This window comes from Mesoplodon mirus (assembly GCF_964341445.2).
Source record: "Mesoplodon mirus genome assembly, chromosome: 14".
Lineage (NCBI taxonomy): Eukaryota > Metazoa > Chordata > Mammalia > Artiodactyla > Ziphiidae > Mesoplodon > Mesoplodon mirus.
This window is the reverse complement of record NC_138990.1, coordinates 15,839,044-16,082,836: the sequence shown is the minus strand read 5'-3', so window position 1 is coordinate 16,082,836 and position 243,793 is coordinate 15,839,044. Positions and strand designations below refer to the sequence as shown.

The following is a 243,793-nucleotide window of genomic DNA, read 5'->3' as shown; positions in this document are numbered from 1 at the left end:
TTGTTGTATTTTTCAAGGTCCATTTATTCTTAGTTTTTTAATTTTTCAGGAAAAAATTTGCTCATAATATTCTTTCATTATGCTTTTTTTTATTCTTGAATTTTATTTATTTATTTTTATATGGCAGGTTCTTATTAGTTATCTATTTTATACATATTAGTGTATATATGTCAATCCCAATCTCCCAATTCATCCCACCACCACCTCCCCCTTACTTTCCCCCTTTGGTGCCCATATGTTTGTTCTCTACATCTGTGCCTCTATTTCTGCCTTGCAAACCGGTTGATCTGTACCATTTTTCTAGATTCCACATATATGCGTTAATATACGATATTTGTTTTTCTCTGACTTACTTCACTCTGTATGACAGTCTCTAGGTCCATCCACGTCTCTACAAATGACCCAATTTCGTTCCTTTTTATGGCTGAGTAATATTCCATTATATATATGTACCACATCTTCTTTATCCATTTGTCTGTCAATGGGCATTTAGGTTGCTTCCATGACCTGGCTATTGTAAATAGTGCTGCAGTGAACATTGGGGTGCATGTGTCTTTTGAATTATGGTTCTCTCTGGGTATATGCCCAGTAGTGGGATTGCTGGGTCATATGATAATTCTATTTTTAGTTTCTTAAGGAAACTCCATACTGTTCTCCATAGTGGCTGTATCAGTTTACATTCCCAACAACAGAGCAAGAGGGTTCCCTTTTCTCCACACCCTCTCCAGCATTTGTTGTTTGTAGATTTTCTGATGATGTCCATTCTAACTGGTGAGAGGTGATACCTCATTGTAGTTTTGATCTGTAGGTCTCTAATAATTAGTGATGTTGAGCAGTTTTTCACGTGCCTCTTGGCCATCTGTATGTCTTCTTTGGAGAAATGTCTAATTAGGTCTTCTGCCCATTTTTGGATTGGGTTGTTTCTTTTTTTAATATTGAGCTGCATGAGTTGTTTATATATTTTGGAAATTAATCCTTTGTCCATTGATTCATTAGCAAATATTTTCTCCCATTCTGAGGGTTGTCTTTTTGTCTTGTTTGTAGTTTCCTTGGCTGTGCAAAAGCTTTTATGTTTCATTAGGTCCCATTTGTATATTTTTGTTTTTATTTCCATTATTCTAGGAGGTGGGTCAAAAAAGATCTTGCTATGATATGTGATATGTCAAAGAGTGTTCTTCCTATTTTTCTTCTAAGAGTTTTATAATGTCTGGTCTTATATTTAGGTCTTTAATCCATTTTGAGTTTATTTTTGTGTGTGGTGTTAGGGAGTGTTCTAATTTCATTCTTTTCCATGTAGCTGTCCAGTTTTCCCAGCACCACTTATTGAAGAGACTGTCTTTTCTCCATTGTATATCCTTGCCTCCTTTGTCATAGATTAGTTGACCATAGGTGCATGGGTTTATCTCTGGGCTTTCTATCCTGTTCCATGGATCTATATTTCTGTTCTCATGCCAGTACCATATTGTCGTGATTACTGTAGCTTTGTAGTACAGTCTGAAGTCAGGGAGTCCGATTCTTCCAGCTCCATTTTTTTCCCTCAAGATTGCTTTGGCTGGGGGCTTCCCTGGTGGCGCAGTGGTTGAGAGTCTGCCTGCTGATGCAAGGGACACGGGTTCGTGCCCCAGTCCGGGAGGATCCCACATGCCGCCGAGCGGCTGGGCCCATGAGCCATGGCCGCTGAGCCTGCGCGTCCAGAGCCTGTGCTCCGCAACGGGAGAGGGCACAACAGTGAGAGGCCCGCGTACTGCAAAAAAAAAAAAAAAAAAAAAAAAAAATGATTGCTTTGGCTATTAGGGGTCTTTTGTGTCTCCATACAAATTTTAAGATTTTTTGTTCTAGTTCTGTAAAAAATACCATTGGTAATTTGATAGGCATGCATTGAATCTGTGGATTGCTTTGGGTAGTATAGTCATTTTCACAATATTGAGACTTCCAATCCAAGAACATGATATATCTCTCCGTCTCTTTGTGTCATCTTTGATTTATTTCATCAGTGTCTTATAGTTTTCTGAGTACAGGTCGTTTGTCTCCTTAGGTAGGTTTATTCCTAGGTATTTTGTTCTTTTTGTTGCAGTGGTGAATGGGATTGTCTCCTTAATTTCTCTTTCTGATCTTTCGTTGTTAGTGGATAGGAATGCAAGAGATTTCTGTGCATTAATTTTGTATGCTGCAACTTCACCAAATTCATTGATTAGCTCTAGTAGTTTTCTGGTGGCATCTTTAGGATAATCTATGTACGGTATCATGTCATCTGCAAACAGTGACAGACAGTTTTACTTCTTCTTTTCCAATTTGCATTCTTTTTTTTCTTTTTCTTCTATGATTGCTGTGGCTAGGACTTCCAAAACTATGTTGAATAATAGTGGCGAGAGTGGACATCCTTGCCTTGCTCCTGATCTTAGAGGAAATGCTTTCAGTTTTTCACCACTGAGAATCATGTTTGCTGTGGGTTTGTCATATATGGCCTTTATTATGTTGAGGTAGGTTCCCTCTATGCCCACTTTCTGGAGAGTTTTTCTTACCATAAATGGGTATTGAAGTTTGTCAAAAGCTTTTTCTGCATCTATTGAAATGATCATATGGTTTTTATTCTTCAATTTGTTAATATGGTGTATCACATTGATTGATTTGTGTATATTGAAGAATTCTTGCATCACTGGGATAAATCCTACCTGATCATGGGGTATGATCTTTTTAATGTGTTGTTGGATTCTGTTTGTTAGTATTTTGTTGAGGATTTTTGCATCTATGTTCATCAGTGATATTGGTATGTAATACTCTTTTTTTGTAGTATCTTTGTCTGGTTTTGGTATCAGGGTGATGGTGGCCTCATAGAATGAATTTGGGAGTGTTCCTTCCTCTGCAGTTTTTTGGAAGAGTTTGAGAAGGATGGGTGTTAGCTCTTCTCTAAATGTTTGATAGAATTCACCTGTGAAGCCATTTGGTCCAAGACTTTTGTTTGTTGAAAGATTTTTAATCCCAGTTGCAATTTCATTACTTGTGATTGGTCTGTTCATATTTTCTATTTCTTCCTGGTTCAGTCTTGGAAGGTTATACCTTTCTAAGAATTTGTCCATTCCTTGCAGGTTGTCCATTTTATTGGCATAGAATTGCTTGTAGTAGTCTCTTATGATGCTTCGTATTTCTGTGGCGTCCATTGTAACTTCTCCTTTTTCATTTCTAATTCTATTGATTTGAGTCCTCTCCCTCTTTTTCTTGATGAGTCTGGCAAAAGTTTTATCAATTTTGTTCATCTTCTCAAAGAACCAGCTTTTACTTTTATTGATCTTTGCTATTGTTTTCTTAGTTTCTATTTCATTTATATCTGCTCTGCTCTTTATGATTTCTTTCTTTCTACTAACTTTGGGTTTTGTTCTTCTTTCTCTACTTCCTTTAGGTGTAAAGTTAGATTGTCTATTTGAGATTTTTCTTTTTTCTTGAGGTAGGATTGTATTGCTATAAACTTCCCTCTTAGAATGGCTTTTGCTGCATCCCATAGGTTTTGGATTGTCGTGTTTTCATTGTCATTTGTCTCTAGGTATTTCTTGATTTCCTCTTCGATTTCTTCAGTGACCTCTTGGTTATTTAGGAATGTAATGTTTAGCCTCCATGTGTTTGTGTTTTTTACCTTTTTTCCCCTTGTAATTTATTTCTAACCTGACAGCATTGTGGTCGGAAAAGATGTTTGATGTGATTTCAATTTTCTTAAATTTACCGAAACTTGATTTGTGACCCAAGATGTGATCTATCCTGGAGAATGTTCTGTGTGCACTTGAGAAGAAAGTTTAATCTGCTGTTTTCGGGTGGAATGTCCTATAAATATCAATTAAATCTATCTGCTCTATTGTGTCACTTAAAGCTTGTGTTTCCTTATTAATTTTCTGTCTGGATGATCTGTCTATCAGTGTAAGTGGGGTATTAAAGTCCCCCACTATTATTGTGTTACTGTCGATTTCCTCTTTTGTAGCTGTTAGCATTAGTCTTATGTATGGAGGTGCTCCTATGTTGGATGCATACATATTTATAAGTGTTATATCTTCTTCTTGGATTGATCCCTTGATCATTATGTAGTGTCCTTCCTTGCCTCTTGTAAAATTCTTTATTTTAAAGTCTATTTTATGTGATATGAGTATTGGTACTCCAGCTTTCTTTTTTTGGGGGCGGGGTACGCGGGCCTCTCACTGCTGTGGCCTCTCCTGTTGTGGAGCACAGGCTCCGGACATGCAGGCTCAGTGGCCATGGCCCATGGGCCCAGACGCCCCGCGGCATGTGGGATCCTCCCAGACCGGAGCACGAACCCGTATCCCCTGCATCGGCAGGCAGACTCTCAACCACTGCGCCACCATGGAAGCCCTCCAGCTTTCTTTTGACTTCCATTTGCATGGAACATCTTTTTCCATCTCCTCACTTTCAGTCTGTATGTGTCCCTAGGTCTGAAGTGGGTCTCTTGTAGACAGCATATATATGGGTCTTGTTTTTGTATCCATTCAGCGAGCCTGTGTTTGTTTGGAGCATTTAATCCTTTCAGATTTAAGGTAATTATCAATATGTATATCCTACTACCATTTTCTTAATTGTTTTGGGTTTGTTTTTGTAGGTCCTTTTCTTCTCTTGTGTTTCCCACTTAGAGAGGTTCCTTTCACATTTGTTGTAGAGCTGGTTTGGTGGTGCTGAATTCTCTTAGCTTTTGCTTGTCTATAAAGCTTTTGATTTCTCCATCGAATCTGAATTATATCCTTGCTGGGTAGAGTAATGCTGGTTGTACGTTCTTCCCTTTCATCACTTTAAGTATATCATGCCACTCCCTTCTGGCTTGTAGAGTTTCTGCTGAGAAATCAGCTGTTAACCTTATGGGAGTTCCCTTGTATGTTATTTGTCATTTTTCCATTTTTGCTTTTAATAACTTTTCTTTGTCTTTAATCTTTGTCCATTTGATTACTATGTGTCTCGGCATGTGTCTCCTTGGGTTTATCCTGCCTGGGACCCTCTGAGCTTCCTGGACTTGGGTGGCAATTTCCTTTCCCATGTTAGGGAAGTTTTCGACTCTAAGCTCTTCAGATATTTTCTCGGGTCCTTTCTCTCTCTCTTCTCCTTCTGGGACCCCTATAATGTGAATGTTGGTGTTTAATGTTGCTCTAGAGGTCTCTTCAGTGTCTTCATTTCTTTTCATTCTTTTTTCTTTATTCTGTTCTGTGGCAGTGATTTCCACCATTCTGTCTTCCAGGTCCCTTATCCGTTCTTCTGCCTCAGTTATTCTGCTATTGATTCCTTCTAGTGTAGTTTTCATTTCAGTTATTGTATGGTTCATCTCTGTTTGTTCTTTAATTCTTCTAGGTGTTTGTTAAACATTTTTGCATCTTCTTGATTTTTGCCTCCATTCTTTTTCTGAGGTCCTGGGTCATCTTCATTATCATTATTCTGAATTCTTTTTCTGGAAGGTTGCCTATCTCCACTTCATTTAGTTGTTTTTCTGGGGTTTTATCTTGTTCCTTCATTGGTACATAGCCCTCGACCTTTTCATTTTGTCTACCATTCTGTGAATGTGGTTTTTGTTCCACAGGCTGCTGGACGGACTGTAGTTCTTCTTGCTTCTGCTGTCTGCTCTGTGGTGGATGAGGCTATCTAAGAGGGTTGTGCAAGCTTCCTGATTGGAGGGACTGGTGGTGGGCAGAGCTGGGTGTTGCTCTGGTGAGCAGAGCTTAGTAAAACTTTCATCTGCTTGTCTGCTGATGGGTGGGGCTGAGTTCCATCTCTATTGGTTGTTTGGCCTGTGGTGACCCAGCACTGGAGCCTGCAGGCTCTTTGGAGGGGCTAATGGCAGACTCTGGGAGGGCTCACGCCAAGGAGTACTTCCCAGAATTTCTGCTGCCGGTGTCCTTGTCCTCACAGTGAAACAGAGCCACCCTCCGCCTCTGCAGAAGACCCTCTAACACAAGCAGGTAGGTCTTGTTCCGTCTCCTGTGGGGTCACTGCTCCTTCCCCCTGGGTCCTGATGTGCACACTATTTTGTGTGTGCCCTCTGACAGTGGAGTCTCTGTTTCCCCCTGTCCCGTTGAAGTCCTGCAATCAAATCCCGCTGGCCTTCAAAGTCTGTTTCTCTGGGAATTCCTCCTCCCGTTGCCAGACCCCCAGGTTGGGAAGCCTGATGTGGGGCTCGGAACCTTCGCTCCAGTGGGAGGACTTCTGTGGCATAAGTGTTCTTCCGTTTATGAGTCACCCACCCAGCAGTTATGGGATGTGATTTTACTGTGATTGTACCCCTCTTATCGTCTCACTGTCGTTTCTCCTTTGTCTTTGGATGTGGGGTATCTTTTTTGTCACCAAAACAGTTCCAGTGTCTTCCTGTCGATGATTATTCAGCAGTTAGTTGTAATTCTGGTGCTCTCACAAGAGGGAGTGAGTGCACGTCCTTCTACTCTGCCATCCTGAACCAAGCTCCCATTATGCTTTTAATGCCTGTAGGGTCTCTAGTGATAATTCCTCTTCGTGTTAATTTGTGTTGTTTCTCTTCTGTTTTACTAATTAGAGGTTTTTCTCTTTTGTTGATTTCTTTCAAAGAACTTTAGAATTGGCCATTTTACCTTGCAGTTTCTTCTTTGTTCTATCGATTATTCAGAAATGTGTTTAATTTCCAAATATTTTGAGATTTTAATGAATATCTTATTGCCATTGGTTTCTCATTTAATTTCACTGTGGTCCAAAAACGTGTTCTGTATGATTGTAATTCCTTTAAATTTATTGAGACTTATTTTATGGCCAAGCATATGGGCTATCTTGGTAAATCTACCATGCATGCTGGAAAAGAAAGTTTTCCAGGATTTGGAATTTAAGTTGAGGTAGTTAAGATAATCTTGTTTATTTTAATTTATTTTATTTTTTATTTTATTTTTATTTTTAAAATTTTTAGTCTACTTAAGTGTCAAAAGAAAAAAGTTAGTATCCACACCTATGTAAAATGTAGAAACCTTGCAGTCATAAATTCATTTACCACTCTAGCAGTTGCCTTTCAAGCCATAGTTGTCATATGTATTATATCTATATGTATACCATGGAAACTGAGAGGAAAAATAGTTAACAAATATTTCCTAGATACTTACCATTTCAGAAGCTGTTCATTCCATCTTTAAGATCTGATTTTCTATATTGCATCATTTCTCTTCAGACTGAAGAATTTCCTTTAGCATTTCTTACAGTACAAGTATTCTCATAATAACTTCTTTTGGTTTACTTTTATCCGAAAATGCCTTTATTTTTACTTCATTTTTGAAGGATATTTTCAGATGATACAGAATTTTGGGTTGAGAGGTTTTATTTTCTTTCAACAATTTAATGATGTTGTTTCACTGCCTTCTAGCTTCTATAGTTTCTGATGAGAAGTCAGTGATTTCTAGTTATTGTTCCTTTATGTGATGTGTCATTTTTCATCTGGAAGCTTTCAAGATTTTCTCTTTATGTTTGGTTCTCAACATTTTAACCATCATGGAGTAATTTTCTTCTTATTTATTCTGTTTGGGGTTCACTGAACTTCTTGAATCTATAAATTTGTATCTTTCAAGAAATTTGTGGTATTTTTCAGCCAGTGTATCTCCAAATATTCTTTCCTTCCTCTCTCTCATTTTAAAACTCCAGTTACAAAGGGTATTAGATTTTTTGATATTCTCCAAAGTCCCCAAAGTCCATGAAAAAAGTCTTTTATCTCTTTTTCAGACCAAACAATTTCTTTGATCAATCTCAGTTCCATTAACTCTTTCCTTGGTCTATTCTGCTCATAAGTCCAGTCAGTGTTGGTTTTTTTTTAAAACTTAAGATATAATTTTTTGTTCTAGAATTTCCATTTTTAACAGTCTTTTTCTCTACTGGGATTTCCTGTCTTCTCATTAATTATAAGCATGTTTTTCTTTACCTCAATGGACACAGTTATAATAGCTGCTTTAAAGTTCTTGTCTGATAATCCAACATCTGGGTCATATCAGGGTTAGTTTGTTGCCTTTTCTCTTGAAACTGGATCACATGTTTATATATTGAATAATTTAAAATTGTATCTCAGACTTTGTGCATATTAGCTTGTAGAGATGCTGGATTCTGTAACATTCCTCAGAAGCCTAGATATTTTTGTTTTAACAGACGTTAACTTTGTTGAACTTAAATGGAAATCTCTGCCTCTTTGGTGGCAGCTCAAATTTCCATGTAATTTTTTAACCTTGGATGGTGATCCTGTAACCTGATTGTGCATGTGTGGTTAAGACGTCAGTCAGAAATATGGGAAGAGTTTGTATACACAATATTTTTGGTTCCCTGTCTCTGGCTCTCTCCTTGCTGGGATTCTCTCAACTTTTCAGAAGCTATAGTTTCTCCAAACTCTGTTTTCTGGTTTTTCAAGTCAGAAAGACTATATGTTTTCATTCAGAGATTAAACCTGCCCATATGGTACTGACCACGTCCTGCCTCAGGTTCCCTCAAGCTAAAAAAATATAATAACAGGAAACTCACTACATCAGAATCTGCCTGTCTTTGGTGACTTTTCAGGATCTCTGGGTAGTTGTTATTTGTATGCTGTCTGTCAGAGGGTTCTGTGTTAAGAGTTTACGTTTTCAACTGTACTGGAAGTGGAATTTCTCTTGCCTTTATTGTTGAAAGTTAGTTCCACTGAATATACAATTCCTTGTTACATATTTTTGTTATTTTCCTCTTTCTGCACTTTCCTGTCCCAATATCTTCTGGTTGCCATAGTTTTTGTTGAGAAGTCATTGATATTGTGTGTTTCCTGGAATGTAACACACTGCTCTTCTCTGGTCACTTTCAAGATTTACTTGCTATCATTTTTCAGCAGTTTGACTGTGACGTGCCTGGAGTGGTTTTCTTTGTATTTATCACGCTTGGGATTATTTAGGTTTCTAGGATCTACTAATGTTTTCCATCACATTTTGGAAGTTTTCAGTCATTGCCTCTAAATATGTTTTTTCTTTCTCTTTTCCTGTCTCATTTCCTTCTAGGTCTTCAATTTCACATATTTTGAAATCATCCCACAGGTCTCTGAGGTTCTGTTTACTTTTCTCCAATCCCCTGTTCTTTTTGTTGAATTGGGAAATTTTTATTAATCTATCTTCAAGTTCAATGATTCTTCCAATCTCTCCTCCTGCTGTTCAGTCCATTTAATATGTTTTGTTGTACTTCTCAGCTCTAGAATTTTCCTTTTGCATTTTTAATACCTTCATTTATCTATTGAGATTCCCTATACATTTCTTCATTGTTTTCCTTTAATTCTCTGTACATATTTATGATTGTTGCTTTGAAGTTTGTTAAATACAACATCTGGACTCAAAGTTTCTATTGACTGTCTTTTAGTCATTAGAATGGAACACATTTTCCCATTCCTTTTCATGTCTAAGTTTTTTGATTCAGAAATAAGACACTGTAGGCAGTATATTCTAGCAATGTTGTAGTCTACTGTGTTCTTCAAGGTTTTTGTTTATTTATTTTTGGTCTGTTGTCTGCTTTTTTTTTTTCCTATTCTAGTAGGAAGTTAACTTGCCTGTATTCAAACTGCAAACTTTTCTCTCCTGTAATATGAAGCAGCTCACATTTTAATTGTTTTTATGGTTTGTCATTGCTGCTTTTCAATCCTGGCACCTTGGGTGTTTCCTCTATGGCTACATAATTTGGTGTCAGATTTTGGAGCTCACTCTTTCAGTGATTTCCCTCCTTAAATTTTCAACTGCATTGCCAGTCTTGGAGTCTGTCCCCTGACACTATAATCCCACAGGACTAGATTACTGCTGCCCAAGCTGTACATGATTTGGAAATACACTGCAGTTAACAAGGAGCAAACACACAGACTTTACTCCATGCAGTTCTATTTCATGAAATTCCTCTGTTTTCTGCCTATTTTGGTTTTGAATAGGGCTCCCTGGGTTCCCCCCGTACATGCTTAAATAGTTTAGTGATCAGCCAGGAATAAAAACAGTTTATATTTAGATTTCATGACTCACTCTTTCTGTGGTTTCTTGCTGCCAAGATGTCGTCTTTAAATTTTCGCTTCTTTTCTACCCTTGAACTCGTATCTCTGGCACCTTGAGCCATTCAGACTGTAGTGTTCCATGGCCTTGGCCATGAAAACTGGGGAGTGCCCTTAGGCCAGAGTGTCACCACCTCACAATTCTTACCTCTTCCAGTTGCAGTTTTTGGAGACTAAACTCTCCACATTCTGTATGCTTTTGAACATTTTCTTGTGAATTTAAATACTTGTTGACTTTTAAAACATTTTATCCAGGTCTTAAAATTAAGATTAATTAAGGGATTAGTTAAGGGATTTGGATTACCACTTCACATTGCCACATTTCTGGAAGTTCTCTAAATGTAGTTTTAACTTATATTTCTCTTAACATGAGTGAAGTTAAATATCTTTTCAAACTTTTAGGTTTATATATTTGCAAATAGTTGATGTCCTTTGCCTGTTTTTCTGCCATGTTTTTGGTCATTTTCCCCCCTCAATTTTTAAGAGTTTATGATATACTAAACTCTTTATGATATACTAAATTTCCATTTTTATTTGGGTCCATTTCTAGACTCTATTCTATCCCATTGGTCTATTTCTCTTTTCTTGTGCTAGCACCATACAATTTTAAGCGTGAAGGTGTTATAGTGTTTTATGTGTTCTTACAAGTCCGTCCTCATGGCTTTTCTTTTTCAGTATTTTATAGTTACTCTCACATATTTATTTTTCCATATGAACTTTATTATCAACTTTTCAAGCCTTATAAAATATTTGCTGTTATTTTTATTGGGATTGTGGTACATTAATAAATGAGCTCATGGGCTTCCCTGGTGGCTCATTGGTTAAGAATCCACCTGCCAATGCAGGGGACACAGGTTCGAGCCCTGGTCTGGGAAGATCGCACATGCTGCGGAGCAACTAAGCCCATGCGCCACAACTACTGAGCCTGCGCTCTAGAGCCTGTGAGCCACAACTGCTGAAGCCTGCACACCTAGAGCCCGTGCTCCGCAACAAAAGAAGCTACCGCAATGAGAGGCTCGCACACCGCAACAAAGAGTAGTCCCCAGTCGCCGCAACTAGAGAAAGCCCGTGCACAGCAACGAAGACCCAACACAGCCAAAAATAAATAAATAAAAAATAAATAAATGAGCTCAGGGAGAACTAACATCTTCATGATGTTGAGCCATTCTATCTAAAAACAAGGGATATTTATTAAGTCAAATTTTGTGTCTTTCAGGAGTGTTTTAAAGATTTCCCCATATTGTTTTTGTTTATTGTTAAGTTTATTCAAGCTACAGTTGATCCTCATTATTCATGGATTTCATATTTGTGATTCACCTAGTTACTAAAACTTATTCCTAACTCCAAAATCAATACTCAAAGTATTTTGTAGATATGCATAGGCTCAGAGTGGTGAAAATCTGAGTCACCTTTCTGTCTCTTGTTTCAGCTCTCTTACTGTAAAATAGTGTCCTTTTCATGGCATATTTAGTGCCATGTTTTTCACATTTTTGTGTTTACTATTGGTGATTTCACTGTTTAAAATGAAGTAGTGTTGAAGTGCTGTCTAGTGTTCTTAAGTGCAAGAAGGCTGTGATGTGCCTTACAAAGAAAATATGTGTTAGTTTCCTTCAGGCATGATTTATAGTGCTGTTGGCCATGAATTCTATGTTAATAATTCAATAATACATATTAAATAAGGTGTCTTTAAACAGAAACACACATAAAAGAATGTTAGCTATTGATCAGTTGGTAGAAATGATGTGACCAGAGGCTCACAGGAACCTAACCCCTAAGGGCCATAATTCAGTATTTGCTAAATTTAGTTTTAGAGATGACTTTATAGAACAGAACTGCCATTTTTAAAATGAGATTTATGAGAATTGACTATATTTAGTTTTCTATGCTTCTACTGTAAATGAGGTTTTCATTACCAATATATCTTGTAATTGATCGTTATTTGTATATATGAAGACTATTGATTTCCATATATTAAATTTCTATCCTGCCACCTCACTGAATTATTTTTTTGTTTCAATTAGTATTATTATTTATTCTCTCAGGTTTTTCAGGTATATTCTCTTATCATGTGAAAATATAATTTTACTTCTTTTTCAATTCTATTCCCCTAATTAATTCTTCTTATCTAATTGTGTTTGCTACAACTCCTCCTCCCTTTTATAAGGATGGTTTTTCATCTATGTTGAACTGCTCTGAGTTGGTAATGGACTAGGTTATTGATCCATAGATTCCTGAAGTTGAAAGGAACTTAGAGGTAATGTTGGTGATTCTGCCACTTGATGCATGAATCTTTTTTACATCATTCAAGTGGTCATCCGGTCTCTTCTTGAACCATCTGTTCCCTTTCTTCTGGTAAGAGCTTATCACCCTGTATGCATTCCACACAGTTCTGTGTGGCTACCTGTCACTTCATCCTGATGCCTCTGCACCTGACTTATGACCCAGGCCAATTATATAGGGTAGGCTATAAAATCTGGATATATAGCTATTATTTTTAACAGATTGAATCCCTTTTATTACTTCTTTTGTCACACGCTAAAAGTGCAGATTCATTCAGTGAAAATCAAATACACAAATTACCTGAGGCAATGCATACAGATGCACATGAAGGATGGACGGTAACGCATCCCCTCCATTTGCTGCAGCCTGGAAACTGTCTCTAGACAGTAAGTCGGGCACTCACAGGGCTCACTTCGATTGCTTCTCAGAGATCAATGCTTCTGTCCAATGTTTTGGAAACTGTTGTTACATACATTTTATCAGGTCTTTTAGTTGTTTCAGGTGGGGGATGGGGGTTGGGGTGGAAATCCAGTTCCTGTTATTCCATGCTGGCTGGAAGTGGAAATACGTAGTCATTATTGCAGTCTTCCCCAACACATAGAACTGGGCATTATCATTGAAGGACAACACACTGAACAAATCACTTGATGTCACTGAGCATATCATGCATTGTAACATAATATCAATACACTATTTCATATATTTGTCCTGTGGTTCATCCTTGCATCCCCGTGGAGATGAAGAGGGGTAGAATAGTCTAATGGTCTCTCTGCAGCCTGGCTCACTGTGAGCACTCAATTGCTTGTTGAATAATTGAATGAATACATGCAGGCTTACATGAATGCACTCATGCATGAATGAATCACTTTGACTGTGTGAATGGATTCTTTCCTACCCGCCCCACCCCCACCCCCCAATTCTCCACTGGGCAGACCAAACCCAGACGACTGCTCCAGAGCCTCCCTGCCCAGGTTCCGGGTGACAGGATGTCCAGTGACAGGACACTGTCCCCGGCCTTGTTCCAGATCATTTCCTCACTCCTCCATTTCTTCCTCCCTGCCTTACTACTTTTAGCCTGATGCTGAGCTGATGTCCCTTCTTCTTACATATTTTTGGAAGTGGTTAAATTCTTCACCATAACCCTGGTGACCCCCTAGCTTTTGAGAACGTAAGTATCACTTTTAATTAGGTTGTGGATTTTAGAGTATCACAACGCTGCCCTATCATTTCTATTTGTAAAAAGCATCCAATAGTTTTCTTATTAATAATCTGTACTCTATTATTATCTAGCCCTAGGGCTATTATTGACTAGAAGAAAACAATTCGGGAGACTATTTCATTTTTTAAATTAATGACGCTAATTTTACTAAAAATTTTTTTAAGTGAATACTTTGGTATCTCATTGCTAAAATGTGTTCAAAGAAAACAGTAACAGCCCAATAGTTCTGAAATGTTTCCAGTGTAAGAGTTTTTATTCTGGTTCCACACTCAGAGGTACCTACAACAGACTACAGATAAAACTAATTAGGGAGGGCTCAATAAAAATTTTCAGAAAACAGTAAAATAGGCAATGTTCAGTCTTGAAGCTCTCAGACAAGTTACTAGGTCTTAATTTCAGTCCTAACATTTAATGATAAAATCTCTAATTCTGATGAGATAATCAATTTAAAACAAGACTGCAGGCTTGGATTAAAACTACATAGTTTCAAGATTAGAACTACAGATTTCAAAAAATTTGAAAATCCTATGATGGTAATCTATCAGATTAAATTTATGGGTGTGGGGAGGCCACCAGAAGATGGTATTCAATCTGTTTTGTGGGGGCAGGGAAAATAATAGGATAAAGAATGGTCCAGAAAAGCCAGAACCAATAAGCTCAAACAGATCCAGGTGGAGGATGGCAGGGAAGTCTACCTTTGTTACAACCGGGAAAGGCAGAGGTAGAATGAAGCATGGCCTTACCTCAGCAGAGGGGCTAGTTCCACAATGTCTGGCGGCTGAGGGCAGCCCAGGAGGAACACTGGTTCTCTTAAACATGGTTGCCACTAGACTGCTTTCAGGTTTCTCAGTGATGCTCCTCAGCCCTTTGCTGCTGTGGGTGGCTTTATAAGGGCAGGGCAGGGCTGCTCGAGGTGGAGGTGTAGCAGCGATGGTGTGGCTGGTTGACTCCTAGACCCCGGGCCAAGGACCTTCTCTGGGGAAGCGGATGTCAGCGTTACTTAAGGGTGCTAGAGTTTTTGCTGTCCTGGGGCCTAAACTGGCCCGGAAACTGGGGAGTGATCTTACGTGCACTATCCTTGAGAGATGTTTCAGGGTGTTCCTGAGAGAAATGATGTTGTCCCTCTCCCAGCCTGGGCTTGGGGTGTGTTTTGGGGTAGGACTCTCGGGACCTGTTTCCACGGGAAGAGTCATCTGAGTCCGAGGAGACCATCTCCTGGAGAGGTAGCCTCTTGGTGGCTTTCTTTTTCTTCCTTCTAGGGTTCTCCTGTCTTAGTGCTTGTAAATCCCCAGTATTAACTTTGATTGGCCGTATTAGGACAGTAGAGTTCTTTATCTCCATGTCTTCCCTAGAGACAGAGAAAGAGAGTGAGAGAGATAGATCAGGATTATCCTGGTCTTGATGGCTGCTGTGTCTACAGAAATGTTCAAGCCAAGAGATAACAAGTGTGGTGAGGATGTGGAGAAAAAGGAAACCTCATGCACTGCTGGTGGGAATGTAAATTGGTACTGCCACTATGGAAAACAGTATGGAGGTTCCTCAAAAAATTAAAAGTAGAACTACCATGTGATCCAGCAATTCCACTTCTGGGTATATACCCAAAGGAAATGAAATCAGTATCTTGAAGAGATATCTCCACTCTCATGTTCATTGCAGCATTATTGACAACAGTCAAGACATGGTAACAACCTAAGTGTCCACTGATGGATGAATGGATAAAGAAAATGTGATATACATGGAATATTATTTAGCCATTAAGAAAAAAGGAAATTTGCCATTTGTGACAACATGGATGGACCTTGAGAGCATTATGCTAAATGAAATATGTCAGACAGAGAAAGACAAATACTGTATGATCTCACTCATATGTGAATCTAAAAAGAGCCAAACTCACAGAAACAGAGAATAGCATGATGGTTGCCAGGGGCTGGGGAGGTGGGAGAAATGGGGAGATGTTGGTCAAAGGGTATAAAAAAATAAAAGAAAATATATCAGGCAGTTTATTTATCTAGAAGTGTCATCCTTCAAAGAAGGCATGTTGGGAACACCACGACCCCATCTCAGCCAGGCCATCATGGCATACCATTTCGGGAACTTGCCTTTTCAGGGCCTTTAGGGTAAAGTAAGGACACCAGCTGTTCAACCTTATTTTGTTCCCATAATCAGTACCTGCCACCTTGATCACCCAGTTTTCCTTTTGGAAATTGTCAAGAAAAAAATTAGAGTGGAAAAAGATTTTTAGTTACTTTTTTTTTTTTTTTTTTTTGTGGTACACGGGCCTCTCACTGTTGTGGCCTCTCCCGTTGCGGAGCACAGGCTCCGGACGTGCAGGCTCAGCGGCCATGGCTCACGGGCCCAGCCACTCCGCGGCATGTGGCATCCTTCCAGACCAGGGCACGAACCTGTGTCCCCTGCATCTGCAGGTGGACTCCCAACCACTGCGTCACCAGGGAAGCCCAGATTTTTAGTTACTTTTAAATAGAAAATTTCATCAATCAAATTCCTCTTCAAAGGATCAAGATTCACCGCATGTGATACTTTTCAAAGATTGGCTCAAGGACTCAGGAGGTGATTTCCAAGAGACATTAAAAAATTGGCCTGACCAGTTCACACGCATTAGGATAGCTATTGCCAAAAAAAGAAGAAAAAATAAATAAAAGTAACAAGTGTTGGCAAGGATGTAGAGAAATGGAATCCTTGTGCACTGATGGGAATGTGAAGTGGTACAGCTGCTGTGGGAAACAGTGTGGCAGTTCCTCAAAATACTAAAAATAGAATTATATAATCCAGAAATTCCACTTATGGGTATATACTCACAAGAATAAAAGCAGGGACCCAAACAGATATCTGTACACTGATGTTCATAGCAGCATTATTCACAATAGCCAAAAGGTAAAAGAAGCCCAAGTGTTCACTGACAGATAAATGAACAAACAAAATATGATATATACATGCAATGGAATATTGTTTAGCCTTAAAAAGGGAGGAAATTCTAGCATTTGCTGTAACATGGACAAACATTAAGCTGAGTGAAATAAGCCAGTCACAAAATGGCAAACACTATGATTCCACGTAGATGAGGTACCCAGAGTCGTCAAAAATCACAGAGACAGAACATAAAACAGTGGTTGCCAAAGGCTGAGGGGAAGAGGGAGTGGGGAGTCCGTGTTCATGGGTGCAGAGTTTCAATTTGAGAAATTGAAACAAAGCTCTGGAGATGAATGGTGGTGATGGTTGCACAACCATGTGAATGTACTTAATGCCACTGAACTGCATGCTTAAAAATGGTTAAAATGGTCAACTTTATGTTATGTATATTTTACTACATAAAAAACTTGGCCTTAGCAATAGCAGTAGCATTGGAAAAAGGCTTCCCAGGAGACCACCACCAAGATTATCTTTAAATATAAGGCCAGCGCCTGTGTGGATGGGTAAGTTCTGTGAGGCCAGGTTCTCAGAGACTCAACTTGAAATCATGCTGCAAGACTGTAATCACCAACCCTGTTCCTTGAAATCTAAAATCTTATCCACCACACTACCATCAATTCTCCCGCAAATCGCTACCCTGCTCCAGAGGAGACTAAGTTGATACATACTATTTCCTTTTCGGAGGTTTTCTCTGTTTCCCATATATTAGAATTGGCCGCAGTCCAGTCTATAACCTATCAGCTCTCCGACAGAAGAGCAGCAAGGAAGGAATGCGAAGAAGAGAGTTTTCCGGGTGTACTAAAGGCACCCAAAGAGTAAGGTAGAGGAGGGGCCTACCTGCCCACCTGAAGGACACTAGGAGATGATCTTGGAAGGAACCCAGGAAGAAGAGCATGAAAGACCAAGAAGCAATGTGTGTCCAGCCCTCCCTCAGTAGGGGGTTGGTCACATAAATGGTGGACCACCTGAACAATTAAATTTGAGGCAGGCAATAATGAAACAAGAAGTGCCCTTGTCATGTAAAGATGCAAGTAACATAGTAAGTAGAAAAAAATGGTGCAAAACAGAATGTATGTTACATGTTCATTTCTGTTATTAATATTGTGAATATGGGGGATGATTGGAAACCTTCACATCCATCTCTTAATAGTTGCCTCAGAGAAATGGATTCCAGGAGAACTGTCACTTTCTCCACATTAAGAAATCTTTTTTCAACTGTCATAAATGATTAAGAGAAACAAAGGTTTCTATTTTGAGGAAAAAGAAGCAAAATAGCAGAGAAAACACTCTAGAACGATATACATCAAAATGCAAATGGTGATTACTCTTGAAATGTGGAACTACGGATGGTTTTTATATTCCTTTTGTTTTTTGCTTTCAATTCCTAAATTATATTAACTATGCATTACTTTTTGAATAAGAATAAAACAGTATAAGTTAGCATGATTCGAATAAAAATGGGTCGGGATTTTGATCAAGGAAAAGCCTTTACATCAACCAAGCAGATGCTACTAGGCCACCCTATTATATTCCCCAGAATGACTGATGTAGACCAAATTCAAGATATTCCACAAGGAAATGTCCTCTTATAGGATGGGGGAGCAGGGTAGGTGTGAATCTGATGTGAAAGCTCTTATCCAGACCCCCGGCCCCCCACGCACCCTCACTCTGCTCTGTGGGAAGGGGAAGGGTGGCCATGCTCCCGACTTCAGCCAGTGGACATTCTCCACCAGCACACCTGGAAGGGCCCTGCTAAATGGCTTTCTTTTGCCCTATTTCATGCCAAAACCGAGTTAGATTTAGTGCCCTATTAATTATTTTAGGCTACAGAGTTGGTCAACACTGCAGGGGATCGTGGAGGAGCCAGGCACTGTGCCTTCACAGGCTCTCCAGAGCAGCTCGTTCCACTTTGGGGAAGAGTTCTGAGCATCCTGTCCATGCTCTCCTTGGGTCAAAATCCACCACATTCACCTGACCGGGCATTGTCAGTTTGCCCATATTCTTGCTGGTTCCCTGAGGCCTCATGTCTATTCTTCCCTAAGTGTGTCTCTGTTGGCAAGGCCATCCTAGAACATGAAGAACAGGAGGACGTCTGGGGTAGGCACCGGATAGACATTTGATGAGGACCAGGAGGCCCCTGAGTTTTAACAACGGAAGGGGCATAAAAAGGAGAGACAGATAAGAAAAGGCAGTTTTTGCTGTCCAGGTTGCTTTCACCGGCCCTCAGGGGTAACGAACCACCATGACTCTCTGTGTTCTTGTCCCAAGTACCAGCACACCTTCTGAGGACAGGCAATGGCACCTGTCCCTCTGGATAAGGTAGGACAGACAGGGTTATGGCGGAACTGCTTGTTTTCCAGGCCTTAGGAAATGGGGCTCCTGATCTGACCAGAAGGGACCGAGGGAGCTAATGACATACACAGGCTTAATGATTTCCAGAGGCACAGCTCCTTCTAAGGGAAAAACAGTCAGTAGTGACCAGGTGAGAGGATGGGAAGTGATTCATCTCAGAGGCAGCACTGAATCTTGAAGTTTTAATCGATGACTTAATATCCCTGCTGTCAGGAAGGCAATGTGAGGCCAGGCTACATGGATAAGGGGAGGAGGGTTCAACAATATGGGAATTATCATTTCCTTTGGGGGCACAGTCCTAAATCCGAATAGCTTGATGGAAAATTGCTAAACTGCTCAAAGAAAGGTATCGAGAGGCTAATATTTTGTGTAATAGGAATTAAGAGCTGGCTGCAGACCCAGACAAACCACATCAGAATGCTGGGAGGGGGCTCTCCCCTCCAGGATTCTCCTACCCAGCCACGTCCCCAAGACCACACGGTTACAATCGTGCATCCAGGGAAGAACACTCTCGTCTTCAGGATCTCACTGTCCAGCAACCTCCTTCAGACGCCCAGTGATTTTTCCGGAGCACAGAGAAAATGATTAGTCCGATCTGGTTTTCCTGTGATCCCATTTAGAATGCTGCTCAGTTTTTCGAGAAATCAAACTCCCTCTGTGGTGAACCTTCTTAAAGAGGAAACTTGAAGGTAATTTGCCCAAGCCTTGTTCTGTCAACAAGGAAGGGAGGATGGATTCCAGCTCGGCTGGGAGGGGTTTCCTGCCAGTTACATGGCACCAGAGGCGCCCTGCCCAGAGGAGCACGTGGTCCTCACCTGTGGGTGGTTGAGTAACACCTGCTAGAGGCACTTCCCTTCAATGGAGAAAACCGGAAGTCAGAGCATTAAGCCCACCAAACACGCTTTCCCTGAAGGAGCCGGAGGCCGCAGCCTTCTGATGTGAACAGGACCCCAGGGGAGGTAGTCAGGGAAGACCTCGTGCTGTGAATCTCCTGCCTGGCAAGGAGGGAGGATGCCAAAATGAAGGAAAATTCCTTCTGGCCCCCTTGCTTTTTGGAGTTAGGAGAAATTACATGTGTGTTCTCTAAATGGAGAAAGTTACTGACAGGTTAGGGAATATTTTCATTCAGAACAGACATCTCTGATGGCACGAAATGCAGAAAAAGCTCAGGGACTTTACTGAAGGTAAGGCAAGGCAAGAGCAATCATTTCCCTCCACCAGACACACCTCTTTCAGTGGTGCCATCAGAGAATGCAATCATCAGGTTTCCAAGGAAAGAGAAAATTGGAAGAGCCTCACCTGACTTCACATCACAAACATGGTAATACTAAAACTCTCTCCTTTAAGGACTAGTTATTTGGAATTTAGCAAAATGGGTAACATATTTTGCAAGACAATCTTGCTATAAGTCTTCAAGAATCATTTGTGTTGGGCTTCCCTGGTGGCGCAGTGGTTGAGAGTCCACCTGCCGATGCAGGGGACACGGGTTCGAGCCCTGGTCCAGGAAGATCCCACATGCCGTGGAGCGGCTAGGCCCGTGAGCCATGGCCGCTGAGCCTGCGCGTCCGGAGCCTGTGCTCTGCAATGGGAGAGGCCACAATAGTGAGAGGCCCGCGTACCATAAAAAAAAAAAAAAATCATTTGTGTCGAATTTTGAATTGAAAATGAAAATTTGTATCAGCTGTGGCCATATTCAATCAATTTTGAACCCTTTACCTTCCAAATATTTTTCTTCCTGCCTTTCACTGTGTACCAGCCTTGTTAGGAACCAGAGGAAGGGCTTGCAGAAAATACTCTCAGTGACCCCAAACTGAAGACCCCAAGAAGGAAGGAAAAGAGGAGGGGCGGAGGGTGGAGAGCTGGATGTCTGGCATCCTGCTCCACAGCTGTTTGGGGCCATATACCCCTTGTCTTACCAACCCCAAATGGATGGTTATAGTGGATTCAGTATTTTAAAATTAAATTTAGCCATATGATATCCCATTGAAGTTGTAACCTACAGTACATTTCTTTAATTAGCCCATGAAGAAAGCACCATGACTTTTTTTTTTTTAATGGTCTCATCTGGGGTAAGAGTGTGAAGATTATTAAAGAACAACCAAAGGGAGGTGGCACATTTAGAAAGGAAGTGAGAAAGAGTTTCTGATGAGAAAGGACCTACCAGAAGGAAATCCCAGTGTAGATACAAAATAAGACCTACCCCTTTATTCTGTGTGCTCACATCTACCAGCCCTGATTATGGAAACAGAGACAGATTAAGCTCTGAACGTAGTGGGCTGGATGTGACCTCTGTTTAGGAGAATTAAATGCAGTCTCTTTCTAGTGGAGAGGCAGCTAGAGCAACAAAACAGTGGAAATTACAATGGGAGACAAGGGGGTCAATGAACGCTTCCGCTGTGTAAAGCCCCAGGAGCTGGGGTAGGCAACTAGCAGCAGAGCTTTAAATAAGGCCTGGGGTAGTACTAAGGCAGAAAATAATGAAAGGTTTTTCTCAGCATAGAAAGAACTGAATTTTAATTCTAAAATAGTGATTGATAATACTGAGTTTAGTGAAGATGGTACCTAGACAATACCTAGACACATGTATCCATAGTCCTTTATAATGTACTGTAATTTGGATATCATATTGTTTGAGTAGGATTTTGATACCAAGAAAAGTGCTCTTATTTAAAATGATATATTCATCTAGAAAAAGACTGAAGGATTGTAGAATATATTTTCAACAATCATACCTAATAGAAGCTTCTCTGTGGAACTACATGCCCCTCAAGGAGCCTTGCTGGGCGTCCCCTAGTATTTGTGTGTTCATTGGTTCATTCTTCAAAGAGTCCTCGGGTACATCCTGTGGGCTGGACCCTGGCAACCAGGATTTAGAAGCAGATAGAACCTTGCCCCCGCTTTCAAGGACTGACACCTAGTAGGGATGATGGTCCTGAAAGTACATGGCCCAACACAAGGTAAAATTCCTATAATAAAAACATCTACACAGGGCTTCCCTGGTGGCGCAGTGGTTGAGAGTCCGCCTGCCGATGCAGGGGACACGGGTTCGTACCCCGGTCCGGGAGAATCCCACATGCCGCGGAGCGGCTGGGCCCGTGAGCCATGGCCGCTGAGCCTGCGCGTCCGGAGCCTGTGCTCCGCAACGGGAGAGGCCACAACAGTGAGAGGCCTGCGTACTGCAAAACAAACAAACAAACCAAAAAAACATCTACAGGATGCAGTGGATCACCTCACCACACAGGGCTGGAGTCCTGGAACACAGGGCTTGTGTTCAATGTTGGAGTTCCCCAGGTGGCCAAGGGCAAGAATAGCATTCCAGGGAGGAGATACTTAAGTCTCTGCAAAGGCACAGAGCCTTGAAAAAGCACAGCATGGGAAAAAAACTGCAAGGTTTTTTTTTGTTTTTTTTTTGCGGTATGCGGGCCTTTCACTGTTGTGGCCTCTCCCGTTGCGGAGCACAGGCTCCGGACGCGCAGGCCCCGGATGCACAGGCCCAGCGGCCATGGCTCACGGGCCCAGCTGCTCCGCAGCATGTGTGATCTTCCCAGACCAGGGCACGAACCCATCTCCCGTGCATCGGCAGGCGGACTCTCAACCACTGTGCCACCAGGGAAGCCCTGCAAGTTTTTTTAATGGTTAGTTTACAAATTTAGTATGGTTAGTGTGCAGAGGGGCTTTTGGGAGGTTTGTTGGGGAGTGGCTAGGGGAGAAGTAAGGGCCAGCTAGGCAGGCCTGGTTCAGGGCAACAAAAGGCTAAGCTAGGATAAGAAGAGGGATTGGGGGGGGGTCATGGGGGAGGGGCTAGAGCAGATTTACATGTGAGGAAGATTCCTCTGCTCAGCACTTAGGGGAGATGGCGGGACCTCAGGGCAGGAGGAGGTGGGAGGACGAGGCCTCAGGAAGTGAGAGCACTTGTGCAGCCGAGCTGAAAATATTTGCAAGCTGTTTACAGAATGTGTATGTCTCTAAATAAATCCACTTCTTACCTATCACTTTGTCTCTTCACTGAATTCTTTCTGTGATGCGACATAAAGAACCTGAGCTTCCAGGTGTGTGAGACCAGGTGTGTGATCTCAGTTAAAATACAGTGGGTTCAACTCCCAATCTGGATTTTGGCTGGATTCGATCCCAGCCCGTGGGTTCAAGTCCCAGTCTGGGTTGTGCGGTTTCAGATGTGGGTGGCGAAGGGAGAGGAGGGTGCTGGGTCACACTGCAGCAGGCAAGGAGGTCTAGTTATTTAGGATCGTGTGTGCACACGTGCATGTGTGTGCGCAAACAGAAGAGGCAATTTTGGGGTTTTGCAGAGGTGAAGGAATCGGTGGAGAGGAGCTAAGGAGAGAGGAGAGGAGAATCCAGGGGTAAATCACAGAGCAAGGACCTGGGCAGTGGGGGACAGGCCTGCTGGACGGATCAGCATCGGAGGAGGAGGGACTCTGACATCAGGGGGAGAGATCCAGGCTTCCACAAGCCCAGAGGTGAGGAAAGCAGCACAGGAAGAGAACGTCTGGTGGTTTCTGTTTATGAAGCACAAGGTGAGGCCACTGGGAGATTGAAGGTTGGCACCCAAAGACGGCTCAGCCCGTGCTCAAAATCCACCTTCACCTCCAAGGTCAGGGCTCTGACTCCAACTTTGATGCCCCTCGTTGGCCTCATGGACTTGGTCTCGCCTGCTCTTCAGGCCTCAGCTTTTTCTTACTGATTTTGCTTTAATCCACCTTTCCAGCTGTTAGTCATCCTGCTGCCCCTGATGAAAATGTGTTTACTCCACTGTTGCCCCTGGAAACCACCAGCCACCCACCCACACTCACCTGGGCACAGGCAAGCCAGGGCCAGCACCTCACTCTCACCCCCAACAGGGAGAGGTGATGGGTGATTAGTCCCAAGTGCAACTTAATCTAACCTGTGCTTTATAGTGAGGCTTCATTAGAAGACCTTGAATCCTTACAAATAAGAGGAAAATAATCCCTTCAGAGTCATGACAGGATTGAAAGCTTTGCTGAAGGGTCAGTAAAATACATAATGTTGAATGTGAGATTAGAACAAGATAGACAAATAACCAGCAGGTAAAAGCTGTGACGTTGAAGGAACAATCATCATAGACTTGCACTTTGGTAGGAAGTCCTCCACCTCTGCTTTTCTCCCCAAGTATGTAGAGATGGTGGATCTCAGATTAAAAGATTAAGAAACAGATTAAAAGTGCAAAGATATAAATAAAATTCAGAAAGTAGAAAGTTGGGTCCACTTACACTTTTGAATCCTCCTGAATTGGGGGAGACTTAATATGAGCACAAGAGAGAGCATGTTTGCTTTGGCTGATCTTAATAAGTGCACTCCGAGGGCAAAATTCCTGTAATAATACCAAAAGAGTTCATTCAACTTAAATCAGAAATGTCCACAATTCAGATGTAATTTTAATCTAGCTCAACCCACTGTAATAGCTACCAGCCATTATCCTGTTCCGGTGATACTTAAGAGGGCAGCGTAAATGCAGAGTTTAGCTTGATAATTTTACGCTGAATAAAAGTCATCATTGAGTCCTTCCTGTCATTTCTCCACATCCTGGATCATTTGTCAAGTCCACCATTTGTCAAGGTGTGTGTGTGTGTGCACGTGCATCCACTGATGTACACGCGTGCACACACACACAGACACACACCTTCATATAACCACCTTCCTTTCTAGCTTAATTCCAGCCTTGGCCATATCTTTCCTGGACTTATAACGTATCGCCACCACCCCATACTGTATGTCCCACTGTCAGCCCCTGGGTCTCCCAGAATTTCTATCAGAATTGTCCTCAGCATCCATCCCCAAGACCATGCCGTCTAGTCCAGGGCCCCAGTGCCAAGGGGGGTAACCTCCAAGGTCCTTCCTGGGCTCTGAGGCTCTTCCTCAGGGATCCTGGGTCACCAGCTTCATCTCTCCCCACACCTGGGACCCACCCACGGGCATCTCATCAAACGTCCCTTGATCTGCTTTCTCCTCTCTTGCCTGGTAGATGTCCCTAGAGCAGGGCCACCTGGAAGCAGAGATGCTTCCCACCCGCTGCCCTTCCAGGCTCCTTCAATGTCATCCAAACAGCTCCAGGAAAGTCCATTATCTCTCACGGTTTTTCCTGGGTTGATGAGAAGATGCCCTTTCTCCCTCTTGTTCTGTCGGATGGGATACAGTGCTCCTGGGGCCACTGGCTCTGACAGCCTTCACTCATCCATCCTACATTTCATCCCTTCATCCTAAAATTCATTCATCATGACCCCTTCCCTGATGGACATACCCCATGCTACAGTCAAGAATCGATTATAGAGAGTCACTTTGTTATACAGCAGAAACTAACAACAATGTAAAGCAATTATACTTCAATAAAGATGTTTTAAAAAAAAGAATTGATTAGATATTTTTGTTCTGTTTACTAGGCAGTTGGGCATAGACATTTAGAGTGCGGGCCACAGAACCAGACTGCCTGGGTTCAAATGCCTGTAACACCGCTCACCCTGGGTGTGACTTCACCTCTCTGCTTCAGGTTCCTTATCTGAAAATGGGGATAAGAGTACCAACCTCACAGTGTTCTGAGCAGCCAGCTGTTCACTATGTGTGAAGCACCTGGGTTAGTACCTGTGCCACATAGTAAGTGCTGAATAAGTTAGCACGACTCTTTCGTTTGCTGCTTTTCACTTGCCAATCCATTTTCCAGGCGTATTAAGTGGGCCATCAAAACATGTTATTTCCATTAGAAAACATCATTCATTCAAGTACCTTTTAAAGCAATTGTGAGAACTTGCTCTTCATCAGCAGCGGTACCAGGGATGCAAAGATGGATAGGACCCGGTCCCTGCCTTTAAGGAGTTGGGAGATTGGTGAGGGAGCCGGGGCAGGAGGAAGGCAGGACAGTGTGCAGGGGAAACTGAGGGCCTCAGCAGAAATCAGGCAGCGTCTTTGGGTGACAGGAGTTTTTATGGAAAGAAGATGGGGAGGGCGGTCCAGGAAGGGTTAAAACCCAGGGACTTGGGAAAGCCCACTGTGTTCGGGAAGCAGTGAACCTTCCATAGGGCTGGTAGCCAAGCTCACAGGGCAGGCGGGGGGTCGGGCTGGGCTTTTCCTTGAGGCTGCTGAGAAGTGTGTGTGTGTGCATGTGTGTAGGGGGGTGAGGGACAGGGGCCACGTCAGGTAGGCAAGTGACATTATCAGATTTGTAAACTGATAATGATTTTTTCGAAAACTTTTAGGAAACATACAGAGGGACCAGCAGCAGTAGCAGCAGGGAGAGAGAGAAAGTGAGGCTGTAAGGACCTGGGGAGGCTGTTGACGAAGCCAGAATTGGAGCGAGCCTCCCCAGACCCCAAACGTGTGACGAGAGCCCCAAAGACCATCTGACAGGGAGGAGTTAGGAGGCCAGGGCGACCTTAGCAAAGGCGGATTTTATGTTGTACAGCGGACAGAACTCTAACCACAGCGGGTGGACATGCAGGGGGAATAGAAAGAGCCAGGGAGATCGCTCTTCCGAGACATCTGGCAGTGCCAGGAGAGAGCCAGGCATTGCCTGCAAGAAAGGCAGGGGTAAAAGGAAGCCACTTTCTGCCTAGCGAGAATGTTCTTTCCTAAGTGAAAGTCTACTTACTCTCCGGTTGTTACATTTTAAAACCGTGTAGACTTTATCTTCAGCCACATCTGGATTTGGAACTGCTATGACAATGGCGGGGACATAGAAGTCAAATCTTCGGGGTATCACAATTTTGGCAAACACATAATCTCCAACCTGTAGATGAGAACATCTTTCACGGCAAATATTTTGCTTATCCATCTTAGAGACAATATTCATATAAGCTTGTTTTAAAACACCCCAAGATGACGAGCAAGTACTGATGCTAGAATTCAAATACATATTTTTTTTTCCTCAGTTGGAAAGAGTCGCTAGTTCCAAAATTCTCTGGGCTCATTGGGCCATAGCTGGAATTTTGTGACCAGTTTGGGGAAGCCGCATTTTAGCAGGGCTTCCCCTGACAAGGGTCTCAGGGACAGTCAGCCAGATGGTGAGGGGTCTGGAAACCATATCTTACAAAGACTGGTTGAAGGAAGCTGTCATGTTTCACATGAGGACCAGGGAGAGAATGGACGGCACCCTCCTGTGTCTGAAGGGTTATCAGGGACAGAGGACAGGAGCAGATTTCTTTAATGTGGTTCCCGAGCTCACACCTGGAATCCATGGGACAAAGGCACAAGAGAGAACTTCCAGCAGAAAGAGAGTCTTGTGAAGGGACATACAAAGCTGCAGGGAATCTGTCAGATGGAGAGGATTCACGGTCGGGGGAAAGTGCACTGATGTGCCCTCTGAGTCTGCCCAGGGGAGGTGGGAACAGACAACCAATGTGAATCCTATGAGCACTCCTCAGCACTCTTCCTCCTGGCTCACACTATCCAAGAAAGAGCAGCAGTGCAGCTTTGGGGGGTTTTCTCTCTACACTCTCGCCTTGGTGCGGGGATGAGGATAGCACAGGAGGATGTGCCAGACACGGCGCAGCTCTGATGAATTTATAAGCAGATGAGAACACATCAGCCCGGCTCACCCCTGGAATGCATGTTCAGGGGTAACTGCATTATGGCATCAAGGTCTGGCATCAACTGACTACAACGTCAAGGAAAGGGCTACCTCTGCCTTTGTTATTAAATCTGTTTTAGTATAATCTTCTGCAGTGAAAGCTTCAAGAGCACCAGCAGTTACAGCAACTCCCGCCGATGACCATCTATTGTCTGTAAAGCAACAAGAGCCTCAGGGGCAATGCAAGCAGGTCTGTGCAGTCCTGAGCTATTTAACGGGGCGTTAGCAGATCAGGGTCAGGAGCAAAGAAATTGCTAGGCAAGGGGTCATAGGAACAGGGGTCACTGTTATCCAGAGCTCTAGGAATGGTGAAAAGGGGCCCAGGAGCAGATGGCTGGAGCAGGTACCTGGAGCAGTGGGCAGGGCATGGCGCCCCCCACAGGTGTGATGAACGAGATGGGCACGACCTTGGTGTTTCCATACCTGAAGCCCACGAGCGCATGGGTGGGACTCACACACTTCTTCACAACCCCTGTAAAGAATCACATTTAAAATAAAACAGAAAGGCAATGCCTATTCCCTTAGGCTTGCCCCATCCTGTTGGTCAAGCTATGTTACAGCACTTTGCCTGCTTACATCAGTGTGCCCCTTGGTTTCTCCACCAGATAACACTGGATACTCTATGATGCCTGCTGGGGTTGACCAACTCAGAGTGCAGTGCCATGCTCTGCTCTAGAGCTGAGCTGGGAAGCTAAGAGAATGCGTGGAAACTTGTTCAACCAGCATTACCAGCAGCCATCCTGCTGGGTACAGTGTTTCTAGAAATATCCTTTCCCTGGACACTTCCTAACGTCTGATTCCCTTATTTATTTTAGTCATATTTCCTTCTATAATACTTGGAGACAGAAAATCGTTGTTAGTATACATACTACTATATATAAAATAGATAACTAATAAGGACCTACTGTCCAGCACAGGGAACACTACTCAGTACTCTGTAATGACCTATATGGGAACAGAATCTAAAAAAGAGTGGATGTAGGTATATGTATAACTGATTCACTTTGCTGTACACCTGAAACTAACACAACATTGTAAATCAACTATACTCCAAAAAAATTTAAAAAAGGAAAATCATTGTTAAATTGTGAAAGTGAAAGGAAATATGAATTTTCATCCTCAGCTTTTCATCTAATATTACACACCCCATAGTGTCTCTAAAATGTACAATCAGAAAAGGAAGAAAAAAAGAAGTAAGAAGTTTTCTTGTCTTTTAGTTATGTGCAGAGATTATTGTAACAGGAAAAGAAAATATTGGTGTTAAGGTTCACATATTTTGTCATTTATCCTAGTTGAAATTTATTATATTTTCCCATTTAAAAGGGATTATAAATACTGGGGGGCCATTTTGACTTCCCCGGCAGTAACAGCTGCACTTGGACCCCCTAGTTTGAGACAGAAATGTGCTCGTCCCCACTGGGCTCCCACAGCATGAGTGCCCGGCATCCTCGCCCCAGCTCACACACCAGCGTTGGCAAAGTCCTATATGCTTTCAGGTGGCAAAGAAACGGCTGCTGATTTTCATCTCAAGTCCAGGTGTCTTGTTTTAAATGGTCAAAGAAACGGAAAACTTACTTTTTTAAAAAACACCACACGCACATGAAAACCAGCTTTATACTGTCTGTTTTCTTATTGGACTAAATGTTCCGTTTGGTTTCTGAAATATTCTTTACACATGGTTCACACATTTTCTACCATAAACTGACTCTACCATTTTAATTAGGAAAACTAACACTACTTTTTAGAAAGAATTCCTATTATGAAAACAAAGAACCCCTCTGAGTTGAGGAGAATCCTAGCATCCCCAGCACACAAACCCATCCCAACCCACCCCGACCCTGGCCCTGACCCAGGCAGGGGTAAAGGTCTGGGCTGCCAAGATGACCTTGTTGGCCAGTGGGACCCTCCTCAAATTCTTAGCCTTTGGGACTTTGCAGAATCCAGTCTTAAACCTGGGATGCAGTTTTTCAGGTATCTGCCTGAGTAGCTGTGCGACTGTATGGCCTGCAGCGTCTAAGCCATGTATCAGCTGCCTTTTACAGAAGGCTGCCGACCCCTGCTCGAGATCGTTAGACCTAGACTTTTGGTATGTTACTACCAGCTTTTTTTTTTTTAATCTCTTTCCTCATCTTTTATTCTGATAACAAGCAAAATAGCTCACTTAGTGTCTTGTATTTTTTTTTAATTTAACTGTATTTATTTTTTTATACAGCAGGTTCTTATTAGTCATCCATTTTATACATATCAGTGTATACATGTCAATCCCAATCTCCCAGCTCATCCCACCACCACCTCCCCCCGCCACTTCCCCCCTTGGTGTCCATACGTTTGTTCTCTACATCTGTGTCTCTATTTCTGCCCTGCAAACCAGTTCATCTGTACCATTTTTCTAGGTTCCACATATATGGGTTAATATATGATATTTGTTTTTCTCTTTCTGACTTACTTCACTCTGTATGACACTCTCTAGATCCATCCACGTCTCTACAAATGACCCAATTTTGTTCCTTTTTATGGCTGAGTAATATTCCATTGTATATACGTACCACATCTTCTTTATCCATTCGTCTGTCGATGGGCATTTAGACTACCAGGTCTTTTATGTTCCAATCTCTGCAGGTGTGGACCTTTGTTCGCCTCCAGAAATTAGTGTCGTTTCTTCCAATCTAACTCTAGAACCAGCCTCACGGTGTTGACACCTGGCTGTCCTCTGAGGCGGGAGGACCCAGAGCTGCTGGCCTGTTCGGTCATGGCTCAGCCTCTGCACTTACCCCTTCTCCACCTCAGTAAGGAGTTGCTACCATTTCTAGGCCCCGATTCAAGACCAGCTTCCGATTTCTGGCTGCCCTTACACTGCTGTTTCTCTTTGCCCTCAGCCTCAGAGAGGTGAGATGGTGTTTCCTGCTCTGAAACGTCTCCTGGGACCATGTTACGTGGACTGGGCTCTGGAGGTTGGACCAGCAGGCAGAAAGAAGCATCTCTACTCCTGGGTACGAGTCGGCCTCCCCACCTCAGCCAGGGGGCTCTCCTGTACCCAGGTGCGGGGGAAAAGGGGGCACACCTTAGTTGAAACCCTCAGCAAAAACACTGCCTATGCCCAGAGGCCAGGGGAGTGAAAAAACAGTCTAGGCAGACAGCATGGGTGAGTTCATTTGGTGAAAGAAGCAGGAATGGTTTTCAATCTTCGCTCCAAACAGGAATTTCTCAGGCTGGAGAGTGGATTTTTTTTTTAACCTCTGGCTATAAGAACCTTCTGATATTCACAGCCCGGCTCGAATCCCATTTCCTGAAAAAGGCGTCAGTTCTGCTCCACCAGAAGCATCCCCTCCACCTGCCCCCCTCCACTGAATGCCAGCCTACACGTCTAGTCATCACATTCTCTTCTTCTTTAGTCTCAGAGGTTTCCTCTATAGCCCACTGTTTGGCCTTTTCAAATTGCTCTTAAAGTTTTAAAACTGTTGTTAAAGTTTTTAAATGGCAAGCAGCTCCCTCTACCCCCAGGTGAGTTGTTTATATCTCCCAAGAGGAGATAATAGAAATACTCTACAGGTAATGAACACTTTCCAATTTCAAGATGCTGTACATTATCATATTTAATCTACATCATGATCTTATGGGGGGTTTAACTGTTTTAAATCTCATTTGGCAAGATATGGAAACAGGCTCAGAGAACTTCAGTGATTCCAGTCACATGGCTGGTAGAGGCAAGAAGCAGACTTTGAATAAATAAAAACAGGATTGTCTGACCCTAAATCATGACCCCTAAGAAAGTATTCAGTCCTCCCCTGCCCCAGCCTTTTTTTTCCGTTATAACTTGTTCCAACGACATAGTGCAGAAATCTTGTGGCCCAGACTTTTCATCACTGTGAATTTCCTGAGAGAAAATGTTGCTTCTTGCTGAACAATGGGAAGGATGATCCAATTCCTACAAATAACGATTTAAAATAAGGTTCTGAAGTGTGTCTGCCTCCTTGCCTTTCAGCATCCTAATAAGCCAGTCCATCAGCTTGTCCCTTCTGTTCTGCACAACGCAATCCTTCCTCAACTAGTGAATCCGCACTGACCCCTGAATGGAGTTAGTCATACGGAAATCCCTGCCCTGATTCCCAAGGATGGCAGCTGCAGCTGGGCCAGCTCTGCTCTAGTGTAGACCTGGCCTTGACTAAGGGATGCTCGGATCCCATTGCTCCAAAGCCACCTTCTGCTCAGGTACAGTTTAAAGCTATTTTTCATTAAAAACATTTAGGAGGTTTTGAACAAAAGTTATCAGAAAAGGAGTCATCAGTGAATATCATGCCCCAAAACTCTATGTGGCCTTCTTTTTTGTAAGGGGTAAAAATAGTCCCCTGCAGTGACCAGGTGATCTAAATGAACATCACTAATGAGGGCACGTGGACATCATGTGCCTTTGGATAGGTTGCCCTGAGAGGGATGTGGCATCAATGATATCACATAACATTTTGGCTGGAAACACATAACCCGAATCTAATTTAACCCAAATTGAGGAACATTCCATAACATAATTGGCCTTACTGTTAAACAGTGTATCATGAAAGATGATGGAAAAGGCTAGAGAATGATTCTAGATTAAAGAAGACTAAAGAGAAATAACTAAATGCAATAACGATTCTGAATTGGGACCTATACTAGAGGAAAAAAAATGCTATAAGGGCTATTCTTGGGACAATTAACCAAATGGAAATATATAGATAAAACTATATAATATTAACTTTCCTGAATTTTATAACTTGACTGTGGTAATATTAAGAGAATACCCTTGTTCTTGAGAAATACATGTATTAAGGGGCAAAGGGGCATGATGTTACCTAATCTCAAATAGTTCAGGAAAAAATAATGTGTGTGTTACGGTAGAGGGAAGGAGACAGAGAGAGAGAGAATGGAAAAATAAAATAATAGATTGGTAAAATAAATGTGACAAAATGTTAAAAATTGGTAAATCTGGGTAAAAGTATACAGGAGTTCTCTATTATTCTTGCAAATTTTCTGGAAGTTTAAAATTATTTTTTTTGAAAAAATAACTCTATGAGGGTAAAATAGAGTTGAAGTTCCCAGTTAAAGAAAAGATACATTGACTTTGTGGGGGGAGGGGAGTGTAAAGGGGGGCTGCGGGGAGGGAAACAGAAACTAAGTCCATCCTTAACTGATACATCATCATTTAATTCAGCTGAGTCAATATTTACTAACTCGCCACTAATCAAAATAACTGATTATATGACTAAATTCAAGTGTTTATGTTATTAGCTTTTTTTTTTTTTTTCTGGCCACACTACGTGGCTTGCAGGATCTTAGTTCCCTGACCAGGGATTGACTGAACCCGGGCCCTGGCAGTGAACATGCCAAGACCTAACCACTTACCACTTGACTGCCAGGGGATTCCCATCAAATATTTATTACCTTTCAAGTGACTTACCTGAGCCACAGATTAAAAATTCCCAAATAGCCAAATCCCATGGAGCTATTAGGACTGTGTGCTGTCTGCTTCTAGCTGCATACTTAAAAACAACCAGGGCAATAATCATTGCTGGCATGGCCTTAGGTATTGCATGTGGCTATGTGTTACCTGTTTCCTCTACTTCCCCAGATCAGCAGCGGTAGGTCTTCTGCATTTCCTTATCACACAGGGATGGTTGGGGGAAAAGTTTGAGCAATATTATTTTTTTCTGGGACCCTGGCCAGCAAACTGATCTCAAGCCCTAGTCCAGCCATTTGGAATCCTGTCATTTTCAGCATTTTCATTCAACTGCTAAATTAGCCTTGGATCCTGCTCCATGGCTCAGATTCAGAAAACCAAGCATGGGTGGCCTCCTATGATCACCTATCAGCAAATCTAAGCCCCAGAGAAATAGGAGGTTCTCAGGCCCTGCTCTGGCAAAGAAGAGTTTCATGCCTCAGCCTAGGAGCTCATCTCAAATGCCTGGATCCATTTTTCTCTCAACCAGTCAACTTCAAAGCACAGTTACCAAATTTCAAATAAAATATCCTAGTTATAAGTTCTACACATATGCCTGCTGGAAACCCAAACTCCTGATGAAGTATTTTTCTCACTTAAAAAGCAGATTAAATTAAGTTTAATAAAGAACCACTTAACTGGTGATTGACAGATAATGCCTACATTAACATCAGCTATATTTTGAGGTACAGTCTTTCTGCTTGACAGCTCTTCCTCAGGGTTCTTTCTCTAAGCTCTCTTTCCCAATAGGCCTTTACCATGATTTCAATGACTACCTTTGTGCTGACGTGTCAAAACTCTCTATCTCCCGACAGATTTCCTCCTCCAGACTCTGGACCCATTATCTCCAATTGCTTCTCTGACAACTTTAGCGTCTTGTGGTGCACCTACAATTCGTCACGTCCCAGACACACCTCGTTATCTTCCTGTCCATACCACCATCTCCTATAGGTACCATCCTTTACCTTATGACCCAAGCCAGGGACCCGAGTGACATCCTAATCCACTCCGTATATACTCTTCACACAGCGCTGGGAGGGATCCTTTTAAAACTTCAAGTGTGATTGTGTTTCTTCCTGCTTTAAATGTGACTCCCCAGTAAAGTTCAAACTTCCTAACATAACCCTTTATGAACAGCCACACACTCACCTCTCCGAAGAGCTTCCTTACTTTCTACCCTTCCTTTGCATTCTAGGTTCCAGCCATAATCTATTTTATTTCTCCAGGCATAAAATGTTTTTCTTCACCTCTAGATCTTCACACATATCATTTTCATTATTCATGAAGCTCTTGCTTAACTTCACCTGGCTGATTCCTTCAGGATCACATGCCCCAGAAAGTCTTGGGCAAACCTCTCGGGTCCAGTCACACTGGCCTCTTCCTTCAAGGAAGAGGGTGTCATGGGCACTCCATCCTCAGGACTTCGTACTGATGTTCCCTGTGTTTAGAACTCTCCCTGAGATAATCTCATGGCTCCTTTTTTTTTTGCGGTACGCGGGTCTCTCATTGTTGTGGCCTCTCCCGTTGCGGAGCACAGGATCCGGATGCGCAGGCTCAGCGGCCATGGCTCACGGGCCCAGCCGCTCCGCGGCATGTGGGATCTTCCTGGACCGGGGCACGAACCCATGTCCCCTGCATCGGCAGGCGGACTCTCAACCACTGCGCCACCAGGGAAGCCCTCGTGGCTCCTTTTAAAACTCCTTATTAATATGCCTTCCCTGGAAGCTCTTCCTTGACCACCATATCTAGAATCACGAGCTTCACCTTTGACACGCTCAACCCTCTTCGTGGCTTCATTTCCCTTCATAGCCCTGTATCTGACACACTATGTATTTTACTTATTTGATTGCTTGTCTGTCTCCTCTACTTGCATGTAAGCTTCATGAAAACAAGGATTTTCTTCTGGGGTCTGCTCACTACGCTAGACCAGCACCTTAGGGATATTACATATGTGGAACATAGTAGGTATGCAGGAAAACTTTACTAAACAAAAGAAAGATTAAAGTAAGTTTTTCTGGCTGTGACTTCCCCACAAATATGGGGAGAAACTTCATCATTTCAATTTAGAAGTGGAATACCTCAGCAGAGCTCATGAAGTGTTAGTGTGCTAGGGAAAGCAGAGTGTGAGAACTTCTGGTTCCCCATATCATATTATGTAACAAAGGAATCTTACAAAATAAAATACCTACCTGGAAAATAAAAGCAATTTTCGTCACATCTTGCAATAACCTTCTGGCCTTTGAGTGGATCCAATTTTTTGGATTTGTTTTTCTTTGTTGAAGTTCCTTGAATTTTCTGTTGCTAAAAAAAAATAAAACATTAATAGTTGATAGAAAAAGTAAGTGCCGACAGTGAAAGTCACAGATACAGGATAGCGTGCGATTCTTTACTTAGAATCACACTGTTGAGGAATTACAGGACATGCATATACTGTATATTTACTCTGGAGTACTTTCTGTTCTATGCTGTTGGGAACAGGCTTTTAAAACTGAACTGATATGGGAAACACTGCACATAGAAAATGAGGCAGAATTTACAGTCTAAATCTAATCAAGCTTTGTTAAAACAAAACAAAAAAAGGCAGCCTTTTCCAGAGAATTTAAACAGGATCCAGAGTTTTAAACTATAATATTCAATATATGCATACACGATCCAAAATGCAACATACAAAAGAAGCAAGCAAACATGACCAATTCTCAAGGTAAAAGGAAATCAACAGATCACAGTATTTAGATGGCTCAGGTGTTGGAATAATCAGATTAAGATGCAGATCAGCAGTTACAACCATAGTACATGAGGTAAAGGTCAATACTCTTTTTTTTTTTTTTTTGCAGTACGCGGGCCTCTCACTGTTATGGCCTCTCCCATTGGGAGCACAGGCACTGGACGCACAGTCTCAGCGGCCATGGCTCACGGGCCCAGCCGCTCCACGGCATGTGGGATCCTCCCGGACCAGGGCAGGAACCCGTGTCCCCTGCATCGGCAGGCGGACTCTCAACCACTGCGCCACCAGGGAAGCCCAGTAAATACTCTTGAAATGAACAGTAAGGTAGTTGTTTTCAGCAGAGAAAAAGGAACTATAAAAAAAAAAAGGAAATTTTAGAAGTAAAAAAAAACACCAACAATATCTGGAAGGGCTAAATAGCAGAATTGATACGATGGAGGAAAGAGACCTGAAGACAAATGAACAGAAATCATCCAATCTGAAGAACAGAGAAAAAAAGATATTTAAAAATGAGCAAGGGCCTTTGTGTTCCAGATAACCCCTTCAAAGCCCAGCTCAGTTATAATCTCTCTGGGAAGACTTCACCCCCAGGCAGTTTCAGAAAAAACAAAGGAAAGTACTGCTCTGTTATTTCCAAATGCTACCACATGAATCAAGGCTTGGAGTGAATGTGATTGCTGTGTCCACTACAGGAAGAAACTGGTAGCTTCATTTTTGATCTGTAAAGTCCAATTCTGTCTAAAGTCCTATTTTCTATGCTTGATGACTGATCATTAGTAGAAAGACCCAATCTCCACTACGCCTCAAAAAAAACCCCAAAAGCCTCCATTCCATCATCCAGAGAAGTCATTATTTTTGATTTCAAATCAATGTGAGGACCAACGATCTTGTAAAATAAATTTAAAATGAATTACTAGAAAACAAAATAAAAAACAGACATATAGTGTTTGGGTTTCTAGGTAAAATCTATTTAAGAATTCTGAAAAGCGATTGGTAGCAAATGGGTTGGAAAAGAAGACAAGAATTCAAAGTACCACCAAATTGGTAGGGTGTTTACCATTTTTTTTCCTCTGGTATTCCCTGGCCTGACCTCAAGACAGCCCAAAACACAGAAGTGGGCTCCAGGGTATAGACAGAGAGAGCTCTAAAAGAAGCCCTCTAGTTCTGGCTTGAGGAATGGGAAAAGGAACTCCTAACCCTTGGAGAGAATACAGAAATCCTTCTCCCCTTTCTCCCTCCATACTCAGACCTCAGTCCCTAAGCAATTCTGTGCAGTGGCAGCAGTGTTGGCAATACGAGCCTGAAGGAGCCAAAACTCTGCAGGAGTGGAATCTTGCTCCAACAGGGTGGGTGAACCCCCACGGTTCTCTCTCTCTATGTATCTAGCCTCTGTTTGGTCCCAAAGGCAAGCACAATATGTGGAAGCACATGACTGAGTTAGGGACATAAAACCCTGGATTTCTGGCTGAAGGACTGAAAAGAGGAACCCTAGGAAACCAGAAATTACTAGGAAGGTCACTTATATTAGAAAAGGGAAGGCCAAGTATTACCCCAATACCAAAACAGGCAAAGACATCACAAGAAAAAGAACACTACAGTCCTATATTCCTCATGAATATAGATGCAAAAATCTCTTAAGAAAATATCAGCAAAAAATCCAGCAACATATGAGAAGAATTATACACAATGACCAAGTAGGAGCTATCCAAGGAATGCATAGCTAATTTAACATCCATAATTATGCATCCACAGTTAATGTAATACTCCAAATTAATATGGTAAAGAATAAAACCATATTATTATCTTAATGCATGAAGAAGGAGCATCTGACAAAATCCAACAGCCTTTCATGATAAAGACTCTCAACAAACCAGGAATAGAAGGAGACTTCCTCAACTTGATGAAAAGCATCTGTAAAAAGCCTACAGCAAGCATGACACTTAATGGTGAAATATGGGATGATTTCACCTTAAGATCAGAAACAAGGCCAGGCACTCTTGCAACTTCTACTTAACATTGTACTTGATGTTCCAGCCAGTGCAATCAGGCAAGAAAAAAATAAAGGCATCCAGATTGGAAAGGAACGGGTAAAGTTGTCTTTCTTCATAAATGATATAATCCTATATGTGGAAAACCCTGGGGAAAGCACACAAACACTACTAGAGTTAACAAGTTCTGCAAGATGTCATGATGCAAGTTAAATATACAAAAAAGAAAAAATTGTATTTCTGTGCACTAATAATGAACAGTCTGAAAATAAAATTAAGAAAAGAATTCCATTTATAGAATCAAAAAGAACAGACTAAGGAATAAATTTATCAAAAATAAATGAAAAGCTCATACACTGAAAACTACAAAACACTGCTGAGAGAAATGAAAGATCTAAGAAGCTGAATATCATGTTCATGGACGAGAAAACTTGATATTGTTAAAATAGTCATTTTTACCAAACTGATCTATAGATTCTACATAAATCAAACAAAATCCCAGTATTTTATTTTGCCAAAATTGAGATGTTGATCTTAAAATTTACACATAAATGTAAATGACCCAGAAGAGCCAAAATAATTTTGCAAAAGAACAAACTGGCGGACTTACTCTTCTTAATTTCAAAACTTACTCTAAACCTTCAGTAATCAAGAAAGTGTGCTCCTGAATTAAGGACAGTCATATGATCAGTGGAACAGTATTCAGAGTCCAGAAATAAATCCTTACATTTATGGTCAATTGATTTTTGACACTTTGGAAAAGCTTTTGGCAGTTTCTTTAAAAATTAAACATAAACTTACTGTATGCCCTGGAAATACCACTATTAGACATCTAGCCAAGAGAAATAGAAATTTTTTTTTCTTTTTTGTGGTATGCAGGCCTCTCACTGTTGTGGCCTCTCCCGTTGCAGAGCACAGGCTCCGGACGCACAGGCCCAGCGGCCATGGCTCACGGGGCCAGCCACTCCGCGGCATGTGGGATCCTCCCGGACTGGGGCACGAACCCGTGTCCCCTGAATCGACAGGCAGACTCTCAACCACGGCACCACGAGGGAAGCCCGAGAAATAGAAATTTTTATCACACAAACACCTTTATGTGAATGTTCATATCAGCATTATTCACAGTAATGGAAAGATGGAAATAATCCAAATGTCAGTGGACTGGGGAAATGGGTAAACAAATGTGGTATATCAATGCAATGGAATATTACTCAGCCATTTATATACGAAACTTACAGAAAACACAAATTTATAGAGACAGAAATTGATTAGTGGTTAGCTGGGGCTTGAGGTGTAAATGGAGACTGGCTCCAAATAGGCATGAGGGATATTTTCTGGGTGATAGAAATGTTCTGAAACTGGATTGTAGTGGTGGTTGAAGCTCTGTCAGTTTTGCTAAAAATCACTGAATTGAAATAGGTGAAGTTTATGGTGTGAAAATTATATTTGTATACATCTGCCTTTTTAAAAAAGGTTAAAATAGGCAGCCATCTACTTCTTGTTTCCTCTGTGTAACTGCTCATGGTATTTTTCAGATAGTGGGCTGAAGAAGTGAATGAACATAGAAGTTTCTGAATCTACTCTTAAATCAAAAAATAAACAAAACAGGCCTTTTTCTTCAAATTGCTATATTGTAGAAAATGGGGGTCTTCCCACCCAGATTTTTTTCATTTTTTTCTTTCTTGACCCTTAACTTATTAATTTTTGGATCTCTCAAAGAAACTAGTCCTCCAACCCAGTCAAAGCACCCAAGGACATCATTCACCAGCTTCTCATCTTTGCAGACCATCAAGTGCCCCTCTTCTCCATGATACAAAGCCAATACAAACTGTTTTCACATGCATTTTGATGCCATCTTTTTGCACTGCTATAGCTATATCATCAATAAAGTATTTGACGCGTATTTTATGAGTTTATCTGCTGGCCTTCACTTAAGCCAGTCTCTAGTTTATGAGGCAATTGACAATAAAAATTTAAATAACTTCAGGTGGCGTGAACACCACTTACTCTTGGGTCATGATTCATGTTCAGTATGGTTTGGGCTCCTGAAACCTGCAGCTCATTTCCCTGGTGCCCTGATATAACTGAGCATTTTGCAGCCATCTATCATTTGTATCTGTTTGGTGATACTTTTCAGGTTCACTAAAAGAAATGGGAGTATGCTTTATTTCCTGGGAGCTGAAAAGTTAGAGCTAGGCCCTCAGGGAAGAAATAATGAACTAAGGGCTTAAAGTCTCTTGCAGGATGGTGGGATATGATCAAGTCTTCAGACCTGTGTTGCTTGTAGCCTTTGTGGCCACAGACAAAAAGGTAAGATGAACACCACCCTTTTGTTTATGATGTTCCCATCTAGTTGAATTTTGCTGGGGACCCTCTATTCTCATGGAATTTCTATTTTTACCGATGTACTCAATACATCAAAGAGGATGGCCCAACATCACTGGTAGCTGGTGAATGTCATTTGCCTGTTCCTGGGCTTCACCCAGAGAAGAAACCTAAGCACTCCTTCCCATGGGCAATCAGAATGACCTCCTGCCCATCTGAAATGGCCTCAAAGCGGGCAGACTGGACCAGGGGACAGGAGAAATGGGACTGAGTGCTGTCCAGGTGGCTGTGTGACTTTGGGCAGTCTATTAACATTTCTGGGCTTCAGTTTCTACATGTGCAAAATAAGGGGATAAAATAAATGATCTCTAACATCCTCTCATATCTGTCCAGGAGAGTCTAGGCCTTACTAGCCTTTCTGCAGTGCTGGAGAAACCGTCAGGCTATGTGTGTACATGGACAGGAACACAAGCATGATACCCTTGCTTGTAGTTTTTACAATATAAAGGAAATGTAATGGCCAGAACTGTGACAAGAATAGCAGTGTTTTCCATCATAATACTCCAAAGAGATGCCCACACCACAGTTTCCTACAGTCAGTTCCTCGATGGAAGATTCCATGTACAGTATATTCTCATTATTGATAGAATTTAGAATCTTGAGAATTTGGAATAAGCCAAATTAAATCAGCTGTTGCATAAATACCTCACCTGTACATAAAGTGAACCTCCAAATCCACCTTACTTCACACCATCAGTGTTCATATCAAAGACCAATCAGCCAGGGAGGTGCTGTTGGTCCCTGAGGCATCAGACAGTCTTATCACCTCCAGACCAGTAACAACCTGTTATTACAAAAGATGTCCACATCGATTCCAGAAAGCGAGTTTTCCCCTTTAGATTTCATCAACAGACCAGACATTTGTTAGAACCTATGCCTAGATACATTTAAAACTCCTTTTCAAAATTCTAAATGAGTATAATCACATAATTTATTTAAATAGCCCCTTTTGAGCTCTAGATTCCAAATACTGATTCTCTCAATATACTAGCCAGAAGCTAACCAATGTGATTACTTTCTACAGTTTCACATGTACAAATCTGTGAAGTCAGTTGCCAGAAATCATCAGGGAGCTCTTTTTTTTTTTTTTTTTTCCATAGTTGTCACTCACTTCCCAATTCATCTGATATAGGAAAACCACTCACTCTGTGAGGACCTTCCCTGCAAGGGCAGCAGCAACGAACGGAAGCGATACAGAGGGCTGCCGGTGTTCAGTTTTAACACACTGAAAATGCCACCTAAGAAACTGCCTTTTTAAATCGCTGAAAAGTGTCTCCTCCCATTCGAGTCATTCACACATCTTCAAGTTTACCTGAAAGAATCATTACAGCTACTAAAGGGCTTTGCACACTCACATTCACTCTGCTCTTGTTTCCAACAGTTACTACTATGAGCAAGAATTCATTTCTGGCTGTTTCCACAGCACGTAGCTTTATGGAAGGAACTGCTCACTGTACACTCAGTGATTCTTCCATATCCCTGCAGAGGCAACTCACCGACACCACAGATAGAGCAGAGAAGCCGTGGCAAAACAAACCAACAGGGCCAGCATTAATACAATGGTTCATTCACAGAAATAGAGCATTGGTCTTCCAGGATGGAAGGACATCGATCAGGGCAGCTAGACACACCATCCTTTCAGCCACAAAGTGGACAGCACCTTTCCAGAAAGATGATATCCCGCTGTTTTTGAGTCTTGCTGAAGATTTTAGAGACCCCTTACAACCCATACTAGAGGACATTAGCTTCCCTGCTCCTTTCCTGCCATCAGTCACCTATGCACGTGCACAATACAAGCATGCTACTGGGCTTTAGAATGAAATCTATGGGGACTTCCCTGGCAGTCCAGTGGTTAAGACTCTGCACTTCCAATGCCGGGGGTGCGGGTTTGATCCCTGGTCCAGGAACTAAGATCCCACATGCTGCACGGTGCGGCCAAAAATAAAATAAAATAAAAATAAAAAAACAAAATAAAATAAAATAAAATAACATTCTTTACAAAAAAAAAAAAAGAAAGAAATCTATAGAGGACAAGGGGATGGAGAATGAGAGAACAAGAAATGTTAGCACTAAATAAATAAGCCAACCCATCTCTAGGTTCAAGTGCCTGGGAGTAACTGCATGCCAGTTTCAGTGAGGAAGTCAGATAGGCAATGATGCTGGCAGTTAGGGATGCTGTCCACTGGATAATTTGATTTTGCCTTGTCTCCAAAATTCAGAGAATCCAATTCACTTCTTTGCCAGATTCAATTATCAGGTGATGCAGATCAGGATCCAACATGGTCTACCCTCCTTTCATTTCATTACTTAGTTTCAAGGTCATGCTCTCAGGTTTGCATTGGTGGAGTAAAGTTACTAAATGTTTGATGCTTTAGAATTTTCCATTTAACAAACAACATGTTTTCACATCAGGTACAGAATGCACTTCCATGATGTAACTAGAACTAGTCTTCAGCTCAAAATCTTGTCATAAAACCACTATATTTTTTCCTGTCCCAAATCACTGAACTCTGCTGGACCCAATCCCCAAACTGTACTAGCGGCAGTTCCAAGGGCTTGTCTGTCCATGTTTTGTCCTTAAAGCCAAGTAAAGTCTGTGACTGTGCTAATCAAGATAATACACGTAGTGTCAGGCATGTTCTGACCTTTCCTCTCGCTAGGATACCTAATTATAAGACCAGAATATTTGCAAACTGTCTCTGAATAATTCAACTCTTTTTAAAACCTTGGTCAGGAGGACAGAGCCAGCCTGGAGCATTTTCTGACCTTCACTGTCTCTCCCTTCGTCTAGATTTAGAGGGGTTTCTCCACCACAAGAGTATCCAGGGTCTGCATCCCTTTTGGAAATGGGTTCTGGAGAGAAAATGAGAAAAAGACCTTACAGGAAAACGTAAATCAGGGGTGGCAAACTCCTGCCCAGCCCCTCTAGGCAGCAGAGTGACCGACCCATGGTAAAGAATTGAAAGGACTTGGAGCGCTTTCCTTCCTAGGCTATTTGCATTTTAACAGGAGTCAAACCATAAGGCTAAAGAAGTGAAGCTCTGGGTGGAATTTCCAGCCTCAGCCGCTCCGGTCTGAAGAGGAAGCTAAGACTCCTTGCAAGATCTCTCACAAGCACAGCAGGTCGGCGCTGGGCTCCCGGGGACACTGAGGACACCGTGCGTGAGCCCAAGGCTTAAGGCGGAAGCTGCGGCCAGGAGGACGTGCAGAGAGAATTATTGTCCCCTTTCAGAAGCCTCAGGCGCTTAGCCGTGCTTTAAAATCCAAAGCAGCATTAGGGTCGTGCTTTTTCGGAGCTGTTTCCCCCTCCTCCTCAGGGAACATCATAACTTTAGGAAACACAGCGTGAGCAACACGTGTCCCCAAAACTTCTGTGCGGGTTTCCACTTCCCCTCTCCGGGGGCTGCTTCCTGAGCAGATCAGGACTGGTGAGCTGCTTGGCCTTCCCCTCTTCCCGATGTGGTTCCTGTGCTGTGTGAGGGGCTGCTTAGGAAGCTCAGGAAACAATTACAGGCTGATGCCCCGAACTACCAGACAGCCCCCAGACAGGTCCCCAGCACTGGGCAAGGGAGAAGACTTAACCATTCTGACAGTAAAATCTCCAGTCAAATCTCAGTCAATAGCAACTCAAAGGGCTTTTGTGGGAGGGTGAACTTATTTTGGGTGGTTTTTTTTTGTTTGTTTGTTTTGGTAGTAGCAAAGGAACCTAATAAATATGCATTAGATGCTGAATCGGACGATTTCCCTAGCTTGAAGAGCACACTTGTAACATCTTCTCAGGGAATACTCCCTTGTTGCTCTTTTAGGGAAGAATCAAAGAGAGAAAAACTTGAAATGTTTTAAGTATTTAAACCTGAACATTACTACAGCGCTGTGGCCTGCAATTCGGATGTTACTGACAGACACAGTTATCTATAGGCAGCTACTCCAGAGATGCACCACAGCCATACACTGGAGCCACTTCTGTGTCATTGCCTGGAGCGTGGACCACCGCCAGCTGTCTGCTGTGGTTGTATACAGATACCTCACACGAGGTGATGGCATAAAAAGAAATGCTGAGCCTTTAAGAAAACTTTTCAAGAGATCTCTGTGCTGGTTACTCTGGGCCATCCACCTGCCCCCAGGTCCATTCTCTGCCCTGCCCTGCTCCATGCCCCAGGAGGCTGAACCCCCAAGGACAACATGACCCAATTTCTCTTGTTGGCTGACTTTCCAATAGGCTGAGCCAATGGGAGGTGAGAGGTCAGAGGGCAGCAGGGGGAGGAAGACTGGGGTATTGGCTCTGTGCTCCCTCCCTGCCCTTTGTCTCTCTAGGAATACTTCCTACTCTGGCTAGTGGCCTTCACTCTTACAGGCTCCAGTAGCACTATTTTCCTCCACCCTTCAAGTCTGGGGGTGGTGACAGATTCCTGCTATTGCCAGTGCTGGGGTGAAATCCCCTTTTGGCTGCCGTAGACCTGCCTCCGCCTCTGCAAATAGTCCCTTCATTAATGTTTCTTCACTTGAAGTGACTGAATGGGATTCTGTTTCCTGCCTGGACCCTCCTGATAAGCCCTCCACATTTGGTTCTCCTCCTTCAGACTGGGAGGTCAATGACCATCCCCAAACCTGTTTAGGGTAGAATTTATGCCAATGAAAAAAGATGAGCCTTGTGGCAAAAGAGTGCTAGGGTCCACCCAGCTGAAATCTCCAGCCAAGATGGTTGTCTCCAGCTTTAGAATGAAAAGACAATCTGGCAGTGATTTTTGTCCCTGGAGCTGATACCCTCCTTCCCACTCCTAAACATCAGGATACTAGACAGAAACCTTTCTGGATACTATTTAGAGTTGGTGTGAGTTTTTCTTCCCTTCTGTGAATTTCCTTCAGTGGCTGGTCTTCCTGAGCAGGATCCTCTCCTTAAATCCCCAGCTAACTGTGGCATGATCACGACATGGCAGCATCTTCTCTTTGGCATCCTCGCCCATCCCATCCAGGCACCTCACTCTCTCTGGGATTTCAGTCCCACCCTGGCCACATGTCCTACCATTATCTCTCAGGAACCCATCAGGGGTCTGGTTTCCATATGTTAATGTATCACCAAGGCACTGGCCTGAATGTGCACGTGTCATTCTCTGTGTGATGGCATCACTGATGCACAACCCACACCTGCTAATGCCCCACCCTTGCACCAGGGAATCTTCTGTGTCACTGTCACTAAGGAGTCAGTCCTCCTACCAGACCCAAGTATCAGCAGAAGAGACAAAAGGTTTTACTTGTGGAATGAGAAAGGCCGGCTAGTCATAAAGGGTTAAGGTGTGATGCCTCCGTTCTCCCCTTAAAGAGGGAATAATGAGAGCTGTAAGAGGATGGGTTACAATGCAAGGATGACAAATGGTCCAATTATTATTTGGGAGCAGATATAACAAATGACGCTACTTATTCTGACTTCATTTTATATACAACTCAAAGAAATTTCTCTCTAAGTCTCCCCAACTAACGTTCTCCTGTGTAGTGTCAAAGTCACAACCCAGTATAATGTTTTCAAATCCACGTGGTCTCTTTTCGTCCCTTCATTCTCCATTTCCCATCTCACCCAGCCTCCCCCATATCCTCCCTCCTGCTGTGCATTTTCCTAACACTCTCTTTCTCCTGGACAGTTTTCCATGGAGTGAAGCACTCAATTTGTCATTCTTCAAAGCTAGAGACTCCACAACGCTTGCCAGTCTCAACCTGGAAAAGTAACCACTTACAGCCAACTATGTAAGTACATTTCCAAGGCCTCTATTAGGGTTGTTTAGAGCTACTTAAAATTTAACAAGACTTTCTGCCTCCGAGTTTTTCAAGGCAGCCAAGGTTGGGTGCAGAAAGCCCATTGGATCTTTCTGGGCCTGGATTCTGTGGGATTTGCTCTGGAGAACAATCCTTATTTACTAAGGAAATGCTGCAGGACAACATAGCTGGAGCTGCCCTAGACCAGGCTCCCAGCGAAAACTTGGGAAGGTTAATTACAACTCAGATGCCCTTGGTGATTTCCACCATACTGCAGCTCTGAGGGCTCGAGTGGCCAATGACGTTGGACTCTGCAGTCATGGCAACAAGAGGGGTGCTGGTGAAGGGAGCTTTCAAGTGGAATTTACAATTTCAGAATTAAGATCTTTCATTATGTAGTCAGTAAGCCAAGCACCTGTCTCCAGGGATGCCACAAAACTAGCGGATTACAGAAATACGGAGGGACAATTAATCATGGAATGTGTCCAGTATAAGGTGCTGGGCAGAGCAGGTGGGATAATGATTCTTGCCCTACATCTGATCCTGAGGCCAGCAAGGGACTGCCAGTGAGAGCCTGAGTGGAAAAGCAGAGCGCATTCTAGCCAGACACTGGCATGTATAGCCACTTCTCCCCACCTCTGATCCTCATCAACAGAAAAATCATGAAGCTGTCCCAAACTCAGGAACCAATGCGGCAGCTACTTTGGGTGCCAGCGTACTGTAGGGGAAAGAATCAGAGAGCCACAGACCTCCAGACTCCATAACATATTCTGGAGTGGATCAAATAGTGACCACTCCCTTCTGAACACATGTGGGCATTTCTGATTGGGCATCCCATTCCGACCAACTTTGATCACCTTTTGTTACTTGTTATCAATAAACTTTAGGGGGTCTTAATGAAAAACAGATGGTTTCTTCCTCTCCAAATTACAGTCATTGATCAAAATCTTTGGCCTCTGCTAAAAAAATTTAAAGTGAGACTTTTTTTATATGAGTCAATAAAAATGACTTGCATCTATGATGGATTTTCACCCCAGGATCTCAAAAGGCCTTGCAATCTTGAGCTTTGGTCCGAACCATTTTTCACGCTGAAGGATGAGACTTGTTAGCAGGTCATGAAATCAACTCAACAGAGCACGATAAAAATGGAATAAAAATACCACACAATACATCACACATGGTAAGGAGAAGTACCGTTTTAAGAAAATAATACAGAAAATCTTCCATTGCAGAGGGCCATGTTGAGAGTGGAAAGAACTGTGTAGATGAGCTGCCACCTATGAACCCCTCCCCGCCCATTCATTACCTACGGGCTATTGTCCTGGGCACATGGGTGCTTTCCTGAACTGACAGTGGGGGCTTTGGTCACCCTATATAGGGACAGGGCAGTGAAAGGACAGCCTTAGCCCCTGACCAAGAAAGGGGGCAGCAGTGGACCCATCAATACCATTACACAAACTCAATGTCTTCCTCACTCTGGCTCCCACATCAAGTTCCCTCCATTTTTTCTCCTTTGCTTTCTAGGAAGATCTTGAACAAAAAGTCTGCACTTCCTGTATTTACTTTCTCCACTGCTCTCTACTTCTCCATCCTCTGCACACTGGCTTCCACTCCCAAAATGCCACCAAAATGGTTCTGGCTAAGATCACTAATGATCTCCCTCTTGAAAATCAAATGGTTTTCAGACATCATCCTGTATGACTTTCCAAACTCCTCAGTAATATTTTAACAATGGAAATAGCAATGACGGGCAAGGTGTGTTGAGGGCATTTCCTGTTGAGCATTTAGCGTGGCACACTGTACTGAGCATATTATGTGCATTGTCTCACAACCATCTTGAAGGTGGCTACTATGATTTTTCTAATTTAAGGATGAGGGATCTAGGCTTAGAGTGCCTAAGGAAGGGCCACATCTAGAAGTGCTGAGACTTGTATTCAGGTCTCTCTGACTCCAGACCCAGGGCTCTTGCTGTCTCTCCTCCTCAGGCTCTGACATCAAAGCTCCCTACCCTGGGCCTTCTGCTCCTCTAGCTTTCCTGTCCTGGCCCTCTCCACAGTCTCCTCTTCCTTTCTCAGCACCTCAAATGACCTCCAAATCTATCTCTTTAACACGGACTTCTCTCCTAAGCTCCAAACACATGGCTCCCTGTCGGCCTTTCTTGCCGGGATGCCCTGTGGACATCTAAGAATCAAGAGGACCTAAAGTGAGTTACCTTTCCCTGAAAATCCACTCTGCCTCTCATGGTACCTCTTCCTCTTGTTCTTTCATTCATGTATTCATTCGAATACCTGGGAGTGCCTACAAGGTGCCAAGCAATAATCCAGCAACACTAGGAATACCCAGAACACAAGGGACCAAGTCCCACCCTCATTCCAGATGATGAACAGATGATGAACAAATACGTACATAATGTCAGGTGGTGAAACGTGCTGTGAGGAAAACAAAAATGTGGGAAGGGGTTAGAGAATGACAGGGTGTTTAGAGGGGCTGTCTCTCTGCGGAGCAGAGGTGACACGGATGTGGTGGCTAACCGTGCCTCTGTCTCCCAGTTGTCCAAGACGGGAAGTTTGTGGGTATCCTCAACATTGCCCTCTGGCTCACCCCACACATTCACTTTCCACCAACTGGTACCTCTTTCACCCATTCCCTCCCCACTGTACTGGCTTGACTCAAGGACTCAACACCTCTCAGTGGAGTCTGCACCTGGTTTTGGTCTTTCCCCCCTACACTGAGCCTCATCTTGCTGCCAAAATAATCTTTCCAAGACACAAATCTATTCACGTCCTCCACTTGCTGAAAATTCCTTGCTGGTATCCATTTCCTACAGACTTGGTTCCTGATCCTAGGAGAGATTTCCAAGTTCCTTGTATTCTGAGGCCATCTTCCCTTTCCCGTCTTGTCTCCTGCCACGCCCCTGGTGAACATGCCATGTTCTTTCCACCTTCCTGCCTTTGCACAAACAGTTTCTCTCACTCAGAACATTTCTCACACTCCCCACCTCAAATTCCTACACATCTTTCCAGACCAAATTCAATCATCCCCCTCATGAAGACTTCCTCAACGCCTCAGCCAGAATCGTTCGCTTTTTCCCATCTTCCAGTTGTTCTATGGCTATGCCTCTGTTGTCATATTTATAATACTCTGCTATAAGGATCTGGGTTTCATTCCTTCAATAAATATTTTTGCGTGTCCACTGTGTGCCAGGCATCGTTCTCAGTGGATGTAGCTATGGATACAGCTACAAGTAAGGCCAGACAAGGTCTCAGCTCTCACAGAGGTTATGTTCTATGCCAGTATGTCTCCTCCACTAGGTTGGGTCCATGTCTCCATTGCTGTTAACAAACCCCTATTTTGCGTCCAATGTATAGTATCACCTTGGGAGGCCCCAAGGAAAGAGAGAAGAATGTGGCAGGCTGAGACCACCTGTGCCAAGGACAGAATTTGATCCATGGTAGGGAGTGAACAAATGTTTTTGGATGAAGAAATTGTGGAAATTATTTTAATTCCCACTCTGTGGACAAGGGAATAAAGAAATAGAGCAATTGATTCATATCCCATGAACAATGAGCTTTTGATTCCCACAAATTCAGGAGACTACACTACGTTCTGAAACACAAGAGGCTTCTTTTCACTTCATTAGCAACACTTCCCATTTTAACATTTAATATAAAGTATAGATAAAAGAATAATGCTTGCAAATTCTGCTGTTAGGCAGTAATGTCACCAGAGCTCAACATGCAAAAGTCCATCATTTAGAACCTATCTGTTCACCTCAACTAGAATAAGAGTGGGACTTGGTCCATGTGTTTAGGTACCTCTAGTGCCTAGAATAGGGCTTGGTACCTCATAGGAACTCATACATATTTCAATGAATAAATGAAAGAACAGAGAGGAAGAAGCATGAGGAAAAGAAGAGTGGATTTCCAGGGAGAGGGATTTAATTCATTTGAATTCAGTCTTCTTGATTCTTGGTGTTTACAGGGCATCTACGTGAGGAAGGCCAATAGACAGCCACATGTTTGGGGTCATCAGATGGTGCCTTCCAAAGAAAGACTGAACAACTCTTTGAGAAGGTCACTTTGAATAAAAACAACCACCACCACCCAATATATATAAATAAATTAAATAAATAAAAACAAAAATATAAATAGAAATAAAGATATGATAAAACTTTTGTACTCTGCACAAAAGAAATAGCTTTCTACACTGAAGGAAAAAAAGCCATTTGCAGGGGAAAAATAAAATTAAATAAAAATAAGCAAATAAAACACAAGAATCTAGAACAGTAAATACAGAATTTAAAACCAGGCAAAGCTGGTATCACTTAGCAAAGACTGAAATCAAAAAAGATGAATCTCAAAGGTCAGTTCCTTGGATATATCTTTTAGACTATCATATGGTGAATATATGAAAATTATATAGAACTCAGTAAGATTCTGCATGAACTGTTCCAGGTTTACACACACCCTACTATAGTCAGAAAGAGGATATTATACAGGCTGCAAGTATTTAGAGCCCCCAAATGTTCATGTCCTTTGGTCCAAGAATCCCACACCTAAGAATTTATCCTAGCAAAATAGTTCAACTATATGCACTATAGAAGCATTAAAACATGATATGAAAGAGAAGAAAATTGGAAAAAACCCTCAAATGTCCAACATCCAGTGAAGAGTTAAACAAATCAGGGTATTTACACACCATGGAATATTATGTAACCACAAAAAATATCAGTCTGATGATTCAGCAAAAACACAGAGAAAATACATGAGACAATGCTAAATTGAAAAGCAGACCATAAAATGATTATGGATACTCTAACTGCAATTATGTGTAAAATTTATTCAAGGAAGAAAAACAATTAAAAGTAAATGATACAAAGTGGTAATAAATAATATGGCTGCCAGAAAATAAATTTTCCTTGTAGAAGGTCTGTTTTACTAGTAATAATAATTGCAAACACTTATGGGGGGAGCTTTCAATATTAAGTACTTTAAATGCTCATTTTGCTTCCATAAGAAGCCTATGAGGCAGATACTATTAACACTCTTATTTTACAGATTAAAAAAAAAACCCTAAGGTTTAGAGAGACACAGTCACTGGCCAAGATCACACAGGGATTAGGTGGCAGATCTGAGGCTGGACTTTGGTCTGGCTCATATCAAAGTCCAGGCTTTTAATCACTACACAATACTTCTGTTTAGCTTTATTTTTCAATTAAAGCATGTATTGTTTTAAAAATAAGGCCAGAGTAAAATCAAATGGCATTTCCTTTCTGTTGAAAGAAGTCCTGAGACCTTAAGTGGGTTGGCTGTAACTCTTAGAAATCAGTGCAGTGGGAGGTGGGAGAGAGGGGAGGCCAGCACAGGAATGGCAAGGGCTTGGGATAGGAGGGAGGGAGGGAATACAAACACCTCCACGGTACACACCTCTTCAAGGGCCCTGCTCACATGATTCTCCTTCCTGGCAGCCTCCTGGAGCTCCATGGCCTGCTGCATGTACATTTTCCCAGCTAGGATTTCATTCTCCAGCACTGACAGCTCCTTCAATGAAATGGGCCAGTTCAACCGTTCTAATGCCTTGTTTAAAGCTGCCTTGTTTTCTAAGTAATGCATTGGTTTGTTTGCACCTAACCTAAAAAAAGAAGAAGAAGAAAGAGAAACATAAAGTGATCATAATAGAAAACATATGGAAAGATGTTTTTTCTGTAAACCCTCCCGAGAAACATCTGTCAAAGCAGATGGCAGGTGTCAGTTGACAGAATCACAGCAATGCCTTCTGGCCTGCCAGGGCTTTGGTAGTTTATGCAAGTTAGAAACAATCATCTCCGAGGCATGGTAGGCACTTTTCCCCATTACCTAATTTGATGATCTGATTTTATAGAAGTTTGATACACATAAGTTATTTTTTCAACAATTTTTTCACCGTATTTGGAACCCATTCCTTTCTCCCTAGGTCTAACATTTGGCAGAACCAACAGTGAGTTTCAAAGAAATTTCACACAACTATGCCTAGCAGTGACTCTGGAAAACAAAGCAAACACTAAACTCAAATATTTGTCTCAGTGCAGTAATTCTCCTATTAGCTCATTTTAGCTATTTTTATCTTCTCTCCTCTTGTAAGCCTAAATAGGCCTAAACTTTCTGGCTTCACTGTTTTGGTACACAAAGAACAGAAGCCAAACTTTCTATCAGCTGATGAACAAGCTGTGTGATTCCAGGGGAACACAGTGGGGTGTGGAGGTCCCAAGTCCTGGATTCTGTTTCCAGTCCCAGTACTTCTGAGTCAGATACTCATGGAAGAGGGTACAGAGATTGATTGATTGAGGGACATGGGGGAGGAAAAACATTTCATAATTGTCATTCTCTTATTGTTGAAAATGTCATGGCATTTTTTAGACGTTGGGTGTTGGAAGAGCACACTGTTAAACCAGTACAGTCACAGGACTCAATCCACAAACAAACTTGTCAACAGAAGACATTAAAAATTCTTATTAAAAAATCTAAATTGGTGTGATGTCAGCAAAATGGTGAAATGAGAAACCCCAGGCCCTCATTCCCACAAAGATGGTGACTAACCATATAAAGACCAAACTGCCTTTGTGAGAATTCTAGAAACCAGTTAAAATGTACCTGCCCTCCAGGAGCACAAAGCCAAGAAGAGTAGGCATTGAAGCAAGTAGGAAAATGTGTTGTATTTTGTCTGGCCAAGCCCCTCACCTTCCCTGGCACACTGCAGAGCAGCTGGGAGAAAACTCCTATTCAACATGTATCCAACATTTTGGTCTTTTGTGGGGCTGCCCGAGAGACTGGCTTCTGTCTCACTTGACTCAGAATGTTGATAAAAATGGCAGTATACTTTGGATGCCAGGTTGGGGCAGCTGAGAACAAAGGCAAATTTCATGGGTGGTTACAGCACCAGAAATACTGCAGTACTAAAGACAGACACCAGGGAGAGCAGAGATTACGGGTTCCTGAGAAAAAAACAGGGGCAAAACCTCTTCAACTGGGAAATGACATGCACCAGCCTAGAGAAGACATATCCCCAGAAAAGGTGTGAGAGGGTCCCAGAATCTCTAGCCAGAACGATTGGTGAAGGTCTTCCCCTGTAAGAAGCCATCTGTAAAGACTGGGAGAAGTGTTTGTTTTATCAAATGCCCAAATATTGCCTAAAGATACTAAGGCATACAAAGAAACAGAGAAAGATGGCCCAATCAAAGGAACAAAATAATCTCCAGAAATCTACCCTAAAGAAAGGAGATCTATGAATTACCTGACAAACAATCGAAAATAACTGTCTTAAAAATGCTCAATGAGCTCAAGGAGAATACAGACAACTAAATGAAATCAGGAAAATGATGCATGAACAAAATGAGAAAATCAACAGATATAGAGATTATAAAAAGAACCAAACAGAAATTCTGGATCTGAAGAATACAATAACTGAGCAAAATGGATGGCTAGTGGGAAGCTGCTGCATTGCACAGGGAGATCTGCTTCGTACTTTGTGACGACCTAATGGGGTTGGATAGGGAGAGTGGGAGGGAGGCTCAAGAGGGGATACGGGGATATATATATATACATATAGCTGATTCACTTTGTTGTACAGCAGAAACTAACACAACATTGTAAAGCAATTATACTCCAATAAAGATATATATATATAAAGAATACAATAACTGAAAAATTCACTAGAGAGCTTCAAAAGCACACTTCGTCAATCAGAAGAAATAAATAAGCAAATTATGACTATTTTAAGTCATAAATTGTTACAAGGACAAAGAAGGACATTATATAATGGTAAAAGGGTCTATCCACCAGGAAGATTTGACAATCATAAATATATATGCACCTAATTTCAGAGCTCCCAAATATAGAAGCAAACATAAACAGAACTGAAGGGAGAAATAGAAAGAAACAGTATAAAAGGAGGAGATTTCAATAATGGATAGAACCACCAAACAGAAGACCAATAAAGAAACAGGACTTGAAAAACACTATAGTTTAATTAGACCTAACAGACATATACAGAACACATCACCAGCGAACAGCAGAATACATATTCTTCTTAAGTGCACATGGAACATTCTCTCCAGGATAAACCACATGTAAGAACACAAGTGTTAAAAGTTTTTAAGATTAAATCATATAAAGTATAATCTCCAATAACAATGGAATAAAACTAGAAATCAGTAGCAGAAGGAAAACTGGAAAATACACAAATATGTGGAAATTAAACAACCCACTCTTAAACAACCAATGGGTCAAAGAAGAAATCATAAGGGAGATTATAAAATATCTTGAGATATTTAAAAATAAAAACACAACATATCAAAATGTCTAAGATATAGCAAAAGCAGTCATAAGAGGGAAATTTATAGTGCTAAATATTTACATTAAAAAAGAGGAAAAATCTCAAATCAACAACCTAACTTTACACCTAAAGGAACTGGGAAAATGGAGAATAAACTAAACCTAAGTTAGCAGAAAGAAGGAAATAAAGATTAGAGCAGAAATAAGTGAAATAGAGTATAGAAAAACAATAGAAAAAAATCTATGAAACTAAGAGTTAGATTCTGGAAAGAACAACAAAACTGACAAATGCTTATTAGCTAGATTAAGAGGAAAAAAGAGAAGATTCAAATAACTAGAATCAGAAAGGAAAGAGAGAACATTACAACTGTTGTCACAGAAATAAAAAGGATCATAAAAGACTACTATCATCCATTATACACCAACAAAATGGATAACCTAGAAGAAATGGATAAATTCCTATAAAATTATAACCAACTAAGACTGAATCAGGAAGAAATAAAAAATCTGAACAGACCTATAACTAGTAAGGAGACTGAATCAGTAAGCAAATAATTTCCAACAAGCTTGAGCTCAGCACTATGTAGCTTCCATGGAGAGTGCTACCACACATTCAAAGAATTAACACCAATCCTCCACAAATACTTCCAAATATTTAAGAGGAGGGAACATTTTGAAACTCATTCTATGATGCCAGCATTACCCTGATACCAAAGCCAGACAAACATACCACAAGAAAACTACAGCCCAATATTCCTTGTGAACATTGATTCAAAAATCCTCAACACAATACTAGCAAACCAAATTCAACAGCATATTATGAAAGGATTATACACCATGAAGAGTGAGATTTATTCCTGGAATGCAACATACAAAAATGAATCAATATAATACATCACAGTAACAGAATGAAGGAAAAAAACCACTTGATCATCTCAATTGATACAGCAAAATTATGACAAAATTCAACACTCTTCGTGATTAAAAAGTCAAACACTCAACAAACTAGGAACAGAAGGAAACTATCTCAATATAATAAAGGCCTCATAACTTACTCAAACCTTGCTTTAGATAGTGAGGAGGGAAGTGATGTCATGCAAGATGATGGAGTAGAGAAATCAAGGAATTTGTCTTTTCACCAAAACAACTATTGATAGAATTAGCTATTTTGGAACTCTGGAATCTAGTTGAATACTTACAGTATCCAGGGGAATGCTTGATGAAGAGAGAGGCTTGCATTTAGGGAAATCTCTGTCAGGTCACGGGCTGACCACAGAGATGAAACAATACTTCAGTGAACACACATGACAAGGAATATAGTCTTTGCAAAAATAGTGTAGAAAGACACTAAACAGACAACTGCAGCCTTCATCAGGCAACAACAGAAATTTCTGGGGAGGGTAGAGAATCTAATTTCCAGAGTTACTACGTTACAATGTCCAAAACGTTCTGTTCTCAATAAAAAATTACAAAGAATACAAAGAAGCATGGAAGTATATAACCCATTCACATGGAAAAAAATAAACTGACAGATGAAGTCCAGACACTGGATTTGGTAGAGAAAGACTTTAAAATAACTGTCTTAAATATGCTCAAAGAGGTGAAGGGAACCATGGACAAAGAACTAAATGAAATCCTGAGAATGATATATGAGCAACTACACAATATCAATAAAGAGAAATTATGAAAATGAACCAAACAGAAATTCTAGAGCTGAAAAGTACTATAGGTGAAATGAAAAATTCATTAGAGGCTTTTAACAGTAGACTTGAGCAGGCAGGAGAAAGAATCAGCAAACTTGCAGATAGATCAAATGAGATTACATAGTGTCTGGAGCAGAAAGAATACAAGAATGAAGAAGAGTCTAAAGGACATATGGGATTCTATCAAGCTTAACAACATACACATTATGAGAGTGCCAAAAGGAAATGAGAGAGAAAAGGGTGAAAATATTTGGCAAAAATGAAATAATGGCCAAAAACTCTCCAAATTTGATGGAAGACATACATCTACACAATCCAAGAGGCACAGTGAATGAAAAGCAGAATACACTCAAAGAGAGCTATACCAAGACACTATACTATAATCAAACTGTTGAAGACAAAGACAGAGAATCTTCAAGACAGAGAATCTTGAAAGGAACAAAAGTGGCTCATGAACAAGAAATCCTCAATAAGATCAACAGCTGATTTCTTATCAGAAACCATGAAGTCCAGAAGGCAGTGATAGGGTTTGTTTGTTTATTTATTTAGGCCGTGCTGCATGGCATGTGGGATCTCAGTTCCCTGAACAGGGATCGAACCCATGCCCCCTGCACTAGAAGCGTGGAGTCTTAACCACTGGACCACCAGAGAAGTCCATTGATATGGTATATTTAGAATGCTGAGAGGAAAACACTATCAAGCAAGGATTCTATATCTGGCAAAACTATCCTTCACAAATGAAGGAGAAATTAACACATTTGTTAAAACATAACAGAAACCAAGGGTGTTTGTTGCTAGTAGGGCTTCCCCATACAGGAAATGCTAAAGAGAGCTCTTCAGGATGAAATAAGAGGACACTGGAAGACAAGTTACACTGGCCATACGAAGAAATAAAGATGACTGGCAGGGCTTCCCTGGTGGCGCAGTGGTTGAGAGTCCGCCTGCCGATGCAGGGGACATGGGTTCGTGCCCCGGTCCAGGAAGATCCCACATGCTGTGGAGCGGCTAGGCCTGTGAGCCATGGCCGCTGAGCCTGCATGTCCAGAGCCTGTGCTCCACAGCAGGAGAGGCCACAACAGTGAGAGGCCCATGTACCACAAAAAAAAAAAAAAAAAAAAAAAAAAAAAAAAGATGACTGGCAAAGATGACTACATACGTAAATATAAAAGCTAATATTCTTGTATTTTTGGTATGTAACTCCTCTTTTGTTTCCTATATTATTTAAAAGACAAATGCATAAAACAATGATTATAAACCTATGTTAATGGACACATAATGTAAAAGATGTAATTTGTGACAATAACAATATAAAGAGGGGATGAGCTGGATAGAAACAGAGATAATGTACACTATTGAAAATGAGTTGATATCAATTCAAACTACTTTGTTATACATTTAGGATGTTAACTGTAATCTCCATGTAATCATTAAGAAAATAATGAAAAACTATGTAAAAAAGGAAATGAAGAGGGATCATAATGATACATTAGAAAAAAAATCAAATACAAAAGAAGGTGATATTGGAGGAATTGAGAAACAAAATAGACAAGACATATACCAAACAAATAGCACAATGACAGAAGTAAGTCCTTCATTATCAGTAGTTACTGTAAATGTAAATGCATTAAACTCACCAGTTAAAAGACAGAGATAGGCAGAATGGATTAAAAAAACCATGATCCAACTATATGCTACTATAAAGAGACCCACTTTAGACTTAAAGACACAAATAGGTTGAACATGATAAAATGAAAAAAGATATTCCATGCAAATAATAACCAAAAGAGAGCTGGAATGATTATACTAATATCAGATAAAATAGATTTTAAGTCATACACTTTTACTAGAGAAAAAGAAGGACATTATTTATATTAATAAAAATGTCAAATCATCAAGAAGATATAACAACTGTAAATACATATGCATCTATCAACAGAGCCCAAAAGTATATGAAGCAAACATTGACAAACTCGAAGGAAGATATAGACAGTTGTACAAAAAGGAGACTTCAATATCCCACTTTCAATAATAGAACAACCAGACAGAAGATCACAAAGGAAACAGAGAACTAGAAAACCCTATAAAACAACTAGACTTATATATAGAACACCTCACCCAACAACAGTAAAATAAGTATTCTTAAATGCACATGCAACATTCTCCAGGATAGACCATATGTTAGGTCATAAGGAAATTCTCAAAATATTTTAAAGATCAAATCATATACAGTACCTTTTCCAGAACAGTGGAATGAAGCTAGAAATAACAGAGATAAAACTGGAAAACTGGAAGTATATATGTATAAATTTAAACACCACACTCTTAAACAACCAATGGGTCAAAGAAGAAATCACTATTAGAAATTGGGAATTAGAAAATACGTTGAGATAAATAAAAATGAAAACACAACATATAAAAACACATGGGGGCCTCCCTGGTGGCGCAGTCGTTGAGAGTCCGCCTGCCGATGCAGGGGATACGGGTTCGTGCCCCGGTCTGGGAGGATCCCATATGCCGCGGAGCGGCTGGGCCCGTGAGCCATGGCCGCTGGGCCTGCGCATCCGGAGCCTGTGCTCCGCAACGGGAGAGGCCACAACAGTGAGAGGCCCGCATAGCGCAAAAAAAAAAAAAAAAAAAAAGAAAAACACATGGGATGCAGCAAAGCCAATGGTCAGAGGGAAATTTCTGGCTGTAAATGTCTAGTAAAAAGAAAGAAAGATCTCAAATCAACAACCTAGGTGTACACCTTAAGGAACAAGAAAAAGAAGAGAAAACTAAACCCAAAGCCAGCAGAAGGAAGGAAATATTAAAGATTAGAGCAGAGATAAACAAAAGAGAGAATAGAAAAATAACAGAATCAACAGAATGAAAAGTTGGTTTTTGACAATATCAACAAAATTGGCAAAGCTTTAGCTAGGCTGACTAAAAGGAGAAAAGACAGAACTACTAAAATCAGAAACAAAAGCAAGGACATTACTATTGATCTGACAAAAATTAAAAGGATTATAGAGAATAATATGAACAACTGTATGTTTTCAAATTAGATAATCTATACAAATGGACAAATTCCTAGAAACACACAAATTGCCAAAACTGACTTCACACAAAATAGACAATCTCTACAGCCTATAATAAAGACATTGAATCAGTAATCAAAAATCCCCCAACAAAGAAAAGTCCAGGACCAAAAGGCCTCACTGATGAATTCTACCAAACATAAAAATATCAGTTAACATCAATCCTATTCAACCCCAAAAAACAGAAGAGAGGAGTCACTTCCAAATACATTATATGAGGACAAGATTCATCTGATACCAATGCCAGACAAAGATGCTAAAGAAAAGCAAACTACACGAACATTTCTGCTTATGAATATAGAACTAAATAGCCTCACCATATTACTAGCAAAACAAATCCAACAGACCGTTAAAAGGATTATACACCATGACTAAGTGGGATTTATCCCAAGAATGCAAGGGTGGTTCAACCTAAGAAAATCAATTGATTTAATACACTACATCAATAGAACAGAGGAAAAAAATACCCACATGATCATCTCAATAGATGCAGAAAAAGCATTTGACAAAACTCCACAAACACACTTTCATGATAAAAACAATCAACTTGGAATACAAGAGAACTTCCTTATCATGATAAAGGGCATTTATGAAAAACCCACGACTAACATCCTGCTCAATGAAAAAAGACTGAAAGTTTTCTCCCTGTGATCAGGAACAAGACAAGAATGCCTTCTTTCACCACTGCTATTCAATATTATACTGGAGGGTTTCCCTGGTGGCGCAGTGGTTGAGAGTCCGCCTGCCCATGCAGGGGACATGGGTTCATGCCCCGGTCCGGGACGATCCCACATGCTGCGGAGTGGCTGGGCCCGTGAGCCATGGCCACTGAGCCTGCACGTCTGGAGCCCGTGCTCCGCAATGGGACAGACCACAACAGTGAGAGGCCCACGTACCGCAAAAAACAAAAAACAAAAACAAAACAAAACAAAACAAAAAAACAATATCATACTGGAATTCTCAAATCAATTAAGCAAGAGAAAGAAATAAAAGACATACAAGTTGGAAAGAATTAAAACTATCTCTATTTGTAGATGACTATTTCTATACATAGAATATTCCATAGATTCCTCCCGCTGCAAAACTACCAGAACTAATAAAGTCAGCAAAGTTGTAAGGTACGAGATCAACACACAAAAATAAGTTGTATTTCTACATTCTAGCCATACTAGTTGTATTTCTATATGCTGGAAATAAAATTAAGAAAACAATTCCATTTACAATAGTATCCAAAAGAACAAAATAATATAAAGGTAAAAGACTTGTATACCGAAAACTACAAAATATTGCTGAAGACTTAAATAAATGGAGATATAGCCCATGTTCATGAGTTGGAAGACTTACTGTTAACTTGGGAATACTCTCCAAAGTGACCTACATATTTAGTGTAATCCCTATCAAAATTCCAATGGTTTTTTTGCAGGAATGAAAAAGCTAATCCTCAAATTCATATGGAACATCAATGGGCCACGAATAACAAAACAATTTTGAAATAGAAGAACAAAGTTAGGAGACTTTCACTTCCCAATTTCAAAACTCACTACAAAACTACAGTTGTCAGAAGAGTGTGGTACTGGTATAAAAATAAGCATATAGACCAATGGAATAGAAAGAGAGTTCAGAAATAAATGCAAATATATATGGTTATTGGTTTTCGACAAATATGCCAAGACTGTTCAATATAGTCTCTTAAACAAATGATACTAGAAAATAGTCTCTTATACAAATGTTACTAGAAAAAAAATGGGTATCTTCATGCAAAAAAAGAAGTTGAACCCCTACCTCACTCCATATACAAAAATTCACTCAAGATGGATCAATGACCTAAATGTAACAGCTAAAACCATAAAAGTATTAGAAGAAAACACAGTGGTAAATCTTCATGACTTCATATTTGGCAATAGATTCTTAGATTTGACACCAAAATCATGAGCAATGAAAGGAAAAATAGATAAACTGACTTCCTAGAAATTAAAAACTTTTGGGCAAAAAAAGGACATTATCAAGAATGTGAAAAGACAGTCTATAGAATGGGAGAAAATATTGGCAAATCATATATCTGATAAGGCTTGATATCTAGAACTCTTACAACTCAACAACAAAATACAAACTACTCAATTTACAAATGGGCAAAAGACCTGAATAGATATTTCTCTGAAGAAGATGTACACATGACCAACAAGCACACAAAACAATGTTCAACAGTATTGATTGTTAAGGAAATGCAAGTGAAAACCACAATAAGATATTACTTCACACCCACTAGGATGACTTCAGTTTTTTATTTTTATTTATTTATATAAATTTATTTATTTATTGGCTGCATTGGGTCTTCGTTGCTGCACGCAGGCTTTCTTTAGTTGTGGTGAGTGGGGGCTACTCTTGGTTGCGGTGCGTGGGCTTCTCATTGCAGTGGCTTCTCTTATTGTGGAGCATGGGCTCTAGGTGCACGGGCTTCAGTAGTTGTGGCATATGGGCTCAGTAGTTGTGGCTCATGGGCTGTAGAGCACAGGCTTAGCTGCTCCGCTAAGGGGATCTTCCCGGACCAGGGCTCGAACCCGTGTTCCCTGCATTGGCAGGCGGTTTCTTAACCACTGCACCACCAGGGAAGCCCAACTTCAGTTTTTTAAAACAAGAAAAATAACAAGTGTCGGCAATAATGTGGAGAAACAAGAACCCTCATACATTGCTGTATGTACGAGGTGGGAATGTAAAAAGATGCAGTTGCGGAAAGTAAATGAGAAGTTTGGCAGTTGCTCAAAAAGTTAAACACAGAATTACTCTGTGACCCAGAATATCCACGGCTAGGTATGTACTCAAGAGAAATGAGAACACATGTCCACACAGAAACTTCTAGGTATTTTTCAGCATTGTTCATAAAAGCCCCAAAGTAGACACAACCCAAATATCCATCAATGGGAGAATGGATAAACAAACTGTGGTATATACATAAAATGGATCATTACTCAGGCATAACAAGGAAGGAAATACTACATATGCTTACAACTTGGAGGCACCTTGAAAACATTAAATTTTTACATTAACTAAGTAAAAGAAGCCAGACACAAAAGGTCACATGATATATTATTCCTTTCATATGATATATCCAGAATATGCAGATTCAGAGAGACAGAAAGCAGATTGGTGGTTACCAGAGGGGGAGAGAGGAATGGGGAAGGAGTACTTAATGGTACAAGGTGTTTTCTGAGATGATAGAAAAGTTTTGAAACTAGAGGGAGGTGGTGGTTTGCACATTTTGAATAACTTAAACACCACTGAATTGTACATTTAAAAACTGTTAATTGTAGGTTATGTGAATTTCACCAAAATTTTAAAAACTTTTAAAAAGTGAGAAGAAACTGGCTTACTTTTTCTTTTCCTCTTGAGATAATGCTTGCCAAACAATTTTATTCAGGCGCCTGTTTTAAAAAAAAATCAACAATAGTTATTTAGTAGCAACAGTTCATTTCATGACAAAAAGCTGACCCTGGGCAGCAAGATCCCAAGCCACGCAGCACCACCACCGCTGGACCACGTCATTGCCACTCGCTCAAAGAGATTGGATGTGAGTGTCTCCCACCCTCAGCATCACTGCAGACGCCTCATGGCTTTGTGGCAATCCTGCTAAATATTAAAGGAGGGCACAGCTCTCAGCTGGATCAGGTAAAACCCGGGCTGAGAAAAGGCAGCAAACAAACTGGTCCTCATTATCTCTGCATGAAGATATTTCTAAACACCCACTGCTTTTCTTCATAAGGAAAAATATGTGTGCCCTTAGCCTGCCTTCTGTAGGCATTCTTCTGTCTGGATTCTCAGAGCAAAAGAAAAAAAAAAAAAAGGTTAATAGGGTCATAAATAAGAGGATTGGGACACACTTTAGAGATCAACCAGCCTGATCTCCTTGTTTTCCAAATGCAGACGCTAAGAGGGGCAGACAGATGAAGCGCCTTACTTATCCAGCACCGAGAGTTGGTGGGGCTGAGACTAAAGCTCACCGAACGTGTTTGCAGAGAGATGCTGGCAACCCAAGAAGAAACGAGGAAGTTGGAGCCAGTGCTTTCTGTCAGGCAGTTACAGCTCCTTTTCTTGTTACTCATCAGTGGTGCTTCTTCCAGAGCTTCCAGCCCAGTTCAGTAGTGCTACATCACCACCCAAATCAGGCTTACTGGGGCACAGGGCACAGAACACTGGCTCCACAGGTGGTGAGCTGGTGTTCCATGAAGCAAAAAAGCTTCAATAAAATGGGGTGGGAGAATACTGCCTCTCCCCAGGAGGCATGCGTCTAATCCTTGGACCCAGCGTCTGTGGCACAGGGCTCTGGGAGCACACTTTAGGTGGTGTTATCCTGCCCTGATCTCCCATCACAGGCCCGGTGAGATCATGCAAAGGGGGTCTGGCATGGTGGTGAAAAGCACAGACCCTGGAGCCAGACTGCCTGGGTCCAAAGCTCAGCTAGCTCCTCCTCTTATCAGCTGGGAGACTTCGGGCCAGTAGCCAACTTTTCTGTAGAAAGGGGGTAATCACAGTACCTCCCTCACAGTGCTGCAGTGCAGACTCAATGAGCAAGTTATGTGCACCGCACACAGAACTGTGTCTGACACAGGTAAATGCTCTGTAAATGACAGAAAGAGTCAGGAAGTGGGAAATAAGCCAGCTCGGCTCCTGTGTCTCTTGATGTTCATGGTTCTTTGGGGCCTATTTGGAAATGGTTTTCTTTAATGATGTGGTTGATGAAACAATGATCAGGGCTTCTAAGGCTTGCGTGCATTGCTGGGGAAAAAAACAAAACAAAACAAAACAAAACTGTAAATCCTTTTAAGTCTAAACCTTGAAAGTGCAGGCAGTAGAGCAGGGAGGCTGGGAGTGTGACAAGGGCTTGGGAGCTACGTGGGTCTGGGTTCAAATCTCAGCATCTCCACTTTGCCACTGTGTAAACCTGTTACATAACTTTTTGAAACACTGTTTTCTTATTGATAAAACAAAGATAACACCACCTACCGTTGGAGTTGCGAGGATTAAGTGAGCTGTATGGTGTAAAGTGACCAGGAATAACTAAGGCTCATTCCCTCCAGCTTCTGAAGGAGGGTGAGGCTTAGACACTCAGAAACAGTTGGTGAGTGTGGGTCCAATTAGCTAGGACATGTCTCTAATTTTAATTCGGTTCTTCAGAAAATATTTTTCCAAGAGGGTATTTTCATAACCTCTATTATTCCTCTGTTTTCCGCCTTCACTGAACTATTTCAAAGCACACAGGGCAGAAAAAGCGAGTGGGTGTGAGCTGAGGGCAGCAGAGAGTGTGTGAATCCCGGCTCCACTGTCCCGGAAGGCAACCGTGGGAAAGCCTCTAAGCGTGCGGGACGAGGGCAGTCCTTGTGGGATGCTGGGATTTGACAAACCACAGTTTTCCTCTTTGTTTTAGGAGATTGAAATTTGGCTGAGCGTAGCGTTTACTAGCTTTCTCTACCTCTAGTTTGCAAATCCACTTGTACCGAGTGGGTCATTTGCAAAGCAACTAATGACACTTCAGAAGTCTAGTCAGCAGCCCAAGCAAATCGATGATAAGCAGAGGTTACTATGCCTGGTCCCTGAGCCAGAACTGATGCTTCTCCTGTGGATCTGAGGGCTGAGACCTTGACCTTTGATTCACAACACAAGCTGTGGAAAAATCACCCCAGAATCCAGCCAACCCTGGTAATCCTCACTCAGAGCTTATGCTCTGACTCACAAAGCCAAAACTGCTTCTGCAAATCTTAAAATATGGAACCAGAAGGACTCCTACACATGGGCACTAAGTGTGACCAAAACTGCTAGTTTATGTCACTATTTTGGCCAGAGGACTGTGAGCTTCCCACTCATTTGGTCATCCCTAACCATACGGACTTAGGGTTATATCTGGCTTTCTTGTGGTGGGAAACTCCTTAGAAACGTTTTATTGGGGATGAGATGGGGATAAACTAAGTTTCATTAATTACTTTTCATCTTTTCACATTCTGCATATCTTTAGAAACATGAAGCAAGATGGAAAAGGGAACTGACATTTATGCCAGCAAAATTCTTCAATACTATTGAATACAGAAGATCAGGAAGCTTTGTTCTGTATAATATTAATGTTAATATTATTAAATAACAATATTAAATAAATAATTCATTTAAAATAAACATCAAGTTATTAATACCAAATAATTAATACTAATGCAATCAATAATATCAAATATTAATCATATTAAAATAAATGTTAATGATCATATTTAAATTAATATCATTTGAATAAACAATATAGTATAATATTCCTCTAAGGGTACTAAAAGGCTTTTCCGGATTCACTCATTGGGAGTTAGAACTGGAACAAATCACTACTATGTCTGTATTTTGGTTTTGCCATTAACGAAGGACTCTCTTCTGCCTGGGAAGGAAGGGTCCCTGTCCTTCTGGAAACTCTCGGGAAAGGGTCAGCTCAGTGGGAAGAGCTGTGTGACCCTTCCATTCCATGTATTTATGGTTATTTTAGCATCAGCAGATATAGGGAATGAAAGAGGGAAATAATTAACATTAGTTGCTCTTTATATATAATTTACGTAACCCTCACAACTGCCCCGTGAGCCAGACCTTGCAAATGAAGCTCACAAGTGTCATATGACCTGTCAAGTAGCTGTCAGAGCCAAGAATGAAACCCCGGAGCTATCTGACCTCAAAGCCCCAGTTCATGGCCTTGCATCAGGCTTTCACAGACCAGGTAATTACAGCACTCAAATATTTGAATGAGTCAAACAAATTAAATTACAATATGAATGATATTATTATATTTCATTTTGAATAACTGAATTGGATCAATTTTAATAAGTAAACTTGAATTAGATCAAATTCAAATCCAACAGTCAAATATATATAATATATATATATATATATATAATATATATAGTGACACCTGCTAGGAAGAGGAGAAGACCACGGGGTAAGCAAGCAGCCCAGCCCCTGCCTTCGGGGGCCGACATCCTCGCAGGGAAGGGACAGGCCTGTACAGAAGCTGTGAGCGCTCCGAGGGCCACACGCAAGGTGGGTGGTGCAGAGTCCTTGGGGAAAGGCCTCTCTGCGGAGGGCCATTGGCGCTGAGGCAGGAAGGGAAGAAAGAGCACAGCTGGTGGGGGGGGCAGGAAGGGGGCAGTGGAGCTTCAAGGCAAGGGAAGGACTGCCTGGTGCAGGGGTGGGGAGGCGGAGAAGAGGGCCAGCACCAGTAAGAGGGTAACTACAGAGCAAAGTCTCAGGCCCACAGGGGAGGGCGAGCCTTGGCAGAGTTCAGCCTGCCTTTGAGAGAAACGAAGGGCCCACAAAGACTCAGAGAAGTCCTGAGAAGCCCGTGGAGGCAGCTGCAGGAGCCCGTGGGACACAGCCTCAGTTCTCAGGCAAGGGCAGTGGAGGAGGCTCAAGTGTAAGGAGATTTGGAGAGGACTGTGATGGGCGTGGGGTGGAAATTCCGGCCAGCCTCTGGGCTGCGTCGTGTACTCCAGGCAACAGAAGTCAGGCTTTATACTTTTTTTGAATACACAGTAGACACACTACAAAAATGACAACAGATCAGTAAATGCTGGCCTGGGCCCCGTGGTTCACTTTGGCGTACTTTATTACCTTTTTCCCAACCACATGGTAGGCAATGAAAACCCAATTGCACAGCTTCCAGAACCAAGAATAGGCTTGCCTGGAGGCGCTGGGTAGCTCAAAGTTTAATTAAGCGTGTGCACCAAGGACTAATTAAGTGCTGAGGGGCAGGGTGCGGAGGTGATTAGAGAGCTGGGCGAGGGTGAGATTCCAGCCCCAGAGCTGTGTTCTCCACCAACTCTCCAAGGCAGGCTCCCAGGACAGGCCGGAAGGAGCCAGGCCCCAGGAAGGGGCTGGGATTCGAGGACCCTGGGTCTCCTTCCCATCTGGGTCTCCTTCTCCAGCCTGGCAGTTGCCTGGCAAACCCTGGGTTATTTGCCCTTGAGAAAAAAGGCCCCCTAACTCAGTACTAACACAGTGGCTATTTAAGAGTACAGTTTTCACTGTAGTCAACTTGGTCATCTTCTTGATTTTGATATAAAAATTGTTTAAATAAATTATCTCATTATTGTGGCATTTTATCTCTTTATTGTGGTGTGGTGTCACTTTACAGAATGTTAGATGCTAAAATGGTCCAATTCACTCTGCTAAAAGCAAAGCTTTAAAAAATTCACGGAAACATGAGATTTCTACAGAGTTTGGAAAGGGAAGATGGTTTCTTGAAAACCCTGTTGGACATACTCAGGTAAAGTGTTGGGTTGGCCAAAAAGTTTGCTCGGGTTTTTCTGTAACATCTTACGGAAAAAACCCGAACGAACTTTTTGGCCAATCCAGTACTTAACGCAGTGCTGGCACAAAGGAAGCCCCTTATGTTAGCTGCTGCTACTGTTAATATTCCTTATGGGTCATTGTTAAATAGCTGCGCCAGATGAAAAATTTAAGCTAAAAGAAGAGAAAACAAGCCAAAACAAATTCCACATCCATTAAAGAGTAGCCAGGTGTAATACTCACTTTTCGTAGGACTTAATTGCCTGTTCCACTTTTTGCTTGTAGATATTAAGCTTCACTCCTTGGGGGTTAATTAAAGTCATCTTATTTGTGTCATTGCACACATGTGCCAGAGGGAACACCTATATGCCAATGCCAAAGGAAAGGGTCACTTGATAGGTTAACTTGTGCCTTCAGAAATGGATTCAATGGCTGTACAGTATGTTTTTCTGACTATAAAATCAATACATTATATTTGTAGAGAAATTAGAAAATACAGAAAATAAAAAAAAAGAATCAGAGATATCACTGCTAACCTTTTCCTTCCAATTTTTAAAACAATATATTTAAAAAATACCACCCCCTCCCCCCAAAAAAACCTGTTTCACGAAACCCAAATCAGAATCAAGTGTTATCTTAATAAGCCTCTGTCAAATAGAAGGGCATAGGTGATAAGAAACAGAATCTCATTGTTGCTACTTTGTAAATTACTAGCTGGGTTAAACATCTTTCTCACATATTTATTTTAAATTTGATTTTCTCTTAAGAATATCTGATTATAGCTAATATCTTTTGACCATTTTCTTTATCAATTTATAAGAGATCCTTATACATGTCAAATAAAGAAGGCTCAGTGATCAATGAAACCACTTTCTGTAAGAACAACAGAGTACCAGAATGAGAGGGCAACTTTTTGAGTTCCTTCTGTGTCTGATGCTTCCTTCTGGGTTTGGGGATGCCTCTAATTCCATGCTATCTTAAAAGTACCTGTAATATTTTACATTTACCTGTCTGCATATTACTTTGTTTCATTCACTGCTGTATTCCTATCACCTAGAACAGTGCCTGGCCCTCAACAAATATCTGTTGATAAATGAATAAATGTATGTTTGCAAAAAGGCTTCTTCCATATCTTAATAGTTACATAAAAAGAAGAAGTCTAACAGGAGAATACAAGGTCTAACAGTGTTTCGATACTGTGTATGATTCCAACCACGAGGAGCATGTAGGCATTTTAGAAACGTGGGGAATCAAAGCAACTATACACCAATAAAAATTAATTTTAAAAAAACTAATTAATCATAATAAGATGAAAGAAAGCTTTGGACTTGACAACAGGGACCTGTGATATTTACTTTCAGAATATTTTCTATCAGTAATTTCAATAAATTGATATGTTAATTTTTTAAAATGTGGGAATCACTTTTTTTTTTTTTTTTTTTTTTGCTGTACGCAGGCCTCTCACTGTTGTGGCCTCTCCCGTTGCGGAGCACAGGCTCCAGACGCGCAGGCTCAGCGGCCATGGCTCACAGGCCCAGCCGCTCCGCGGCATGTGGGATCCTCCCGGACCGGGGCACGAACCCGTGTCCCCTGCATCGGCAGGCGGACTCTCAACCACTGCACCACCAGGGAAGCCCGGGAATCACTTTTAAGAAGTAAATTTTTACTTCCAATCCAGATGATACAGAGCTCAGGTTTTATGTTCCCCTTTGCCTTCAAAATCATACAAAAATTGTATTGTTGTTATTTAAGGAAAAAAATGCATAAAAAGAAAGGAAGGAAAGGAAGAAGGAGAGAAGGGAAAGGAAGAAGGAGAGAAGGAAAAAGAAAGATGCATGGTTGATGTATTTCTAGAGACAAAAAGTTGAATAAGTCAGCAGGGCTGAAGTTGTGTGTTTGTTGACTCTCGTAGGCAAAGATGGCAGGGGCGGTGGGAGCTCAACTCCCGGAAAACAAGTGGGACTCTGAGTCAGGCTCAGTGCCTGAAGCCAGCACTAGTATGAGGTTCTCTCACCCCTGCAAGAAGGCCCTGCCTGGTGAGAGAGGACACTAGTGCAGTCTAACAACCAAAACTGAACCTAGCCACCCTCAATCTACACTATCCCAGTATCATCATGGGACAAGAGCTCTAAATACCAATGACTGGGATACAAGGGGATGGATTTTGGTAACTTCAAAACAGAAGACAGACAAAAAACCAGATTTTTAAAAATCTTGTCAAAATGTGCCAACGGGGCTTCCCTGGTGGTGCAGTGGTTGAGAGTCCGCCTGCCAATGCAGGGGACACGGGTTCGTGCCCCAGTCCAGGAAGATCCCACATGCTGCGGAGCGGCTGGGCCCATGAGCCATGGCCGCTGAGCCTGTGCGTCCGGAGCCTGTGCTCCACAACGGGAGAGGCCACAACAGTGAGAGGCCCGCATACCGCAAAAAAAAAAAAAAAAAAAGTGCCAACATACTAAAATTCCTAAATACACACACAAAAATGCTAAAAACAGTAGCTGAGCAAATCAACAATCAGAACATCAATTCATGTGAGTAGAAATTAATTTTACGAGCCACTTAACAATAACTTTATACGAATTATGATTAAAATTAAGTATGATTAGGTTGTTCAAAGATGTAACAGTCATATAAAAGTGTAAGAACAGAGTGCCGTTACGAACAAATGGATGAGAAAAAGAACAGTATTTTAAATAATAAAGTCATGTAAAAAAATAGATATTGAAATTGCAAACTACATAATTTTGCAATTAACACATCAAGACCAAAAGAAACAAACAAAATAGCCAAAGATTCAGAAGGCTGAAAAGCAAGAAATTTAGTTTGGCTGAATAGTCAAACCTTGCTACTTGTCAGACACAAGAATTCATCATGTGGCTTCTAAGCAATCTTTGTCAAAGAGAAGAAGCCAAAACAGTGGGTTAAAAGTTGAGTTGACTGGACTTTGAAAACTTAATGAAATTTGCAGAAGTGGAATAAAAAAAACCCAACCAAACAAACAAAAAACACCGTCTCTTAAAATTTCACATAAACTTTCAGAGGAAAAATAATCAGTCTCAACAAAATGGAAGACCCTTACATATTTATCTCCCCTGGGAAAAAGACCCCTCTAGAAGTCTATAAATAGCTCTGCAAATTGCCAGCTTATGGCTCAACTGCAAATCAACACCACGAAATATTTAGCAGCATTGTACCATTTCACTAGGATCCGTTGGATGCCTGACTGATGGTGAGTAAAGAAAACCCATTGTTTAATGTTCTACCTCCCTCTTTGGTGGATTTGGATCTCATGCCTTGCGTGGCCATCATGGACTTCAGTGTGGGAGGAGTTCAAATTTGGCTCGTGTGCACCCACTCTCATTCCTTTCTGCATGCAGGTTTGGGGAAAGACAAAGTCATACTCCACACGTTCAGTCTGTGGTCTTAGTTTTTACAACATGGTAGTCACGTGGAGGTCCCATGGGCTATTCTCTTGATGATGTCAAGTTTTGTGTGACTATGAGGTCATAAGGGGTACTCTCACAGGGACTTGGGGGATCAGAACAATGGCTTCCCAGCTTCTGTAGGGAAGCAGGTGGGGAGGAGAGTGTGATTAATGAGGAAACTGACACTATTTGAGAGGGAATGAAACCACCTGGTCACACCTCCTGAACATGTTTGACTTGTTACCTCTTTCTTTTTTTCTCTTTTTTTTTTAATAAGAAGAGGGAAATGTAGACACAGAGACAGAGAAGGCCAGGCCATGTGATGACAGAGGCAGAGACTGGAGTAATGCAGCTCCAAGCCAAGGGATGCCAAGGATTCCACTACCAGAAGCTAGGAACAGTCAAGGAAGGGCTCTTCCTTAGAGCAGTCAGAGGAAGCATGGCCCTGACAACACTTAGATTTCAGACTTCCAGCATCCAGAATTGTGAAAGAATAAACCAATTTCTAAGCCACCCAGTTGGTGGTACACTTTGTCACAGCAAACCTAGGAAAGTAATACAGAGATATGAATACACATATAGAACTGTTTATGTTTTCAAAACAAAATAATGGAACAACCAACTAGCTGTTGGCTGATCTAGGAATGACTTCTTGGAATGACTGGGGGGACTTGGCTCTGCCCCACGTGTCTCTAGCTTGACCAGGCATGTTCCCAGGCACAAATGAATAAGCAGAAATAGCCAAGAAGCCTTAATGCCTGGGCTTGGAACTGGTATACCCTTGCTTCCATTTCATTCTATTGGTCAAAGATACTTGCTACCTCTTATAAGGCAAATCAAGCATTAACAACTAATGGGAGACCCCTCTGGACACTGTTTGAAAATAAAAGGGAACCTCAAGGTATGACCTACTTCAATTCTCTTGAGGTAAACCTAGAAGCCTTACCAAATTGATGCTAATCACACCCTGTGTGAGATTTTAACTGTGAGGGATGGAAGGCAGAGGGAGGAAGGGGGGGGCAGGGGGGAGGTGGGGAGTGAAAGAGATACTGATCATAATTCCTGGAATTCATGGACAGCCCTAGTTTGGGCTGATTCTGTTAGAATTTTTCCCAGTGTTAGACCAGAGATACACCTTAACCACTAATTTTGTCAATAGCTGAGAATAGTTTTATCAATTCTATTAAGAATAGTTTTATCAATAATGGGATTGTAGCTTCAAGATGGCAGAGTAGAAGGACATGTGCTCACTCCCTCTTGCAAGAGCACCAGAATCACAACTAACTGCTGAACAATCATTGACAGGAAGACACTGGAACTCACCAAAAAAGATACCCCACATCCAAAGACAAAGGAGAAGCTGCAATGAGATGGTAGGAGGGGTGCAATCACAATAAAATCAAATCCCATAACCGCTGGGTGGGTGACTCATAAACTGGAGAACACTTATACCACAGAAGTCCTCCCACTGCAGTGAAGGTTCTGAGCCCCACGTCAGGCTTCCCAACCTGGGGGATGGGCAACAGGAGGAGGAATTCCCAGAGAATCAGACTTTGAAGGCTAGCAGGATTTCACTGCAGGACTTCAACAGGACTGGGAGAAACAGAGACTCCACTCTTGGGGGGCACACACAAAGTAGTGTACACATCAGGACCCAGGGGGAAGGAGCAGTGACCCCAGGGGAGACTGAATCAGACCTACCTGCTAGTGTTGGAGGGTCTCCTGAAGAGGTGGAGGACAGCTGTGGCTTACCGTGAGGACAAGGACACTGGCAGCACAAGTTCTGGGAAGTACTCCTTGGCATGAGCCCATCCAGAGTCTGCCATTAGCCCCTCCAAAAAGCCTGTAGGCTCCAGTGCTGGGTCGCCTCAGGCCGAACAACCATCAGGGAGGGAACTCAGCCCCATCCATCAGCAGACAAGTGGATTAAGTTTTACTAAGCTCTGCCTACCAGAGCAACACCTAGCTCTGCCCACCACCAGTCCCTCCCATCAGGAAGCTTGCACAAACCTCTCAGATATCCTCATCCACCACAAGGCAGACAGCAGAAGCAAGAAGAACTACAGTCTGGCAGCCTGTGGAATGAAAACCACATTCACAGAAAGAGAGACACAATGAAAAGGCAGAGGACTATGTACCAAATGAAGGAACAAGATAAAACCCCAGAGAAACAACTAAATGAAGTGGAGCTAGGCAACCTTTCAGAAAAAGAATTCAGAATAGTGATAGTGAAGATTATCCAGGACCTCGGAAAAAGAATGGAGGCAAAGATCAAGAAGATGCAAGAAATGTTTAACAAAGACCTAGAAGAATTAAAGAACAAACAAACAGAAATGAACAATACAATAAATGAAATGAAAACTACACTAGAAGGAATCAATAGCAGAATAACTGAAGCAGAAGAATGGATAAGTGACCTGAAAGACAGAATGGTGGAAAACACTGCCATGGAAGAGAATATAGAAGAAAGAATGAAAAGAAATGAAGACAGCATAAGAGGTCTCTGGGACAACTTTAAATGCACCAACATTTGCATTATAGGGGTCCCAAAGGAGAGGAGAGAGAGAAAGGAACCAAGGAAATATTTGAAGAGCTTACAGTCAAAAACTTCCCTAACATGGGAAAGGAAATAGCCACCCAAGTCCAGGAAGCACAGAGAGTCCCAGGCAGGATAAACCCAAGGAGAAACATGCCGAATAATCAAATTGACAAAAATTAAAGACAAAGAAAAATTATTAAAAGCAACAAGGGAAAATGACAAATAACATACAAGGGAACTCTCATAAGGTTAACAGCTGATTTCTCAGCAGGAACTCTACAAGCCAAAAGGGAGTGGCATGATATATTTAAAGTGATGAAACAGAAGAACGTACAACCAAGATTACTCTACCTGGCAAGGATCTCATTCAGATTTGACAAACAAATCAAAAGCTTTATAGAGAAGCAAAAGCTAAGAGAACTCAGCACCACCAAACCAGCTCTACAACAAAATGCTAAAGGAACTTCTCTAAGTGGGAAACATAAGAGAAGAAAAGGGCCTACAAAAACAAACCCAAAACAATTAAGAAAATGGTCATAAGAACATACGTATTGATAATCATCTTAAACGTGAATGGATTAAATGCTCCAACCAAAAGACAGAAGCTTGCTGAATGGATACAAAAGCAAGACCCATATATATGTAATCTATAAGAGACCCACTTCAGACCTAGGGACACATACAGACTGAAAGAGAGGGGATGGAAAAAGATATTCCATGCAAAAGGAAATCAAAAGAAAACTGGAGTACCAATACTCATATCAGATAAAATAGACTTCAAAATAAAGAATGTTACAAGAAACAAGGAAGGACACTACATAATGACCAAGGGATCAATCCAAGAAGAAGATATAACAGTTATAAATATATATGCACCCAACATAGGAGCACCTCCATACATAAGGCAACTGCTAACACAGCTATAAAAGAGGAAATCGACAGTAACACAATAATAGTGGGGGACTTCAACACCTCACTTACACAGATGAACAGATAATCCAGACAGAAAATTAATAGGGAAACACAAGCTTTAAATGATGCAATAGGACAGATATATTTAATTGATATTTATAGGACATTCCACCTGAAAACAGCAGATTACACTTTCTTCTCAAGTTCACATGGAACATTCTCCAGGATAGATCACATCTTGGATCACAAAACAAGCCTCAGTAAATTTAAGAAAACTGAAATCATATCAAGCATCTTTTCCGACCACAATGCTATGAGATTAGAAATAAATTACAGGGGAAAAAATGTAAAAAACACAAACACATGGAGGCTAAACAATATGTTACCAAATAACCAAGAGATCACTGAAGATATCAAAGAGGAAATCAAAAAATACCTAGAGACAAATGACAATGAAAACACAATGATCCAAAACCTATGGGATGCAGCAAAAGCAGTTCTAAGAGGGAAATTTATAGCAATACAATAAGAAACAGGAAAAATCGCAAATAAACAATCTAACCTTACACCTAAAGGAACTAGGGAAAGAAGAACAAGCAAAACCCAAAGTTAGTAGAAGGAAAGAAGTCATAAAGATCAGAACAGAAATAAATGAAATAGAAACAAAGAAAACAATAGCAAAGATCAATAAAACTAAAAGCTGGTTCTTTGAGATGATAAACAAAATTGATAAACCTTTACCCAGACTCATCAGGAAAAAGAGGGAGAGGACTCAAATCAATAAAAATAGAAATGAAAAAGAAGAAGTTACAATGGATGCCACAGAAATACAAAGCATCATAAGAGACTAGTACAAGCCAATTCTATGCCAATAAAATGGACAACCTGCAAGAAAAGGACAAATTCTTAGAAAGGTATAACATCCTAGACTGAACCAGGAAGAAATAGAAAATATGAACAGACCAATCACAAGTAATGAAATTGAAACTGTGATTAAAAATCTTCCAACAAACAGAAGTCCTGGACCAGATGGCTTCACAGCTGAATTCTATCAAACATTTAGAGAAGAACTAACAACCATCCTTCTCAAACTCTTCCAAAAAATTGCAGAGGAAGGAACACTCACCAAATTCATTCTATGAGGCCACCATCACCCTGATACCAAAACCAGACAAATATACTAAAAAAAGAAAATTATAGACCAGTGTAACTGATGAATATAGATGTAAAAATCCTCAACAAAATACTAACAAGCAGAATCCAACAACACATTAAAAACATCATACACCATGATCAGGTAGGATTTATCCCAGGGATACAAGGATTCTTCAATGTACACAAATCAATCAATGTGATACACCATATTAACAAATTAAAGAATAAAAACCATATGATCATCTCAATAGATGCAGAAAAAGCTTTTGACAAAATTCAATACCCATTTATGGTAAGAAAAACTCTCCAGAAAGTGGGCATAGAGGGAACCTACCTCAACATAATAAAGGCCATATATGACAAACCCACAGCAAACATCATTCTCAATGGTGAAAAACTGAAAGCATGTCCTCTAAGATCAGGAACAAGACAAGAATGTCCACTCTCGCCATTATCATTCAACATAGTTTTGGAAGTCCTAGCCATGACAATCAGAGAAGAAAAAGAAATAAAAGGAATACAAATTGGAAAACAAGAAGTAGAACTGCCACTGTTGGCAGATGACATGATACTGTACATAGATAACCTTAAAGATGCCATGAGAAAACTGCTAGAGCTAATCAATGAATTTGGTGAAGTTGCAGGATACAAAATTAAAGCACAGAAATCTCTTGCATTCCTATCCACTAACAACGAAAGACCAGAAAGAGAAATTAAGGAGACAATCCCAGTCACCATTGCAACAAAAAGAATAAAATACCTAGGAATAAACCTACCTAGGGAGGTAAAAGACCTGCACTCAGAAAACTATAAGACACTGATGAAAGAAATCAAAGATGACACAAACAGACAGACAGATATACCATGTTCTTGGATTGGAAGAATCAATACTGTGAAAATGACTATACTACCCAAAGCAATCTACAGATTCACTGCCATCCCTGTCAAATTACCAATGGCAGTTTTTACTAGATGGAGACACAAAAGACCCTGAATAGCCAAAGCAACCTTGAGAGAAGAAAACGGAGCTGGAGGAATCAGACTCCCTGACTTCAGACTATACTACAAAGCTACAGTAATCAAAACAATATGGTACTGGCACAAAAACAGAAATATAGATCCATGGAACAGGATAGAAAGTCCAGAGATATACCCACACAGCTATGGTCAACTAATCTATGACAAAGGAGGCAAGCATACACAATGGAGAAAAGACAGTCTTTTCAATAAGTGGTGCTGGGAAAACTGGACAGCTACGTGTAAAAGAATGAAATTAGAACACTCTCTAACACCATACACAAAAATAAACTCAAAATGGATTAAAGACCTAAATGTAAGACCAGACATTATAAAACTCTTAGAGGAAAAATAGGAAGAACACTCTTTGACATAAGTCACAGCAAGATCTTTTTTGACCCACCTCCTAGAGTAATGGAAATAAAAACAAAAATAAACAAATGGGACCTAATGAAACTTAAAAGCTTCTGCACAGCAAAGGAAACTATAAACAAGACGAAAAGACAATGCTTACAATGGGAGAAAATATTTGCAAACGAATCAATGGACAAAAGATTAATCTCCAAAATATATAAACAGCTCATGCAGCTCAATATTAAAAAAACAAACAACCCAATCCAAAAATGGGTAGAAGACCTAAATAGCCATTTCTCAAAGAAGACATACAGATGGCCAAGAGGTACGTGAAAAGCTGCTCAACATCACTAATTATTAGAGAAATGCAAATCAAAACTACAGTGGGGTATCACCTCACACCGGTTAGAATGGGCATCATCAGAAAATCTAGAAACAACAAATGCTGGAGAGGGTGTGGATAAAAGGGAACCCTCTTGCAATGTTGGTGGGAATGTAAATTGATACAGCCACTATGGAGAACAGTATGGAGGTTCCTTTAAAAACTAAAAATAGAATTACCATATGACCCAGCAACCCCACTACTTGCCCAGATTAGGGCAAAGCAGGAAGCCTTGATGCAGTGCTGGTAAGACATAATGATGATGGTGGTGGTGGTGGTGATGTAGTAGACTTTTCAACGATGCAAACTAATGTTCCCAAATTGTTTCTTTTTTTTTCAAAGCCATTGGCAATAAAGAGCTTTAAATTCCAGATTCATCGAATAACTAAAGCAGTTTTACTCTGTATATGACTTGGTGATGAATTAATCTTTTTGAAAAAGCTAAGATTAAACTTATCTAGTCCACTGAAAACTGAAAGTGCCAGTTAGCATCTTGTAATGAAGAGTTGCTAGGGCAACCTCCCTGCTCAACACTTCATTTCCGAGGTGACAGATTTGATGCTGGTCCAAGAAACATGAAAACCAAAATAGCATTGTGTTGCAGAAGAAGAAACAGCCCATACATAAGTCATGAATGAAACAAGTAGCTGGGGATAAAGCCAAATGCTGCTTTACGATTCTACCCAGACAGATGTGGCTGCACATAGAACACAGGAGTAAAAGGCAATTACAATTCTCAGTGAAGTGGGTTAAGATTCATGTTTCCTTTTCAGCTCCAGTCTACTTTTTCAAAAAACTGTTAAGTCCAAATCTCAGAAATCTATATATCTCACTCAGTGGGATTATATTTTTCGATCATTGTTTTCCCATTCTTTCCATCAGAGGAAATATTAAATAAAAGATGTAAGTGTGCTTTGAGGGTGAAATTGGAATTTATTGCAGTATATTTCCTTCATCACCGTGATTCTTGCTCTTATGAGCAATAATGGAGGGGGGAGAGCATGTCGTGTGCTACGTACCCACAGGCTTGTGATGAGAATTTACAAAGCCACAGAAGGCACGAGCACAGGTGCCCATGGTGGGATGCACGTGAAAAAATATACATCCTCTTCCCTTGGCTTTGCCTTCTGTAGTCAGAAGACAAGTTCTCCAGAAAAACAGGACCCTCATTACTCTTCCGTTTTTTCCTTCTTGGAAGTCACTCAACATTTTTCTCTCTCTCTGCCCCATGTGGTTTAGTCCTGTCGATTTGACTTTATATAGAGCCTTGGATCCATCCTCAGCGTTGTCACCTGGGTCACAGCCACCTAGACCTTGCCTCCTGAGCCCCCCATCGTCCCAGCCTTGAACCTCTACAACCCTTTTCCACATAGTAGCCAAAGACCAAACCTGATCTTCTCTGTCCTCTGCTAAAAACCCTTTCGTTTCCCTCAGGATGACCTTCAAAAAATCCTTAACTCGACCTTCACCAGCTTTCATACCTTCCTCCAGTTGCACTAAACTTTCTTTGGAATGGCAAACTTCCTCTGACCCTTAGACTTCCCCCTAGGTCAGTCCTCACTCCCCTCCACCTCATCACCCTCGTAACTCCTCCTCCCCTAGGTCCAAACCTGGACTGATCAGATCCCCCAGGTCTGAACTTTCCAGGCCAGGTCCAAAGCCCTCTCTGCCAACTCAAGGTGGTTAGGGGACTCTGAGGCATCTTCACTCTGCTCTTCCCACTCATCACATTTAACTAGAACTTCTTATTTTAATTGCTAGTTCCTCCATGAGACTGTAAGTTGTGATTGGGTAGGCTGTAGTCTAGCCCAGCTCAGAGCCTGCATACAGTAGGCAATGTAATATTTATTGAATATTTTTATAATAAAAGCCAACGTTTATTCAGTGCTTGCAGCCCATTATATGCATTACTTCTTTTTATACTACATATATATACCTATACTATATATATTCACTATACTATACACAGTATAACAGTCTCAGAGTAGGTATATTATTATCCCCAGAGTCCAGATACATTGCATACAGCCTGGAGAGCAAATTTCAAACTGCTGCAGTGAGTCACTATGTTTATTTCTTCTAAATATGAGATGACAAGTTGAATAAGATATCAGGTCTGCACACTATTTTTAGGGTTTTCAAAGTATCTCTACACTTGTAGAACTAATGCTTATCAACAAGTATGATATACAGCTCCTCTTAGGAAAATGGCTGTCTTTCTGAATATAAACTAGTGGAAATATAGAATCTAGTTGGAGGGTGATTTGGTTTAATCTGTCAAATATTTAAATGTACACATCCTTTGGGTCCAGCAATCCATCTATCACAAAGACAGACTTGTAGACGTGCCCAGAAGTCTCTGTGCAAGGAAATCCATTACAGGATTGTTTGTAATAGGGGGAGGAAGGACACAATGTAAATGTCCATTAACAATGGGGAAGAAATTTGCAACTAACAAAAATGAGATAGACCCATATCTACACACAGAGAAAAGTCTCTAAGACATATGTTTTTAAAAGATAAAATAGCAAATTTAATAAGGAATTACCCTATTAAAACTGTTTTGTATATTAAAATTGTTATGTGTATGTGTAAATATATATATAATGTATTCATATATGTGTGTGTGTGTGTGTGTGTGTGTTGAAAAGGATTAGCGGGATATTCACCAAACTATTCAGAGTGTTTCCTTCATAAATGAGGTTGGTGGAGAGAGAAGCTTTGACATTTTCCTCTAAAGACTTCTATATGGTCATTCTATACAAGAATGTACTCATGGGGCCTCCCTGGTGGCGCAGTGGTTGAGAGTCCGCCTGCCGATGCAGGGGATACGGGTTCGTGCCCCGGTCTGGGAGGATCCCATATGCCGCGGAGTGGCTGGGCCCGTGAGCCATGGCCGCTGGGCCTGCGCATCCGGAGCCTGTGCTCCGCAACGGGGGAGGCCACAACAGTGAGAGGCCCGCATACCGCCAAAAAGAAAAAAAAAAAAAAAAAAAAAAAAGAATGTACTCATATATTACTCATCAAATAAAAATAAACCAATAAATTAATTAAAAATCAAGTGTCCTTTGCATTTAAACTATTTTATCTCGTTTCAGGTCTGTTTTTCTTAACTTTTTTTTTTCTCAGCATATCATTAATGTATGTTCAGAGTTGAAAGAACTACAACAAAAACTAAAAATTATATAAACAAACCCCCAGATCTCCAATAATCTCACCCCTCAGATAAACACTAGTAACATTTTGGTAAAACAGAAAAGGGAGAGAGAAAGAGTGCTATGTCTGCATCATACACACGTGTAACCAAATTAATGTACTATCTATGCGGTTTTGTACCCTGATTTTTTCATTTAGCATTGTATTGAGAGCTTTTCCCCATGTCATTACTTATTCTTCAGAAACATGATATTTAATGAACGTATGACATTCAATCATATGGGTGTACTTATTGGATATTTAGGTAGTTTTCAATTTTCTCATTGTTAGATATAAGGCAGCAATAATTATTCTCTGAATATATTCTTCAGTATTTCTGATTATTTCCTTCTGTAGATTACGGAATATCTACATATGAGTTTGCTGGAGGAAAAGTTGTAAGCCCTTAACACCTCTGAACGTATTGCCAAGGTTATACCGACTTATACTCCCCCCAGCAGGATGTAAAAGTTCTAATTCCATTCTATTTTCACCACCACTGTTTATTAGTATTTTTTCACCTTACAAATTTGATGATGGGGGGAAGTTGTCTAATTTTTTTTAATTTGCATTTTTCCAAAAATGCATTTATTTGGTTACCAGCAAGAAATATTTTTCTATGTGGTTTTTGATTTTTTAATTTTAAACTTTTTCCCCTAGATTTTCCACTGGGATATTTATCACTTTCTTATTCCTTTATGGTATGGGTGCATGTGCATGTTTGTGTGTATACTGAACTCTGTTTTATACACATGCACACACCACATGCATGTGCTAACTTACATAGATACACACATGCAAACACATATTTAACATATTACTCCTGTAACTCTTTGTTGTATATGTTAAAAATATTTTTCCAAGATTTGCCTTCATTTTATTTATATGTTTCTAATGTAAAATAACATTTTTATGTATTCAATCTATAAATCTTTCCTTTGATTTTATGTGCTTGCTTTCCTACCTTCTCATATTTGTTTTTTGAGTATTTACTTTTCAATGTATCTCAGGTTGTTGGGAGGCTTAGAAGGAGACATATAAGTACCAGAAAATTCTATTTCCAGGGATAGTTCACCAAATATATTTTCTTTCAAACAAAACTCAAGAATATTAATAAAATAAGTGCACAGAATATGAGAAGCTGTCACCAAACTTCCTAGAAGGAATAAATCAGCATTCAGTTTCTCTCTCTTGCTTTTGGAAGAAGTCGAATTCAAATGATAAGTTGGTATCTGACTTATCAGGTTAGAGTTCACTAACTTATCAGGTTAGAGTTCAATCTTCCAGTCACAAGGTCACAGCCAGGGATAGGACCGCTCACCTTCAGGCAAAGTCATCAGGAACCCAGCCTATGGGGTCATATACCCAACCTCCAGAGCAAGAACTGCTGGTCATGTCAAATCAGGATGCATATCAAACTCCATGGGTATAATCTCTTAAATGTGACTAACAGAAAAAGTCCACCACTTTATCTGCTTCTTCCAAATACATCAAATTTCAGCTATTGCAAGACCAGTTAGATAGAGCCTTTTTTTAAAAAAAATTTCCCTGCCTTTGCTTTTTCTCAACTTTTTACTATGGAAACCTCCAAATATATAAAAAAGCAGAGAGAATAGTAGAATGACCCTCCCCCCACTCAATATTCTTATTATCCAAATTTAACAATTATCAGCTCATGGCCAATCTTGCTTTATCTACTCCTCCCTTCGCCCAACTACTCCCACCATCCAGATTATTTGGAAGCAAATCCCAAATTTCCTACATACCCTCTGTAAAATTTCAGCATGAGATAAGGTCTTTTAAGGTGGATATTATTTCAATTCAGTGACTGTAAAGCTTGACACATTCCTATTTAAATCATTAGTTGCTGCTATATTTGCCGGGAAGCACCAGGGTTCAATCTTCCTATTCTTGTTTCTCTTGTGTTCCTCATCTCTGTGCAATCTGGCTGCTCCACTGGATCCGTTCTTGCGTAGGGCAAGGACTTTCCAGTTGCCCAATTCAAGGCAAACTTTACAGTGCTTGGCTTTCCTCCACAGTTAACCCCAACTTGCGCCCTCCTACCGGAAACTTTTTTTCTCCTTCCAGGACATGACTCTCACTTTCTCATGGCTCTTGTGCTCTGGCTCACTCCCGATCCTCTCTCTCAATCTCTTTTTCTGTATCTTTGTCTCTGTGTCTCTCTCCCTACCTCTTTCTGACTTTTTCCTTTGGAGACTTTTATGATGGAAAAGATGCCACTGTATTTAGGAAGAGAAGGTAAGCAAAGGATGGACAAAATCTCTCACAAGCTCTCCCTGTCCTTTGATACAGACTGATATTCACTCGTGACTCATGACTCTGACCTAGAGGCTTTTCAGACATTTCTGCAGCTCCACAATGCCACCCATCAGCAACGAGCCATGAACTGCCAACCCAACAAAGAAGAAATTGTTCTTCTCAGTTTAGAAGCAAAAATGCTTAAGAGCTTCTCTCTCTCCTTTTTACTGCCTTTGCAAATAATTTTTTCCCAATGGCTGAAATACATTTCTGTTACAACTGTACAAGATGTCAAGTGGACGACTATTTAGGCAGGAAATGAAAACTATATCAAGCAGGGACATACAGAAAATCAGTTTTACCTTATCAAAGACCTTGGAAGCGACATGCTTGTCCAGAACGAGGACGTAGGTGGGGCTGTGAGGGATGGCGGCGGTCATGGACAAAGCATCCATGATGGTGAGCTTCTTGGCCACCAAGCCATGGATCGAGCCAGTTTGCTGAAGACATTCCTGCAGAACTAAGAACACGAGACTGTGACGTTTTAAAACTTATATCAAACAAAAACACAACAAAACTGTCCCAGTAAAATTACTCACTCTTGGTGATAAACTTGGCTTCCTTCGCGAGTCAGTCTTTCTAATGACTTGTCATCTGGAAACTCATTTGTCAGCAGGATGCCCATTTCTGTGGAAAGGGAAATGGCAGCTGTATAATTTCCTCCTATATGGGGTTTATATCAAAATGCAAAAGGATCACACTTACCTCTGAGTTCAGTTGTGACTGAGGGCTAATAAATGGACTATTTTTCCCAGAACTGATCTGTCAGAGGGGGTTCTAGGTAAGATTCATTTGCAATGGACACTAAAGACCAATGCAAGAGTAAATAGGGTGCTCTCATTGCTTTGCCAATCTATCTCACCCCATACCCATTGAGATCTCTCTCCATAAAAGGATGAGACAAACTCATTCTCCAGAAAACATATTTTTAAAATGTCAAGTAAGAATACCATGAACCAATAATTGTTCAATGTGGCCCTCATTAGACTTCCCCCAAATTACACAGGAGAGCCTTGTTCAACATTTCAGGTTTCGATAGCTTATTCTGTAATTCCTCAGCTCTGTGCAGAAACCCAAAATCCCTACTAGGCCCTGTTTCATTATAAGTTCATATTTTCAAATTATTATTTGGAGTTTTTAATGCATATCCTTATAGAAGCTTGGATTCATAAACGAAAAGGGATATGAGCCAGTTGAATCAGCAGCATGCAGAAGGAAGGGGTGTTTGGGAGTGAGCCAGTTAAACGCCTAAGAAGTCATATCCCAATCATCATGGGATAAGCCCCTTAAAGGACTGTGCACGTAGCAGATTTAGGAAATAGGGCAGGTTAACTGAAACAGAGGAAAAGGCATCACACGGATCAGCACTGAAGAACACCAGGTTTGATTAAGCTATGGCTCAGTAACAACAGGTGTAAATTTTCCCTCAGGTGCTTCCTACTACTTAGGGGCTTGTGTGGATGTGTGTGTTTAGCTGGGGGTTTATTATTTATCAACTCTGAAAGATAGGGAAAAGTGCTACAGGAATTAAACTTTTAGGAAATTTACTCTTAAAATTTACTGTTTTAAGAATAATGATATTATCAATAGTCATAACAACTGAGTGGAAAAGTCTCGTTTTCCTCACATTTAGCCCCCAGAAGGCTGACGCTATGGATCAGAGAGGGGCTTGTCGGATGGCGCCACCTGTGAATGAGGGGAAGAAACTAAACCAACGATGAAGCATTAGGTTTTCACATCCAAACCGCGGAGTGACAGCAAGTATCACCACTACTGCCGCGGTCGTACGAGCCACGGGTACATTAAACACCCAGGCACCATATAGGCAAGTCTGACCTCAAGAAAATCCAGTTCACTAAAGCAAGACGACCTGATTTACAAGGGAGTCCTCTGAAGCGGAAGCTCTCTGGACTCACTTAAAAATGATTTCTTTCCCCCCAAAGTACCTCTACCCAGCTCTTTCAGGAGCAGACACACTGGGGAGAGGAGACCACCCTGGGCTTCCCGACATAGAGACCCTTGCTGGCTTGCCTCTGTCGCTTGGAGTGTTCCAGCTGCTGGAATTGGAAAGGCCGTCCTTCCTCTCACCACAAGCTGAGCTCCTGAGGGTGGACAGCTGGCTCCTGAGTAGGCTGGGTTTGGTTGGTTCTGTGGGTACCACAGGGAGAAGGGTAAAAGGAATGTGGGTTGGAAGGAGGTATTTCATGAGATGCAACTACATTCTTGGATCCTTTAAAAAGAAAGCAGGTTCAGTCTCCCAACCCTCAGGGGGACAGTACTGCCACCAAGTAAATGCTGCGGTAATGGCTGGTTCCACTGATCTGAGTTCAAACTCTGCCCCTCTTGGAGAGAAATCTGTTTCCGAGCTCATTCAGGTTGTTGGCAGAATTTATTTCCTTGCAGTTGCAGGACTGAGGTCCCATTTCCTTGCTGGCTGTCAGCTGCGGTCCTGTCTCAGCTCCTTAAGCACCCCCATTCCTACTTATGGGCCCCCTCTATCTTCAAGCCAACAATGGCACACCGGTGCCCCCATGCCCCAAATCTCTCTGACTTCCTCTTCTGCCACCAGCTGGTAAAAGACCCTGCTTTCAGGGGCTCACATGAGTACACTGGGCTCTCCTAGATAACCTGGCCGAGGTCACATAACACTCTTATCACTCCCAGAATCATGGGAGTGATGCCCCATCACATTCACAGCTTGCAAGGTGTAGAGCAGGACATCTCCGTAGTTCATTTTATAAACTCTGATGACCACAGTTGCTGTCTAAGCCTTTATTTATATTATTTTCTACCCTCTGTTGGGTCCTTTCAACTAGCAAGTAGACACTTATCACATTCTGACATTGAATCTGTGTGCTTTAGAGTATAATAAGTTTGTACCAAGACATGTTGATTACTCTTCCCATGTGGTCACAGAAACCACACTAATTGTAAATGTGTTCTGTACTTCACGACCTGGATGCCTTCTGTAGTACCAAGGCATTATGTAGTATTCATAAATGAAATGCGTCCTATTTTCGACAAGAAGGGACTTACCCTCTCTTACAAGAAATTAGACAATTAGAGTGAAAATTAGCTAATAATCTGCATTGTCTATCTTTTTTTTTTTTCTTTTTTTTTTTTCAGTACGTGGGCCTCTCACTGTTGTGGCCTCTCCCGTTGCGGAGCACAGGCTCCGGACACGCAGGCTCAGCGGCCATGGCTCACGGGCCCAGCCGCTCCGCAGCATGTGGGATCTTCCTGGACCGGGGCACGAAACCGTGTCTCCTGCATCGGCAGGCAGACTTTCAACCACTGCGCCACCAGGGAAGCCCCGCATTGTCTATCTTTTGCACAGGAAGATAACACCAGTAGTCTCCATGCATGGAGTTAGGAGTGTGCTATGTGTTATTTGTTTTCCTAGGCAACAAACAGGGTGATTCCTGTTTTGGTTGTCTCTGTAACAAGGAATTAAGAAGGATAAATTTTCTCAGGAGCTATGTCTGTGAGCAAAAGAGATGAATGATCCACATAGGAGAGTTGAACTCCTGCCCCTGACTACACCGGCAGGCCACCTTGATCAAAATCGCTGGGCAAAAACAAGAGGTGTGTCCAAATGAAAATGAAATTTAGCTCCTGAAGTCCCCAAACATAACAATTATACTATTCCCAAACTTTGCATATAATGAGTAAAAGTATATTGATCTGGCAGTGGATTCAAGCATTTAACTCCTCCCCCAGTTCTGTACAGTCACTCACCACATTTCATCACTCTTCTAAATTATAAATTGAAACAGAATAAAAACTCAGCACAGGGATGCCTACCAACAGCAACAATCCCAAATCTAAGTGACATGGTACAAATGACAAACGGCCATTAAAATGTTCAGGATGAGTGGCAAGTAGCATTTCTAGCAAAAGTCACGTTTACTGGAATGGGCAGGCAAGATGGGCAGAAGGGATGATGCTGCACAAGTGGCCCAGTATGGGAATCCTCTTTGTCCCCACGGGCTTAAGACAGAGACACCAGGGCAAATGGACAGATCATGCAAGAGGGACCAAGCTTCAGCCAATGCCTCTTGGTCCCTATAGGGTTGAGGCTCTCTTCTCCTGCCCAGAGACATGGGGACACACAAGAGACAGTGTGTGTGTGGCAGGGGAAGCCACCACAACCTTCCTCCACTGAGAGGCATCCAGCATCCTGGCCTGGGATACTCCTCTGTTCCCTCAGGCAGCACCAGTAGGAGCCCCAGTGACACCAGGAAACCAAGCACCAAAATAGCACCACAAAGGCTGTGAAAATGAAATTACCACCGGAACCACAACCCACAAGAGCAGGTCATGACCTATGGGCTAATTTTAAACAGGCCAACTGCTTCCTAAAATAAAAGATTTACACAGCATCCAGGGTCCCTAACATAATAGACAAAACATTCAGAATACTGTAAAAAAAAAATCATCCATCATATCAGGAATAAAGAAAATCACACCTTGATAGAGAAAAAACAATCAAATGATGCCAATACCATGATGAGTCAGAAGCTGGAATTACCTGACAAGGATCTCAAAGAATGTCAGAAACATGTTTCAGCAATTAATTACAAGTTCTCTTGAAACAAATAAACAAATAGAAAATCTCAGCTAAGAAACTGAAGTTATAAACGTTTCCAAGTGGAAATTGTAGAACTGAAAAATAAAATAAGAGAAATTTAAAAAATTTGTTGGATGAGCTCCATAGTAGAGTGAAAATGGCAGAGGGCAGTATCAGAGAACTCTGGGGACATAAAAATAGAATTCAGCCAATTTTAACAACAGAGAGAAAATACAATAAGAAAAGATAAACAGAGCCTCAGGGACCTGTAGAATAATAGCAAAATACCCAACATTCATATTATCAGAGTCCCAAGACAGGGAGGAAAAAAGTGGGACTGAGAGACCATTTGAAGAAGTAATAGATGAAAACTTCCCCAATTTGGTGAGATACAACATACAAATCAAGAAGCTGTGCAAACCCCAAACAGAGTAAACCCAAGGAAATCCATGCCAAGATGCGTTATAGTTAAACACTGAAAATTCGAGACAAAGAAAAAAATTTTAAAGCAAGCCAGAGAGGAAGGACCCAGTACCTAGAGGGAAGCACCAGTTTGAACAACAGCAAATTTCACATTTAAAAAGTAGGAGGCCCGAGGAAGAGGCACTATGTTTTTCAACTACAGACAGGAAAGAACAATCAACTGCAAATTCTGAATATGGCAAAAATGTCCTTCAGGAACGAAGAGAAAATAAAAACATTCCTAGACAAAGAAAAAATAAAAAAGAATTGTGGCTAGCAGACCTACCTTTAAAGACTGAACACAGGAAGTTCCTCAAACAGACAGGAAATGATAAAAGAAGGAATTTTGGAGAATCAGGAAGGAAGAAAGAACAAAAGAGAGCAAAAATATGGGAAATACAATAGATTATCCTTTCCTCTTGAGATTTAGAAATCATATTTGATGATTTAAATAAAAATTGTAGTATCACCTGATACTCAAGACAATGATATTTAAAACTGGGGAAGGCAAAGAAACCTAAATTGAAGTAAGATGTCCACACTGACAAAAAGTGGTAGAATGTTGATACCAGAAGAGCGTTATAAGTTATATTTATATGCTGTTATACCCAGAGAAACCATTACAAAAACCATACAAAGAGTTACACTCAAAAGCACTGCAAATAAACACTAAGGCCAAGTGGAAGATATCCCAGACATACAAGGCTGCTTCAACATTTCAAGCAATCAATGTAATCCACCATCATATCAATAGACTAAAGAAGAAAAACCATATGATATATCATTTGACACAGAAAGAGCATTTGACAAAATCCAGTACCAGTTCATGATAAAAACTCTCAGAAAACTGGGAATGAGGGGAACTTCCTCAACTTGATAAAGAATATCTACAATAAACCTACAGCTAAAATCATATTTACTGGTGAAAGATTATCTTTCCCCCTTAAGACCAGGATAAAGGCAAGGATGCCCACTCTCATCACCCTTATTAAACATAGTGCTGGAAGTTCTAGCTTCTGCCAACAAGGCAAGAAAAAGAGATAAAGCCAGAAAGACTGGAAAAGAAGATAAAACTGTCCAAATTTGCAGATAACAGATTGTATATGTGAAAACAGTAAGGAATTCACACACACACACCAAAATTTAAAAAAAACACCCACAAAACCCAAAAAACTCTTAGCATCTTTAAGTGAGTTCTGTAAGGTTGTTCATTATGGGATCAACACACAAAATCAATCACATGTTGATACACTAACAATGAACATACAGCAACCTATATTAAAAAACCAATACCATTTGTAATTGTTCCAAATACTAAAATGAAATAACTAGGTATATACTTAACAAAATATGTACAGAACGTGTAAGCTGAAAATTACAAAATGCTGCTTGTAAGACGTCAAAGAAGATTTAAATACATGGTCATGGTCAGGGGTCATGTTCATGGGTCATGCCACATTCAGAGGCTGGATGAATCAACCTTGTAGAGATGTCAGTTGTTCCCAAATTGATCTACAGGTTTAATGCAATTCCTATCAAAATCTGAGAGGTTTTTTAGTAAACAGAGACAAACATATTCTAAAATTTAAGCAGAAATTTCAGGCCCTAGAATAGCTAAAATAATTTTGCAGAAGAAAAATAAAGTTGGAAGAATCACTGTATCTGATATTAAAGCTTACCTTGTAGTTACATTAATGAAGACATTGATCAGTGATCTATGTGGAGAGAGATACACATAGATCACTGAAACAGAACATATAATCTAGATTTAACCCATGCAGATATGTCCAGATGATCTTTGGCAAAGGTGCAAAATTAATTCAATGGAGTAAGTATAGCCTTTTCAACAAATGCTGCCGAAGCAACATCTATAGGCCAAACAACAAACAAACAAACATAAAAAACCTTGATCTGAAACTCACACCTTATACAAAAATTAACTCAAGTGAATCATGGACTTAAATGTAAAATATAAACCTACAAAATCTGTAGGAAAAAACATAAAACCTAATCTTCAGGAATTAGGGTTGGGGAAAGAGTTCTTAGATTTGACACCAAAACCATGATCCATAAAGGAAAGACTGATAAATTGGATCTTATCAAAATGAAAAGCTTTTGCTTGGCCAAAGACCCTAATTAGAGGATGAAAAGACAAGCTACAGACTGGGAGAAAACATTTGCAAATGACATATCTGATAAAGACCTAGTATCTAGAATACATGAAGAACTCTCAAAATTCACCAATAAAAAACAAACGATCCACGTAGAAAATGGGCAAAGCACATGGGCACAGACATTTCACTGAAAAGGATATATGGAAGAGGATATTTATTTCACTGAAGAGGATATATTGTGAATGAGCACATAAAATGATGTTCAATATCACTAGTCATTAGGGAAATGCAAGTAAAAACCACCGTGAGATGTTACACACCTATCAGAACAGTTAAAATAGAAAATAGCGACAATCAATACCAAGTTCTGGAGAGAATGTGGAGAAACTGAATCACTCATTCTTTGCTGTGATAATTTAAAATGGCACAGCCACTCCAGCAAATAGTCTGGCAGTTTCTTATAAAACTAAACATTCAATACTATACGACTCAGCAATGGCACCCTTGGGCTTTATCTTAAAGAAATGAAAAAGTATGTTCACATAAAACCTGTACAAAAATGTTTATAACTGCTGTATTCGTGATAGCCCCAAACTGGAAACAACCCAGATGTCCTTCAACAGATGAATGGTTAAACCAACTCTGGTACATCCATATCACAGGATACTACTCTGTAATGAAAAGGATTGAACTGTTGATACCCGCCAAAAATCTGGATGAATCCCAAGGAAAATATGTTGAGTGAAAAAAGCCAAAACCCAGAGGTTTTGTGCTGTATAATTCCATTTTATATAACATTTTTGAAATGACAACATTTTAGAGATGGAGAACTTAGTGGTTCCCAAGAGTTGGGAAAGGGTGTCAGAGGGAGATGGCTTTGGTTATAAAAGAGCAATGTCAGGGATTCTTGTGGTGATGGAGATGTTCTGTATCTTGACTGTGATGGTGGAAATATGAAACCATGTATGATAAAATCATATACAAGTACACACACACACACATAAATGAACACATGTAAAGCTGGGGCAATCTGAGTAAGATTGTGGATTGTATCAATGTCGATCTCCTGGTTGCAAAATTGTACTATTTTTTCAAGATGTTACCGTTGGGGGAAGCTGGGTGAAGAGCAGATATACGGGAGCTCTCTGTATTATTTCTCATAACTGCATGTGAATGTATAATCACTTCGATAAAAATTTCAATTAAAAAAACACAGGTTTAGTCTTCTTTAAAAATATTATGGGGCTTTAGCTTTATTCTACCTTCTTGCATTGAAGGAAAACTGGTAATGAGAGTCAAACCATTTTGTTCACTGATACCTGCATGGAGGACTTTCTTTTTCTGAATCTTTTGACTTGACAGGTCCCCTGGTACTTTCGACATTCGTGTTGATTCTACATCAGCGTGAGATTTTGCACTTTTTTCTGGGGTTGAAACAATGGAACAGATTTCTTTTTGATGCCTGTTTTAGATAAAAAGTAGACAAAGAAGATGAAAGAAAAAAAAAGGAGGGGGAAACAAAATTTCCATCAAGAAGGCAGAGTTAGATCAATACAATCGTGTTGAATGCTGCAAGCTTAAGAAGTGAGTCTCTCCCCTTATACTTGGTTAAAATAAGAATAGTCATTTATCTCTGCCCCCGCAGAAGACTGGACAGGAGCCCAGCCCTGGCTCACACCACAGCTTTGTTCCTTCCCAGCTAAGTGACTAAGTGCAGTCGCTCAATCCTCTAAATTTCATCACTTCCCTCACCCTCAAACTGAAGGAAACATCAGCTGGGCCCTAACAGCATGGAGCTGATGAGAGAATTAACTCCAGAAAGAGTCTGTTGTAAAGCAGAAAGCATTATAGAAACCCTTTTCTCTAACTAAAGGGTTGAACAGCTAGCTCTTATAAAAGCCAGAGAAGGGAAACCCCTGCCTTGAACCCTCTGCCAGCACCAGATCATGGCAAAACATACTGTTGAAGATCTCGGGCCAGGAGGGATCCCCAAAAATTCCTAAATATTTTCCCAGACACACCTTCTCTGACACTCTGAACACAGCAGCCACAGAAAGGAGTTTCCAGAACAACCTCCTGCTCCAACACTGTAAAGCACGCCCTCCTTCCTTCACCTCCCCCTCCAAGCCCATCTCCACGGAGCACCCGCCCAGTGTCCCATGATGCCCCACCACACTGCATCCTGTGACAAGCGCCCAGGCTTACATTCATCTGTGCACCCCAGTTCACCTGGCGTATGATTTGTACTCAGTAAATGTTTGAAAAAAGAAAGAAGGGAGATGAGATTTGGAGGCTATAACATTTATTCCACCTGGTAAAAAACTCAAACAATCTGTTTTCAACCACAGCTAGGTAGGCGAATTAACTTTTCCTAATGATATGTTATAAGGAAGTACAGAAGCATAATATCTATAGAATGAGGCACTGCATTTTACTCTTTTCTTTATATTAATTCAGAGCTCTTATTATGTGCCAGGCATGCCCTCATTTAATCCACCCAACAACCCTATGATGACCATTATTCCCCTCTTATAGATGAGGAAGTTGAGGCTCAGTGAGGTTAAGTAGCTTGCCCAAAGTTACTAACATGTAATGTAACATGTTGGAAGCCTGGATTAAAATAGTCCTCTGCATGACTCTAGAACCTGCTCCTTATAGCCCCTAAAATATATATACATATAAAAAAATCAAGAATACATCTACTAGTCAATCAATAGCAGATACAGTCAACTGACCAAACCAACTTCCAAGCAATAGCTGGTCATGTTGTCCTGAGATTTTTTAGTTTGATTAAGCAAGGGGAAGAAGACAGGTAAGGTACTAGCTGAAAGTATAGAGAAGATAATTGACACTGATGTGCTGCTCATTTATTTCTTAGTTTATTTGCTTAAACTCTCCAGATTTAGGAGATGTATCTAAGCTTTCCCAAACAAATTTAAAAAAAGTAATGCTGTAAAATCTCATTATAAGAGATGCCTGGTATAACGTTTATCTTTTTACTGATTCCATGCTCATGCCCTGCCCCCAGCCCATATTAAATGCTTAGTTTGCTAAGAGGAAGACAATAAATTTCGAAGAAGGAGAAATCCTGATTAATATGTATTTTCAACTTCTTTCCATTTTGCTATCCCTCTTTTAAAGAAAAAGACATCCTCCTGATGGGGTATTTATATGAAGCTGTGACGCTTGAATATGTGTACAATGTGAAATCATTTAAATAAGATTTGACACGTTTTCTGAGTGTTTGTTAGGGTGGTTTTGATCTTTATTTAAGAACTACTAGTTAGAAACATATTAGAGGGAATTCCCTGGCGGTCCAGTGGTTAGGACTCTGCGCCCTCACTGCCGAGGGCCCAGGTTCAATCCCTGGTTGGGGAACTAAGATCCCACAAGCCATGTGGCACGGCCAAAAAACCCCCAAAACCAACCAACCAAACAAACAAACAAAAAAACCCCAAAAATAAACATATTAGAACACAGGATGGGAAAAGACCTGAGGAATCATCTATCCCAAATCCTATCACCACAGCCATCATTTTAAAGATGAGGAAACTGAGACCCATGGCAATGGACCATATGGAGATCCACCAAGGTCACACAGAGTGAAGTCTGGACCTTGGCCTCCTGACCCTGAGTCAGATCTCCTTCATGACACAGCACTTCTGCTCTGCTCTGTCACTGCTTCGGTTGGTGGGGTGTATTGTCCACACTGGGTGGAAATGAGACATCCTTAGGGCCCATGCAAGGGTTTCAGAATCTACATATAAGGATGACTATGTGGCCTCTCTAAGCCAATCATTATTATTTTTATAATATATTAAAATTTTTATTTATTTATTTTTACTTTTGGCTGCGTTGGGTCTTCGTTGCTGTGCCCGGGCTTTCTCTAGTTGTGGTGAGTGGGGGCTACTCTTCATTGTGGTGCACAGACTTCTCATTGTGGTGGCTCCTCTTGTTGCGGAGCACGGGCTCTAGGAGCGTGGGCTTCAGTAGTTGTGGCATGCGGCCTCGGTAGTTGTGGCTCGTGGGCTCTAGAGTGCAGGCTCAGTAGTTGTGGCACACAGGCTTAGTTACTCCGTGGCATGTGGGATCTTCTCAGACCAGGGCTCAAACCCATGTCTCCTACATTGGCAGGCAGATTCTTTAACCACTGCCCCACCAGGAAAGTCCGCCAATCATTATTAATTTACTAGATTATGAGTTCCCTTTGCTTAAACAAAAATCCTAACGTAATCATACTATGTGATTCTTTAAATCTCACAAAGCATTGCAGAAAGAAGTGGCAAAGAGATCCAGCAGAGCATCCTAGAGGACCCCCTGCGATGGGGAAGTGGGAGCTCTGCTGTGCTCACTTGTCTCCATCTTTTTCTCCGTTGTACCACCAGTCCATGACCAAGGTCTCCGAGTAAAGGTCTTGTACCTTCTCCAGGTCACTGCGTCCCTGCTCCACTTCCTTAATTAAAAGAGTCAGATCTTCATTCTGCCAAAACAAGTTAATGCATTACGAGATTAGAGTTCAGATTTCAAACATGTCTAACAGAAAACGAACTGTATCAGGAAAAGAAGAATCTAAGGAATTTCATGTAGTTCTTATATTATTCCTTTTTTAGACAGCCCAATTGAGGTATAATTCATTTATATTATAATAAACTGAATGTACGTGAAGTGTGCCATTTGAATAGTTTTGACATTCACACCTGTGAAGTCATCACTGCAATGAAGATAATAAACATATCCATTACCCCCAAAAGGCTCCTAGTTTCCCATTGTAAATCTGCCTTTCCTTTGCTTCAAAACCTCTCTTGCCCCAACCAACTACTCATCTCCTTTCTGTCATTATATAATATTAGTTTCGATTTTCTGGAATTTTATTTAAATGGACTCATATAGTATATACCCCTTTTTTGGTCTAGCTTGCTTTACTTTTATAATTATTTTGAGATTCACCCATGATGTAGCATAAATCAGTAGTACATTCATTTTTATGGCTGAGTAGTATTCTATTACATACCAAATTCAAAATTTAGTCACCTGTGGACGGACATTTGAGTTTCCAGGTTTGGGCTATTATAAATACTAAAGCCGTGAACATTTGTGCACAAGTCTTTGTATAGACATCTGCTTTCATTTCTCTTGGGTAAATAAATAGGAATGGAATGGTTGGATCATATGGCTGGTGATGTTGTACTTTTAGAGAAACTATCAAACTTCTCCAGAATGGTTGTACTAGTTTACATTCCCTCCAGTAATGAATGAGAGTTCTAGTTCCTTCATATAATTGCAAACACTTGATGAGGTCAGTTGTCTTAATTTTAGCCATTCTAATAGCTGTGTAGTGGTATCTCATCATGGTTAATGTGTATTTCCCTAATGACGAATGATGTTAACCATCTTTTCATGATCTTGTTTGCCATGCATATATCTTCTTTGATGAAGTGTCTGTCCAAATCTTTTGCTCATTTTTTGTTTCTTTGAGTTTTGAGAGACCTTTATATGTTCTGGATACTAGTCCTTTATTAGATATACAATTTGAAAACATTTTCTCCCAGTCTACAACTTGTCTTTTCATTATCTTAGCATTGTTTTTTAAAGACAAGCTTTTAATTTTGATCAACTCAAATTTATCAGTTTGTTCTTATACAGACTACGCTTTTGATATCCTATTAAAAATTTTTGGGGGGCTAACACAGTGTCTCAAAGGGTTTTTCATATGTTCTCCTTTACTTGGAAAAAGACCTAGATTTTACATTTGGATCCATGTATCATTTTGATCCATGTATCATATTAATTTTTGAATACAGCATGATGTATGGAGGAAATTGTGTTTATTTTGTCCAATTGTTCCAACACCATTTTGGGGGGGAATAAAAGCTATATCCTTTTCCCACTGAATTGCCTTTGCACCTTTGTTGAAAATCAGTTGTCTACATATGTATCAGTCTATTTCTGGTTTTGCTATTCTGTTCTGCTGATCTATATATCTATCTTTACACTAATACCACCCTGTCTTGATAACTATAGCTTTATATGTCTTGAGATCAGGTAGTATTAGTCCTCCAACTTTGATTTTCTTTTTCAAAGTTTCCATGGAATTAGTTTGTCAATTTTTAATTTAAAAGGTCTGCTGAGATTTTGATTGGGATTGTGATGAATCTAAAGATCAACTGAGAGAGAATGCACATATTAACACTGTGATGTCTTCTGACCCGTAAACAAGATACATCCCTCAGCAATGTTTTGTAGTTTTCAGTATACAGGCCCTTTCACATATTTTGACAAATTTGTCCCTACATGTTTCGTATTTTTGATGCTATTGTAAATGATAACTTTTATTTCAATTTTTATTTTTCTTTGCTAATATGTAGAAACAAAATTCATTTTTGTATGTTGACCTTGTATCCTACAATCTTGCTAAATTCAATGATTAGTTCCAGCAGCATTTTTGTATATTCCACTGGATTTTCTACATACATAACCACGCTGAATGAAAATAAAGACTGTTTTACTTCATCCTTTCCATTCTGGATGGTTTTCCTGCCCTCTGGTTTATTGGGCTAACTAGAATTTCCATTACACTGTTGAATAGGAGTGGTGAAAGCAGACAACCTTGTCATTTTACTGATATGAGGGGGAAACCATACAATCTTTTACTATTAGAGTATGGTGTTAGCTGTAGGTTTTTCCTAAGTGCCATTTAACAGAATGAGGAAGTCTGTTCTGTTCATATTTTGCTGAGAGCTTTCATTAGAAAAGTGTGTTGGATTTTGTCAAAACTTTTTCTGCATAAATTGAGATGACTGTAAATTTTTTAATAAAGTATGTTAATTTGGTGAATTGTATATCAATTTTCAAATGTTAAACAAAACTTGCATTTCTGGGATAAACCCAACTTGGTCATTAAGCATTCGACTTCTGTATGCGTAAGGAATATTAGCCGATAAGTTTCTTGTCTGATTGTATTTGTGAGGGTCTGGTATCAGGTTAATGCTTGCCTCATATGAAAGTATTCCCTCCTTTCATTTTCCTAGAAGAGTTTGTGTAGAACTGATATTATTTTCTCCTTTAAATGTTTGATGTAAATCAGCAGTAAAGCAATCTGGGCCAGGAGGCTTCTATGCATAAAAGTTTTTAACTACAAATTCAACTTCTTAAATAGATGTAAGGCTGTTCAGGTTATCTATTTCTTCTTGAGAGAGTTTTGGTAATTTGTGTCTTTTGAGCAGTTTATCACTAGATGTTGAATTTATTATTATTTTTTGCTTTACCAGTAAATTGCCTTTTTAAAATTAAATAACTGTAGATTTCATGCAGCTGTAATAAATAATACAGGGAGATCCCATGTACTCTTCACCCAGTTTCTCCCAAGGGAACAGCAGACACTCCCAGTCTTTTCATCCTGTTAACAGGGTCTTTTGCAAAGCAAAAGGTTTTATTTTTGATGAGGTCCAATTTATCAATCTTTTCTTTTATGGATCATGCTTTTGGTCTCAAGACTAAAAATCCTTTGCCTAGCCCAAGGTCCTTGAGATTTTCTTCCATATTTCTTTCCAGAATTTTTATAGTTTTATGTTTTACATTTAAGTCCATAATCCATTTTGAATTAATATTTGCATGAAGGGTGAGGTTTAGGTTGAGGTTCACTATTTTGTCTATGAATGTCCAATTGCTCCAACCATTTTTTGGAAAGGCTCTCCTTCCCCCATTGAATTGCTTTTGTACCTTTGTCAAAAATCAGTTTGGCATACTGTGTGGGTATACTTCTGGGTTCTATACTCTATCCATTAGTCTAGGTGTCTGTTTCTCCACCAAAGCCATACTGCCTTAACTAACGCAGCTACACTGTAAGCCTTAATACTTCAATTATTTCTCCCACTTTATTCTTCTTTTTCAAGATTTGTAGGGTTTTCTAGGGCCTGTGACTTGCCATATAGATTTTAGAATAAGCTTGACCATGTCTGTAAAAAACCTTTCTGGGATTTTGACAGGAATTGAATTAAATCTATAAATCAAATAGATCTCTAATATGTTCAGTCATCCAATCCATGAAGAAGGTATATGCCTGTCCATTTATTTAGGTTTTCTTTGATTTCTTTCTTCAGCCTTTTGTAATTTTCAGCATAAAAATCCTGTACATATTTTTAAAATATATATCTAAGTATTTCATACTCTTCGGAGCAATTGTAAATAATATTGAATATTTAATTTTGACTTCTCAAAATGTGATTGAATTTTGTGTGCTGATCTTGTAACCAGTGGCCTTGCCGAACTCACTTAATAGTTCTAGGAGTTTTGTTTTGTTTTTTAGCTCCTTGGGGTTTTATGTGTAGAAAACATGTTACGAGCAAATAGGGACAGGTCTCTTTCTTCCTTTCCTATCTGTATGCCTTTTGTTTATTCCCTTGCCTTGTTGTCATGGGTACAGCTTCCAGTAGTATGTTAAATATGAGTGGTGAAAGTGGATGCCTTTGCCACTTTCTTGATCTTAGGAGGAAATTATTCAATCTTTCACTATTAAGTATGATTTTACTTGTAGGTATTAAGTTGATGTAAGTTGAAGAAGTTCCCCTCTATTTCTATTTTGCTGAGAGATTTTTATTATTAATGGGTGTTGCATTTGGTCAAGGCTATTTGTGCGCAATAATATGACCATATGATTTCTCTTCTTTAGCCAGTTAATATGCTTGATTACATTGACTGATTTTCTAATGTCAAACCAGCCTTGTATATCTGAATAAAATCCCCCTTGGTCATAATGTATAATTCTTTTATACACTGCTGGATTCAGGTTACTAATATATTATTGAGGATTTTTGCATCGTTGTTCATTGGTATATTGGTCTGTGGATTTTTCTTTTTTTTTTAATACTATCTTCTGGTTTTGGTGTCAAGGCAATACTGGTCTCATAAAGAGAATAAGGAAGTGATCTCTCCTATTTCTTTTCTTTTTTTTTTTTTTTGTGGTACGTGGGCCTCTCACTGCCGTGGCCTCTCCCGTTGCAGAGCACAGGCTCCAGACGCGCAGGCTCAGCGGCCATGGCTCACGGGCCCAGCCGCTCTGTGGCATGTGGGATCTTCCCGGACCGGGGCATGAACCCGTGTCCCCTGCATTGGCAGGTGGACTCTCAACCACTGCGCCACCAGGGAAGCCCTCTCCTATTTCTTGAAATAAATTGGTTTAATTATTTTTTAACTGTTTGGTAAAATTCTCCATGGAGCCATCTGAGCCTTGATATTTCTTTTTCAGAAGTTTTAAAATTATAAATTCAGTTTATTTTATGATTTTAGTGCTATTCACATTGTCTATTTTATCTTGGTTGAATTTTGGTAGTTGGTGGATTTTGTGGAAGTGGTCCATTTTTTTTCTAAGTTGTCAAATTTATGAATGCAAAGTTGTTTGTGGTATTCCTTTTATTATCTTTTAATGACTGTGAGATCTACTGTGATGTCCCCTATTTCATTCCTGATATTAGTGCTTTGTGTCTACTCTCTGTCTTTGTCAGCCTTCTGAGAGGTTTTATCAAATTCTTGAATTTTTTTTCAAAGGAACAGCTTTTTGTCTCACTGATTTTCTCTACTGTTTTACTATTTTCAATTTCACTGATTTTATGCTCTTATCTTCATTGTTTCCTTCCTTCTGATTGCTTTGGGTTTATTTTGCTCTTCTTGTTCTAGTTTCTTGGGGTGAGAATGCAGATTGTTGATTCAATACGTTTTCTTGTTTCCAACATAAGCATTTAGTGCTATAAATTTCACTCCCAACACTGTTTTAGCTGCGTTCCACATAGTTTGATGTGCATTTTTGTTTTCATTCTAAGCAAATTGAGAACTTTTCTTTGAGCCATTGATAAAGGGTTTTCCTGGAGTGGACAATTTGCTTGGGCTGGGTCCCTCCTGCCTATTTTTCCCTCCCACTCTGGTGTCTCTGTACAGAGGTGGAGTCTCAGGACCATGGGGATAAAGAGGCTTCCCAGAGAGGGCCACTTGGGGCTGTGTCCCTCTGGCTAGTCCTCTCACTCCAGTAAACCTGTTTTTCTGGAACATGTTTTATATATTTGGGAACTTTTATAGTTAAAGTTCATTTTCATTTGGGCATACCTGTGTATCTGGTGATTTTTTTTTTCAGCTGTTTTCATCAAGGCAAACTGTCACAGTGGCCAGAGTCAGGAGTTCAGCTCTCTTTTCGTGGGACAGTTATCTCCACTTTGTTCACAGTCAGAGCTCCTAAGGGTAGGAGTTAATAGAGCACTGAGTAGTCCCACATAGCACACCTCCTTTGACCTTGTTGATGCCGGATAGAGGTAGAGGCTCAGCTCTCCACTGGGGGAGGACCGCTGTGGGGTTAGTCCTATTTCACACTACCTCATCTATCTTATGCTGGTGGGTGTTGTGGAGGCAGCTTCCCACCAAGCCTCACTGACACAAGGGATGGGGGAAAGTGGAGTGTCACTATCCCTAGCCCACACTTACTTTTTCATTTTCATTGATGCTGGGTGTTTGTGGAAGCTTAGCTCCTTGCTGATCCCTCTGCCATGGAGGCTGTGGTGAAGAATAGCAGTGACGCCCCTACCTCACAGTGCCTTGTTAAGTCTCAGTACTGCCTGGTGAGACAGTTGTTCAGCTTGCCACTGGACACCTTGGACAATACCCTGCTTAGGGAATGAGGGCACTGCTTACTTCTACTGGAGTGGGGCGGGATGGATGATCAGCTTCCCTCTCAATCCTCTGATACTACCCTAGCACAGGATTTGCAGCACACCTGCTTCTCCCTGGTGGGGTTTGGAGAATCAACTTTCCATTCAGCCTCGCTCACACTACCCCAGCAGAGAAGCATTGCCACTGGCTTCCACCATGTCGGGGCTGGAATATTAGCTCTCTGGGCAGATATACTGATACCACCTGACAGGGATATCAGAGCACCATCACTTCCTTCCATGGAGCAGGTGGGTGGTAATGGAAGATCATCTTCCTGTTCAGCTCCACTGAAATCCTGGGGAAGGGGATGTAGTCTTCCCATTGGTGTATGGCTGGAGTAGGGCAGGTACTGCCAAAAAGGTCTTTGGCTAAGCTAGGGGAAATAGGTTGTTCTTGGGTCATTTTTTGGGTCTGTGACTGTTAGGGATTCCAGGTTGGAGGCTTCGGCAGTGCCCCAATCTGGGGTATATGGAAGACAATAACGAAACCCAGAGAACTCATGCCATGTCCTTTCTTAGGTTCTGAGGTCCTCAAGGCATTCCACCCCCTTCTTTCTACTTTTCAGAGTCTTCCTTTGCTTGTTTGTTGTGTTATGTCCAGGGCTTTTAAGCTGTAAGACAGAGGACCTAGGAGGAATGGGGCTACCCCATTATTGCTGGAACTGGAAATCCCTCCAGTTATTTATAATTAGATTTAAATAACAAAGTAAAAAAACTTACATATTTACCCATGCAGTTACCATTTCCTTTGCTCTTCATTCCTTAGTGTAGATCTGTATTTCTATCTTGTATGATTTTCCTTCTACGTATAGTACTCTCTTTAACATTTCTTGTACTGCAGGTTTATCGGTAATGACTTATTTCAGTTTTTGTATATCTTTATTAACTTTGCTTTTTGAAATATATTGTGTATAGATTCTACACTGACAGTTGTTTTTCTTTCAGTACTTTAAAAATGTCACGTCACTCTCTTTTCACTTGCATTGTTTCTAATGAGAAATCTGCTCTCATTCTTATCTTTGTTCCTCTGTACATAATTCACCTTCTTTTAAAATTTTCTCTTTGTCACTGTTTTTGAGAAGTTTGATTCTGATGTAACTTGGTGTAGTCTTCTTCATGTTTATTGTGCTTGGGATTCATTGAGTTTCTTGGATCTGTGGATTTACAGTTTTAATCCAACTTGTAAAATTTCTGGTCACTATTGCTTCATATATGTTTAAGCTACTTGAATTTTTCCACAGCTCACTGATGCCTTGTTTTCTATTTTTCTGGGTTTTTTTGGTTTTAATTCTTTCTTTTCTATGTTACATTTTGGATATTTCTGTTGCTATCTTGAAGTTTACTAATCTTTTGTTCTGCAATGTCTGATCTGCTGTTCATCCTATTACATGTATTTTTTTTATCTCATACATGGTACTTTTTTATCTCCAGAAGCTTGATTTGTGTCTTACTTGTATCTTCCATGTCTCTCCCTAACTTTTTGAACATATCAAATACAGTTACAATAACTGTTTTCATGCTCTAATACTAACATCTGAGTCAGTTTTACATGTTTCAATTTTTCTGTTTGTTTCTTCTCATTATGGACCTGTATTTTTCTGCTTCTTTGCATACCTGCTACTATTTGATTGGATGTCAGAAACTGTTGATTTTACTTTGTTGAGTGGTGGATATTTTTGCTTTCCTATAATTATTCTTGGGGTGTGTTCAGAGATGCAGTTAAGTTCCTTGGAAATGGACTGATCCTTTCAGGTCTTGCATTTAAGATTTTCTAGACAGAACTGGAGCAGTGTTTGGTTGTTCCCACTGGTAAGGGAAGATCATTCTTTAAATTCTACCCAATGCCCATAAGATTAGGAGGTTTTCCAGTATAACTGATGGAAGTAGTCAGTATTCTCTGCCTTGTGTGAGCTCAGAGTACTGTTCCCTCCAATTCCTTTGCATGATTCATTCCCCAGACTCTGGTAGTTTCCTCACATGTAAGCATTGATCAGTACTCTGGTTTGTCACTCCTTAGAGCAGACAGTAAGACAAAAACCACATTCTCTAGAAGGGCATTCTTTTTTTTTTTTAAGGATTTAAAAATTTATTTATTTGTTTATTTATTTATTTGGCTGTGTTGGGTCTTTGTTGCTGCGTGCAGGATTTCTCTAGTTGTGACAAGCGGGGACTACTCTTTCGTTGCGGTGCGTGGGCTTCTCATTACAGTGGCTTCTCTTGTTGCGGAGCACGGGCTGTAGGCGTGCGGGCTCAGTGGTTGTGGCTCACGGGCTTTAGAACACAGGCTCAGTAGTTGTGGCACATGGGCTTAGTTGCTCTGTGGCATGGAGGATCTTCCTGAACCAGGGCTCAAACCCATGTCTCCTGCATTGGCAGGCGGATTCTTAACCACTGTGCCACCAGGGAAGCCCATACAAGGGCATTCTTGAAATGCATATCTTCAGGCCAAGACTGGAAGACTGGAGCATAGAATTTTATTTACTTTCTCCCATTAGTGCATTAGAATAGATTGCTTTATCAGGTGTCATGTGGTTATATAGCCTGAGAAGTCAGAAGACAACTACCTAACATCTGAATTTTTTGAAAGTTTCCCACAAATGTCTGTAAACAGGCAGTGGTTAACAAACTTTATGTATGGACCCCCAGGATGCTTGTTAAAAATACAGATTCCTGAAGTTTGGCAAAATGTTGATAATTGTTAAATTTGACTGATAGGTACATGGTCCATATACTCTCCTACTTTTGTGTTTGTTTGAAACTTTCCGTAATAAAAAGCATAGAAAAAAACAAAATATATTAAGATTCCTAGGCCTCTATGCCTAGAGCCTGATTTAGTAGCTCTGAAGTAGGACCCAGGAATCTGCATTGTCACAGGTGCCTTAGCTCAGGATGTCCTTAGACCACATTTTGTAGTACACTCAGTTAAGTGATTCATTTTCTCAACTTAGTTGTCCTTGTGGTTGCTGTTTTCCCAATTAAAGTCTCATCCATGGGCCTCCAGCCATTAGTGCTGAAATAAGTGAACACTCTCTTCTCAGCCCATTAAGCTCTTACATGAACAGCCTCTGGAGGACAGGGATCCTTGTAACCGAAACTGTAAGAATGGAACTCTCCTCCAGTCAAAGAAGCAAGCTCTTTCAAAAATCCATTTGCAATCTCATCATTGTAACAGAAGGAGATGGTGTAAATAGGAACTTTCTGAAAACCTTTGGCCTGCTCTATAACCATTTTAGGTGGCTGAAATGATACATTTTGAGGGGAAAAGGGGAGATGGAAAGAGAGAGGGAGACAGAAAGAAAACAAAAAAAGACGTGAAAATCCCTAGTATTTGTTCTAGATAGTGAAATTCTCAAATAGTAATCCTGTATACAGTGGTCAGTGACTTCTTGGAAAGGTGTAAATTCAATTCAATAAACAAAGCAAACACTGCCAGATAGTGAGAGTATGAAGACCAATGACTCAGCTCTTCCCCTATGAGGGCTCACAGTTGGTGGGAAAAAATCTGGGAGAAATATTTGACTAACCAAACTACTCAATTTCAGTGCACCTAAGCCTAGAGTCCATGCTTTTAAAGTGCTGGGCTATACTTCTGAGCACTTAAAGTATTAGGGTCATGGGTAATACACCTTGGCTATTGGGATTCTACAGAGTGAGGCCACCAGATCTCCATGTGGCTTCCAAAGCATCTACTCCCAAAAAGTAATTTCTAGACCATGGTCAATGTGTCTCCCAGAGAGTGAAAAAAGAGACATTGATTTAGGGTCTTTTCATGTGCTGGGCACTCTGTTGGGGACATAATATCCCAGTTAATCTTCACAACCATCTTGTGAGAGAGTTTTGGAAAGACTGCTAGTTGCCTACCTCTCCTTTTTTTACTGTCAGAGCCCTGGTTTTCTTTTCATGGTAGCAACATACTTAGTTAAAAACAAACAAACAAAAACAACACATACACACATACAAACCCATCTTCTGACACTTTTTTTGCAGCTAGGTGTGGCTAGGTCTGTCCATTGAGATATAAGCAGAAGTCTCAAGGGAGAGATGTTTTTGGCAATAAAAAAGGCAAAGACTTAACAAAAAAGCTAATATCCTCCCCTTTTCACCCCTGCCCCCTGGAAAGTGGACACTCTGCCTAGAAGTGGAGCAGCTCTTTTGTGACCATGAGGGTGGACGTCACACACAAAGACAGTGAAGCATAAAGATTAAAGAAAGCCTATTTCTTGGAGACGTCCTTGAATAGCTGTATAACCTAGACTACCTTCCGCTGGGCTTCGTAGCCATAGGGATATAAATCTCTCCATTGTTTCAGCCATCATTGGTCTGCTCTTTTGCTTTTTTTCCCAGTAACATGAAACCCTAATTGGCACAGTAGGTATGGATATGGACTCCACTTAAAAATGGAGAAATTGAGGCTCAGAAGGATGAAGTTTCCTAGGGTCATCAACCTCTTAAGTGGTAAGACTAGATTCAAAGAGTTTTTACTACTAGAAGCAATGCCAGACTATTTGTTTCCCCGCCATTTGCAACAAAGACCTTCTCTTGGTAAGGACTGACTCTCCGTAAACATGACCCGACTCTCAGGAAAGATGACTGATGAACTGCCCTGCCACCTCTCTACCAGCACCACCACACCCAGCTGAGCACCCTCAGAAGTGCCTCTGATTGTCTTGCTTCCACTGCCTCTGTGTTTCTCAGTCCCTCTTTGATGGACCCAAATTGCTGGCTCCTTCAGCCAGTTCCCACTCTCCACCCCCAGTTCCTATCCTTTGACTGTTAATCCTTCCTATACGTTTTCTATGAGCCCTGGGGAGGCAGGGGGATGAGGGAGGCCTCTGGACTCACCACTGGGAGATAGCCAGTTGAGTGGTCCCCCAGAGACTGGTCTCATTCCAGCCACCACTTACACATGGCTTCAGTCTCTGTATCTGACCAGCCTTGAACCTGTCCCTGCCCATAAGCCCACCCACACCTCTCCTCCTCTCTTCTCTCCCCTCCCCTCTGCCCATCGGCTGGTTCCTAACCAAACAGCAACCTAACCTAGCTGAGGGCTGATCCCATCCTTCTTGTCAACTTCAAGGACAGAGCAAAGCCCTCTCTGCTGCCTGCTGTTCCTTCAACCTAGCTTCCGTTTTGAGGACTTACCATGTGCTGGGCACTAAGGGCTCTGCTTGTGCTCTCTCCCTGCATCCCCCCTACAACCCACCATGGAAGGTACTATCATTATCCTCATTTCTTACAGGACTCCTGGCCACTGCCCCTCAGCACCATATACCAGACTGGAGATGCTAGACCTAAATTCTGTTAATTTGATAGATAGGGTTTTAGCTAGAAATTACTCCTACATTGACTTACAGCTGAGATATTTGGGAAGGGAAAGAAACTAATGTGATTTAGTGCCAACAGTGTGGGTGCCAGGGACTGTGGGCAGCATTTTCATCTTTCATACATTACCTGACATTATTTCATAGAGTCATTTGCTCATTGCCTATCTCACCATAAAACAGAAGCTTCACTGAAGGCAGGTATGTTGTCTATCTTCCTCCCCACGGTATCCCGGACTGATAGCAGTAGCTGGCATATAAAAGGTGCTCAGTAAATATCCGTGGAATGCCAAAACAAAAACAACCCCCCCCCAAAAAAACCCCCAGTGTTTAGGGACTTCCCTGGTGGTCCAGTGGTTAAGACTCCGTGCTTCCACTGCAGGGGGCACAGGTTCGATCCCTGGTGGAGGAACTAAGATTCCACATGCCGGGTGGCAAAAAAAATAAAATAAAATAAAAATAAAAATAAAAATATATGTGTGTGTGTGTGTGTGTGTAATCTCCATGTAATGCATTCACGAGAACATCACCTCATTCACTCATAGCAATCCTTGAGGAGGGAGCATTAGCTCTAAGTCACAGATGAGGAAATTCACATTGGGGGCACTTGCCCAAGGTCATTCAGATGGGCAGTGCTGGGGATGAGCTCTAACCCAGGTTTCTGGCTCTAAAGCTGTTTATTTCCATCAGTCCTGACAGCTCAAGAGAGCATGAGCATGAGAAAGTCTCTTACGTGTATTGCTGTGAGCCCCCTACCAGCACACAGCCCCAGGTAGTGTTTGCTAAACTGGCATGAGGTTCTAGTGCCCAGCGTGGTGGTGGAGAGTTGGGCAGAAGGCGGGGCTGCACCTTGACTGCAGAAGGAGCTCCATCCCTGCAACAGAAGAGAGCCACGCCTGTCCTCCTGCCCCAACCCTGCAGCCCCCAAGGATCCTTTTCGCTGGTGGGTGTCCTCACAGCTTAAAAGAAGACTCAGTTTGTTGAAGTAAGCCTTTCACCACCAGAGCCTGAGTCACCCTGACTCTTCCCAGCCACTTACTATAGTAGCTCAGCTCGCAGGGCTGTGCAATGCGGGGGCCATGTCTGTAGGACGCCGAGGAAGCCTTTCTCAGCCCAAGAGTCCTTAGTCTGTTCCCCTCAGAGGTCCCGTCGGTCCCTAAGATGGGGCCAAGCAGCACACCTGAGACACTCTCCCCCAGTGCCCTCGTCCCGAGTCTAAACAGGTGTGCGGCCAGATGTTCCTTTCACCACAAAGGTCAACTTGGGGTGCCAAGAAAGGCAGGGATGGTTCTCCCAACAGCCTGAAGGAGGTTTGTTTGTGCAGAGGGGGTCACCCTGTGCCTTCCCCTGCCCCCATCCCTCACATACCCTACGTGGGGCTTTATTATCCATCCATTTTTGTTTAGAACGGTGCAGATACCTTCCTCACGTCCATTCCTGCGAGAGTGAGTCCCTAACTTCAAAGAAGTCCCAAAATAACCACAGCCAAAGATGTGCTGGGCTGCTCCTGACAGAGGCCCTGCAGTGTCCATCTGCACCTACAGATGCCCACCAAAGGACACCTAGCAATCCCAGGTTCATGAAGAACCCTTGAACTTGATTAATTAAAAGACTTACCTTCTATATAATTCTGCCCTGGACATTTAATAAACAAGCAGCACGCTGATGTTCATGGAATTGAATCCTGAACAGCATCTCTGTGTGTTCTTCCAAGTAGAAAATTCTGCGGAGTACCAGGAATAATGACATTGGTCTTACATATTCAGATCCTACAGTCAGTGAAAATTCAAAAACAAATCGAGATTGAGTGGTACATCTTAATGTCCTCTATATAGAACATGAATATCAAATATCCATTTGTTTTTCTGAGAGAGTCTGAGGAATAATGCAAAATAAGTAGATTGCTTGTGGGGAAAAGGCAGATACAAGTATGAAATGCCTGAATAAGAGTTTATAAATCACTTTTTCAGTAACTTGCATATTTCTGATTCCGGCTCATTCATTTCCCTAGTGCCACATCGTTAAGTGGACCACAGACCCTCTGGGAATTTGGGAGCAAGCTACTGATCTTCTCCCCAGAGAAATGTATGAGTGCATTTTTTATATAATTTTGGGAGATTCCAGACCCTCATAAGTCAATGATGGACTGTAGACCAAGAATCCTTCTCAACACTGCTGATACAGTGGTACTTGGTAAATCTTCTTCAAGGGCTATTTGGCAGTATCTACCAAAACATATACCTTTTAACTGAGTTCACTTCTCAGAATTTATGCTACAGATATACAGGTGCAAAATGATATATGTGCACAGTTACTTTTGCAACCTTGTATATAACAGGAAGATTGAAATAACCTAAACATTCATCACTGGGGGACATGACTAAGTAGCTGTGTGATGGAATAGTAGGCAGCTATAGAAAAAACAAGGAAGCTCCTTATGAAATGATATTAAGCAATCTCTGAGGTATATTGTTTTATTAATACAGTTGCAGAATTGTGCGTGTAATATGCTACCATTTATATATTTTAAAAGGAAATATACATAAACAAATATCTGTCTGCATAGCAAACTATCTCTCAAAGAAGATGCAAGAAACTGGTAATATCACCTGCCTCATAGCTGGTGAGAGGAGGTGGGAGGGAGGATTTTCTCTACATTCTATCCTTTCGTACCTTTGTCATTTGTACCATGTGAATGTATTACTATTCAAAAATTAAATCAAGTCAATTTTTAAGGTAGTTTTATTAAATTTATGTCATTTAATATGATGCACTCATTGAGAATGATGTTTCTGAAGAATTTCTCATGACTTGGAAAAACGCATATATTAGATGAGAAAGAGCAGAAAATTGAATTATGAACAATTTACATCTTATTCTTCCTTATGATTATATGCTTACTTATATTTTCTAAATTACAATAAAATCAGTTAGGATTTATTAACAAGAAAAAGATCCTCTGTCCAGATGACTTGCAAGTCAGAACCTGCAGCCTACTTCTTCCCCCAAATGCCAGCCCCATCCTTCTAGGGGCTTTTGGACAGCCGTGAACTCCAGGTGCTCAAACTCAGCTTCCTCCACCAGAAACCCCCAGGTCTCTCTTTCTTTAGATTTCAATCAGTTAATAACAATTACTAGAAACCAGAAATCAGTCACCTTGACCCCTTTCTCCCTTGTTCCTCATCCAGCCCCACACCTCCTGCCCCCAAACTGGCCACCAAGTCCTTTGATGCTGTTTCTATGATCTCATCTCTGAAGGGTCCCCTCCTCCGCATTTCTGCTGCTCCTCCCTGAGGTGGGACCTCACCAGCTCAAGATCTTGTCTTTCCCTGGCTCTCCCATCCATCTGTGCATTAGAGGCATATCTCTAACGCACAGGTGTATGGGACCACCTGCTCCTCTGAGAGTCCCTACTGAGGTAAAGCCCATCCTTTCTGTGTGACATTCAAGGACCTTCACAATCTCCCCCAACCAAACCTCCGAGACTCGGCCCTGACACTTTTCCGTTCATTGCTCTCGGGTTGTTCCCCCGAGCAGCCCACATATTTTCACACCTCTGTTCCTTCTGCCCAGGATACCAATAATCTCCCCTGTTTAGGAAATTTCTTCTCCTTCCAGACACAGCTGAAATGCACCCTCCTCAGTGGAACCTTGCCTGGCCTTCTCTCCATCGTGTACAGCAGAATTCATCACTGTGCTCCCGTACAGCCCGTAGCACAGGCAACTCCACTCCCTATATCTCATCAGAATTAACTGTATATGCTTGCACATCCTCCATGTGTAAGCTCCCCTAGGGCAGGATATTATTCATCTCTGTAGCCTCAAACGTGCAGCTGCCACACAAGGAACATAAACAAGGCACGATAAATTGCCTCTGAATAGAAAGTGTAGTGAAGTTGATAGGAAAATCATTCCAAATAAAATTTCACTTTATACAACTTCGTGGCCATAAATCTAACACTGAGGTAAAATCCAGTTGCTTTAGTATTTAAGCCCTGGACCGTTTGACACCGGATATTTTACAATATTTGCCTAGCGGTCTTCACATGCAGACACTTCACAATGAAGGAAACAAGTTGATACTAATTCACTTTAGTGGTTAATTTACATTGTACTGGCCTGCACATCCATATATTTATTTAATGCCCAGAGCATTAGTCTTTCATTCACAAAGCTCAAAAGAAGATGAACAGACGCTGCTAAAACTTTTCAGATATTTTCCAGTCAGGCTAAACAAAACAAAGAACATTTCACCAGAAAGGCATGCTTTTGTTTAAATGATTACTGAGTTAAAATTAGGGATAAAACCAAGGACACTGTGCAGTGACATGTTTTAGATTCAGCATCCCCAAAGGAAAAAAATTAAAAAAAATCTCCTCACTCTTAGTTTATAATAAAATATAAACCAGTCTTCCATGGAAGGCATACATCTCCTTTCATGGGGTTGGTCTCCAGGTCTATGGGTGTGCATCAAATTAACCAAACAACACTCACTGTCACTTAAATTCTCCTCACTGTTGTAGTAGACAAAGGAATTTCTTAGTGTGTGTGTTTTTACCTCAGTTCTGTGTCCCTAAGCCAAGCAAGTATCTCTCAACAGCTTTTTAGTGGCAGTGGAAAAGGTCCCCCAAACCCACTCTCAGCATTCACTTTCAGGGGATTAGTGAGTCCCTCTTTGTTCCCAACTTTGATAAGTACCTGGTCAGGTCTCCCATCTGTCAAAAGGTAGATTACTTGTATTTCTTTATCAGCAAAAGCAATTTGCAGGGCACTCAAGGTGTTTGTGGAACTTCCAATCTACAGAAAAGAGAGAGAGAGACATACCAAGTACATACTTGAATCTCAAAAAAGATCTCACAAACAAGTGTTATTTATTCTCTGCTTCCAAAAAGAAAAGTACTTGTGAAATAAAAGATACACTTAAATTAGATTGAGATAATAATTTAAGTCCAGGAATTCCAAGAAGACAAATCCCTGAATATGTCATAAAAGCATCTATGCAGACAGTCCCAGGATAGCTAGAAGCCAGGATGATGGATTTTCTGGCCTGACGACAGAGCTCTTAATTCAATCTTACCTTTGTGTGTTTCTGTGGCAGACACTAACTCAGTTACTGTTCATTCAGCTGTCAGCACGGCTTAAACATGCAGCCTGGATTCCCCCCGGGTGGGGACCATGTTAGTTTCCAACCAGGATTGATTCACAACACCCAGTATTCAGCAAACATGAGTGTGGTGTCATGAGCAATCCAGAGGTACAGGAAACTGTAAAGTTGTAAAACTCCTGCAGTTTCTGCCCAGGGAGGTACAGAACTGGCAAAGGTGTCACTCCAAAACTCAGAATGAAAAAAAGCCAGACAAACAGCAAGTACATGACTTTTGTTACGCCCATGAGAGGGCTCAGGTCACAGGGCAACCAAGTGGCCCCAAATCTGGGGAGGGATGGGCCCCTGGAGAGTCAGGCAAGAGGCCAGCCTTGGCATTCTGGGACAGGATGCAGCCAGACACTAAAAGAAGAGTTGGGCTGGGGTGACTGGTGAATCAGTGGAGGCTGCCAGGTGTATGTTGGCGAGAGGCCACAGATATGGGGGCATCCGCGCTCTCTTGAAGGCTGTTTCGCCACAAACCCCACAGGGTGCTCACAGAATAGACTAGGAGAGTCTAGAGAAAGTCTTCTTCACAGTGCAGAACTGGGGGAGAGAAACACAGGAATCTCCATAGAGACCCTCTCCTCACTCTCCCCAGCAGAACAAAAGCCTTAATCTGTGTGTGTATATGGGGTGGGGGGCAACAATGAACATGCTCACCCTAGGCCACTGGTCAAAACCCAGGAAGGCTGGGGGAAGGAAAGAGGAAACAACAAACTCTCTACACCTGCGGAAGGAGCAGGGCTATGTGCCGGGCTCAGAGACACTGAGAAGGCCACACCCGAGACTCCTGGACACCATGCCTGATTAAGACTGAGGCCTATTCAGAGAACACCCACCCCATCACTCCCCTAGAAACAGCAACTAAAAAATAACTTTCAAGAGAAACACTCTCTTTGAGGCCCAGTGTGAAGGGAAAAATCAAAAGCCGAAGATGAAGCAGACAACCCTCTGGCACGTCATCCCCTACCCTAACACAAAGTGTCGCTACAAGAATTAGAGGGATATGGTGCAAACAAACAAACCTCAAACCCAGCCCAACTCCTAATTAGAGTAATTTTAACCCACCCCACAAAAAAAAAGCATGCTCATTTCCAGGCATTAAAAATATTTATCTCAGTCTCTATAAACTGCACATGATGTCCAGCTTTTAACAAAAAATAAGCATATAAATAGAAGAGTAAGCAACATATTACCGAGAGACAAAACTACTCATCAGAAACAAAAACAGATATGACACAGATGCTGAAACCACCTGACAGAAAATTTAAAATAACTGTGATTCATACATTTAAAACTTCTAATGGCAAAGGTGAACAACATTCAAGAGCAGGTGGGTAATTTCAGCAGAGATGGAACCTTAAGAAATAATAGAATAAAAATGCTAACAATAAAAAAACTCAGTGGGATGGTGAAGAAGTCTTTCAAAGAGTTCAGAGTACAGTTGTTCCTTGGTATCCACAGGGATTGGTCCAGGACCCTCTCCCTCTGACAGATAACAAAATCTGCAGATGCTCAAGTCCCTTATATAAAATGACATAGTATTTGCATATAACCTATGCACATCCTTACATATACTTTATTTATTTTTAAAATAAATTTATTTATTTATTTATTTTTGGCTGCATTGGGTCTTTGTTGCTGCACGCAGGCTTTCTCTAGTTGTGGTGAGCCGGGGCTACTCTATGTTTTGGTGTGCGGGCTTCTCATTGCGGTGGCTTCTCTTGTTGCAGAGCACAGGCTCTAGGTGCGCAGGCTCAGTAGTTGTGGTGCACGGGCTTAGTTGCTTCGCAGCATGTGGGATCTTTCCAGACCAGGGCTCGAACCCATGTCCCCTGCATTGGCAGGAGGATTCTTAACCACTGCGCCACCAGGGAAGTCCCATCCTCCCATATACTTTAAATCTTCTCTAGATTATGTATAATACCTAATACAGTTCAAATGCTATGTAAATAGTTGCCAGCATGCAGCAAATTCAAGTTTTGTTTTTTGGAACTTTCTGGAATTAAAAAAAAATTTCCATCTGGGGTTGGTTGAATCCATGAATGAGGACCCTATAGATACAGAGGCATGACTGTAGATTCAAAACAGCCAAGGAAAGAACTAGTGAACGTGAAGACAGAGGAATAGGAATTACCCAAATTAAAATACAAAGAGAAAAAAGAGCAAATGAAAACAGAAAAGAGCATCAGAGAGCTGTGGAACAGTATCAAATGGTCTGATATACATTTAATTGGAAACATAGGAGAAGAGGGAAAACAGGACAGAAGAAATATTTGAAAAAAAAATGGCTGAGAATTTTCCAAAAACAATGACAGACATAACCCCATGGACCCAAGAAGGTCAGATAACACCAAGTAGGATAAATAAAATAAATCACCTAACACTTCTGCCAGAGTGGTATACAAAGAAGCCAAGTAGTGAGCTGGGACTTTCATCCCCACCAACTGTACCACGTCCTCCCTGCTCCATGCTGTCCACTCCCACCCAGCAGGAACAAAGTACTCCTCTCCATCAGGTGTCAACAGAGTTCGAGTGGGGAACCTGAACTTCAACCTGCACCTGGAAATATGAGGCAGGGCCCACCATCTCTCTGACAGAGCAGTGTGAGACACAGCCAACTAAATAGGAGGCTAGAAGAATATCCAGAGTCTCATAACATAAAACAAAAATGTCTAGGATGCAATTGATAATCAGTCCATCACACCAAGAAGCAGGAAGCTCTCAACCTGAAATGAAAAAGATAATAGATACCAACAGCAGGAAGACAAATATGTTAGAGTTATTCGACAAAAATTTTAGATTAGCCATGAAAAAAATACTTCAGCTAGCAATTACCAACAATCATGAAACAAATGAAAACTAAAATGCATCAGCAAAGAAAATAAAGGTCTCATCAGAGAAAAAAAAAGACATGAAGGAGAATCAAATGGAACTTTTAGAACTTAAAAATAACAATAACTCAACATTTTTAAATTCTCTGACCCAAGGACTGGCTAGGCCAGCTGACCACTGCTCTGTGACACCAGCACACGTCAGGCTCAGAATGTCTGAGTGTCGTTCCTGAACTTACTGGGTTGATTCCTGGGCCAAACCAGTCCAAAGAATAATAGAGGAATCCGGTCTTCTTGAAAATGAATTTTGCACATTCAGCAAGCAAGCAAGCGTTCTTCAAACTTTTGAAGAGAGCACAATCACACTTTACAAAAAAATGAGCTGACATATTTTTAGCCACTTAGATGGCTGATACTATTCATCAGTGATTTTTACACAAAGCAGAACACACTTATGTTTTTACCCAATGAGATTAGACATATAATATCTTGTTATCACAAACCCTAAATTAGTGGGCTCTGAATTAAGATATTTCCTACTGTAAAAGAAGACAACATATATCCCAAGGAACTTCAATGGATAATCCTGGACATTTAAGAAATTGGTTATGAATTTAATATTCTATCCCAGCATAAGGTAGCCAGTTAGGACAAAATTTTACAGACATTAATATTTCTTATAGATTTCCTCCTCCCATCTTAATTTTATTTATTTATTTATTTATTTATTTGGCCATGCTGTGCAGCTTGTGGGATCTTAGTTCCCTAACCAGGGATCGAACCCGGGCCTTTGGCAGTGAAAGCGCGAATCCTAACCACTGGACTGCCAGGGAATTCCCCCTCCTTCCATTTAAAAAAAAAACAAATCCCAAGGGAACTCCAGAACATCCCAATGACAGTGCAAGTTCTGCTTGGTTAATATTCAGGGAGCGTCACTAACGCCCATGTGTGGCTTCCTGTCAAATCCAGGACTCAAAACCCAGGCACTGAACTATTGTAAAGATACTTGCGATCCATATTGGACTTCTAAGAATAACTCTTGGTCTCAGTTTTAGTATATCTTAAATATCTGGAATGCTATGTGGTTCTAGAAAAAGAACTTTTAAAATTAAGTTCAAGACAAGAGAAAATTTGAGGAAGGGCAAATTCTCCCCACTAGTCTGTGTAAAGGCCAAGAGCAGCAGCTTTAAAGTTCTCCAAGTAAAATGCAGGCCTGAAGAAAGTATTTCACCTTCTTACGATATCCTGATGCCCTATCTCTCTCCTTGCTTTCAGCCCTTACCACTCACACTGTATTGTATGTTTCCATAAGTTCATTACTTTTGAACAAAGTCCACTGTTAAAAGCAGCTGTAATATATCATTTGAAGAAAGAATGAAGCATCAGAAGAAACAAATATGAATGTTTAAGTAAAAAAAAAATTATACTTTGAAATTTGTTTTCATAAAAGTGCTGAGACTTGAGCCAAGAGCAGTGCTGTCAACAGAAGCTTATCTAAATGTTAGATAGTGACAGAAAAGATTGAATCAACATGACCTCTGTAAGCAAAATGAACATCTATGCGAAGCCATGGCTATCCCTGGCGTTCAAAGCACTTTCTCAAGCATTTCTATCCTGATCTCTATCCTTCTTCTCCCAGACCCAGCCTCCTTCTTACCTTAATGTCTCTAACCCAGGCCTGGGCCCCTTTCAAATTATCCTCATCAATTTCAACAAGTTTTTCCCGCCAAGCAACGGCTTGAGCATCAAACTGCACAAAATTGAATTTCCTTTTATACTTCAGCTGTTCCTGTAAGAGACAATTATTATTTAGCCATGAAACTACTTATGTGTGAGAAAAGATTAGGACAGGTCAGGGTTTGATACATTTTAATCGTTTGATATCTCTTTTCAGTTCTAGAAGCTAAAAATTACATTCAATAGAGAAAATCTTTTCTAGTTCAAAAGGCATTTAAATAAAATTTACACACAGTTTGGATATTAAAAATTTACAAATGTATATATGTATAAACATATATATATCACATATAAGTTTATATATATAATGTGATATTATATCTTGTGTTTAATACTGACATTAATGGTATACTGAATATGCGAACTAAATGCTTAAAAGAATCCAAAACGGTGTTATCGCTTTGGTCAACATCTTTTTGGTAAAGCTATTTTATTCATTTGCCTTCCATCAATCAGCTCATGTTTCTCCAGTAGAAGTTCATCAAATTAAAAATTCTATTTTGTATTTGTCAAACACTCCCTGCAATTGTTTTCTATGGTTCCTACTCACATCAGTACTACCAAGTCATGACAGTACTCTGATACCCATTTATATGTGTGGGAACTAGGAGGTAGGGAGTGTTAGCAGCCTGCTTTGGGTAGCACAACTCAGAGGCAGCACAGGTGGTATAAGGACCAGAAGCTCCTGACCAACAGCCCACACTCCTCCCACACATTAGTTCTGGGGCCAGTGCATGCAGCATCCCTAACACGCACTGGTAATTAAAATAAGCATGCCGAGCTGAAGAGTATCTGGAAAACAATGGAGGCGTGTGCACACCATAGATTCCAGGATAGAGAAAACTTGGGGCAATGGACGTAGAAATTTCCTTAGCAACCCATATATATTATAGGAAGGACCCACAGAAGGAAGGGTCTGCTTGCAAAGAACCGATGATGCTCTCACTGGCAAAAGGGAGACTTTTTCTGAAGTGGCTTTTCTGTGATTTCTGAGTGCAAACCTGGCCTGTGCATCTCTGATAACCACTACAGGTGTTGACTGGCGGAGATGCACTCATGATACTCAGGCCCCCAGGTGCCTGATCCCGACAGCTCCATCTCACCTGTATGAGCTGGATGATCTTGTTCTTCACCAGGTCCAGTTTCCCCTTCATTGAGTGAGATGTGTCAATGAGAATGTAGACACAATCACTAGGCACTTTTCCAAAAAGGACTTGACTCCCATCCTGTAGCCATTTAATCCTAGGCAGGAAATAGTTGAAAGGGAATGGTTAGAGCCTGTGGCACTCAGAGCATCGTCCTAAGAACTTAACGATACATCTACAGAGGAGAATCAATAGGACAGAAAAATAATTCCAATACTGGGCTCCAAAGCCAAAAGTAAATTACTTCCAGTCATCTGATATTTTTGAGGCCTTTAGCTATGACTTCACACCATTTATTCTTCTAACCCTGCTGACTGCAGTCAAGCTAGTAACGCCAGCACATTCCTGAAGCTTCAGTGAAGCTTATGGATAGAATCAAGCAACCCCAGATCTCAGTAATAACCAAGCGCTAGGTGGTCATGTAAGCAGGACTGCTTCTGTGGTCCAGGCTCAGGATCCCATCACAGGATGTAGATTAAATTCGTGGTTGCAGGCAAACCCTGCGGGAGAAGGTGGGGCAGACAAAAAAAAAATACTTGAAACTGAGTTCCGAGTTCAGCAAGGCCCAGTCAACTAGACTTTACAGGGCAAAACACTGAAGAGGAGATCACTGCATAGGAGAGAAAGAGCGCCAGAGAGGGATGGAAAGAGAGATTGAAAGGGAGAGAGAATGTGCCCCAGATATCTGCAGAAGGATGCCCTGGAGATTCTGGCTAAGTTATGATCAGGGCATGTGTGTGAAGAAACTACTGAAGCCAGGGAATAAATCACCAAAAAAGTAATAGATAGACCAACCCCTCAGAGCTCACACAAGTCTAGAAATAGTTCATCTTCCAATCAGCCAGGGTGGAAAAGCGTCCATAATGCATGTGGCCTCAAGTAGAGTCCTCACAAGGGTATTGCCTTAATAATAGGACCAAATTAGTCCAGAACTAAAGGCTCCCCTGCACCTACGCTGACATAACTTAAAAGCAAGCCCCAGAGTAACTTACTGCATTCCAAGTAACAACTGCATCACAGAACACACATAAAAAATGCATCAAAATCCAGTACCCAACAATGTAGAATTCAAAATATCTGGCATCCAGTAGAAAATTACCAGGCACACAGAGAAGCAGGAAAATATGACCCATAACCAGAGGAAAGACACATCAAAAGAAACATACCTCAAAATGACACAGATGATAGAATTTGCAAAAAAGGATGTTACGCAGCTATTGCAAACATAATCCATATGTTCAAGAAGGTAAAGTAGGAACAGAATGAGGAGAGGAATGGAAGATCCGAAAAAAATCCTCTGAGGAAACGTCTAGAGATATACAATGACTGAAATGAAAAATACACTGCATGCTATTAACAGTGAAGTAGACACTATCAGAGGAAAAGATCAGGGAATTTTAAGAAAGACATAGTAATAGTAAACAATGCAAAATAAAACACTGAGAGAAAAAGGTTTAAAAATTATAACAGAATAAGCAACCCATGGAACAATATCAAGGAGTCTAACACATGTGTAATTAGACACTAAGGAGGGCGAAAGGGGCACAGAAAAATATTTGAAGAAATACAATCAAATGTTTCCAGTTTTGATGAAAACAATACACCCACAGATCCAAGAAGCTCAAAGAACCCAAATAGAAAGAAAAAAAAAAAAAACACACCACCACAACACATCATAATATAATGGCTGGAATTTAGTGATAAAGAAAAAAATCTTAAAAGGAACCAGAGACAACATAGGAATAATAGGTGACTTCTCATCATGCAAGCCATAAAGAATGGGGAACGATTTTTAAAGTATTAAAAGATAAAACTGTAAACCTAGAATTCTATATTTGGCAAAAATACCTTCCAAAAATAAAAGTAAATTCAAGAGTTTTTCAGACTAAAACAGCTGAGAGAATGCATCACCAACAGACCTGTGCTAGGATCTATACAAAAAGAGTACAGAGCAACAGAAATCACAAATATGTGAATAAATACAAAATACATTTATTCTCATTTTAAATCTGTTTATAAGACAATTGATTGTTTATAATGTATTTTGGGTTTATAGCATATGTGGAAGTAAAGTGTAGGACAGCAATAGACAAGTCAGAAAGGGAATGGAAGCTGAAGACTTTCATGATGTATGTGAAGCAATATATTATTATTTGAAGCTAGACTGTGATAAGTTAAAGATGTGTATTGTAAATGCTAAAGTAGTCACACCACAACAAAACAAGACAAAGAGGTAGAGTTAACAAGCCAATAGTGGGGATAAAATGGAATCGTAAAAAATACTCAAACAAAAGTAGGCAGAATAAGAGTAAAAAGGGAACAAAGAACAAATAGGTGGAACAAATAGAAAACAAACAGCAAGATCTTAGGTTTAAATCCAAGTAAATCAATAATCACATTAAATATAAATGATCTTAACACTCCAATGAAACGCAGAGATTGTCAGATTGGATTAAAAATAATATCCTTACATATTCTGTTGACAAGAAGCCTATTTTAATATAAGATACATATAGGTAAAGGTAAAAGGACAGAAAAAAGAAAAATCCTGCAGAAAATAACAAAAGAAAGCCAGAGTAGCTATACTGATACTAGACAAAGCAGATTCCATAACAAAGAATATTACCAAAGATAAAAAGGGACATTTCATACTAATAAGGGAGTTGATTCATCAAGAGCACCTAACAACACTAAATGTACATGTATTGGCTAATCGAGCTTCAAATTACATGAAGAAGAAATTTTAGAACTGAAAGAAAAATTGGACAAATACACAACTATAGTTGGAGAGTCTAACACCCTTCTCTCAATAATTTATAGAACAATTAAGCAGAAAATCAGTAATAATATGGAAGATTTGAATAATACTATCAACCAACTTGAGCTGAGATATTTAAAGTATACTCCACCCAACAAAAGTGGTTTTTTCTTCACGTTCTGGGACACAAAACAGATCTCAACAGATTTATAAGAACTGAAATCATACAGTATTTCTCTGTCCACAGTGAAATTAAAAGCTATCAGGAAAAATCCACAAATACTTGGGAAGTAACCCTTTGGTCAAAGAAGAAATCAAAGGGGAAATTAGAAAATGTTTTGAGATGAATGAAATGAAATACAACATATCAAAATTTGTGAGAGACAGCTAAAGCACTACTCAGAGGGAAATTTATAAAATTAAATGTTTGTATTAGAAAGGCAGGTCAAGATCAGTGATCTAAGTATCTATCTTAAAAAACTTAAACCCAAAGTAAAGAGAAAGAAGGAAATAATAAAGATAAGAGTAGAAATCAATGGCATAGAAAGGAGAAAACCCTACAGAGAAACAAAACAAAAAACAACAGTGAGGGCCTCCCTGGTGGCGCAGTGGTTGAGAGTCCGCCTGCCGATGCAGGGGATACGGGTTCGTGCCCCGGTCTGGGAGGATCCCATATGCCGCGGAGCGGCTGGGCCCGTGAGCCATGGCCGCTGGGCCTGCGCATCCGGAGCCTGTGCTCCGCAACGGGGGAGGCCACAACAGTGAGAGGCCCGCATACCGCAAAAAAAAAAAAAAAAAAAAAACAAAAACAAAAAAACAATGAAACCAAAAGCCAGTTATTTGAAAAGATTGATAGGACAGATAACCTCCAGTCAGACTTAGAAAATAAAGATGACATAAATGACCAATATCAGCTCTATGTATATTTGAAGAAATTGAATGCAGAGTTAAAAAACAAACAAACAAAAAAAAACGTTCCCACAAAGAAAAACTCCAGGCCCAGATGGCTTCAATGGTGAATTCAATGAACATTTACGGGGGAGATGATACTAATTCTCCATGAAGTCTTCCAGAAAATACAAGAGGAGAGAAACCTTCCCAGCAACCCTTGATACCTGGTGGGAGGAGAGGGACAAACAGACCCAGGAGCTGCCAGGTGGGGTATCTTCTAAGCAGCTTCCTTTTCCCCAGACTTGAAATCCAAACTACTCTCCTTAGGGAGTCAATCCCAAAACCACAAGCACAGAAGACTCCAGAAGCAAGGATTACTTTTTCTGAGTAACCCATCACCAGCTGGGTTTTGAGAAACTGGGGCTCTGCAGAGTATATATGGGGGGGAGACAGGTGTCTGCAGCTTGTGGTTTATAACAGAAAACATGGAAGGAGGGAAAAAGCTCTGATTGCAAGTGACTACTACAGGCTGGGTACTAGCCTAAACTCATTACACTTAGTATCTAATCTAATCCACAGAACACATTTGTAAATGGCATTATCATTCCTGCTTTATAAATGAGAAAGCTGATGTACAAAGACACTGACTAACCTGCCCAGGGTCACAGAAAATAGCAGACTGGGATTAGAATCCAGCTCTATCTGACCTTAGGGCCCATGCACCTAAATGGATGTGGTCTTCATATTCTAGAGCATCATCTAGAGCACCTCCCTTGGCATCAGCGAGATGAAAGCATTGAGCTAGGTCACCCCATGGAGCTGATGTTGAGGTCACAGCCTAGTACACTAGACTCTTATGAGCATTACCATATTTTAAGAACTGGCAGGGTTGAGAGGGATCACATGAAGTTATTTTTAGCAGATTTCTAATATGTATATATATATATTATTCCATTGCATATAAATGTTTCACAACATTGTAACAGTTGCCTTGAAAGGTAATATTCAAGAGTACAGAAGACAGGTGTCATACAGTCTGCTATGCACCTGAGGCCCACAAAAAATGCAAGACATAAGCAGAAGTGTTCCTTTGCCTCCTACAGTGATGCACAATCAACATGATAACTACATCTTTGTTTGCTGTTTTTCAGAGTCTGCACTGGCATCAAGGCGGCTCAGAATCTGCATCCAAACATACCCTTTGGTTATTAACAATGAGGCCAACAGCAAACCATCAGATGGCAATCTTGACGTAACAATGCTTATTGGCCATTTTTCTTGGTTGGGCTTTACCAAGAGCTCAAGCAGACTTGAATTTCAAGAGAGACTGGATCATGCAATGTACCCTCATGCAATACACCAACCTCCTCTGGATCCGGGCCAGGACTGCATGAATTCTCTCACTGTACCATGTGTACTTCTCCTTGGTAATGCAGATGTGGACCAAGCTCCCATCCTTCCAGGGAGCATGGACAAATCTGCTGCAGTATTTCGCATGCACTGTCTTCTTGTTGGTCTCCTAAGGAAAAGACATAGGACAGAAGCCACTCAGAAACCATTCAAAGAAGAAAAGTCCCCAGATGGCACCTCCACCTCTGCCTTATTTATACAGCTCCTAGCACTCACTCCCACCATAAAATCATTCAACAGTTGGTTCAACCAAACATATTACCGGGGGCCTACTCCATATGGAGCCCTGTGCTGGATGTCGTGAATGATGGTCAGAAAGACACGGACAATCCCATTTGTGCCCAGAGAAGCTAATGTTTCCAGCAGGGAGATGCTAAACACACACACAGGCACACACCTACATATACAAACACATAGAAAGTAGCAATGTAGAACACTAGCACCCAGTACCTGGTCCTGGGTTGAGACAGTAATGATTGGGCAAGTTCTGGCAAAGAAGAAAGAGTTCACAATGGACTAGAGGGTCAGGGAGATCTAGAGGAGGTGGGACTTAAGACACCCCAAGCATCTTTCCACTGTTACTCCCAGCCCCAAACGAAGAAAAGTAGTAAAGAACCCCACACCACTCTAGTGTCCTTCCTGGACACACGGAACTGGCCCAAGGACAAAGTCTTCCCACAAAGAGAGCTTTCCGAAGGACTGTCTCTATCACTCATCCAACCAGTTTATAAATGCATCAAGCACCACTCCGCCAGGCCCTGTTCTAGGCACCAGGAACACAATCCATAAAAGAAGACCAAAATCCCTGCCTTCCTGGAGCTCACATGACAGGAAAAGAGCCAGATGATAAACCAATACTCATCTAGCAGGTCAGAGGATGACAAATGCTGTGGAGACAAATAAGGCCAGGAAGGAGAAGAGAGAATGCTGAGGGACAGGGGAGGGGAAGGGGCAAGTTAAAACCTAGAAGGGAAAGCCTCAAAGAGAAGATGAAATATGAGTAAAACCTGAGGGAACAAAGCATGTGGCCCTTTGGAGGTCTGGGGGGAGTCTGAGGACACATCAACGACAAAAGCCCTTAGGTAAGTGTTTGCCTAGCCTGTCTGTAGACTTTTAGGAAGGGCAGTATAGCTGAAACATAGTGAGGGAAAGAGCAAGATGAAGCCAGAGAAATAGGAGAAAGAGGACCAGGAAGCAGATGCTGTAAAGCTTGCTCACTGATGGAAATGATTCTGGCTTGTCCTCTGAATGAAAAAAGGAACCATCCAAGGGCCTTAACATAAGAAGTGACACAATGTTTTTAAATTGAGATACAACTGACATTTAACATTTTATTAGTTTTAGGGGTACAACATAATGATTTGATATATGGATATACGGGGAAATGATCACCATGATAAGTTTAGTTAACATTCATCACCCCACAGTTACAATTTTTTTCTTGTGATGAGAACTTTCCAGATCTATTCTCTTAGAAAAATGACACAATTTATACTTGTCTTACTCACAATTTAAAAGTTTCATTTCTAAACAGTTTTCGGGTTTTTAAAAAATAAATTTATTTATTTATTTATTTATGGCTGCGTTGGGTCTTCATTGCTGTGTGCAGGCTTTAGTTTCAGTGAATGGTGCGTGGGCTTCTCATTGTGGTGGTTTGTCGCGGAGCCTGGGCTCTAGGCGCGCGGGCTTCAATATTTGTGGCACGTGCCCTCAGTAGTTGTGGCTCGCGGGCTCTAGAACGCAGGCTCGGTAGTTGTGGCACATGGGCTTAGTTGCTCTGCAGCATGTGGGATCCTCCCAGACCAGGGCTCAAACCTGTGTCCCCTGTATTGGCAGGTAGATTCTTAACCACTGTGCCACCAGGGAAGCCCCCTTTTTTCATTTTAAAGGATAACTGTGGATACTCTGCTGAGAATAGACTGTAGATAGTCAAGGGCAGAGTCAGGAGATCAGTGAGGCGGCGTGGACCAGGGGTAGGAATGGTGAGAAGTGGCCAGATTCTGATTTACAGATATATTATGAAGGTAGAACTGACAGGATTTAATGAGAGGTCAGATGTGGGTATGAGATAAAAGAGGGGAGTCAGGAATGACTCCCAGGTTTTTGGCCCAAAAAACTAAAAAAGTGGAGTGGCAATAAATTGATGGGAGGAAGATTATGGGAGAGCAGCCTTGAACGGAAAGATGGGGATTCAGTGTCTGATGTGTTAGGTTCCAGATGCCTATTAGACATCTCAGTTACATGGCAAGTAGTCCGGCAAAGGCCACGGAAGGACGCAGGGCTGGAGATTTAAAGTTGGAAATCACCAGCACGTACCCAGTATTAAAAGCCACGGGGCTGGGGGCTTCCATGGTGGCACAGTGGTTGAGAGTCCGCCTGCCGATGCAGGGGACGCGGGTTCGTACCCCAGTCTGGGAGGATCCCACGTGCTGCGGAGCGGCTGGGCCCGTGGGCCATGGCCGCTGAGCCTGCGCGTCCGGAACCTGTGCTCCGCAACGGGAGAGGCCACAACAGTGAGAAGCCCGAGTACCGCAAAAAAAAAAAAAAAAGCCACGGGGCTAGAGGAGGTCATCCAGAGAATGAGAGCAGATAGAGAAGAGGTCCAGGGACTGCGCCTTGAGGCCCTTCGGCAGATAGAGATTGGGAAAATGAGAAAGAAATAACAAGGAAGACTAAGATTAGCCAGGATGAATTGGGAGATGGGGATTGACATCTATACACAATTGATACTATGTATAAAATAGTTAACTAATGAGAACCGGCTGTATAGCACAGGAAACTCTACTCAGTGCTCTGGGGTGACCTAAACGAGAAGGAAATCCAAAAAAGAGGGGATGTATGTATACAGATAGCTGATTCACTTTGCTGTACAGTAGAAACTAACACAACATTGTAAAGCAAATATACTCCAATAAAATTTTTTTTAAAAAATAAAGTGTCTCATAAAATTCTCTGATTTAAAAAAAAAAAAAAGATTAGCCAGTGAGATAGGCAGAAAAACAAGACAGTGTATTTTCTGCAAGCAAAAGAATTTCATGGAAGTAACCAACAATAGCAACTGGTGATAACAGGTCAAGTAAGAAAGAGACTGAGAATTAACCTCTGAATTTAGCAATTCAGGGATCCTCAGAAAGAGTGAGACCTTTGCCTGATTGGAGTATATACAAGAGAGCATGGGAGAACTATGGAATTAGAGAAAAAGAATTTACAAACTATTGAGGCATTGGGTTCCAAAAATGAACAGAGGAATAAGGCCAAAGAGGCAGAACCAGAGACAAAGATGGGGGTCAAAGAAGTGTATTTTTAAGATGGGAGAAGTACCGCCATGTTTTTATGCTGACAGGAAAGATCTAGAAATGAGGACAATATTAATGACACAGACTAGAAAGGGGGAGAATGGATGAAAGAGGGGATAGGGGTCAGTGCACACGTGGAAGGGTTGGTTGGTGAGGACAAGTCAGCCATCCTAGAAGAAACAGGTGCAGATGCCCGGGGATTTGTAACGTGCAGGCAAATGTTCATGGATGTTCACTTCAGTGTTCAGTGAACTGCGAAGCAAGGCCTCCTGCTAAGAGCGGGTGGGGAGGAGGAGGTGTTGGAGGTGTGAGGAGAGAGGAGGCAGGCATCTTAGAGAATAGGAGGCAGAGTGGATTGTAAACCCGAGCAGGATGCTGGGCAGCGGCACAAAAGATCTGCCTGAAATCAGACGTCAGGAATTTAAAGTGAAACCAGGTGGCTGTGTGTTTTTCTCCAGTTTCCTTCATCAGAGTCAATTGCACGGGTAAAAGGCAGAAAGCTGGGTTTAACAAAGGTTGGGGTTTTGCCAGATGAGTGCAAGAATGTAAGGCAGGGGGAGTAGCTGAGGATGATGAGAGGGACAAAGGATAGAGGACAGAGAAAAGGTCACAGAAACAACCAGCTGTATATCCCCATGGGGCTGAAAGACTGGAATTAGGGTAGTGGAGGAAATGACCTAAAAAGAGTGGGACCTCTGGAATTGATTATGTGGGTTATGATTACACAGTTATTTGCAATGACGAGGTCAAGGGTATGCCATGGCAGGATGGAAGAGAAGGAATGGAGGAAAAGTCACTGAACAGGTCAGAGAAATGAAAAGTCTGGGTATGGGAAGGGTCATCCACGAGGAACTGACATCACTAAGGATGGAAACAGTTGGAGCCAGTGACAGCAAGCCAGAAGCTATAATCTTCAGGGATGGATGGGGGTGACCTGAGGCTCAGTGGGTGTCAGATACAGAAGGTACCTTGGGTGGTACATTCTGATGACCTGGGAAGAGAGAGGGAGAATGATCAAGAAACAGCAAAGAGGAACAAGGAGGTCACCACCCTCCTCTGTGCCCACAGATCCAGGGAGAATGGGAGAGAAACTAGGGTCCCTGAGCAAGAACCCAGACAAGCAGGTGAAGGGAACATTTCAGAGTATGCGAGGCTATGGAGGGTTTGCTAATGACTTCCAGTTCCAGAGAGCACAGTGGAGGGGTTTTAAGAGTCAGGGGGGGATGGAAGAGGCTCACAGAAAGGATGCCAGAGCCACACAGGGATGAGAATCCGGGGGTCCAGGGGTGACTGATGTAGGCAGGGTTGAAGCACATAATGGGATCAGTCCTGATGTTCTCAAGGCAGCCAGGAAGGCGAACCATGTCTCCAGCGCAGTGCAAAGATGGAAGGAGAAACACATCCTCTCTCTGTCTCACCATGTGCTCCCTACTCTGAATCCCATCATGTGGCATTTCCCAACCGTGCCTCGTGCATTTCCAAATGGAAACACACCAGACCAGAAGTTACAAGAACACAGGTGTCCAGCACCAGAGTGTCCAAATGGGAAAAGCACACTGTTGAGAGCCCAAGAGATGTGAATTCAAACCCTGCCTCTACTTACCACGAGATCTCAGCTGAGTCATCTAAACCCTTGGAGGCCCTGGGACTTCATTTTCTCATGTGTGACACAAGAGCACAAGTATTCACCTTGCATATAAAGTGGGTAGGCATTCCATAAATGCTCCTTTCTGACTCACCATGTTTGTAATAAAGAAAACAAGGAAGGCAACATCTAGTGGGCATCTCCTAAGTGCCAGGCACGGTGCTCATACATTCAAGTTTCAAATTTAGACTTTACACCACCCATTTTACAGATGTGGAGAGTGAGACTCAAACAGGTTAAATTATTTGCTCAACATCTCATATTTAGGAACTGGTAGAAGCAGTATTTACACCCAAGTCTTCTCATTCAAGTCCGGTGTACTTTCCACCATACCACACTGCCTGGTACATCGTGAAGGCTCAATAAATATTTGTTGGAGGAATAAGTGATGAGACTAGGGTGGGTCTCTGAACATCAGGGCTGGCTTTGTGCTCAAGCAACCTAAGTGGCCATGAATGCAACGTGACTTCAAGGGGTGCCCCAAGACATCAAGTTACTAGACTTTGCCTGCAACTCCCTAATTAGAAATGCATTTTTGTCTCCTCTCCTCCCCTGCTCATCCATCTTAGAAATGCTACACAGCAAGGCATTTTTCGTCGTTTATTTCCCAGTGTCTCAATTTCCTGGATCCATACCTACAAAGCAGTTTTTATAGTTAAAAGTCTAGGGGGTCCTTCCCAGTGGGAGTCTGGGGGAACCCTGAAGAATCAACCTATTTTACAGCTTCAGTTTCTTTCTACCTTATACACACATCACAGTTTTAGGTATAAATCCAGTTTCAGATACATAGCCCCAAATACTAAAAATAAAGTTTTCGGGCTTCCCTGGTGGCGCAGTGGTTGAGAGTCCGCCTGCCGATGCAGGGGACACGGGTTCATGCCCCGGTCTGGGAAGATCCCACATGCCGCGGAGTGGCTGGGCCCGTGAGCCATGGCCGCTGGGCCTGCGCTTCCGGAGCCTGTGCCCCGCAACGGGAGAGGCCATAGCAGTGAGAGGCCCACGTACCGCAAAATAAAATAAAATAAATAAAAAATAAAATTGTCCCCTTTTCATCAATATTGGTGAACAAGGACAGCTATACTGTACACTTCTCAACTTTCACTATATTATAATTTGTTAGTGTCAGAAGTTTGAGGTACAATTCCCCATTTATAAAGCCAAATTCTTCAAACCATCCCTGTAAGATTTCATTTAAATTTGTCAAGAAAGCAAAGGAAAAAATCAGTATTAGAGAAGACCTGTGCATACCACACTGTTGGGAGCCTGCAGTAGCTATGTTCAAATTGACATGAATTCATATTTTAAAATATCCAGGGCCTAAAGTATTTTAAAAATGAAAATTTAATTAGGTATGATTTCCTGAACTAATAACATTACTGAATAAGGTCTACAAAATCAGAAAACGGTACTGGGGGAGGAAACCCACAAATGAGATTTCCCTGCAATGTAGCAATTACTCTGGATCCCAAACAATATGTAAGCCAGGAAACAAGTGTTGCGTCAATTCTGCATTTTTTCTCATTCAATTTCGATATTCTCCTCCTTGCAGTTCATTGTAAAAGGCAATCAGAGGGCAAAAACACAACATCATGTGGCTAATGTGGCCCCAAAGAAAAACAGCACTTCCTCGGGTGGACGTGTGGAATCAGTGGCCATGCAGCCTAAGAGGGAGTGTCAAAGAGACTGGGGTTTCACCTCTGTAGGATTGAGAGACTTTGCAGTGATGATTTTGACACTGAATCAGAGCCTTAGAGAATACATAAAGGGACACTGCATTTGGGAAGGACATTGATTTCCTCTCCAAGTAGTCTCTGCTGGGCTGCCGTGACTGACATGTCTGCTCTGTCGCTTGCATTTTAGCTCTCACTTCAGTGTGTACCTGGGTTTTCACGACCTTCTAAAAGAGATTTCCTTCAGTTTTACAAATTTACAATATTCATTTTACCCTGATTTTCTGTTTCATATGGAGACACTTTTTAGTCTTTCTATAATTCTAAGCTTTGGACAGTCTTCTGGGTCCTGTTCTACACATCAGTGTTTCTCAAAGTGTGGCTCCCAGATCAGCAGCTTCAGCATAATCTGGGGATTGTTATAAATGCACTTTCCTGGGCCCGGCCTCAAACCCAGTGACTCATGCACACTAAAGGTTAGGAGCCACTACTACAGATCATTATCCTTCCACTACGAGCCAGAGTCAGGCATTTTGAGAAGCTGTATTCCTTTCAGGCCCATTGTCACAATGGAACTACACCTTTCAAAAGTTTACAGTATAGACCCTTACCACACTATAACCCCTTAGAGAATATAATTTTACGTTTACTGGAAATCCAGTAAATGCTGGCTGGTAGCCACTTGAATAATGTAGCTCCAATATAGTGACGGTTTAAGAGGACCGTAGAAATGCCTGCTTTGGGGCATAGTCACCAGCAGTTTCTCTCTTCCATTCAATATGGGGAAACAAAGGGCTTCTTTTTTGACACAATGCCTGAATTTCTATAAGCACAGCTCCTGGCTTATGTATAATTATTGTCTAATTCACTTATATCTAGAAGCTATTCTCAGACTTGAGCTCCACTCCCACAAGTAGCATTCAGAAAAGTGTAAGGCAGGGAACAGAGAGGCATCCTTCTTCAAATGCAGCATTCATGCTGCCTTTCAACCTTGGTCCTGCCCTGGGTCCAGCCCTGGTCCTAGATGCCCCTCCCAGGGCATCCCCGTCTAGGGGTTCACTTCACTTACCGCACTGGTCTGCACCGACTCGTTCTCTGGTTTGGCTTTTATATCAACAACTCCATCAGCATGGCAGAAAGAGCAGTCAGCAATGACATCATAAAATGACAGCTTCTGGGATTTCAAACCGTATTTCTGTAGCCACTTCTCAGAGTCCCAGGCGTCCTCTGGATTTGACTCATTTTCGGCAGAGGTTGCTCCTAATTGTAGTTTTGGAATCACAATTCATCAGCCGTTCATATGACACAAGACTTTCATATGTCATCCTCAACTTAATATTTTAAAGAAACATGTTCTTTGTTAGCTCACATTCTTCTCAGGAAGCATGATTTCCAAAGCAGGACTGGCAGAGAATTGGTTCACAAGACTGGAAGGCAGGAATCTGCTACTTTTCATTTCACTTCCTCTGCTGCCTAAATTGACTGGACCCATGCAGAGGGGGAGGTGGCTGATAGGCAAGGCAGGAGAGCATTAACCGTAGGGTCAGAAGCTCTGGGTTCAAGTCCTGGCCCCGTTACTTACTAGCTTGGGCAAGTTGCTCAAACTTGGGTGAGTCACCCCATTTAACCTCTCTGAGCTTCAGTGGAATTCTTCACCTGCAGGTAGCATCTGCTTGGCCTTTCTAAGGGCGTCGAAGTGATTCAATATGAAAAGTTATGTGAAAGTGCGTTGTAATGAGGGGGGAGGGGAATCAGGGACAGGAGCTCCCCTGTTAACTTGGTGAATTTGTCCTGATTCAGAGCCTGGCTCTCAACTCTGCAGGCTCAAGAACCTCATGTCAGCTCAGGCGCCTGGATCTGTATCTATGACTCACTTTAGGCTCACATGATCAATTACAGCAAGAAGGCCAATTGCCCAAATATCCCTAGCCTTAGGCGCATTCCCTTGGTGTTTTCCAAATCTTATCTGTACTCTAAGTGGGAGGAGGTGTTATGTTACCTGCGCAGAACACCAGAGAAGCCTGCTTATCGTACAAACAGCAAAGTATCTATTCATGTGGCTCAAAACCCCTATGGCCACCTAAGGGAGAGTGGGGTATCTGAGGGTGGGCACAGAGGAGGCATGGTGTCTGCAGCTGGCCTGTGAAAGCTGACTGTGCCCCTTCCCTCCTAGTAGCGCGTGGTGAAACTGACCATGCCTGCCGGGAGCATTTACAAAATCTGAAAATCAGCAGATGCTACAAATGAGGGCTTTCTTATTCCAGAGAGTGGTTGACAACATTTGTCTGCATGCCCCTGGAAGGAAGGCAGAAAGGACCCTGAGCTCTTAGCCCCAGTGGGACCAGTAGAGCCTTAGGAGAACCGGGAGAAGGTGCTATGCAGAGAGGTGGTTTTTAAAACGGGTACTACCACGTATTAGGTCCACCAGCCCTACAGAGTTTATTTTCACTCGGATCAGTGGTTCTCAACCCTGCACACTGGAATCCTCTGAGAAGTTTTAAAACATACTGATGCCCGGGCCCCATGCATTAGATTCTGTTTTAACTGATCTGGACATTGAGATTTTTCAAAGTTCCCTAGGTGATTATTCTGTGCAGCCAAGCACTAGGGTAAGATGAAAAGAGCTTTTTCTAAATTATGATTTGGTGATCCCTTCATTTATGCTTCTATCAGACAGATTCAAGTTAAATTATACTTTTAATGGGAAACAAAAATATTACCCATAGTTATCCATTACTATATTTAAGGGGATATATAATTAGAATAATATTTGAAGAAATAAAACACTTGAGAGCCAATTATTTCTCAATAATACATAAAGGATCTGTCCATTAATGTTACATATGTCCTCAAATTTTAATAGAACAGCTTTTAAATAATGCACTCTGAAACCTCCTGGAGCTGGAACTTCTCAAAGAAGCTTGATTTTGGCTTTTGAACTTTAAACCAATCTGGCATCAAAAGCCCCTCTGGACACCATCCCCAATGTCAGCAGTTGGTTTCTACATGATTCACAAAGTGTCTTTTCAATCTGCACAGGGGACTGAAATCAGAGGTTTCCCAGAGCTTCTGATCCCAAGGTTCTCGTGCAAGTTCTCCTGCATCGCAGGGAAAAAGCAAAAGGAAATTGGAGGCATTTTTGTCAGTGGGGTCAGCCTCCTTGGAGAAAACCCTTTGGGTGACTATTTTTCCTCAATTATTGTTGATTACATTCTGAGCCTTTGTCTCCCCTTTACTCCTACTTTATTCTCCTCCCTCCTTTATGATCAATAGGTGTAGTAGGAAATAAACTTTTCATTCAGTTATTTCCATAGCAACACACACACCTATCACATGCTCTGCTCTGTTTTGGGTTGCTTTCTTTTGAAAAGACAAGAGCCTTTTATCAATTATAAATTCAAGCCAATCATAAAAGAATTTCCTAAAAACACATCAAACAAATTCTAAGAAGGGATTTTTAAAGAGCCAGAGACTAATTTTTGACTGTAGCTTCACCCAGGACCAGGCAGTGCAGTCACCCCGAGGGTATGATTCAGGCTCCCAATTACCCTCTGAAAAGGGGTTGGAGGAAGACCCCAAAGCAACTTGAACTTCATAAAGGCAAGAAGGGGCAGCCAAGCATACAACACCAAAGAGCCTAGGTGCCCCAAAGCTGAAGAAAGGAGAGAAAGGGTGAAATCTTTTCACTTTCAATGCTAATTACACCACCCCCATCTGAGCCTCATTTTCCCAGGGAGAGGAGAGGAGTGTTGAGGGAGTCATCCATTCATTAGAGTCACTCACTAAGGGGTCCTTCCCATTCCCCTGCAGTTATCTTAATTAAATGTGCTACATAAATTCTCACCTATGGAGCCAAGGAAAATACCTTCATTTATGATAGAGATGTGACCTCACAGTGCATCCTAGATTCTCTCTAATCCATGGGCAGATCACATCCATGTCACAGGCTAACTTACCTGCCACCCGGCCCCTGTCCCACTTATCAATCTCAGAACATTTTTCAACGAGTAAGACCTACCGGCCAGTGCTTTCGAAACATCACAGCTACAGCCAGGGCACAGCAAAAAGACAAACTGGACACAGTCCATCAGTGCCCACTCCTCCCCTAGAGGCTCACAGCCATCAAGGACTTAGAGCCACCATAATTACCCTCCCCTTGGCGATGGTTAATCTTATGTGTCAACTTGGCCGGGCCACACTACCCAGATATCTGACAAACATTATTCTAGATGTTTCTATGAAGGTATTTTAAAAGTGAGATTAATATTTAAATGAACAGACTTTGAGTAAAGCAGATAATCCTCCATATTGTGAGTGGGCATCTCCATTCAGTTGAAGCCTTAGTAGAAGACAGACTGACATCCCCTGAGGAAGAGGGAGTTCTGCTTTTAGACCCAAACTGCAATACCAGCTCTTCCCTGGGTCTCCAGCCTGCTGGCCTGCCCTGCAGATTTTGGACACGCTGGCTTCCACAGTCATGTGAGCTAATTCCTTAAATCTCTCTCTCTATACACACATGTATACATACACACACACACACACACACTTATATATACACATATCCTATTGGTTTTGTGTCTCTGAAGAACCATGACTAAGAGGCCCATCCTCCTCCACTGAAAGTTACTTGTCCAGCACCTCATTCCTGCCATGGTCCATGAGCCTTTCAAGGGAACAGTCAGCTAAGGACTAAACTACAGCTCTAGATCTGGAACCAACCTCACAGAGCATCAAGTTCAATGTTTCCCACAGTGTGTTCCTCAGACTCTACTTCTACTGCATGTCAGTAGCTATTACTCAGAAAGAGGGTTCCTTAGCACAAAGTTTGGAGAGCTTGAAAATAAACAGTTTCAACAGATTTTTCAAAGAAGGACTTGTCTAAGCTTTTGTTGTAGGAATCAGCAGTGGGTCTCACCATGAGCAGAGGCGTGAATAGTATTTCCTAAAGGCATTTAGTCTAGGCCCTTTCTCCACAAAACATTGTGTAGGGCTTTTATTTGATAGATCACAGCTTGGTATACACTGTCCAACATCCCTGTTATCACAAGTGTCATGAGACAGTAAACCAACCCTTGGCTACCATGTGGAAAGTGGCACATGGGAAGTGGCACAGGAAAAGTGGCACACCATGTGGGAAGTGGCACTGTGAAACAGTTACAAAGAAGCTGGAAGTGGTGTCCAACAGCAAGCAAGCGAGAGAGAAGAGAAAGAGAGAGGAAGGAAGGAAGGAGGGAAGGTGGGAGGGAGGGAAGGAGGGAAACAAGAGAAGAGAAGGAAAGAGAGAGAGGGAGGGAGGAAGAATTGAGGACAGCTGGGAAGGGAGAGAGAGGAAGGAGAAAGTGGGCAACTGCCAGGGAAAGAAATCCGGACACTCCTGCTGGTGAGATGGGTGAGATTTCAACAGGCTCAGCAGGGCAGCAGCTGGTAGGACTGAGGGTTCTCTGAAGGTGGGACGATGAGGCCCACCTGGGTCGGGAGCCCAAGAGACAGGTGTTGACAGTGCGGCTCAGGAGAGTAGACTGTCTCCGGGCAGTTACACACTTTGTTCACTGCACTTGATGACTGACTGATATTTTCTGTTCATCTACACTTGTTAAAGCGCCGAGGGCTGAGCATGTTTGCCCGGCACTGGGAGGGGAGCCAAGCCAGGGGGAGGAGGAGATGGAAGGGCAGAGAAAGGTAGCCACTGAGATTCTGCACAACCGATTCACTTGGCAGATTGGGGTAAAGGTTCTCTGGAGTGCCCCAGGGGTTGCACACACGAGGGCAGGGGTACAAGGAGATGCAGTGACGTGCCTGAAGTCACATCTCTAATATGTGCCTGAGTCCAAACTGGCAGCTCTAGAGTCTGCCCCGAGTGGACTGTTGAATAATCTTGGGAATGACAATTAGCGTGTGCAACCATTACGTTCATGGGAGACTGGGAAAGAATCTTGATGAATTCTAGGCCCTTTCTCCCCTGAAAATGATTTTTACTTCCTACTTGTAATGCTTGTAAAAATCAAAGTAGAATCTGTTGAAAAGAAGGGTTCCATGGTTTATGCAACTTCTATAAACAAGCAGAAAAACAATCCCAACCCTGAGTTCTCTAACTCCTATAATCTTCAGGGGGTGTAAGCAGGAGGGGAAGGAAGTTAAATGAACAAAGAGGCAAAAAAGAAGCAGATGCAAAAATAAAGAACATAAAGCATGGATAATAGATAGGATGTGGGAGAGGAGCTAATGCCTCTCAAAGATATCTTTCTGTTTTCTAATTTTTTTTCTTCTGCCTTGTGATTCTGAAAGAAGGAAGCTTAAAAAAAATTACAAGTAGGCTGTGGATGAGGCAACTGCAGGAAGAATGTTTCCTTTCTGATGATACCTGCAACTAGACACTGAGAGATAAGGAGCAATAGCACATGACAAACCTGCATGAAGGCGAGGAAGAACCCCCCCAGTAGAGCACAGACTCCAAGGGAAGAATTTCGAAAGCCACACATTTCATGTGTCTATGTCTAAAATGACATTGAAAATAAATTCAAAATAGTTGAGGATCAGTGACATAGGCAATAAATTATACCAAAGGCAACTATTTCTTTACAAGATAGCATGACACAGCAAGAGAAACACAGACCCATTCAAGATGTTTGGTACCAAGTGGAAAAATCAAGATTAAGAAATGAGAAAAGGATTAATGGAGTTTGGGAATTTAAGGTTAAGAACCTGAAATTCTTGCAGTAGTGAGAATGGCAATTCTTAGAGTGGGAATACTAAAATTAAACCAAGACAAGAGATCTGAATCTGCTTCCCTTGGGAAATTAAAATAGTTGCCACTTTTTTGATCTTACATCAACAGAGCACATGTTTTGTATTATTTTAATCCTTTTAAATTTATTGAGACTTATTTTATGGTCCAACATATGGTCTCTTCTGGAGAATAAGCTGGGTGCATTTGAGAAGGATGTGTATTATACTGCTGTTGCGTGGAACAGATATCTATAGATACCTATTAAGTCTAGTTGATTTATTGTGTTGTTAAAGTTTTCTATTGATCTTCTGCCTGGTTATTCCATTCATTTTTTTTTTTTTTTGCCACCTTGCAGCATATGGGATCTTAGTCCCCTGACCAGGGATCAAACCCATGCCCCCTGCAATGGAAGCACGGAGCCTTAACCACTGGACCACCGGGGAAGTCCCTCCATTCATTATTGAAAGTAGGATATTGAAGTCTTCAACTATTATTGTTGAACTATTTCTCCTTTCAATTTGCCAGTTTTTGCTTAAAGATCTGCTGTTAGGTGCATATATGTTTACAATTATAATACCTTCTTGGTAAGTTGACCCTTTTATTATTTTTTTTTTTTTTTTTTTTTTTCCCGTACGCGGGCCTCTCACTGTTGTGGCCTCTCCCGTTGCGGAGCACAGGCTCCGGATGCGCAGGCTCAGCGGCCATGGCTCACGGGCCCAGCCACTCCGCGGCATATGGGATCCTCCCAGACCGGGGCACGAACCCGTATCCCCTGCATCGGCAGGCGGACTCTCAACCACTGCGCCACCAGGGAGGCCCTGACCCTTTTATTATTATCAGATGTTTCTTTGTAAAAATTTTTTGTTTTATAATCTATTTTGTCCAAAATTAGCATAGCCACTCCAGCTCTTTGATTGTTACTATTTGTATGTCTTTTTCCATCCTTGACTTTCATCCTATTTGTGTCTTTCAATCTAAAGTGTGTATTTTGTAGACAGCATACGGTTGGAACATGGTTTTTTTTTTTTGGCGGTACGCGGGCCTCTCACTGCTGTGGCCTCTCCCGTTGCGGAGCACAGGCTCCGGACGCGCAGGCTCAGCGGCCATGGCTCACGGGCCCAGCTGCTCCACGGCATGTGGGATCTTCCCGGACCGGGGCATGAACCCACGTCCCATGCATCGGCAGGCGGACTCTCAACCACGGCGCCACCAGGGAAGCCCTCTGATCCAATTTTTAATCATTATTTTCTTCTGTGTACTTTGCCTTTAATTTGCTCCTCTTTTTCTAGTTTCCTAAGGTGGAAGCTTATTGACTTTGGATCTGTCTTCTCTTTTAATTTAATTGCATTCAATGCTATAAATTTCCCTCTAAGCACTGCTTTTGCTGCATCCCACAAATCTTGATAAGTTGAATTTTTATTTTCATTTAACACAGTCACTTTCTAACAACATGATTCTAGCTTTGACATTTCATCATATCTTGTATTACATTCCAATAACCTTCCTGAATTAAATGCACCACATCTACAGAATCCTAATGAAATAATTCTTCTTCCACATTTTGGGGGGATTTTTTCAGTGAGAGCCTTAACACTGATTTGTGGAAGCATTACATGCTACTCTTATGCAGATGTTTTTATGTTTGTCTAGAAAATACAGAGCTCACTACCCATGAGAAAATGTATGCTTGAGTTAAACAAAATACTGGCCCTTTCTAGCACTCTCACTTGCTGCTTATTAATCAGCTTCGTCAATATTCATCTAGGAGCTTAGCTTTGACACCTATATCTTTTTTAACCCTAAGTCCTGCCAGGTTCAATATTTGAATTCTCCCTCAGATCTGCCCGCTTAGCATCATCTTCACATACTATCACCCTAGTCCAAATTCTTTCATTTCTTGTCTATACTAACATCCTAACTCTCTTCCCTCATCCTCACTTGGTCCCTCCCCTCCAATCTTTTCCCACACAATAGTCAAAGTGGTTTTTTTTCTAAATGCAAATCTGATCTTATCATTCCCTTGCTTAAAAGCTTCCACTGGGTTCCCATTGGTCTGAAATTAAGAACTGACTTCTCATGCCATGGACTCCAGACCCAGCATGGTCTGGTCCTTATGTACTTTTCCAGACTCATCACAGGCCAATTGCTAACTTGAATTCTGAGCTCTGGCCACACTCATCTTTTCCAGCTCAACTAAAGTGCCATGCTCCTTCCTGCCTCAGGACCTTTGCATGTGCTATTCTGCTGCCTAGCATAAATTCTTCCCTTACTCCCACCCTTCATCTCATTAACTCACCCCCTCAACCCTCAGATATCAGCTCCAGGGTCATTTCCTCAGCGAGGCTTTCCTTTACCCCAAAAACCTCAGGAGCTCACCCCTTTCCTTAGTCATACTACCCCAGGTGGGAATTATACTTCCATGTGCTTCTGATTTTCTACCCTTTCTGAACAAGAAATGGTACAAGATCCTGCTTTATTAGGGGCCATTCCATGTCTGTTTTTCGTCATTATACTCACTGTCTGGCACAGAGCTACGTATAGTGAGTATTCAATAAACAAAAGAATAAATAAATGGATCAAACTTTTTTAATGCTATCATTACATTCTATGTGTCAGCACAGTTCTAAGTGTTTTACATATATTTTCTCATTTGATTCTCACAACAGCGCACTGGGTAGGTATTATCGTTATCCCACTTTTGCAAATAAGGAAACCGAGGCACAGATGATAAATGTCTTGCCCAGGGTCACACAGGAGTGTGCAGAACCAAGATTACTGTCTTTGTAACTCCAAACCTGTGTACTTCACCATCACCAATGACTACAGGGAAATCCGGCCAGTTATTTAACACGATGCCAATAAAAATGAGCATTATCTCTTTCTCCACTTGTTAAAAAAAATGCTCAAAACTCCCATAGAGCTCCTTGACGGAACTTCCTACAGAGCCTGAATGGACCTTTTGCCTTTTCCTTGTCTTTTGACATTGAGTTTGATATTCTGAACCAACCAAGTATGCAGTTATTTCCAGTGTCCTTAATTCCTTTGTGTAGAACCATATCACCATTCATTTCTTTCCATATAAAAGTATCACATGCTCCTTCTGCCTGAAGGATTCCCTCTAACTTTTCCTGCAGTGCAGATGAGCTGATAATGAATTCTTTCAGCTGTTGTACATGTGAAAATGCCTTTATTTTGCCTTTGTTTTTGAAAGATATTTTCACAAAATATAGAATTCTAGATTGAGAGTTTACGGTACTGAATGAAAAAAATAAGATGTTACTCCACTGTCTTTTCACTTGCAACAAGAAATCTGCTGTCATGCTTATCTCTGTTCCTTTTATAGAAAATGTCTTTTTTGCTCTGCTTGCTTTTAACATTTTCTCTTCATTAGTGGTTTCAAGCAAATTGATTGTGATGTCCTTTGGTACAGTTCCCCTCATCTTCTTGTACTTAGCATTCACTGAATTTCTTGGATCTCTAAGTTATAATTTTCACCAAATTCGGAAAATTTTCAATCTTTATTTCTCCAAATATATTTCTATTCTCCCTCCTCCCCTGTCCCTAGGAATTCCATCTAGATGTATATTTGTTTACTTGAAGTTGTCCTACAGTTCACTGACGCTCTTTTGTTATTTGTTTTTATTTGTTATTATTGGTTTTTTTTCTCCGTATGTCTCATTTTGGACAGTTTCTATTGCTATGCCTTCAAGATCACTAATCTTTTTCCCTTCAATGTCTAATCTGTCATTGATCCCATTCAGCATGTTTTCAAGTAAGATATTTTCTTCCCTAAAAATTTTCATCTCTAAAAGTTCAACATGTATTTTTTGAAAATACTTCCCTGTCTCCACTTAACTTTTTGAACATATGGAATACAGTTGTAACTGTCTGAATGTCTTTTTCTGCCAATTCTAACATCTGTGTCAGTTTTCTTCTTTTTGTGCCTAGTAAACTTTGATTGGATACCAATTGTTGTGAATTTTACCTTGTTGGGTACTAGATGATTTTATATTCTTATAAATCTTCTTGAGCTTTGTTCTGAGATGCAGTTAAGTTACCCATAAAGAACTCTCCACTTTCATGTCTTGCTTTGATGATTTCTTAGAAGGGCCCAGAGCTCAGTTTAAGGCTAGTCAGTCCCCATTACTGAGGCAAGACCTTCCCAAGTAGTCTACCCAGTGCTCTGTGACATAAATTTTTCCAATCAGGCTGGTAGGAACAGGCACTGTTCCTAGCCCTGTGTGACCTCTAAACCCTTTCTTTCTAATTCTTTCCAATGGATCTTCCCCAGCCTCAGGTAATTTCCTCATAGAATGATCAATATTGAGCAGGAATCACAAGAGGGGCTCTTTGCAGATTTCCAGAGTTCTCTCTCTGTGCACCTCTCTCCTCTCTGGTACTTTGTCCCGTGAAATCTTGATATCTTGATCTCCCTGGACTCCTAACTCTATCTCTCAAACCTGGAAGTTTGCTGTGCTCTACCTGGGATCCTTCTCCCTACACCATGGCCTGGTGTAGGGAGAAGGATCCCAGGTAGAGTACAGCAAACTTCCTCTCTTCCTCTCTCAAAGCACTAAGCATTAAGGTGGGACAATCAGAGTTTACCTTGGATTTTCCTGTATCTGAGAGACCACTGGCCTTTGTTGCTTAGTGTCAAGCACCTTTAAAAACCAATGTTTCATATATTTTTGTCAGTTTTTTTTTCCCTGAGGGAATTCTCATGCACTGCTCTTAGTAATTAAAAGAGGTCAAAATTACCAACAGCCAGATTGTGTGGCCTCCGCATCTTCTTATTCCAGGTATCAGGCTGATGAGTCATCCCTGCCAGGAACTGCCCTCCTGGTCCTGGTCCTATAGGTGACAGTTGGTCCCTGAACCAGTGCACCCAGCCGAGGGGGCAGGCGGGGGCCGCTATGTCCAGGAAGGAAGACTTTGTCTAATTCACATGAAGGTTCCACGTGTAATGACAGCTCACCTGATCTCCTCCATCCTACCCTTCCCCTCTCCAGATGGCTACCATATCTCCTCTGGCCCGCAGGCTTTGGGCACGCAAAAATGGAAAATGGCTGCTGCCCTCACACAAAGCAGATGCAGGGTCTTGGGCTGACACAGCCTTTGCTTCAATAACATTGGGCTGTGGGCGGCAACGGGAGCAAGTCAGACGCTACATGTGGCCTTTGGGGCCAAAGCAAGGTTACAAAAGCTTCTTTTGGTATCCAACAGTGGAAAGGTCCTGACCAAATTTTCCTTTTTAAATAGAAATGGTAGGGACTTCCCTGGTGGCGCAGTGGTTAAGAATCCGCCCGCCAGTTCAGGGGACACGGGTTCGAGCCCTGGTCTGGGAAGATCCCAGATGCCGCCGAGCAACTAAGCCCGTGCGCCACAGCTACTGAGCCTGAGCTCTAGAGCCCACAAGCTACAAGTACTGAGCCCACGTGCCACAACTACTGAAGCCTGCGCGCCTAGAGCCCATGCTCTACAATGAGAGAAGCCACCACAATGAAAAGCCCGTGCACTGCAACAACGAGTAGCCTCCGCTCGCTGCAACTAGAGAAAGCCAGTGCACAGCAACAAAGACCCAACGCAGCCAAAAATAAAAATAAAATAAAATAAATAAATTAAAAAAAAATAGAAACGGTACATTTAAAGCATGTTTTGGGACTTCCCTGGTCGTCCAGTGGTAAAGAATCCGCCTTCTAATGCAGGCAACACGGGTTCAATCCCTGGTCGGGGTATTAGGTTCCCACATGCTGCGGGGCAGCTAAGCCCGCATGCCACAACTACCGAGCTCGTGCACCTCAACGAGAGAGCCTGTGTGCCACAACTAAGACCCAATGCAGCCAAAAAAAAAAAAAAGCATGTTTTGAAAGTTTATGCTTGGAGTTATTTTGGTTTTTAGTTCTGTGTGTGTATTAGATTGAAACAAAGGGATGACAAGCTATCCTTCTAAAGATTACGGAGGCCAAGAGCTCTTCTGTTTCCTTTAGAAACAACATCTAAAAACCTTCCGTTAACCCTCAAGATTACCCCAAGCTTCAATATTCCTTCTGTCAGTCTGCTCAATATGCCATAACAAAATACTAAAGACCGGGTGGCTTAAACAACAGAAGTTGTGAAGCCTGGAAGTCCAAGATCAAGGTGCCTGCAGGTATGGTTTCTGGTGAAGCATCTCTTCTTGGCTTGTAAATGGCAACCTTCTGGCTGTTTCCTCAAGTGATGTGTGAAGAGAGAGAGGTCTCCAGTGTCTCTTTCTCTTCTTATTAGGACACCAGTTCTATTAGATTAGGGTCCCACCCTTATGATCTCATGTAACTTTACCTCCTTAAAGGCCCTTTCTCCAAATATAGACACACTGGGGTTAGGGCTTCAATGTCTGAATTTAGGGGAACAGAGTTCAGTCCATAGCACTCCCCCAAACAAACACCTTCGCAGCGAGTATTTGTCTGGCATGAATGTTTGCCTTATCCCAGGTCCCCTGTTTCATTTTCATTCTCTCAGGATGACGGAGGACTCTCTGAGTCCTTGACTCTACGCTCACGCTGAGGGGGGACGGGTGTCACCACAAGTGAGCAGCCCCTCCAGACAAGCCTGATTGGGCCCCTCCTTGGAAACCCCACACAGCTGGTCCTGGGGAAGCAACTGCAGCTGCTGCTGCCCCAGACCCAAGTCAGGACACCCACTCACAGGAAAAAGTCACTGTTGCCAGAAATTTATTAAGTTGCTCAGGGCAAGCTCACCCATGCCTTCTATCTCCTCCTCCCTCTATTCATGTCCCCTTCCCCGCTTCTCCTCTTCAACTGCATCCCTGACCCCAGCCAGCCTGGCCTTCTTGCTCTCCTCCCCCACTGATGCCTCTGTAACACAGGCAGGGTACCAGGAGGCAATACAGCATGGCAGGGGCTTCCAAACTTTGCTGCACATTAGGATTGCCTGGGGAACTCTCAAAACTCCCAATGTCCAGATTGCATCCTTCATGGATTAAATCAGAATGTCTGGGGTGGGAGCCAGACATCAGTATTTTTACTAAGGAACTAGGTTTTGAATCCTGGCTTCGTTACTTCTAGCTTGGCCTTGGGCAAGTTACTTAACCTTAAATGGAGATAAAAGTAGCAGCTATCTTATAAGATTGTGGTAACGATGAAAGCTAATACTCGTGAAGTGCTTAGAACAGTGCCTGACATGTAAGGTATGTGCTTTGTTAGCTACTGTTTTTACCAGCCGTGCCCTAAATGAAACCAGTCCCCTACAGAGGAAAATCCTTTACTACCTCAAGAGCTCAGGAAGAAGAATCAGTATTCTCACCGCCCTAACTGTGAAAGAGAAAAGATCGAGCTAACATTTACCAAGTACCTGTTTGGTGCAAAGCATGCATTCTTTTACTTAATTTTTACAATAATCTCTTAAGACTGATGTTATCAATTATTTAACAGGAGAATAAATTAAGGCTCAAAGAGATTGACTCAGGTTAATCTAGTGATGGAGCTGGGATTTACAACCAGATTTCTCACTCCAAACTCAGGCTCCTCTGAATCCTCTTTTCAACGGGATCTTGACCTATGGACTTCCGTGTTTGTCTTTGCATAGCCTAATTTTAGCAAAACTCCTGAGAAGACAGTTTACCAGGATCCCCCACCCTCCATACCTGAGCAAATTCCTCATTACCCCTGTCCCCCAGGTGATGTCTGGTCACCCCGGCCTTCAGCAAGAATCCTGTCAGATAGGTTTATCCAGAAATCCCCTTTTAACCCTGATGTTTCTTCTCGGTAATTTTCCACCCACCAACCCTCCACCCTGCTCCTTGGCTGTAAATCCCCACTGGTCCATGTTTATTCATAACTGAGCCCACTTCCATACTAAGGTCTCTTTTCCCCTCTTGCAATAGTCCTTGAATAGAAGTCTGATTTTGCTTTGACAACCTACAGACACACACATGTGCACACACATAACACATACACACACACACAGAGCACAGCAGAGCTCTGGAGAGTCCCCTCAGGAGCTGGGCTAAGGAGCTCTCCTTGGTAAGGAACACGGAAACAGCCCCCATCCCCAACCAGTAGCAGTTATGACTTTTATACTCGTGCCCGTAAACAGCACCCACCGTGGTCTGTTGTGGCCACGTCGGTATTGGGAGGCTCAGCCACCAGACTCTGGATCTGGGCCAACGTGCTGCTGGCTTCCTGAATCTCCCTCCAGATGAGAAACACGTCCTCTCTGACCCCAGCTCCTGGAAGGGAAACACGTGTGAGCAGGCAGCTGTGGAAGGCCCCAGAATGCTCTGGTGGTCCTAGCAAGCCTGGCACACCCTGGCCAAGTTTCTAGAATATTTCTGAACATCATCTTCCATTTGCCCCACTAACGTCTTTCTGAGATTCAGAAGTGAAATCCCTAAGAAAATGCTGTCATCTCAAGAAATCATAAATGCAGACTTTAGGAGGTAATAAATCCTTATAAAGTAAATATTTGTGGCAGCCAGGATATTTTAAGATGAATTTATTGATAATACTCAAATAAGATAAAGAATAAAAATATTCAAAAGCACCCAGTAAAAGCCAGGGTGATCACTGTGAGCAAGGGAAACTCAATGGTATATGAAAGTAACAACCCCTCACCTTTCTTGATTAAGCTGAGATTTCCTGCTTCTTTGAAACCACCTTCACAACTCTGTTTTTCCCTAATGTAGTAACAACTCTTTGGCCTCCTTTTCTGGACCTCTCCTGTCTCAGTTAAGGGTTTGGTTTGGCTGTATGACATTTTTTAAATGATATGGCTCAATTAATATAGATATTTATATCATTTTAGCAATCAGTCAATAGACGTTCATCCCATGGGTGAGAAGTCCAAGGCTGGGACACTCTGCCTCCACCAAGATCCTGGCTCTAACAGATTAGTAATTTCCAGAGGTTAAGGAGGGTGTAGGAGCAGGAGGGGGATGGGTATGACTGTAAAACGCAACACGCGGGAACCTGGGGTGGTGTCCTGAGAGCATCGCTATCAATATCCTTGTCGTGATACCGTCCTATAGTTTTGCAAGATGTTACCATGGGGGAAACCCAGTAAAGAGCACGTGGGCATTTCTGTTATTTCTTACAACTGTATGTGAACCTACAGTTCTCTCCGCCAGAGCCTGCTGTGCATACGAGGCCAGCAGTGACTCCAACAGGCAACCGTGCTTAGAAGATGCCACTCACCCATTTTCAGTGGCAGCCGTGGGCCCAGCTGCCAGCCGGGCACCACTCACAGCATCGTGGGGGCTACAGGGGAGTCCGTACTCTGGGGTGCTTCTAAAAGGTTGCTCAGACAAGAATTTAGCAGACGTATTCTCTAAAGACTCCATTCCAATAAACGTTTATTTAGAAACAAACACGCACAAGAAATCTACTTCACAGACTGTGTACAGTCGGCTCAGAGAACACTGATGCTGTTATTACTTAAGTAAGCTGAGTCCCGATTCTCTAATGATAAATGCCTTTTTGGGGTACCTGCTACGTGCCTGGCATTGTGCTTAGGCCTTTTGAAACACTGTCTCATCTCTCTTCACGACAATTCTCCAGGCAAATTCTATTCCTGTCCCCATTTCACAGTTGTGTAAACTGAGGTGCAGCCAGTTAGTTGTCCAAGGTCATACCCTCAAGAGTGGCAGAGCAGGGTGTCAAACCCAAGTTGGTGTAACTGTACCAACTCAGCCACCCTGATTAGGTGTCCTGGAAAAGGGACGGCTGGTTTATAGAGGTACCTACCCAAGCTGCTGATGGCATCCCACTTAACAGTCCACAGAGGCCTGAGATCCCACAACCACAGAGGAAGAGAACAGCCATCAGGTGTAGGGGCCACCCCAGGAGATTCGTCCACCCTGGGCCAAAAGACTGACCTTAAGCTACCAGGGCAGACCAGAGTTGATGTTTCTGACTTTTAAAATGTAGTCCAGAAGGGTGGGGTGGAATTAAGGGAAACCAGAGCTCTGGCCCTCCTGAAGTTGGCCAGATCAAGTGAGAGAGTATTAATAGCTATATTTATTAAGAAGCAAGTGACGAGCCCTGACAGAGATGGATGGCCATCAGGGCTCCACAGCCATCAATAGCCCGCGGAGTGAAACATGATGAGTACCCAGCTCCACGCTGGAACTCCAAAAATATCGCAGGCTGCTGCCCATTGCAAACCTGGAGCCCCCAGGATTTTCTAACCCTGTGAAAGCAAAACTGGCTTCCAGCTGCTTGCTTTAGCCTGGAGGTGTTAAGTAGCAGAATTCTCTCTTTAAAAGTTTCAAATGAGTCAAGGCTTTCCATTTCCCCCAGGCTTGTCAATAACATCGCAGACTACTCCTTCAGCCTCAAAGGAAGAACTTCCAAGGAAACACAGCTGCCGCTGGCTGATCCAAGGACAGGAAGGCGCGTTTACGGGGCAGCAGTGACCTGGGATGTGCTCTCCTGAGCAAGCGGTCATCAGACTCTCACTCCACTGGTTTAGTCGTTATAATCAGGCAGCTACAGATTCCTACGCTGGTGATCAGAAAACAAAACAACTCAAAACTACCCATTTCACTTGGTTTGCTTTAAAAACAAAACATAATGAAACAAAACCAGCTAGCAGACAAGAAAAACCACAGGCAATAAAAAGCCTGACTTAGAAGGTAGAGGTTTTATTTCAAGTTATTCGACAGGCAGTCAGGAAGGGCTGCCATTTTTATCTGGGTCACTTCTAAGGAGCTTAGCTGGGAAATCAGACAGCTGCAACCAAGGGGGACAGCCCCACTGGAAACGGAAGAGCGTGGAGGACAAGGCACAGGAGATTTCAGTATTCAGAAGGCTTTGTGAGTTTGAAGTTCTCCAGGCCAAACCAGAAAGGAGATGAAACCACAGCGGATCCTGCTGCGCACAGAGACAGGATATGGCTCCTCAAACAGACACCCAGGTGACCTAAAAGGTCCTCCAACCCCAACTGCCCCCTCCCACCCCAACCCCTGACATCCCCCATAGGCCTTGTGGTAACCACCTGAAGGCTCACAGAATGCTGACACTGGCTGGAGGTGATGCCACATCAAGCTGCTGTTTGTTGTCAGCACCCGGTACTGACTGGCTTGTTTAACATATGAAGGAGACCCAGGTCAGATACATTTTGATGTGTCAGGGGAAGAGCCCACCTGCCACCAAATACCACCTCCCTGTTAAATCTTCCTTGTCTCACTTGTAGGATAAAGTCCAGTTGTCAGAGTCCAAGTCATTCATCTATTCACGTGGCAAATATTTGTTGAGCACTTAGTACATATGGTGGGTGGGCACTGCCAGTGAACCCTGAGCTGGCATTCAAATCCAGGGTTCAAGGCCCCCGCCATGACACCCCCTCTAATAGTCTGCCACCATGAACCCAGTAGGAGCACCGTCCTCCCAGCCCTCCAGGGCCCCTGCACTCCCTCGTGCTCCCCATCAGGGGGCTCGGAGCCCTCCACTGCACTCACCCAGCCCCACCCTTCATTCAAGGCAGCAGCCTGACTCCACCATCAAGCTCTGCCCCGTCACCTCAGGGAACAGCCATCTGCCTCTTGCTCCTTTTCAATTCCCATGAAATGAACCAGCCACAACCACTGCTCTCCATGATTTTGCTGCCAGGACACACTGTCAGGCCACACGCAATTAAAGAGGCTGGCGCCATATGCAATTTCTGGCTGCCTGGCAGGCCAACCTCCAATTCCAAAGAACATAAAGAAGCATCAGCTGGAGATGGTGAATTAGTGCATCCAGACCTTGAATTCAGGCTAATTTAAGTCAGTCCTTCACAAACACGAGGCTTTATTTTTAGTAAGCAGCTGCTTACAACACAGCTCACTACTCAGCGGTGGGTCCAGGGCCATCCTGGGGCCGAGAGCTGTGATCTACAGCTTTCCTGCAGTATCAGTCTGCTGTGTCGGATTACGGTTTATGTTTGCAAGGGCAGAATGTCTCTTCTCTCTTTGTATCCTCCAAGGCACTCAGCACAGGATCCAGGGTTTCCAGGAAGGATTCCTATCCTTCCTTCTTTTCATTTCTCTTTATTATAAAGAAACAATGACGGAGCACCTAATGCGTTCCTTCCTCAAGGGATTGCTCTCACAACCGACAACCCCCAATAATGCAAGAAACTCTTCTGAATGGTAACAGACATATCATTTGAGCATATGGCTATACCCTAGGTGTTCCAGACATTAACAGTGACATGCCCTAGAGCAGTGAGTCATTTCTTTTTAGGTCCTCGTGCCACAGCAAGGCAAGTCCCCCACCTCCCCACCCCTATATCTGAAATATTAGCAATACCAGGGGCAAGAAGGGAAGGGATATTAAATTAAATTAAAACCACCCTCAGCAACCGTGAATCCCAGACCATCCCCTGGGTCCCGCTGTGGCCCTTTCCCCATCGCCCAGGACTCCTGGGGGAAGAACTGGCCCCCCTGGGTGGAGACTCTGCTGACTGCCTGAGCCCTAAATGCCTACTCAGTCTTGAGGATCTGAAAGAGTTGAATATGACTATAAAAGGCAGTATTTTCAGGAAAACACAGCACCTCTATTTTCAGAAAGTGATATAACATCTAAAAATAATAATGAACAATGAGGTAATTAAAATCCCCAGAGACCTAAAATTATAATATGCATCTGGTAAAGGGTGTATATTACATCCATAAAGGGATTGAAAGTGGTGAAATCAGTAGTTTTTGTTGTAATGGAAGCATTCCCAGTTCCTTGTGTTAAATTACATATTAAGATATTTTGCTCAGTCTCGCCCTATGGAAATTAACCATTAATTAATTTAAAGCAAATAGAGTCATTTCACCATCTTGATAAATATCAAACATTTTCTTGGGACAATGAATATATGTGTTTCACAAACATCATGATGCCTTAAAAGCAGTTTCAAATATCAAGTATAGACAACTCTTAATAGGCGGCTATGGTTCCATCTCCTGGGGCCTCTTTCTTCTAAGTGTAACACGGTAAAATGCAAATGGAATGCAGTCTAATTGTCCAATATTCACATAGAAAACCTGTATATAAACCATAACTCTTCTCCCCACGGTAGAGAGCAAGTGTTCCACAAAACTCAGTAAGAAGCATGACCCCCGACTCTGGGGGCTACTAGCAAACAGGTGATAAAGACACAGGCACAAGAACAGAGAAGCAATATCTAAAGAGAAAATGCCCAAAATGCCCATGAATAAAGTTTAGTTGGATAAATCTATTCTATTTAGAATCGCTAATGCCATTCAGAAGACACCAACTCAAAGGTAAGTGTTTTAATGAAATGGTAAATTCGAAGGAACTTTATGCGTTTCCTTTAGAGCAAATTTATCAAAGTTTTTGTTTTTCAGCTTTTCTAATCACATAAAAGCCCTGCACTTTTGGTTCTCAGGGACTTACAGTGCCCCAAAAGAATTATAAGATGCTCACAGGGCTGCTCACTGATTTCTATCAACCAACTCTGAACCAAGAGAGAAACAGTAAGGCTAGGACGGCTGTTTTGCGGGAGCGATCCCACGCTAGCATCTACTCTGCCCTCTGCCCTCAGTGGAAACCCGTTTTGGGGATGGTAGGTCACATGGGCTACTGGGGACTGGGTCTCACTCACTTAGAGGGGTCTCTTCCCAGCTCTGCCAGGTCATTCAGGAATGAGTAAGTTTTAGGAGACTCATTATTTCTTCAAATTCACAAGAGACTAACCTAGAAACCAGGAAGCCAATCATTTAAAAATATCCTTTTCACAACAGGACATCTTCTCGGAGAATCGTCATTCATTCATTTCTTCAACAAAACTCAATCAACGCCCATGATATCTGGGCACTGGAAATACACAGTGAATAGGAAACAGTGTGAGCTTTGAAGCGGCTCCCCCTCCAGAGTGGTCTTCCCAAAGTGTGGTCCTCAGAACTTGTGTCAGAACCCCCAATCAGCTTATCAAAATGCAGATTCCTAGGCCACACCCCAGACTCACTCTGAGGGTGGGAATCCAGGAAACTGTACTCTTACAAGCATCCCCGTGATTCTCTTGCAACAAAAGTTTGAGAAGCTTTAGTCTCTCAGGCAAGTCAGGCATGTACGCAAATTATTTCTATCCAGCATATGCTTGGAGAAAAAACAAAAAAGTTGGGTGATTTCTGGGAATGGTATTCTAATACCCTGATGTCCCTATTTCTGCCTTAAAGAAATGCTCCTGAAGAGTCAGAGCTCTTTTTGTGTCTGACCTTCAAGGTGTCAGAGAGTCCTTGGCATACCATCTTCCAGATACCCGTGCCAGGCCACTCTCATTGATATGGTTCATGATATTCTACTATTTCTAAGAGTGTCGTTTATTTTAGATGTATTTCATAATGGCTGCTTCCTGTTGATACATAAAGAAGGAGGAAGGGGGGAAAGTAAAACTGACTTTGTACCTACTATGTGCCAGTCACTGTGTTGGGCACTTAAACATACTACTTCATTTGTTCTTACAACCATCACCCAAGTAGGGCTCATCACTCCCACTTAACAGATGAGCAAACTGTGGTTCAGAGAAGTTAAGGAACTTGCCCAAGGCCACACAACTAATAAGTGATGAAGTCAGGCTTCAGCCTCAGGTCTGTCTGTCTCCAACACCCCCTCCCCATACTCTTTCCATGTGGAGCAGTGTCCTTGTATATCCTCAAAAATTACCACAATGCAGGATTTGTGTAAGCAAACCTCATCTGTTATGTACTGGTTGCTTTCAGTTTCCTTCAAGGGGCTTATAGGCTCATCTCTTCCTGGTATGGAAACCACCCAGTTTGTAATTCTGATCTGTAGACGATGATGGTTGGTGAGTTGTACCACCAAGGTCAGGACCTAATGCTGCACTCTGCTGAGTTGTAGCACACACCTGCTTGCTTAGCTGTAATCTGCCTGCGCTGGGATTGGCAGTCACCCACAGGCAGCCCCGATGGGTTCTACTAACTCTTGAGAGCTCTCCAGTGTTGAGCTTCTACTATCGGCATACTGCATCCCTTATCAAACTGTTATTACTTTGAGGACAGACTACGTTTATCCCTTTTTGTAACTACTCTCCTTGGTACATCCCTGACACCCTGCAGGCTGCTCCAGAACATCAGCTTCTTGAAGAGAGGGACCCCCTTTTTCATCATTGTAACCCCGGAGCTCAGCACAATGCTCCACTTTCAAATAATATATGTGGAGGAGATCCCTCACCTTGAAATCAGAACAAGCGTATTCAAATGTAATCAGAAATCTACACTAGCTCTTTTTCCTAGTAATTCAATTTAATTTTTAAAAGATTTTTCAGAGGTTTCTCTATGCTTCAATGTTTTGTTAGGTGATGCAGGATGTCTGAACCCACTTGATTATTTCAGTGTGATTCTGAGAGATTGATTATCTTGGTGACTAAAGAATTGAGCTGAGCCCACCACTGCCCGGTGCCAAGAGAGGGTTCCAGTGAGCAGTGCAGGGGTCCTGGTGACAGGCTAAGAATAAACAAGGAATCCAGGATTTAAACCCACTATGGGGGAAAAAAATACAGGGGGTCCCTGCCCTTAAAGGGACTTACTCTCTGGTGGGGAAAACTGTACCTTCCTACACATTAGGTGAAGGTGTGAACTAAGGGAACAAGAGGGTTGAGTGTAGGTGGGCAATTCTTAAATCCTAAACTGAGATCCTGCAGTTGTGATGGGAAGGAGCAGCTTTTTTTCCCCACTTTTATTATTTTTTTAAATTAATTTTTATTGGAATATAATTGCTTTACAATGTTGTGTTAGTTTCTGCTGTACAGCAAAGTGAATCAGCTATACATATACATATATCCCCTCCTTTTTGTGAAGGAGCAACTTTGAAATCATCAAGCAGAAGCATAATTGATATCCTAAGAGTTTAGGGTTCCCTGAATAGGAAACTTGTCTTTTATTCCTTCTGAATCTCCTCCTCACCCCTAGTGAGTCACTAAAGCACACAGAAGGTGCTTCATAAATGCTTTGCTAACAAGAGGACTGTCTCACAGCAGTAATAAGATATCCAAGGCAAGCCATTATTAGAAGGAGCAGGACTTCGGAGATAAAGTCTCAGCCTTGTAAACTGGAATGTGGCAGCAATTTTGGAAGTGCAGCTGTTCCAGCTCCGTCCATTGAATTAAACTGAGTTCTAGGGAGCAGGAAGGAGACCTCTGAGAGAACTGCTCTCAGTAGCCCATGAACAGGCACCAGTCAGTGCTTCTATATTAAATTAGAGCTTACAAACAAAGAAGCCAAGGCAAGCCTGAGTGATGGGCCAGCAAACTTTAAATACCTAATTAAAGATCACAAGTGTCTTCCAAGAATAAGGACTTGGTTGTTTTTTCTCCTTCAGCCTGTCAGCCTGAACATACCTTAAAACAAATAAATTTTGGTTTTGTAATATTGAGTTTCGTTCATGCATTTTTCTCCACCAACACACAAAAAATTACAGCTTCCAAAGGTAGAATCAGCCAAATTTTTACAGCTACACCATTTTTGGACTTCAGAATAATACTGTTGAGCAGAACAGATTTTCTAACACCATTTTGCCAGAAATACTGGACACAAACAAAAACTCTCTCAGAAAAACACTGTCTTTTCCTATTACCTGAAATTCACTCCTTTTTTCCCCCATTTAAAAAAAATTGAAGTATAGTTGATTTACAATGTCGGGGTACCGCAAAGTGACTCAGTTATACTATACATATATGTGTGTGTATATGCTTTTTCAGATACTTTTCTATTATAGGTTATTACAAAGCATTGAATATAGTTCCCTGTGCTGTACAGTAAGTCCTTGTTGTTTATCTATTTTGTATATAGTCATGTGTATCTGTTAATCCCAAATTCCTAATTGATCCCTCCCCGACCCTTTCCCCCTTGGTAACCATAAGTGTGTTTTCAATGTTTTTGAGTCTATTTCTGTTCTGCAAATAAGTTCATTTGTATCCGTTTTTTAGATTCCACATATAAGTGATATCATATTTGTCTTTCTCTGACTTACTTCACTTAGTATGATAATCTCTAGGTCCATCCATGCTGCTGCAAATGGCATTAGTTCATTCTTTTTATGTCTGAGTAATATTCCATCATATATATGTACCACATCTTCTTTATCCATTCATCTGTCAATGGACATTCAGGTTGCTTCCATGTCTTGCCTATTGTAAATAGTTCTGCTATGAACATTGGAGTAGATGTATCTTTTCAAATTAGAGTTTTCATCTTTTCCAGAACTCACTCCTTTTTACTTATTCATTGCAGTCTTTCTCTTACCCCATGAGCAAAATATGGTGATGAGCACACTGAACCTATTTGCCGCTTCTGCTCAAGGAGCAGAGGCTGGCCAGCATGCTGGGCTGAGCTGGCTGAGGGGAGTCCAGGCTCAGAAGGAAGAGGTGATCACAGATCTACTAACGATGGCTGATGGCGGGAGATGGGGCTAGAAGTGAAAGGTGGTGAGCTGCCTAACCCTGATCTGGAGCCATGAGGGGGTCCTGAGCTGTGGGCTGTGGTTGTACATATGAAACACGCTAAAGTTAAGACTGCCCCTCAAGTGTCTGCATCTTCCTCTTCTTCCTTCCCCTCCCTCCCCCTCCCCTCCCCTTCCTCCTGCTCTGGTATGAGATACCAGCTCTGGCTTGAAGTGGGAGCTCAGAGCTCCAACCACGGCCATCAGCCTGGGTGCTCATCCTACCGCTGGATGTCTTGCATTCTCAATTCTGAAGAGCCTGGCATGGAAAATGAGTGCACTGTCAGCTTCACCGATGAGTCCAGATTTCGAGCTAGCCACATCAATGCCAAAATTATTGACTTTTGTTGAGGTTGATGCCAGGCCCTCAGTGAAAAATTTTACTCTAATGTGATTTTCTCAGTCCATACTTACTATTTCAGTTTAATTAAAAATTTGAGGACAAAACAGGAAGAGAAAAACCAAAGTAAAAGATGAGGTCTGCTCCGAACCCTAGAGATCAGAAGCCTTTTTCCTTCCTGAGAGGGAGCCCCCAGACCACTACGTAGACCCCTCACTCTGGGCCCACAAGGCTTTCCTAACTTAAGGAGCAGCTTCCCATGGAATTAGGACTGTACCCCTTAAAGGTACAGTCCCTGGAAAGGACCAGCAGTTAAAGTTCCTTCCCAAGTCAGCAATAACCCAGCTCCCATGCAGAACAATCCATCCCATGCAATCATGAAAGCTTCTGAGAACTGAAAATTACCACGTCCAACTGACAAATATTCCTGCACCATTCACACCTCTCACTGCACCCAATGTGACAATAGGGAAATGGGGGAAAGTCATGCCCAGAAAGGGCCCCACAGTATAATCCTATGTACCACTGCTAGTAGATGAACAGGTGCTCCTGATTTCCTCTAGAAAGGTCCTGGTCACCTACCCTTAATATAAACCTTGGAAATGGATCCACCTCCAATCAGGACGCAGCTAATCGGTACAATATTCACTTCCTACTTCCAAATTCCGATTCCCATCCATCACTATGCATGCGAATAAACTGGTTACTATCATAACTAGTCTGAAAATGCTCACTATCCTGTTGGATTATTTCACTTTCTAGAGCCAATGTCTACAATAAAAGCCCACTTGGAATCCTAAAAGGAAACTAATATTAATTGAATGTCAATTTTGTACTAAACATTACCATGGGTGTTGTATGCCTTAATTCCCCCAACAATCATATGAGGTAAATGTGATTTTTCCCATTTTTACAACTAAGAGAACATAGCTCAGAAAGGTTAGGTAACTTACCTAAAGTCACACAAGTAGTTAGTGGCAAAACTAACTAGGGTTTGAATCCAGGTCTGCCTCCAAAGTTGATTCACTTTCCAGCAAACACTGTTTGCCAGAGCCAAAAAAAGAATCATACAAGAATAAAACATTGTGAGAGCCTGCATTATTGTTTAGCAAATATTCATTTCCCTGCCCACCTCAGTGTGAGTGAGGTAGATGTCCTCATCTGCTTGATGTGGGACTTGGTCATGTCATTTGCGTTGGCCAACAGAATATTAGTGGGTGTGACATGAGCAGAGGCCTTAAGTAGGGCTGCATGGCTTGGCTTGACGCTTGTGCTCACTGCTCATGCTGACTGCCACAACAGAAATATATCCTGGAGAGCACTAGTTAAAGGAGGACACGTCCCTCCTCAATTAATCAATCTGCAGTTGACCTGTAGACCTGTGATCAAGAAATAATGGCAAAAGTATTACTAATTTGATGAAAACTATAAACCAGCAGGTCCAAGAAGCTCAGTGAACCCCAAGTACAAGACACAGCCATCAGGATTGGAGGGGAGACTCAGTGGCAGGCTTTGCTCTTGAAAAGAAATGTTGAGAAGCTTCAGGAGGCAAAAGGAAGAAACAGAAGGGAGGAGCCAGGGAGGATGTAGGTCACTCTTTCCTCTTCCAGTGGCTCAGCAGCAGCTATTAAAATATCACCTAATGGGGACTTCCCTGGTGGTCCAGCAGTTAAGACTCCACACTCCCAATGCAGGGGACAGGGTTCGATCCCTGGTCATGGAACTAAATCCTGCATGCATGCCGCAACTGAAAGATTCCCACGTGCCACGACTAAAAAGATCCTGCATGCCAAAACTAAAGATCCCGCAGGCCACAACTAAGACTCGGCACAGCCAAATAAATAAATAAATATTTTTTTTAAAAGAATCACACCTAATGAAGAGTGTGCGAGGAGGATGGTGGGAGGGAATAAAGAGAGGAGCTGAATTTTCATCCAGACTAGCATGGAAAAACCAGACACAGCGCCAGGCAAACAGAGGATCCCAGAGGGCAAGGAGAATAGAAGGGTATCCCCGCTCCCCTAAGAGTTCTCAGAAATCCAGGGGAAGGTCTTTGGACAGCACAGAATCAGAGGTGAGAGGCAATTTACTCTTGATTCCTGAGGTGGGCAGCACCACCATATGCACAAGTGCTCAGCGGGGCTGACGCAGTAGGTGCCATGAACCTTAGTCCTCTTCCTGTCCTCTCTCTAAACATTCCTGACAGCCAAAGAAAACTGCCCATGAACTCTTAGGAAGTAATGTAGAAAAAAATTTTTAATGTAATGCACTATTTAATGTACCACCCTAAGTAGCACATATTGCCTGTGTCAAAACACTGGAAAAGCTTTCTATCACCCAAAAAGAGCAGTCCTGGGAAAATGAGCAAACAGGAAAAAATTCAATCTGGGGGGAAATTCTTCCAAGTACATATAAGAATCCAAAGCAAGCAGAGAATAAAGAAATGATTGTACACAATGTATCTATTCCTGTCTTTGCAAGGAAGCAAGAAACAAGACAAAATTGTTCTCAGCCTATAACTACTTTTTGCTATCTGAGGGTAAGAGGATGATGTAAGGATTTGCCCCAAAATATGAGGCCTAAAAGTTCGTTAAAATTCACACATAATTAACTTATTTGTAGATACTATTACGATTCATTTATCAAACCCATTACAAGAAATGCAGATTCCTACAAATATCTATTTATGTACAAGTATCACTCATCAAAATTATATGAAATAAGAACCTGTAGCTATGCATTTATCTAATTTATCCAGTCACCCCTAATCTGAGTTGGAGTAGCCCAAAGGACTTCGGAAACTTTAGAGAATAATTATAGCCTTTTAAATCTTGAATCTGTAATGGGCACAAATGCAATATAATTGGTCCAAATTTTTAAAGGCTTTTTAATACATTGGCAAGGAAAGCTGCAGTAAGCAAACTGCTGATACAACTCAATCTTTTTTTATTTAAACATCTTTATTGGAGTATAATTGCTTTACAATGGTGTGTTAGTTTCTGCTTTATAACAAAGCGAATCAGCTATACATACACATATATCCCCATATCTCCTCCCTCTTGCATCTCCCTCCCACCCTCCCTATCCCACCCCTCTAGGTGGTCACAAAGCGCTGAGCTGATCTCCCTGTGCTATGCGGCTGCCTCCCACTAGCTATCTATTTTACATTTGGTAGTGTATATATGTCCATGCCACTCTCTCACTTTGTCCCATCTTACCCTTCCCATTCCCCGTGTCCACAAGTCCATTCTCCATTCTCTACATCTGCATCATTATTCCTATCCTACCCCTAGGTACTTCATAACCATTTTTTTCTTTTTTAGATTCTATATATATGTGTTAGCATACGGTATTTGTTTTTCTCCTTCTGACTTACTTCACTCTGTATGACAGACTCTAGGTCCATCCACCTCACTACAGATAACTCAATTTCATTTCTTTTTAAGGCTGAGTAATATTCCATTGTATATACTGCCACATCTTCTTTATCCATTCATCTGTTGATGGACACTTAGGTTGCTTCCATGTCCTGAATATTGTATATAGAGCTGCAGTGAAGACTGTGGTACATGACTCTATTTGAATTATGGTTTTCTCAGGGTATATGCCCAGGAGTGGGATTGCTGGGTTCGTAAGGTAGTTCTATTTTTAGTTTAAGGAAGCTCCATACTGTTCTCCATAGTGGCTGTATCAATTTACATTACCACCAACAGTGCAAGAGGGTTCCCTTTTCTCCACATCCTCTCCAGCATTTACTGTTCGTAGATTTTTTGATGATGGCCATTCTGACTGCTGTGAGTTGATACCTCACTGTAGTTTTGATTTTCATTTCTCTAATGATTAGTGATGCTGAACATTCTTTCATGTGTTTGTTGGCTGTCTGTATATCTTTGGAGAAACGTCTATTTAGGTCTTCTGTCAATTTTTGGATTGGGTTGTTTGTTTTTTTGATATTGAGCTGCATGAGCTGCTTGTAAATTTTGGAGATTAGTCCTTTGTCAGTTGCTTCATTTGCAAATATTTTCTCCCATTCTGAGGGTTGTCTTTTCATCTTGTTTATGGTTTCCTTTGCTGTGCAAAAGCCTTTGTTTCATTAGGTCCCATTTGTTTATTTTTGTTTTTATTTCCATTTCTCTAGGAGGTGGGTCAAAAAGGATCTTCCTGTGATTTATGTCCTAAAGTGTTCTGCCTAGGTTTTCCTCTAAGAGTTTTATGGTGTCTGGCCTTACATTTAGGTCTTTAATCCATTTTGAGTTTATTTTTGTGTATGCTGTTAGGGAGTGTTCTGATTTCATTCTTTTACATGTAGCTGTCCAGTTTTCCCAGCACCACTTATTGAAGAGGCTGTCTTTTCTCCGCTGTATAGTCTTGCCTCCTTTATCAAAGATAAGGTGACCATAGGTGTGTGGGCTTATTTCTGGGCTTTCTAACCTGTTCCATTGATCTATATTTCTGTTTTTGTGCCAGTACCATTCTGTCTTGATTGCTGTAGCTTTGTAGTATAGTCTGAAGTCAGAGAGCCTGATTCCTCCAGCTCCGTTTTTCTTTCTCAAGATTGCTTTGGCTACTCGGGGTCTTTTGTGTTTCCATACAAATTGTGAAATTTTTTGTTCTAGCTCTGTGAAAAATGCCATTGGTAGTTTGATAGGGATTGCACTGAATCTGTACATTGCTTTGGGTAGTATAGTCATTTTCACAATATTGAATCCTCCAATCCAAGAACATGGTATATCTCTCCATCTGTTTGTATCTTTAATTTCTTTCATCAGTGTCTTATAGTTTTCTGTATACAGGTCTTTTGTCTCCAGAGGTAGGTTTATTCCTAGGTATTTTATTCTTTTTGTTGCAATGTTAAATGGGAGGGTTTCCTTAATTTTTCTTTCAGATTTTTCATCATTGGTGTACAGGAATGCAAGAGATTTCTGTGCATTAATTTTGTATCCTGCTACTTTACCAAATTCATTGATTAGCTCTAGGAGTTTTCTGGTAGCATCTTTAGGATTCTCTATGTATAGTATCACGTCATCTGCAAACAATGACAGCTTTACTTCTTTTCCGATTTGGATTCCTTTTATTTCTTTTTCTTGTCTGACTGCTGTGGCTAAAACTTCCAAAACTATGTTGAAAATAGTGGTGAGAGTGGGCAACCTTGTCTTGTTCCTGATCTTAGGGGAAATGGTTTCAGTTTTTCACCATGAGAACGATATTGGCTGTGGGTCTGTCATATATGGCCTTATTATGTTGAGGTAAGTTCCCTCTATGCCTACTTTATGGAGGTTTTTTATTATAAATGGGCGTTGAATTTTGTCAAAAGCTTTTTCTGCATCTATTGAGATGATCATATGGTTTTTCTCTTTCAATTTGTTAACATGGTGTATCTCATTGATTTGCGTATATTGAAGAATCCTTGCATTCCTGGGATAAACCCCACTTGATCATGGTGTATGGTCCTTTTAATGTGCTGTTGGATTCTGTTTGCTAGTATTTTGTTGAGGATTTTTACGTCTATGTTCATCAGTGATACTGGCCTGTAGTTTTCTTTCTTTGTGATATCTTGCTCCCAAAGTCCACTGCCTCAATTTGGGATGATTCATTGTCTATTCATGTATTCCACAGATGCAGGTACATCAAGTTGATTGTGGAGATTTAATCTGCTGCTCCTGAGGCTGCTGGGAGAGATTTCCCTTTCTCTTCTTTGTTTGCACAGCTCCTGGGGTTCAGCTTTGGATTTGGCCCCGCCTCTGCGTGTAGGTCACCTGAGGGCGTCTGTTCTCTGCTCAGACAAGACGGGGTTAAAGGAGCAGCTGATTCGGGGGCTCTGGCTCACTCAGGCCTGGGGGAGGGAGTGGTATGGAGTGCAGGGCGAGCCTGCAGCAGCAGAGGCTAGCGTGACGTTGCACCAGCCTGAGGCACGCCGTGCGTTCTCCTGGGGAAGTTGTCCCTGGATCACGGGACCCTGGCAGTGGCGGGCTGCACAGGCTCCCAGGAGAGGAGGTGTGGACAGTGACCTGTGCTCACACACAGGCTTCTTGGTGGCTGCAGCAGCAGTCTTAGCGTCTCATGCCCATCTCTGGTGTCCGCGCTGATAGCCGCGGCGCGCACCCGTCTCTAGAGCTCATTTAGGCGGTGCTCTGAATCCCCTCTCCTCACGCACCCCGAAACAACGGTCTTTTGACTCTTCGGCAGCTCCAGACTTTTCCCTGGACTCCCTCCCGGCTAGCCGTGGCGCACTAGTCCCCTTCAGGCTGTTTTCACGCAGCCAACCCCAGTCCTCTCCCTGCGCTCCGACCGAAGCCCGAGCCTTAGCTCCCAGCCCCGCCCGCCCCGGCGGGTGAGCAGACAAGCCTCTCGGGCTGGTGAGTGCCGGTCAGCCCTGACCCTCTGTGCGGGAATCTCTCCGCTTTGCCCTCCGCACCTCTGTTGCTGCGCTCTCCTCCGCGGCTCCGAAGCTTATTCTCTCCCGCCACCCGCAGTCTCCACCCGCGAAGGGGCTTCTAGTGTGTGGAAACCTTTCCTCCTTCACAGCTCCCTCCCACTGGAGCAGGTCCCATCCCTATTCTTTCGTCTCTGTTTTTCCTTTTTTCTTTTGCCCTACCCAGGTACGTGGGGAGTTTCTTGCCTTTTGGGAGGTCTGAGGTCTTCTGCCAGCGTTCAGTTGGTGTTCTGTAGGAGTTGTTCCATTTGTAGATGAATTTCTGGTGTATTTGTGGGGAAGAAGGCGATCTCCAGGTATCACTCCTCCGCCATCTTGAACGTCTCCTCACAACTCAATCTTTTATTTGCTTTCAAATTATATCACTGGACCTACCCAAATCTATACTAATAAACAGGGTAGGGGAGGAGTGGAGAAAAGAAAAAGAAAGGCAGAAAGGAAAATGTATTGGGGGCAAAAAATGAAAAGCTTTAAAAGCCAGTGTATATTATGAGAAAAAGCATGTGTTGAATAAGACAGCACAGAAACCAAGAATACATGTGCTCACATGTGTGTGTGTTGAAAAAGTGTGTGTTGAATAAGACAGCACAGAAACCGAGAATATATGTGCTCACCACTTAGAATATTCAGTCCAGCAATACACAAAATGAACGCTTATTTGGATAACATCAAACCCATTTTTCACATCTACATTAAATATACAGGGCAGATAGAAAAACAAATTGGATGTAAAAGGTCATTACCAATCAAGAGTAGAGTGTGACAGGGCAATGAAGCAGAGTAGATGGCCCAGGGCAAGCCTATCACATACAGGAATGTAATATTGATATATTGCAAAGGAATCCACATACATCAGTGGAGAAAGAAAGGTTAATCAGTGAATGGTGCGAATATCTTTTTTGGTGGTGTATTTCTTTCTGTACTTTAGACTTCTGGGGGAGATAGATTTCTAGTAGTGAAAATACCGGATCAACATGATTAAACATTTTGGGGTAATCTCTCACACTGAATTGCTTTCCAAAAAAAAGTTTTAAGACAATCTAAGTCACATCAGCAGTGTATATGGAATACCCATTTCACTGAACCTGAATTAGCATAAAAATAATATCTCACTGTTTCCAGCTGAATTTGCTTTGATAAAGAAATTAATGTCAATTAGTAGTGAACAGTAGTGAAATTGAACATTTTTGTATTTAACTTCTTTTGCCCATTTATCTGTTGGGGTCTGCCGACTTGGTTCAGAAAGGCAAGAGGGAGAGCATCACAAACTATCACCCAGAGAAAACTTATTTGCAGGAACCACTCTCAGTAACAGCAAAGAAGAGTGCCTTTAGCCATGAAGCATAGCCCCTTCCCCACACCATCTGCCATATGAACCACCAGCAGATACCTATCTTGTGTCCTTTCAGTGGCGAATAATAAAGAGGAAGCCAGCACACAGCATCCAAAGAAGAACATAAGAAAAAAATGAGGGAAAGAGCAGCAAAATTACCAAGAGATGAATAACACTCACTAAAAATGTTACCAGGGAATACATGAAAATTATGATCCAATATTTCACCATGAATTTAAAAATATATATGAAGCCATCATCTCCTTGAAGGAAGAAAACAAAGCAGACATGCAAAAACTCAAGAATGTGATGGCAAGATAACAGGAAGAGATGAAATATGAAAAAGTCAGGAAAGAAGAAAAAAAATCACAGAAATTAAGAGGAAAATGGTGGGAAATCAACCAAGAAAATATATGCTGGAACTCACTATAAGAAACCAGACAAGGTGAACACAAGCAGAAATAAAGTACTCTAAAACATTAGAGAGAAAATAATAGGAGACAGTCAAAGGAGAGCTATCATACTTTATACATAAAGTGAGTCACCAAAGAAGAAAACCAGCCTGGCACAACGGTTAAGAAAATGAAGTGTTTGACTTCATGTCAATGAAGTGAATGTGAATTTGGACAAGTTTCTTAACCACTTTCTTTCTTGGTTTCCCTATCACTAAATTGAGGATAATATTAGTACCAACTCCATAGGGCTGTTAGGAAGTTTAAGTGGGTTAAAATTTGATAAGAGGCTGGAACAGTGCCTGGCATATTCCATGCAATGTCCAAGTGTTTGTTAAATTTAAAAATAGTAATAAATAAAACAACAGAGCAGAGAAGTATTTTAAAGTATAGTTCAAGGAAACTTGCCTGAAATAGAAGTCTTAGATGTTCATATTAAAGGGTACACTACATACCAGGGAATATCAACCACAGCAGTCAAGGTTGAGACATATCCTAGGACTTAATGGATTTAAAGATAAAAAAAAAAAAGAATCCTTTGGAGCAAAATGGCTGAATAAGATATTCCTTGATCATATCCCTGCCTCAACAATAATTTGGCATCCACCCACGGACAAAAGTGCCTTCATAGGAGCTTTGAAAGTGCCTTCATAGGAGCTTTGGGATCCAGGTAGGAGATTGTGAAGTCCAAGACCAAGAAGAGGTGTTTTGAGAAGGCAGGTCTGCCCCATGCTGCTGACTTACCAACCATGATCCCCACTACAGAAACAGAAACAGCTTTGTGCCCCTGAGGACTTGACTACAGCCATGTTTGGCTTGGCCCTGTCCCCAGCACCATATGCCAAAGGACCCAGGAGGAGCCATGCTCACCCGAGTATCAGGTAATAGACATATAGCCCTTGGTCCCAGCTGTGGACCCTGAATTGGCCCGTGAACCAGTTCCAGCCCCTCTTGGCCACAGTCTGGGAGTCCCTGGAGATAAGCCCCCCAACTCAGTCAGACTGTAGATTCTGAATAGGCCCTGTAATTGGGCTCCAGCCCATCCCAGCCATTGTCCACAGTCTTGCTGGCACAGGGATCCTACAGGAGAAATATCTGTCTATATCCCCAGAGATCCAGAAAGGGCCCCATACTTTCCTCTAACCCCCTCACAGCCTCTGTCTGCCAGCAGTCCTTAGGGTCCAGGGCCCCAGTGGGACACTCTCCAGTCTGAACTCCCAGAAGGGCCCTGTACTGGGCTCCAACCTCAACACAGCTTCAGTCCACCAGCAGACCTGCCAGCAAGGGACCCAGTAGTACACACTACTGTCTGTGCTCCAAGAGACTCTGAAAAGGACATATACTCAGTTCCAGGCCCTCCCAGCCTCAGTCCACACCACTGAGCCCAACCTGCCCCGAGACCTGGTGGGAGACATACACATCTGTGCCTCCACGGCCAGGACTGTAGACCTCAAACATCGCTATAGAATCTCAAACAACCCTGGGGCCCCATTCCAGCCCCTCTCAGCCATGGTCCAGGGCCAGTCCTGCCCACCTAGGGGCCCATCCAGTGACCAGGCATCAGTCCTCCCAGGGATCTAGTGGGAGCCATGCCCCCTGCACACCTAGTAATAGACCTGCTGTCTAAGGACCCAACTGTGGAACCTGAAGAGGATCCAACCTGAAGAGGATCCTTATCCCACAACATTCTACTGAACAAGGTACTGGAGGTAGTCCCATTCACCCAGAGACCAGACAGGATCTACACCTGTCCCAGCCCCTGATAACAAGCCTGCCAACTGAAGATCCCACTACAGACCCAGCAGCAGCCACATAACTGGGTCTAACCCAGCACAACTGAGATTTCAGAGGTAGTCCATCAGCCCAGGGAACAGACAGGAGAAGGTTTTTACCTATGGAAACCAATCTGTAAAGACTGGAAGAAGTGTATGCTTCTTCAAATGTACAGATACCAATGCAAGGCTACATGAATCATTAAGAATCAGGCAAAGATGACACCATCAAAGGAATTAATAAAGCTCCAGTAACTGACCCCAAAGAAATGGAGACCTACAGATTACTTGAAAAAGAATTCAAAATAATCATCTTAAAGAAGCTCAGTAAAATGCAAGAACACAGATAACTAAACAAAATCAGGAAAACAATGCATGAACAAAATGAGTTTAATAAAGAAACAGAAACCATAAAAAAGAACCAAAACAGAAATCCTGAAACTGAAGAATACAATGTCAGAACTGAAAAATTCTATAGAGAGCCTCAACAACATACTTGATCATGAAGCAGAATCAGAAAACTTGAAGACAGAACACTTGAAATTAGCCGATTAGAAGAACAAAAAGGAAAAAGAATGAAAAAGAGTGAAGAAAACCTATATGAATTATGGGACACCTTCAAGCAAATGAATATTCACAACATAGGAGTCCCAGAAGGAAAAGACAGAAAGGGGCAGAAAGATTATTTAAAGAAATAATAGCTGAAAACTTCCCAAATCTAGAAAGAGATATGGACATCTAAGTAGAAGAATCTCAAAGGACCCCAAGGACCCCAAGCAAGACCAACCCAAAGGAGATCACTCTGAGACACACTATCATCAAAATGTAAAAAATCAAAGACAGAGAAAATTTTGAAAGCAGCAAGAGAAAAATGACTTATCATGAACAAGGGAACCCCATAAGGCTATCAGCAGATTTCTCTGCAGAAAGTCTGCAGGCCATGAGGGAATGAGATGATATGAAATATTCAAAGTGCTAAAAGCAAAAAACTGCCAACCAAGAAAACTATACCCAGCAAAACTGTCCTTCAGAAATGAAGGCAAGATAAAGAATTTCACACACAAACAAAAGCAAAGGAAGTTCATCATCACTACATCTACCTTACAGAAATGCTAAAGGGAGTTGAAATGAAAGGATGCTAAGTAACAACTTAAAAATACATAAAAGTATAAAACTCACTGGTAAAGGTAATTATATAGTTCAATTCAGAATACCCAAATGTTGTAATCGTGGTGTGTATATCACTTTTATCTCTAGCACAGAAGTTAAACAATAATATTAAAAACAACTATAATAAGCTACAATAATAAATAAGCTACAATATGTATAACAAAACTAAGACGGTATTTTGGAAAGATAAAATTGACAAACCTTTAGCTAGACTAAGAAAAAAGAGCAAAGACTCAGTGATCATGGGTTGCCTGTGCCCTGGTCATCGATAGTACTGGGAGAGGAGTCACTGAAAGACATTTTTCCATGTTTGAAGGGCCCAGTTGTCCCTTCCAAACCCTGGATCTTTCACACACTATCTGTTTTCTCCTGCCATTCCCTTCAGAGCTCAGGCCTTTGCTCCCCACCCCACCCCTGTGATATGGTGACCAGGCTAGCGCCCCGACTGCAGGGATTCACTTTGTCTTTGAAGTTAAGGAGTCTCCTGGCAGAAACCAGTCAATACATCTATATTTGGATCTCACACTGGAACAAGTTCAGATCGGTTCGGTGGGAGGTAGAAACCCTGAGACAGTGCCTTTGCTTAGTAGACTCCACAGATGCAACATGGTGCCCCCAAGAGGCATGTCTGGCTCACAGGTAACAGGTCAGCCTTAGATCTGGAGACTGTTGAGGAAGTCCCATGAGTCAGTGACCTTGGGGTGACTTGGGATCTGGGATTGCTGGTATTTCTCCCCAAGATTCCTATTGTTCGTGGACACCAGTGGGGCAGAGAATGGACAGTGAGGTCTCCACGTGAAGAGCTCCCTGCTGCCTGCTCAGAGCATCAAAGGAGAACTGTTCACTCAGCATGAGAGATCAGGGGCAAAGCGCTGGGACTGGGGGCTTGGCGTCCCCTTTAGCTGGCTCTGAGTCCTGACAGCAGTGCCCTTGGAGGGCCAGGGAAGGCTGGCCCTGGTCCCTCTGCTGTGCCTGGATGACTTCAATAACCAAGAGTTTTTTTCTTGAGTTGGCAGCTGCTCATCATCATCATTTTGTCTCCATCCATCCATTCAATAAACCATATGGACCCCCCCAAAAAAGAGCAAAGACTCAAATAAAATTAGAAATGAAACTAAATATGACACAATAGAAATACAAAGGATCATAAGAGACTATTATAAATAATCACATGCCAACAAATTGGATAACCTAAAAGAATGGGTAAATTCCTAGAAATACAGAAACTACCAACACTGAATCATGAAGAAAAAGAAAATCTGGGTCAGGTGCCTGGAGGCATGTCGTTTGGGCCTTCGGCGGGCTTTTTGGGGACAAGGATGGCTATGGCCAGTGGTTTTTACTTACGCTACTATGTAAGGCACAAGGGCAAGTTTAGACATGAGTTTCTGGAGTTTGAGTTTTGGCTGGACAGAAAACTTAGATATGCCAACAACAGCAATTATAAAAATGATGTCATGATCAGAAGGGAGGCTTAGGTACACAAGAGTGTAATGGAAGAACTGAAGAGAATTATTGATGACAGTAAATTACAAAAGAAGATGATGCTTTGTGGCCTCCCTCTGACAGGGTTGGCCGGCAGGAGCTTGAAATTGTAATTGGAGATGAACACATTTCTTTTACCACATCAAAAATAGGTTCTCTTATTGATGTTAATCAGTCAAAGGATCCTGAAGGCCTTCGAGTATTTTACTATTTGGTACAGGGCGTGAAATGTTTAGTTTTTAGTCTTATTGGATTACATTTCAAGATTAAACCAATCTAAATTGTAAAAAAAAAAAAAAAGGAAAATCTGAACAGATTAAGAATTAATACCAATCCTCCTCAAGCTCTTCCAAAAAACTGAAAAAGAGGGAGCACTTCCAAGCTCATTTTATGAGGCCAGCACTACCCTTATACCAAAGCCAAATAATGACACTACAAGAAAAGTTTACTATAGACTAATATCACTAATGAATATGTATGCAAAAATTCTCAACAAAATACTAGCAGACCAAATTCAACATCACATTAAAAGGTTCATACACCATGATCAAGTAGGATTTATCCCTGGGATGCAAAGATTGTTCAACATACACAAATTAATAAATGTGATACACCAAATTATGATTCTCTCAATAGATGTAGAAAAAGCATTTCACAAAATTCAACTTCCTTTCATGATAAATGAATACAAAGTGAACTCTCAAGAAATTGGGTACAGAAGGAATATACCTCAACATAATAAAAACCATATATGACAAACTCACAGCTAACATACTCAGTGGTGAAAGGCTGAAAGATTTCCCACTAAGATCAGGAACAAGAAAAGAGTTTCCACTCTCACTACTCCCATTCAGCATAGCACTGGAAGTCCTAGCAAGAGCAATCAGGCAAGAAAAATAAATAAATACATCCAAATCAGACAGGCAGAAGTAAAATAGTCTCTGTTTGCAGATGATATGATCTGAAAAACTCCACCAAAAAACCTATTAGAACTAATAAACAAATTCAGTAAAGTTGCAGGATACAAAATCAACGGGCAAAAATCAGTTGTGTTTCTATATACTAACAACAAATTATCTGAAAAAGATATAAAGAAAACAATCCCACTTATAATAGCATCAAAAATAATAAAATACTTAGAAATAAATTTAACCAAAATGTTGAAAGATCTGTACACTGACAAATTATAAGACATTGATAAAATAAATTGATGAAGACACAAATAAATGGAAAAATATCTCTTGTTTGTGAATTAGATTAATATTGTTAAAGTGTCTATATTACCCAAAGCCATCTATAGATTCAAGGCAATTCCTACTAAAATCCCAAAGGGGGCTTCCCTGGTGGCACAGTGGTTAAGAATCTGCTTGCCAATGCAGGGGACAGGGGTTCGAGCCCTGGTCTGGTAAGATCCCACATGCCGTGGAGCAACTAAGCCTGTGTGCCACAACTACTGAGCCTGCGCTCTAGAGCCCTCGAGCCACAACTACTGAGCCCACGTGCCACAGCTACTGAAGCCCGCGTGCCTAGAGCCTGTGCTCCCAACAAGAGAAGCCACCACAATGAGAAGCCCATGCACTGCAATGAAGAGTAGCCCCCGCTCACTGCAACTAGAGAAAGCCCGTGAGTAGCAATGAAGACCCAACACAGCCAAAGATTAAATAAATTAACTAATTAATTAATTATTTTAAATTCCAAAGGCATTTTTCACAGAAATAGAAAAAACAATCCTAAAATTCATATGGAACCAAATAAGACCCTGAATATCCAAAGCAATCCTGGGAAATAAGAACAAAGCTGGAGGCATCATGATTCCTGATTTCAAGCTCTATTGCAACACAATAGTAATCAAAACAATATGGTACTGGCATAAAAGTGACACACAGACCAATGGAACTGAATAAAGAACCCAGAAATAAACCCATGCATATACAGTCAACTAATACCTGACAAGGGAGCCAAGAATCCTCAATAGAAAAATTATAGTCTCTTCAATAAATGGTGTTGGAAAAACTGAATATGCACATGCGGAAGAATGAAACTGGACCCCTATATTATACCACTCACCAAATTAACTTGCAACAGATTAAAGACTTAAACATAAGACTTGAAACTGTAAAATACTAGAAGAAAACATAGGGGGAAAGCTCCTTGATACTGGTTTTGGCAACAATTTTTTTGGATATGACACCAATAGAGCAAGCAACAAAAGCAAAAATAAACAAGTGGGGCTACATCAAACTAAAAATCTTCTGCACAGCAAAAGAAACAATCAGCAAAACAAAAGGCAACTTACAGAATGGAAGTAAATATTTACAAACCATCTATCTTAGAGGAAGTTAATATGCAAAATATATAAGGAACTCATACAACTTAATAGCAAAATACAAACAATCCAATTAAAATGGACAAAGGATTTGAATAGATATTTTTCCAGAAAAGACATACAAATGGCCAACAGATACATGGGAAGGTACTCAACATCACTAATTACCAGGGAAATGCAAAAGATATCCCTGCACACCTGTTAGAATGGCTATTATCAAAAAGACAACAGTGTTGGTGTGGAGGTAGTGAAAAGGGAACTTTTGTGCCCTGTTGGTGCGAAATGTAAATTGGTGAAGCCACTATGGAAAACAGGATGGAGGTTCCTCAAAAAAACTGAAAACAGAAGTACCATATGACCCAGCAATCCCACTTCCGGGTATATACCCAAAGGAAATGAAATTACTATTTTGAAGAGATATCTACACTCCCATGTTCATTCCAGCATTACTTACAATATTCAAGACATGGAAGTAACCGAAGCATCCAATGACAGATAAATGGATAAAGAAAATGTGATTTTATATATTTTTTATGGGTATAAAAATTTGAAGTGTATCAATGCAATATTACTCATCCATGAGAAAGAAGGAAATCCTGTCATTTGCAACAACATGGATGGACTTGGAGGGCATTATGCTAAGTGAAATAAGTCAGATAGAGAAAGACAAATACTGTATGATCTCACTTATATGTGGAAACAAAAAAAGCCAAACTCATAGAAAGAGAGAGTAGAATGGTGGTTGCCACGGGCTGGGGCTGAGAGAAATGGGGAGAAATTGGTCAAAGGGTGCAAACTTTCAGTTATTAGATGAATAAGTCCTGGGGATCTAATGTACAGTGTGGTGACTATATTTAACAATACAGTATTATACACTTGAAGGTTGCTAATTGAATGTTTTCACCACACACACAAAAATGTAATTATGTGAGGTGAAGGATGCATTAACTAAGCTTAGTGTGATAATCATTTCACAATATATATGTGTATTACATTGTACACCTTAAATTTTCACAATACTATATGTCAATTTTATCTCAATAAAACTGGTGGAATAAAAGAAACCTCTGAGCAACCAGGCAAAAAGATAAAGTCACTTACAAAAGAAGAAAATCAAGTTGGCCTTGGATTTCTTCTCAGCAGCACACACTATGAGAAGACACTGGAGTACCACCCATAACACACACAAGACAAACGAAAAGTGAGCCAAGGGCGTTCTCTCCAGCCAAGCTGTCCCTTAAGTATAAGGACGTAGAAGAGACCATTTGGAAACCCTGGGAATATTGTTCCTCTGATCCCCTCCTTGAGGAAACTATTAGAAGATAAATTTTAGCCAACCAAGAGGTGGCTGGGGAAACCAAAGGAGATGGACTGTAAGTGAGAACAGAATGTACTTAATAGCAGAACTATTAAAAAACTACTAAAACTAAAACAAACATGAGAATTGGGAAGACAGAAGAAAAGTAAAGGTGATAAAAAAAACTTAGTCTTTAAGTTGCTTACGTAGTGGTGATAACAGTAGGGTAACCCACAGGATGATGATGGTCATGGCCATAACAGCAGTCATAATTACTGACTGGCTCACTATGTGCCAGGTACTACATAAAACACTGTGTGTGTGTGTGTGTGTGTACGTGTGTGTGTATACACACAGTGTTTCATACAGTGTATACACACATATACACATATATACACACACGCATATATATATATATATTCCTAACAACCCATAAGGTAAACATCATCATCCCCATTCATAAATAAGAAAGCTAAAGCTCAGATTAGTTAAGTACCTCAACCACGATCACACAGCTAAGTGACAAATCCAAACCCAGGCCTGACTCCAAAGCCCAGGCTCTTGATTTTACTGCATTTGCGTTCATTGAACATAGGACAGTGCCTTATTCCTCTCTGTCTCCTCATCATTTAACACAACTAATATAATATAGCATAATATAATATAGTAATAACAAGCTATTATTCCCATTTTATAGATGAGGAAAGGAAGCAGAAAGGTTAAATGACTTTCCCAAAGTTACACAGCTACTTAATCGACGGGGCAGCTAGCATGGCTCGAGAGCAGCGCTATCCAATACTAATTCAATAGTAGGTGAACCACATGTATAATTTCCAATTTTCTAGTAGCCAAATCTTAGGAAAAACTTAATTTTATTAATATATTTGATATAACCCATATGTTCATATTATCATTTTGACATATATATATTAAAAACTATTCATGTCATAATTTACATTTTTTTCCTCACTCAGTCTTTGAAATCCAGGGTGTATTTTATACTTACAGCACATCTCAAATTGGACTCACATTTCAGTGCTCAGTAGCCACATGTGGTCAGTGGCTCCCATATTTAACAGAACAGCTCCAAAGCTACATGTGGCACCAACTTAATAGCACACGAACTCTCCATTTTCCATTCCCCAGCACTGATTCTTGAAGTGTTATTTTATAAAATCAAAAAACAAAGTAACTAGTTATATTATCTACCTCCACAGAAAACCCATCCTGGGGTTAGGGTTTCACTCTCATAAAAAGGTCGTACTTATGCGTGTCGTTGGATCATATTTTTGATGGTAATCTGTTATCCCTATACTTCCTCCTCCCTACCCACTCCCTCCACATTCAAGCAGCCATTCTCCTTGCCCTAAAGAAGGCAGAGCAGAAAGATGAAATAGGCTGCGAGACATTCTGGCTTTTTCTTTTTAAGCCTAACCCCTGAGGAGAGGCACTGGGGTTTACCGAGCAGGCAGCTTTAAGAAGCAGGAGGTAGAGAGGAGTCATCCCAGATTAGAAGGAGGTTCCCCTTGGCTTGGGGGAGAGGAGGAGAGCATCCCAGGAGAGGGTGGGAACTGGCTCCGTGTCTTTGCAGCACCTTGGGAGGAAGGCGCAGGGTGAACAGGGGTGGGGCAGAGTCTGCAAACGACTCCCACATCCAAAACCAGCATGGGAGCAGCAGAGAACTGCTCAACCTGGAGTGGCCGTGAGACAGGGGACAATGGGTATTTATAGGGCGGTTTGCAGGAAGAGATGTCTAATTACTAGAGACCCCTCCCAATGCCTTAGCACTGCCTAGGATCTCCAAGCTGTGGGAAAAGCTCAGGAGGAGTCCCTGGGAATGACAGGGGTTAATTTCCCCCCAATCCACTGGGATAGAAGGGTACTGGAATCAAAAATTAAACTGAATTCTAGAAATCAAAGAAAGTGTCTGGCTGGACTTGTTTTTGAGACCAGACATTCATATCTGCCACTTAGGGGGCCTCACTTGAGCCTGCCAGGGGCAGTGGGCAGTGTCCCCCCACAAACCATTACACCGGAGCCAGTTCATCTCCAGTGGATGGCTGTAACCCAGGAGGAACTGGAGTGCTGAGGGGTGTGGCCTCTCAGAAGTCACTGCTGACTTCGGGAACACCAGTGGCCTGGGATGAAACCAAGTTTCAAAGAATATCACAGAATACTTTTAAGTCCTGATCAGACACAAAGCAATCAGCAAAAAGGCCACTTGTTGGAGTTTGCTTAAATGATTAATTTCCCTGACTCCCTGAGAAGACCCAGAAATAGAGGGGTGTAGAAGATGATTTTCAGGCCACTATTTCAGACTCTGAGGAAAGAAGGACTATTTCAGCAGCAGCAGCAGCCAAAGCTCTACTAGACAGGACAGATGAAGACCATCACTGCAGCCAAGCCCTGGCTGACACTGTAACAGGGAAGAACAAATCTGACTCCATGTTAGATCTGTTCCTTTTACTTTAACCCTTTGTGCTTTGTTGCTTGTGCTTAGTCATGCTGGCTCTGCACCTTCTGTAAAAGAATGTTGCCTAGAGCCTGAAGTATACAGGATAGCCTACTCTCAGGGCTCTGACCTTTAAGAGCCCATTCATACAGAGATAAAAAGTTGCAGAACAGGGCTCCTCTGGTGGCGCAGTGGTTGAGAGTCCGCCTGCCAATGCAGGGGACGCGGGTTCGTGCCCCGGTCTGGGAAGATCCCACATGCCGTGGAGCGGCTGGGCCCGTGAGCCATGGCCGCTGAGCCTGCGCGTCCGGAGCCTGTGCTCCGCAACGGGAGAGACCACAACAGTGAGAGGCCCGCGTACTGCAAAAAAAAAAAAAAAAAAAAAAAAAGTTGCAGAACAGAGAATAACATTTGTCTTGTTGGAGGTTTACAGGAACATCGTGACCTGACCTATATGGACAGTTGCAAGAGCAAAGGAATCCAACAGCAAGAAGTCTGCAACAACTAACCACACCCCTCACTCACCTGGCCTTTAAAAGTGCTTTGCTGAAACCCTTCAAGGAGTTTGGGGTTTTTGGGGGCACAAGCCACCCATCTCCTTGTGGGTCCCTGCAGTAAACCTTTCTCTGCTCCAAACTCTGACATTTCAGTACTGTTTGGCCTCACTATGGATCAGGCACATGAACTTGCATTCAGTAACACCATGTTTAAAGACTTTAGGAAGATAGGCAGGAGCACTGTCCACAGATCTCTACAAGCCAGGTGTCAAGACAAGGAGACCCCCGCTACCTGCCCATCAGGCCTACTCCTTAAACTGCGGTCAGTGACTGCTAGGAGACTGTGGGGGAGGGAGAGCCCAGACCCAGGGCAAGAATGGGGAAAGTGTTGCTCAGTCCTGGAGAGAAATCTTTTCCAAGGAAAAATGCCTAGAGTTCGGGGAAAGTCAACATGCCTCTGTTTTATTTTGCTTATAAGTGAGATGAATATTTCACAGTACACAGAGACTGTGAAGAGAACCCACACTCATTAACAGGGAAGGAAACCCAAACTTCAGGGGACTGGGTGGCTCAGAGGAGCTCCAGAAGGTAGCATCATCACTCTGGTCCCATAGCAATCTAGGCTCTGTTGGCACCCTTTCCCCTCCCCAGTAAATAGTCAAAGAGAGTAGTTAAACAGAGAAAGAGGCAAGGACACCTACATGGAAGGTGCTGGCTACACAACAGAGCAGCCACCCCCCTGCTGTATGCCCTGTGAATATAAACATGAGCAGGGACCCACCCAACTCTGGGCAGAAAGCCAAGGGGAAGGATGGCTATGAGGAGGAGAAGTGTAGAGCTACAGCTTCAGGTCAGTGTCACCTGCCACATTAGATCCCCCATGCTTCTTACATCTAAATCACAGATCCTGCTCACCCCAGTGAGGGGAATCCATCAGAGGCTGATGGAGCATTCCTACATGGGATGGAGCCTGTGCCGGAAGAAAGCAGAATTTCTAAGGCAGAAAGTCATCCCTGGAAGGGAAAGGGGAGAAGTCTACTCAGTGCCCAGGTTCATGAACTCAACTCCTGGGAGCCTGAGATTATGACCCACCCAGCCAAGTGCTGCCAATGTCGTGGGATCCCGGTGTAAGCCAGTGCTCCAGCCCCACCCTCGTGAAGGTGAGAAGCCATTCCTTTCTAGAAACAGAGAGATTTGCTTCAGGAGGTGTGGATGGCTGGGATCATGTCATGAGATAGTATGAGATATTGCACCCTATACACACACACACACCCCAGAATATTATTCAGCCCTTAAAAGGAAGGAAATTCTGACTCATGCTATGACATGGATGAACCTTGAGAACACTATGCTAAATAAAATAAGGCAGTTACAAAATGACAAATATTGTATGACTCCACTTATATCGGGTATCTAGTGCAGTCAGATTCAGAGACAGAAAGTAGAATGTTAAGTGCTGAGGGCTGTGGGGAGGGACAAATGGGAAGTTGTTTAATGGGTACAGAGTTTCAATTTTCCGAAATGAAGACAGTTCTGGAGACTGGGTTGCACAACAAGGTGAATGTACTTGACACCTCACTACTGAATTTAGGGAATATACTTAACACTTAGAAATGGTTACAATGGTAAATTTTATGTTATGTACATTTCACAACAATTTTTAAAACTATTATTTTGACTACAGAGGTTTTTCGCATTGATCTGGTACATGGGGTGATGGTAACTCACAGGCTAAAAAGCCAATTATCTAGAAACCTCAAAGTCAGAAACAGCAGGACATTTCTTTGAGTTGCCAGTTCACTTCTCTGAGCAATGTTTCTCTAGCCCCTCACTTGATAGTCTGGCTTTTCTACACAACAGAAGGCAAAATTATCTCCCGAGGAGACACCCTCCCTTGCCAAACTAGAGAGGGCCTGAGGAAACTCATACTGATAAATGCTTGAGACAAATGATGGAGAAGCAGGGAGGGGAAACTGATCAGGGAAAGATTGGAGAACTGCCTCTGAGTCCAAGTGAGGTTGAAAACCACACATTTTCCAAACAAAAATCGTCTCAAGGATTTCTGGCCAGTTTTTGAGTGGGAGAGGTAGGCTCTGAAATGTTGGCATTTCTGGGACATTCTGAGGGATTGAGGAGACAAGATCACATATTTAGGATCTGGGACACTCTTCCCAAATTCAGAACATGTGATCACTGAAATGGCATTAGAATGGCAGGCCACGCTCTGAGCATTTCATTCTAAGAAAAATGTTTTTATCTGTAATTTGATTTGTATGCTTCACAGGGGTTGGAAAGATGGTAGTTGTTGAAAGTGTAAGCTATGCAGCCAGACATGCTTCCCTCTATAACTAAGTTGCCAAGGAACACATAGGCCCAAATTAAACCCCATTTATGGTCATTGGCACACCTTGGGGAGCTGGTGACATCTCACATTCTTTACCTTCATTGATTCATTGCCCACTAGGATTAATCTTGTAAATTACTTTCAAAGGCATGGCATACATCCTAAATTATTTTTTTTCTTAGATTAGCATCAATCTTGCTTATCAATTGACATTTTCTCAAATTCCCTGGAGATGTCCACCTCACCATCAGAGCAAAGCTGTAAGTTACCTAAGGCAGCGGCCCTGACAAGCCCGACGGGACCTCTCCCCAGCTCTGCTTTGGGGCACTAAGAATCTGAATCCACAAAGTGTGTGTCTAGGACACACTCTGTGATTCAACCCCCTGCCTGGGTCTCCACCTGACCCCCTAGCCCGGGATTGCAAACGCCTCCTACCCAGTCCCAGGGCCCTTCTCCCAGGAGCCTTTGCAACAGTTATGTAAACAGAGGAAACTTGCAAGCACGTGTACTTTCAAAGGCATGGCAGCTTCTCCCCCAGCCCCAAACAACCCCCAAAGAGTAATTCCTGCCTTGTTTGAAGCTAGAAATCCTTCTGTTGATAAGTAAAAATGAGCAGGAAGGTGGAGGTGGGGATGGGCTTTCTCAGACTTCTAACTACCCCTGCGCTGCATCATGTCACAGTCCCACAGGAGCTGCCTTCCCTGCTCTTCTCGGCGGCGTTTACTCAGTGTATTTGGCACTTGGCAATTTCATCAGCTCCCCAGAGAAGCTCCCATCTCCTTCTTTCTGAGGAACCTTGTAGTCCTGGTTTCCCAAATCACAGTACTATTTCTCACTTATTTCCTGACCTCGTTCTCTACGCCTGTTAAACTCTCTGATCACATCCTTTGAATGAAAGGGGAAGTTCATTCAGCCTCCATAGAGGTTCCTGTGTGGCCTTGGCCCTCACAAGAGGCAGGTCCATCCCTCATGTGCATCTAGAAACACTGCCATCACTGATGGGGAAGCAACAGAAAACCCACAAGAAGTGAGGGCATCCTCGCTACAGCTTCCAGCCAACCTGGGCAACAGAGCAGCTCTGCCTTGCCAAGAACTAAGAGTGCGCTGACACGCCTGGGGCCGTGTCTCCAGAAGTTTCCCAAGTTAGGAAACACATCTCACTGAGGCCACTTCCCTAGGTAATACACTTATGCCTGGTTGCCAGGCTGCCAAATTCCCCACTAACATCGATGAACTCTGCCCTTGCACCACAGGAATAATACAAAAGATACGGTGAGTCCTGCCCTAGTGCTAAGGCTAGGGATCACCTGAAGTTATTAAGACATAAAGTACACCGTTTCTTTTCCATCCCAGGTACCTGGAGGGAGTTTTCCTTTCAGTTTCCTTGAATTCCAAGTAATTACACTGTCGCCATCCTGAATGGCGAAGGCAGGAAGTTACAGGCTCTCTGTTCTCTCTGCAAATGCATGGAATCTGAAACAGGAAGAGATATGCCGCATCAGGCTAGTAAGTGGTATCTGCGCATTAACTATTCATTCTCCCAAGACTGTGAACTTGCTCTTCTGTGGTGCTAAGTGTCTTCCAAGTGTTCACTGCTTTTCCCTATGCCTTGTCAATTCCCACAAATAAAAGACAGGAAGGTGGAATTTTTTTTTTTTTTTTTTTTGCGGTACGCAGGCCTCTCACTGTTGTGGCCTCTCCCGTTGCAGAGCACAGGCTCCGGACGCGCAGGCTCAGCGGCCATGGCTCACGGCCCAGCCGCTCCGCGGCATGTGGGATCTTCCTGGACCGGGGCACGAACCCGTGTCCCCTGCATTGGCAGGCAGACTCTCAACCACTGCACCACCAGGGAAGCCCAGCCATTGGGATTTTAACTGATGACTCTTCTGTTCATTAGAGGATACTTAGCTCAACCAAATTTATTGACCCTGGAAAAATGATACCCTGTCCTTAGACTTATTCTTTTGTTCCCAGGGTTCAATCATTTAAACACAGTTTTGACAAGCCCAGAGGCTAATGAGAGGCCCAACAGTGCCCAGAGCCCTGCGGGTTCACTGTTGAAAGCTGGTGACAAGAGACAGCGCTGGCTCACCTGCCCACTGCTGATGGGCTTCAGTCAACTTTCACTTGGCAAATACACACTTCCCCAGGACCTGAGCATCAGCAATAATGAAAAGAACTCAGTGTGGGCACGTTTTTAAGGCAACCTCTCAAAGTGTGGTCCTAGGAGCAGCAGCAGGACCTGGGAGCTGGCTAGGGATGCAAGTTCCCTGGGCCCCACCTGGATATGCCAAGTCAGAATGTGCACTTTAACAAGATCCCCAGGGCATTCATGAGCAGCTTGAAGCTAAAAAAGTGCTCATGTACCAATGTTCATAGCAGCACTATTCACAACAGTCAAGACATGGAAGCAATCTAAATGTCCACTGACAGATGAATGGATAGAGAAGATGTGGCACATATATACAATGGAATATTACTCAGCCTTGAAAAGAATGAAATAATGCCATTTGCAGCAACATGGATGGATCTAGAGATTATCATACTAAGTGAAGTAAGCCAGACAAAGACAAATATCATACGATATCACTTATACGTGGAATCTAAAAAAAAAAAGATACAAATGAACTTATTTACAAAACAGAAATAGACTCATGGCATAGAAGACAAACTTATAGTGACCAAAGGGGGAAGGGGGGCAGGCATAAATTAGGAGTTTGGGATTAAAATATGTACACTACTGTGTATAAAATAGATAACCAACAAGGACCTGCTGTATAGCACAGGGAACTATACTCAATATCTTGTAATAACCTATAATGGAAAAGAATCTAAAAAAGAATATATATATATATATATACACACATGTATACATATATACACATATATGTGTATAAAACTGAATCACTTTGCCGTATACCTGAAACTAATACACCATTGGAAATCAACCGTATTTCAATTAAAAAAATTTTTTTAAACACTGGTGTAGTGTTCCAGGTGATGATCGGCTAAATCGCACCCTCAAAGCCAGTTGTCCAGAATCCAAAAAATCAGTAATAGCAGGAAATTTCTTTCACATGGCAGAGGAGATCTCTGAGTAATGCTCCTCCAGCCTCTCAAGAGTACCATCCCTGCCTATCGCCACTCATGACACAAAAAGAATCCTGAAACGTGAGCTGGGATGGACAGAAGGATGGGCAGATGGCGGGAGAGGTCTGTGGGCCTTGCCTCGGCCATAGAAGGCCTCAGTCTTGTCTATTTCTAAAGGGTTTCAGGTGACACTGGGACAATGACAGCAGGGGCTTCCTCCAAAACAGAAATACCCAGTTTCCTTCGTCCCACTGTTACCAACCTAGGTTCTCAGACTCTTTAATCAATAGAAATTGATAAAAGAGGCCAGAGAAATTCAGGCAAGGCTTTATTGGGACTCTTGCTGCAGCACAAGGGCATGAAAACAAGTAGCAGGTTCCCTTGCTAAGCAGTGAGGGTGGAGGCGGATCAGTGGGTGGTGCTGGAGGGGGGGCTTAGGTGGTCTGCCCACCCCCTTGGTGGTGCTGTGCACAGGGATCATGCTCAGGACCCTGCTTTTGCTCCCAGGCCCTCAGAAATGGCAGCTGGGTTTTGGCCTTTTTGTATTTTGTTGTTCATAACTTGCTCCAACTACCCATGCATGCGGTTATTTTTAGTCCCTTATAGTTCTTTTGTATTCTGTTGCTGGAGGAGACGTTTGTCCAGCTGCAGGCACTGCAGTAAAGGGTCCCAGGTCCCCACCTGTCTCACCACGACCTCCTTGCAGGACAGATGCGGGGATGATCGAGGTTTGTCCTGACAGCCCTCACACTCTGAGTGCCAAAGCCTTTGCCCAGAATTTTCTACTCTGATCTGTTCTCCAGATTAGGAAAGAGAACAGGGCAGACATTTCCTCTGGCTAATACAGCCTCGCTTGTGCAGAAAGCAAATCACCATTAAGACAGGCTCTTTGGAGAGTCTGAGGAGTGTAGCGCTGTGCCTGAGAGCCGGTGGCTCTGTCCAGACACAGCCTCAGGCACTGGGGGACACAGAGTCCAGCCTCCCTGCAAGCTGAAATGCTCAGGACACGCCCTTTACAGTTTGATAATAACTGCTCTTCAGCTGGGGCTCAACAGCAAAAGATGCACTGAGACCATCCAGGACCCCCGGGAGGAGGTGGGCTGGCAGGTAGCAGAGCAGGCAGGGGCACTGCTGGTCGTGGGTTGGCCTCACTTTCCAGGACTTGAGGAGGGACAGAAGGGCCCGGGTGTACCCCGTCCTCTTCTGCAGAACCCGCACTCCACGGAGCATGGCCTGAAAGTCAGGGGCCGAAATGCAGCTTCTCCTGTGTTAAATTACTCCCTGGCCTCTCACCTTCCCAGAGAGTGTCCCACATGAGCTGAGCAGAGGACCAGCAAGAAACGTGGCCCTGCCAGCTGGGTTTTTCTCTCTCCACTAGCGAAAGTGGGGGCAGTGAGCCCCTTCTGTATTTGGGGGTTTCAAGAGCCCAGAATTGAAGCCAATCACCTGCTGTTAAAAGATTTTAAAGCGCTTTATGAGAAGCTAGAACACTGGTCTTCAGAATCACCAGGGATCCTGTTAAAAATGCATATCCCTGTTCCTCCCTAGACCCTGAAAATCAGAATCTCTGGGACTGTGGTCAAGATATCTGCATTTTAATCAAGATTCCTAGGTAGTGAAAGGCTTTGCAAAGTGAAAGCCTAACTACATATTCCCAGACTCCCCTCTACTGTGCAAAATCAGCCTGCAAGGTGAAGCCCATGTCTCCCAGGCCAATATGATGAGCAACTAAATTTGAGAACAAATGCTCAAGAGTGGGCATTTTACCCATTTCAGACAGGCTGACTTAGGAAAGAACTCAGTCATTCTCCTTGTAACCACATAAGTAGCTGGTTTCTCTCTACAAGAGACACAAACTCTCTCACATGCACAGATGGGGTTGTTTTGAAATGTAGATATTATTATCATTATTCAGGTATAGTGAGGCCAACAGATCAGGAGATGGCTACCACTGAAAAGAGTTTACAAGGAGACCTTCAAGATGGCGGAGGAGTAAGACGCGGAGATCACCTTCCTCCCCACGGATACATCAGAAATACATCTACACGTGGAACAACTCCTACAGAACACTTACTGAACACTGGCAGAAGACCTCAGACCTCCCAAAAGGCAAAAAACTCCCCACGTACCTGGGTAGGGCAAAAGAAAAAAGGAAAAACAGAGACAAAAGAATGGGGATGGGACCTGCACCAGTGGGAGGGAGCTGTGAAAGAGGAAAGGTTTCCACACCCTAGGAAGGCCCTTCACTGGCAGAGACGGGGGGGTCGCAGGGGGGAAGCTTCTGAGCCACAGAGGAGAGTGCAGCAACTGGGGTGCGGAGGGCAAAGCAGAGAGATTGCCGCACAGAGGAGCAGTGCCAACCAGCACTCACCAGCCTGAGAGGCTTGTCTGCTCACCCGCCGGGGCGGGCGGGGGCTGGGAGCTGAGGCTCGGGCTTCGGTCGGAGCTCAGGGAGAGGACTGGGGTGGGCGTCGTGAACACAGCCTGAAGGGGTTAGTGCACCACGGCTAGCCAGGAGGAAGTCCGAGGAAAAGTCTGGATCTGCCTAAGAGGCAAGAGACCATTGTTACAGGGTGCGCGAGGAGAGGGGATTCAGAGCACCGCCTAAATGAGCTGCAGAGACGGGCGTGAGCCGCGGCTAACAGCGTGGACCCCAGAGACGGGCATGAGACGCTAAGGCTGCTGCTGCCGCCACCAAGAAGCCTGTGTGCGAGCACAGGTCACTATCCACACCTCCCTTCCGGGGAGCCTGTGCAGTCCGCCACCGCCAGGGTCCCGGGATCCAGAGACAACTTCCCCGGGAGAGCGCACGGCGTGCCTCAGGCTGGTGCAATGTCATGCCGGCTTCTGCAGCCGCAGGCTCGCCCTGCACTCCATACCCCTCCCTCCCCCCAGCCTGAGTGAGCCGGAGCCCCCGAATCAGCTGCTCCTTTAACCCCGTCTTGTCTGAGCGAAGAACAGATGCCCTGAGGCGGCCTACACGCAGAGGCAGGGCCAAATCCAAAGCTGAACCCCAGGAGCTGTGCCAACAAAGAAGAGAAAGGAAAATTTCTCCCAGCAGCCTCAGGAGCAGTGGATTAAATCTCCATAATCAACTTGATGCACCCTGCATTTGTGGAATACATGAATAGACATGAATCATCCCAAAATTGAGGTGGTGGACTTTGGGAGCAACTGTAGACTTGGGGTTTCCTTTCTGCATCAAATTTGTTTCTGGTTTTATGTTGCCATTTGTCTTAAGGTTCTGACTGTCCATTTTTTGTTCTGTTTTTTAGTATAGGTTTTAATGCTTGTTATCTTTGGTGGATTTGTTTTTTGGTTTGGTTGCTCTCTTCTTTATTTCTCTCTTTTATCTTTAATACTTTTTTATTATTTTATTTTATTTTATTTTATTTTTGTGGTACGTGGGCCTCTCACTGTTGTGGCTTCTCCTGTTGTGGAGCACAGGCTTCAGACGCACAGGCTCAGCAGCCATGGCTCACGGGCCCAGCCACTCCACGGCAAGTGGGATCTTCCCGGACTGGGACACGAACCCGTGTCCCCTGCATCGGCAGGTGGACTCTCAACCACTGCGCCACCAGGGAAGCCCCCATTTTTAATAATTTTTTTGTATTTTAAAAACTTTATTTTATTTATTTATTTATTTTCTTTCTTTCTTTCTCTTTTTTTCTCCCTTTGCTTCTGAGCTTTGAGGCTGACAGGGTCTTGGTGCTCTGCCTGGGTGTGAGGCCTGAGCCTCTGACGTAGGAGAGCCGAGTTCAGGACATGGGTCCACCAGACACCTCCCAGCCCGACGTAATATCAAATGATGAAAGCTCTCCCAGAGATCTCCATCTCAATGCTAAGACCCAGCTACACTCAACGACCAGTAAGCTACAGTGCTGGACACCACATGCCAAACAACTAGCAAGACAGGAATACAACCCCACCAATTAGCAGAGAAGCTGCCTAAAATCATAATAAGGTCACAGACACCCGAAAACACACCACTGGACCCGGTCCTGCCCACTAGTAAGACAAGATCCAGCCTCATCCACCAGAACTCAGGCACCAGTCCGCTCCACCAAGAAGCCTACACAACCCACTGAACCAACCTTAGCCACTGGGGGCAGACACCAAAAACAACGGGAACTACAAACCTGCAGCCTGTGAAAAGGAGACCACACACACAGTAAGTTAAGTAAAATGAGAAGACAGAGAAACACACACCAGATGAAGGAGTAAGGTAAAAACCCACCAGAGCAAACAAATGAAGAGGAAACAGGAAGTCTACCTGAAAAAGAATACAGAGTAATAATAGTAAAGATGATCCAAAATCTTGGAAATAGAAAGGAGAAAATAGAAGAAATGTTTAACAAGGAACTAGAAGAATGAAAAAGCTAACAAACAATGATGAACAACACAATAAATGAAATAAAAAATTCTCTAGAAGGAATCAATAGCAGAATAACTGAGGCAGAAGAACGGATAGGTGACCTGGAAAATAAAACAGTGGAAATAACTACCACAGAGCAGAATAAAGAAAAATAATGAAAAGACTTGAGGACAGTCTCAGAGACCACTGAGACAACATTAAACACACCAACATTTGAATTATAGGGGTCCCAGAAGAAGAAGAGAAAAAGAAAGGGACTGAGAAAATATTTGAAGAGATTATACTTGAAAACTTCCTTAATATGGGAAAGGAAATAGTCAATCAAGTCCAGGAAGTGCAGAGTCCCATACAGGATAAATCCAAGGAGAAACATGCCAAGACATATTAATCAAACTATCAAAAATTAAATCCAAAGAAAAAATATTAAAAGCAGCAAGGGAAAAACAACAAATAACATACAAGGGAATCCCCATAAGGTTAAGAGCTAATCTTTAAGCAGAAACTCTGCAAGCCAGAAGGGAGTGGCAGGACGTATTTTAAGTGATGAAAGGGAAGAACCGACAAACAAGATTACTCTACCCAGCAAGGATCTCACTCAGATTCAATGGAGAAATTAAAACCTTTACAAATAAGCAAAAACTAAGAGAATTCAGCACCACCAAAGCAGCTTTACAACAAATGCTAAAGAAACTTCTCTAGGCAGGAAACACAAGAGAAGGAAAAGACCCAGGATAACAAACCCAAAACAGTTAAGAAAATGGTAATAGGAACATACATATCGATAATTACCTTAAATGTAAATGGATTAAATGCTCCAACCAAAACACATAGACTGGCTGAATGGATACAAAAACAAGACCCGTATATATGCTGTCTACAAGAGACCCAATTCAGACCTAGGGACACATACAGACTGAAAGTGAGGGGATGGGAAAAGATATTCCATGCAAATGGAAACCAAAAGAAAGCTGGAGTAGCAATTCTCATATCAGACAAAATAGACTTTAAAATAAAGACTATTACAAGAGACAAAGAAGGACACTAAATAATGATCAGGGATCAATTGAAGAAGAAGATACAGCAATTGTAAATATTTATGCACCCAGCATAGGAGCACCTCAATACACAAGGCAAATGCTAACAGCCATAAAAGGGGAAATCAACAGTAACACAATCATAGTAGGGGACTTTAACACCCCACTTTCACCAATGGACAGATCATCCAAAATGAAAATAAATAAGGAAACACAAGCTTTAAATGACACATTAAACACAATGGACTTACTTGATATTCATAGGACATTCCATCCAAAGACAACAGAATACACTATCTTCTCAAGTGCTCATGGAACATTCTCCAGGATAGATCATATCTTGGGTCACAAATCAAGCCTTGGTAAATTTAACAAAATTGAAATTGTATCAGTTATCTTTTATGACCACAATGCTATGAGACTAGATATCAATTACAGGGAAAAACCTGTAAAAAATAGAAACACATGGAGGCTAAACAATACACTACTTAATAACCAAGACATCACTGAAGAAATCAAAGAGGAAATCAAAAAATACCTAGAGAAAAATGACAATGAAAACTCGATGACCCAAAACCTATGGGATGGAGTAAAAGCAGCTCTGAGAGGGAAGTTTATAGCAATATAATCCTACCTCAAGAAACAAGAAACATCTCAAATAAACAACCTAACCCTACACCTAAAGCAACGAGAGAAAGAAGAACAAAAAAACCCAAAGTTAGCAGAAGGAAAGAAATCATAAATATCAGATCAGAAATAAATGAAAAAGAAATGAAGGAAACAATAGCAAAGATCAATAAAACTAAAAGCTGGTTCTTTGAGAAGATAAAATTGATAAACCATTAGCCAGACTCATCAAGAAAAAAAAGAAGACACAAATCAGTAGAACTAGAAATGAAAAAGGAAAGTAACAACTGACACTGCAGAAATACAAAGGATCATAAGAGATTACTACAAGCAACTATATGCCAATAAAATGGAAGAACTGGACAAATTCTTAGAAAAGCACAACCTTCCGAGGCTGAACCAGGAAGAAACAGAAAATATAAACAGACCAATCACAAGCACTGAAATTGAGACTATGATTAAAAATCATTCAACAAAAAAAAACCCAGGACCAGATGGCTTCACAGGTGAATTCTATCAAACATTTAGAGAAGAGCTAACACCTCCCCTTCTCAAACTCTTCCAAAACATAGCAGAGGGAGGAACACTCCCAAACTCATTCTACGAGGCCACCATCAGCATGATACCAAAACCAGACAAAGATGTCCCAAAGAAAGAAAACCACAGGCAGTATCACTGATGAAAGTAGATGCAAAAATCCTCAACAAAATACTAGCAAACAGAATCCAACAGCACATTAAAAGGATCATACACCATGATCAAGTGGGGTTTATCACAAGAATGCAAGGATTCTTCAATATATGCAAAGCAATCAAGGTGATAAACCATATTAACAAACTGAAGGAGAAAAACCATATGATCATCTCGATAGATGCAGAAAAAGCTTCTGACAAAATTCAACACCTATTTATGATAAAAACCCTCCAGAAAGTAGGCATAGAGGGAACTTACCTCAACATAATAAAGGCCATATATGACAAACCCACAGCCAATATCGTTCTCATGGTGAAAAACTGAAACCACTGCCACTAAGATCAGGAACAAGACAAGGTTGCCTACTATCACCACTATTATTCAACATAGTTTTGGAATTTTTAGCCACAGCAGTCAGAGAAGAAAAAGAAATAAAGGGAATCCAAATCGGAAAAGAAGTAGTAAAGCTGTCACTGTTTGCAGATGACATGATACTATACATAGAGAATCCTAAAGATGCTACCAGAAAATTACTAGAGCTAATTAATGAATTTGGTAAAGTAGCAGGATACAAAATTAATGTACAGAAATCTCTGGCATTCCTATATACTAATGATGAAAAATCTGAAACAGAAATGAAGGAAACACTCCCATTTACCATGGCAACAAAAAGAATAAAATATCTAGGAATAAACCTACCTAAGGAGACAAAAGACCTGTATGCAGAAAACCATAAGACACTGATGAAAGAAATCAAAGATAATACAAACAGATGGAGAGATATACCATGTTCCTGGATTGGAAGAATCAACATTGTGAAAATTACTATACTATCCAAAGCAATTTCCAGATTCAATGCAATCCCTATCAAACTACCAATGGCATTTTTCACAGAACTAGAACAAAAAATTTCACAATTTGTATGGAAACACAAAAGACCCCGAATAGCAAAGCAATCTTGAGAAAGAAAAGCAGAGCTGGAGGAATCAGGCTCCCTGACTTCAGACTATACTACAAAGCTACAGTAATCAAGACAGTATGGTACCAGCACAAAAACAGAAATATAGATCAATGGAACAGGATAGAAAGCCCAGAGATAAACCCACACAGATATGGTCACCTAAATTTTGATAAAGGAGGCAAGACTATACAATGGAGAAAAGACAGCCTCTTCAATAAGTTCTGCTGGGAAAACAGGACAGCTACATGTAAAAGAGTGAAATCAGAATACCCCCTAACACCATACACAAAAATAAACTCAAAATGGATTAAAGACCTAAATGTAAGGCCAGACACTATAAAACTCTTAGAGGAAAACCTAGGCAGAACACTCTAGGACATAAATCACCGCAAGATCCTTTTTGACCCACCTCTTAGAGAAATGGAAATAAAACAAAAATTAAAAAATGGGACCTAATGTAACTTCAAAGCTTTTGCACAGCAAAGGAAACCTTAAACAAGACAAAAAGACAACCCTCAGAATGGGAGAAAATATTTGCAAATAAAGCAACTGACAAAGGATTAATCTCCAAAATTTACAAGCAGCTCATGCAACTCAATATCAAAAAAACTAACAACCCAATCCAAAAGTGGGCAGAAGACCTAAACAGACATTCCTCCAAACAAGATATACAGATTACCAACAAACACATGAAACAATGCTCGACATCAGTAATCATTAGAGAAATGCAAATGAAAACTACAGTCAGGTATCACCTCACACCAGTCAGAATGGCCATCATCAAAATCCTACAAACAATAAATGCTGGAGAGGGTGTGGAGAAAAGGGAACCCTCTTGCACTGTTGGTGGGAATGTAAATTGATACAGCCACTATGGAGAACAGTATGGAGGTTCCATAAGAAGCTAAAAATAGAACTACCATATGACCCAGCAATCCCACTACTGGGCCTATACCCTGAGAAAACCATAATTCAAAAAGAGTCATGTACCTCAATGTTCACTGCAGCTCTATTTACAATAGCCAGGACATGGAAGCAACCTAAGTGTCCATCAACAGATGAATGGATAAAGAAGATGTGGTGCACACATACTATGGAATATTACTCAGCCATAAAAAATAAACTTAATTGAGTTATTTGTAGTGAGGTGGATGGACCTAGAGTTTGTCATACAGAGTGAAGTAAGTCAGAAAGAGGAAAACAAAAACCATATGCTAATACATATATATGGAATCTAAAAAAAAATAGGTTCTTAGGAACCTGGGGACAGGACAGGAATAAGGACGCAGAAGTTGAGAATGGACTTGAGGATACGGGGAGGGGGAAGGGTAAGCTGGGATGAAGTGAGAGAGTGGCATGGACTTATATACTACCAAATGTAAAACAGATAGCTAGTGGGAAGCAGCCACATAGCACAGGGAGATCAGCTTGGTGCTTTGTGCCCACCTAGAGGGGTGGGATAGGGAGGGTGGGAGGGAGACGCAAGAGGGAGGAGTTATGGGGATATATGTATATGTATAGCTGATTCACTTTGTTATAAAGCAGAAACTAACACACAATTGTAAAGCAATTATACTCCAATAAAGATGTTAAAAAAAAGATAGTCTGCCACTCACAGTTTCTGCTATGGACTGAATTGTGCCCCCGCCCCTCACCTCCCCAAATATCTGTGTTGAAGCCTTAATCTTCAATGGGATTGTAGTTGGAGATAGGACTTATAAGAAGGTAATTAAGGTTAAATGAGGTCATAGGGGTGGGGCCCTGATCCAATAGGATTGGTATCCTTTTAAGAAGAGACACCAAAGAGTTTACATGCCCTCTCTCTCTCTGTCTGTGTCTCCCTCTCTCTCTCTGTCTCTGTCTCTCTGTCTCTCTCTGCCCTCCAGGGAAGGATGGAAGGACACAGCAAGAGGGCAGCTGCCTACAAGAGAGAAAGAGAGTTCTCATCAGAAACAGAATCTGCTAGCACCTTGGTCTTGGACTTCCCAGCCTTCAGAATTGTGAGAAATAAATATGTCATTTAAGCCACGCAGTCTGTGGTGTTTTCTTGTGGCAGCCAGAACCGACTAATATTGTTCCAAAGAGATGGGGGCATGCCACACCACACAGGGCCACACAGGGAAGCCCCGGGTTTGGTCAGGAAGCAGAGAGAACAAGGGGAAAGCATGGGCAAGTCTTTCTTGTGGATCCTGCAGAAAGAAATGGGTGAGGCAGGGTAAGCAGGCTTAGGATTGGCTAGTTTGAATGATTTCAGCGGGTGCCGTCCTGAGCTGTCAGGTACCTGGCCCTGGGGTGACTGGGGCAGGGGACAGTGCTTAGGGTATGAGAGCCTGGATTCAGAGTGTGGGCTGGATTGGTTAGTTTGCACATAAAAGGTGCATTCCGTCCCGGGTGAGTCTTTTACCGTCTTTAGGAATCAGCTAACCTGGGAGGCGCGGTCTGCCAGGGTCAGCAAGACCCCAAAATGTCAAAGCATCAGAAAAAAAGGCAGGATTAATGCCAGGTGGAGGAGCAAAGGTGAATGGAGACTAAAGACTACTGGAAAGAGGAGAACACAGCAACCGACTGGTCAGGAAGACCGTTAGGAATCAAGTCCCACTGTCGACTACGGGTAAGCACGCAGCTCGCTCGCGGTCTTCCCAGAGCACGTTTTCTGCCTACCTGCTTCGGGTCGTGGCACTCAGATCCTTTAAGAAAGCTGTCGTGCCCTCTCTTCTGGCATTGAAGGACACCGTGCAGACAGGATATGGGACTTCCAAAGCCCTCTGAAGGAGAAGCTCCTTGGATTCCTCTGGAACATCCCCCACCACAAAGTAATAAATGGATTCAACCTGCAGAACAGTGACAGCAACAGTTTATTTCCCTGACGCACCCTGGCCGTGAACCAGACTCATCGGCAATATACTCTCTATAAACCCGCCTCTTTAAAAAAATAAGTGGGCAGAAAGAAGAGCAGCACTGCTCAGTGTTTCATGACCATGGGCTGGGGCCAAATTCAGGAAGTAAGGTATTCAAGGCCCGGTGCTAAGAAGTGTCAGGCTTTGCATGGGAAGGATATGGTTGGTGGATTTGGAGAAGAGCTTCCTCTGAGCCCACGAATAAATTATGCAGGTCAGGAGCAGCTATGCTCAAGTCCACGAATGAAGGATGTGTCCGCCCGGCCACTGGGGGCAGGAAGTTTATTAGCAATTCCCTACGGCGGTGCCAGAATTCTGCAGTGCCGGCTCAGGCATCCTCAGACTGAGGCTGCGTGTGGGAAGGAGGGCATATTCCCAGCTGGTCTCACCTCCGGGACACACACTCGCCTGGGGAGGTGAGGCTGTCCTGATTTCACACGGCCAGTCAGGAGCCACGCCAGGCCAGGAGTCAGGAAACACACACACACACGCACGCACGCACACACACACACGCTTTAAACCAGGAACCTGGGAGATGAATACCTCACCCAGGCAGGAGACGATGCCCTGCTTAAAGATGTCGATGCCATCCACTGGGCCTCACCCTTAACCACACTGCTCTAAGGGTCTCCCCTGCCACTGAGGAGTTCTGTAACCTCGGGCAAGTGGTTTAGGTTCAGTTTCTTCACTTGTGAAAAGGGAGATTATGCAGTTGACTTCATGACTGAGCTTCAACAAGATGGCATACACTTATGTACGTATATAAATCACAGAAAGTAAAACCACAGGTAGAGCCAGGAACACATATCATCTAAACCTGCCCCTAAAAGCACCCTAAGTGATTGTCTCCACAGATAACTGGGGCAGAAACCCCCAACAAATATATTGTGTTTTTTAAAATATTTATATATTTGGCTGTGCCGGGTCTCAGTTGTGGCATGCAAACTCTTAGTTGCGGCATGCATGTGGGATCTAGTTCCCTGACCAGGGATCAAAAGTGGGCCCCTGCATTGGGAGAGGGGAGTCTTAACCACTGGACCACGAGGGGAGTCCCTGTATTGTGTTTTAAGGGATAAACAGATGTCACCAGCCCTTTAGGATTCATGAGCTTCTAATCACACATCCCCAATTAGCTGAAGGTAAATAGTCAATTACGTCACCTCGAGTTCAAAGCTGGGACTTAAAGCTACCTGGCCCAGAGAGAGGTGGGCTGAGGGTCAGCTCCCAGCTGCTTAGGACACCTGGTCTGCGGCAGCAGGCTGTGCCCAAAAAGGCAGGTGGGGAGAGGGTGGCAGAGCGGCCAGGCTGGGAGTTAGGAGACCGCCGGGGTGGGAGCTGAGCCCAGCCTACTTCAGCAACATTCCTCCCCAGGCTGGGCACAAAGAGTCTTCCTGCCCCCATGACTCTCTCTCTCAGGCCCTTCATCACAAAGTCCCCGATTTTCAGAAGTACCTCATGGGTGGTAAAGACTGAGGAAGGTTGTACATTTCTCCCAGTCAGTCACCCGAGAAGCAGAAAAAACACTGACAGGAGGAAGAAAGTGTTCTCCAGATTCCTAATTATACAACTAATACTGTTCTTCCAGAAAATGCATTCTATGTTGTTCTCTTCCCGGTGTTAGACACTACCTTCTGTAAGACGTCTTGAATAGGCTCCAGTGAGCTGCAGTTACTAGTTTACCAGCTGTGTTGGTGCCCAAGTTTAGCATGAGGACAGCTTCATCCTCTCAGAGGGTCTAAGAACACACATGGCTCAAGACAGGGGAACAGACCCAGGGAGTATATTCTAGGGTTTGGTAGATCAACAGGGAAGTGAGTGAGGACAAACAACTCTGGCTGGTCTGTCGGCAGCTTCTGACTCCCTCTGTCTCCACTGCATGCTGCGTAAACACAGCTTCTTTGCTCTGGCAATAACCCAAGAGCCTGAAATCCTCACACAGAGATGTTTTTTCCCTGGAGACTTCAGCAAACTAGAAATTGCTATAGCCAGCAGTGAGTCAGGATTTCCTTTCCTTCATTAATTAAGGCTATGGGGTTATTCACTATTCACTAAGGTCCTTACTCAGCTTCTTAGTTGCCTGTGTTTTCGGTCAACTCTCAGTTATCTGTGCTCTAGATTTCCAGGAATACGCTTTCCCAGAGACCAGCTACCTCACCGCCATCTGCACACTGTCTTTCTGCCTCTCCTTTCTGCTCACATAATGACATTTAGAAAAACAGAGAGGACGATAAATATGCTACCTACTACTATCCCCCCAAATTTGGCAAAATGCCTTTGAAAGTGAAATGGCTTTGAGGTCATCTGCTATTGGGGATGATAAGCTAACATAAATTTGAATTCTTGTTATCATGACCAGTTTACAGATGAAGAAACTGAGGCCTAGACAGGTTATTTGACCCGGGTGAGCAGCCAGTGAACCCAGCCTGCCTGACCTCACGAACTTGTGTCCTTGCTTTTTTCAGCCACTGCACTCTGTCAGCTCATCATGGCAAGACTGGTCCTCACATGTTAGAGATGATGGTGAATCCCAGAAATGGAGAGGCGAGATCATGCGACAAGAAGGTGGCCAGGGGTGGGCACTGTTTTCATCTCCTTGGTCCCCACACCATCCAAGGCTCCTACCCCCAATCTCACTACCACTGACCAAAAGTTGGGTCCAGGAGGTTGTCTGGCTCAAGGGAATTACCCTCATGGGAATCCTCACTCCTTAACCAGTACCTCTGTGCTCCTTGAGGGCAAGGGGACCTGGAGCAGCTTCTGCACTGACCAGCATCGCCTTAAATGCTGATTTGTACCAAATTTGATAACACCAGACACAGAAAATATTGGGGCTCCATGCAGCTATTTAACCATGACTCAAAAACTCTTGCCACTTTATACTACGTAAAATAGGTTGGAGCCTTTATGTTTTCACTTGATATGTCTCATTCTCTCGGGCCACATGCTCTGCAGCTTCCCAAGGTTAACCTGCAATCCACCTGACCAAGGAGGTCTTGCCATCTTCCCAGCCATGGGTTTTGGGGAAAAGAAGAACCAAACTGGGAGCAGCTGCTTCCACTCTGCCCGCCGTCTGCTCCGGCGTGTCAGAAGCTCCCAAGGCCTCTGGGTGTAAGAATTCCCACTTTGCAAGGAGACAAAAATGAAAGTCAACCAGAACAGCAGTGAGAGGCCCAGCAAAATCTGTCTTATCCTTCATATAACTTTGACCATTACAACAGTGCTGACCGACTCCAGAGCTTGGATCTAACTTCCAGATCTTCCCTGTACCTGGGGCCGCCCTCCCTGGTTCAGCCCATTTGGATTTTCTGACCACGCGCTCCCCCCAGGGTGGTGGCTGCCCCTTGCTATTGATCCAGCTCCCTTCTCAGATTCCTCCTCACACAGCTGACCATCACCAACGTTCCGGCCTCCTGGGCTTCAGGATCCCTATTCCAACCCAACATCCCCATCACAGGCATAGAAGGCTCAGCAAATTCACCCACCTGGTCCCATGCAGACCACCTCCCTTCAATTCAAAAAAATTCAAATCCGGGGCTTTCCTGGTGGCGCAGTGGTTGAGAGTCCGCCTGCCGATGCAGGGGACACGGGTTCCTGCCCCAGTCTGGGAAGATCCCACATGCCGCGGAGTGGCTGGGCCCGTGAGCCATGGCCGCTGAGCCGGCGCGTCCGGAGCCTGTGTTCCGCAACGGGAGAGGCCACAGCAGTGAGAGGCCCGCGTACCGCAAAAAAAAAAAAACAAAAAACTCAAATCCGTACCATAGCTTGGGGATGGGAATCTCTTGGATCCACATCTAACCCCCAATCTCGAGAATATCGACATTATTTCCTTTCTATTCCTTCACTGTTCAACAAACATTTTTCGAGCCCATGCTAGGCACTGCCATTACTAGGCAATGCTAAGGCAAAGATGAAAAGATGTGATGCCTGTCTGAGCCGCAGCAAGGAAGAAAATGAAATGCCAGGGTCATGACTGATGTGGCCAGGCCTTCTGCTCACTGTCCACTGGTGAAGGTTCCTTATGGAATCATGTGGGTCTGCCTCTAATTCACCCACTTAGTCTCTCAGTGAATATGACTTTTTTTTAAAAAAGTAAACAAATGTGTGCCTATCAGGTAGATGGAAGAGAGGATGAGAGAACACAAAGAGAAATACAGGTGCCTTTGAAAGCAGAAGGCAGGTCCCTCCCTTAGGTAGCTGGGAACTGGGGCTTTGGATAAACAGCCATCTCCTTCCTAAGGACCCTTCTCGTCCTGGGTCAGCAGGCCATCCAGGGCCTCCTGACACAGCACCCCTCCTCAAAAAGGCCACTGAAGCTACCAACTTCCAAAAGATGCATCCAGAGACCAGAGGACGCTGCAGAGTAGAATCCCTGTGCCAGACACATGCCTGGGCTCTGAAGGCAGCACCAGTCCCTCTAAACATCTCCTCAATACTCCAAGGGCCGCCCTTCCCAGGCACCAGGTTCTTTTTTACAGGGTACACCAGTAACTCATCCATCAATAGTGCTCTTCATGTGCCACTATGAGATACACGAGTTAAACAGACCCCACACTCTGCCTGGGCTCTTCCTGGACCCGAAGGCTCACGCTCTGTCATCTGTCTCTGGTAAATCTTCCTGGCCCACCCATGGTTACAAAGACCAGTCCTGGAGGCCAGTGGCCTCTGGGCATCCTCCTTCATCGTAACCAAGCCCATCAGTCAGCCCTCCTTCTTCACGTGGACGGGTACAAAAACCCACTTCCCTGTTAATCTCTGAACACAAGACAATACCCACTTTCTTGGTTCCTCTCAGGATCCACTCATGGAGGAAGACGAAAACTCAAAGCAGGTTATCATGAGCAGGAAAAGACTGGGGTTTTAGATTTACTGTTCAAAACATTTCTTAAGCCTTAAATCCTTTCTGTTCATAGCAAACTGCAGCCACATGGATCAACTGGAAACTCACTGGGTGGACATGAGGGGCTCAGGGCAGAGCAGCAGGTCTTTATGGGAACCGTTTCTCTCCCCACCCCTAACACATGCATGCTTTTCTGGGGTTGTTTTTGTCCGCTCTGCAAGATATGCAGGATCTTAGTTCCCCAACCAGGGATCAGACCCATGCGCCCTGCAGTGGAAGCGCGGAGTCTTAATCACTGGACTGCCAGGGAAGTCCCCATGCATGCTTCTCTTTACTCCTCATAAGACACAAAGCACGGCATTTTTATATGTGCGGCAGTTGCATTTACTAAACTTTTCCTCAGGACCACAACCAGATATAAGCTCTGGGTGCAGAATACCATGGTCTGAATATGTTTAGCATCTTTCATACCCCGTGGTCTCTTCTCAAGAGTTTTCACGTGACATTTGATGACCAGTGCCTGGAAGCTTCTTTCTTGGTTATTCCTCTTCTACAGAACTTCCCTGGAACTCACTAAATTGTTACACATTTCCTGGGCTAGGGTAAAACCCCCCAGAGAAAGGAGACATACAAACCAGAGGGAAGTAAAACAGAAAGTCAAGGTCACCAGGAAATCTTGCAGTCAGGTCGGGTTGCCAGAACCACCTATGACCGGGGAGCCAGGTAAACAGACAAAGAAGGAGAGCACCCCTGTACGCGCACATGCGCGCGCGCACACACACACACACACATCCAAGAGCCTGTGAAATATTCCATTTCTTGAATGCTTATTAAGGTGTCCAGACACTTGAAATTTTAAATGATGTTAAAACAAACTTAAAAGGCCAAAGAACAAAGCTGCTTGCATTTCATTCTTCTTTAATGGGAAACATTTGTTCCTCTGGCTTTCTGAGGATAAACAGTATGTTTCCAATTTCAAACCATCACCCTCGGTATCAATAAACACAGTCTGGTGACCACTGGGAGCTCTCCTTTGAAGGTGCCAACACATGGCCACCTTGCCCAAGAAAGGACTTCTTAATGCGGCAGAGTAAAGCTTGAAACATGCAGAATCCCCGGGATTCCAGAGTGGAAGAAGCAATTAAGTATTAATATTAATCAATTAGTAAGGATTAGTTAAGCATCTGTATCCCAAGAGAAAGCAGACTTATCCCTACCTGGGGAGTAAGGCTGGCCTAAGGACCTCATGTGCCCAGAGTACTTCCCCTCTAGCCTGTCACCACCCTTAACAGTCCCACCATTAGAGCTGCTCACAAAAACACACTCTTGTGGCTAAAAGAGATATAAAACACCACCAGTTAATCACTTCTTCCAGGTAAAGCTTTATATCCGAAAGGTCCTTATCAAAAAGCTTATGTGAATGCATTGGCATTCAAGAACGGATGACACACTGACTGGGATACACTTCCCCTTGGAAAGCACATGATGGACCCATCTGTGAAGAGGAGGAACTAGGAAAGATTCAGAGCATGGATGCTGGGAAACCCTATTTCCTCATCCTCAAGGTTCAGTGACAAGTCTTCCAACCTCTCCTCCCATAAGAGATGGGTTTATCTAATTGTCAGGAGAGCAAGAGTGGAATTGAAGCATTAGAGATGCACACTCACGGCCTCACTCCCTTCCTTTCTCAATGCTCGGGGGCTGTGAGCAGCACATGGCTCTCCTGGCAGCGGCTAAATAAGGGCCTGCCCTGAGGCCCCAATGACGCCCCCTAGGGGAAGCCCAGCCAGGCTCAGGTGTTAGAGTCTCATTTTGGTTGGTCCAGCCCTGCCATCACCAGAGATGCTCTTTTGATCCCCATCCGGGGCCTGTCACCTATTTATCAATTGGTTCCAAATTCAGAGGTGAACAGGATTAAGACTGCTGGGGCTCTTGAATGCCAAGGATGCAGTCTCTGTGGGATGCAATTGGAAAGGCCCAAGCTCAGCTGGAAGGCAGTATGCGGATACTGAGTGTGAAGGAATAAGCGCAAAGCCACCTTCGTGATGTGGGAGCAGACACAGACACACACTTACCGATTCGTCTTTCCCCACCTCCAGCAGAGCGTCTAAGCGGCTAGTCTGGCTCAGAGCCAGCTCAAAAGGCGATTTCTCAACCCAGCTGATGGCAGCGGCTATGGATTGTGCCGTCACAGGAACAGCACCTTCCTGCCATTTCACAGGCTCTTGAGAAACCCTGAAAGGGACCGCATGGGGCTGTCACTGGCAGTGGTCAATGTAGCTGTCAGCCCTCAGTCTCACAGCTACAAGCAGCAAGACACCTAATGTCACCAGAGCTGAGAGAAAGAAAACACATCTCCCAGCCCTCTCAAAGTTACCGAGAAAACAGGTGAGCTGTTTAAGGCAGGTTTCCAAAGCACTATGACCTTCCATAAGCTGTACTGACTGGGAAAAACAACGGTTACAGGATAATTTTAAAATCTCAAAAATTCGAACATTAACAATTGCATTAAAATTACTGAGGAACGTGCACAGGGAACTACGCTCAGTATCTTGTAATAACCTATAATGGAAAAGAATCTAAAAAGGAATATATATATATACATATATAAAACTGAATCACTTTGCTGTATACCTAAAACTAACACCACATTGTAAATCAACTATATTTCAATAAAAAATTTTTAATGTCAAAAAAATTATTGGGGAAAGTTATTTTCATAAATAGGAAGGTTTAGATGCAACTGTCTTCTGTGAATAGTTAAGTTTCTAAGGATTCACAGCATTAAGATTTACAAATCAGCAACAATTCTGTTACTCCACAATTTTATTTCTAATTCTTTTATTACATTGCTTTCATTGTTCTGAAAGATTCCCATCAGTTACCTTTTTTGGATCAAAAATAGTATTGTTCTGCGTTCAGCAGAGCATAAGGTTTTAAATCCTGGGACATTTTGATTCAATCATTTAATTTGAGCTTAGAAATGTGATGGAATACCCCCAAAAAACAAGGGCCACTTGAGTTTATCTCTGTGTTTATAATTAAATGAATTTTATGAATCACTTATGAATTTGTAATTATAAGAATTATGTGAATCCTGGACTAAATGAATCAGCCTGATTTGCCCCTCCTAGCCCACCTCCAGATACAGAGGCTGCCTTACCTCTGTGTGGCCCTTTGGGTAGAGAATCTGGCTGAGTGGCATCTATGCTACACATTTCCAAGGAAGCTAAAGCACTGTAGACTTAATCACTTAATTCCTTCAATAATATAACTGCGACAGAAATAGAAACCTGGGATAGAACACAATTAGGCAGCATCCTCAAAGGTGTCATCTGTTTAGCTGAAAATATTTTACTTAAAAAAGAAAAACTCAATTAGATAGATGTCCCTCTCATCCAGATGTTTTCTGTCAGGGAAGTACAGCCACTGTTCCACATGAGAATTCAGTGCTAAAGTCCAAATTCTCTTGAATCCAAGAATCTGTAAAAAATTGATTGTGAAAACTCTGAAATATGGGAAAGTCTATAAAGCCAGCCACCTGTTGTTCTGATTAAAGGGGGTCAACTTACAGGGGAAATCAATTTGAGCTGCAAACTCAATCTGAAAAGCAGTGAAATTTGTGACACTGGAATTCATTATTGAATCTAAAGTCTAAAACGTGTGAAGGAATTTTAATTTTAAGAATTTATATTCTTATATTTTGACCTTGCCATACTATACACTGAAGAAAACAATGTTTCAAAGTCTCTTCTAATTGAAAACTAAGATGCCATATACAAAGCAGATAAAAGTTTTTAAGATTTACTCATTGTGGGTTTTCTGCTGGAATGATATATTCTAGGAAATTACAAGATTATAGCTCCTCCCTCCCCACAGATCTAACTGTGTTAGTTATGCTCCTTAACTCCAAATACATGAAAATTACTCATGAAGTTTCAGGGAAATACTCCTTTCCTATGGGAACTCACCATATGATATTGAACTTGGCTATGTGAGCCACCTGCTCCTGGAGGACCATGATTAGAGCATCTTGGCACAGATTAAGCTCCTCCTCCAGCATGCCGCCAAAATCCAGCACTATGGTGATGCACTGTTCCAAGATGACACCAAATATCTGCCGGCTGTTGCTGGTGAGCCAGTCCATCCGCTGCTTGTAGCTCTCCACAGCTTGTGTTAAGTGTTCCACATACTGATAGATCAGTTCTGATTTGGCTGTCAACTTAATGAAAATAAAAGTAACAAAATAAAATAAAATTAATAAGAACACACCAAATCAAGTCATTTGAACCACACTGCAGCCAGGAACAATAGGGCCCACTGAGTCATGGGCTATGCCATCAAGAACTGTACATTAATAACAGTTTCATAGATGATCCTTCAAACTCCACATAATTCAGGAGGAAGTCTTCCAATCTTTCAACTGAAAAACCCTTGGATAACTCCCCATAGAAGGAAACATGGTGATAAAATCTATTCAAAAATATAGCACTCTTTTAAAAAAAATGTGTTTCCAGATTGTGTTTAATCTTTCTAGTTACAGAATGATTTTTATCTGAAAATGCTCAGGGGTACTTTAAGAAATTAGGTAGAAGAAAAGAGAGATTAGCAAAGGCAGAGGGGAAAAAAGTTCCTAAAGGAACTAGAAAAAGATGAACAAACAAAACACGGAGTTAGTAGAAAGAAGGAAATCATCAAGATCAGAGCAGAAATAAATGAAATAGAGACTAAAGAAGCAATGAAAATAACAATGAAACTAAGAGTTGGTTCTTTGAAAAGATAAACAAAACTGATAAACCTTTAGCCAGACTCATAGAGAAAAAAAAGAGAGTGCCCAAATCAATAAAACCAGTAATGAAAAAGAAAAACTTACAACCAACACTACAGAAATACAAAGGATCATAAGAGATTGCTATGAACAACTATACACCAATAAAATGAACAACCTAGAAGAAATGCACAAATCTCCCAGATGGAACCAGGAAGAAATAGAAAATATGAACAGGCCAATTATCAGTAATGAAATTGAATCAGTAATAAAAAAAAAACCCAACAAATCCCCCAAAACAAAAGTGTAGAACCAGATGGCTTCACAGGTGAATTCTACCAAACATTTAGAGAAGAGTTAACACCTATCCTTCTCAAACTATTCCACAAAAATTGCAAAGGAAAGAATACTTCCAAACTCATTCTACCAGGCCAGCATCACCCTGATACCAAAACGAGATTATCACAAAAAGAGAAAATTACAGGCTTATCACTGATTAACATAGATGCAAAAACCTTCAACAAAATATTAGCAAACCAAATCCAAAAATACATTAAAAGGATCATATATCATGATCAAGTGGGATTTATCCCAAAGATGCAAGGATGGTTCAGCACCTGCAAATCAATAAATGCGATACACCACTTTAACAAACTAAAGAATAAAAATAATATGATCATCTCAATGGATGCAGAAAAAGTTTTTGACAAAACTTAGCATCCATTTATGATAAAAAAAAAAAAACTCTACACAAAGTGGATATAGAGGGAACGTACCTTGACAAAATAAAGGCCATATATGATAAACCTATAGCTAACAGCATACTTAATGGTGAAAAGCTGAAAACATTTCCTCTAAGATCAGGAACAAGACCAGGATGCCTGCTCTTGCCAGTTTAATTCAACATAGTATTGTAAGTCTTAGCCAGAGCAATCAGACAAAAAAGAAATAAAAGGAATTCAAATTGGAAAGGAAGAAGTAAAACTGTCACTATTTGCAAATGACATGATACTATACATAGAAAATCCTAAAGACACAACCAAAAAACTACCAGAGTTCATCAATGAATTCAGGATACAAAATTAGTATACAGAAATTTGTTGTAGTTCTATACACTAACAATGAACTACCAGAAAGAGAAATTAAGAAAACAATCCCATTTACTATCACATCAAAAAGAATAAAATACCTAGGAATAAATCTAAGGAGGTAAAAGACCTGTACTCAGAAAACTATTAAGACACTAATGAAAGAAATTAAAGATGACACAAACAGATAGAAAGATATACTGTGTTCATGGATTGGAAGAATTAATATTGTTAAAATGACCATACTACCCAAGGCAACCTATATATTTAACGCCAGCCTTATCAAAATACCAATGGCATTTTTCACAGAACTAGAACAAATAATTTTAAAATTTGTATGAAAACACAAAAGACCGCGAATAGCCAAAGCAATCTTTAGAAAGAAGAACAGAGCTGGAGGTATCATGTTCCCTGACTTCAGACTATACTACAAAGCCAGCAATCAAAACAGTGTGGTACTGGCACAAAAACAGACACATAGATCAACGACACAGAACAGACAGCCCAGAAATAAACCCATGCATTTATGGTCAATTAATTTATGCAAAAGAGGCAAGAATATCCAATTGGGAAAAGACACTCTCTTCAATAAGTGGTGCTGGGAAAACTAGACAGCTACTTGTAAAAGAATAAAATTAGAATATTTTCTCACACCGCATACAAAAATAACCTCAAAATGAATTAAAGACCTAAATGTAATACTGGAAACCATAAAACTCCTAGGGAAAACATAGGCAGAACACTCTTTGACATAAATCACAGCAATATCTTTTTGAATCTGTCTCCTAAGGCAAAGGAAACAAAAGCAAAAGTGAACAAATGGGACCTAATTAAACTGAAAAGCTTTTACACAACATATGAAACCACTGGCAAAATGAAAAGATAACCTTCTGAATGGGAGAAAATATTTGCAAATGATATGACTGATAAGGGATTAATATCCAAAATATAGAGGCATACAAATTAATATCAAAAAAACAACTCACTCTCCGCCCGGGGTCACCGCAGCCTCCGCCGCTTTCAGGCCTAGCAGCCTGAAGAAAAAAAAAAAAAACAGAAAAAGATAAAAAAAAGAAAAAAAACCGGAAACGCTCTTAAGTCTTTAAAAAAAAAGAAAGAAAGAAGAAGAGTGAATCCTCCTCAGAGAACCCGCGGGTAAGTCACTTTGGCACGCTTCCGGCCTGCCCTACGCTGCAGCCGCCGCCGCCCGCGGTCCGGTGGTGAGCCGCTCGCGCGCTCGCGTCCGCGCACTTCCGCACGCCGCCCGGCCGTGCCGCGTGGCAGCCCCGAGCCCGCCGCACCCGCCCCCCGCGCGCCGGCCTCCGCGCTGCACGTGTCCGCGCTGCCCTTTGCCTGCCTGGCGTGGGTGGCGCCTGCGCGCTCGGGCAGCCTGGGGGCTTGCCGAGTCGGCACCGACAAATACTTGGTTTCCCGTTTCCCCGGGCTGCCGTAATCTTAAACCGCCGGGAGCCTGAGGCCTATATTTATAGAGAAACGCACGTTCCGGAGGCCACCGTGGGCACCACAGGGTTGCCTCTGGAAGAATTTTTGTAATTTGGAGGACAGTCCCCGTTTTAATTTTTTTCATTTTTTGAAATTGGGAGCTGCCAGACCAGGACAGCTGAAAACTGCAAACTCCCAGGGAGGGCCATATTGTTCTTGAGGGCCTTTTGTCTGCGGTTTGGCAGTCTCCGGCCCGCGGAGCCGACTCCAGCTTCTCTGAGCTTCACTGGCCCCTGTGAGCCGCGGCACGGGCCACGGCTCCGAGCGGAAACCCCCTTTGTCCTGTGTGGTCCCTCTAAGAAGTTCTCCTGGCGGGGCTCAGGGTGGTGGGGAGATGAACGCTGCAGCCAGCAGCTACCCCATGGCCTCCCTGTACGTGGGTGGCCTGTCACCGAGGCCGTGCTAAACGAAAAGTTCAGTCCTGCGGGGCCTGTGCTGTCCACCTGGGTGTGCCGCGATGTGATCACCCGCTGCTCCCTGGGTTATGCGTATGTCAACTTCCGGCAGCCGGCTGACGCTGAGCGGGCTTTGGATACCATGAACTTTGATGTGATTAAGAGAAAGCCAATCCGTAACATGTGGTCTCAGAGGGATCTCCTTGAGAAAGAGGGATCTCTTTGAGAAAGAGGGATCTCTTTGAGAAAATCTGGCGTGGGAAACATCTTCATCAAAAACCTGGACAAATCTATAGATAACAAGGCACTTTATGATACTTTTTCTGCTTTTGGAAACATTCTGTCCTGCAAGGTGGTGTGTGATGAGAACGGCTCTAAGGGTTACGTCTTTGTCCACTTCGAGACCCAGAAGGCTGCCGACAAGGCCATCGAGAAGATGAACTGCATGCTCCTCAATGACCACAAAGTGTTTGTGGGCAGATTCAAGTCTCGAAAAGAGCGAGAAGCTGAGCTTGGAGCCAAAGCCAAGGAATTCACCAATGTTTATATCAAAAACTCTGGGGAAGAGGTGGATGATGAGAGTCTGAAAGAGCTATTCAGCCAGTTTGGTAAGTGTCAAGGTGACGAGAGATCCCAGTGGGAAATCCAAAGGCTTTGGCTTTGTGAGTTACGAAAAGCACGAGGATTCCAATAAGGCCGTGGAAGAGATGAATGGAAAAGAAATCAGTGGGAAAGTCATTTTCTTTGGCGGTGCACAGAAGAAAGTGGAACAGCAGGCCGAGTTAAAGCGAAAAAAAATTTTTTTATTAGTTTCTGCTTTATAACAAAGTGAATCAGTCATACATATATATCTGTTCCTACATCCCTTCCCTCATGCATCACCCTCCCTCCCACCCTCCCCACCCCACCCCTCCAGGCGGTCACAAAGCACCGAGCTGATCTCCCTGTGCTCTGCGGCTGCTTCCCACTATCTATCTACCTTACGTTTGGTAGTGTATATATGTCCATGCCTCTCTTTTGCTTTGTCACAAAAGCGAAAATTTGAACAGCTGAAACAGGAGGGAATTAGTCACTATCAGGGGGTGAATCTCTACATTAAGAACTTGGATGACACCATTGATGATGAGAAGTTAAGGAAAGAGTTTTCTCCTTTTGGATCAATCACCAGTGCTAAGGTAATGCTGGAGGATGGGAGAAGCAAAGGGTTTGGCTTTGTCTGCTTCTCATCCCCTGAAGAGGCAACCAAAGCAGTCACAGAGATGAACGGACGCATCATGGGCTCCAAGCCACTGTATGTCGCCCTGGCCCAGAGAAAGGAAGAGAGAAAGGCTCACCTGACCTACCAGTATATGCATCAGGAAGAGAGAAAGGCTCACCTGACCAACCAGTATATGCATTGGGTGGTTGGGATAAGAGCGCTCCCTGCCAATGCCATCTTAAATCACTTCCAGCCTGCAGCTGGGGGCTACTTTGTGCCAGCAGTTCCACAGGCTCAGGGAAGACCTCCGTATAACCTAACCAATTAGCACAGATGAGGCCTAATCCACACTGGCAGCAAGGTGGGAGACCTCAAGGCTTCCAAGGAATGCCAAGTGCTATATGCCAGTCTGGGCGTCATCCAGCTCTTTGCCATCTGGCTCCAGCTGGTAATGCTCCAGCCTCTCACAGCCTCCCTACTACCACTCAGAGTCGGGTCTGAGTGCTCAGACCGCTTGGCTATGGACTTTGGTGGGGCTGGTGCCGCCCAGCAAGGGCTGACTGACAGCTGCCAGTCTGGAGGTGTTTCCGCAGCTGGGCAGAGCCTAGCGCCTCGTGCCGCTGTTGCTGCCGCTGCTGCTCGGGCTGTTGCACCTTACAGATATGCCTCCAGTGTCCACAGCCCTCACCCTGCCAACTGGCCCCTGCAGGCACCCCAGCCTGCACCCCATGTGCAGGGGCAGGAGCCGCTGACTGCCTCCATGCTGGCCGCAGCACCGCCCCCCGCAGATGTTGGGTGAACGTTTGTTCCTGCTCATCCAGACGATGCACTCAAACCTGGCCGGGAAGATTACGGGGATGCTGCTGGAGACTGACAACTCGGAGCTGCTGCACATGCTGGAGTCCCCGAGTCTCTCTGCTCCAAGGTGGATGAAGCTGTGGCGGTCCTACAGGCTCATCATGCCAAGAAAGAAGGTGCCCAGAAGGTGGGCGCTGTCGCTGCTGCTACCTCTTAGACAAGGACAAACCGATTCAAAAGACAAATAACCCCTCATGGAATTCAGCTCAAGGTTTGAAGATGCCCTAGCTTGTCCTATGGACCTCAACACCAAGAACCACAAATTGCAAATTTAATAAGTCATTTTGTATCAAAAGGTCAATTCTGAAGCGCCTAGAATTTTTCAATTGAAAGATTATATTCTCTGGGTTCTGATATGGCACAGACAGTGTTAACTTTTTTTTTTCTATTGCGAGTTTTGATTTTTTCCCCCCAGAAATTGATTTTATTTGATGTACCCAAGTCTTAAGTTTCTCAATAAAGAAAAAAATCTCCATAAAAAAAATTGAAAAAATGGGCAGAAGATCTAAATAGGTATTTTCCCAAAGAAGACATACAGATGGTCAACAGGCACATGAAAAGACACTCAATGTCACTAATCATCAGAGAAATGCAAATCAAAACCACAATGAGATATCAGCTCACACCTGTCAGAATGGCTATCATCAAAAAGACGACAAATAACAAATGCTCAGGAAATGGAGAAAACGGAACCCTCCTACACTGTTGGTGGGAATGTAATTGGTGCAGCCCCTATGGAAAACAGTATGGAAGTTCTTCAAAAAACTAAAAATAGAACTGGCATATAATCCAGCAATTCTCCTGGGTATATATACAAAGAAAATGAAAATACTAATTCGTAGGTATACATGCAGCCCAGTGTTCATAGCAGCATTATTTACAGTAGCCAGATAATGGAAGATATGGAAGCAACGTAAGTATCCATCAACATATGAACGGATAAAGGAGATGTGATATATATATATATATATATATATATATATACATATATCACACAATAAATTAGAATATTACTCAGATAGAATTTTACTCAGCAATAAAAAATAATGAAATCTTGCCATTTGCAACGACATGGATGGATCTGGAGGATATTATGCTCAGTGAAATAAGTCAGACAGAGAAAGACAAATATTATGGAATCTGAAAAATAAAACGAATGAATATAACAAAAAATGCATCTGTATTATATTTGCATCTGGTGTTGAATTGTATCATTTCATAAATGACATCAAATTTGTATTCAACCTAGAGATTATCATACTAAGTGAAGTCAGACAAGAAAGACAAATATCATATGATATCACTTATATGTGGAATTTTAATAAATGATACAAATGGACTTATTTACAGAACGGAAACAGACTCAACAGACTTTGAGAACAAACTTATGGTAACCAAAGGGGAAAGGTGGCGGGGGGGAGGATAAATCAGAAGTTTGGGATTAACATATACACACTACTATATATAAAATCAACAAGGACCTACTGTATAACACAGAGAACTCTACTCAATAATCTGTAATAACATATGGGAAAAGAATCTGAAAAAGAATGGATATGTGTATATGTATAACTAAATCACTTTGTACACCTGAAACTAACACAACAATGTCAATAAACAATGTACTCTAATAAAAAATAAAAATTAAATTTAAAAAATTTGTATTCAACAAATCTAGATAAAATTCAGACACTCCAGAGAAAACTGGGTTGGGCTGGGGGAGAAATTAGGTAGAAGAAAAGAGAGATCAGCAAAGGCAGATGAAAAAAAAAGTCTCACTGAAACATCTGCCTAAGCATAATATGCCAAAAATATTTCTGAAAATGCTTCTAAACATACCAGCACATCTGCCTGGCTTCCTCTAAGGGATGCCACCCCACTACCCAGCCTCCCGCTCACAGCCTTTGTCCTATGTCCTCTTGTCTCTCAGGCCAAGCTCCCCTGTACCTGGATCACTTGATCACCCAGAGCTGCCACCAACACTCTAGGGGCTGCCCCTGAAAGGTGACTTACAAATAAAGCATCGTTCACACAGGTCAAGCAAAATCGTGCAAGGCCTTTTAGGGTGCAGGGAGGCAGGAGACAGACAAAAGGAATAAGAAAAAAGTGTACCCTATGCTGTGAAGAATCAGGCGTTAAAAGATCTGGTACTTAAAAAGAAAAACAGGGCTTCCCTGGTGGCGCAGTGGTTGAGGGTCCGCCTGCCAATGCAGGGGACACGGGTTCGTGCCCCGGTCGGGGAGGATCCCACATGCCGCGGAGCGGCTGGGCCCGTGAGCCGTGGCCACTGGGCCTGCGCGTCCGGAGCCTGTGCTCCGCAACTGGAGAGGCCGCAGCAGTGAGAGGCCCGCGTACTGCAAAAGAAAAAAAAAAAAAACAACTCTAACAATCTTCACAACACCCCCAAACACCTAAATGGTTAAGGAAAATGTGTCTTTGGAACACACCACGTAATTCTACGGTTTCATGCTGGCCCCTCTGCCTTCAACTCCTTTCGTTCTCATCCCAGCCCCCTCCCCAAACCCCCGTGTCAGCAGAATTCCTAACTCCCTCGCCAGAGTTCACGGCACTACTACAAACCTCTACCATAACACAGAAACCAGGGTGGGACCATGTCATAGGGGCCATGCAGGTGGAATTAGATGGCAAAGACAGACGTTTTCAATACTGCCACATTGATTTTAAGGTGGTTCAGATAAAAAAAGCTGCGCGGTGCCACCAAAATAAAATAAAATAAAAATAAGAGTAATGTACATTTTTAAAATGTTAAGAAATAACCATCCAGGTGGTACATGAATGTACAGTGACATGAAAAAGTATCCATGAAGCAACATGATGGGACGTGTGTCTCTGGAGCTCCCTGTGGTGGCCGGGGTGTGCACAGCGCCGGACATGTTAAGGGTGCGCAGGAATCACGTGTTGAATTGCTGGGAATGAAGGACTCCAGTAAGAGGTGCCGCTCAATCTCTGTCCACTACTACCTGCATCAGGGATCCTCTATTCCTAGAGCATCTACCAGACAACAGCAGCTTGCGCTTGCCTTCCAGCTAACTTCTGTTATACTGCTTTGTTTCTCTATTTTCCAGGCAAAACAAAGTGTTGATATGCAAAGGTTTTCACCTCTGGTCAAGACCTTTCTGCTCTCATCTCTAATGGGTCAAGTGCTTCTCTCCCCAGTTCCTGGGCCGTGACATTCACCACTGTCTACACACAGTCAGAAGAAATCCTCCAGCCCTGATAAGGCCTTGGCCTGCCTGCCTCTCCATGCAGACCTCAGTTGCGTGTCTCAGGACTTGGCCATCGAGGGAACTCCGACTTACATTGTACGCTCTGCCATCTTCCGTTGTGTAGATCCGTGGAAACAGGCTGTCTGCATACCGGGAAGCCACAAGTCTCCCCAGAGACGTCACATAATCTGCATGTTTATAAAGAAAAGCAGTCAAAATGGTACATTATCAACACTTATTTTTATTTCAAAATGCTATTCTCTGACATCAGATGATATCCCCAGGGACACCAATAATCCGTGATGCTTAGTATTCTGTTCTAGATAATGAAGTATTTCTAGGTGCTATGATAAATGTGACTGTTTATGACATGTGAAATCCTGTAATACATGAATGAACGGGGAGGAAGAACAGGGTTTGTTTCTTGGTCTCCTGGTTCTTTTGTCCAGAATGATTAAGGCAGAGGTCAAAAAGATGACATAGAAACTGTGTTTAATTCCGGAAATCTTTTATTCAGGACTTGGGCTTAGTTTTCAGAATTTTAAAAATTAAACTTAGATATTATCTACTGTTCTCTCGAGTGGGGATTCATGAATAAATGAGTGAGATGAAGCAAGTAGGGAATAGAGTCAGAACACTCATACAGGATGTCAAGACCACTTTCTTCTCAGAGCATATGCTCAGCTGTTCAACATCCATCCCATAAACACTCATTGAGCACCCGCTATGTGCTAGACACAGTGCTTACAGAATGGGAGTACACTGCTTCCTGAAACATATGTTTACTCCTTCGCAGAACTAACAGAAGGTTTCAAGGACTAATTATGACTTGGCAGGACAGAGATGAGGTAAGGCTTCATGGAGCCGTTTTATTGTGATAATTATTTTATTGTTGTTGTTACCGTTAGTATTATTAAGTCCTAAAGGTGGTAGAGAGAGTGGTGGTACTCTTTGATCCAACACTTCCTTTCCTTTGCCTTTCTAGGGAGGCAGGATCACAGCCTACTTGGAAAAGGCAGAAGGGGCAAGGCTGAATTTTAGAGACCAGGTTTGGTCCCAGATCACCAGGAATGATAAAATTCACAGGTCTTGAAGTTCAATGTCCATAATAGTAAAGAGCAAAGAATGGATACTTGAATCCCACCAGCAATAACCTCACTCAATAAATCTCTCAATCTTTAAAATCTTCATTTCTAAGATTTCAGCATTCTTTTTTTTTTTTTTTCTTTGCGGTACGTGGGCCTCTCACTGTTGTGGCCTCTCCCGTTGTGGAGCACAGGCTCTGGATGCGCAGGCTCAGCGGCCATGGCTCACGGGCCTAGCCACTCCGCGGCACGTGGGATCTTCCCAGACCGGGGCACGAACCCATGTCCCCTGCATCGGCAGGCGGACTCTCAACCACTGCGCCACCAGGGAAGCCCCTGATTTCAACATCTTGACTGACATTTACAGAGCAGCGTCAAATCACCAGCAGCATTCTCTCTTTACCTAAGGCATTTATCTGGAGTCAAGAGAGAGGGCTATTTTCTGAGAATTGAAGAAGATGAATCTATATAAGGCTCCATAGCTGTATTGCCAAATAAAATTAAGTCATTGTGAATTCCCCATCCAATAATGGTGAAGTAGATTTTCTTGGCTAACTCTCACACAGAAAAAAAATTATAAGCCCTGGACAAAATATTAAAATAGCTACTTGAAGGCACTAGAGAGCAATCAAGAACAGGCAGAAACTGGAGTAGCATTAATCCTTGAAAAAAGGAAGTTGGTGAGATTTGCATTCATTTAATAAGGGAAGCAGAGTTTAGAGTTTGAGTCCAACCAAGTTAACTGCTTGCTAGAATAAGAATCAGCTCTCCACCCATCAACTGGTAAGTGGATAAACAAACTGTGGAATATCCATACAATTCATCTCCTGATTTTATTTGGCCATAAAATGAATAAAGTTCTGGTACATGCTACAACATGGATGAATCTTAAAAACATCACATTAAGTGAAAGATGTCAGGGACTTCCCTGGTGGTGCAGTGGTTAAGAATCCACCTGCCAATGCAGGGGACACAGGTTCGAGCCCTGGTCCGGGAAGATCCCTCATGCTGCAGAGCAACTAAGCCCATGCACCACAACGACTGAGCCTGCGCTCTAGAGCCTGCAAGCCACAACTACTGAACCTGTGTGCCACAACTATTGAAGCCCACGCACCTAGAGCCCGTGATCCGCAACAAGAGAAGCCACCGTAATGAGAAGACCGCACACCACAATGAAGAGTAGCCCTCACTCGCCATAACTAGAGAAAGCCCACATGCAGCAATGAAGACCCAACTCAGCCAAAAATTAATTAATTTTTTTTAAGTGAAAGATGTCAGTCACAAAACACCACATATTATATGACTCCATTTATATAAAATGTCCAGAACAAAAAAATCTATAGAGACAGAAAGTAGACTGCTTTGGGCTGGGGCCTGATGGACAGGGTGCATAGCTAAAAAATACACAGTTTCTTTCTGCAGTGATGAAAATGTTCTAAAGTTCACTGTGATGATGGTGGAACATATCTGTAAATATTGAATTGCACACTTTAAATGGGTGAATCGTATAGTATGTGAATTACATCTCAATAAAGCTGTTATTTTTAAAAAAGCAGATATGGGAATCTAGCTGTTTTCTATTAGGACAAATATTAAAGGGATTTTCAAAAAGGTAAAACAGTGCCACTCTTCTCTCTACCATTTTTATTTTAAAAACCATTTTTCTTAAAAATGTTATGTTAACATATAATGGGTTTGTTACTTTTAAATGAATTAATAAATATTTTTAAGGGTTTTAGTTTTAACTTCCAATATGATAAATATCAACAGATGTAAAATGCATAAATTCTTGTAAGAGATTAAAAATGAGGACATGATATGAAAGTGTATAAAGGAGATGTAATGAACTGAATAAAGAAACATTAGGGTAAAAACATTTACATACTAATATAGGTAATCAATTCTAATGACAGTGGATTTCTCATCAGAAATCACAGAGGCCAGAAGGAAGTAGCACAATGTCTTTTAAGTGCTAAAAGAAAAGAACTGTCAACCCCAAATCTTATATCTGGTGAAATTATTCTTCAGGAATGAAGGAGAAATAAAGATATTGTCAGACAAAGAAAAAAAAAATGTTGCTAGCAGAGCTATTCTTACAGAATAAATAAAGGAAGTTCTATAAACAGGAAGGAGATGATAAAAGAAAGAACCTTGAAACATCAGGAAGGAAGAAAACAGTAAGCATAAATATGGGTAAATAAAACAGATTTCTCTTCTTGAATTTTCTAAACTGCTTGATGGTTGAATCAAAAAGTATAGTACAGCCTAATGTGATTCTCAATGTATGAAGAAAAACAATAAAGCATATTATAAATGAGGAGATTAAAGGGACATAAAGGGAAATAGTTACCATTCTTCATTCAAACTGATAAAATGCTGACACCAGTAGACTTTGATAAGTTACATATTTATAACGTAATACCTAGCACAACCACTAAAAGAGCTGTGTGAAGAGATACACTCAAAAAATACTATAGATAAACTTTTTAAAATTCTGAAAAATGTTTAAGTAACCCAAAGATAGGCAAGAAAAAGAAATAAATGGAAAACAGGAAAAAAACAGAAAACAAAAAATAAAATGTCAGACAAACTCTAACATATAAATAATTACATTAAATATAATTGGTCTAGATACAACAATTTAAAGAGATTGGCAAAGAGGATTTTAAAACTGACCCAATAATAAGGTGTCTATAAAAACTTGCTTCAAATATAATGATATATAAGTTAAAAGTAAAAGGGCAAAAAAGATAAGTCATGTAAATATTAAAAAAAAGAAAGCAGGATTGGCCATATAATGTAAAAAAAGTAAACTACAGAGGAAAGAATATTACTAAGGATAGAGGAGAACATTATATAATTATAAAAGTGTCAATCTGCTAGGAAGACTTTGCAATTCTAAATGTACATGCACCAAACAACAGAGCTGCAAATATGTAAAGTAAAAACTGATAGAACTGAAACTAGAAACAGACAAATCCACAATTATAGTTGGAGATTTCAATATCACTCCTGTCAACAATTGATAGAATAACTAAACAGAAAATCAGCAAGAATACTCAACAACACCATCATAAACAGGATCTAATTGGCATTTATTTTTAAAATTACTCCATACAACAACAGAAGAATACACATTCAAGTACCACAGAATATATACCAAGGTAAACCATATCCAGGGCTAGAAAACAAACCTCGAAAAATTTAAAAGAATTGAAACTGAGTATATTCTCTGTCCAAGGTGGAAACAAACTAGAAATCAATAACAAAAAGATAAGAGAAAAATCTCCAAACTCTTGGAAACTAAATAACATGCTTCTAAAAAAAAAATCCTTGAATCAAAGAAGTCTCAACAGAAATAAAAAATACTTTCTTAACTGAAATGATATACAATGAATTGATAATGAAATGAAATGATAATACAACATATGAAAATTTGAGGGACACAGCTCAAGCAGTCTCAAGAGAGAAATTTATAGCACTAAATCCTGACATAAGAAGAGATGAAAAGTCCCAGATCAATAATCTAAAGCTCTCACCTGAAGAAACTAGAAAAAGAAGAGCAAAATAAAATCCAAAGCATGCAGAAGGAAATAATAAAGATCAAGGCAGAAATCAATGAAATTAAACAAAGAAAAATAGAGAAAATCAATTAAATTAAAAACTGGTATTTTAATAAGATCAATAAAATTGACAAACCCCTAGCAAGACTGACAAAGATAAAAAGAGAGAAGACATGAATTACTGATACCAGGAATGAAACAGGGACTATCACTTAAAACCCTACAGAATCAAAAGAATAATGGAATACTACAAACAACTCTGCACACATAAATTAAAACTTAGATGAAATGAATCAATTCCTCAAAAAATGCAAACTACCACAACTCATTCAATACAAAATAGATCATTTGAATAGTCCTATACCTTATTAAGGAAAGAAATTTGTAATTTAAAAACTTCTAGAAAAAGAAATCCCCAGGCTTGGATAAGTTCTCTGGATAATTCTACTGAACACAGAAAGAATTAAATTCTATACAATATTTTCCATAATATAGAAGATAAGGGAACATTTCCCAACTCATTTTATGAAGCCAGCATTACCCTGATACCAAAACCTGACAAAGGCAGTATAAAAAAAGAGAAACTACAGACCAACATCCTTCATGAATACAGATGCAAAACTCCTTAACACAAAATTAGCAGGTAGAATTCAGCAATATATAGTATAAAAAGAATTATACAACATGATAGAGTCATGTTTATTCCAGGATACAAGGCTGGTTCAATATTCAAAAATCAATATAATCAACCAAATTAACAGGCTAGGGAAGAAAAATCACATGAACCTTTCAACTGACACAGAAAAAGCATTTGACAAAATCTAACACCCATTCATGATAAAAACTCTCAGAAAACTAGAAATATAAGAGACCTTCCTTAACTTGATTTTTTTTTTAATCTACCAAAAACCTAACATCATACTTAATGGTTAAAGACTGAAACCTTTCTCCTAAGATCTGAAATGAGGTAAGGATGTCTACTCTTACCACTTCTATTCAACATAATACTGCAAGTTCTAGCCATCACGACAAGACAAGGAAATAAAAGGCATATAGATCAGAAAGGAAGAATAAAAACCTTCCCTATTTGGAGGTGACATGATGGTCTACCTAGAAATCCCAAGGAATCAACAACAACCAAAGAAAACCTCGTAGAACTAATATGTGAGTTCAATAAGGTCACTGGATAGAAGATCAACATTAAAAAATCAACCATATTTCTACATACTAGCAATGAACATGTGGAAACCAAAATCAAAAATACAGTTTCATTTATAATTGCTCAGAAAAATGAAATACACAGTAAATCTAACAAAACATGTCCAATACTTGTACACTGAAAATTACAAGACAGGTGATGAAGGAAATCAAAGATGTAAATAAATGAAGAGATACTCCATATTCATGGACTGAAAGACTCAACATAGTAAAGATGCCACTTCTCCTTAAATTGATATACTGGTTTAATGCAATTCCTATCAAAATCCCAGCAATATTTTTGTAGACAGACATGGTTATTCTAAAATTTATATGGAGAGGCAAAGAAAATAGAGCAGTAGTTAAGACAATTGTGAAAAAAGAATAAAGAGGGAGGAATCAGTCTACCCAATGTCAAGACATTATATAATTATAGTAATCAAGAGTATGGGGTTTGGTGGAGAGACAGACATACAGATGAACAGAACAAAACAGAGGACCCAGAAATAGCCCCATATAAGTACAACCCGCTAATTTTTAACAAAGATAGAAAAGCAATTCAAAAGAGAAAGGATAGTCTTTTCAATAAAAGGTGCTGGAGAAATTGGATATCCATAGTCCAAAAAAATCAACCTTATACAAAAAATAAATTAATCACAGGCTAAATGTAGGGTGTAATATCATAAAAGTTTCAGGAAGAAAAGGGGGGAGAAAAACTCTAAGACTTAGCAAGATCTATACAAGAAAAAAATAAATTGGATCTCATCACCTGTGCACTGAGAAACTCTGTTAAAAGGATGAAAAAAGAAGTTACAGACTAGGAGAATATATCTGTGAAACACGTATGTGACAAAGGACTTCTGTCTAGAATACATAATGAATATTTAAGACACCAATCTAATTAGAAAACAATCAAAAGACATGAAGAAACATTTATTTTGCCAAAGACGATATATAGCAAATAAGCACATGAAAAGGTATTCGACAAAACTAGACATTAGGGAAATACAGATTGAAACCACGGTGAAATATCACTACACAACTGTTAAAACAGCTAAAATTTTTAAATGGTGACAATACCAAATGCTGATATGATGTGGAAAAACTGGATCCCTCATATATTACTGATGTGAATAGTACAACAACTCTGGAAAACAGTTTGGCAAGTTTCTTAACAAAACAAAATAAAAACAAAACATACACTTAACATACCACCTACCAATTGCATTCCTGGGCATTTATCCCAGAGAAGTGAAAATTTATGTTCACATAAAAACCTGTAAACAATTATTCATAGCAGCTTTACTTGTAATATCCCTAAACTGGAAACAACCTAGATGTCTTTTAATGGGTGACTGGTTAAACAAACAGTGGTACATCCATACCATGGAATACTACTCTGTAATAAAAAGAAACAAACTATTGATACATGCAACAACTTGCATGAACCTCAAAGAAATAATACCAAGTGAAAAAACTGCCAATCCCAAAAGGTCATGTACTATATGATTCCATATATATAAACACTCTCTAAATGAGACAATTATAGATGTGAAAAACAGACTGATGGTTGCCAGGAGTTAAGGATTTGGGGAGATAGAGTATCTGTATGCCTATAAAGGGGTACCACAAGGAAGGGAGATCTTTGTGGTGATAAACAGTTCTGTATCTTGATTGTGGTGGTGGTTACACAAATCTAAACAGGAAATAAAATTACATAGAATTAGTCACACACAGTGTATCAATGTCAAATTCCTGGATTTGGTATTATACTATGATTTTATAAGACATACCAGTGGGAGAATTGGATGAAGGGTATGTGGGATCTCTTTATATTATCTTTGCAACTTCCTGTGAATATATCACTTCAGAATTTAAAAACTGTCAATCAATCAATCATCCAAAAAAAGAGAAAAAAAATAAAGACAATATCAGATGAACAAAAACTGAGAAAACTCTGTCACCAGCAGACCAGCACTACAAGAAATGCTTAAAAGAAATTCTTTAGGAAAAAACACCAGATGGAATTTCAAATCTTACAGGAAGGATGAATATTATAAACAGTAAATATGTGGATTTTAAGATGCTATTTTTTCCCACTCAATTTCTTTAAAAGACAAATGACTTTTTAAAGCAATAATTATAACACTGGATTGTGAGGTTTATGATATATGTAAAAATAAAATATACTAAAACAATAACACCAAGGACAGGTGTGGGGGATAAGTGGAGCTATACTGTTATAAGAGTCTTACATTTTACGTGAAATAGTGCAAAGCTAACTTTTACCAGACCGTGACAAGTTACGGGTATAATCACTAGAGCAACCACTGAAAATGCAATGCAAAAAGGTATACCTTGGGCTTCCCTGGTGGCGCAGTGGTTAAGAATCCGCCTGCCAACGCAGGGGACACAGGTTCGAGCCCTGGTCTGGGAGGATCCCACATGCCGCGGAGCGACTTAGCCCGTGCGCCACAACCTCTGAGCCCACGTGCCACAACTACTGAGCCTGTGTGCCATAACTACTGAAGCCTGTGTGCCTAGAGCCAATGCTCCACAACAAGAGAAGCCACCGCAATGAGAAGCCCGCGCACCACAACGAAGACCCAACACAGCCAAAAATAAAATAAATAAAAAATTTTTTAAAACAACTTTATTTTTTAAAAAATGGTATACCTTAAAATCCTATTGCAATTCAAATGGAAAATAAAAATGGAATTAAATGAAATACAAAAATATTCAATGTACCCAAAAGAGGTCAGGAAAGGAGAAACAGAGGGGAAAGAAAGTGATGGGACAAATGGAAAACAAACAGTGAAATGGTAAACCTAAATCTAAGTCAATTACTACATTAAATGTAGAGACCCAAACTACAATTAAAAGACAGATTATGAGACTGGGTTAAAGGGGCACTCTTTAAAGACAGAGAGTACAGATAATTTGAAAGTGAAGAGTCTAAACCTACATGCCATGTAAAAATGAAGCACAGGGAAGCTGTAGTGGTTATATTAATATTAGACAAAGTAAATGTCAAAACAAGGGCTACCATGTGATATAAAGATGGACATTTCAAAATTATTAAAATTTGCCAATTCATCAGACAGATATGAAAATCTTAAATGTGTATGCATTTAGAGCTTCACACTACACAAACAAAACTGACAGAACTAAAGGGAGAAATGGACAAATCCACTAGAAAAAAAAACACTGAAGACATAGAACATCTCTACAATACTATCAAGCATCTGGACCTAATTAACCTTTATAGATACCACCTAACAACTGCAGAATACACATTCTTTTCAAGCATGTATGAAATGTGCAGCAAGATACACGCTGGGCCATAAGTTAAATGTCAGTCAATTACAAAGACTAATAGATGTTCTCTGACCTCAATAGAAGTGAATTAGAAATCCAACTACAAAAAAGATATCTTTAAAAGTCCTAACATATTTGGAAATTAAACGCATTTCTTAAAAAACATGAATCTAAGAAAAAAGATTATGAATCTAAGAAATCTAAGAATATGAATCTAAGAAAAAGAGGAAATAAATACTTTAAACTCAATAATAATGAAAACACCACCTATCAAGATGTCTGCGATTCAGCCTAAGCAATGCTTAGAGGAATACTTATAACTTTAAATACTTATATGAGAAGAGAAGAAAGATTTAAAATCATTTATCTACGTTTCCACCTTAAAATAGAAAAAGAAATGCAAGTTAAACTCAAAGTAAGTAGAAGGAAATAAATAATAAATATCAAAGCAGATACCAATGAAATAGAAAACAAGGGATTGAAAAAAAAAATCAACAAACCCAAAATTTGATTATTTGAAAAGAGGTATGATATACCCCTAACAAGACTTATCAAGAAAAGTGAGAGAAAACACAAATTATCAATATCAAGAACGAAAGAGGGAACATCACTACTGCTTCTATAGGTACTTAAAAAATGTTAAGGGAATATTTTGAAAAATGTTTTGCCAATATATTAGAAAACGTTCATGAAAGGGACAAATTTCTTGAAAAACACAACTTTCCAAAACTGACATGATGAAACTGAAAACCTGAATAGTTCTACGTCAATTACAGAAATTGAATTTCTTATCAAACTTTTCCTATAAACTCCAGGTTCAGATAAGTTTCGCTGGTGAGTTCTATCAAACATTTAAAGATGAAATAGTACTAATTATATACAAACACCACCAGAACATAGAGGAGAAGGGAATAATTCCAAATCATTTTATGAGGCCAGCATAATCCTGATGCCAAAACCTAACAAGGACATGAAAAGAAAATTACGGAGCAATATCCTTCATGATCTTAAATGGAAAAATCCTTGACAAAATATAAAGAATTGCTATTTTGCTAATATTAATGACTGAATTATAATTATTTGAAACATGAGATAAAACTGCTTTCAGTTTGTTTCTTTAGAAAGGAATCCCACAGACCCTGACTCTGGCAGACTCCCCCACATCTAAAAGGTATTTAGATGGTACAGGGTCGGCTGTACTAGCCTTTGTGGAAGGATAAATAAGAAAGCACAGCTTGAGCCCTGAAGAGCAAGGCCTTGCCGTTAGGATGGGACCCCAGATCAGTCTGTAACACCCACATCCCCTAGATCTTCCTTATTACCAGCATGGAACAAAGCTGTCAAGGGAACTGGTGAAAAATGTGAAAAACACAGTATTAATGGCTGCTCAAAAAATATGTTTAATTGATTAATTAACTGACAAATTCAGAATAAAATCCTAGTAATGAAAATTGCCCTGATTGAAGGAGTGTTTCCCTCAGGTGGGGTGTTACTGAAATGTGGACCAGCACAGACCCAATGGGTGGGCAATCACACAATGTAAGACACTCAGTATCCCTGGTCCCCAGGCCCTACATTTCAGTAGCAACTCAAGTCAACATGTCATTTAAAAAAAAAAACCCTCACACATTTCCATATTCCCTGTTGGAGGGCGGTACTCCTGGGACTTGAAAACTAACATTCTAACCAAGACATTTAAGAAAATACTGGACCATTAACAGGCAGGTCACAACAGGAAAATAGCATGTTCTCCCTGAAACCACACACAGCTATTGTTCTAATCAATAGCCTCCAAAAGGGTTTGCATATGCCACGGGGTGAGCAAGACATCTGCAGGGTACAAGGGGTATAACTCCTATTTATCTTTTATTTTATCTTTAAAAGAAGAAAGAATGAAATTAAGCATTATTAATATTTAATATGTGGATTGATGACTGTACATCTAAATAACATATTGATACATATATTGGGGGTCCGTGCGCAAACCTTTTTTACCTATAAGGATGTGAGATCAAAATAAACTCAGAGACCTGTGCTTTTGAGGGAACTTCAGAACTGATGCGACCTCCTCAAAGGCTAAAGGGCAGCATGCTGGTTGGGTTCTCCAGCCAGTGTTGCTTTGTGAGTATTATACCTTCACAATGTGGAAATCCAATCTGCGACAAGATCTGTTTCAAGGTCAATTTGTTGCTCTTAAGCCCATGCGGTTGAAGCCATTCCTCAGAAGAGATGAGACTCTGCTTGGCCGAGTCTGTTCTGGTGTTGCTCAGTCCCTCTTGCCACCGCAGCTGCTGCTCAGAGATGGTGGAAGATGAGCCTGGTACCTCCATCTCTGAACTAGGATCTAAGTCATAGGGACCTCCTGTAAGGGCAATTGTCAACATCAGACTTCCCGAAAACTTGGAAACAATCTAACATCAACCAAGGATTGGTTTAATATAAATTACAGTGCAACCATTCGCTGGAATTCTATCAGGTAAAAATTGTAATACAAACTGTATATTTGTTGGCAAAGAAGATATCTACATGTATGGCTAAAAGGTATCCATAAAACTCAATATCTACATGTGTATACCCACAGACACTCAGAAAAACATCTAGAAAGATATATGCCAATTTTCACAGTAGTTTTCTCTGTGTGGTGGAGGCACGTGTAGTCTTCGCCTTTTCTATATTGTTTAAACTTTTACACTACTTAAACACTTCTAAACCAAGATTTACTTTTATCATCAGAAAAATATAAAACTCTTCCATTTTGGAGAATAAACATTCATTCCTGAACCTTCATGACACATCAGTATTCCAGTTATAATCACACCTGACCTTTCTCTTCCAAAGAGGATAAAGAGGATAAAACGCTGAAAGGAAACAAACCTTTTCTCAGGTGGAGTGGCTAACTGGGAGCTAGGGACATGGAGGGAACCAGACAGAGGCTCAGCCCTGATAGAATACAGGGACTCACCTTCCCATGTTTCATTCTCTGGGACTTCACTCGAAAGTTGTACTTAAACATTCTGGCTCATGTAGCCAGCTGTTCTGGGACCAACCAGACTCAATGCAATATACAACACACTGAACTGATCCAGCCCTGCCTAAACATAGCTGGTGCACACACAGGGAAGGAGGAGCCTGACTGTAGTGTAATCTTAACCCACTCATTGCAACTTCGGGCAGGGCCTCATGACTTGGAGAAAGAGTAGAAACCTCTGCTTCCCTCTGTATCTACAATGTGCAATGCATATCAATGTGTTTCCCTGGAATGTAACATTTTTCAACAATGGAAAAACTCGCTTTTCCCATTTCTAAAGCTCTAACCCTACTTTCTGAAAGTATCAGTGTTATGACATGCAAATTCAAACAGAAATCAATCGGACGCACGCTGGGGAGTTTTCGTGAAAAGAAGTCAGAAGTATTATTATTAGCAAACATTTATTTAACTTTATATATGTTCTGTGTAGTATATACTTTTCCTTACAATAACCTTATGAGGTAGGTAGTACTATTATTCCCATCTTACAGATGAGGAAACCAAGACAGAGTGCTTAACTAACTTCCCCAGTTCTCACAGCTGGTGGGGGGTGTAGCTGAGATTCTAACCCACTCCAGAGTCTATGTTCTGTGAACTTTACAGTAATAAAACCAACTGCAGCAACTTCCATTTGTTGGCCAGGAACTGAGCTTTTTAAAGACACTACCCACAAATTCTTCATCATGGTATCCGTTACCCACTGCTATCACCCCACTTACCTTTGAGGAATTGGAAGCTTCAAGAATTTAAAGAACTTGTTCAGGACCCATAGCCAGTAAAGCAGAAGCAGAAGTCAAAGCCATTTCTTAACCACTCTGCCATGGTGATAAGTGACCTCCAACCTGGTCCTACGGTACAAGCTTATGGATTCCTTCCAGTAAGACTGCTGTCCATCAGGGCTCCTGGGTCCTCACTGAAGACAGGGCACTAACCTTTATTATCAGAGCTCAGGCTCAATAAGCTTCCTGGCTTATCATTTTCAAGTTTTTAAAGATAATGATTTCTACTTTAAGGTTTATGTGAATTTGTATTGTCCATATATGTTGAATTCCAAAGGTACACAAACCCATGCTATTGGTGAAGATCTTTCTACAAGGGCTCAATTTGATGAGAATGTTACAAGAGTATCTGGAGAGCATCATGTAGGAGTGGGAAGATTTAGAATGAAAACTCTGTGTAGGTCCATTGTGCCATTTTAGGCAAGCGATTCCTCCTCTCTACATTGGTAATACACCCTAACTCCCAGGTCCACTGCAAGGAACAAATGTGGCAATACATGAGTTATGTGTGGGTGAGCACATGATGTATTGGAAAGAACTATGTACAAATAAATTCCTTTAAGGTCATTACCCTTTATATTACTGCATGTTTGTGAGTTAATACATGGATGTTTTGAATCTAAAACAAAAAAATAGTCATTACCCTTTAGTACTTTGTTTCATATACCCACTTTTTCTCCAAGCCTCTTTTTTTTTTTTTTTTTTTTGCGGTACGCGGGCCTCTCGCGTTGCGGAGCACAGGCTCCGGATGCACAGGCTCAGCAGCCATGGCTCACGGGCCCAGTCACTCCGTGGCACGTGTGGTCCTCCTGGACCGGGGCACGAACCCGCGTCCCCTGCATCGGCAGGCGGACTCTCAACCACTGCGCCACCAGGGAAGCCCTCTCCAAGCCTCTTTTTACCCACCATGTCCCCAGAGCTATGAAGTTTGGGCTCCTCCTCCTCCTCCTTTAGAATCACAGAACATGAAAAGAGCAAGGAAGGCAGACCAATATGCTTCTACTCTCTTTTTGAGATCTGTCCAACAGAGACTGCCAGCTGAAGAACTTTTAAATTTGGCCAGTGGTTCCAACAGAAACAAGAAAAAGGAAGTCCCAGAATATTTTTTAACTATTTCACCATTTCCAGTTAATCTTTCTCCTTCTCAAACACATTCATCCACCTCCTGTAGTCTTCTTACTAGAGGAAGCTACACGCCCTAGGTTAAAAAGGGAGCACAGCTACATAAACTGTCCTACTAAGACTACTAAACTGGATTTGGAACCTTAAAGAAGATTTCAGAAGAGTCATAGCTTTTGTTTTTAACCCAAAGGGACGTGTTCTCAATTCCAAACAAAAGGCAACTGAATCCTCCATCTAAGGTGTATGCCCCAGTCCCTTTTGCATTCGAATGATTTTTTTTTAAATAAAAGTGTTTTTTTAAGTCTGGTTGGCTCTACTGGATCAGAGAACCTACATGAGTCATTCTAATTCAGATCTTGATTCTTCAGGCTTTTTAGCTTGAGAATACCCATTTTGTTGGAAATGAAAGCTTGGAAAGTTGAACTTATCCAGAGAAAACAAAGAAGGAAGGAGAGAAAGGGCACCTCCGACAGAAGGGATCATTTACTCAGATGGGGTAAGAGCTACTCTGTCAGAGCAAGGAAGCCTTCGAGAGCAAAGCTGTCAAGTAAACTGACAAAGCAACCCTTCCACACAGCCTTCCTGCTTTCCTACATCTAAGCTGCTCTCAGGTCGTTCTCCCGCATGGAATCTTAGCCTTGAAGGCCCATTTCCAACACTGCTCCTTCATTAAGACTCTCCAGATCCTCTCACCAACCTTCTGCATCCTCCCCCTGGGAAAGCCCTAGTTTTTGCTTTGATACTTCACCCATATGGCCTTGGCCACTTCAGGTTTGTCCTGCCTAGATTGAAAGAAGGTTCAATGACTACAGGGACGAACTACATGAATGTCCTCAGCAAAGTGCCTGATATACAGCAGGTACTTTGTACAGGTGTTGAGTTGAATTAAATTGATCACTCAGAATTACTGAGAATCCTGATCTTCAAACAAGGCAAAGATTCTCAGGGCAGGAAAGAGCTGTCTCTTTAAACAGACATTTCCCAGATATTACTATGGTATTATGATTACTATTATAATTCAGTTTCTTCTTCTGAGGTTATTACAATATAGAGGAACCCAGAAGTTAGAAACCACAAATCCCAGCTGAGCACTTCCCTAAGTTTTAAAAGCTATCCCAAGAGCCAAAGTTTGGGGAAATAGAAAGGGGGTTCCTAAATAGAAAGAGGAAGTATAAATGGAAAAAAGAAAAAAGAAAAAAAAAAGAAGTGAAAGTCTGAGCTGAAGGCAGGGTCGGGCAGGCAGAATTTGGAGAAAAAATATAAAGTTGATTAAGCTGGCACAGTCCAAAAGGTCCCAACCAAGGTAACTAGGGGCTCCGTGTACAGCCCGCCTGGGGCTGCTAGGGTCTGCCGGTTCTAGGCGGTCAAGAGCTGCCCCAGGGCTGTCCCGCGGTGAGCCCCTGTGGAAGTCCTGACGCCTTAAGAGATCGGGTCCTATATGGTCAGAGGTTGAGGGACCGTGCATGACTTAATTATGCATTAATTCAGCTTAAATATTTGGAAAACTCTACCTGCTTCACCTTATTACTGCTGGCCTATAGTACAGGCAAAACTTTTCTAAGCTGGTTCTCTACCAGAGAGACCGAGCTTTCCCTGGGAGTGAGGTATGGTGCAAAGAGCTCTGAAATAGGAGGGGTCGGTTCCTTGTTTCTGGGTATGACCCTCGTAGGAATTAGTTAAGTGAGTCAGAGCAAGTCGCTGCGCTTTTCTGGGCCTCTTTCCGCATCTGTAAGCGGGGGCTAGTCCAGCTCGGAAACTGTATGATCTTAAGGTTTCCCTACGCAGCTTGCTGGAAACCTCAGCACCTCAGAGGTTCTGACGTGAGGGTATAGTATCCCACACTTACTAGGCAACCTGTCAGATGAAAGACAAGGCGATTCCTGTTCAGCAGCCACCACCCCCCCCCCATGCTCGGGGCGCCGTCTGGCCCGAGAGGACGGGCGAGCCACGCATCCCGTTGGTTGATAAAGCGGGCGCAGGGTCCGCGCTTGGCGCGATAGGATTCCAGCCTTTCGATATCTCTGTGACCCGAGCGCAACCTGTTGACCTCTGCGTCGCCACTGCGTCGCCGCGGTTGCTCGGACACCGCCAATCAAGGCCCCCGTGGAGGCGGAGCCAGAGGAGAGGGGGTGGGGCTCCCAGGCGGTTCCCCCGTGGGGCGGCGCGGGACTGGGTACCGGGTCCGGCTGAGAGAGACGGATTGGAAGAACAGTGAGGTGCGGTTTTGCAAATTTGCAACAGGTGGGGTAGAGCGCTTCAGTTACCAAAATTCCTCATATCTTTGGATATAAGTATTCCTATAGGCATTATTTTCTCTTACTTTATCTGTAGCTTAACAAGTAAGCAAAGAGCTCAAAATATGCGCCTGTGATTTTTCAGTCACTCGGAAATAAAACTGTGCTTGTGAAAAGCGTCTTTAAATCCTTAAGAGGAGATCCCACAGGCAAGAATTGTTTTACTATATTTATTGGGGTATTAAACTGTGACTTAGATTTTTTTTTTTTTTTTTTTTTTTTTTCCCGGTACGCGGGCCTCTCACTGCTGTGGCCTCTCTCGTTGCGGAGCACAGGCTCCCGACGCGCAGGCTCAGCGGCCATGGCTCACGGGCCCAGGCGCTCCGCGGCATGTGGGATCCTCCGGGGCCGGGGCACGAACCCGTGTCCCCTGCATCGGCAGGCAGACTCACAACCACTGCGCCACCAGGGAAGCCCTGTCTTAGATTTTAAAACTCAAAAAGTGACCAGATTAGGGCCTCCCTGGTGGCGCAGTGGTTGAGAGTCCGCCTGCCGATGCAGGGGATACGGGTTCGTGCCCCGGTCTGGGAGGATCCCATATGCCGCGGAGCGGCTGGGCCCGTGAGCCACGGCCGCTGGGCCTGCGCGTCCGGAGCCTGTGCTCCGCAGCGGGAGAGGCCACAACAGTGAGAGGCCCGCATACCGCAAAAAGAAAAAAAAAAAAAAAAAAAAGTGACCAGATTATTTGTAGGCTCAAAGATCTAATAAAACATAGTTAATATTAGAACTGAATAATTCTGTCCTCGACAGAAAAGTCTACTTCGTCTCCGGGGTTTACTTTTCCTACATTCTTTTAATGCCTTTATAACTTTAAAAGTACGGAAAGGTTTTATCTCAGATCATAAATCATTACGCAAAGGTAGTAGATTGTGTACCATTGGCCCTGCAAATGACGTCTGCCAACCACACCCCCAAAAAACAAACAAAAACTCAGCAGTACTGAAGATCCTGTTCAGAAGGCAAGTAGCACAGCGGCCACGCCCACACCCACTTTTGCCAATGCCACCTTAATCCCTGCTGTCCACACCCTGCCAGACTCATATTCTTGGGTCACGTGGGTGAGATGGAGCGCACAGCATCCGCTGAGCCAAACCCACTGCCTCGTGCTGCCACACCAGGCGCTCCTGTCTCCACCATCACCCCATGCCTTGTCCCTTCCCTGGGACACTTGCCAATTATATGCAAGTCACTGCAGATGACTCTGTGCTTCTGTCATTTATGTTTATGTGCCTATAAGCATAAATTCTTAGGGAATGTTAAATATTAATTATTTAAATTGTAGACAGATAAGTGAGCAGTTTAGGTCATTTTGAAGTATTGCAAAGCTGATACAGACTTCAGCCAGCCACAGGATGGTTCACCTCATTTTTGTTTGCTGGTCTGGCATAAGAATACCTTTAGCACAGTTGTGATATGCCATTGGACTGAACTGTCACACGTTTGTTTTGAATTTACATTTTACAGATATTTTGTATCCTACCATCAAACTCAGTAATTGACATTTTTATTTCACTCCCATCCTTAAAGTAATGTCTAACCTGAGTTTATCATTCAGGGCCCGTATTGTACTTTCAGCCTCTTTGTCCACAACTCAAACCCTCCAGCAGGGAGACTAACCTGGTCCCTCCCTTTGATCACACGTGCCTTTACTCCAACACCCCCTTCACCTGAATTACCACAACTTGGGAGCCACAGACCTGCCCAGGGCCTACAGGGCGAGCTCAAGCTCCTCTGTCTTCACTTGGCCCTTGGGGACACACCAGCCCCAGTCATTTCTTTCCACCTGTCCAGACTCAGAGCATCAGTTTTCAGTGCCACATTCCTGGCACTGCGTCCTGCCGTGTGACAGCCCTTACATTGTTATTTGACCTTTGTGCTGGTTACTTTTCAGGTTGAATGGTTTTTCCTTTTCCTTAAACAAGCCTATCACTGGCACTGCTGGGCTTATGGTCATGATTAGAATCTTGGTGGGCAAGGGGCAGGGATGATGATAAATGAAAAAAAGGAGGAAAAGCAATTTTCCTGAGCCCACCACAGAAACTGGAACCAGAGAAAAATTAGAATGTTAATTCAAGAGAATTGTATGTATGTATGAGAAAGAGTCTGAGAGAGAATTAATGCTACACAGTAGCATTCCCAAATAGAAAGGAGGAAGTGGAGAGTGAAGCACCTGGATCAGGCAGCAGTTGCTCTTGAACCTTGGTTGGCACTGTTGGTCCAGGGAGTTTGGCTGCCCAGGGGCTGCCTGAGATAGTTGGGGTGGGCAAGGTCCAAACAGACATTTGTATATATTGTGATGTTCTTCAATTCACTGTTCTTTGTTTGAGGAGTGACTGTAGGCTTGCGGCTCTCAACCTAACATATTCCATGAGGAACAGAGCTTTTAAGGATAACTCTTCTGCCCTTGACAATTACTATGTTCACTGTTACTCGACATTTAAAAATAATAGCTAGAATTTCTTGAATGCCAAACAATGCTCTAAGCACTTTAAATATATCACTTCATTCAACCCTCACAAAAACTCCAGGAGGGAAATACCATGATTATCCCCATTTGACAGACAAGGAAACTGAGACATAAGATCAAGCAACTTCTCCAAGGCTACTCAGCAAGTAAAGGGTGGCTGGAGAACTTGAACCCAGGCAGCCTGCCTCAACACCCCACCCTCGTACTTACATGCTGTGATGATCAATTGTTGGCTTTAGCTTTCTCCAAAAGAAATGTTCTGCCGTCTCAGCTGTACAGTATTCACTTAGAACTGGATATTAATGCCACAATGAAAACCTCACTGGACTTGAATGGGCTTGTAACAGAACACATTTCAATTTTAAATGGCATAAAGCAGGTCCATTTTCTAATTGCCTCTGCCTTCCACACTTCCTGTTAATCAACCCCTTGGCAACTCAGTGTCGCTTTTCAATGAACTGGATGCCTTTGAGTCTACAGTCATATCCCAATAGCTGAATTAAGACTTGAACAACAATATGTTATCTAAGCAGGAAGTCCCAAACACTTGAAAATTTTAAATCACTCTTCAAAATAGATGCTTACACCAAAAGCTGGCAAAACCAACCCTCCTGGGATGAGATTTTGATCATATGGAAGTGATATTCAGGAATGGGCCTGAATCTTGCCTTGGCTGAGTCATCCTCGTCTTGTGGTTCCTAAGGAGAGGAGTAGACAAACTGGAAATGGCAAGGGGAGATAAGACATTTCTTCATCTTAGGGCCCTCTAACCCTAGGGCAGGGTGACCTGGCAACACTTTGTGTACACAAGACTTGGGCACAAGGCTAGGGCCTCTCTCTGCTTCTAAGCTCAGATCTCTCTACCAGCGTCTTGCCAATCCTGGAGGGGCAAATATGGGTGGGAGGAGGAGAGAAGAGGGTCTGCCCACCAGAAGACTTAAGCTCTGGTTTTGCTGCCCTCTTCTCCCCTTTGCGAAAGAGCTAAGTGCCAGAGGGAGAAACACACCTGGTGGACAGCTTCACACTCTAACCTTGGCACCAGTAGCATCCTGAAATCTGATCCAATTAGATCAATACTCACACTTCTTGAGGAGTGAAGGGAAGAGGGAAGAGAGGAAGAGGATAACATTAAACGAATTACAACATTCTCACTGATGAATCTAATTGTGAAAATACCAGTAATTTGAATTTAATAGAATTTTTTTCTTCTTTTTTTTTTTTTTTGCAGTAGGTGGGCCTCTCACTGTTGTGGCCTCTCCCGGTGTGGAGCACAGGCTCCAGACGCGCAGGCTCAGTGGCCATGGCCCACGGGCCCAGGCGCTCCGTGGCATGTGGGATCTTCCCAGACCGGGGCACAAACCCGTGTCCCCTGCATCAGCAGGCAGACTCTCAACCACTGCACCACCAGGTAAGCCCTAATAGAATATTTTTTAAATCAGTTTTTAAAAAATTGTAAAAGTACATACTTTTCTACCAAGCCATTCCACTTGGTTTCCTTGAGAATATGTAAAAGTGTTTTTATAATAGCAAAATAATGGAAATCATCTAAATGTCCATCAATAACGAAGTAGTTGAAATTATGGTATATTCTCACTGTAATATAGTAGTTTAAAAAATAAGTTTATTTATAATAATGTAGAAAGATCTCCAAGGTATGTTATTGAGTTATTTTTTAATCAAGTTACAGAACAAATGCAAACATTTTATGTTAATACGCACGTATACACACACCCACACACAATTATATTGATGCAATCATATGTTTGCTTCCACTCACAGCTCATTGGCCAGAGCAAGTCACATGACCCCGCATCATTACTAAGAGATAGGGAACCTTGGGAAGCACAGGATAATCACTGGGCAATGGGAATTTCTCTCTGCCATATAAACCAAGGCTTGGGCTTTTGGAGAACAGCAGTCAGGAACAGTTGCAGGCAAACACACTCTGCTTTCTACTGTGCTACATGGAAATAAAGAAGAGGCTGCCTGGTGGAATGTGGCAGCAAGGGCACGTGGAGTATACGGAAACTCAGAAAACACACACACACACACACACAGAGTCCAGCTAAAATTATATACTAAGAGTTTCTTACTCAAATAGAAATGCTGTCACAGAGACAGGGTTTATAATATTATATGCCAAGGGCTTTTGTAAAATGCTAATATAATAATGATCATTTGAAGATTATATGTTCTAAAAGTATCTATTAAAGACACCATTATGTTGCCATAAGCCCCAGTTCAAATGCCCTACAAGCTTCTCTAGGAATTTAGTGCTATGGAAAAGTGTGCCTCTTGTCGGGTTGTTTTTTGTTTGTTTGTGGGGTTTTTTAGGCTATGCCTTAGGCTCACCTAAAGTATCTTTCTGAGGTTATTGGCCTCCCTCCTATCTTTCACCTCTCAACTGTTATAATTCTACTCTGGTCTCAACATTTTTGGAAGTGTGTATGGGAAGGACCTTTAACTGTAGCTCAGTGCCTTTCAGGAAGTGAGAAGAGCATAAATAAAATCTCAAACAGAAAAATGGAGGCATCTTTGTACGATGCCCTCCAAAGCCTGCATGGTTGCTGGGAGGGGCTGAGCAGGAATTGCAAGATGAGGTGGGGCATGATGACTGCTCCGCCTCTGGGAATGGGCCAATGGGCACTCAGATTTCAGAGCTCAGAAGTCCCGGGGAGAAAGGCGTCTGCCTTTTTCTTTACTTGAGGCTCCTTCCCCCAGCTCCCCGCCCTGCTGGAGGTGGAGAATCCCTCTGTGACTGAGGCTTCCATGGGGCAAGCTGAGCCCCCCAGGCCTCACTCACCCAGAGCCCCCCACAAGAGGGAGCCCCTGATCCCATCTCTTTGCTCAAGTTGGCAGGAGTTTGCCCCCACCTTCCAAGCCCCAGAGCCTGCTCTCCCCCTCACCCCACTCAGTTTCACAGGTGTCCTTCCTCCTGACTGATAAATTAACCTGGTTCTTGAATCATTCACAGATAATGGACAAAGAAGTATTAATTTTTAACTGCAGTGAAATTTTAAGCAAAACTCCAGAAAGTCGTTACCTGAATGCCACTTTTTTGTCTTTTAAAGAACTCTTTAACTGAAAGGATGTCTTCAAAAGAATACATAATTAGTAGGTTTCTTCCTTCTATTGAAAACTTTTCCATCTTCTTGATGAAGGCCAAGTGCTAATGCAAAGCTGCAAGCCTGTCTTTGAGACCCCAACTACATTTCCTGAAAGAACAGGACAAAGAGTAAATGACGACTAATGTGAAAAAGAAATTCCACAGAACCATTCTGTGGAAGAATAAATTTATTTACATAAGAGAAGCAAAAGGTGATGTGTCTCCCTTTACTGAAAGGTACCTGTTAATTGTATAAAATTAGGTGCCTAGTATTTGGGACATATCGCTCTTTATTCCCTCATCTATTTAGATACACATGGGTATCTCAGTGAGCACATAATTGATTATTGTAATCAACGGCCCTTCATTTTAAATAGAACTTACAATTTGGGAGCTTATAAACCAAACATCAGAAAACTGATAAATATAAAATAATTTCTAAAAAAAAATAAAATAATTTATGCCCCTGGGCCACACCTATCCTATCCAAAGTGTACCAAAAGGAAGTTTGTAGGGTATAGGAATCAGAGATGATGGGCCAAGGGGCCCATGCACTGAATAAAGACACCTACTAGCTGTGTGACCTTGGTCAGGTTAATTACAGTCTCTGATCATTTTTCTCATGTGTCATGTGTCATTTGACAGGGATCATAAAACATACATGCCTTCATACCTCCCAGGGTGATGTAAGGTACAAATGTGAAAGAAAACAAACTACCCTTCTTAAATTCTATGTATCAAAATAACATCATGTATCTGAACTCAGCTCTCTAGGACGAATTGGATGAACTATCGTGTGTGCATATGAGGTGGGCCTTTAACTGCAGCTCATTGCCTTTCAAGAAAGGAGGGCTCAGTGGGAGATGGAGTCAGGAGACTTTTTTCTGGGCCCAGAGCGATGAGCATGGCTGCAGAGGAGAAAGCAAATTGTGAATAACGTACAAGCTTGTAGATTCAGAGAACCCTGAATGTACTGACCCAAAGGGCAAAGCACAGGGAAATACACCTGGAAGGAAATTAGCACCTGGAGGAAAAGGGCTGCAGAGAGATAATAAGGAAGTTCAAGGAAGGGGCTGGTCAGTCTGGGTTTCCTATAGGTGTCCGTCAAGCTGCTAGGACAGACATGGGACAGACTTGGAAGGAGCCTGGCTGTGAACCAGAGGATGGAATGCAAACAGACTAAAGGAGGTCCCACAGCCTGACAAGAAGGGTGAAGACAGTCAAATCAATGGACACCAGCAGTGGGGCCCCAGTGAAGCCAACTCTGCCAGGGCTGCCCTGGACGGCACCCTCCCAGCAGCTTAGAATCCACTCTCGCCGTGGCCAGGTCCCCTTGTGCCCTTGAACCTACCCAAGATGCTGGTCCAGAGGGCAACAGAGAAAGCAAACATCACCAGTAGCCATGCTTGGGGCCCAGTCACTGACAAAATCCTCCTCCCATCCCCACCCAGGTTTGATTTTTTTAAACTGGGTAATGGAAGTAGAATTTTACCCTGAGTGCAAACAGGGCTTTATATTTACTGTTCGCCCTCCTGAAATATTCTTTCCCCAGATAGTGAAATATAAGCTATAAATTAATGAAATATAAGTGTAAAAGTGTTACCAACCTGGTCCTTGGACTCTTTATTTTTTTAATTAATTTTTATTGGAGTATAGTTGCTTTACAAAGTTGTATGTTTCTGCTGTACAGCAAAGTGAATCTCATACATGCACATATATCCCTCTTTTTTGGATTTCCTTCCCATTTAGGTCACCACAGAGCACTGAGTAGAGTTCTCTGTGCTCTACAGTTGGTTCTCATTAGTTGTCTATTTTATACATAGTAGTGTATATATGTCAATCCCAATCTCCCAATTCATCCCCCCCTCCCCCCCCGTATCTATATTGGACTCTTAAATCAATAGAAATTATAAGAGACCAGACAAGGAATTCAAGCAAGGCTTTACTGGGACTCGTGCTGTAGCACCAGGGAGCAAAAACAAGTAACAGGTGCCCTTGCTCGCTCCCTGGGGGCTGGGGGAGGGGCGAGCTGGTCCCTTAATGGGGCGAGGGTGGGGGTGGATCTGGGGGGGCCAGAGGGGGGGCTTAGGTGGTCTGCCCACCCCCTTGGTGGTGCCCTGCGCAGGGATCATGCACAGGACCCTGCTTTTGCTCCCAGCTCCTCAGAAGCGGCAGTTGATTGGTGGCCTTTTTGTATCTTGTTGTTCATAATTCGCCCCAACTGCGCATGTGTGCAGTTATTTTTAGTCCCTTATAGTTTCTTTGTATTCTGTTGCTGGAGGAGACATTTGTCCAGGTGCAAGCACTGCAGCAAAGGGTCCCAGGTTCCAGATCACAGCCTGTCTCAAAAGAAAAAAGTTCTTATTTCTGTGAAACTTAGGATGAATGCTTTGGAAGCCCTAGATGGAGGTGAGTCACTAAGTAACATTGCTATGGAGTTAGGAATGGGTAAAACCCACCCTGGGGGAAAGTGACTGGGGCAAGGAACAAGCACTTTTACAAATCTAGAAGTACTCAGCTTGCCAATCTTTAAGCTCTATTTCCACTTTACAGAGAGTGAAACTGGAAATCGTTGTTGTCTGTGACATGTTATGAGTGTGGTTTTTGAAAAAAAGAGAAGTAACTCTCAACAGTGGACAAATATTCAAAGGAAATAGCCTTGACCCTAACAAAAAGATAAAATCATGACTCTCATTCAGATATAAAAATGAACACATGTTAAGATTCTATTAAACTCATCAAATGAAAGATCCAGGCGGATGTTATAAGTGCTTCAAAGAAAAAATTTTTTAAAATTACATGGAGTAATTTTGAATTGAATATACAAATAGACACAGACTGGTTCTTCCACAGGAGAGGGGGAAGCCCATCTCTACCAGATGGGACAGAATTTGCATGTCTAGCAGTTACCCACACTATAGATGTACAGAATCAATCTGATAAGGCAGAAAAGTACACTATAGACAACACATCATTTTCCATTGAGGTACAAATAGTTTTCCTACAGCCCTATACCAAAAGATTGATTTTACATCTTGACATGAGCCAAATTAAAATGAGGTATCTAAGATCTGTGTATCGTTTTATGGTTCCAACATTTTCAATTAACTGGTTAATAATTAGCCCCAGTCGCTTGAATAAGAGAGTCTTGGGTATGATAGATTTCCTTTCACTGGATGAAAGGACTTAAAGGAAAGTTTCTATATTTCCTAGTTAAAAAAAAAACAAACAGAAATTGATTATTTTTTCCAAACGTTGTAACCTAACAAATGAACATTAAAGTAAGTGCCGGGAGAAACTGGGTGAAGGGTACCAAGGACTCCTCTGTATTATTTTTGCCGCTTTCTGTGAATCTATAATTATTTCCCCAAAAATGTTAAAAAGCAAAAGACCATTAAAGTACAGCACCAGGGGAGACCCCCCCCAAAGATTGCACCTCCCCTTCCTGGTAGAAGGATGGAAGCCTCTCTTGGGCACGAGGAAGGAGGGGCAAGGGAGGTCTGCTCTGTGTGTTCAAGATGAGGGATTATAGGAACCGCATTTCTCTGCCTAAAGAAGGCATGGGTATTACAAAACCAAAGGAGTCTGAGCAGGGTGAAGTGTGGAGAACTTGAAGCTGGTAGCAGTAGATCTTATCAGGAGATGGAATTTATTCGTTCTCTTAGGTTTTAGGACTTTCAGTTCTTATGCTGTCAGAAGTCAAAATGAATAGGAGCAGTAGCACCAATGTCAATGTCCGTTTCCTGGCTTTGATACAACTGTATAAGATGTTCCTATTGGAAGCTGGGGGAAAACTACAGGGAACTCTCTCTACTATTTTTAAAACATTCTGTGAGTCGATAATTATTTAAAAATAAAAGTTAAAAAAAAAAGAATGGTGGCATATGTTTCAAAGTTTACAGTGCTGACTTTATGAACTTTTGCTGAGAGAGGCAGAACTGTAATTTCTCTGGTGTGTTGGATCCATTGTGAAGTCAGATGCATTTGGGGTACACATGGGCCAAGTTAAGGTTAAAAGTATCATTCCGGGATTACTGGAAATTTCTCCATCAGCATCTTAAGGATCATCATAGAAAAAATTAACGAGAAGTGGAGGTGATTTTCATAACCTTCAGGGAAAGACAGACGCAGGAAAGAGCTTCCTGCTGCTCATAGACAAACGTCTAGTTGCCAGAGAAGAAAATAGCCTGCGATTGTTTCTCTTCTCTCTCTGTAAATGTTTTCAAAGTCAAAGATTTGCAGGGGACTTCTTTTCACATGCTCAAGGGTAAACCTAGACCTGGGCCTGACTGTGCATGTTTCCCTTGAGAGGAGGAGCCCCAATGCCATGGTCCCTGACACTCTTGTTACCACCAAGCACTCAGTGTCCCTGGTCTTTGTGGATGTCTTTATGGCCGGGCAAAGGCTTTGTCAACACAGGGTCCGGCAGTCTCTGGACATTCTTTTTAACTTCGGGTGTTAACCTTTGGCTGAGTCACAAGTGGAACTTCCATGACGTCCTGCTCTATCTGCCTTCCTCTTTCCCTTGTCTGCCTCTTGCCCTGGAAGCATCCTTCTTTGTTCCCACCACAGAGACTCACAGTTAAGGATGGAAAAGATTTCTTTGCAGACTGACCAAGCTAAAAGGGGTCAGTTGCCTGGCTTAGAAGAAAAGTAAACTTAGACCACCATTGCCTAGTGACCATCATCTTTTAAATCCCTGAGGAACAGGGGATTGTTTACAGAAAGTAGCTTTTTGTAATGTGTTGAATGGCATTGTCTTACAGTCATATGTGGAGAGTGTTTTATGTGATGTTTTCAGCTGATATGGGTGCCCTAGAGCCTTTTTATTCCAGTGGTGTAAAGTGTACCCTTCTGTCCTACTACAGCAAGAATCACAGAGAGTGCGGCTTACCAAAAATGAAGACCCTTTTTGTGACCTTGTTATTGTATTTAAGAGCCTTGGTCACAATTCTTCTTCTTCTTCTTTTTTTTTTTTGCGGTACCCGGGCCTCTCACTGTTGTGGCCTCTCCCGTCGCGGAGCACAGGCTCCAGACGCGCAGGCTCAGCGGCCATGGCTCACGGGCCCAGCCGCTCCGCGGCATGTGGGATCTTCCCGGACCGGGGCACGAACCCATGTCCCCTGCATCAGCAGGCAGACTCCCAACCACTGCGCCACCAGGGAAGCCCACAATTCTTCTTTTTATGCAAGAGAATAAGCAAGCCCTTGGTGTGTCTTCAACAGGATTTGTAGCCATAGGTGAAAGAATGCTGTCCAGTCGTCCAAAAAGCAATTTACATGAGAAATCAGAAAACTAATCTTTTCTGATGTTTAATTTCACTTAGATAAATACTTTTTGAGGTTTAATTTCCCTTAAAATTGCATTTTTATTGCAAATTTGGTCTTTTAATAGTTAAATTCACACAGCCAGGCACTGTGCTGTAGGCAGATAACTAATCAAGATAAGCACAGTTTTTCCCTTAGGAAACTTGCAGCTAAATTACCACATCATCAATAAAGACTAAACATGTGAAGGTTTGTAATGATGTAAAATTGTAATCAACTTGAGTTGCAAACAAGAGGCCTTGGTAAATAAATTATGGTCTACACAAAGAAGCCATTAAAAACGGTGTGGAGAAGTCACATTTAATGACTCGGAAAGGTTGAAACACTATCATAAATGAAAACAAAAAGACCTCAGCGTAATATATTGTGTGCACCAAGTAAAAGTACTAGAAGGAAGTATAAATCATTGTAGGTCAGCAGAGGTTATCTCCAAATGGTATGATAATGGGGAATTTTCATTTTCTTCCTTTTCCTTTTTGTAGTTTCTAGATTTTCTATAATAAATATGTGCTATTTTAGAATTTGAAAAACTAATAACCATTTCCCCCTTAAATGAAAGAAAATACATTCCCAATGTCATTTACAATAAGAAAATCTGATGCTAGTCAATTATTTTCTTTAAGAATATATATGTGATTGCTTGTCTGTGCATAAATTATCTCTGGAAGGAGACCAAGACTGCAATATTGGTTGCCTCAGGGGAGGGGAAATGAGTGGTTAGGGACACCAGTGGAAAGAAGATTTTTCACTAAATATTGTTTTATATCTTCTGAATGTTATACCATATAAATGTGTAGCCTATTCAAAAAATTAAAGCTTGAAAATTAAGAATTTAATCAGTATTAGCTGAAACTAAGCTTTAGAAACCTTAATCAAGTCCCTGTGTTGATGTCACTGGCAAACCTTCAGTGCCTGGGACCACAACCAATACACCCGGTAAGGACTTTTCCCAACTCACTCACTACAAAGTAACACATAAGAGGACCACGCATTCCTAAAGCATGGTCATGGCTACTCTTCCCAGGAACCTGATTGCTGGGGGTAGAATATTGAATCTAATATGGTCTAATGTGGTATAAGGGCTACAGTTGGCAAAGCAGCCTGTCAGTTAATTCTGCTTGCTACACAGTTGTTGATTCACTGGGTAGAGAGAAGAAAGGGTGAAGGAAAGTCATTGATTTAATTGACTGGGTAAAATATGTTGACCTCAATGATCAAAATTGAGCATAGCCTTAGCATCATTACTCTGATGGCCATACCAGATCTTTCTGTGTGTGGTGTTTCTCTATGAGTCCTGGGATGCCCTGAGCCCCACTTTCATGGACCACCCTTCGGGATGCATGTCACTGTTCTGTACTGTCTGCCTAAGGCTCCATTCAGCTTCTCCTCCCATGAAGCTTATTCTCACTGCTCTGCTCTTGGGCCATTCAGGCTACTTGGCACTCCTGTGGCACCGTGACTCTAGCACTGCATTCTCACATTGAACTGACTGCTGGGGTCCTCTCCCCCAGGCCCACTCACCTTTCCCTTTGAATGTAGCACTTAGCCATGTCTAAACATAAAAGAAACCAATATATTTTTAAATGCATCAAAGAATAGCCAATAACAATTGTTTCTCAAACTGGACTCCCAACCCTATATTCCTTAAATTTCTTTTGGAATATCTATGAATGTTCTATGGAAATTTATTAATTTTGTTTTCATTTCCATTATTCACCTTCTTTAAAAATATATAACTATATTCTTAATGAATTCATGAATATTTGAATGACGTCCTACTAACTGGTGGGATTTGAGTGACCATATTTACATGTGTTTATTGATGTGTTGGTGTCAGAAATTAAATGCCTCAGATAATTAGACAAGAACTGGGAGGATACCATGAGTATGAGATAATGCATTCTGCCCAGTAAAGGCCAAATGGCTGTCAAAGCTACCTCTATGTGAGAAGCTTTCACTGTAGTTTGAGAGAGACCAGTGGTGGGGAAAAAGTCATCATCATCCAGCAGTGGAGACTGCACCGGGGACAGGCAGCGGTATTCTCATGCACAACAGCACCATATCCCAGGAGATGTCAACTTGAATTATACTGGGTTTGGTCACTTTTTCATGTTTATTTTATAAATTTCTTTGGGTTTTACAATTATATGTGTGCTGTAAGCCCAAGGAGTTTACTACTAGCTTACGTTGTTGCATATTTAAGAAATATCACACTGTAAGGCAATAGTGGCTGTTTTCTTTTCCTTCAAGTGAGTCCACATATTCCTCAAGAAACTCTGGCTTTTAAGAGTCTGTCTTTGACAGAAAACAAACTTACGGTTACCAAAGGGGAAAGCGGTAGTGGGGGGAGGGGAATGAAGGATAAATTAGGAGTTTGAGATTAACAGATGCATACTAATACACATAAAATAGATAAACAACAAGGACCTACTGTATAGCACAGGGAACTATATTCAATATCTCGTAATAACCTATAATGGAAAAGAATCTGAAAAAGAATAGATATAAATATATATAATATATTATATATAATATAAATGTTTATAAATATATTTTTACCTATACATATGTGTATATATATATAACTGAATCACTCTGCTGTACCTGAAACTGACACAACATTGTAAATCAACTCTACTTCAATTTTTTTTTTTTTTTAAAGTGTCTGTCTTTGGACTTATCTACCATATGCACTAACGCTCTAAAAGTTAGTGACTGTTTGGTTTGCTTGCTTCCTATACCACCTACTGTAGTACTTAGCAAACGTCTATAATCATTATGATGACAGGCAATAAGTGCTATGTTAGTATTGCCCTTTTCCAGCATTTGGACACAATGGTAAGTTTCACGTTGATGTTTTTCAGTGAACCTATCTTCAAGTCCAACCTCATCAAAACTATTCCAGAACATCATTATCCTTTGTAAAATTTCTTGTATTGGTTGGGAAAATCTTAACTGGTGTCTTGGCCCTTGGTGATAATTATTCCAATAAGTACTATCTAAGAAAAACTTTTATGGTGCATACATTTTACCGGTATATGTGTAGGCAGATGGGTCCCCTCATCCGCTATTCTCAGTACATACATTATTTCACTAAGGGCCTCAAGACATCCATTGCCTGCTGCAATGGTACCAGCATGTGGTACCAAGCCTGGTGGACCCAACAGAGAAAACCAAAGAAAATCAAATAATGATTTAGTGAAGGAGGAGGAATAGCTCAAGAAACTCCAAAAACAGATCTAAGTACTAGTACAAGTTCCTTTAATAGGTTAATTATATGCCTCACTTTAGCATCTAAAGAAAGAATGTTCTCAATTTTTGATAAGAATTCGATGAATTTGCTCACATATGATAGTTCGGAATACGTCTTCTTAGATGTTCTACTGCTTAAAGTAGGTATGTCAACGTGGCATTCTTTTGTACTTAGCAATTTTCGGCTCCTTATTAATCTTGTCATCTTCATTCTTGATGATATTATCATCCCCTTTACTTGGGTGTGAACCATGTGCTTACATGTTCTAAGCCCGAGTCAGAACAGAGAAACATAACTCTTTACTCTTTTTCTCAAGACAAGAAGGAGTTGGTAGTTTCAGACTCCTGAAACTTAGATCCAGTACAATTTGGTGTAAACCCAAGGAAAGGGGAACTGAAATGAATACTCTTCATGGCCAAAAAAACTTAGCTTACATTTGCTTTCATCACTAAAATCTTAGTAAAGATAAGTAAGCTCCCAAACTTTCCCTATTTAGGCAATCTGGCCCACTTCTCTGTGCTTATGTCTCTCCATCCCAAAAGCTGTTATACTCGAGAAAGATACAACTGTCATCACTTAAGCAAAGCAGTGAAAATTAAAGCTAGCTTGAAGCCATGTATGGTCATCACAGTTGTGTGAAAATGCACTAAAATTAGATTTACGGGACCAGGACAACCTTTAGAAATGATCACTTCTCCCAAACAAACTTGTGCTTCTGGGTAGTATGGATTATGAAGGTGGAGCAGTGACAGCTGAACAAGTTTAGGAGAAAGAAACAGTTTAATCCTTTAGAGGTCACTTGTGACATTTATGTATAATTTCCGTAAAACAGCAGTTCTCAAAGTGTGATCGGTGGACCCCTAAGGGTCCCTGAGACCTTTTTAGGGGATTTGCAATTTAAAATGATTTTTATAGTAATATTAAGATATTATTTTTCTTCATCACTGTATTGACATTGTTACTGATGTCACAAAGGCTATGGTGGCTAAAACTGCTAGCATGTTAGCACACTGTACTGGAAGTCATTATATTCTTCTCCACTACATACAAGGGGGAAAGAAAAGACAATTTCACCTAAGAATGTCCTTCATGAAGCAGTAAATCTATTCACTTTATTAAATTTCAACATTTGAGTTTTTTTCAAATTAAAATTATTTATTTTATTAAATATCAAACCTTTGAAAACATGTATTGTGACAAAATAGTACATTGCTGTATACCAAAATACAGTGGCTGTCCCCCTAAAGAAAAACTAATTAAGAGATTATTTGTGTTGTGAGCTGAACTTTTTTCACAGAACATCATTTTTACTTGAAAGAACAACTGATAGACAAACTATGATTATTCAGGATTGGGTACTTGGCAGATGTTTTCCTAAAAATGAGTAAAATGAGCCTATCACTTTAAGAAAACCACTGACAGTATTTGTTACTCATGATGAAATTTATGATCTCAAATGGAAATCAGAATTTTGGAAGATTAGTGTCCACCACCACAAACTTAACAGCTTCTCAACACCTAAATATTTTTCTGATGAGATTGATTATAACATTAACAACTGTTTTAAATATTATATGCTAAACTGTTTCACTATTTGAAAGATCTGTATACTCAGTGAACCAATATTTTCCAAATGACCAACACATGATATTACAAAATTATGTGTGATCAAAAGAGACCATTCAAAGACAGACCAATGAGTTTAATATAACAGAGATCAACATTGCTATTTTATTTCATATTATAAAATCAAGTGGGATTTATCCTAGGAATGCAAGATTGGTTCAATGTAATATACCTTATTAATAGAATAAAAGACAAAACCCACATGATTATCTCAAAAGTATGCAGAGATGCATTTGACAAAATCCAACATCCTTTCGTGATAAAAACACAACAAACTAGGAATAGAAGGGAATTTTCTCAACCTGATAAAAAGCATCGATGAAAAACCCACAGCTAACATCAGACTTAAGAGTGAAAACTGGCTGCTTTCCGCCTAATTTCAGGAACAAGACATGGATATCTGCTTTGGCACTTATAATCAACATTATACTGGCAGCTCCAGCCAAGTCAATTAGGCAAGAAAAATGAAATAAAAGACATTCAGATTGGAAAGGAGGAAGTAAAACCCAATTTTCAGATGACATGATCATATGTAGAAAATCCTAAAGAAGTCACTAAAAAAAAAAAAATATTAGCACTAATAAACAAGCTCAGCAAAGTTAGGGGATACAAGACCAATATACAAAAATCAATAGTACTTCTGTAGACTAACAATGAACAAACTGGAAGTGAAATTAAGAAAAAACTTCTGTTTACAATAGCATCAAAAAGAATAAAATATTTAGGAGTAGAATTAAGAAAAATGGTGCAAAACTTATACTCTGAAAACTGCATAACATTGTTGAAAGAAATTAAAGAACACCTAATTAAGTGGAAAGACATCTCATGTACAAGGATTGGGAGACTAAATATTGTTAAGATGGCAGTACTCCTCAGACTGACCTACAGATTCAATGCAATCCCTATCAAAATCCTGGCTGACCTTTGCAGAAATTAACAAGCTGAACCTAAAATTCATATGTAAATGCAAGGGACCCAGAAAAGCCAAAACAATCTTGAAAAAGAAGAACAAAGTTGGAAGACTCATACTTCTTGATTTCAAAATTTACTACAAAGCTACAATAATCAACACAGTATGATACTGGCATAAGGATAGACACATAGACTGATAAAATAGAATTGAGTGTCCAGGAATAAATCTTCACATTTATTGTCTATTGATTTTCAAAAAGGATGCCAAGACCACTGAATGGGAAAAGAAACGCTGTTGTGACAACCGAATCTCATCAGGCAAAAGAAGGAAGTTTCTATATACAAAAATTAGCTCAAAATGGATCAAAGACCTAAATGTAAGTGCTAAAAATATAAAACTCTCAGAAGAAAACATAGGTTTAAACTCCATGACCCTGTATTAGGCAACGGTTTCTTAGATATGACACCAAATGCACAAGCAATAAAAGAAAAAATACATAAATAATTCATCATCAAAAGTAAAGACTTTTGGGCTTCCCTGGTGGCACAGTGGTTGAGAGTCTGCCTGCCAATGCAGGGGACACGGGTTCGTGCCCCATTCCGGGAAGATCCCACATGCCGCAGAGTGGCTAGACCCGTGAGCCATGGCCACTGAACCTGCGCGTCCGGGGCCTGTGCTCCGCAACGGGAGAGGCCACACAGTGAGAGGCCCGTGTATCGCAAAAAAAAAAAAAAAAAAAAAAAAAGTAAAGACTTTTATGCCTAAAAGAATAGAATCAAGAAAGTGAAATGAGGGACTTTCCTAACGGTCCAGTGGTTAAGACTCTGCGCTCCTAATGCAGGGGACACGGGTTCGATCCCTGGTCAGAGAAAGTGAAGTGACAATCCACAGAATGAGAGAAAATATTTGCAAATCATATATCTGAGAAAGGTCTTGTATTTAAGACCTCGTAATTCAGAATCGTTATTCAGCAACAACAGCAAACAAGTAACCCAAATTTAAAATGGACAAAGGATCTGAGTAGACATTTCTCCAAAGCAGATACACAAATGGTCAAAAAGCACATGTAAAGATGCTTGTCGTTAGGCATTGGGGAAATCAAAACCATAATGAGATAATCCTCTACACTCACTAGGATGGCAAAAATAAAAAAGGCAGATAATTACAAGTGTCGGAGAGGTTGTGGAGAAATTGGATCCCATATACATTTCTGGTGGAATAGGAAATAGACTGTGGAAAGCAATCTGGCAGTTCTTCAAAATGGTAAACATAGAGTTACTGTATGACCCAGCAATTTCACTCCTAGGCAGATACCTAAGAGAAATGAAAATATATATCTGTACAAAAACTTGTACAAAAATGTTCATAGCAGCATTACTCAAAATAGTCCAAAAGTGGAAATACGGCCAAATGTCCATAAATGAAAGGATAAAGAAAATGTGGTATATGCATAAAATGGGATATTATTTCACAATAAAAAGGAAGGAGTCACTGAAACATGCTACAAAATAGATAAACCTTGAAAGTATTATGCTCAAGGTGAAAGAAGCCAGTCACAAAGGACCACGTAATGTGTTCCATTTATATGAAGTGTTGGAATAGGCAAATTCACAGAGACAGAATGTAGATTGGTGATTGCCTAATGCAGTGCCATGGGGGTGAAGGGTAAGAGAAATTAGGAGTGAATGCTAATGGGTACAAGGTTTCTTCTCAAGGTAATGAAAATATTCTAAGATTAATTGCGGTGATGGTTACCCAACTCTTTGAATATACTGAAAACTATTGAATTATACACTTTAAATGGATGAATGGTATGCTATGTAAATTATATCTCAATAAAGCTGTTTTTTAAAAAAAAATATTTATTTATTTATTTGGCTGAGCTGGGTCTTAGATCTTCATTGCAGCAAGCAAGATCTTAGTTGCAGCATGTGAGATCTAGTTCCCTGACCAGGGATCGAGCCCTGGCCCCCTGCCTTGGGAGCACAGAGTCTTAACCACTGGATCACTAGGGAAATCCCTAAAGCTGCTATTTTAAAAAGTACATATGAAAATCTAGATACTTTCTTTTGAGACAGTCATTCAAGAGACTGGCAAAAATGTAAAACAGTGCCACTCTTCTCACTAAAATTTTTGTTTTAGAAAATATCCTTACTTTTATTAAAAATATATTGTTTATGTAACATATAATGTTTACTGTTATTTTTAAATGAATTGAATATTTCTAAAAGTTTTTAGTTTTGACTCGTAATATACTATCAGTAAGTGTAAAATACATAAATTGTTATAAGCATATGAGATTATAAATGAGGCCATGACATGGAAATGTATAAAGAAAGTGAAATTAATTGAAATGAAATTCCAAGGTAAAAATATTTACCATTTTACATACTAGCAGCAGGTACTATTAAAAGAAAGAAACACTGCTGAAAATTGCTCAGAACTTTATTTAAAAGCAACAAACAAACAAATGCCCTTTTCTATTATTATTTGAAAATGTATATCATACTTTCAAAATTGAAAGTATACCTAGAATAACTATAGATTCATTTAGAAAAAAAACCTAGCAAAATGAATTTATCTCTTTTTATATACTTTAAGGCTAAATGGTGTTCTCCAAAGGTATCTTTAAAACTGTTTTCATCTCGTAGGGCTTTAGTTAGCTGGTGGTGTAATAATAGCCCTGCCATGAAGGAGAACGTCAGTGATGTCAACTGGGCAATGCCAGATCCAACAAATGGTTGTCATGAGGACAAATGGGGCCCAAGTGGACTGTGCCCAAGAGAATCAAGTTTCCAGTCTTTCTGTGGACATTTAAGTTTGTTTCTGTTTGCACTGAAAGTTAGCAACCACCCACAGCAACTCTCCAGGAATTAGAAACAAAGGTTCCTGAGCTTGGCAAACATTCTCCATGGTTATCAAAGCCTTCTTGCTAATGAAGAATGTGTGACTTCAGCTGACAAAGTCAGGGTGCTGGGTGTTCTTTCACTGGGCCTGTGCTGTTCCACCACACCTCCCTAACACCTGACTCCCAGCCCCTCCTGGCCATCTGCACAGCCACCTGCTCCTATTTCTTTACACAACGAGTAAAGAGAACTGAATACGATTGGCCTTTCAAAGTCAGAGCACAGAGCTTCCCTGCTCACAAGGCCTTCACTAAAGAAGTGTTAATTCAGTAGAACTGGGACTGGAAAAGGGTTGAAAAAAGATAAAGGAACAGGCAAATCCAAAGGGACAGAAATTAAATTAGTGGCTGCAAGGCCTGGGGGAAGGGGAGAATGGGAAGTGACTGCTAACGGGCAGAGGGTTTCTTTTTGCGGAGATGAATACGTTCTGGAATTTGATAGTGCTGATGGTTACACAGTTCTGTGAATATATTAAACACAGATGGATTTTTTGGTATGTGAATTATATCTCAATCAATCAATAAATGGGAGCTGGTTCACTGGCCAAAAATAGCAGAGGGAGGAGGCGGGTAGTTTAGTAACATGAAGGGCTGGTTCACAGACATTTTGAGCCACAGCTTTTTCTTCCACTGAAAACTTGATTTGGGGGGGCAAGACTAGATATATATATATATATATATATTTTTTTTTTTTTTTCTTTTTGCGGTATGCGGGCCTCTCACTGTTGTGGCCTCTCCCGCTGCGGAGCACAGGCTCCGGACGCGCAGGCCCAGCGGCCGTGGCTCACGGGCCCAGCCGCTCCGCGGCATATGGGATCCTCCCAGACCGGGGCACGAACCCGTATCCCCTGCATCGGCAGGCGGACTCTCAACCACTGCGCCACCAGGGAGGCCCAAGACTAGATATTTTAAAGAAGCTTTTGTATGAGACCAAAGGACTTGCAGAGTTTCTTCTTCTGGAATGGAGGAGAAGGTTGAGGGCTATTTTTCTAATGTTTTCTAATGTTTGAGGATTGGATTACATGTATATAGATTTATGCAGGTTAATATTTGACTTTGTATTTCAATAAATATTTATTGAAAAATTGGGTGGCTCTTAGGAATGCTCTAGTGTATTTTAAAGGCTATATATATGGATATATGTTTTAAAGGATATGAATATATTGGGCGCAGAAGTAGACTTCAGTACACATTTCTAGGCAAGAGCAGAAGGCAGACGTCTTAGTGGAAGGAAGAATTGTCTGGGACGTAGATTCAGAGCCAAACCTGAAGGAAACAGGGACTTCAGAGGCATGGAGCTCCAAGCAACGAGATGTCCCTGCCCCTACAGATTCTCCATCCTCCACCACCCCTTGCTTGAGTGCCCAAATCAGGGAAGTAAGAAGGTCAAGGCCCCAGAACACTTCTGCTTAAGAGCTCAAAGCATCTTCTAAAATGCGTGTCTGAACTGGTACCCTAATCTAGTTTTGACTTCTCCGGTAAATAGGCTATTATGTTGATAAAGAAGAGGGTCCTGACAGGACCCTGCCCACTCCCGGGAAGTAGACCAGGTGGAGGGCTAGCAGCCCATTGGGTAGACTTGCATACGTCCCTGTGGAAGGGACTGAGCTCCCCTGGGGAGGGAACTCACCCTAAGGAAAAGGGAGACACAGTGACATGGAACCAGCACAGATTTTGCCCATGAGTTTGGTCCCCACCCTACCTTCCTTGGAGTTGAGTTTGAGCCCCAGGGAAAGAAGGGGCAATGAGTGAAAATGTAAGGAGATGGTTTCACTTGAAATGTTTGTGAGGTGGGGGCAGCTTTAGCTGAGTGTAACGCAAAAAGGGAGAGGCATTCTGTTTTCAACGGAGCTCAGCTCACCCCGAGGACCAACAATTTTACTGCTATTTTGGGTATCTCTAGGCTCTGCCAGTTGGAAATGGGTGGCTGCTATATATTTCCTTCCCCACAACCTCACAATCAGATGGTACCTAACAATCAGCGTTAGGCTCAGATGAGATTCTGCCACATGTACAAATCTTATTAGCAACTAGGCTCCAAAAGTCACACAACTGGTTTTGTGACTTCAGTGAAGTTTCCACTCTCTTTATTAGATACTCTGA

At 41.7% G+C, this 243,793-nt stretch overlaps 1 protein-coding gene and 2 pseudogenes across 3 annotated transcripts; 2 read left to right on the top strand and 1 right to left on the bottom strand.

The window, feature by feature from the left end:
- Positions 1-14,316: 14,316 nt before the first annotated feature.
- On the bottom strand, positions 14,317-221,719 carry VWA3B (von Willebrand factor A domain containing 3B). The gene is given in 30 exon segments (XM_082642474.1): positions 14,317-14,862; positions 24,041-24,141; positions 26,410-26,547; positions 27,735-27,859; positions 35,047-35,158; positions 51,130-51,334; positions 62,161-62,211; positions 67,337-67,455; positions 82,694-82,820; positions 82,822-82,851; positions 82,931-83,018; positions 84,423-84,539; positions 90,857-90,999; positions 93,890-94,017; positions 103,283-103,465; positions 110,248-110,346; positions 115,187-115,318; positions 116,370-116,508; positions 121,425-121,579; positions 129,151-129,341; positions 142,910-143,035; positions 175,514-175,592; positions 175,596-175,629; positions 187,598-187,767; positions 194,746-194,905; positions 196,642-196,892; positions 199,513-199,560; positions 205,801-205,895; positions 217,005-217,232; positions 221,646-221,719. Coding segments are annotated over 29 exon segments (3,894 nt in total). The 5' UTR covers positions 217,201-217,232; positions 221,646-221,719; the 3' UTR covers positions 14,317-14,510.
- On the top strand, positions 165,072-165,753 carry LOC309815580 (protein mago nashi homolog 2-like; annotated as a pseudogene). Its single transcript has one exon. The product of its transcript is annotated as a protein mago nashi homolog 2-like (transcript).
- Positions 200,364-202,637, top strand: LOC309815579 (polyadenylate-binding protein 4-like; annotated as a pseudogene). Its single transcript has 2 exons — positions 200,364-201,212; positions 201,459-202,637. The product of its transcript is annotated as a polyadenylate-binding protein 4-like (transcript).
- Positions 221,720-243,793: the final 22,074 nt, after the last annotated feature.